This window comes from Thunnus maccoyii, chromosome 23 (genome assembly GCF_910596095.1).
Source record: "Thunnus maccoyii chromosome 23, fThuMac1.1, whole genome shotgun sequence".
NCBI lineage: Eukaryota > Metazoa > Chordata > Actinopteri > Scombriformes > Scombridae > Thunnus > Thunnus maccoyii.
This window is the reverse complement of record NC_056555.1, coordinates 10,633,368-10,921,725: the sequence shown is the minus strand read 5'-3', so window position 1 is coordinate 10,921,725 and position 288,358 is coordinate 10,633,368. Positions and strand designations below refer to the sequence as shown.

General features: G+C 40.5%; 3 protein-coding genes and 1 long non-coding RNA gene across 15 annotated transcripts; 3 read left to right on the top strand and 1 right to left on the bottom strand.

Moving 5' to 3' along the window:
• Positions 1-37,621: 37,621 nt before the first annotated feature.
• tmem168a (transmembrane protein 168a) lies at positions 37,622-48,918 on the top strand. Of its 3 annotated transcripts, none has more exons than XM_042403883.1 (6): positions 37,622-37,644; positions 38,065-39,041; positions 39,247-39,522; positions 41,251-41,393; positions 44,994-45,271; positions 47,087-48,918. In XM_042403883.1, exons 2-6 carry the CDS (start codon positions 38,208-38,210, stop codon positions 47,635-47,637), a joined length of 2,082 nt encoding a protein of 693 aa, XP_042259817.1. In that variant the 5' UTR covers positions 37,622-37,644; positions 38,065-38,207; the 3' UTR covers positions 47,638-48,918. The 3 variants fall into 3 exon arrangements, with proteins under 3 accessions (XP_042259817.1, XP_042259818.1, XP_042259819.1); XM_042403884.1 differs by lacking the exon at positions 37,622-37,644 and adding an exon at positions 37,725-37,747; XM_042403885.1 differs by lacking the exon at positions 37,622-37,644 and adding an exon at positions 37,928-37,949.
• Positions 48,919-84,876: 35,958 nt separating this feature from the next.
• On the bottom strand, positions 84,877-92,254 carry ifrd1 (interferon-related developmental regulator 1). The gene is made up of 12 exons (XM_042403902.1): positions 92,026-92,254; positions 90,355-90,459; positions 89,958-90,039; positions 89,004-89,128; positions 88,728-88,885; positions 88,562-88,612; positions 88,072-88,250; positions 87,769-87,877; positions 87,390-87,524; positions 86,380-86,508; positions 85,719-85,814; positions 84,877-85,618 (listed from the first exon to the last, which is right to left on the bottom strand). The coding sequence occupies exons 1-12, from the start codon at positions 92,054-92,056 to the stop codon at positions 85,532-85,534; spliced, it is 1,287 nt and encodes a 428-aa protein (XP_042259836.1). The 5' UTR covers positions 92,057-92,254; the 3' UTR covers positions 84,877-85,531.
• Positions 92,255-121,558: 29,304 nt separating this feature from the next.
• Positions 121,559-242,064, top strand: dock4b (dedicator of cytokinesis 4b). Of its 4 annotated transcripts, XM_042403105.1 has the most exons (53): positions 121,559-121,683; positions 122,561-122,809; positions 154,106-154,189; positions 159,236-159,276; positions 161,164-161,219; positions 161,336-161,432; positions 162,046-162,194; positions 164,457-164,541; positions 170,561-170,712; positions 176,608-176,689; positions 176,864-176,924; positions 177,045-177,177; positions 178,252-178,340; positions 183,614-183,739; positions 187,075-187,199; positions 187,835-187,997; positions 190,955-191,061; positions 192,850-193,003; positions 194,180-194,277; positions 194,492-194,575; positions 195,259-195,359; positions 196,285-196,366; positions 198,117-198,287; positions 200,325-200,517; positions 201,114-201,250; positions 202,964-203,098; positions 203,868-203,966; positions 205,526-205,620; positions 206,285-206,360; positions 207,032-207,132; positions 207,444-207,502; positions 208,362-208,510; positions 208,824-208,909; positions 210,779-210,874; positions 211,010-211,070; positions 212,337-212,430; positions 212,800-212,948; positions 214,416-214,502; positions 214,682-214,786; positions 215,066-215,207; positions 217,091-217,257; positions 221,157-221,243; positions 222,757-222,933; positions 225,742-225,825; positions 226,096-226,215; positions 226,646-226,767; positions 227,794-227,914; positions 229,404-229,485; positions 230,748-230,857; positions 233,030-233,102; positions 235,992-236,108; positions 236,842-236,903; positions 239,632-242,064. In XM_042403105.1, exons 2-53 carry the CDS (start codon positions 122,773-122,775, stop codon positions 240,085-240,087), a joined length of 5,919 nt encoding a protein of 1,972 aa, XP_042259039.1. In that variant the 5' UTR covers positions 121,559-121,683; positions 122,561-122,772; the 3' UTR covers positions 240,088-242,064. The 4 variants fall into 4 exon arrangements, with proteins under 4 accessions (XP_042259039.1, XP_042259038.1, XP_042259037.1 ...); XM_042403104.1 differs by lacking the exons at positions 121,559-121,683; positions 122,561-122,809 and adding an exon at positions 121,715-121,804 and having other exon boundaries at positions 227,803-227,914; XM_042403103.1 differs by lacking the exons at positions 121,559-121,683; positions 122,561-122,809 and adding an exon at positions 121,715-121,804.
• Positions 242,065-243,013: 949 nt separating this feature from the next.
• Positions 243,014-282,036, top strand: LOC121890649. 7 transcript variants are annotated; one of them, XR_006093862.1, is made up of 4 exons: positions 243,014-243,120; positions 244,091-244,155; positions 247,240-247,408; positions 281,049-282,036. It is a non-coding gene; the product is annotated as an uncharacterized LOC121890649 (long non-coding RNA). The 7 variants fall into 7 exon arrangements; XR_006093864.1 differs by lacking the exon at positions 281,049-282,036 and adding an exon at positions 267,764-267,787; XR_006093865.1 differs by lacking the exon at positions 281,049-282,036 and adding an exon at positions 266,921-267,612.
• The last annotated feature ends 6,322 nt before the right edge of the window (positions 282,037-288,358 follow it).

The following is a 288,358-nucleotide window of genomic DNA, read 5'->3' as shown; positions in this document are numbered from 1 at the left end:
CCTGCCAGATGGCAAACTGCAAAAGTGCATCTAAAAAGGTTTTCCTCCATTGGCATGCAGAAGCCAATCAATAGCTGTGTGTCTTAGTAAATTAGATCATGTAGACAAGAGGCAGTAGTCAGCAGAGCCAACCCAAAGTAACCCCTTGCCTGGTTAGTTCATTCTCCATTAGACAACGGCCTGGAGTAATTGAATTGGCCTGTACAAGCTCAGGGTTTCTCCTTTTCGCCTTTGACAGCATATATTCAGGTCTGATAAGTTTATATCCCAGCCAAGAGTCACTGTATAAGTATATTTTTATGTGTCCAGAGATAGTGTAGTGGTTAAAAGACTTACATCTGGACCCACATCTTATCTGAAGCTTCTCTCCTGCACACTATCTCTACTGTGTCAACTCTATGAGGAGGGGCCTGAACACTATGTATGTAGTATGTAGTGTATATCTGAATACAACCGTATATTGCAAGAAAAATAATAACCATAAACTCCCATCCCTAAAACCCTTTATTCATATTTGAAATGACAGACCTCTAGCTCTCTGGGCTGCCAGATTTAATAAGACGTGTCTGTCTTGTCTTGTTATTTGGGGGTAAATAAGTCGTAGTGGCAATGATGAGATGCAAGCTAATTATCCGCTCCGAGCCAGTCAATGACAAAGCCAAACTTCAATATAGAGAGAGCTTGGGAGACACAGAGAGAAAGCGGGGGAAGAGAGAGAGAAAAGGAAACACTTCCTCGTATAGAAAATTAGCATATCAAGGATTTTTTTTTAAGGGGATTGCTGATGAAGAGTTTGGGGGCTTCTCCGTTCACATAGTTATACACTAATATTAAGCATTCAAAGCATAGAGGCTAATTAGGACACCATTAATATCCCCCTGTCTGCCACCCCCCCTCCCCCCACCTCCAGCCTCATTATTCCATAACTTCTGTATCTGTTTCTGGCAAAAATACCATTTATCACTTTTTGTATCTATTACTGCAGTTACTCTATATTGGAATACTCACATTTACATAATTGCAGACATACAGGACCAGCACAGGCTTGATACCACCAGCTGTATTCCACAACCTGTATCGCTGCATTATGGTATGTCTGCTTCTCATGGTTTTATTTCTCTTTTTATTTATTTATCTTTGTTTGTTTATCTGTTTATAGATGCTTGTTTCTTTTTTTTACACAGTTAAGCAGATTTACACCTCTTAGTAGGACAGTATAAATATAGTCCATGCTGAGCAACTCGATTAGAACGGTGGTGAGCTCTTTTCTCATCTTCTTTCCTCAGCTCAGATTTTTTTCAAAGTTGCTATGAGATTCAAACGGCCAACTTTTCAGTCATGACCGCATGCAATGTTTATTTTTTCCACTCGTACACGAGGCCTCTGTGCTTGTAGTTGCACTGAGGTAGGGTCGATGCTTGCTCGGATGGAAAACAAGTGAATGTTTCATTAGGAGAGAGCATGATGAAGTATTCAGACTTTTTTTTTTGTGGGCAGCAGCTGTTAGAGAACCACTGTAAGTATGCTTTTCATAGTCTGGCACGGAAGCTGCATTACAGCTTTATATTTCAATCTTTAGTTTGACTCCTCAGAGCCTCGGTCTTTGTAATATGGAGAGTCGCTCCATATTATTTCTGAATATTAAAGTTACCTGCTATCGTTAGAGTTTGAAAGTGGCTTTAATTACTAAAAAAGAATCCATCCATCCATCCAAGAATCACTGCATTTTTAATAGCAATCGTAGAGTCGTTTTAACCCAAGACACATGAATCAGGTGGCTTATTTCTAACTGTTATCGTCACACAGTGGAAATGTCCATCATGCAGGAAACAACAAACAATTGGAACAACAAAAACTGCTGTCTCAGCAGGCAAACCAGGGAAAGTATAAGCTGAGTACTTTCCTTCAGCGACTGCGAGTGTCGTTCTGCGACAAAAACATCCAGTGGTGTATGTGGCCATAATCCCATGTGACATGGGCAGTCAAGGAGAAGGGATTGGAGGACTTGGAGGAAAAGACAGAGGATGGCAACCCTGAGAGAGAGAGGGAGAGAGAGAAAGACAGAAAAAGAAAGAGAGACTTCCCCTGTCTGTGCCTTGCAGAAAGTCACTTGTGTCGGATTCACTAATGTTCCCATTTATATCTCCTTTTAAAAAGCCTCTGAAAAGATGTTGGGGGGACCCCATGCGCCTGAGTCAAGGTGAGCTGCGACTCCCCTCTTTGTTTTAGTACTTCTCAAAATTCATTGAATTGATTCTCTTTATGTTATCCACTTTGTTCAGTGGCAAGCTACTACCTGAACTTGTAGAGCAAGTTGGCCAAACACATATTAAAGCTGAGCACCGCAAGGGAACACAGCTAATACTGGAGAATCTCTCTGTCAGAGAGGGGCTGCGTGGGAGTTTGGTTTATCACGTCTGGGAAAGTGGTTCAGTGTGTTCAGACGGCAAAGTGTGATGATGAAGCTGTGGTAGCTTGAGGTCAGAATATGCACGTACAGTATCGTTTGTAATCCTTTCCCACATTTCCCTGAAGCCCAGCTGTCATACTGTGCATGACATCAAGTAACTGTGGTATGTCAGAGGTGAATTTGTTACCAAAAACATAGCTTTTCAAGGAAACAATTACCTTACTATGTATTGTAGATCAAAGTCAATGAAAAACAATTATCTTATTATTGATAAAAAAAATAGTGATGGTATCTTAAACGACAGAATGACAAAAACTGATGTTTGTATACTGCTTTACTTCTGCTGCATTGCAGTATCTACTTATCCATCTTTCTCTCCTTCTCACCTCCCATCTTTCTGCCCTCTATCCTTTGGAATCTCTCGCTGTCATCCTTTATACCCAAGCCGCTCCTTTGTTTATCCCTCCATCTCTCCCTGTCCCTCTCTCCCTCCATTTCTCTTTGATAATGGTGGCCTCAGCGCGGGAATCTGCCGCCATCCATTCCAAGCAGCAGATAATGGATTGAGTGCTGGACCTGATCTGGCTATGGATGAGCCAGCCTGTAGGTGTCTGAGTGGGCGTTCAAATGGATTCTGAGAAGCTTGCCTAGAATAACACACTTTGTCACCACGAGCTTTGTCTTCACAGATCTTCCGTGTTCGCTGTCAGCGCCGTCACACCACCCCGCCCTATCCCTTCCTTCAAAGACAAAAAAACTCTTTAAAAGAAGACAGTGGCGTGCCGGAATTTTGGTGTCTGGCTGGTTAAGGGACATTTTGATATTGTCAGGATGCTTCTCCTTAGCACTCCATAATCCCAGCAATGTTGTAAATTGCTTTACTTCTACAAAGTAGAACAAAACAAAAGGACAAAAGAAGAGGATCAAGAGGATTGTAGAACTGTTGCTACTAATACTAAAAATCATAAATTGTCCAAACAAGTATGTTCTCAGTGGTGATTTTGGCACGTTGTGCTCCAAGCGGTTGTGTGCCGTCACTGAGGAGCAGAGTAAATGACTCTAAAAACCACAGGGATGTTGCAATCTCCACAGAGTCCTTGCAAATACCTGGAATCCAATACAAACCAACATCTGGTAATGAATTATGGATGGAGATGAAATGCATGTACTCGGCCTGTCTCTCTACAGGGGATGTTATTTACAGTCTCATACAAATATGCTTCCTATCATGGCTAGTGAAATGTGTTGCATGACATGTGTGGCATTGTATGCTTTGATATACGGTAATGAATTATTCTGAAGGCATAAAATACACAAAGTGAGATGATACGTTCTGGAGGAATATTTTTCATCACATCTTAACATTTATGAAACTTTTAATGCATCTCTTTCTTTGAATATAATTCCATACGTTTATTTCCTATGAAATTTATTTATTTTTATGCCACAGGAGACCAAGTAATTAAAATGAGTTTATCTGTTGGAATAACCTTTATTGCCAGCAAAATATGGCCTAACGCCAGATGGAGAAATCTGTTTGTGAATACTTGTGTAGATATGTGTGCACGCATGCATGCCCGCATGTTTACGTATTTGCATATGAGTGTAAAAGCTGGCGGTGATTCCGATCTGTGTGAGTGTGCACATGCATGTGCCAACGTATGTGTGTGTGAGAGATGATGGAAGCACGGTGATTGTGCCTGGAGGCAGCAGCAACCCCATTGTGGGGGGTGAACACAAGGCCAGACACCTGTTTTTCCCAAAATGAATTATGAAACGAAGCCAAGCGCGTGTTATTCTCCACACAACTGACAACAGAGGCTGAGGCCAAAGACCTGAGGAGAGACAGAATGAGGCTGGCATTACAGAAAGTGCTAAACAATAAGATATCCAGCATTAAGAAAGCATGAAGGTTATGAGTCCTTGTTAACTTTAATAGGCTCTCTTATAATGGAGAATGGAATTCTAATAGACTTTTGTATCGTCTGCTTTGTTTTGTGGCTGATGCAAGTCAATTAAAATTGCTGGAGAGAGCCATTTATATTGTAACATGCCGTAAGGCCACAAAGACTCACATAGCTTGTAGACTTAACACAAGCAGTCTTCAGGCAACTGGTACATTTCAGTCTCAAGAAATGGCCACAAGAGCCAGCCAGGTGCTTCACCATACCCCTGATCAACTCAACAATAAAGCAATGTTGTTTAAGACCACCTCTTAGCGTATTCTGTCATAGTGATGTGATTGGCTGAACAGCTCACAGTACACTACCCCCTTCTAAGACTGAACATCCAATAAAACACTTCATAAAAAAACACTTTGTACAACATGTACTAAAGTAAAACACTTCATAAAAAAACCCTTGGTATGACATTTTTGTAGTAAAAATAAAAGGCAAAGTAACATCACTTTATCTCCCCTAACTGTACAGTACATACGGAGAAAAGACCCATGCCGTTTACGGTACATATCACATCCTAAAATCTTCTTGCCAAATTGGTCTTCTGACAGTTCTCTGTGGCCTAGCCACTTGGCTCCTGGTAGAGTCATCAATGTCTGCACTTACAGGTAAGATGGGAGACTCATCAGAAGTCTCTGCTCCCATTGTCTCTTTTTCTGCACCCTGTTGGTCTATGTGTCCAGTTCCCAGCTCCCCAGGGTACACATGTTCATCTCCTGTTGGTAACTCTCTCTCATTTACCACAGGCTTTCCCCAAAGTGGCAACCTGGTGTGCTTCCCTTGAGCGCCTTGTCTCCTGTTATTGTCATTGTGTACAACAGCTTTATGAGGGCAATCACATTGTTCTACTTCATATACTACATCTGACAGTTTTCTCACTATCCTGAAAGGACCTTTTAACTTCTTCCTTAGACCTGACAATTTCTGATAATTACAAAGCCATACATACTTATTTTCCTCATATATTTGAGGGGTTATCTTCAGATCAAAATACTCTTTCTGTTTACCCGTGGCCCTTTTGTGATTTTTCTTTACAGCCTTCCTCACCATGCTTAAATAGCCCTGTATATTGTGTACATATTCAATCACATATTGCGTTTTGTGTTCCCATGACTACATCCACAGGTAAGGTAATTTCAGTACCAAACAGCACCTTGTGAGGTGTAAACCCCCTGGAGGACTGGACGCCGCTTCTGTATGCCATCACTACATATGAGCATTTCATCCCAGTTGCTTTGATTATCTTACACAAAAACTGATAGTATGCTGATTAAGGTTTTATCCATCCTCTCCACTAAACCCTCCAGTTGAGGATTATAGGGAGTGTTTTTTGTATTATTCATTTGTAACAAATTGCACATTTCCTTAAAGAGATTTGATTTAAATGTTTTTCCCTGATCACTATGAACTGTGCAAGGAACCTCCAACCTCAACACAAATTCCTCCACCACTTTTTTTGCTACTGTCCCAGCCTCTTGGTTAGGTATGGCATAAGATTCTGACCATCTAGAGAAATAGTCTGCTACGACCATTATTTACTTATTACCTCACACAGTAGTGGGGAAGGGGCACATTAAATCTACAGCAATCCTTTCAAATGGGCAGCCTGTGACAGAACTTGTTATAGGTGCTCTATGGGAGGGTCCTTTCACTTTGTAAGCAGCGCATGCCACACATGTCTTACACCACTGTTTAATGGATCTCTGCCAGCCCAGCCAGTAAAATCCTTTGTCTGTGAGTTTTTCTATTCCTAAATGGCCAGCCATTTTGTCATTGTGCATAAAGGTTAGTATCTCATTTACCAGTTCATCAGGGACCACCCCCCTCCACATAGTTTCACCTGTCTCATAGTTTTGACTCTCTAGGCATAGTAATCCATTAGTTACTTTTAATGCACCCCATACCTGCCTGGAATGCCTGAAATTTGACTCTGAAAGTAAAATTTCATCCCTAACAGATAGTGTCTGAAATATTTAAGAAATACAATCACTGCCAGCAGTTCTTTCTTAGTCGTTGAGTATGTCTTTTCTTGTTTTGACAGGGCACGACTAGCATACACTACTACTCTCTCGCCACTGTCATGTTTTTGTGATAGGACAGCCCCAATACCGGTGTCACAAACGTTAGTAGTTCAGTTCATTGAAAGCCACCTCACATGATGCAGTTGAATGAAATGTTTTCCCGTTGTCTGTCAACCCATACAGTGGCTCAGCTGTCTGTACAAAGTTGGGTATAAATCTTTTGTAGTACAATGCGAGTCCATAAAAAACTCATAGCCTCTGTCACTGAATTAAGAGTAAGCCATGATCTAATACTCTCTGTCTTGGGGGGGTCAGTAGAGATTCCCTCTGCTGAAATGATATGTCCTAGTTAGCTCACCTGTGACCTGAACAGGTGGTATTTAGCTGGCTTCACTTTAAGGCCTGTCTGTTGCAAACTGCTAAGGAACCGTTCCAACTGTGTCACCTGGTCCTGAAAAGAGCGGCCTACCACTATTATATCATCAAGGTACACCAAGTATGTTGTCCATTGCATGTCAGCCAACACCAATTGCATGAGGCATTGAAAAGTACTCGGTGCATTTCACAATCCAAAACCCATGACATTGAACTCAAAAAGCCCCCTTTTGGTCAGAAATGCTGTCTTGTCATGGTCATCAGGATGCATATCCACTTGCCAGTACCCACTGGCCAGGTCCAAAGTGGAAAATCATTTGGCCCCAGCCAGTGAGTCTAGTATCTCATCTGTCCTGGGAAGTGAGTATGTATCCTTCACAGTGTTTTCATTTGGCTGTAATCCACACAGAATCTCACTATATTATCTTTCTTTCTCACTAGCACCACAGGTGCCATCCATGAAATGGTAGACGGCTGAATGATGTTCCTATCTAGCATGCTCTGCAAATGGCTGTCAAACTCTTGCAGATGGACAGGGATCAGTCTCAGTGCTTGTTTGATTGGGCGTTTTGATTGCGTTTCCTGTATCTATCCTGTGCTGGACTAGCTTTGTACAGCCCAAATCAAAGTCCACAGTGCTAAACACACCAGCATATTTGGTTAACATTTCTCTCACAGCTCTGAGCTGAGTACTGTCCAACTGCTCTGCATCAAGGTTGAGGGCTTGTATTAACTGCTCCATCTCCCACTTTGGCTGGTGAGCAGATGGCTGGGGGTGCTTATTATCATTTAAACAAGTGACTGCTGTGCCCTCCCACATGGAGAACCCACCCAGTTGTGTACCCTCTCTGAGGCACTGAGGTTCAGGTGATACATTCATCACACGCACAAGTAGTTTCCCACTGATAGACCTGCACAAGCTACATGCTATCAGTACATTGTTTTTCTCTGGGACCTCAGTACATGGTTCCAGGAGATCCTCGGTTCTTTCATTATTTATAGTGCCCTCCACTTTACCCGGTATGAACATTTCAGATCTGGGGGGGATCACAGTATCATTCATAACAACCACCTTGCATTAACCTCCTGTTCTAGCGTGTGACATGAAAGGTACCTGTTTACCCAGGATGGTGCATATGTGTTTCTGCATGTCAATCACTGCTCCATATTTGACTAGGAAATCAGTTCCTACCACTGCACATTGGTCATACTGTAGCCTTAGAGACATGTGTCATCCAGGTTGTCCTTGGGCCCATACAGGCAATCTCTTTTGAAATGCATCGTGCATCCACAGTACCAGCAAGCCCTGCTGGGCACTGATAAAGACCATGTTCAGTCATTCTTAGGGACACTAACTCTCCCTCTCACTGCCAGTTCAACATTTGCCTCCTCCCGTGGGTCCTGCTGTTCTTCCTGTGGTTCGTTGTCCATCCCTGTCGGTCAGGTGTCTCACCTCAGTCCATAGCTGTGCGACACTCGGGCACAACGACTCCAACAGTTCTTCAGGAACACTAATTTTGTCTTTGGTATTCTCCACAGAGCTGCATATATCTTGTGGTGGGAGACATCCTGGCCCTCAAGCTGTTTTATCTGCTCCAGTTCTGTAACCATGTGCATAGCTTCTTCTAGTGATGTGGGTTTACTGCTGCGCAGGTGTACATGAATATCTCCATTCCCAATATTGGCAATAAAATGATGGCGTGCAAGGGAATCATATGTGTCAGTCCCCACAGCAAAAGGATAAGATAGTTCAAACCATCAGATGTGCTCCAGCCATTAATTTTAGCAGCTAGCTCAAACTGCTTGATCCATGCAGTCCACTCACCCACCTTCCCTAGCATAAAAGCTGGGAGCCAATCCGGTGCATGTGTCGGAGCTGATGAGGAGGCCCAGACCTGCCGACTTCCACTCCCGTCCTGTGTCTCATCCAGAGACATAGTTATGTCGTTAGTTAACTTCCCTGAAGACACAGGTGGCCAGCTAGTTAGCCTCTCTGCTTGCACCAGCTAGCGCCTGTGGTAATCTATATGAAGATCCCACAGCTGCCATCTCAAAAGAGATGGCTACAAGTGTCAACTGGGTGCTTCACCACACCCCTGAACAACTTAACTACACAATGTTTTTTAAGAATGCCTCTTAGCGTATTCTGTCATAGTGATGTGATTGGCTGAACAGCTCACATTACAATGTGTTATAAAATATTTATTGTTTATAGGAATTTTACTGTATGTTTAGCCAATCATGAAGTAAACTTTATATTTCAGATGGAGCTGTCATTTTAGTATATCATGAGTCATACATGCTTTGTTCCATTTGAGCTGTTTTAACCTTCCCATCCCACCTTTTACCAACCACCATCCACCACCGCCAACATGAACATAAATACACACTTACAAACAGCACAATACAATGAATGAATCAACATCATTAGATACATAAATTAGCTGCCAGTTGGAAAAACAACATCACAGCAACTGCAAATTGGCTCTAACAGACTGACTACTTGTCTTCCCTTGTTTCATGCAAGAAGCAAATTCATATTAGTTGACATTATCTATTCATACCTGTACCCTTCTATTTATGTTCAGATCTGATTAACTCCTACCTCACTAATGCGTACAGATGCCTCACCTCATTGCAAGGAACTCCTTATGTAAAATTGAACCACAGCTCCTGAAATACACAGGAGAAAGAAAGAGAGAGAGAGAGAGAGAGAGAGAGAGAGAGAGAGAGAGAGAGAGAGAGAGAGAGAGAGAGAGAGAGAGAGAGAGAGAGAGAGAGAGAAGAGCATTTGGCTTTTTACTGCAGTGTGTGGGCAGCTGTCGAATGCACCCGTGCACTAACCTGCGTCCATCTATGTCACACACGCCACCCAGCCATTGCCACTTTCATAAGCTACCAGCTTGCAAGCCTTCTGTGCTGCAGAAAGCATTTAGCGTTATATTAAGCATTCAAATGTTTCTTAAGATCTGTGAAATGATCTGCCAATTTGATAATTCACTTCACACTTTTTTCAAGAAAACTGGACATGATACAGTAGTGATACAATAGACACATCTTTGCTTTGGCTGACCTTCACCCATGGACATAATAAAAATAAACAATTTACTTCAAGCCTTTTCTTTAACCCTCAGTGACATGCAGTACATGGTCAATGAACACACATATGCTTGTATACAAAGCTAACACAAATACACATGGACAGGGAGAAACCTGTAGGCATATAGAATATGTACACACACACACAAGCCCACACATAAATATGCACACTTATATTCTCATATAAACGCCCCTTAGACACAGAAAAACATACCACCACGACACATCTCCCAGAAACCAACATGTGCACGCTGCAAAAAATGTCAATCTGAAAAGCAATTTTGTCTCACATGGAAACTTAAAATCGTTTAAATAATAAAATTAGTAATGGCTAAATTCCATTTAGCTGCTTCAGTTTCAGGGTCCTGGTATTGTGCATGCTGGCTCACACTTCTATGGCTTAATGGGGCACTTGAAGCTAACTTATCTTGCAGCAACAAGGAAGCACACTGCTGTGATATTTTGTTTTTTAACTTCCTGTTCAGACCGCAGAATGGAATGTATCTCGTAGTGTGCAGGTTGGCCTACGCTATGCTTATCACCATCTTGCAGCTGTGTTTTAGAAAATATTTGACCAATTTTACAATATATGGTACAGCCTTTAGTACTGCCATTGTTGAAAGAAAATGAGAGACAACATTTCAAGGCAGTCTTACATACAACAACTGCTATAGGTGGTCTAGTGAATCTAATTAGATCAGCTTTTGCGAACACTGCAAAATCATCATGTTATTAATGGTATTATAATGGTATTATTATAATGGTGACTGGTCAGAATGCGTTGCTATTTTCTAATGTCTATACTGTATATAACAATATGATATCATAACAGAAGCTACCTGAGGGTGGCCATCCAAAGCTTGTTCTACTACAATATTTCTTCATCAAAAACACAGAGTGCACACTGGAGATTCATTTGATCTTTAATGTAGCAAGAATATTACTCTATCCAGGATTTTTCACATGGGCTTCTTTGGAGACTCATTTGAGGGAATGCTTACACTATTTTCATTGCATTAAATGTCTACATGAGGTTCAATAAATCAGATATGAACAAGGTCAGTGTAGTGATATGGAATGACATGGAATTATTATTGTGTAACTATCTTATTCCAAATTATATTATTAAAAAATATACATTACATAGTTAGCTGAAAAGTTATGTTTATAAAAGGATTCCAGACCATCATAGCAAAAACAAGTTAATTTAGTTATTGTTTGTGAAAAATGAATAATCTTAATAATACAATAACATCATTGTAGAGATAAGCACCAGTGCTCTTTAGTTACTGCCTCAGCAGTAACTAAGTCTAGTTGAACTAAACTAGTTGAAGGTAATGCCATATCGTCTTTTTAATATGTGCGGTGGTGGTGACAGGCCATACAATCTCCTAATAACTGTTTCCAACTTTGATAAATTTATACTAGGGTATGTGAATTGACCAGGACCAGGACCAAGACTTTTGACTTGTGTTTCCTACAACAGCAACAGGAAGTTAGCAACAAAATCGGAAATACAACAAGCAACAAAATGGGCGGGCCACATAAGGTCAATTTAACAGTGCCATCATTAATGTTACTAGCAACACTTATGCCTGTCCAGCGATGACAAAATGAAAAAAGAAATGATGAGACGCCGCTGTCTGAAATGTTTAGCTATTTTCAGCTTTAAAAAATATTGTGAAATTAAGAGGAATGAGAAACTTGAGACAGATTTTTTTTTTTTTTTGCACCATGTGCTTGTCACAGAAAAGCTTTCCAAGCAGACAGTGCATCACATCATAAATGGATCCCTGAGGATGAGAGCATGAAGTAATTTCCCTTAGCAGTCCTCTTGACTGCTGTATAAAAAGGGTTAGATGGCGAGGATTTTAAGCTGCATCATCAGAGGAATGTCTGTTGTTATGCATGTGTATATGAAGTGTGTAGTGAACAGTGTGATGCTGAATAACCTTGGGGTCGATTCAGTGCAATAACTTGAGTTCAGTGTTTGAAGAATGATGATACAGTGGGTGTATGTCAGGACTTGTGAACTATCACTTCGTGACAGCAGCTTTAGTGAAGTTTAAGTGTCTCAAGTGTCTCAGTAAGGTGTTGGGCAACCATGTGCCGCCAGAACAGCTTCAAAGCTCCTTGGCATTGATTCTACAAGTCTCTGAACTCTACTGGAGGGATGAACACCATTCTTCAAAAAGATATTCCCTCATTTGGTGTTTTGATGATGGTTGTGGAGAGCGCTGTCTAACACGTCAGTCCAAAATCTCTCATAGGTGTTTAATTGGTTTGAGATCTGGTAACTGCAAAGGCCGTAGCATATGATTCACATCATTTTCATACTCCTCAAACCATTCAGTGACCCCTCGTGCCCTGTGAATTGGGGCATTGTCATCCTGGAAGAGACCACTCCCATCAGGATAGAAATGTTTCATCATAGTATAAAGGTGATGACTCAGAACAACTTTGTATTGATTTGCAGTGACTCTTCCATCTAAGGGGACAAGTGGACCCAAATCATGACAGCAAAATGCCCCCTACATTATAACAGAGCCACTAGATCCTGTCACTGTAGGCATCAAGGGCCTGTACTGTTCTCTTGGTGAATGTCACACATGCACTCACCCACTTGTCAAGAATATGGTGAAGGATGACTCGTCTGACTGTATCATTGTTCCACATCTCTGTAGACCAGTACCTGTGGTTTTTGCACCACTGAACTCTTAAATGTGCAATAATCTTTGTAATGAGAGGTTTATGCTCTGCAACCCTACTATAATATCCCTCTCTGTGTAATTGACGACAGACTGTTCTTGCTGACACAGTCTGATCACGTCCTGCATTGACATTCTCAGTCACCTGAGGAAGAGTTACTCTTCTGTTTTTTCTTACATATTGCACTAATGCACGAGCATCATGGTCATGAAATGTGCGCCATCAACCACAATTTCCTACCCTATTTACTGATGTCTTTCCCATAGATCTAAATGCAGATGTCGCTGTTCCTATAGAAACACTAGCCAGTTGAGCAGTCTTTATGACTGAAGCTCCTGCCATCCGTGCTCCAACAATGAGCCCTCTTTCAAAGTCACTTTGATGTTTTCCTCTTGCCATCTTGATACAAAACCAGAATCAACTGGTCCTGCTCAGCATTTTTATACATGCCACAGAGCATGACTGGATGTTAATTGCTTAACTGTGCCATGCGGTGCACCTGTGTGGAAGCATCTGCCTTCGTTACGTTTCTCCACTCATTTATTCATGTTTTTCCTTTAATTTTTCATCCATCTATATATGTCCTAAGTATCTGGGAGAATTTTGTCTTCAAGAGAAAATTGTTCCATCAAGGGTACAAGTGTGTCATGCTCTAAGGGAGGTGAGCGTTGTTCCTCTAAATATCATTGTTCACACCTGGGGGTCACAGGTTCTGCACTGTCTACTCAGAGCACATCAAAAGGAGAGACAGAAGCTCAAAATACCATTAGTATTTCATCATTAAGTCTATTATACACGCAGAAATGTCAATTTGCATAGCGTGTCATGCCCAGCCGGAGGGTGGCGGAGCGTCTGTCTGTCTCCCTGCGTATTTGTCTAAAGACAGGAAGTGGTTGACATACTCAGGAGGTGTGAATTTCCTACCCGTGATTAATTTAGCCCTTCCTGTGGCGGCAGCCTGCCATGAACGTTTCCTGGGCTCAATTTAACTCTGATCAACACGTTTACAGTGACTGCCATCTGGTGATTGGATTCTGATGAACTACCCCCGTGTTGTGCTTGATTAGCACCTTGAAACCGGTTTGTTTGTTTGTTTTCCTTTGCTGGTTTTTCATTGTGTAAGTGAGGGAAAATATTGACTTCACTCGCTGCTTAGCTGATGGTAAAGTGAAACCGGACAGGCAGAAATGCTAAGTAAGTTTGTCATCTCTAGTTCTCTTCTCCTTGAGGGATTTGTATTTGATTTGTGTTGCTGATAGTACTGAAACTTCATGGTTTTATATGTCCTCACCTGAAGGTTTCTCTTGTATACAAGTCAGGCTGGATTGGAGTTGTGCGATGAGAAGTGGTGCTGGGTTTTAGCCAGGGGAAGCCCCCAGTATACTGTTCTGTATGCCTCTGCCCGTGTCAAGCAACACCCAGCCTCCAAGCCTTCTAGCCACCAGCTTCAGGCTTCTTTCCTTCTCATGTTGTTGCACTCTTTGAAGAACTTAGAAGTCTTTGCTTCTCAGAAAAAAACAGCTCAGAGGAAACATACAAACATGCGTGGGCAAGAGCTTACAGATGCGCTCATATAGTATGCCAAATGTCCATACGCACATACACAGATGCACACGGGCTGAGTAAATTAGCGATGGGTTTGTTTTCCAGGCGAAGTTGAAATGAAAATATTCAGTGTGCATTTGTCTACAGACCACAGAAACCTCATTGAAGATAATCACCAATTCAGAAAGCAGCCACTGCGAGCGTTCCTCCTGGTCTCTAACAAATACCTGTGGGGAGTTAGATTGCAATATCTTTTGCTGTAATGATAAAACATTATAGACTGTGTGTGTGTGTGTGTGTGTGTACAGCTGCTGTGTTCATTTTCCCACAATCCCTCACTGCACACACACACACACACACACACACACACATATACACACACTACTCAGGCCATGCATGGCTGGTTTCCTGCCTCTCATGCACGGGCTAAAACCTATGTTTAATTTCCATTCTCCTGCCACATTGGCTGCCCTGTAAATTATTAATGTCCATCGGCGGCAGCGGCAGTTCATTTTCCGAAGCTCTGTATTTGTGTCGGATGAAAAAAAAAAAAAAAAAGAAACACACCGAGATAAGAAAGTATAAAAGCAGAGAGAGCGGGGAGAGGAAGAGAATGTATAGGGAGTGTTAGGGAGGAGGAAGAGGGGTGTCATCTGTGCTGTTTGTCATGCATGATAAACTAACACAGGGGACAGGAGAGGGGGAACTGCTCATTTCAGCATAATACAGATAGTCCCGGAAGCGGGGAATGAGTGACAGAGGAAGGAAGAGGGGAAACGAGACGAGGAAGGTACGATGCTGGAAGAAAACCCAAGAGGTAATCATACAGGGGAACAGATCCTGACCTCCGTGTTATTAACGCCACACTCTGCTTCAGGTGGCCTCTCGTGTCCAGCTGGAGGTCAGGGGGCACAGCAGAGCGACAGAACATCCCCCACACACTCCTCTCCTCAGTCCTTTGCCTCCATCACCTCTCTCAGGGCTTGCGCACGAAAGGGAAATGTTATATTTAGCTGAGACCAGTATTTTGTTTGTTCACTGGAAGCAACACTGCCCTTGGACAGCAGCCAGAACACTGCAGCATGGCCCCCTCTCTCTCTACCCTTTTCTCCATCTCTCTTTCACTTCCCTCCACGCCTCTCTTCTCCTTCTCCACTTTGCTCTTTCTGTCACTCCCCCCCCCACCCCCCACCCTCCTTATCCCTGTGTCCTTCTCTCCATCCCTTTTCTTCTCATCCTCGCTTTTCTGTTGTGAGCACAGCACACAGCGCAGCATAAACAAGTCCAGCGCCACAGCGAGTAGCCGGCAAAACAACCTCCTCCTGCAGCACACGAGAGGAGGGGGGTGAGATTTATTGTAACAGTTTGGAAATGTTGACAAAAAAGAAAAGAGAAAAAAAAAAAATCAAAAATTGTCATTTCTCCTTTCCTGAAGCACTTAAGAGAGGAGGGAGAGGCAGAAACGAAACAAGGTTGTTTTGGTTTTATGATCAATATGCTATATGATGCCAGCGTCTTGAAAAACTTCAATACAAAAGGTAATCAAAACTCGCTTTTTTTTTCTGCTGAGCTGAAAATGTTTTGCTCTTCTTGTTTCCCCTCCTTTTTTTTTTTTTTTTTTTTAATCGTTCTCTGATTCATCACCTTGGCAACAAAGTGATCATGATGGGAGAGTGGGAGTCGTAATTTGGAGCGCTTGGTGTAAAAGCTCGACATTATAAAAGAGTGTAAATGTGTTACTGACCTATATTTTCAGCCTGCATATAGAAACCAGTTCTATGAACCAGATCCCTCCTGTATCAGCCCATCCATCTGCTGTAAGTCTCTCTCCCCAAAGCCCGGTGGGAGGTACTGTAATGCTGCGCTGTTTCTATGCTGTGACAGGTGGAGCCAGACTGTAACGTGATTCATGGATAAATTGTCACAAAGTGATTCTCTGTGCCTACCCACATCTCCCTCGGGTATTGTATCATGTGTATGTATATGTGTTTGCGGTCTGTGTGCGAGTGTGTGAGCGCGCCTATGGGTTTTTATATGTGTGTGTGGGTTTGTCTGACATATAAATCATCAACATAATTATATTCAGAACAATGGTTTTCAACGATGCCAGTTCCAATTACTGTAAAAACTGTGATTCACTGTGAGATCTGGGTAAAAATCTGCAGCTATACCAACAGCCAGGTAAAGAAATTTCAAAGTAGGTCAGAAGTACTTCAAATGTTGAACTTCATAACCTCAAAGACTCCTTATAATACCTCAAGGCAATGGGTTTTTTTTTCTTTTTTCAAAAAATATTGTTCTTTTCAGAATTCTACAAACTAGGAGAGGTAAACACGGGCAACTCTGAACTCCTGAAATGTTTCAACATGGGATTTTATGAGCTATTCGATTTTAAATGTTCTTTTTAACACAGAAATGTAACCTACTTTTGCTTTTTTGGAACACTGACTGCTTGATTGTCTTCCACATTACTCGTGTAAACAAATCTTGCAGCTTTAAAATATGTCAAGTGACCATAAGAATCATCATATTCTGACACATCCATGAACAGTTTCTCCACAGCAGCCATTTTAAAATGATGTCACACCTGGTATGAGAGATTACCCTGATAATCAGACTGAGTTGCAATTTAATTCCACTTCATTCAGTGAGCCTGACATCATGTTCATGTTAGTAGACTTCTTGTTGCAGGGAGTTTGTCTGGTCTTTTTTTACCCCAACCAGTCAGTAGCCAGTGACATATCTGTCACTTTCAGTGGAAGCTGCAGGGACTATTGCTCTGAGCAGTTAACTTTCTTTCTTTTTTTTGCATTAATCAAACAATTTTCTGACAAGAGACTTTTTTGTTTGTGTATAGCAATATCAATACATAAATAATCCCGAAAACAGAGATTCATTATTTTTGTAAGCCGCTACGCTTCATGTCACCATGTTTCTGTTGCTTTTTTCATGAATGTAGTAGCTAGCTATGTAAAATGAAGAATGGTAAAATGGCATCTGCAGTCAGATAGAATTCTCTATGGATAATCTAAGCTTATCCTTTCCATGGTACCTTAGAAAGGCACACTACCACTACAAGACAAATCCATCACTTTCCCTCCCTATAGTGATTCAAGTATATTACACGAAAATATCAACTCATACATCTCCAGTTTCTTGAGATTAATTATTTTAATTTTTCCTCCTTTTTTGTGGGGGATGTGAGATATTGTAAATATTTCTGTGCCAGACTTATACTTGACAAACAGGGCACAAATGTGTCATAGCTGAAGTGTGACATGCTTTCAAGATTATGACAATGGGGGAAAAATATGCATCATGGTTCATATTTTCATCCTGAACCCACAATAGACTCAATGTTAAAACCCTGACAAACAAGATCCTTCACTTTCCAGAAGCGTCAGATGTTGAGCCTTCATAAATTATTTCCCAAAATGAACATATACTGTAGCTTCTTGCAGCGGAACTTCATTTGCATTCAAGGCTGCACATCAGCAGACAACACAGTATCCTCGGGCACACTAGAACAATCTGCCACTGCTGTTCCCTAATGACATCGAAAAGCACAATGGGGAATAAATGTTCACAACAGCAAGACTGACTGCTTGCACACACAATGTGCATAACACACAAATCACATGGACATAAAGGCATCCACCCATGCACAAACAAACATACAAACACACACCCATTTGCAAGATATGTTACTGGTCTGAATTCAAAGATGCAATACAAATTCTCCCCTCAGTGGTTGAGTCAGTTCTGGAGTGATTGCAATGAAGCAGAAGCAATGATTGATTGCTTCTGGAAAACAAATCAAACAGGTGGCAGGAGAAAGGTAGGAATACACTTCTCTACAGCCAGCACATTAAAACCATTTGCTTTTCCGCGTGCAAATTGAATATTCTTTTTTCTTAGAATGAGTGATGAGAATTTGATTTCACTTCCAATCCCAGGCAAGATCTGCGCACATGAGCACAATACCAGTCCAACTTAATACTTAGAGAAAATTATTGGAAAGAAAGCCAGCAGAAAAAATTAACCACCATTTCCACCCTGTTCCCTATCACTATTACTGATACAGAACATTTTCTCAACAGTTGGTAATTGAGTTTGGTGGACTCATGGCCTCCAGTGTGCACTCAATAGATGCTGTCCAGAACCATTATTCAGATTTTCTGGAAATGAACCATCTATGAACTCCATTGCCGAGGGATAAAAAATAAAAAAAAAATTAAAAAAAAAGAAAGAAAGAAATGGATTCAGAGCTTTTAAGGAAATTCCTCCCTCCCTACCTCCCTCCCTCTCTTTATTCTCTCCCTCTTTTGGTTTCTTTTCATTAAAAAAAAAAAGGGCTGGCCTCGACCTACGAGCCGTAAGCTTTGTAGTTTTGGTGGTGGTATAATGCTGCAGAGGCAACAGAATTTCACTGTGTCACTTTAACCCAAATGTTTTTTGTTCTGCCGAACTCTGCCTCAGCATGCTGAGTTATTTCCTCTCCCTCAACCCCGGGGCACTGGCCAGCACTAAAGCAAATAGAAAGTCTAAAACTAGATGCGACTGAGATGGCATTCCACTGCAGGCACTGACAGAGACGGATACACGCACACACAGGTTAAAGAAGGGTGTTTTTTTGTCTTGAGAAATTGAGGATTCTATGTAAATATAGGTGAATCACTTTACTGATAGCTTTTATTGAATATAATACAACAAAGGCAAGATCTTAGCTTTCACGTTTGCACCCCGGTGTGTGGATTTTGTTGTGACTGATTTAGCACTCAGTGAAGGAAAACATAGAAAAACACATATTTTCAAAAGGGATACACACACATCTAATCGCTTTTGGTATCTTTACTTTGTCATTACAAATATGAGAAACCAGACTTGACATTAACAATATTATGGCAGCGAAGAAAACACAGGGAGCAGAATTGCTGTATCCTTTATGTTTCAGGCTCTGTTCAGCTGGCTCTGAGGTCTTCCACCTAAACATGCTTATCGCAGTCAACAGACAGAAAAGACGGTGACACTTGCTTTTGTTTCAACCCACGTCCACCACTCCTACCACTCTCTCTCTCTCTCTCCCCACCCCACCTCCTCCTTTTGAATTCACTTCTATTATCACGGACGCTTCCAGAACAAACAAACGGGTATCCACCAATTAGCGCTGTCAGGCTGTGCCCTCTGTGAACTTCTTCTGTTTTGCTAGAAAATACTGTATATCAGCTTTAACCATGTGACAAGAAAGGGTTGCTACGCTGGAGCCATGCTCGCTGTGAATGCCGCAGCTCACCGCGATAGCTTATATAGCCTGGGAAAGCTTCCAGTGATACGACTCACGTTGCTCCTGAAGCTAAATGAGAGCTTCGCAGCCATGATGGGAGGATTTCAGGCTGTCAGAGCTAAGAGGTCTGGCTTGCACATTCAGGGAGTTGTTTGCTACAGTCTGGTCCATCTACAACACTGCAGAGTCTTTGCCCTGAGCCTAACTTAATGCAGCCTTCTGCTGTCTGAGGGGTGCAGCAGATCCTCTCTAGTATTATCGTTTCCTCTCTCAATCCTTGCACAGCTTTTTAGAGTAATATACTCAGTGTAAATCATCTACAATTTGAGTTGTGTAAATCCAAGAAGCTGAGAATGCACAGCTGAGAAAGGGATTTAGCCAACTTTTCCTGCATGTAGGGAAGCAAGCTGTAATACTGAGTGTCATGTAAGACTTGCATATTTCCCTGCAAATCTGATTAATGAGCTTGACGTGGCATGCTAATGCTGATTTCCATACATGTGTTTAATGTATGGCTCACTGTGCAGTGTCATCATTAACCAAGTCTAGGCGTGTCACTTAATGAACAAGTCAAGACTCCCTGTCCTCCCCCCAAATGAAGATGTATCATTACTTATGGAAATGAAACAGGTTCAAACCCCTATCTGGCTGCTTCCCTCTAACACACTTATCAAAATGCCACAAAGCCGCCTTCCCACAATCTAGCGAGGGAAGCAATGAGCTGCTTTTATAACAGCTAATTTTCAAAACGTTATATATCTATTTAAAAAAAATATCTTTACCTGAAGCTAATATTTCATTAAGTCTTAGATTCAGCATTCAGTCAATCCACTCTGTTATTATACTTCGAAAAGTGCCTCTGTGTTGTCAATTTATTTTTTCAGATTTTCTCATTTTGGAATGAAATTTTTGTGTCCACAGCTAACATGCTGGGGATTTTATAATAGCCTCCACTCTACCTTGTTGATTGATGACTCCTTAGCCTGAACCTGCATTGTAGCTGACTTGCAGCATTGCCGTACATACTGTAGTAGTTTGAGTTGTTTATGAGTACCAGCTGGTATACCTGCTTTGGGACAGTAGTAGTATATTTATGACAGTTTTCATGCACAGAACCGAACGGGTGTGGTTAATCATGATAAATGTGTAGACTTGAAGTAAAAGGTTGCATATTTATTGCAGAAAATCATGCAAGAACTACATAAAAATCTTGAAGGTGGTGGCAGCAGCAGCAGCAGGGTAGTGGTAGTGATGGCTGCTGAGTGGTTTTGGGGAGTTGGGGGGGGGGGGGGGGATCCGGGGGGATGGCATACATTTTTTACTGTATTTGGTTAAACTCCTACAGCGTGAGCCCACCCACAGGCAAGTAAACAATCTTCAGTCATTTTGAGGTAATTATAATACTATTAGAAGCATAACAATCTGGTGTGAATCGGTGCAGCAGCTTCATCAGAAGTGACAGAGAGCAGATGACCATTAGCGGTTGTCAGTTCTAATGCAGAGGAGATCACAAGCAATGTCTCAACAGTGCCATGTGGCATCCTGTCCTCTTCTTCTTTCTGCTCTAGCACCTCAAAAATGTAAAAGGGAATGTCAGCTTTGAAATTGTTCACTAAAAAAAGAAAAATATGTCTTAATCTTTAAATAAAACAGCAATACCAGTAGTGGAATGTGCTAAACTTGCTATACTCCCTGTCTTTTCCTCTCAGCTCTCTCTTCTTTTTCGCCTGTGTCTTCTTTATTGCTGTCAGATCTGGGATTAACAGTCCTGTTATCACTATATCTTCTCCTCAGCCCTTCGTCACTTCCTATCATGCTTCATTTCCCTCTTGATAGCCCCGACACACACACACACACATTCCTCTGCATCATAGTTATCCTCTTTTGTATAATTGTCATTGCTAATGCTTGGCTTGTTTCCTATTTTATCCTCTATTTTATTATTATTTCCCCAGATATTCCCAGACATACAGTACCAGTCAAATGTTTGGACACACTTTCTCATTTGGAAAAGGTGTGACCGAACTTTTCACTGGTACTGTATATGTATCTGTATGCCAGTTTTAATGAACACCTGCAGGAAATCCAGCTCCCTTCATGTCTCTGTGTGTTTTTCCTGGGCACCACATTTAATCATGACTTATCAGAAGGTCCAAATTCCAAATTATGAGTGAGAGTTGCCAGCACCCTGCTTCACAGCATCTAAATCACCTAATTTCAATATCACACGACAAGAAAGAGCACAGTTTGACAGCCTCGGACAGTTCTTTACTGGTAACTGGGGCACTGCGGGGGGAGAAAAAGTGTATTTCTCCAAGCCATCTGCGGTTGAGTCATGACCAGAGTACATTACAGATTGATATGTCATTATCAAACACTGGCCTTCTTCTTCAAAGAAGAGGAGAGGGAAGGACGGATGGGTGCCAGAGAGGGAGAGTTGAAAACTAGGATGAAGGATGATAGAGGGGTTGAGGGCAGAGGGAAAGATGAAATAGCACATAGGGGGAACAGGAAAAAATGGGGCTCAGTAGAACATTTTGTAGCAGGACCAAATGCAGACAGCTGGGGCTGGGTATCCTTCGAAATTTCTTATATTAGTGCCAATATAATAAATCAGTTTTGCTACTGATACCAAAATGATACATCTTACATGGAAAGTTAATTGAAAAATGCATCCAATTACTCATTAGATATTATTAATTGAAAAAGCAAAACATCACTTTACTAATTACTGAAAATTTAGTAATTAATGTTACATTACTTGTTACTTTCATTACTCAGCGCAGAACAATTACATTAATAGACTAATCTGCAAAAGCAAACACGTTTTGGAGGAAACCTAAATGTCAACCAGATTATGTTTTTTTTGTCAACATAATGAGTTAACATTGTTAAATAATGTATCAGGCAAGTTGCAAGATGCTGATACTGAACACATCAGTTAAATGTTCACTGACAATGTATTTTATGTCATTTCTTACAGTATGCCCTCAGAGAAACTAACTCTGTATGCCCACCATCCACCCTGACCACTGCAGTACAAAACTGTAGCACTTCCTTCAAAGACTGCCCATTGGTCTGAAGCCCATTATTTCAAAATCCCAATAGTTTGAAAAATGTACCATTGGACTGAAAGCCCATTAGTCTGATGGCCCGTTATCCTGAAATCAAACGGCCATTACACTACAACACACACTCTGGAGTTGTTAAGAGTTCAGTGACTGCCAGCTCTGTCCATGGTGCTGAATTGGGTGGGGCAGCCTACAGTTTAGAAGTACTGTATTCAAGTATTTACTGACCTCCAACACCTTGCGTTAGCTTACCTCCCATTAGCTCCAAAAGTCCCATCTTCACAATTAAGCTGCAGGATTGATGCACCCTTCAAACACCTCAGTTGATTATTATTAGCTAGCTAGCTAATAGGACAGAATAAATAAAACAAGTTTGAAGAGGCATTTCTTCTCTTTTGGTAGATGTAAGCCATCTCCCCACACCTGCAGGTCCAACACCAAACTAACATCTACCAGACAAGTTTGTCCACTGAACACAAGACCAATAGATATTCCTCCATCAAACTGCAGGTAAGATAATAGTATTCAAGCTGACTTGCAAAATGTCTAAATGACATAACATTACTGGGATTAGTAACTGTAATTAAATGATTTCAAATTGTAATCCTTTACATTCATGATTACTGAAAAAAATCACTGCTAAAAATTGAAAAAGACCAACACCGAAAATAATCCAGAGCGTAGTTTTCTCATAACACAGAGCAGCCGTACAAAAACATTGCCAAAATTTATAATTTAAATCAGGAAATGTATCATCAGAGAAATAAACCAAGAATCTGAGCAAGCATTCAATGCCAACTTTCGGTACTTTTACAATTTTTTACAGTCTGTGCTGAGACCCATTTTGGTTGGTATCCAAAAAATATTTTGAAGCCATGCCGAGAGCTGGAGATGAGGCAGTCACGGTAATATTGGTTATCTGTGTCCAAATGAAAAAAAAATCATCAATAAAGTCAAAATGAAACTATCCTCGTTCATGCCATTGCTGGTATGTTCTGGTATGTTCCTGTTTTCAAGCAGGGGGTGCAAACTTGTGTATCTTGCTGTTGCTGGTTCATTATACAGACTCACTTCTCCACATAAAACGTGAGAAGGCTGGGCCTGAATACATTTTATGACCAAAAAACTCAGCGGCAGATGAACCACGCCAGTGATAGCTCTGCTGGGAAATGCAGAGGAAGAGAAAAAGAGGGAAGCAAGGGAGATATGGTGCTGAATATTAGCAAAGCTTGATTCTACTGTGTTTCACCCTCTAACCCTTCCACAAAGGACTTTTCACAATGGGCTGTTAATGCCACCTCTCTTTCTCAAAGACCCCCCCCCTCCCTCTGCAATTTTATGCAGACACATATTTGCCTTGTGCCTTTTTCTGAATGCTCAGACTCAGCAATACAGTAGAATGTAATATTCAAAGCAGTATATGAGGTAATACACCAAGCATTCTATTTTAACTGCAGTTTCTTATTTGCTCACTGGGGTTAGACTTTGTAATAAATCCCCATTTAGCTTTGGGGCTTGTCATATATTTTTCTTTCATTTCTTTGCTTTTCATTTCTCCTTGACGCCCCCGCCCCTCTCTTTCTCTCACACATTGGCAAAATCCCTGTTCTCTTTCAAGTGTTCTCCCAATTTAGTCTAAAAGTAGTGATCTCTCAGTTCAGCAAGAAAAAAAGAAAAATGTTTCTTCTTTTCTCTTTTTCCACTCTCCATCCTCCTCCTTGCCCCTCTCTCCTCCTCCTCCTCCTCCTCCTCCTCTTCTTGCTTTTTTTATTCCTTCCACCTCTTGTTATTAGGCAGAGAGCTCACGATGACTAAAACACATGCTTAATCACAGAAGATCACAACAGCTGTTCCAGGAAGGTTTTCGTAATAGAAGGTTGCCGTGGCGACAGCTAGATATGTTGGACTCTCTCTCTCTCTCTCTCTCTCTCTCTCTCTCTCTCTGTGGTGATTGGCGTCTGTTTTCTAATGCCACTCCAAGCTTGGAGAAGAGAATGACTCAGGACAATTTCGTGTGTCAGTGCAAATGGTTCTGACAGCTCATCTGAGCATTTTATGATGTGCTTGTGACTCGGGGAAGTTAGGTGAAAAGGAGGTTGCACAAGGTTCCTATGTAGGTATAGTACCTGCATGAATACATGCAACTGAGAAAATCACCATTGACGGGGCATTTAAAGTCAACGTCAACTTTTTTTCATGTATAGAGCGATCCTAGGAAGAAGGGTGAGGGAAGGGTGAGGGCATAAAAATGTACCCTGCTTGTTTACAACTCAGTGAAGCCTGTCTGCAGATGATAGCTACGTACTGTATCAGACTGCACGCATCAAGTAATTTGCCTACTTTATAAATGTGAGCCCTCTTATGAAATAATTACACTCAGTAGCCCGATGCCAAGCCTAATTACCTTATTTAGCATTCTCTCTGAATCTTCATGATGTAAGGGCAGCCTACGTAGAGCAGTAAGCATTTTGCTTTTGCTCTTGATGTCTCTAATGAGTTTCAACAAAAAATGGAAAATTATGCACTGTACGCATGTGTTGGAATATTTACACTCAGCAAAAGGGACTGAGCTCCCTTGATATGAGTCAACTAACATTAATCTTGTTTTTAAAAGTAACTGCTCGCTGGCACGTCAGCTGCAAGGTTCAAGCAAAGCACATATCTGGAATTCAGAGCACTTTAATTTTCTGTAACACTTTAAGATCAGAGAAATGCTGATGGAAACACTGTATTAATCCAACATAGCTGTTAAGTGAATAGCTATTATTTGCTGTGTTTTTCAAATGCTAGCTTGATATTTCTACATATTACATTTCTTACAGTGTGTTATACCCGGTTTTCAGTAGAGGCTGAAATTAAATACTGCCAATGTGCTTCAAATCAGTCAAGTAGATGAAAACTATCACTGCCGCATCAGCCACTTCTACTCTGACTGTATAAACTGTGCATATAATAGTTCAGTAACATTTTGGTACCATAAAGTAGAAGGAATCCTTACAATACTAAAGCACATTAATTACTCTGTCCTGCGGATGTAGAGTTCACCCACACAGGTGTTTTCACTTCGCTTAATTAGACCTCATCTCAGGACTGTGTGGGTGTGTATAGATTGGGCTTGTTTGACATTTCCATGACTATGCTAGTCTCACCTTTTGTTTCTTTTAACTGTAATGTGTTTGATGATCCTTGCAAACCCCAACCCTTGCCTGACTTCAACCTCAATAAAAGGCTGATCTGCCAGAATAATTCAAAACACCTGTGTGGGTGTGCATGGTTTTTATTATCACAATCCTTAAATAAAATCCTATAAAAAGAGTGGATGATATCAAAAAAAAGGAATATTTTCTTGTCAGAAAATAAACACATTAATGCATTGTTTACAGGAAACAGAATTAGGTAATTAAATGATGTGGCTGTAAATCAGTGGGAGTGTGTCACACTGTATGACTGTATGACTGGGCTCATCACTGATTTGATGGAACTTGATGTTCCATGGCTACAGCACAGACAGCTATTTCTGTACCACAGCAGATTACACAGGTGCTGTTGATGAAGTGTGTGCGTGTACTGAACTGTGACGAGTACAGTATTAAATGTAGTCACTATGGAGTAATGTGGTTAACATCAATTTCAATAAAAAAGACTTTTTTAAAAATGCACAATGTAACAATCAGCTTATCTAACTTCTAAGTTGCCAAATGGATCTGACAACACATTGGCACAGTGGTTTAACCTAAAAACGTATGAATGTTGATAGGTAAACATCATGTGACAGCATGACAGTTGATTAAATGAACAGACTGCAGAAGAAATGAATGGAAATGACTGGCCGGTTAGCTATGAGTTACGTGAGATGTACATAATTATCTCAAATCTGGACTTCAAGTGATCAAGTGCTTGATTCACTGTTATCAGCTTGACGAGGGTGTCTGCATTGTGGTGACATCAATCAGGTTTCGTTTTGTGCTAAAATATTTGTGTTTTTGCCAACTCCGACACGTCAGTCACTCAAAGGCTAGAGATAGGTTGGTGAAGTGGTAATGGATGCATCACCGTTATTCATGCCAGTGAGACACATGAAGCCATTATCAACTTTTATTAGTTGCACCTCTGTCTGGCGGGTCAAACACATTAACTTTGACAAAGCCAGCCATGTGGCAGCTTGTTCTTTGTCTTCAACTGTGATGCAATTAAGCTTTAAAATTGTGATTTCAGTGATTTGATTATTTCAAGAATAATTGTCTGAAAAAAATAATCTAAAGTCATAAAGACTCTTGTACTTAACAGAGCCCTGCTTCTCATATCTCATACAGACTTATAATGTACCAACACATACACATCTATATGACATTTACCCAATAATAATCTATTTAGGGTAAATGCATTTCAGAAGTCATTTTCAGGCCAATCAGGCATCTCTCTCTTTATGTCTGTGCTGTTATCACTGCTCTAATGGTGCATGAAAGTGCTTAACTCACTCACCTTAACATTGTGTAAGCGTATCTGTGTGCAGTATTAAAGATGGAGAGAGAGAGAGAGGAGAGAGGAGTGAGAGCGAGCAAGTGATTTTGAAGAGCGGGATGCAAGTGAGAGGAGGAGTGACACAGAAATGGCATGAGTGACACAATGTAAGAGAGAGAGATTGTGACGGAGAGAGAGACAGAGAGATAATGATGTGTACGCTGAGTATCCTCTGTGAAGCTGCGCTCTGAGAATGAGCATGCTCTCAGTGGTGCGAGTGAGTCATCAGCTAGTACACAGAAGGTGTCCTAACCCTAATGTTACCACTAGTTGTGGAACGCACATTTACAGCAACGTTTTCATAACGTTTCATAATATATACGTGTACCCGTGTTTCTAGCATTTATATCATTGTTCTTTAATCATTTGTTTCCAGTGGTTTAGTTTCTGCCAGATGCATACAGTAGCCTAATCACGCTCACCAACAGTCGTGAAAAAGACACCACCCTCTTCACACCAAGACAAATCCTGCCTGTGTGCTGACACTTAGTCAGCTCCCTGTCTCTGAGCATGAGTCACTCACTGCTCAGTTATCACACTTCAGATTATCAGACAAACAGCATTTCCTGTGAAGGTTTGCGTAATATTAGTGTTGATAACCAAGAGGGCTCATGGGTGTTAAACTACTGTCACTGCTGTTGACCTTATGTGACTATGTTTTCTTTTAATGGCTATTTTAGCTGCTGAATTCAAATCCTTTCACATCCTGGACAGCAACAAGTTTCCTCTGTGGAAAACTCTCTGCAGGATTCCCAAACTGTCAATGCGTCATGACAGGAACAGCTCTGTGTTTAAAGAGAATGAAAGTAGTGAATGTGATTATTGTCACAGCCTCTAAGACGCACACCTATAATGTATGATAATGAATTCTTTCTGATCCCACCTCGTATGTGCCAGTGGGTGCGCCCGGTGTGCCTGGCCTAGAAAATACCAAAAGTGCGCTGGGCACGCCTCCGGTAGAGTGCACTTGACTGCAGTGTGCACAGAAAATGAAAATAGAGCCCTGTATTCCAACAAGACTAAGAGTAATTGTAGGTAGGTGAGCAGGTACAGGCCTCCTGCTATTCATCTCCTGCTGCCAGAGTCACACAAATATAACATTTTCTCATAAATTAGGCTACTCAGTCTTGTGGGGATTTATTCCATTACCAAAAAAATACTGTCTGGAAAGCATAAAGATGAGCAAAATATGAAAAAGGTGGTTTGTGTGATTCAAGAGAGGTTTATATGGCTGTGCTTTCACCAAATAAAGTGATAATATAGGCTATGGAAGTGCTCTGAGCAGGAGAGTGGCGGATGGCACGAGATGCACTCATTCTTGGCACCAACATTGCAGTGTGCTGTTGGACTGCACCCTCTACTCTACCTCTCCTCCCACTGTGGCGCATGGGCGAGTCACCAAGACACCAAGATACTAGATGAAAAGTCAAATCCTGTAGGGACCTCCAATATCAGTACACATAACTTCAGTTGTCCAAAACCTTCATTGGCTACTTGCTGTTTTCAGAATACAGTTTAAAATTCCTCTCTTGGTTTACAGAGCACTTAATGGTCTGGCTCCACAGTACATATCAGACATACTATCAGTATACAATGCAAGCCGATCTCTCAGGTCACAAGGTGGAAGTCTCCTCCATGTGCCTAGAGCATTTTCAAAGTCTGGTGAGATAGCATTTATGTACCTAAAGGATGGAACAGTTTGTCTGCAGATCTTAGACTTGTTCCAACACTGTGTTTTTTTAAAAGAAAACTAAAGACCCTCCTATTCAGTCAAGCATTTCCTTAAATGAACTTACTGTATATTTACAGTTTGTATGTTTATGTGTGTGCCAGTGGCGGCTGGTGACTCAAAGAATTGGGGAGGACAGGAGGAAAACCAACATGGAATCTTACAACAAACCGTATCAAACTATATAATTGTCCCCCATCTGATGAAATCGGGTGGGTGGGGGGCAATTTCATATGCCAATAAAACAATTTCCTTTCAAAAACAAAAATCCTTGAGTGGTGAAAAGGCTGCTTCTTTAAATACATTTAGCATATACATATTGTTTCTAAACAAAGTGCTCATTTTAGCCGTGGAGTGGTTCAGGATGTGTCATTTTACCAACAAAGTGAAATTCAAATTTATAGTATTGTTCTATTGTGACAACAGATTTATGTTTTCATCAAAAACAGACAACATATCACATGATTTACACATGTTTCCAGTGTATTTTCTTAGTGTACAGAAATATACAAAGCTTATATAAAGCTTATAATCTGGTACAGGTACAGATCAGTGCTGAATACAAGAAAGATTCAACACTAAAAACATTCACAGATCCAAAAGTGTAGGTTCACAAAAAGTATTAATGCATGTATCAAATACATGACTTACACACTCTTATCTATATGCATGACATACAAAATTTAGTCTACAAAGCTGACATGTTAACATTTGTTAAAGAATAAATTAGATTAAATTAGAAGAATAAATTGTCACAACAAGCAGCCAAACCTCCTGCACACTCATTCACTAATCACACAACATCAACAGGTGACTCAACAACCACTCAATTAAAAACTGGATCAATTCCAAATGAATGAGTGAGTCCAGACAGCTCACTGTAACTTCAACAAGCAAACTACCTACAGCACATTATATGATCTCTGCTGCATTCTTGCTAAGGAGATAAATTCACACAACGGCCACACACAGAGACATTTAACCATCAGAGATGAAATTAGCGACCAAAGAGACAGAGAGAGAGAGAAGCTGTATCTGACTCACGTTATCTGATGTCTTCTTCTTTCATGGAGATGAAGTATTCATGTCATAACGTCCATTTGTGGCTGTTGGTCATCTTGTTTGTTAGTTAACAGAACTTTGTGGCTGTTGGTTAACCAGTCTGCTATCATTAGCAACAATGACAAACAAGCTAACTCTCCTGGTTGTTTCTCGGTTGCTTCTCTCTCCAGCCTCCCCAGCAGCGTCCTGCCGCTGCTGCACAGTCAAGATCCATCCTCCGGTTAGCTTAACAACAGTCCTTAACAGTCCTTCCATGGATGTATTAAGAGTCCTTCAGGCTGCTACAACAAGCTAACTGTTGCATTGGCTAACAGAAGCAGCTATCTACCGTTCGTTATCTACTGCCGCTACTCTGCCTTACAGTGGAGAGAATTGAAGATGAAATCTGGAAACTATCATTGGACCAACACGATGTCAATATTGTATTCTGGTTGTTGATTGGTTAGGGAGGACGTCCTCCCTTGGAGCATCATTTTACATGTCTTGGCCAATCATAGATTAGCATGAAAAAAGTACATTAAATTGATGTAAGAGATCCCGCCCTGAGGAAGACAGCAGGCACCCCACCTGCTCCCCACCACCACTTCACACACGCTGCTCTTTCTCCTCCTGCCCTGCAGGTGTCGCTGTTGAAGCATTTTAACAAGAATTTCAATAATGGATTTTTTCCAAAGAAGAGAGAAAAAAATATTTTATAAATAATACTGAGATTTGGTAATGGTCTATTTCAACCAAATATTCTTTTTTTATATTTTGATCTCCCTCTTGCCTTCTCTGCCTCTATGGACCAGCCTCCACTGGTGTGTACAGGTTATATGTGTATGCATGCATGGATGTTTCTATGTAAAGTTTATGTAAGCTTTGAACTGATTTTGTATGAAATGATGCTATACAAATAAAATTTGAATTAAATTTAATTCGACCAGTAGAAATTTTCAATTTAATATTCCCAATAGTTGTCACTCAGAACCAAAAATGGCAACCTTATGGTGGCGCTAGAGAAAAGTCAGGGGATCACCAAAGTTAGTAGGATTCATCCTCTGGGAAATTTCAGTTCAGACCAAAGTGGTGGACTGACAGATATTGCCATGCTAACGTGGCTAAAAGTAAAAAGAAATTAAGACAAGCCAAAGGTATAGTGCTTCTTTTGGACAAAATATAGAGTTATAATAGTTGCACAAACAGCACTTAAACCAGTTTTAATGCTGTACCTTACGTTTCAGCAAATAGCACTTCAGCACTATGATGACTCCTCTCTATCTCCAGGCTCTCAGCCCCCTCTCTTCCTCTCTCTCTCTCTGTTATCTAGGTTGGAGTCAGTGGGTTTTTGGCTGGCAGACTGACCAACAGATGCTGATTTGTTAAACCTGAGAAAGCACAGCGAGACTCCTGAGCGCTGCCCCATTCTCTGGCATATATTTCACTCTACAAGCCCATTTTGAGCTGGTGTAGGTGTACTGCAGAACAGAGTGGAGGGAAATCAAGTGACCAAATCTTTGTGTCAGATCCATCTACCAGGGGGAGGCGAGTGCAACTGGACTGTGTTCACTCTTGACAAACCGCTGACTAATCCAGGCCAATTACAAGACAAGCACATTAAAGCTCTGCAATAGAGATAGAAGTCAAATCCCTCATTTGTGAAACTGCGTGTGTTTAATGAACAATTCCATTATCATCAGCACCGTTGATCACAGAATGAAAATCCATTTGGTTGAAGGTGCACAGTCGACTTTAAGGGAGTGTACAGCATTTCTCACAATGGCACAAACAGATTAATTATTTGAATTGTAATTTTCCCCCCGTCGGCACAATTAATGAATCAGACTTTTCATCGTCACAGCTCAGTGGGACTGAACAGGTCGGGTTATTAAAAAGTCATTGCTGCTTCACTCGGTGATCTCAGGCAAAGGACTAAATCAGATTGGTAATGTATGATTGCCCTCAACTGGTAGTTATATTCAAAGTTCCTGTTCATGTTGAAGCAGAATGTCTCTGTACGTTCAGGTGAAAGCTAATATCGAGCTGAGAAATGTCAACAGAGAGCGACTTCTGTTGGTTTTTTTAATGACAAACATTCCCTCTCTTATGAAACCTCTTATTAAACAAACTGTTTTCCATTTGAAACCTTGTTTTATCCAAACAATTTCTTCATCTAATGTTACTGTGACATGAAGGACGCCTTCTATGTGTGTCTCATCGTCAGTGCTGGCATCATGTCTGTGATGTTGACAGGGGATTAAGCAGCATATTACCTGTTCAAACTGATCCCTGCGAAATGACAAGTCTTGGCAGATGTCCTTGTCCCTGAAAGATGGTTTACTTTTTGAGCAGGAAGTGACTGTGAGTAGTGGATTTCACTTCCTTCCAGCATTCATCAGCAGAGAGGGATGATTTGTACGTCCTCGCTATGCAATACTGAGTCCACCTCCTGTACAAAAAAAACAGTCAGAGGCTCTTATGAATATTACTGTTGGGGAGGAAGGACGGAAAGGAGGGAAATGACTATTGTCTTGTTCTCCTTGTTCTTATTCTCTCCTCGTCTCCCTCATTATATGTCTTTGAAATCACATTCCAATGAGACCATGAGTCTGTTAAAGCTTGTAAGGAAAGGACATTTTCTTTTCTGAGAGGAGAAACAAAAGTCAACAAGTCTTGTGGCCCTATCTGCTATTCCTCTATTCTTTCCGCCACTCTGTTGTCAACCCCTCTACCCATTTCTTTCTCCCTAACTCAAATCACAAGCTTTTTTTCCCCCCAAAATTCATTTCAGCCTTGATGGATATACTAAGCACCAATGGCTTTTGATTTAGGCTTCTGATGCCGTCTGCCTCTCCTAACATCCACTTTAGGTGCACCGCTCCATCACATTGATTTCTCTGAAGATGAAACTCTGATTGAACAGACCTCTCCTGGCGGATGAGGGCCCCCCACGTGTGTCTTGCACTGTTGCAGCATATGAAGAAGTATGCTGATACGCCTATCACCTGGCTGGCAGACGGCGGGAGCTGTTCTTTTACAGTTTGTCAAGCAGTGCACTTTATATGACCTATTTAAAGATTTTATGTAAAATTAATTCTATTTCAATCCCTCTGAACCAAACTCTGCATTGTTAAGATGACATATACAAAGACATAGTCTGTAATTAAATGGCTACATCTCAGACATTTGTACACACAGAGTCTGATAGATAAAATCCCAAAAATAGACTGTATTTTGTCAACCAGTCTTTCATGATTCCTGTTTTCATACACTCTTTGAACTTGCATTTGTCCCCTCCTCCTCGGGGGCCTGATGTTCATATTGAACGATGACGATTCTGCAGCACACAATTTACCTCCAATGCCAACATTCAGTGCCAATGCAGGAAGCAGTGTGCCCTTTATGTAATGATGTGAAAGCTAAAGGTGCAGGTCGAGCTGGTGGATACAGTATGTGTTGCGTGTCCAACCTTCATGCCAGAGCCCAGAATTCATTTCTCACTTAAAGACCAACAATGTTTTTTAAAATCATGACCACAATCATAACCGTGCTGTAGTTGCAAACAGCTTCTGAAAATGTAAATGGATATTCAAATAGTTCATGCCAGTCTTAGTGTGTGTGTATGTGTGTGTGTGTGTGCCCGTTGCTTTTGCAGTCAGGCACATGCAGGTGGTGTGGAGCTGTGTCTGACATTAGAATGAAGGTACCCTTTGCATAATTCAGATGAACCTGTCTCCTTTAGTCTCCTATACCCCTCTCTTCTCGTCTCTCTCTAACTCCTATCCTCACGTAACCCTCCCTTTTTAATATGTAAGTCTCTGTCTCCCTATCTTTATGTGTATCTGTTTTTTTGAAGATCTTTCAGCGCTTTAACCTTCAAGAGATTAGAAGATATCTGCACCATTCATGAGCTCTGATCAGGCTGTGTGCTGTGGTTTTGCCTTCCCTCTTAGAGATGACTCAACAAGTCCTCCAGACCATGCACTCCAGAACGACCTATAAGAGCATTTTCAGAACAACCCATAGGAGGCGCCTAATCAAGCACCTCTATCAGCGTAACTATATGTCATTTTTGGCGACTGACATTACGACCTATTGTGTCGTTTTTCTTGGGAGGACAGACTCAGATGGCTCATTATACCCAGCCCACACACACACTACAGTTCTGCAAAATTAGTTGATCACCGGCTTCTTTAATTATGCATGAATGCAACGTTAAGGCTCTAATTAAATAAATGTGGTTCCTCCTTCATTGTGTTACTTATCTTGTTCTTTATCCAGAAATAAATGGATGTTGTAATGAATTAAAGAATAGATTAACAGGAACTCTAATAGCCTTTTGTCATCAACTGAAACCTTCTCATAAAGAAGCTGCCTTATCTGCGTGATGACAGTCTCCCATTGCATCTGGTCAGAGTGCGATATTATCCACAACATGACAAGCTCTATAGCTCAATGTACACATAGACGTTAGAGCTTTACTTTTGTGAATAAAGATGCAGATGCTGGTATATATTCAAGGCACTAGTACTTTTATATAACCAATAGATTTGTTTTGTGGGACCAAAGGGACTACATTTCCAAGTTACCAAAGCCCACAATGCTTTACTGCACCTACTGCATAGTTGTAAAATGATTAGGTTCAATCAATCAGCTACTCTTATACTCTCTAAAAGAATTACAGACATACAGACTTCTGTAGCTGCACCAGAAAAGTCTTTCCCAAGAGGAAACAGATGTTGTTGTCCGGGAGATGCAAAAGTGAAAAGCATAGCTATGATGATATAGTCAATGCTACTATATAGCATTGTTAGCATTTTTCAGTAAGGATCCTCAATTCAAAAGAGGTTTCAGTTCATTTTTTAGGTCAATTTTAAAAATTCTTGCTCAAGGCAAATATATCATAGTACATTTCAATGTTTACGTCTCACTGGCAGCCATAAACATTGTATGAAAAGAGGACTGTGTGCGTAAGATGTCGAGGGGGCTAAAGCACTGTGTGTTCCCAGTTGTGCCTTATGTCATCATCTGATCAAAGCAGCACGTTCAGAGACACATACACACACAGAAAAACAGAGGCATAAAAAATGCACACACATGCATGCATTGGGTTGCTTTCGTATACCCTTAGGGTCTTGAGTAAGCCTGCTTCTTGATGTTCCCCTGATTGTTACATTTATCACATTGCATCAGTAGAAAATCCTAAATAAACCCCTTAACAGGCTTCTCCTCAGTAATGCAGTAAATAGGCTTCTTATCCTAGAGGCCAATGGGTTTATCTTGGTCTATAAAGCCCATGATACAGAGACTTTTCTGGCACGAGTTGCAGGATTGAAGCAAGTAAAAGGCTTTTCATTGGTATGAATAGTCAGAAATATACTACAGCCACAAACAGGAATTTTACTATTGAGGACATGAGTTTATTTCACAGATTATTTTAGAGCCAATTTGATACATCCAGAAAGTTACTCATGATATAGTGATTTTTTTCATAATAATAATGTGTTTCATCCAACAACAGCAGCACTACATTTCAGACAATACAATTTTAACAGGAAGTGTTGTGTAGTAGTGGAGACCTTCTTCACGTAACCCACTCTACACATGCATGACTTATTTTTGTACAATTTTGAATCTTTCATGCATGTTAATAGTATTTCCACAGTAAAATTGTGAGGTCTCTTTTGTACAAAGTTATCATAATGAAAGCCTGTAGTAATGCTTCCACAAAAATCATTTCAATTTAATGCTGAGTTGTTGTTGTTTTTTCCTTCTTATTCTTATTCTTTTCCTTTGTGAAAATACACAGGTGTAATTAATAACATCTATAATTGTTGCATTTATATTGGGTAGGGTGGCTCAGGCTCAATTCAGTAGAGCAGAGCTCTGTTATTAATTCCAGCTGTGTTTCTCCTGCTTTGACAAGTCAAACTGTCTGGAGACAGGGCTATAAAACTTGTAGGTGGAGGATGGGAAATCTTGGGTTTGGGTTTCTTTTACTTTTTTAGGACACAATAGTCAAGTCAAGTCCATTTTATTTTCTGTAATGCCAAATCACAACAAAAGTTATCTCATGACACTTTTCATATAGAGCAGAGGTCTGTACTATGAAGCAAGTTCACCATACCTGGGATATCTTTTCATTATCTGGCTTCACTGAGCCTAACATCGGCCATCCAGATAACCAGTACTACGAAGCTGGTTATCAACCATCTCAGTCAACCCGGGGTTTTCCTATCCAGCTACGAGCATGTTCGTGTGAAAGAGGTGAGGTTGTTAATTACGAGTGACATCATCAGAACCATGAATGAAGTACTTCATGATATGAGATGAAACGGTGATACCAAGTACCTGCGGAAAACTTCTGTTTAAGAGACAGCAAAATGTAAATGTCATGTAAATGACAGCCTGTAATCATACAACAGAATAAGAGGATATAGAAACACTAGAAATAATTTCCACATATTAATTAATTAATTAATTAATTAATATTAAAATATTTCTACTGACCTGTAAAAATATATATCGCTCTTTTTTACTTGTCACTTTAATGTAAACTCAGGACTTTTGAGAGAGAGAGAGAGAGAGAGAGAGAGAGAGAGAGAGAGAGAGAGAGAGAGATGTTCAGTAAAAACAATAATAATAATACCAACTATAATAATAATAATAATAATAATAATAGAAATATGACTAATAATAATAATAATAGTAGGCATGGGCATCAAGCAGGACCATGGCAGCAGGTGGTCTGCAACCACAATCCATAGAAGCCTGTGATCCAAAACCAGGCGGTCTGTGACCATGATCCATAAAAACCTGCAAGACAAGAAATAGCAACTATGTCAGATGCCTGTTGTTATAGGCTTATTGTATAAAGTAAAGAATTAGAATTAAAATTTGCATGAAGTGACTGTACCTTTCTTTGATTACATTTAAATACATTTTCTCTCATGTTTTTTTTTATGCATTTAAAGCATTCATAATCTGGTGAACTGTAAATATCAAGGTCTACTTAAATTTTCACCCTGTTGTTAATATCAATTTGATTTTTCATCTGCAGATGAACTATCCCTTGTAAGCAAATACACAAAGGAATAAAAGGTGCAACTCATCAGTGTCCAGTGAACATTTTTAAAGAATACCCTTGTGCTGGAAAATTTAAATGAAATAAATTTGTACATCCTCTTGTTTTATTTAAAAACATAATGATGCTAGAGCTGGCCAATAGGCTAAAATATCAATATCTTTCTGTTTCATGCAAATGCAATGCATTGCAAATACAATGCAAATAATTTAAGCATGATTGTAACGGACCACATGCAATGCTTGAGTCCATGTTTTCGATGAACATAAAGACAACTTCTCATTTGACTACAAAACATTTTCCAAGCAAGTATTGCGAATTATTTTTATGATGTTATTTTTATTTCATTATTATATGTATGTATTTCTCATTCCCATATTCTCCTTGATTTATACATTCTGTGGATTCACAATTTTAGGCCCATACTTCCTGCACAGTGGCCTATGTGAAGCTGAATGTTACTGGACTGGACTCCCACGTTTCTGTGGGGCCGATTGTTGGACTTGTGTAATATTTAAAGTTTAATGTTTTACCTGATCTTCCATGAAAAGCGAAGGCTTGTGTGTTTTGACCTTTGCGAGTTGCCGTAGTTCGAAATCCGGAAGCATAGATGCTGTCATCTAAACAAACATGTAAGCTACATTTTTTTGACGATAAACATGTTTGCTACGTTTCTTGTTCAGTGTGCTCACTGAGGCATATGTGCAAAGGCTGCTACTTGTTCTCTTCACAGTTGAAGAGACGACATTAAAAGGCGAGTTAGCCGACCGTGAACGATAAGTCAGCTGGGTGGCTATGTGAGTTAGCAAACTTCCCGGCTGAAGCGCCACATCGTCAGAAACTGACAGCGGGGCCGCAGTCACTGCTTTATTTTACTCAAATGTTGCCAGGATATGGCCAGTAAATACATTTGTCTCGACTGTTTTGCGATTTAACATTGTGCGTTAACTGTATGGTTATTACCAAGTGTAGCAAGCCATATCATAGCACTTTCTTAGCTATTTATTAGATGTTTTTTTAAATAACTAAAGTTAAAAAAGTTGTTTTAGAATGACGTTAACACGAACTAATGTGTTATATTAGTTGTCTGGACGTGAAGTAGGTAAATAATAAGTGTAATTTAGCGTGTATAAGTTTGGATTGCCAGACAAATTTATATATTTTGCATGATTGACTACTTGTTAACTTGAGTAACATGGCTTTTTGAATGTTCACAGGGGTTGATTTTACACAATGCCATCAAGATGTGAAGACCTCTGCTCGCAGATCCACTGTGCACGTCAAGAGAGGGTGACTGGAGCAAACTGACACCCAGAAGCCTCAGCTGCATTTGGATTAGTCACTTTTGAAGTCAGCCATCATGGCTCAGGAGGAGGAAGAAGAGCAGCTGACGGTCGACGGACCCAAGGAGGTGGACATGTTTACATCAGTCCGTTGCCTAGGCTACCTGTCCAGCATCAACCTCCTTGTGGCGGTATGCGTCGGCATGTACGTACGCTGGGAGGTGACAAATGAACCAATGATTCTGGTCATCTTCATCTTGGGTCTTTTTGTCCTAGGAATAGCCAGCATCCTCCATTACTACTTTGCTATGGAGAAAGCCAGCCTCAGCTTGTTCCATTTGTGGTTTGGCTTTCTGCTTGGTCTCCTGTGCTTCCTCAACAGCCCCACATTGGATTCAAATGTCAAGGAACTGGTCACCAACTATCTCCTCCTAGCCAGTGTAGTCATGAAAACAGTATGGGCTGTAACAGAGCGAGTATGCAGCTCCGTCCGTTACAAACCCATCTTGCTAACGTCAGCTGAGCTACTGGAGCTCCTGGGATTCGGCATTGCCAGCACTACCATGCTGCTTCACAAGTCAATCGCCATAATAGGCTTGGTAGTGGCCTTGGGTGCTCTCATTGTAGACCTGAGGATGAAATCCCTGCTGGCTTTGCCCAACCTGGTCAATTTTGCCTTAGTTACCTCCCTTGTGTTTTTCCAAGCCTTAGGCATCACAGCCAACCCTTATGCCTTAGGCTGCTACCTGGGCAGGCTGCTGTGTGAGCCTGTGTTGGATGTGTACTTCAGTGGGCTGGGACCCAGCGAGCGCTGGATGCCAGTGCTCTCTCTGGGGAAGGTGTGGAGGAGGCTGTCTCTGCTGCCTCTGAGTCTGGTTGAGCTGGCCTTCTTTGTCCTGGCAGCCTTAAAGGTACACTCAGCAGTATTTTGCAAAAATTGTCATGTGAGTTGTTGACATTTCAATTATGTGAGTCATTATACTCCTGTGTGATTTTCAAACTCTGTCTGTAAGATCTTACAAAAAGGTGTTTTTTTATGACAATGCAGGGTTTTGTATGGCTTGCTTACACATTTTAAGGTTGTTTTTAATGAGACTTTTCTCTTGTCTTACATAGCTGGGCCACTTGGAGCTGTGGTATCTGGTGATCCCAGGCTTCTGTCTGTTTGGCCTTTTCTGGTCCATCTGCCACATAATTCTACTGATCACAATATGGGGCTTCCACACCAAGCTGAGCGACTGTCAGAAGGCCTGGCGGGCCCAGCGATCCAGTAGCCGGAGTCTGGACCAAGTAATGGCCTCTAGGGGCATTCGACACTTCTGCCTCATTTCAGAGCGCTTGGTGTTCTTTAGTCTGCTATCAACGGTCATACTGGGGGCTGTGTCTTGGCAGGTAGGCATGTTTTCTAAAGATACAAACTGTTTCATTCATTGTCATTATAGTCACTATAATATAGTCATATTGGCCTTTTGCTGAGAAACCTTGTGGATGCATTCAGCAGCTCAGACTCTTCTAGATCATGGTGATGGTCCTGCTCAAATTCTTCCTCCTACTGTCACTTTGAGCTTCATGTCAAGGCCTACATAAACATATCATACACCCATGTCATAAATTCTTGAGAGAGATGCTAGTGGCAGTGTGTATTTAGTAGTTGCTCCCCAAGCTGAGGCACTTCTGCTCTCATGCGGAACCAATTTAATTAGCACTTTAATATCCCTATCTACTTGCATAAAGAGCAGCAATAACTTATTTAGCCTTATTAGACGTTTACCTTGTAAGAGTCTCATGGGCCTGAGTCCTAATTTGAGATCTGCACATTGTTGATGTCAGTTGCAAATTTGCTTGAGAAAGTGTGAGTCGTCAGTGCTCCAGAATAAGAAAGTTACTGTGTGTGGTTCTTGATGTTTTACAGCTATTTATATGCTTATGCTATTTAATTACAATAATGTATCATCAACCACCAAATCTGCGTAACTCTCATGCCCACACACACACATACACACACACTCTAAAATCAGTGTAGTGTTAATGCAGTCTCAGCAATAAGCACTGCCTTTGTGGAACTTAAATATTCAATATTTGTTGAGTCAAAAAGGTGTTGATTCAACTCTATGCAAATGTTTAAGGCCATAGTTTGTGGTGCTATATTGGATTCAGCGTTTCCCATAGAATGTATATGACATTATGTATTATACCCTCCTTTCAAAAGTCTACATGGAAATGCATTTTAAAGTGTAGATTGACTGAAAAGCTGAGTAGCGTTTTCATGTGCAGTTGTATAGAAATTGCTTTTCTAATAGGAAGTCAGCCGCTGAATGCAACGCTGTTAAGTGCAGCGATGCTCATGAGCAAACCCCCTACCCCCCAGTTCTTTGGGGTTGACTACAATGAATCAATTCTCAACCTGTGAGAAATACTTTTAGATTGTATTACTGTATTGTGCTTTGACTGCTTATTATACTACATTCAGGCAGCAGAGGATATATGGAGTTTATGTATTTAAGGGGTATGCAACTTCATAAAAAGTCAATGAACGAGTGGAATGCTTTTTTTCGGGCATACACTGGGCAGTTCAATATTTTCTGAAAATTCAAGCATGGTTCCACTTAACCGATTTGCATTCTCAGATACAGCGCCATGCTATGAAATCAAAGTGGCTTTTTGAGGATGCTAAATTGCACTGCCTGACAGTGATTCAGATTGTATTATGTGTTTGTGTGTGTATATTAAGGCATGTGCAAGCATGCAATTTTGTGTTTGGATTATTGATATTTGAGTGTGAGTGTAAGAAAAGTATAAAAAATTATGCAAATGCATGAAAAAAGATTACAGTTTTATTCTACAAACTCATGGCTTTAAAGAAAGTACAGCCTCATTCACACTGGAATAATTATTTTGCTTTGAATGGATACTTTTGATGTATGCTTAGTCTGCTGTCTTACAGTGCAGTTTGTCTCCATTTAGCAAGGTCCTGTCATGTTTTGTCCTGCGATAATAACACAGTGTCAGTCCTTTATTGTATAACTGTCTTGCAAAGTGTCACCACCAATTAACTGCATCTGATTGCTTTGTGCTGTAAGTGGCGAATGAAAGTGACTCTGATTCTTTCACTTTTTTCAGCCATCCAACGGTCTCTTTCTCAGCGCTCTGCTGGTGGTGCTGCCTTTGGAGTCTCTGGCTCATGGTCTGTTCCACGAGCTGGGCAGCTGCCTGGGGGGAACCTGTGTTGGCTACGCTCTGGTCATACCTACAGCATACTGCAGGTACTGGAGAAAGATGAAACATATAAAATCACCCCGATTTCTCATAGCCCGGGGTAACATCTTTAAATTGCTTGTTTTGTTTGACAGTCCAGAACCAAAAGATTTTTTTATGAAAATTTAACGTGGTGATGTTGTGGTGGACATCGGTGATTCAAGTCTGGCCGGGGAACGTAGTTATATGTTATCACCCATTTCTCTCCCCTCGTTTCCTGTCAGCTCTCTACTGTCTAATAAAGGGAAAGTGCACCAAATAAAGATGAAAACAACACATTTGAGAAGCTGAATCCAGTAAAAGGTTTGGCATTTTTGCTTGATAAATTACTTTAACAAGCAATTGTTAAAATGAATTTCCTTAATATGTCTAATCAGTTAATTAACTAATATTTCAGTAGTACTCTTGAATGTTTCATTTTTTTTCGATTGCTATCTCAAGCACATAGACTCAAACTGTAGTTGCAGCTAAACTATCCTGTGGGGTTTTTGGCCACTTGGAGCGCTATGGAGCAATGTTTTTTTACGAATAGGTCCCCGTTTCAGATCCAAACACGCGAGCAAACAGACTGCAAGATTCACATCCTGCAGTCAGCTTCACACTGTTCCACTGATTAACAGTTGGTGACGATAATGTGCCAACAAACATAGCTATGGGCGAGATGAGGCAGGGAAGAAGATCGCTAGCAAGAAAACGTGGATGTAAACAAGACACAGTTTTTAATATTGAAAATATTATTGAATGTAAACTTTCATTTGTTTACAGGAAATCTCCACAGGGTACCTTTTTCAGTTTTTTTCAATAGTCTACAGACACAGATAATCAAAACACACAAACATACGACGACTCCATATTTACACGCATAAACATGCACAGGACTGGCTTTGCCAAACGTTCTAGCCTTCTTTTGCATCACAGGCGCTGGTAAATATGATCACATTCCAACTCCCTCCACAGTTAACACAAAACCAACTGGATAAATAGGCCAATAACTATGCATAAACACTAATGTTTTGGCCCGTAAGGGATCATTCCAGCACTCCCTCCGCAGCATACTAAGTTGTTCAGCCGCAGCAGTTAGCCATTAGCTGCTGCTGATGCCTCTCCTAGTGCCCTCTCAGTTGGCTGAGCTTTTTTTTTCTTTTTTTTTTAAATAGCCTGGTGCGTTTTGATGATGCAGACACGTCTCCTCCTCCTAAGCAGCAGCAGCAGCTTACCCACCGTCAGTCATAAAGCAGTGTTTCCATCTTTGAGAGCCCCTCCACAGGTCTGAAATCCAGCCTCTAGAGATGTTTGGCCAGTAAACATATGCCAGCTTTACTAGTGTTTAACTCTCCAGGTGATTTTGGATGCAGGCCCATGTGCTATTGGAGCTGTGGATGCTCTGTATGCAAGGCCATATATGCAAGGTCCATAGGGATGACAGAGAGCATGATGAGAATGCAGCAGTGTATAATCGGCTGTTTGATGGCCGCAGATCATGTTTTCACAATGACAAGAGCCCCACAGGGAGATTAGAGAGATAGGGGTGAGAGGCGGGGGGGTGGGTGAGAATGGGAGGCGTGCAGGGTGAAAGAGGGAGGAAAAACACAAAGAGAGGACTTGTGGTTGTAAACAGCAAGGGGGGGTGGTCAATGAAAAAAGGGACAGACACAGCAAAAGGAAGGGGAGGAATTTTCGAAAGATGGGAGGGAGAGATTGAGTTCTGAGTAGAGCTATGGAGAAAAGGACAGGATTTTTTTTTTTTTTAAGGATGAAAGAGAGAGTGTAACAGGGAAAGATGTGGTCTGAATCTCAAACCACAAGTCTTGACTCCCCTGGGCGCCATGAGATCTGAAAAGATTAGATGGGTTTAGATGAACAGTGAGCTTGCCAAGCCATGCAGAGGTTGCAGCATGTCATTTTCAGACCAAGTGCAGTATATCTTTCTTTACTTAGAAATATGAAGAAAATTGTTCATCTCCAAAGAGGACAGAAAAGAGAGAGTGTCAACATCAGTAACAGTGATCACCTCACACACCTGATGAATACATCCGCTCTGGCTGTCAAGGAATAACGACCACTTATCTGTGCGCCGGCCGAAAAAATCAATCCTATCTCGTCCACATTAGATAAACTTTCACTTGTCCTTGTCAAGGTGAGGTTGAAGGTGATTGAATGGGGGCATAGGGTATAAGATGATGGCACATTCATGCAGATGTCCATAGGGGTGAAGTATGACATGGCCATGAATAACATCAAGCCCCAGAGATTGAAAGAAAATGTATGGCTGCATGAATAACCACCAGCCTTGACTTTGTGTGTACGTGTCATCATCATCATCATCGCCTACGTATGTGCTTTGCCTGCATCCACACACACTTTTTATAAAATCACTTTGCCCTCAACTTTTTCCTCAGTTTCCTGTCTCAGTTCTTGTCACTTCTCCCTCTTTCTTTTCTTACTTTCCTTTCATTCTCCACTCCCTTTACATCCCTGAGGCTAATGTCATTTCCTGCAGCAGTGATCCACCACTCCTACTCCTTCCATCTCCTTTTTCCTACATCTCCTCTCATCCTCTCCTCTCTGCTGCCTCTCTCCCTGGCGATGCAGACAGCTACTCCACCCAGCATGTCAAACTATCAACTTACAATATACATTATTGTCCTGATAGGGAAATTTTTCTTGGGTTCAGTGACGCTGCATTTAACAAACGTCTTTCTTCATTTTGCATACAGAGTACGTAGACATATCACACAGTCAACCACATACTAGTATTCATATGTACATACATTCAAGTGCCGTAAGTAAAAAATTGAAAACAACCCATCAATCCAAACAAAGTCCTTTTGGGGATTATGGCCTCTATGGCTCAAACTATGTCCTTACTGTTTAAGATGTTAATAGAAGACCTCACAAATGAGCTTTTAAAAAGATTGAGTCACCACTTGGGTACTCTATATCGTCTGCCAGAGGGTAAAAGCTCGTACTCAGAGTGGAGGACTTGGGATGGATCAGCCAGTATTCTCTGTGCTCTTCCGAGCACAGACTGCTCGTATTTGGATTGAAGGGACTGGTGTTCTTCTATGACCTTTACAGCGATCTGAACAAGACAGGCAAGCCTAGATTTTAACTGTACTGAGAGGTTACCATACCATGCCTGTATCCCATACCTGATTAGGCTTCCCAAGACTGCCTGGTAGAACAGATAAGTTTCTGGTCAACCTCATACACTCTGAGCCTTCTCAAAATGAACAACCTCTGCTGTAGCCTGGAGCATAGGCTGTCAACATGGGCTTATCAGGTAAGCATGTTATCAGTATGGACACAGAGACTACCTGATTAATGGGAGTGTTGTGGATAATCGCAGGGCTGTGGTACTACACCAGGGTCATACACCATCTCTTCAGTTTTCTTCACATTCAAAATGAGGTGGTTAGCATCAGACCAATGTACAAAATTCTCTATACTTCTCACTCATTTATCTCTCTTTTGCTTCCTCCCCGTCTCTCTCTTCCACCCCTTTTTCGGACAAGCCACCTCACTTGAGTCTCCCTCGGAATAGATTAAAAAAAAAAAAAGATGACTAAAGACCTCTTCACATCCTCTCATCTCTCTTTTCTGTCCAGCGCTGATGGCCAGCCCACTCTCCTACCACCTGAGCACGTACAACAGTTAAACCTGCGCTCCACGGGTATGCTGAACAACGTGCAGCGTCTCTTCTCCCACCACATGATCCAGACATTCGGCTGCGACTACTCCACCAGCGGTGTCACACTGGAAGCCGTGCAGACCAAGCTGCGCAACTTTCTGGAGCTTCGTACTGTAGACGGGCCACGCCATGACACCTATCTGATTTTCTACAGCGGGCACACACACAAAGGCACTGGGGCATGGGCTCTAGCTGGTGAGGGTCACACATCCAAATTTGTTTTTTTTTTGTTTGCTTCTTCTTTAGCTTCTTCGAAAATGATCAGTCCTGGCAGCTAAACTGGATTCTTAAACATTACATGTCTTAAGTATCTTAATTCACTAAAGAAATTGAGGACAATGACCTCAGCTTTCTTGTAGAGTAAGAAAGGCATTTTCAGATATTCTGTTGCATTTTTTCACAGCAGGTTTATCTATAAAGGTTTTCAATTAGGATGCTGGCAGTCACACTCCTACCTCAGGTAAAAATAGTTTTTATAAACAACAAAAGGATGTAATTTTCCACCTTGAATCATCACAAAAAGTTTTAGACATGCGCTGTAAGTTGAATATCTCTTCAAAGTTTACTCAAAATTATCACATTTGAACTACCAGTAATTACCTAAGAGTTGAATCAGAGTTGAATCGGCACCTCTCAAGCAGTTATAACAAAAATTGAACAGAAAATGAGTGTTTACTGCAGAGCCATTGTGTAGGACAGCATTAAGTAGATATTTTATTCTTCCGGCAAACTTCATTTGCATTACAGTCTGATTTGCATTCTTTTCATTCCCCCCCCTCCTCTCAGTCAGTCAGAGGCTGATTTGCACAGATCGGACAAGTAAGCCAAAAGAGTTGAAATAGCTGTGAAGGACAGGACACAGAAGTTAAGTTCCAGCAGAGAAGATTCTGTCGGTCTGCTGTGTCACAAGCGTTCCCTCAACAGAAATGAGAATCACAGCAGGCTAACACCGTGTCAGCCACTGTTCTCCTGTTAAGAGATCACTTGACACATTATCTCTGTGCGTCGACGCAAACAAGAAAAAAATATCCCCATAGAAAAGATAATCACTTCCCTGTGTCACCATCCTGAAGGCGACACGAGTATGTTTTCAGTCTGTGTTCGGTGGATAATTTTTCACATTCTTAAAAAGTGGGGTTGTTTTTGCCAAAATCCAAATTGGGAACTGTTTTCAAGTTATATTTCAAGTCATAAAGACATTGTGTAGCAGTTTTGTCCAGTCCTAAATTACACACTGATCCATGGAAGAAGTAGTTTGTCTATACTCTGTTGTAACAGTGATAACAGTGGCCAGGAAATTACTTTAGTAATGCAACTACAGTGTCTCTAGATAGGCTTGTTTTAGATTTTTAGGCATGTGGATGGACCCCAATTTTCTATCCAAAATTAAAATCAGCCCTAGATGAAGCTGTTTTGTGGCCAAAAGCAAAAAGCCTTTCTCTCCTCAGCTCTTGATTCACTTACTTAGCACTTTCCAACAATTAATAATGATTTTAAGGCAACAGCAGTAATTTGGTACATCTGCTGGCGAGGCACTGCAGCTCTGATCTTTGTACTTTTTAATGTGCCTTTCGGATGGTAGCTTCTGTCGAAGTTTGCATGGTTGTGTGTGTGTTTGTGTTGTTGGGATGACAGCAGTCAGACAGACAGTCCCTCCCGCCAATCAAAGTTGACAGGTTTGATCCCTGCAAAGCCACTGTGTCCATCAACAGCCATGTGTCCTTTTGAAATGTCCTTGAACAGGACATTGAACCAATGGTGGCTTAATAACCACCGCTGTGTATCCATATATGTTTGGGAAACAGTATAAGCTATGTAAATACTTATAATACCAAACTTTTGACTGGCACTGTATATAAACATGGAAACATGGGGATATGTATGTACAGTATGAGTTTCCTTTGACATTCCTTCCTGTTCAATATATTTTTCTCTTTCCCTCCTTTCACTTTCTTCCCAACCCTTCCTCTTCCTATTTTCTATTTCACCATCTAACCTCCTCTGCTGCAGGAGGTGAGAGTCTTCATCTGGCCCAGTTGCTGGAGTTATGGAAGGAGAAGAACACTGGCCACTGCTCCCGTCTCATCCTGGTCCTGGACACTGAGAACTCCCTCCCCTGGGTCAAGGAGGTGCGTAGAGTGGAGGGTATCCACATAGCCGTGCAGGGGGCCGAGCTGTCCGTCACCAGGGTGGACCCGGAGGCCGGAGACATCCCCTATCTCGGAGACTTCACTTCCGAATGGGTGGAATTCAACTGCAACCCAGACAGCGACACCCAATGGTCAGAAAAGGGAAGGACAGTGACAGCCGTCTACGGCGTGTCCAAGCGCTGGAGCGACTACACGCTTCACCTGCCTACAGGAAGTGACGTGGCCAAGCATTGGAAGACCCACTTTCCCAAGGCTACCTATCCCATGGTGCACCTCTCCAACTGGTGCTGCGGCCTCAACTTGTTCTGGTTATGCAGCGTGTGTCTGCGCTGCTTCAGGAGGTGTAAACTAGCTTGGTTCCCACCAGCTGTACTGGACACTGGGCAGGGTATTAAACTGGTGCACTCATAAATGTGGTGGGAAGTTATCTTGCACATCTTGACTCAGGCAGTTTGCGCTTTAACAGCTGGGGTACGAGGTATTTATATAAAGGCAAAAGAATAGTACATGCACACAAATTTTGGCCTTCGGACAGTCCTTAAAAATGTTTTTATACATCATTTTTATTTGATGTGATACAGAGACATTGTGCTGAGAATTTGATAGCAAAACATGGACTAAATATAATTTAAAAAGTAAAAAAAAGAGTGGAAATCCAAATAAAATCACCTCTTTCTAATTCAGAAGAGTGGATAAAACCATATTGGGAGCATTAACCTTGTTTCTTTATATAGGATGAGTTAAAATGACCAAATTGTGTCTTTTTGAATAAGTTTATCATACTTCAGGACAGTGTGTTATATATTGTTGAAAACTATTTTGCCAGTAAGGCATCATTATTTCTTTGAAAGGGTTTTCTGATTATCTGTTTTGTTACAGCATGATATATTTTTTTCAATGACATATTGCCTTTATAAGTGCCTTTAACATGGATTTGGGATCATCTTTTGTATTTGTATATACAAAATATATATATATATCCTTGTCTAGCATCATATTTATATTTAGATGATTTCACTGACAGTCTTAACTTACAACATGTCAGCTGGGTGGGGCTCTGTCTTCCTAAAGCCTTTCAACAAGATGGACAAAATGACTGTTGCAGGGGTGAAATCTGTGACCCTCTGGTTCCGGGACAACCTAACCACAAGGCCAACATGCCGTTCTTGATGTACGATCTTCCCCTCATCACTTTCAAACTCTTTAAATATGCATTTATTCCCGCATTGAACAAAGAAAGATGCACTGGCTGCGAGACAGTATATCATCACCAGACACTGTCCCCGTCTTGTGCCTCATCCTGTTTATTTTCATGAATTAATTCATCTCGAAGAAGTCATTTGCTCTGTACAAACACACATCGCATTCACGTTTTCTCGCTGTTGTCCTTGCCATGCGGTGAAACAGTGACTTGTCATGTAAAGCAACAAATCATCAAGAAGCTCCCGATGCTTTTTTTTTTTTTTTTTTTATCGGTGCACTGACCTTAAGAACTGAAATCAACCATCTTTTCTACTTTATTCTGCTGTGTTGCATCTTTCTCTCGCAACACATCCCTAAGCTATGTAGTGGATTGCTGCCTTAAAGGGTGAGATGTTTCCAAAGAGGTCAAATGCTATTTTCCATATGCAATTTTCCATGTGCCTCAGAAAATGTCAGACATAAACTTGGATAATAAACTTATAAAACATTGCTGTCTGATGTGATTGTGTGCAAAATGTAGGGAGGGAATAGAAATACACACGAGTTTGATTGAATGAAAACAATAGAAGAGAGAAGGTAAGACACCAGGCTCATTTAACATGGCCGGCTTTACAGACACTGAGTAAATACAGACTCTGCTCTGTGGAAATGCTAGCATTCCCTGACAAATATTAGGACTGCAAACTGGAGAAAAATGAGACGGAGTGTAAAGGGAAAATGAAACAACACAACACACTATCTCTGAGGGATTCAGTCAGAGCTTTTCACCTCAGTTAGTCCCAGTGTCTGCTTGCACATGTGCGAGGCACTGCTAGATATATTTTACTGGTCTCACATGCCTGAAGGGTGCTATCAGGCATAGAGGAAGGTTTGGAGAGAGCTTGGAAAGATGAAAGCTGACATTAGAAGCAACGTTTCATATCGGCTTCCATCCATCCGCACACGACCAGAAGAGAGAGGAGGAGGAAAGCATGCAGCATGAACCGGGGTGACCCTTCACCACTCTTAATTTACTGCGCTTAGATACTGTAAATATCAAACCATCAGGCATGTATGAGCGATATGTTGAGCAATTTGCTGTGGCAATTAGCGAAAAGGAGACAGACATAAATGCTGTCTTGTGTGGGCGTTCTTTTCATCGCTGTAGCCTGCAAGCTGTGGTTATAGCTAAGGTCAGGGATTCATGTATATGGCGGGAATCATTTAAGAGAATATTAGATTACAGGCCGGATTCATCTCCTAAACTGGATTAGGTAATAAAAGAGCCAGCCGCCTCTGAGGCCCGTGCGGATGTGCTGAGTCAGAGCCGGCCGCACACACTCTTAAACACACACATAAACACAGATACGTGCATAGATACAGTACAACCGCACACACACTTGTCTCTCTGCCTTTCTCTATCCCCCTTTTTCTACAGCTGAGTCTCTCATCTGTGGGTAATTACAGCCTGTCATGGGGCGTTACCTTCTAATACAAACCAAAGTGATTGCCTGAAATTTATTTGAGGATATAAATGTGCTTTTATAGCCTAAGTTAGCATAGGGACTCTCAGTTGTTATTGTTTATTCACATCCCTCTGAAGGCACAGCAGGGGTTGGCAATTTTACACCATTTTCTTTAATACAATTTTAACTTCTCTAAACCATGTTTTGTGCCGATTGATTGGTGTATCACCATTGGTCTATTCATTAAAATATTATTAAAGGGTGTCTGAACTCTGCAGGGAAGACTTTTTGATTATAAAATCTGGCTTTTAATGCCCATACTAATGATTTGAAAGCTCAAGTGAGCATAGTGTGCTGCCATTCTTCCGACCTACCCATTTTTCCATCACTTATACACCTCAGTGGCATCCAGCAGGCATCCATTTTAAGTGTAATGTACTAGAACCAGATATATACATAAATGCTGAATGTCCCCTTTTTTTCTTGCTCCCTTGGAACAGAAGGGAGTAATGGGATGAGAGATTACAGATTCAGCAGCATCACTGTTCCAACTTTTCGCCCTGCTTTTCAAGATACCTGCTTGCTGTGGCTCGCAGTGGGTCTGACATTGAAATGTCAAAGCCATTATCTCAAATTACAAGGGCTGAGGATGCGTTTAGTGGCCGTTTAACCATGCAATGCTCCCCACTATGCAGACAATCATTTGGAAGTGGCTGCCAAAATCTCCCTGCTCTCAGGGCTGCTCTTTCAACATTGCACTTTCTCTGAAAACCATATGGTCATTTCGTATCAGGTGCTTTGCATCAGATACTACGTTATCTGTGCGGTAACTTGAATGGGAAGCAGGATCCTGGACATGATTCATTTTCTGCCATGATGTTGCAAAGGAAAAATGTGAGCATGTTGGATCTACGGTTCTCAGAAGAACAATATTTGTAGATTGTTTCTGATGGTGTTTTTTAATGTTCAGTGTGCATATAAATATGATTAAAACTCTTATTCACCCTGCTGACTCTCATGTCAGTATGATAAATTAGAAGCAGGGGGAAACAGCTAGCCTGGCTTTGTCCAAAGCTAACAAAATCTGCACCTTTAAAGCTCACTAATTAACACATGTAATCAGTACAAAAACAGTAGTGTAAAAACAAGTTGTGGTTATGTGCTAGACTTGTTCTTGGCCAGGAGCAGTGACTTTCTGGAGTTTCTGCTGGTTGCTTTAACTCATGTTTTTCCAGCTGGAGCCAAGAACTTCTTTAACTGCAAGGCAAAAGTTTTGATCCCCTCAATATTCACTGTCAAGATAAGCAAAATGTATAGATTTTCAAATTCAAGCCAGCGATGTGAAGAGATTATTCACGGTACAGGGATTGGAGTAACTCTGGGCAAGGATTTATGAGCTGATGCAGAGGGGGGTGAGGGTGAAGCAGACCTTGTAGCCTCAGTTATTACACATATGCCTTTCTTGTAAAGTGAAGGTCAAGATTATGGCAGGATAAAGGAATTAAGTGTGTTTTGTGGAGTATTGCGTGGGCGGGCGTCTGGTCTGCCTTGTCCCGTTGTCATCTTGGCTCCATTTAAACATTAATTCCCCCTCACTGTCTTATCTGGATAAAGAAAAAAAAACAGGTTAATGCAGGTATCAGAATGTGATAAGATTTAATGATTTGGAGGAAATGGACAGAACATACAGATACAGATTACCTTTTTAACACTGGATGTACAGTAAATGGGGCCTTTTACAGGTGTGTGAGTATGAATTGAACTCATCCTTTATCAAACTGAACTGCACTGGATATTGGCTCCTCTACGCAGCCAATATACTCAGTCTGAGCCAGATGATGCTGATACGCTTGATTCAATTAAAAGTGTAAATCGGAGGCTAACAAGACAGTCAGCGCTGCAGGATCAGAGGTTGAGTAAATAGCTTTGTTGTCACAGTTGGGTTGAGATGGGACAGGGCTAGGCTGAGCTGGGCTAGTGAAACAGATGAGTTTCCTGTTCTGATATTACATCTGGGAGCCTGCAAATCTTCTAAGTCAATCAAAGCAGGCTTCCCCTTCTCTATTGAAACTTTGCATCACTGAGAACAGTTTAAATACTTTGGATTTGATTTCAAGAATATGTCTGAACACAGACCTTTTCAGCGTTGTTGTTCAGCAACATTCATGTTCACTGTGCAATCAAGTCATTTAGTATCATTTATGCTATTTTGAAGATGACACTCTTTTTAGAGGATTTCTTCAGAGAAACATATCAAAAAGTTGGAAACAACAAACCTCTTCACATTCTTTTACGGAAATATTGTGAAACTTTGGGAAATAGTGTGCACTTATTCATTTTCATGCTGAGAATTAGACAGGAAGATCGATACCACTCCAATTCAGTAACTCGAGCCTGCAGCTGGTTAGCTTAGCTTAGCATAATGATGTCATGAGAAGGGGAAATGGCTTGCCTGGCTCTGTCCACCTACCAGCACATCTAAAGCCCACTAATTAACACATTGTTTGTCATATTTTTAATCTGTACAAAATCCTAAGGGTAAAAGCAACAATTTGCCAGAAACTCCAGGAAGAAACAGTTCAGCAAATAATCCCCATTCAATGCTTTTTTTTTGCTACAGATTAAACAAACAAGATACAGCCTAACCTGTTAATTAGAAGCTTTAAAAGTGCTGGTAGGTGGAATTTGTTACCTTTGGACAGAGCTGACAAGCCTTTTCTCCCCGTTTCTAATCTTTATGCGAAGCTACACTAACCGGCCATAGGCCCCAGCTACATTTACTGTAAGAAATGCTATTGATCTCCCAGCGAGAAAACAAAATTCCAAACTTTTCTTTTAATCCTGTAAAATTAATGATGGAAGAAAAAGGTTTTTAAGGTATTTATAAGTTTATGTTAGCCCTGACCTAGGAGGGGTCATCTCTGCTATTCGACGAATAGAGTCGGATTGTGATGGAGTGGAGTCGACAGCACTGCTCTGTGCTTATGATAAGCAACGTTTGAACGTCCTTATAAAACCCTTCATTAAACAGAATTTAAAGTCAGACAGAAAGCTAGCCCAGCTCTCAGTGCAGTCTCTCTATAGACTCCCATCCTGCTTTGAAATTATCTCTCCAAATGCAGTGCTGATGCATGACTCACCTAAGCCTGCTCCTCCGATCTTCAGTCTGTCTGACTGCTGGTAAGTGGGTTATGGAGCTGCACTGGGTGTCTCTTCTCAACCATGACATAACAACGCACTCAGGCACTGACTGGAAACATACCTGTTTACTGCCTGTAACAAGCAGTCAGCTGGCTTTAAGTGTAGCTCAGGCATTGAGGAAGGTCGGGTTGACGGGGAATTAAGGGATGGCTGCTTCACAAGATGATAGATTTACAAGAGGTCTTTTGCCCTCCTGCATGTTTATCGGGGGCTTGTGTTTACTTCTGCGCTTGCATGTCTTGTACAGGTGTACCCTTGTGTGTGTGTGTCTGTGTGTGTGTGTGTGCCGCTTTTTGCACTTCATATTCATTTTAGTCCAAGAGACATTCAGAATTTTCCCCAGAGGTAGAAAACATCCTACAAAAAAAAAAGAGAGATCTGAGTGTAATTTCTACTTTGAATAAAAAGGGAATCCAAAGCCAAATCAGAACCAAAATTATGCAGAAATCTGATTTACTCCACACAATTTTGGCCAAGGCTTCATTACTGCTGCACATATGCTTGTCCCTGACCTGCTGCTTTTGTGATTTTGTGTGTGTGCATGTAAGTGCGTGTGAGAACACGCAAGGAGGTGCGCACATTCCTCTCTCTTTCTCTCTTTGTGGTATGTGTGTGTGTGTGTGTGTGTGTGTGTGTGTGTGTGTGTGTGTGTGTGTGTGTATGTATGTGTGTGCGCGCGCATGTAATGTCAGCAGAACCCCAGGGGGTCTAGCAGGAGCTCGTTTGATTGCAGCCTCACAGCTGGCTCACGATGTTACCCAGCCAGGCTCCTAGTGAAGTGAAGAGAGAGAGAGAGAGAGAGAGAGAGAGAGAGAGAGAGAGCCACAAGGAATGGAAAGGAACGATGGCCTGATAAATAGTGGCAAAAAATGAAGACAGTTTGTATGAATTTAGCTTTTACGTAGGCCTCCTGTACAGCAGGAAAAAAATTGAGAGCAATGTGACAAAATCAAAGGGAGTAGCAGAAAGACAGAAAGAAAGAAGAGGGAGGAGGTGGAAACAGAGAGGAAGAATGATGGATAAAGATAGATGGGGGTGGGGGGGTGGAGGCAGGGAGGCAGGCAGGTGTGCCCATGGCTGTGTATCAGAGTGAAACATGGGGGAGGAAAGAGTACACCTGTCCTTCAGTGATCAAACAAACACTCACTCACATACATTCCTTCACGCAGGGACTCTCCTCAGATGTATACTGTATCCCTGTATGCGCTTCACACACCTTTTTGCATAAAGACACATACTGTACATGAGGCAAGAAAAATATCTTAATGTTTGCTCACACAGATGGTATCGCCGGGGTTTATTGTGGGATTTAAAGGCAAGCTGAAGCCCTCGCTCAGTTTAACCGCTGCGGTCAGAGCCTCATGCTGTTGGGCAATTGGGCAACGGCATGGAATAGCCTAATTTAGAGGCAGATGACTGGATGTCCCTGAACAGAGGAAAAATGTAGACAGAGAGACAGGGATACACTGCGGAGACCATGAGATTTTGTGCGCATATCGTGAGAAGGGGGAAATAAATTGCTGATGAAAGACAAGAAAAAGATGAGAAAACACTGTGATATATAGGAGAGAGAAAAAACAAACACACAATCCCATCGAGGACAGCTGTCATCCATTGCTGTGTGCAGTGTGGGAACATTCCAGACTCATCTGTTTTGGCTGGAGTGCGACTGCTTAGAGAGAGAAATTCAGTGAGAAAGAAAAGGAGACTGAGAGAGAAGGGGGGGAGAGGCGGAGCGGCAAGAGAGACGAGCAGACAGTGAGGAAGAGAGGAAGCAAGGCAAACAGACAGATGAGAGAGGAAACAAAGAGAGAGAAGAGTAGACTGTGTGTTTTTCGGTTGTCAGGTGATGTGTTAGATGGGAATGAAGAAGAACCTGTTGCTGCGTTTCTAGTCCTGCTGCTCCATTAGGATGAAAAAAGCTTTTGTCAGTCACTCATTTGCATGTGCAATAGTAATATCTAAATTTGCATGCCACACAATATGAAATCAGAGAAGCAATTTTTTTCTCTTGAGTGGCAGGGTGTTAGTCAGATGATGATGATCTGTTGTGTAAATGTCAATGTGACATTTATGTCAAGCGGAAACACACCGAACCCCCTCCTGTATGTTTGTAAAAGGGTTTCAAAGCGATAAAGGAAAGATACACAGTCTGATATGCAAATACACTGAAAATAATATAGGAACTGTTTGACATTTTAGGAAATCATCTTTTGCTGTGTTGGATCAGAGGATTGATACCATTCTTTCTTGTCTGTAAAGAAAATGTGAAATAGGAGATGGTTAGTTTAGCTTAGCATAAAGACTGGAACAGGGGGAAATAGCTAGCCTGGCACTGTGAGGGTTGGTTTATATGTTGTATTGTCCAACCACGTTGGAAATCAAAAGTGTTTATGGTTGTTCCACTATACTCAAGGGCGAAGAAGTGACATTGTTTAAATACGGAGATTGTGGCACACATTTTCAGTCAGTCTCTCCTGCAAGGCATTCATAGTATTGCACTCATTTGTTCTCATGGAAAGTGACAGAAATAGTTGTGTCGAGAATGAAAAAGAGAGCTAGAGCGAGAACTTAAAACTCTGGCGCCTTTCTCACCTCCGCACAGTTGGCAAATCACTGCGTGAAGTTGGTGTGAATGTCAGATCATTGGTTTCGTAAAGTTACAGAAATGGTCATCATGGATTTAACAAATGAGATGTAACATATTATTTAGTGAGCTTTAGAGGTGCTGGTAGGCAGATTTTTTTTACTTTTGCACAGAGCCAGGCTTGCTGTTTCCCCCTGCCTCCAGTCTTTATGCTAAACTATGTTAACTGTCTCTGGGCTCTAGCTTCATATTTAACACACACGATGTGTGGAACCAACTTTCTCATCTAAAGCAAATAAACAGTATTTCCCAATTTCCCAACTATTCCTTGAATCCTCCAACTGTAATGTGAAAATTAAACTCAGCCTAGATAAACCTAAATAGTAAAATAACCTGTATCCTTAAATAACACCCTGCTGTGAATTAAAATAATATGGTGTTGTGATGTCACATTCAGAAAAAGGAAATCAACAATATTAGTTTGTGCATTAACTGTGCCTCTGATCATCATGAATGAAGCAGGAGACCAGACAACCTGTCTCATCAGATGAAGGGTTTGTTGTATTTTAATGTATGAAATGTGCTACACAAATTAAGTTAGTCTGAATAATTGAATCATCTCTTATTCAAAACACCGATCAAGATTAAAACCTTTCTGAAGCAGCAGCAGTGTTGTCAGCGCTTTAATGATGCCCTCAAGGACACCATCAGGTCCAAGCTGCTGTGTGAACAGCTTATTTTTTTTATTATTTTCTTGATAGGCCTCTTTGATGACCTTCTTCCTTGACCGTTAATCTGCACCTCTCCTTTTTTCCCATAACTGCCGCACCTCCAGTTGCTAAGCTGTTGTTTCAGGTTGAGCTGCTTTAACACCCGGCTGTTGATCATATTCGGTTTAATTACTTCTGCGTGTACCGGAGGAGCATTAGAAATCATGACCTGATGCATATTCAATAAATTGACTGAAACAGCAAATGGAACGGCTACCCTATGATGTGTATTCATCTGTACACTGAGGATTTATGCAAGAATGACCTTCAGATGTCATCTTTCCCACTTGCATCCAAAATAAAATAGAAATCCTTTTGATATTGGGAAGGCTTATGCATGCTGAAGACTGGTTCATATCTTCATATATGTTTTCTTGTAACTGCATGATATTAGAGATGAATAAAAAATCATCGATGAATAATTCAAGCTGGAGCTATATAGCTCTACTATGTGTAATACTGTGTATAACCCCAGTGGAGTCATGGAGAGTCTTTTTCATGCATCTTTCTGCTTTTAAGCAGCACTGAAATGTCATATATCCTACAGTAATGCAAAGCAGGAAGCAAAGTCTGAAATTAAACATGACATAATATATAGACCACCAGCTGAGATGATGAGATATGTCTTCCACCATCTGCACCAGTGGACGGAAATAGTTACGGATCATGAGGGAAATAAATGTCTCTGAGCTGTTGTTTTCTGAATGTACAGTAGTCTGTATTTCTTTTTAATGTGAAATGCAGGAAGCCTGCCTGAAAGAAAAATGACAATATAGTCTACCTCACATGACACAAATCCAGAGTTTATGTTTCTAATATTGTTGCAATTTTTCCATGGTCCTCTCAGCTTGTCATGATAAGGTGCACATTTGTTACCTATGGCAAGTAGACGTGTTTTTATTGTTTGTTTGTTTTTTTTTTTTATTATCAAGAGAAGATAAATGAAAGTTGTGTCCTGACCTGCAAAGAGAAGTAGCTGCTGGGGCCCCTGCATGTTTTCTTTATTTACTCATCAATGATGTTTACCAGCGGCTAAGAGATTGAAGTTGCAACATCAGGGACTGGCTTTTATTACCCGGGGGTCCTTTGTATTCCTGGCTGTCCACTGTGAAAAGGCTTTCTATTGATTGTCTCAGACCTGGGAAGGGGATTTGGAAACATGCACAGGCACTGAAAAGCCACGGCTGTGTTGGCAATCTCTGCGGAGTGCATCAACCTCTTTCAGCTGGGTGTTAACAATGGAGTAAATGACTTAAATGATCTTTCGGTTTGTTCCTCCTTTATTCTTGTTTTGTCATTGCTCTTCTTTGTGTACCTGGCTTTGTCCCCTGCAGCTGTGCGTGCTGTGTGTGTATACCATACACTGTAAGTACATGCATGTATATGTGCATACGGCGATGTGTATTTGCACACATGCACAAGTACTCCTGCGTGCTTATACACTTCACTCGGGTGAACTGTGCGTGCATTTATTGGCTTGTGCTGCATTACGGAGAATTAACTGACTGAATAACTTAAGCTCTCGCTGTGCTAATTAACAGCTTGCACTCACAGTGATGGCGCTGCCATGGCAAGAGTAATTAATTTTTGAATGGACGCTTTTTGGACACAAGGATGTTCTGAGGACTACCAATGTCAAAACATCCTGTGTAGTTTGTGTAAGGTATCATTCTTAAAAGGTGATTAATTAATGTTGAGCAGAACACAAATTTATTTCCAGCTCAGTCAATACCACTGCAGGCTGAGTGTTTACTGTCCTTTTCTCAGTGAGAGACTGTATTTGCTAATGACTGATAAACAGATTCCCCTGTTTCAAAGGCTGAAAATCTAAAGGCCTGTAAAAGATATTCCCCCTAGTCCCATAGGGTAGTTAATTAATTCAGAGGCCATATCATATTCCTGTGTAATATGGTGAGCAGGCAAGACGTTGCCAACAAGTCATCCTTGTCAGCAGCCCTATTATCACTCAATAATGAAGTTAGACGACCCGTGTGATGCCGACCGAATGGCCTCTCTCTCTCGCAGAATACAAACTCAAAAAATCTGTATGCTACTGAGCATTACATGTGTATGTGCTTGTGATGAGGTCTGTGCGTCTTTTCTGTGTTTTTGTGTGCATGCGGGGGAATCTCATGAAACGCCTGACCCAGAAAGCAGTACAAGGAATGTGAGGCATTACCCTGTCGAGCTCTCCACCCCACCATTCATTTCCATCAAGAGCTATAATAATGCTTGTACTCGGGGCTGAAATTGCTTTCTGCCTTTCAGGTCAGTACAACCGGACTGCAGGATGGGGAAGGGTGTTGTTTCTGTGTAAGTGTTTTCTGTTTCTTTTTTCTTTTTTTGGTCTGTAAAAAGGTGGTAGTTAGTAGCTGGGGATTGTGGTCAGCCACCATGCTATGGTCATATTAGTGAAGTGATTTATATGTGCAGAAATCCTGGGCAGTCCTCGTAATAGAGGTTTACGACAGCATGATAGAGTGGCCTCCTGGTGGACTGCATTTCCACATTTCTCCTCTTTCGCATTTCTCCCTCTTTTTCTCTGATGCTCTCCTGTTGCCACGCACAAAGCATTGAATTTATTAGCGCTGTGATGTGATGAATAATGCACTCTGTCATATTTTTTCACGGGGTGCTTTTCACTCTGAGCAATAGCATGACATAGCCAAATATTTATCTCTCTTTCTGTCTGAGTAGCCAAACAGTTGTGTTTAGATATGGGAGTGAGACAAATGAAGCCTTTGCTCCCATCAATGACAGCAGGGTTACAGTGAATAACAAGAACCCATACAGTTTATATGACAGCACATTAATTTTAAAAATACCAAATGTTTGGTGTTTTTAAAAAGAAAAGACATTCACCCTGGCTAATCTGCATGCAAATCTGCACGTGATTGGTTCCGAGGTAATTGGTAGCTTTCATTTGACAGCGCGCTGATTGACCCGCCTTGACATTTTCAACGATGTCTCACTGGCTTGTCAGCCGCTCAGGGTTCTGCTTGAGAAATCACAACCAATCATGCCAAATTATGCAAAGGGCTCTTAGAAATGTGAAGAGCTGAAACTGTAAGGGAGGCAGCTCGGGATCAGTTGAGTCCCAATTATTGAAACTTTGAAATATTCCTCCTCTGAGTCTACATTTGAGGCATGACTACATTGATTTTCCAAAAGAGCTCAGTGATGGAAGCAGTACACTTGCAGTGCGCGCTCACACCCTTAGCGCTTTTTGATCACAGCTAAGGGGGCGAGTGTTAAAACGGGTGATTAAGCAGAAGCTGATTGTCCTCTCGTTTTTGAAATATGTACAGAGGGGCTATGCTGTATCAGCTCCTATAACAGCGTTGTCATCAACATCTATTTTATCATTAGGGCAAAACTGCCCTTACTCTGCACTTTACTCGTCATCTTCAAACCCGCAGATATGAGCACAGGCCAGATCTCACAGACCAAATGGTTCTGATTAAAAAGAATAGTTTGACATTTCAGGAAATATGCCTGTTCACTTTCTTGCTGAGAATTAGATGAGAAAATCGACGCGTCATATCTGGTTTGTTAGATTAAATAGTGTGACACATAGCCACCATCTCACTTTTTGGACAAATGTGACATTAATAAAATAGGAGGTGAATGGATAATTGGAGGTTGGGTAGCCGGCAGGTGGGCTGTGGATGAACAGGGATAAACGTCAATTCCTCAAAGCACACCTGCCCAGATGTTTTGAGTTGGCTGATTAGACCTCCACTCAGGTTGAGATTTAGTGCTGCTATGAAGGAAATTATATGACATCACCACACTATATGTACCAATTAAAATGTCATGGGTCTGACTTATAAGTCATAAAGAAATATGAGGAGGATTGATCATAGCCTGTAAAGTGTTTATGAGAATAATGCTGCAATTCATAGTCTGTTAGTGTAATATTGTTCAAATAGGGTGACATTTTCACACACAAGATGCATCAAGATAATATTGTTTCTATTGGCTGAGCTCACACTTAAACAGGAGTCATTCTCGAATACGTCAGTCACACGGACTTGAATTCAGGCGAATGAAAGATGAGAAATCCACAGATAATTGTGTGACTTCACCTTGACACCTTGAAACTAACAGCAGAGTGAGGTAGTCTGTACTGTACGTGCCCACACAGTCTTTAGAAGAGGTCTAATCAGGCAAGATAAAACACCTGTTTGGATGGACCGTGACTGTATAGAGCTTTGAAAAGAAAAATCCACGTAAAAGCTTGGTCATGGTTTCCTCTGTTTCATTGTCATCTAACGCTACGTTTCTCTTTTTTTCTGCACATTACTGGCATTTCCTGTTGTTCCAGACTCCGTCATTCCTCACCTGCCTACCAACTGCTCTCAGTGTGTTTCCGGCCCATACTCATCTCCTGATCTGTCACCTACCCGCACACCTGCTCCCCATTAGTCATCAGCAGCCCCAGAACATATACTCCCCAAGCCATGGCTTGCTTGCTCAGAACACGTGTCTTGTTTCTGTTTTAAATCATGGTCAATTGAGGCTTCTGTCAAATGAGAAATTTGTATTTCTTCCTTTTTAACAATGAGTTTTTCACCCACTGTGATTGTTGAGGAGTCAGAGAAAGTAGATTGTCTACAAAACTGTGATTAAATTGTTTGGCACCAAGGCTAAAACCTAATGTTTACCACTGACATTTTAGATGTTTGAAAAAATTTCCACTGTTAAACCTTTGTTGTGGCTGCTCTGTAATTACTTTCACTTGAGGTTGTGTTGTCTACATTCGGCCAGTCAATGAGAAACTTACCCAGCAACAAATCAGGCTCATGAATCCAATAGAGTACATTGCCAATAGTTGTTTTCTCAGTGTTAAAATACTTTAGGATGGATTTTTTTCCCCCCTTAACTTAATTCTTAACTGCAGAGAGTGGAGTTGCTTGGTGACCAATGTGTTTCACTCATATCTATCTGCAAAAAAAAAAGAATAGACACATCTTATTTATTATAAGATCCTAATAAATGTTGACTCCTGACTCCTAACTCTCTTTTTATGACAGTGGAAGTTTCCGTGAGCAGTGCAAAGCCCTCCGCTGCAGAGGCACCAGAGTTAGAGCTGTCCTGGGCCACAGGGAGCGGATTGCCTATTTGTTGCATCAGTGGTTTAGCCGTCGCAGAGGCGAGTAGGGGGAGCGGATGTGGGGCCCTCGAGGAAGCCACAGTCTCCAAACTTTTTGGCAACAATTATTGGATTTTTTACAAAGTGGCTGTGTGGACATGAGACATGTAGATAAACAGACAGCATGACAACAATCATGTGCATTTATGGGGGGAAAAAAACAATCACAAATTCAAGTGGATCGTTTAGCGGTTTGTAATTCTATTTTCTTTTTATCTCTGCAAGTAGCTGCAGAAAGAGCTTTTTTTGGAAGCAGTATAAATCCAACGGACCCAAGATATTGATTAAAATTCTATGTGAATCCAGAAAACTGATGAGCTGCTAATGCCTGATGAGCTCTGGCCGCAGGTACAGGCAACTCACCTCTCTGGATAGCAGCCAGCTTTCACCCAGGCTGCAACCACAGAAAATCTAATACAGATGACTTCATCATTTTTGCCTAGTGACCTTTCTGGCATCCTTTCCTATTCCACTCCTCCCTCTCCCTCCTCTTCCACACAAACACACACACACACACTCCTCCTATACAACCTTCCCACACTCTGCTGTAGCTCTTTAAATGCTGCCAGTGTCTCGCTTGTTGTATTTCTCTCCTTGCCTCCCCTTCCACCACACCTCCTCTTGTCCTGCCTGCCTCGCCCCCTCCCCATCATCCCCTCCCAAGGGCATTATTCATAGAGAGGTTGAACACAGCTTCAAGGTTAAGTTGACAGTGCGTGTGCTCCGAAAACTCTGCTGAGTTGCGCCCGGTGTCGCCTCTGTCGCTGCACTCGTTTGGCAGCTGCACTGATCACATCTCATCCCAAAACCAATGGGTCCTTGGCCGCCGCTGCCACCGTCGCTGCAGGCGAGCGTGAGCACAGGCAATCAATAGGTTTCAATATGGCTCTGCTGGCGACTGTGAATGAAACTCAATTTTATTTTGCAAGATTGTGCATTTATTAGATGAACAGATATTGATGGCAGTATTGGCAGGCTGCTCGTCTCCACTACACGCACACGCAGAGGCCAGATTTCGTTTAACAGCAAAGGCTGTAATTCAACTGCAGAGGGATCAGTGTTTTTATAAGGACATTACCACCATCCTGTATCCAGCCAGGTAAAGAGAAGGCTGTTTCCTCTTAGTTTGATTATTGCTGGCTCGCACACGCTCCGTCTGACATCTTGCCCCTTTCCATCAGTCATGCATTATCTTGATCTATGTGGCCCTCATCTCCATTTTTTTTTACCTTTTTAACCTTTATTAAATTACCCTGTGGTCATGGAAGTTGTCTGAGGCCACGCTGTCCATTGCTATGATCAATCAAGAGTCACGCAATAAATGTCAGGGTCTGGGATTTTTTGGGGAGGGGGGGAGTCAGACCCTTATAAGTGTGTGTGTGTGTGTGTGTGTGTACTGCACAGCCAGGAGTTAATGCAATTACGGAGGATCAGGTGTTTTTTCACTCTCCACTATTTGATTAGGACCGTTTGGCGGGCTGAGTAATCAAACCACACACACACACACACACACACACACACACACACACACTCACACATACTAAACATAGATATACACCAGGTGAGTAATCAGTACTAGTTTAGTAGAAGCCTCTTTATATCCACTCTATCCCTCTTGCCCTTTTCCTACAAACACACACAAACACACACGTAGATGAATACATAACTCGTCTTCTCTTCTTGCCTTCCCCAGAAACACACTCATGCACAATAGTTTACATTTTCCCAGTGCAGTTTCTCCTTGTCCTCCTTTGCTCACCTCTTCTTCTCCCCTCAATTTGTACACACACACATACACACACACACACACACACACACACACTCACTCTCTCCTCTGCAGCCCCGGGGATGAGGTCGGGTGGTTTCAAGGTGTTTGGGAGAAAATCATTCATGTTTACTGGCCCCACTGCACCGGGTCTAAGGCTTTACTTACAGGTCCTGAGGCTGATGTCCACTTCAGGGAGGTGGATGTGGAGAGATTTAGTGGGATCATTAGAACTAGAGGAAAAGCCTCTGACAAGAGGGGGACATGAATTACTAAAGAAACAGGTTACTTATGGAGCAAAACATGCGCACAAAGACAAACACAGCTCCTTCTGCACCTGGCTAAATCATAGTGATTGTTAAATTAGACACACTATGCTTTGCTTCTGCACAACAGGATGCTGGGAAGTGAACACATTACCTGCTCCAGTTATATTTGATCTTCACTGCAGGTTACTTTTTAATATCGCATTTTCAAAGCAGAATTGCATCTGAGAGGTATACCTACAGCATGAGGATGGACTGAAATGTAATGAAAATGCACTGCTGTGCAATTCTACCTGAGCAGAAATGTTGCCAACTCGTTTTTTTTTTGATGTGTAAATTTCTCCTCGAGAGCTCAACTGTTATCCAACAGCCATCTGTCTTCGGCTGAGATATGCGCGGATCAATTTTACCGAGGCTCACATTCGGTGCTGAGGACAACCTTGAGACCAACACGCCTGGCGATGGGATGCTCTAAGGAAGGCTATGTAGTCAGCTGAGGACACAAAGACTGAGTTATTGCTTTCATATGTAGGAGGAGGAAGAGGAGGAGGAGGAGGAGGAAGTGAAGGTAGAAATGAGTTACAGACTGGAACTCTCCTCCTGTCCCTGCTCATTTTCATCTCCAAATTACCCAGCCTGGCCTCGGCATGCAATAACTGTAAATCACAGCATGAGGAGAAATGATTTTGCTATTTCCAAAGGGCAAGGAAGCCATGGTGGTGAATAACAAGATATGGGATCAAAGTGAACCAAAAGACTAATTAGAAAGCATCAATAATGAGTTGTGGGGATCTCAGGTTCACGGCCACCCATCCAGAGGTTAATAGATGAAGGGGAAACTCGTCCCACTGACATCACATCCCATTGACACTAACGCTCATCGCCTCTGAATATGCAATGAGACCTCTTATTCATAAGCTCTCTTTGACAAAATGGAAACAGATGATACATTTACAAGCTCCATCATGCTGCGGAGTGGACAGGCTTCTTTACAGCTGTCTCGAGGAGGGGCTTTTGATGCCGGGAGTTGTTTTCTTAAGACATCAAACCCGATTTCCCTTGTCAAGAGCTGTTGTCATAGCGACTCATTGACTGGAGAGAGAGGAGCGCTCGCTCTCATTGGATGTGGTTAACATCTCATGACTGAGTGAATGAGGCACTGTGACAGTGGAGACTTATGATTCGGTTCATTATACTCCATGACCGACATTTCCTGGCACCTGGAAATAGCACATCAGCTGAGTTTTCTGACTGAAGCACCTTCTCCTGAGTTCTTGAGGGAAAAAACGCCTCATCAAACCGATTTTCATAATGTGATTATCCTTGTTGTTTTATGCATTAGACACCAGATATGCTCCTCGGTTTGTGTATTAGTCTGGGAAATGCAAATCAATTGGATGAGCAATTGAGTAAACTTTGTTTCAACCCTTTTTTTCTCTCTGTATACGATACATACAAAGTCCTAGACTATGGATTAGAATAGTTTAGAAGTCATTTCTGACTTAAGGAGGGATAAAGATAGATCAATGTGCTCCAGTATCATACCCAGTTTAACATCATCTCTAGTCAATTACATCAATACAACATCTTAAAGATTCTGTGGACTTCCAACACACCAAATTTCTCTTATTTACCAATCACACAGCCCCTTACTTACCTCTGTGACTGGTGTTCTATAAAGTTGACCCATATCTGTAAAAGGAAACACTGAAGTCGTCCAAAATACTATTCACATTCTACAAAAGTGTTTAAAGTGAGACTGTAAGTTCTTTGCTGAGCAGCTTTAGAAAAATTAGGCCTTAGTGGCCAAAACTAAAGTATGGGTCAGTTTGGTGTATTATTGTCATTGCTTAGAAATCTAACTTTATGTGAAAGGAAAGTACTTTTTGTACATATTAAAGTTGCATACAGTAGTTTCGCTTTAAAGAAAACAAACTTCCTCATTTTAGCAGCATGTCTTGTGCATTTACTGCCAAATTATTAATTAAATAACTCTTCATATTTCCTGTTATAACAATCAGTAAACAAATCAGTTCTGAAAGCTGGCTCAGGAAGTTGAGTGACAGGGTTGGAGTAAAAGCAATTTTTACATGGACAGAAGGTTGAATGAGGTCATACAGGGCTTACTAAATGCTCCTCTATGTAGTTCATAAATATTGCAGGTATAAAAAGCAGCACGCAGAAACTTAGAGTCACTTACAATGATGCTATGGGGATGTTACTGTGTACCAAGATGTTATAAAGGAAGCATGTACCTGCATATCTAATAAGGAATCTTATGTATACTGCACATGTGTGATATGTGCAGATAAGATATTTGAAACGGTACAGTATGTGTCACTGCAAATTGTACTATGTTCTATATGCATTATATTATATATATCATGATAATTATATGTGATACTTACTGTATGTGTATGCATGCATGTATTTGTGTCTTTGTAATTTGTTATGAGGGCTGTTTTTTATATCTTAATTCTATCTTTTAAAACCATGAACCCTAGTTTCCAATAATAAAAAAATAAGTTAAAAGATAATTATACAATAAGTGGTATTTGAGTTCCACTGTAATATACTGGATGTATTTGTGCAAAGTCACTGCTTTTCTGATGCCTACATAACATGAAACTGTATGTATGATAGGAAAAAAGGGACTTGACCTGACTTAAAACTCATCTCATTCCAAGCATTCTTCATACAGTAGCTCATTCAGAGCTTTAGCATCAACCAAGTTACCGCTGCACAGTTACCATGGTAACTCAGCACAGAGGGGTGAACAAAGGTTTGTATTTTTGCATAACTTCTCAGAGGATCTCATTTCAAATTGTTCAGCACAATATTTATGTTAGCCTCGGTGTGAGACTAACGAAGGTAAGAAACACAACACCGAACAACATTTCCAGACAGAATAAACATTCTAAAATTCTTAATGTTATGTTTCCAGCCTGTTTATATAAAGTCCCCTGTAATGCACTTATATGTTGTAATGCAATTAGTATTACAAAATCTGTTTTTTGTTTGATTAGCACAGTCATTAGACATCATCATATGAGTTATAGATGTAGTTAGTGTTTAAAAGACTGATGTTCAACTTGTTTAAGTGACATTGATACCACTGCTTATTAGTGTAATACATCTGGTTTAAAGTGTCCCATGAATTTCCTCTGTATCATTGTCTAATGACTTGTGATAATGACTCTTGGCCCTGTTTTCTACAGCAGATGTGAGCTGCTGTCTATTAGCATAGTTTATTTCCCTTTCCGGCTGCTTTTGAAGCTCAAGGTATTGTCAACCATAAAGTATTTGTCACTGGAAATTAAGTCTGTGAACAAACTGTTCTAAATTAAAGCAGAAAGCAGATCACTGAGGTTATTATTTCTGTCTCTGTATGTATATTTTTAATTTGTTGCTGGGCTTGTTTAGGTTTGTTTGCGCAAGCAACTGATTCAGCTATTTCCCCAGCAGCAAATTGTATTCTTGGAAAAAAAAAATCTTTTACTTTGCATCTTTAAGACTGACACAGTGCTGAGCCTGGTACATATTATTTGCTGAGTGTCATATCATGAAAACATTAGATCTGTCCTCCCTATTTCTACAAGCAAGTGGTGAAACTAATGCATAATATTGCATTATGTCAAATTGTATGTCTTTTCTGTATTTTTCTTATTAACAACAAATTTCATGGGCAGAGCCAAACCAACGATGAACTCATCCTACTTACTAATATTGTGTGTGTATCCAAAGCCTGATATAATGTATCTTATTCCTCTGTGCCACAGACCTCTGTTGTTGTCCAAAAACTATTTAAAACACATCAGTAAGCCATACCGCTGCAATGGGTGACATGTTCCTTCACCATGAAAATTACAGTAATGTTAGTTTTCTTTAGAAACTGCTCCAAAGCGTCCACATGTACAGTCTCCGGAGAGTAGTTCTGTGTAAGGAATAAGCAGGAACACAGTTTCGTGTACAGTGCTTTGCTAGCTTGTTGTGCTATCACAACCTCTTGACTTTGAGGTACTTTCAATGTAGTACAAAGAACTTCAGTACAGAGTCAAGAGGTTGTGATATGTAGCACAACAAGCTAGCTACTCTAAACGTGAGTGATGTTATTAGACTTTGGAGCTGTTTCTAAAATAATTAGCATAACCGTAATCTTTGTGGTGAAAGAACATGTCACCTAGTGTAACAGTGTGGCTCATTAATGTGTTTTTAATAGATTTTGGACCACAACAGACGTCTAAGGCATAAAGGAAGAGGATCAGGTCTTTGATACACACACAACACTTATAAGTAGGATCAGTTTGTTGTTGGTTTGGCTCCGCATGTGAGATTTGACAAAGAAAAAGAAAGAAAATATTGATTTATAGGAGCTTTAACATTACTGAACCATTTTACCTTCTGTGTCTCATTTTTCAGCAGTAGACTTTTGGACAAATCTTTTTCCCTCTCATGAATTTATGTATAATAATTTCCTCACCATACCCTGATTTAATTTCTATCAGCATGTATTTCTTCAACCGTGGTTTGGTTTTGTGATGATCCCCACTTCCCTCCACCTCTCCTCCCACCTCCATATCTGTTATTGTGTGTACTGGAGAGTTTCATTTGTTGTATTTTCGCTGTCCTAAAGTTGATTGAGTGTGCCTTGTGTTGTCTGCCGCATTCACTGTATTACCGTTCATACCTTTTCTCTCCCTCTCTTTCTAGAAGTAAACAGCACTGATCTGATTATTTTCTCTTTCTGAGTTGATTCTTTTTCTTAGTGTGAATGACAACAAACTTTTTAATTCTATGCTCTGCTTCAGACACTAATTCATCTTGTGCTTCCTGGATTCTCTTCAGCACTATTCCAGAGTTCAATTTCATTTTTCTTACAACACTGCCTGAAAAATTGGCACTGACTTTTTAAATTTACTCTTTGGGTTTTTTTTAACAGAGATTCCCTATCCCCTTCCCTATTCTGCCTCCTCATCATTTTCTACTCAAGTAACTCATGGTGAAAAATACTACATAACCGTACCTTTTGACATGGTCTCATCTCTTGTCCTGATGAATCAATACAGTGACATTGTGGGTAGGCTGCCTCAATGCACAACTGCAACTTATCCAGTAAAATAAATCTGAAATCAATCTGGCAGTTTCAAGCCTTCTTCAAGCTTTTGTGTCTTGCCATCTTTTTTCTTTTTTCTTTTTTTTCTTTTTGCTGCTGTTCTCTACATCTCAGTGTCTGCGGAAGAACAGCAGAGTAATGAGGAGGAATTCGACCGTGAAATAAATAAGTGGACTCCATCATCCTCTTTGATGTATTGCATGAGGATAACAAAACCCAGCGAGCGAGATGACATCATTGACATCAAGCTGGGCAAAGAGCGATACCAAAGATATCTATCCAGGAAGTTACTAAACCAATGTAGATTGTATTAATGATGAGTCTGTGAGGCAGGACAAAGAAAGCTAAAATAGAAAACCCATCAGGAATAAATTGGAAAATTGGCTCAGATAAAGCTGTGTTCATGTCGTGCTGGAAAAACAGAGTAATCTCATCACAGTTGTGGATTATTGCTTTAGCAGAGCTGTTGTGTTTTTACCACTTTAACTACACAATGACAACGTCAGTTGTCCAAATCTTGAAAAGACTGATTCCTTGTTTGCAAAGAAAATGCCATGTCCCTGCTTCTGCTATGAAGTGGAGCCTTACCACAGAGACTAGCTGAAAGTATTTGAACAAAAAAAACACTTTTCAAATAATTGAGATAGGAAATGTACAAAAAGTCAAAGTCAAAAAGTCAAAAATAGATGGAATGATGGCTAAGTGAAGAAGACCAAGCAGCCATTGCTCTCTGAAGAGATCTCCAGCAGTTCTCTGACTAAAAACGACAAAGCAGTGCTCAGAAGGCCAGGAACACTTACACACATCTTCATGACAACTCTTGTCCGGACATCCTTCCATCATTTCAAAAGCCTGCTACTAATAGTCCTACAGAGAATTTTCACAGAAAAACACGAGTGAGACAAGTGGCAAAGAAAGCAAACCAAGGACATATGTCTGTAGCTTGTAGCAAGTTCTCTTAACACTTATCTTTTAAATGAGGAATAGCAAACAGACTTGAGTTAATAGAAACGTTTTAGGCCACTGAATATCATAAACAGAGGAATATGCACAGAACTGAAGACTACACACTAATGCCTGCTGCTCATTTTAGTCCATCATTCAGCTGCTCAGGGAGCAAATGCCCAAAAACAATATGTTTATGTTCCAGAGACAAAGCTGTCTAGGGGACTGGAATGAATTAGTAGTGACTTGCCATACAAGATGAGTAGCACCTAGTTACGTTAAAGACACTGCTGCAATGACAGGACATTACTCACCTGTTTGTTGGTTTCCCAGGAGCGTTGGCATTGTGATAAATAGTCAGAGAGATGCTAGACACAGTGTTAAAAAATACCTTTATTATGTATTTGGAGGAGAAACAGTGGAATGATGCTTGTAAGTAAATTGTCATCATAACAGAATAACTGATAGGAATAATATCCTTTTCGTTTCTTGAATCACATTTCTTATGGGGCATGTTTTCACAGTGCACAAGCAAAGGGTTGTGTTTCCACAGAGTGTGAACTGATGACTGTGGAGCTGGAAAGTCTGATATGAGGTTATCTGGTCCATCTGCCGGCAGAGCGTTGTGCCTCATCTACATGCACGTGAAAAGCAAGACAACAAGGATACTAAAGAGAGAAAAAAACCTCTAACATGGTGAATGTAGGTTTTCAGATTGTTTTTGTTTAGGGAACAGGGAAAAATTCCACATGTATACAATACCATGTATAAACATTATGATGGTTTGATATCACTGAAAAAGACCACATATGACAAAATTGTTCACATAGTACACATTATAAGGGAGTCTTTAAAATTGCACTGCAAGTCTATCATGTTCTGTATTTCCTAATGTAATGAGAAATATAATGAGAAACTAGATTGAACATATGATTGGTGGTGTTCAAAGTAGCTCATATAAGGTTATCCCCATTTATGTTGTTTCTGTCAAATCCACTCGACTGTCATATATGAGGTGCAGCAATGTTTTGTTGGATCATAGTTCATATTGATTGTTGCTGATGCCGGAATTGCCTTCTAATCAGATGTGTGCTGTGCCTGCGTGACTGTGAGAGACACGAACAGAGAGGGAGAGAGAGAGATGTGTGTTTGTGTATTGACTCAGCTTATGAGGGCATATGATGACAACAATGATATTCAGTAGGTGTAAATATGCAGAATAATACAAGGCCTGTTTGGCTCACGAGTTTGCAGTGTCTAATCTAATTTGCAATGTTTTACTCTCCGCATGTAAACATCCTTCACTTGTCCTCACTGTGTCCTTGTCCTCAGAAGAAAGTCAGTTTCCTCTAATAGAGCATCTTTTATAAAACTGTGGATAACATTTGGATTCACCGTTCTCTCTGGAAATGAATGTATATGATGATAGTAAAATTTATGGATGGAATTCTACAGGATCACAAAGCAGTGTAGAAATAGGTGTTAAAAGTCAGACATAGTTAGACTTTAATGCATTTTTACTTTTGTATAACAAAGGAGATCGTGAATGTTATGCACCATGGATGCCAATTACGAGCATTGGCTGTTGGAGCTTGTTCTCATGAAATTGTTGTATGTTTCAAAGTTTAAAGGAATACTTTAACATTTTGGGATATATACCTATTCACTGTCTTGCCGAGAGTTAAATGACAAGATTGACAGCACTCTCAGTAGTATCAATCTTCTCATCTAACTCTCAGGCAGGGAAGCGAATACACGTATTTCCCAAAATGTCAAACTGTTCCTTCGGGTGGAATAATATAATCTTAACCAAAAACAAACTCGCTAAAAGTTATCCTTGAGCTAACTTTCTCAAGAAATGAAAAAATGAAAATGGAGGATGGAGTTTGTGTCATTTTCTCATTTAAGCCTTGGGTGGTTGATCTTAATGGTCACATAATTTCTGTCCACAGCATCAGTCTTGTTTGACCTTCACTTTGAGACTGTGTCGAGTTGTCGGCTTTCAGGCTTTCACACAGATGCTGGAGGAGCAGCTCTGGTCTTGGAATGAACCCCTTTAGGAACATCTTACCACAGGACTTGCTGTTCATCCAGGACCAAATTTTGTGTTTTGGACAGTTTCTGCTTTTGGCAATAAGCAAGACTTTCAGAAAAACAACCAGATTAGTTTTATTTTTTGGCTTTTGGGACTGCAAGTTAAAAAGAATGACAATTTAAGAGAACAAAAATACTGGATAATTCATTTTCAATCACTTGTTAATCACTTTTATCAGCCAGTGACTTGATCAGGGAGAAAGTGTCTGGGGATTTTAAGTGCCTCTGTGGTTCTAATGAGGAAATTACTTTGTGAATGGGGACAGTGACCTCCTGCACACAACAACACTGTGAGACAGCCAAGAGACATGTTGCTTGGGACTGCCGAAAATGGAAGGTGACAGACAGAGAAACTACGTTTACCCAGAATAGGCGCTGTCATTGACCTCTCTGCCTCTGTGAAACCCCTTTAACTATATCACATAGCAAGAGTCAACAGTTGTGTTTGGTCTTGCAACACAGAGCTGAATAACACCAGTGTCATGAGCTGTGATCGAGCGTCCAAATCATTCTTTCTTAGGCACAAAATGTTCTCTTAGCTTATGAAACAGCAGCCCATATTTTGACTGCATCACCACTAAGATAACTAAGATCACTAAGATAACTTACATTTGATCCTGCTGAAGACATAAATCTATTAAACTGGTCAGGAATATATACATTAATTTAAAAAGAAGGTTAAATATTTTTCTAAAACAGCCTGGTAGTTTATTAAACTACTGTTACTATTAATGTTACTTAAAGGGGACGTAACGCTCAGTTCAGCCTCTGTCTGAAACAGGCCGTTTTAGCGCCTGTCTCTTTAGCCGCCCTCCCAATTAACCCTCTCTGTTCTGATGGGCCAGCTTGGGAGGCTACTTAAACAAACAGTAGTTCAGTCAGTCAGCTCACGTGGAGTAGATTATTATTTAAATGTAGAATATGTACAGCATTAGTGTTTGGCTCTGACCTAGGGGAAGATGGACTCAGAGCCTACAGGTGGATGCTGGGGTGGAGGTGGTGCTTTTGAAACGCTATATGAACAGCAGCAGCAACAAATGGCAGCAAGTAAGCATATGAGCAATGTGGCAGCAGGTATGCAACAAAGTGTGAGCAGAGCACTGACAGCTTAAATACACCACCATGATTATAAGGGTGCGTTGGATATATGTTACAGTGAGGGGAGTATGGCATGTGAGTACCAGGCATCGCTAGCAGCCATCGCTTCATTAGTTGGCTTTCGCTTTTTTCTCGTTCTTATGTACTCAAAATGTCAACTTCTCAGATACAACCATACATGTTCCACCCCGAATCCTATCCGACATATGCAGGTGGACAACATAAACAGCCCATGGAACAACCTTAACCAATCTGATGTCATCAGAAAGAAGAAGTAGAGGTAACATTGCAAGCGAAGCTTTCAGAGCAGGCAGAAGCCCGACTTTTGACTTGCAGGGGAGCATTTTTATATACATTCACCTCAAGTTTTATAACTTTGACCATGTTTAACACAAAAATCCGACATCATAACAGTATAAAAACAACAGAATAACAAAAAGCATGATATGTCACCTTTAATAACGCATTTTTGGAGGACTATTTTAAGCTGAAGATAAATACACATTTGGTGCTCTAGTGAGTGTTTACAGCAGCATGTGGGATTGACTCAAATAAACTAGAGTGCCCATGTGTCCATGATCGTTGTACCCAGTGCAACAGGGTGACTCACTCATTTGAACTTTATTTGAACCATTGTTTTTTGAACAACAATGGAGCTCTATGGCACAGAGAAATAAGCTGTATCAGGACACAGCACTTGATTATAGGATTAACTCGCTGGTTCTGGATTTGTTGACAGTAAGGAAATTATAGAATATCATCAGACTTATCTGTTTAATATTCATGCATACTGAAAAAAAACTAATTGTTCCATGGGTTTAGCTGTAGTACATTCAAAATATCCATGCTCCCTGTCGTGTCTTGATGTGTCCCTGCAAGCCAAATTTGCACTTGAAGTGTCTTTTCGCAATGCAATCAACGCAATCAATTCAGGTCACACATGCTGGCAAACATTCATGCACACACACTTACACACTTCTAAAAGCTGAGGAAAGGATGTATTATAAATCAGGTACAAAACACACTCAGGTGATTAACATGTTTGTCTGGTGTTTCATTTCTTACCTCTCATTCTGACAGGTGTCCTGGATGACAGGTCTATTTTTGTTTCATTTTCTAAACATATGTGTAGGATTTGTGGGGGCATTGCATTTGTAAAACGTTACTCATACAACATAAGAGTGAATAGCTTTTTCATGAAAGAGCTTCATTGAGACTTCTCAGAAAAGTAGATCTACAGACACTGGCAATACTTACAGTGAAAAGTGAAATGTTTCCTATTATTAAACCCCAGCTTCCTGTCACCGGAGGAGTGAACAAGGAGGTGCAATAAACACGCGAGGGGTGACAGCACTGATGGAAAGGAAAACAGCTGCCTATAAATAACATCTACGCATTCGCCGGCCCCTGTAAAAAATGATGATGGAATACATTTGAACCCTGAATGCCTAGTAAAATGAGTGACAGATATATGATGTACAGCTAACTGACAATAATTGGCCTCTTCTTAGCTTGTGCTCCCCCTAGTTCGTGTTTTACTGGAGAAAGTGATAAAGATAAGGTTGCCTGTTGGAGAGGGAGAGAATAATGGTCAATTGGCTGGTGCGAACATCACACAGCTGCACTCGCTTAGTGTTTTGTATTGGCATAGTAGGCAGTTAACCTGTAAGCATGGTTTTGATGGCTTGCAGGTGAAAAGACATCTCGTCATCCAGGTTTAAACTGAAGTATTTCTTGAATTGAACCTGCTGTATGTTCATAGTTAGGAAATGTTGCTAACAGTTAAATGTAGTCTAGCCTGTATTTTATTTTCACCTACAAATGAAAGCAAAACTGTATTTACAGGCAACACCTCAAAATTGTTAGTTTTGCTCTTGGGGGAGGTCACAAAATAAATCTTGGAGCATAATGTTAAAGACAAAGAGAACAGGAATAAAAAGCGCATTTCTGCTACACACATTTTAATTTTTTTTTCTTGACCTTTCCCTTTTTTTTCTTTATGCTATATGGTTTTAAATAGCCTAGCCATCTCTCCCTGTTTCCAGTCTTTATGCTAAGCTTCTAGCTTTATATTTAACTTACATACATTACAATGGTATTGTTCTTCTCATCTAACTCCAGGCAAGAAAACAAGTAAATGTATTACTCAAAAATGTCTTAACTATTCCTTTAATTAGTGACAGCAAACAACCAAAAAGGTTGGGAATCACGGCTAAAGATCATCTATATACAATTACCTTCCAGTAATCCTTTTTAAGGATGTCACCTGTCATTTTTCACAATATGTACTCTTATCTCTTGATGTTTTTCCAGAGGCAGGACATGCAAACCACTATAGAATCTCTGTCACTGGGTAAGTGACTGTGTGTGTGTGTGTGGCTGCAGGGGAGTAGTCAGCCTTGCACTGAGTGACCTTGTTTAATTCAGCACATACATTGCAGGGCTCTCACACACACATGCACAGCCGCACACGGCCAGAGGCGTGAGGCACGCAAAAAACACACGGTCATGCACACACATGCTCACGGTCATGCACGCATTTCGCACACGCGTGGACGTGCAAACTCGCTCACCCTGAGGCCGAGGACATATTTTGTCATTGGTGTGCTTTATCAACGAATATCAACCACAGACAAGGAAAGTGTGTGTGTGTGTGTGTGTGTGTGTGTATGTGTGTGTGTTGCTTATGCTGACATGTCTGCAGAGGATTTTTATTCTGTTCCATGATTACGTCCTTGTGCTGCATATATATTACCACCACATACAGCATATATCACTCCTCATGCATGTGCTCTTCACCTCATCCAGGCAAGGACTAGAGGGGATTGATATATCGCTCTGATCATTTCTTACTGGAATCATCATTCATATGATAATGTGGATAGATCTGCACTAGGAAAACTGTTTCTCTTTTTTTTTTAACCTTACACTACCTTTCCTGCTTCCATAAAAGCAATAAAAGGGGGGAAAAAACAGTAGTGTGAAGCTGAGCTAATTAAATTGGATGAGCAGTGTGTGGCGATAATGGGAGTAATGAGAGATCCAGCGGTTGGTACAGGAGGAGATGGGAAAAACATCTTGAAAAGCTGCCTTTATGGAACCAGCCAATCCAACTGGAGAGTTCCTACGGTGATGAGCAGAGGCGACCAATCAACTCGCTCATTCTGAGCCTTGGCAACAACCTCCCCGGCAAAGCGAAACAGTAGTGTGATGTGTGAGTGTGTGTGTGTGTGTGTGTGGATGTGGGGTGGGGGGGTTGTCTTTGCATCTGTGTGTGTGTGTGTATGTGTGTGTGTGTGTGAAGTGTGTATTTGTGCAATCCTTGCTCCAGAGTGAGCGTGCGGCTCATAACGTCTCCTGTAAAATCCGTCTGGCTCCTCTGTATTCAGGTCTCGTGTGAGAGCTGGCGTGTCACACAGACTGCCATGTCTGTTCTGATCTACTGTGTACATTGAACACTCAGGCTGAGCTGCTTCCATCCCATGACTGACAGATTAATTGATGACCTCATGAATTCATTATTACGATCTCCTATAAACACACGAGGCACATGCGGACCTAATACACGCACAGGTGTGTGCCTGCATAAATAGCATAGAGCGGAAAATTCGCCCAAGTTGGGTCAGGCAGAAATTGATTGTAGAACAGCTGATGTTCAGATAGAGATCCCCTCTGGCAAAAGTGAAACCAATATAAATCCAGCATATGCCTGATGGGAACTTTTGGTTTTCTGAGTAGACCAAGATCAGTGTCAGACAGATTATCGGATCCAGGCGGCACAGACATTCGTCTGTCTCTTGGATCATTTAACTCCAGTCTTGGCTTGTCCCAAAAAAACAGCGAAAAACGTACTTTGTTGACTCAATACATTGAAGGATACAGCATAAGCACTGATGAGCATGTTCAAAGTACATAGATAAGCTGTGAGATGAGTACTGCGGGCCACAACACAGTGCTCCTAGAAAAATCAGCATAGATACCCCAATCCATTTCAAACCTGAGTGAGCAGCTGTTGAGGGATCAAACAAACAGCTCCTGTTGCAGCTGAGTTAGCATTCACAGTTCATATCATCTCCACCACTTCACAAGTCATGTGTTTGACCCCTAACTTACCTGACATTAACCTGCACTCTAAGTTTCAGATCATATTTAAAGTACACAGAGCAAAGCACATAAAAATGCCCCTTAAATAATCCAAACTAAAATCTAATAAGTATTCCTTTGGCCATTTTCGCTCTAATTTGACAATGGACAGTAGATAGCTGACTTGTCTGGACATTGCAACATTGCACATACACAATTGAAATACATGTAAATTCATCTATGACATAAAGACACCATATGGACCTTCTGTCACCCCCTTCTCTCTTCTTCTTCTTCTTCTACTACTACTTCTTCTTCTTAAAGGAATGGTCCAACATTTTTAGGAAATACACTCAATCACTTTCTTGCCTTGAATGAGATGAGAAGATTGATACCACTCTCAGACAGAAGAGTGGTATCGATCTTCTCATCAAACTCTCAGCAAGAAAACAAATAAGCATATTCCCTGAGAGTATTCTTTTACAGTAATTCTCTAATGTGCGGTATTATCCACCAATGCAAAGGCCAATCAGGGTTAAAATTACAGAAATGTACTCCAGGTTTTACTCATTTTAAAGCTGTATAGGCCTATAGAACATAGTTTGGTTATAAGCAGCTGATAGTGGGAGCTGACAGGGATGGGGAACCCTGCTATCGCTTCCCTCCTGTCAATGAAGTGCTGCCTGCGATTCAGGCTGTGAGTCAGTGCTTTAAAAGAGGAGATAAAGCCTCGGCCTCCCACATGTGTAGACTTAGCTTGAGTTGCCAAGCTTTACAAATTGTGTTACAAATTTGGGGGAATAATCAAATGATTAGAGAAAAAGGTCACTGGTTGGATTTCTAAGGGCTAGAAATGTATGCTGTCGAAAAGTCCTTTTTGTATGCATGTGCTGCATTTATGTGTGTGTGTGTGTGTGTTTGTGTGTGTGTGCGACTGATGCTGCTGCACACCGAGACAGGTGTCGTCCCCTTAACTATGGCCTCTTGCCTCCTCTCTGTGGCATCATCCGGCGAACAGTTGTCAGCCCTGACGGGGGTCTACGCTTGTCGCTGGCCCACATCACAGAGAGAGGGAGAGGAGAGAGAGACACAGAGAGAGAGAGGAGGGGTGGGGGGTGGGGGGGGGGGGGGGGGGGGGGGGTTGTGGAGAGGGAGGAGTGGGAGGAAAGTGAGACAGTGTTTGTCTGCGCACGTGCACTTGTTCATACGTGTGTTTTTTTGTGTGAGTGTGTTTGAGCGTACAGTAGCTATGAGTCACACAGTGTGGGGGCTACAATGCATCTGCGCCCAGCACGACAAACGTGTACCGCTTGACTCTATTTCAAGTCTACAACCACATTCCATATGGTGTCAGATTAGCACACTATGATTAACTGTAGGGCCTGCTCTATTTTGCTGAGAGATGAATGAGATGTGTGGAATTCAGTGAGCGGATGTTTTATTGTCACTGTTTTGAGACCTGTGCTTCAGGGTCAGGGTTGTCCATTCAAACCAGTACAGAGTATAAACAGAGCTGTTTCTTTTTTATAGGAAATGAGCAAGAATCCTCCATTATGATCAAGTGGGAGTGACTGGAAAATGAACCTTTGTTGGAGGCTTTCTTTTTCTGTACGATTCAATGAAACCCTCCCTGTTTTAACCTCCGAATTCATTCCATATATCCTCTGTTATGCTCTGTTGCAAGTGCAGAGGTGATCACTGTCAATTCAAAGTGTTGCTATAGTAGACAGCTTAATGGTGAACAGCTGCCACCACCTGGTGAAGTTTAAAATTACACTCGCCTTGACATCATCATTACTCTGACAGCGTGTGCGTTTCAATGATGTCAGAAGCAATGTAAGCAAAATGAACACAGAGCATAATTGCATTAGATGATTCGTAGCTTGTTTTCACTGCTCTCCTCTCTAGAAAGCTGCAATATGAATAAACTTAACTTCCTTCAGCTAAAACCAGTTTTTCTGCAGGAGCAGTAAAAGAATATCATTAAGCTCTTTTTAACAGTAAAAAGGAAAAACTCTCTGCAACAATTGGCCAATATTTCATGCTATTAAACAACTGATATTACTAAATATATACACATAAACAAATGATGGTGCATAATTTAAGTTTTGTCTGGCAAAATTATGCTTTTATGTAGACCAGGTACTCTATGAGTTTCCATTTATTTATTTACTGTATTTCTAATCTATAAAACCAGGAACGCACTGTTTATTTCCCCAACTTATGCTGAGTGTGCATTCCGCTTTCAAGGAGATTGTAAATTACACATGAGAGAGACCCAGAAGAGGTTGAGTAATCACTCTATCAAATAGTCATTATATCTATTTTGTATGCAGCCAATCACTCACAACAGAGTAAACACAATTTGTAATCCTCCGCGAAACATTTCATCTTGTTAACACTGAAGCTCTGGTGTGCTCTGAAATATCCTCGTGCCACAATGTTAACCTTTTAAGAAAAAGTGGTAAACACAGATTAACACAGTGCAAGTACATAGTTTGCTTACATAAGCAACTTTGCAGTTGGTTGATACACCAAATAAAGTATAAAAGATCCTCTTCAAGAGCTATTGTATATTTTTTGTAGGGTATTACAAATGTTAAAACAAAGACATTCTGTCAAATTCATTCATTTGTGTGCACTTTTTGGACCCAATAACAGCATTTTTAATCAATTTTCTTTATATTTATAGCAAACAAATATATAACTACCTGTTTTTTTTGTATTTACATGTTCTGCAACATAGATAACATGTTACATGTTGTTTGCTTTTTGTCAAGGTACATGTTGCACCTCTGTATTCATTTACTTCGAGTCAAGACCTTTGACCCAGACTGCAGCACTGTCTGATCTTCTTTCTGCATCACAACACACACTTCCATCTTTAATGTATTTTAAGCTTAAATGACTGCTATTAATACCTCTAACCATGACTGGAAACATTTGGTCTCCCTAAAATTAGACTTATGGTCACCAGAAGTACAGACACCAGGCAAAGCAACACCGATACACTTGTAGAACAAAACAAAAGTGAGGCTTCAGGCCATGAATGTGAGTCTATAGAACCTGAATCATAATGCATTAAACATGGATTGCAGTATGTGCATTGGTTGTAAGAAACAGGCCCAATATAAACTCACTATATGACCAATGATTTATGGCTCAATATGCTGCACTTGGGAAAAACAGCTAATATCTCTCTCCTGGGAGTCTGCCAATTTTCTCTATGTCTCACTTCATAAGTTGACACATCAACATTTCTCACTTTCTATTTACATTCCTCTCACTTAACTTTTGTGCAGACGTGTACGTTCCTACTGAACATACAAGTGATTTATTCTCACAGTGCTTTTGTGATGGGTGCGCAATATCTTAAATAATGGAAAACCATCCATCCTCTGTCTCTATGGTGATGTTGCAGCTCAATATGCCTCATCAACACAAAGGCTGAGTTAAATAAAACACATCTAGGTAGTCAATACAAGCACATACACTGAGTTGTCTCCAGGGTCGTCATGTTCCTGTTGTTGCAATGATCTCCCTCAGAATGTGTATATGTGTGTGTATGTTTCTCTCCAGAGACCAACCAGACAAGCGGGTGAGCGAGAGATGCTGATTTATTTTTCTTCAGGAGTTAAAGTCATGTCAGCGCTTCATAACCCTAATCCGAACCACAAGTATTGACTGAAAACAACAAAAGAAGAAAGCAAGTTTCGACAATCTATATTTAAAGCACAAATCGTTCTGAGAAATTTTCTGCTCTCAGTTTGTGGCACATCAATGCCCCAGAAGGTGACAGCGAATGAGATAAATCATCCTCTTGATATATGTATGCAGCATAATTGCAGTCATCAGAGGCAACAGTCATTTTATCCGTCACAACAACAAGCCCCATGGCATCTCGGGATGGAGAACATACAGCACTCATTCGGTGACAAAGTGCCGCTAATCTCTCCATCCATTTTTCATTGTGATAGCTACTGTACACGCCTTGCTCCAGGGTGCGACTGAGGCCAGGAAAAGGAGATGTTGGAGGGAAGAGGAGGAGGAAGGGAAGAGAGAGAGAGAGAGAAGTATATGTGGGTGGCACACCAGTGTCAACATCAGACATTTACAAAGAATTAGGCTGATCTATAATGTGTGCCACAGTAACAGCTGCTGAGATGCCAGAAGCACACAAGTGGAATAAATACATTAAACTGGTTAGCTATTGAAAAGCATCCATCTGGAGTGTGTGTGTTTGTGTAGACTGACTTGATCTGTGAGTGTGTGTGTGTGTGTGTGTGTGTGTGTGTGTGTGTGTGTGTGTGTGTGTGCGCACGTGACTGCCACACATGCTCAATGCTTTGGCTTCAGGCCCTTTTTGCCGCCAATGTGTGGTACGATGAATGGAAAACTACACTCAACAAGGGATGCCTAACCAGCCATGGCAACGACTGGCTCACAGTGTCTACGTATGGCAGCTAATCACAGACGATCATCAATCGCCTTGAAAAGATCAATTGGCTGAAACAGAATACTCGTTTCCATAAGTATCATATCAAACAGTCAATTGCAACAATCGGTTGAGATGCGCAACAGCAGAGTCTGCATTTTCTTTCCCTTTAAAGCTGCCTTTGAGTTCATTGTTTTTGCTCATACACCCACCAGTCAAATCCCACCCACGACTGACATATTCTGTTCTGTTTTGCTCCACGTCTCGTCTTTTCAAGCACCACGGCGCTTTCCACAGCTTATTCTCAACTTGCACAACAGAGAAGGAATCGCTTAACCAGAAAGTCAATGGAACAGTGAGAGCGTTCAGTCTTGTACATCGTGCTGAGGGCATAACGACACACAAATGAAACTAATTATTGATTAAATTCGAGATACCTTATCACATCTCTTATTCATTTGAACCTCATTTATTCCTTCTTAATTGCGTTGTGATGATTTTTCTTTTTTGCATACAACAGGCTGGGATGAAATGTGAATAATAACAATGGTCCATTAGCATTCTCAGCATTCTTTTTCTACCTTGCTGACTGTAGCGAGATAAAGAGGATCTAATCAAATGATAATGTTTATTTACAGAAAAACCCTATATACTGGGAGTTATTTGTTTTCAATCTGGAAAATCTACACTGAAACTAATACGATTTTTGATTAGAAGTGTTAAACTCTTAAGTAAACACTGAAGAATTGAAAGGAGTTACTGATAGTGGCGAACCCACAGAGAATTATCACCTAACTCTACCATTACCATCAGTTGAGCTTTTTTTTTTTTTAAGGTCTTTCAGCTCATTGTTGTGGCTTCAAGGCCCACAAACTACTGTTTTGGTTCACTCTCACGACTCTCATCAGCAAAGGAAGGAATGAAATAAAAGGTGTTAAGTGTATTTTGCTTGTATGTATTCACATTCTTGGCCAATAAAACTGATTCTGATAGAACACAAAGTTGTAGCCATGACAGTAGACAAAGCTTCAGATATGGATGTTGCTGCAAAGTAGCTACAAATTCTAAAATGTGGATGCTTCACACACATCTTCAATCCAGCAGCACAGAAGATCTATACAATCACCACAGTTTCAAGGTGGAGACCCAAGATTAGTGTCACCAATACAGTATCCAAATGTGAAATATGGTCACAGTTCACTTCTGTCCCTGAGTTACAGTGTTGAATAATGGCCAGAAAAGTGTTTTTGCAGAACGTTATGATATCACAGGGAAGTTGACCTTTGACTTTTTTGATATAAAATGTCATCATTTTACCATATTAGACATATGTGTGAAACTTTGTCATAATTAGCGTATGAATTCTTGAGTTATGGCCAAAAACGTGTTTTGTGAGGTCACAGTGACCTTGACCTTTGGCCATCATATTGGACTGGCATTCACCACGTGACCAGAAACGCATCTGCAAGTGAACGCCATTGTTACTCTGTGTCTGCTGGATGTATAAATAAGCAACTATTTACTAACATGTTCACCATATCAACCTAAAAGATGGTAACATGTCATCAGATTGTTGTTTCTGCTTCCCCCATGTGGCCAAAACAATCAGTTACTTTTTTAGTTGTTTTTTGGGGTTTGTTTTTTTTAGCACTTTATGATCATAATTCACCATAAAGTAGGTTCTGGGTCAATGTCTAGCACTTCAAATTCAACTAAAATGTTGTTAAAATGTTCATTTTAAAAAAGGCCTTTCTTATAGTCCAAATTCCCCCAAAAAAAATGGAGTTCTGTCACGCTTTAAATATGCCCTCCCAAAGCATTTAACTAATACATATTCAAGGGATGAAGGAACTATTATGTAATTGGTAACTGTCAATGCAGTTTAAGTTTAAATAATCTCCCCCCTTAACAGAAAGATGGACATCCTCACAGCCCACAAGTGTGAAGCAAACCAGTGTCAGGAAGTTGCAGACATGTCACAAGCAACTTCCTGTTTTATCATAAAGGGCATTGGCCTCCTCTGACTAAGAGAAAGAAATGGGAAATGACACTGAAACAGAGTCTCTGTATCTCTTTCAGATTTGTTGAGGTTTGATGAGGAGGGAGGGCTGGGAGGTGATGCAGATTACCCTGTGTCAGAATGTGTGTCAACACAGTTAAAAGGTTTAACAGGAAATTAAACACACAGTGAAGAGGAAAGTAGAATAACAAGTAGGGTGGATGAGTTTAAAGAGGGTAATTAAATGGAGATTTTGATTTGCAAGCTTAAGATGCTCAGGCAAAATTCCAATTCACCAAATCTGGAAATAAGTGCTTTTTTTGACAACATGTACAAATTTGGATATGTTCATACAGGACAGATGCTGGGGGAAAAAAAGACTTGCACCTAAATTGTGGGCATCAGACTAAACATTACAAAATAGACGCCATATAGGCCAGAATTTATTTACAGTGCTAGAAAAGGCATTTAGAAGAGTATCATTTATGTAGAGGAAACATTTAATTGTCTTTCTCACAAGGTTTTAGCGAGACATTAGCAGACATATTTCGTTTCTGGATAATATGCCCCAAAGGAAACTTATTAAGAACAATAAGACACTCAGATTGCCCCTATGGGAACTCCTGTAGTTGAGGAGCCTGCAAGAAAGAGGCTCATCCTCCCAAAACTCTTAACATATGTTCATTTCTGTTTGCTGTACAGATGCTTCATCAGATCTATTTATTTTAAGTACTTGGGTAAAAAGGACAAAGCAAAAGGCTTATGGACACAAGAATCTCTTCAGTACATTAACAGGACCATCCTGTGGTGGAAAGCAATCAGACAGGCCATGAAAGATGTTTCAGCTCGATGTTGCTGCTTTCCCCTGAAGGTAATATTATTGCACCAGAGGTATGAGGCTGCTGAATGTGTGAATCGATTGCAGGCTGCTTGTGTGTACTCCAAACTCCAGGCCAACATTATTGATGGGACTATTTGTAGCTTTGCGACGTTTACCTTTATCATGTGACACTCATCGCTGTTATGGACTATTTTTATTGCTCTATAACAGAACCCCTTCAAGCGGGGCCTGGGGGAGTAAATATGTTGTGTACGATGTATGTTAGGCCTCCATTATTTCCTCTGCCACCTGAATCGTTCCACTACTTGTATCAATAAACCAAGAGGTTCCATCACAGAGCCTCAGATCTATGAAGGAAGGTAGCAGGCAGTGTACTGCTCACTCACCCTCACCATAATAGCACTTTCACCTTGGCTGCAAGATCCTTCACTTTGATATGTTGAAGTAGCAATGAATACTATTTGTACTGCCCCCTCTGCTCAAAACGACCTTCATATATATCTACCAGGAGTTTAAAGAGGGACTGAGATTTCTGGTTTTTAAAACTCACTTGCTAACCCAAACAAAAACTCCTCTTCCAGTGAAATTTCTGTGTGAACTCTATTTCTTGTCTAATAAAATATGAGCAAAAAAAATGACAGCTCCATTTGTTACAGCTTTTCAGTGTTTATTTCACCATCCTCACCCTTAAGATTATATACCAGATACTAAAATAAAACACAATATTCAACAAGGTTGTACAGAAATAACCTGCTTGGGGTTAACTAGGTAGTGCAACTTAATACATATCCATGGAAGGGTTAGGTCAATAACATATGTCTTTGACGTCACTATGAACTAAAGAGAAATACATGGTGCAAGACAAATGCTGGAAAGGAATTATATAACTTAGTACAAAGATCCCAAAGAAAAAAGAAAAAAAAAAGGCCACATACTGAATATTAACAGGAAGACAAAACAAATATACACTCTACAGTATATACAACACCACTGTTTGTGTGGATACATTAAAGTTACCCAAAACCTATTGTTTGATATCAAAACACTCATCTCCTGTAGATTTGACCAGAAGCTATAAAAAAATATTGTGTAATAAATGTTCTGTCTTTTTCAAAGCACAACATCTATGATACAGCCACATTTAAAGTCTACAGGGGCTGACTGTTTGATACTCAAAAGATAGATGTTTGGAGAGGATCACGTGAACACACATTGTGACAATTCATTTAAAAAGCAGGGGAGCCTTATAAATAACTTATTAGAGTCCAAAAATGAAAAAAAAAAGAAAAAAAAAAAAAGACAAAATTAGAATTCACCAACATCCACCCTCTTGTCCCTGAACTTGCTTCTGGCCTTGGTCCGAGCCTTGAACGCGGCAGAGTTGTGGAGATGCTGGAAAAGAGAGGGCAGGGGTGTTAATACAAAGTGGAGAAAAAAAAAAAGCTACAAGGATTTGTGTTTAAAATGGGGAACAAAACAAAACAAAACATACCCTTTCAAAGCGAGAGATTTTCATGGCCTTCATTGTGGCTGAATCAACCAACATAGGTGGTCCCAGTTCAAACACATCTCTGATGAATTCATTTGCCTGGTTGGAGAAAAGTTGAAAAACAAAAATAATTAAAAACAGTTCTACTAATCATTAGCATAATATAAATGTCAGCATAGGACAAATCTGAACAGAAACTAGTTTATTTAGGATTCTGTTTGCAGTGTTGTGTGGTCTGAAATATGTTCCATTGTCTCATCTTCACTTGTGAAATTGTTGCATGTTTTCCACAAGCGTGGGCTGTCGGCCAGATTGCAGACTAACTGTCCAACCAGCTGCCTTTAAATGGGTTTCTTTCTCCCCCCTCAAATGTGCAACATTATCCTAAATCAAGTTAATTAGCCTCATCTTCCTGCATCAGGCAGACAGTTACTATATTTTGTATCAGTGCTGTGTCAGTGCAGGAAAAATGACCTCTTGTTATTTATCATCCCGTCAAACAGAGCCTCATGAGAACAAAAACTGTAGTGCAATTAAATTAAAATGTCACTATCAGGTATTAGTTTCTGTTATAGGCGATGTCAACTCACATTATGCATTTAAATTTTGTATTTACATTTATGACAACATTCCACAGATACTTTACATCTCATTAAAAAGATACCTGTAGGTGGTAGTTCATCCCAGAGCCCACAAACTCTCTGAAAGCATCGTATGTCCTCTTTCTAACCCAGCTGTCAATGGTCATGCGCTCCGTCCCAAAGCGAATGGTCTCGGACTGGAAGTCGCCCTCCTGGAAGAATATATAGAGGGTGGTGAGAAAGATAACCATGGACACAGACAGATTCTTACACTGATGTGAAACACCAAGGTGGCGCTGCCCTGCTGGTGCCATGGAGGAGGGCTCTTGCTGCACATTGTTTGTTTGTGGCATCTCTGTTTGTCATCGGTTGGCGCACTGAGCACTACATTTACTGAGTGTGGGTGTTAGTCTGGACTGTAAGTAAACAGCAGGGAAGATTATGGGAACGCCCACACCCCTCACTCCAACACATTTTTGAGCAGTCCACTATTCGGCAGGCTATCAGGATTTTGTCCAACTTTTTCCAACTCTGATTGTGTGCTGCTGAACTCTGGAAGGAGCTACAGGGTCCCTTTGTTTAAGAACTGTTATAAACGTTCATCAGGACAGACAATAGCAGGGGCAGAGGCAGGCTCCATCAATCGCTTGTGTGCTTGTAAACATGTAAAGTAAGATGTGTTGTTGCTTGTAATTTATGTAATAAGATTTGTATGTTCTAAGAAGTATGCCTTCAAATCGTTAACTTTTAACAGTGTGAATGGTTTTGTGACTAATTTGCTCAGCTGTTTTATCCCAGGCTAATGTCTGCACATTAAATAGGGACTATTTAATGTGTTTTATTGTAATGTCTGGTTTGATGCAGCAGTTTCCTTTATCCAAGACCATTTTTCCTATGGGAGATAATAAAGTAACCTTGACCTTATTCACAGCCTTAATCCTCCTCAAAAAAAGCAAAGTGTGCCCTCTCAAAGTTGTCCTCCGCTAAAAACGCTGCATCTCTAGTCTGTCACTCCAATCCACTCTATATAATAAGCAGGAAGTTAAAAGCCCGAATTGCAAATTATAAAACTGTCAAAACACAGAATACCCACCTCGACAGCCTTGAGCACGTCCCTGAATACCGACCGCTGCTTCTTCTTGTCCATTTTGGCTCTGTGCTTGTTGCAGTCTGTGGCCAATGCATTCAATTTATCGCACAGTTCATCCCAGTCATCAAACTCAAAGTCCTGAAGGGACACAAGGTAAAGAAATGCTGCACTCATGACCAATGAAAACAATTCAGCCAGACATGCATTTAATTTAACACAATTTAAAGACAAAATTTAAAAAAAAAAAAAAGACTAAAATTACAGTCCGTTTGTATCCAGCAGTAATGTCTTCCATTTTCAGTCCCAACAGTTGATAGTACAGGAATGACAAGTGATGGGACATTAAACATGTGAAAATTGAACAGCATGGATGTGAACTTACAGAGTCCATGTCTCTGGCCAGCTCAAAGAGCAGGGCGATGGTCTCCCCTGCAGCGATTCTCATATTGACATCCTCACTTTCCAACAACCTTGGCAGTTTGGGCAGGTGTCTGAATAACAAAACAAATGCATCTAAATTTTTTAAAAATATGTTCTTCTATTTTCTAATGCTTACTAGATCTGAAGAGCAGTAAAATGACATGACTACAAAAAAAATTTAATAAATCATGTTCAGCTCTCTCTACGGTATGTAGTTGAGGTGAACTTGACTTTATGTTTTATCATTTGTGACAGTTGGTCTCACTTGCGCAGGATGTCTTTGAGTTGGCTGGCAGTGCAGATGGTGAGCAGCAATGCCCAGGACAGCAGAGCGTTGGTGTGGAGCTGGCTTGTCTGGAGACTGATCGAAGGACAGGTACCATCTACCCTCGCGTAGGACCTGGTGAACAGGTTCTCAAAGCACTCCATGGTGGAATGCACGTCCTACAGCAGGAAGCAGCAGAGGATCTTATCAGGAATGGAGTTTGTCATGCAAAAATCAAAAACTACTAGGAATGTTTTTTAAAAAACAACAACAACAACAACAACAACAACAACAACCTCATCACAATTAACATGTTTCTGCCTTCATGATTAACTCCAGGGGGGATGACCGGATTAGGCACAATGTCACAACCAATAATTACTACAAATATACAACTGAAACAGGTTGTAAAGGAGACGTCACTGCAGTTTGCCCTCAATCCCAGAAGTGTCAAACCACAGAAAAGACAATGAAAATGATCAAAACTTACCAAAATGTCATCTTCTGCAACCAAAGTACAAAGGCCCAGACTTGTTGCCACCTATTACAAGAACAAAGAGACTCCTTTCAGCTGGCTTTTCACAGCATAGAGGTTTCAGAAAAATCAACCGCATTCTTCCATGGTAATAGAGAGAGTAATAAAATCAGGTACTCACAGCCTGTCTGGCCTGAATGTTGGCTGATCCATCTGCCAGGATGTTTTTGAAGATGGGTTTAAGGGTCTTAAACACCTCCTCGCTCTCGATGCCCGAGCCCAGCTGGATACACAGCAGGCAGGCTAAAGACGCCGCTGCTCGCTGCTCCTCGCCTTTGCCTGACAGTTACAAAAAGCTGATGTTAAGAACTAGACCTATCATTCAGAAAATACCTTTAAAATAATAAATAAATAAATAACAAGACAGTTGAAATAACTGCAATAATGTTTTAGGTACCTTTCTTGAGACAGCGTTCGATGCTGTCTGTGATGGTCATCCTTCTCTCTGAGATGAACTCGTACAGGATCCGTGTGGCCATTGCCGTTTTAAGCCCGTCCAGTGCCCCCTGTCTGGTCTTAGCACTGTGGAAACAAACGTTCATTATTGCTATTGCACAAATGATTAAATCTGAAGAATGCATGACAGTGAAATGTCAGAATATATTATTTCCACCTCACATTTAAAAATTTCATGTTAAGTTTCAATAAATATAATTCAGTGAGTTTATATTTTATTGGTAATACATTTTCACTCACAAAATCAAAACTAAGTGATGATGATTAACACCATTCTATTTTACATACATGAATTGATGTGTGACTGCCTTCTGAAAGATGAACTGCTACATCCATTTTCACCAAATGGTCAAAAATCTAACAGTTTATAATGTTCACTATTATGTTGAGGAGATGTGTTGCAGCTATAAGCTTGAGTTTAACTTTAAAAAAAACAACACCCAAATGGTGCTGGCAGTGAGGTGGTGCTACTGGTGCATCCTTACTTTAACATCACATTCAACACTCACCAATGGTGACTGGCCTTTTTGGGGATGAAGTCTATTTTTAACTTGACTGGGCTGCAAACCCCAGTGATACCTTTCTCCTGTGACTGACAGCAGCACTCTAAACTCCAGCTACCCATCCCAGAAATAAGCCCTTCAAACTATATTAGTCACACCTACTTTGAAACATCTGCTGCTGGAGGCTCTGAGTCAATATTTCAAGTGTATTATTCTACACTGTGCATGTATTTCTGTTAAATTATTTTGACTGTTTAACAATAGTGAAAAACAGACCGTTTCATCCTTGGCAGTCAAACGATTTCTGAATAGTTCTGCATGCACTCTGCATGCCAAGATCAGATAACATGTGTATGTAGACTGTTTTGAATTTATCAAGCAAGACTTTATACCTCTTATCCACCGTGCTGTCTATGAACCCCTTCAGCTTATACTGGAAATCCTCCTGGGCTGTGTCCTCACTGGCTTCTCCACCTGGCAACACCACAACATGTGTTAAGTGGACAATAAAATTTTCAGAGGATTTGATTCAAATAATGATAGAAACACTTATTTTATTTTAGTAGTTTTACTCAATTGTTTGCCCAGTGAGAAGCTTCACTGCAGAATTTAAACCATCTTGTGCATTCCCCATTTGATGAAAAGTGAATACAAATTGCAAACACTGGCCCATGCAGACACACCCCATGACAGCATAGCCAAACATGTGTATTCACAAGTTCAAAGGCTGAAGCATACACATAACAAAGTGTACAAAACACAGACACACACACACACACACACACGTACCATCATCTGCTACACTGGTGGCGTCACTGAAGCTGCTGCAATGGCTGAGGGTCTCAACGGAGGCGTCCTCATCACTGAAAGGCTGCACATTTCCATGCTGCCCCCCTGGAAAAAACAAAAAAAAAGACAGATTAACATAAGCAGAAAAAATATAATCCAGCCTAATCAAATCAAAATGCATTAGTACAGTGCAGCAGGTCTGCCTATTATGTAATCCCGGCGCCACACAGGTACTGTAGCAAATACTGCAGTTATCTAATCTGCCCCATGTCCTTTGCACGCCTTATCCTGCTGGTGCTTTCATTATCTCATGAGAAAATGCACCATGTTGTCAGGGTCAAGGGCAACCCACGCTTCTGTCGGCTGTGTAAACACAACATGATGTTCAGGTTGGGGAGACATGGGTCAACAAATGCAAACTTCTATAACATGACGGACAATCTGCCACAGCAATTACTGCCTTAGCTGCAAAACTAGATTTCAGAAAAAGAGGAGTGCAGTTTTGGTACATAGTACAGAATGAGTCTCAGCATAATATCTTAAAATGTTTTCATGATAACAAGGAAGATTGTGGGGGTGTTGTAAAAATTCATGGCTAAATTAGTGTGAAAATCTAGGCTGTGCTCATTTTCCAATACTAAAAAGCTCCTATTTTGTTAGTTATAAGAAACTTTTCAATGAAAAACACATAATCTGCAGCCAGATTCCCAACCACAGTCTCTGCCCTGGCCTGAATTCACCTCTGGAGGATGTGATGTTGGTAAACATGTCACTGTACAATCACGTTTTATTGTGGTTACAGTCAAGAATTATTGTACCTACGTGTGTAAAGCCACCATAAAAACTACAAGAAGTACTATCAGCTGATTGTAAAGGCCGTTTTAACCACCTATTACAGTCTATTATGTGTGCGTGTGTGTGTGTGTGCGTGTGATGTTGACGTGGACTCGACAGCTGATTTCGGAGAACTGGGCTCCGCCTCCTCTTTTACACCCCGCTCTGTGGAGTCCAAAATGTCCGGCTTCTGTCGTTCAAAAATAACAACCAATATAATAAGCATGTCTTATGTGCTAGTTCCACGTCAGCCAACGTTAGTCAAAATTAATACTTTGGCCGCAAAGTCGGCTAAACACCTTCTGAGGCCAAACAACAAACCGACGTTCTGTAGAACGTGAAACCCCAAATAATTATTACTTTCGTAAAGCAGTTATCATGGTAAAAGCCGTCAAATTATCAAATAAGTAACGTTATGTTTATTTAGATAAGCTTTTGTCTACCTAGCAACCAAAGCCGTGTCTTACTAGTAGAGAAATGACATTAGCTTACGTTAGCTTGGAAAGTAACGTACCATGCTTCGACCATATAGCTAATAATTCGTGTGAAAATATTAATTTAACAGCATTAAACAGGTTTTTAATAAATATAAAGCAAAAACATATTGTTGTATGGTGGTATATTTGATGAGCAGCAGCGATGCTTTGTGTTTTTACGGGTAGTTAGCTTTGTGTTTTGACGCAGGCCAGCCTCTTAACGTTTGTAGTCCTGACTGTAAACACGTTCAACTCCACTCAATGGACTCACAACACGAAAAGAACTACAACTACCGTCAGCTACGAGGAAGTCGAGTAAAGCAAGGCCCAAGCATCGCGGCCGCTAGCTCACTTAACTTACCTCTGCTGTTCTTCTTCTTGGCCCTTGGCATTTTCGTGCAGTTAAAAGTCAAATTTGATCAAAAATCAGCCAATACACGACCAGCTTTTATTGTATTGTCTCGTAAAATGAAAATATTCCCGTGGCACAGTGGATAAAAAGGAATTGAAAGCGATCTTGGAGATAGACTGTCGGCCGAGACGATACATTTTCCCTCTTAAACCAGGGCTGCGTAGACAAGTGTGGCACCGCAGTATTTATACCGGCAGACATGTCACGAGGAATTTTCCCGGCATCGCTGGCCAATCCGGGAAAAAGAACAAGCGTCGCGTGTGTTCGCGCGTGACGCAGTGAGGAGAAACGTGGGAACTGTATAACATGAGTCTTTGGGTATTTTGGTCAAATGCGTATCTCTCAGTGGTCATCTTAAGTTTATTTTTTATTGATATGCTATAACCTTCATATCTCTGAGGACAAAGACACAATTGATATTTACCATATTATCTTAATAAGCAACGATATTTCAAAAAGTGTATCAAACAGGTGTTTTTACAAAAACTTGAAAAAGGCTTAAATACACTTATACAACATAATTTAACTTTTAAATTCATAGTTTAGGGAGTATTAGGGAACGGATGCTATTGACCTGGTTGGAGGTATCATGCCATGGAAACAGTATATATGCCTCTGTGACGCCTTAAGATGGAGCATCTATTATGTAGAGAGGATGCAATTATAGGGCTCTTTGCTGCAATGGATAGCCGACTGTGATAGTTTCTATGATGCTATTGTAATTATTGACTTAAATGATGCCATTAACATTGTATTTATATCTTTGATGTAATACTTTGATTATATGCATCTGCATACAATCAGTTATATGTCTTGATAGGTAGTGTGATCTTTGGGCTCTTATAATCATTTTATCATCTGTGATGCAATAGATACTGTGGATACTAAAATTGATTGGTATCTGTGATGCAGTTATATACTGTATATAATGCATCAGAAATTATAAGCCTTTGTATTGCAAAAATACATTTTATAGTCTCTCTCAGATAAAATCCATAATGTGGGTTTATTTACCATGTAGAACATTTGCACTTTTCTTTCACATTAATTCAGTCATGTAAGTTGTAACCATACTAGGGTAGTCAAAATAACAGAATCACCTCACAAAACAACAGATACACACAGTAAACATTAATTTGGTGTATGTTTTAGACTGTCATAGGTGCTCTTAAAGTGCATTTAAAGCCTATTTCTTTCCATGTCTTTCAGTTTTTGTTCATTATTTTTGAGACTTAACCCCACAACTGAATCTCAATCACGAGTTGCACAAATGTAGCACATTAAGATGAACAGCTGTTAGCAATATACAGGGGATGAACACAGTGTAGTTCAATGTACAAACACCTCAGTACTCATGCTCTGTGATCCTTGTGCTAATAACAATGTGTTTTGGCTCAGTCTGTTCCTCCTAGAGGAGAGTAATCAATAGGAATTGCCCATAAACAATACAAGGTGAAAGTCATCCGTTTACAGTTATTTCTTCATGTTGAATGCAACCTGTAACATTTGTTCATCAATGCAAGAGTGTGACTGAGTAATTGAGTCATTCAAATATCTTTCTTTCAGAAGTGTAAAGAGATGTTTTTACAAACAGAGCACTGCTTTACTATTTTAGCTTCCTTTTCAGTGGTTAAGTAGTATAGATTTTCCTCAGATTAACATTGTGAGAGAGAGAATCAATACCAGCAAGTAGACTGCACTTTCACACACCTACCAGTTGCAATAAACAGCAGATCTCAGGATAATGCATAGTATCAACTGTCTGCACTCTACAAAGGTACAAATTTTTGATCAATTGGATTCCCATAGTCTAAAATTAAAATGATAATTAGGCAAGATTAGAATTACCTGAATGATTCAATTTACTGTAAGGTGTTACTATTCTGTCCATTCAGCCAATCAAATCTTGTTTTCTTGTTTTCGCCCTCTACAGGAGTCAAATACAGGACAGATAGATGTCTTGGTGAACAACAATTCAGTTTGTCAGTATGTGGGTCTTGTCTCAACCCAAATCCTGAGGTCAGTGACCACTGTCTCCACTAGATTGCCCTTCTGCCCAAGATCTGAATGAACATTTATAAGTTCTTGGCCTTAGCCAGACCTGAGATTGAATCCTTCAAGTTAATTATCTATTCTGGCTTCTATTATTTCAGTCACTCCGGTTTTTTCTTGACAGGACAGAAATAGTATTCTCTCTTACACAAGTGGAAAATAGCACAGATGCAGTCTCCTTGCTGCCATTCCCACGGCCCAACTGTCAACAGGGGCATAGTGCATTCAAGAAGCTTGCAGAATTCAAAGCTTTCATTTTTCATGCACCTCGTGTTCGACTGTTGGGAGGCTTCCAGAGCTGCTTCCCAAACACATACACACACCTACACACTGATCATTATCTTCAGTTTTTGCCTTTTTAAATCTATTTAATTACTGAAGCTGCTTTCTATCATGTAGTTGTCAGTTTAAATTGCATTTTCTTTGATCCACAGGCACTATCAAGACGTGGGTGGACTCACAAACATATTTAGCACTTTTTAATACAGATCATCACAATTAACCGTTATTCAGTAGCTAGTAACATCAGATGTAAACATAAAAGTTCTAGACCAACAACAAAATACCACGCACAAAAATAGAATTAAACCAAACTCAAATAAAAAATGTAAGTAGTTTCTGTTTAATCACTTCACCAGGCAGTGGCCAATAGCAGCAGGATTAAAGCAGCAGACACATGGACCAGAGCAGTTTACATTTTACTAAACAAAGCACAGACAGTGCTTTACTTAGCCTGCCACAAGATCCTTCATTATGGGTTCAGTTTTAGATATGTGTGTTTCAAGAAATGCCAGAAGTTTCAAAAAGCTGAGGACTACAGAGTTCAGTTATTGCAGAGGTCAGAGTGTTTGCACAAAAATGCATGCACAGTAATTTTTTTAAATCAGAGCACTGTTGAGTATCATCCTCCTTTGCAGACTAACCAACTCTAAAATTGAATACACAAGCAATAGGGTTTGTGTAATGACATGTGGTCTTACTTTCCGTTTATTGAGTGATGTGCAGCCTTAAATATTTAAGGTGACAAACACTTTTTACCCTCAAGACGGCCCAACAGATGACAGCACTCATTGCCAGGAGAGGCTGTATGTAGCCCATTCTGTTTGCAGCATCAAGCTGAGATCAAGATGGTGGATTTTTGTTTTGCCTCTGTGTGTAAAGATATGCTCCCTGATTTGCTTCCTGCTTTCTTACACTGAGAACACTTTGCTGCTTGCTCTCACGTCTGCTTGCATTCTTCTGCTGATATTTTGGGGGGTTTTTTCTGCAAGAAATTACGAGCAGCAGCTCCTTGATACTTATAAATCACTGGGACTGTAATTTTTTGTAGATATAGTGGGCTATTGCCACATTTCAACATTTTTATGACCTCCTCAGTACTACATGAGTGAGACCTACCAACAGCATAAGTCTGTACTGCAGTGACTGGAAACAGGAGGGCTGTGTACCAGGTAATAAATCTACAAGTGGTAGTCCTCCCTGGAACTCTCTTGGTGCAAAACCTAAGAGTAAATCATTTCCCTGGGAAATGGGAGGGCGAGTAACAGACAGAGCCCAGCACCCTGAGATTTGTGATGTGACTGGCTGGCCTGCATTATCATCCATTCCAGGCAGAGCGCCTCTTCAACCCCTGTTCTTAGTAGGACACAGCTGTGGACAGCTGCGAAAGGGAGAACTAGCAACAAACCTTCCAAACAACCACATGTGCAATTGGGGAACAGATTTGATCCACTGTTGCTGGACCCTGGATCTCTATCTGATGACCTGGATAACCTCTCGTCTTCACACAGCAGGGTAAAGACTGAGAGTAAATCAGAAAGTAAAAGGCTACAGGGAAAGCTAATGCCTGGGCCTCAAACTCTGATTGTGGGTGACTTTGTTGTAAAAGATGTAAGAGGCATGAGCAGGAAGAACACCGAAATACCCTGTTTCCCCAGGGATATGGTCTCTAACATGACAGAAAGGATCCTGTATATCGTGGCTGCACATCTAACTGTGAAAACCATCATTGTGCACATAGGAACCAATAATGTTGTCAAACAACAATCTGAAGTACTGAATCAAGACTTTATTGATCTGCTCACCTCAGCTCCTTGAATGCTGAGGTGCTCATCAGTGGCCCTCTACCAGAGGAGGAGTTGAGAGATTCAGCAGATTGTTGGTACTGAACACATGGCTTTCAACTCCATGTACCATCCATTCATTGCACTTAATTGGCAATTTCAACTTTTTCTGAGACTGCACACATCTTTTTAAGGCAGATAGACTTTGCCTTAACAAGTCAGGAGTAAAATTTTTTAATCTCTAATCTACTTTACATCCTGCGTCACCAATCTGCTCCCTCTGCTAAGGACAAGAGATAAGAAGAATCAAAACAAGAAGACATAACACAACACAGCAGAAACCTTGAAAGAGAGCCACCTCAGCCCCTGCCTAAAGAGCTTCAAACATGAGCGTTATCAGAGCCAAGAGGAAGAATCTCCACCCTCCTCACCAAAAACCACCTGTGAGGATTCACCTTCTTCACCCCCCTCCCCTCAAACCCCATCCAGGTCACCCTACTCTCCAGCCACCTTCCTCCACCCTGTTGGAGTTCATTGACCAGATGAAAGAGCTGGTCACTGCTTGGACCAAACTTACCCCCCATCCTACTCCCATTTTCTCTCCCCTAAATCTCCCTCAGCGTCCACCTCCACCATTGGCTTTGTCCTCAGCCAGTTTTGACACAGTCGTCACAGTTATGACATAGCCATTTTGTTTAATGCTTTCCTCCAATTCAAGCAGATATCTTATAGAAAATATGTTTCTTTTGAATATTTGGCTCTTAAGTTGATTTCCTCTTCTCATGCTATATTCCTAAATATCTACAGGCCACCTAAATACTGTGCAACCTTCTTTGATGACTTTTCCGAACTGCTGTCTATAATCTATATTGACTTTGACTGTGTAGTTATTGTTGGTGATTTTAACATCCATGTTGACAACCCCCAGGACAGAGTGACTGAAGAACTGTGTTGAGTTCTTGATAACTATGGACTGACTCAGCATGTGGTGGAGCCCACACACAACAACAGGCACACTCTGGACTTAATCATCTCCAAGGGTCTGAACATTTCCAAGGTTGTGGTGCCTGATGTTTCTCTCTCTGACCATTCCTGTGTTTTCTTTGAGAGTACTATCTCAGTGCACACAAGTGTTCAAATAGAGGTAATCACAAAACAGTATATCACTGAAAACACCAGTGAAATATTTATTTAGGCTTTCTCTTCCACACCTGCCTTCTCTTAGGTCTCAGTCAATGAGCTTGTAGATAATTTAATTATTATTGAATATTAATCATTATTATTGATGCTATTGCACCCACTAAGGTGAAGGTGGTCTCTGGTAAGAAAAGATCTCCATGGAGAAATGCCACGCTGGTCAGAATAGAAAAAAGAGAGTGCCAAAAAGCTGAACGCAGGTGGCAAAAAATAAATCTCCACATTCATTATGACATCTATAAAGAGAGACTTCACATTTATAATTTGGAACTGAGAAATGCAAGGCGGTCCTTCCTCTCTGACATCATCGCCAAAAACAATAATAATGCACATGCCTTGTTTTCTGCTGTCGACAGGCTAACAAACCCTCCTGTAGTTTCTGAACTTCTATCCACCAAGGTGTGCAATGAATTTGCCTCCTTCTTCACTGAAAAAATTCAGAAAATTAGATAAGCAGTCAGTGCCTCCATGTCAGTTACAGGATCTGTGTTGTCGCTGTATCCACTTAAAATCAATTCAAATACCCATCACACAATTTTATTCGATCAACCATAAAAACTCAGAGGACATTATACAAATCTGAAATCCTCCTCCTGCTACCTCAATATTCTGCCAACAGGTTTTTTCAAAAATGTTTCAGATTGCATGGTCTCAGATCTCAACACGTCTCTTCTCTCAGATGTCTTCCCACAGGCCCTGTAAACTGAAATCAAGCCACATTTAAGGAACAATTATAGGCCCATATCAAACCTCCCATTTTAAGTAAAATAATTGAGAAAGCTGTTTTCAACAGCTGAACAACTTCTTGGCAGTAAACAACTGTTTTGATGTGCACCGAGACTGATCTTGTTAAGGTCTTCATAGACATCCACTTAAACACAAACAGTGGCAGAATTTCAGTCTTGGTATTTTTGGATCTGCTGCATTCAACACGATCAATCACAACATATTACTAGACCGACTGGAAAACTGGGTGGGACTTTCTGGCACAGTACTAAACTGGTATGAATCCTACTTAAAGAACAGGGACTACTTTGTGTCTATAAGTAATTACACATCTGAATGGACAAAAATGACATGTGGAGTTCCCCAAGGCTCCATTCTTGGGCCTCTTCTGTTCAACATCTACATGCTTCCACTGGCTCAGATTATGGAAAACAACAAAGTATGTTACCATAATTATGCAGGTGACACACAAATTTACATAACCATATCACCAGGGGATTATGGTCCAATACGAGTGCTGAGTAAGTGCATGGAACAAATCACTGATTGGATGTGCCAGAATTTTCTTCAGTTAAATAAAGACAAAACTGAAGTAATTGTTTTTGGAGGCAAGGAAGAACGATAAAAAGTCAGCGCTCAGCTTCAATCAGTAATGTTAAAAACCACAAACCAAGCCAGAAATTTTGGTGTAGTCATGGTCTCAGACCTGAATTTCAACAGCCACATTAAGACAATTACAAAGTCAGCCTGCTGTCACCTGAAGAATATATCAAGGATTAAAGGACTTATGTCTCAGCAAGATTTGTAAAAACTTGTCCATGCATTTATCTTCAGTAGACTACTCAACTATTCAAATACTGTAGCAGTGTCTTTACAGGTCTGCCTAAAAAATCAATCAGACAGCTGCAGCTGATTCAGAACACTGCTCAAATCCTCACTAAGACCAAGAAAGTGGATCATATTACTCCAGTTCTCAGATCTTTACACCAGTTGGCCAGTTGGCCCTAAACCATTCAGTGTTTTATAAACTGTTGGTTTATAAAGCACTGAATGGTTTAGGGCCAAATACATTTCTGATCTGCTGCAACATTATGAAACATCCAGACCTTTCAGGATGTCTGAGACAGCTCTGCTTTCTGTCCCCGGAGTCTAAACTAAACATGGAGAAGCAGCGTTCAGTTTTTATGCTTCACATATCTGGAACAAACTCCCAGAAAACTGCAGGTCTGCTGCAAGTCTCAGTTCTTTTAATAAGGCTGAAGACTTTTCTGTTTGCCACTGCCTTTTATTAAATCAAATTTGAGGCTTTTGATTAATTTAATTTATATTTTCTATTCCTTTAGCTCTTTAATCGCTATTTTTTAATTGTATTTAAATGTCCTTTTATAATATGTTTCTTTTGCACTTTGTCTTAATTCCTTTAATATTTTATGTAAAGCATTTTGAATTGCCTTGTTGTTGAAATGTGTTATACAAATAAACTTTGCTTGCCTTGCCTTGATGATTATTTTTTTTAGGCTCAATAGGGCCCCCAAATCCCCAATCTTCCTCACAACTAACTGTTGATGTTTTGAGGCTCAGCTGTGATCTGTTTTAATGTAAACTAATTTAATGATTAAAATTAAACAGTTATCCAGCTTGCTTGACCTTGCTCGAATAAAACAGACCGTAACATCAAACCTATTTGCCTGATGAGGATTCAGCTTCCAGACTTTGCAACTGTCTTTGGCACTAGGGGGAGCCATTCTGTTTGAAATTCAAAGGACACACTGCTCTCACTGCAATATAGCAAGTGAAATTCCCAGAGATGTTTTTTTGATGCATAATTTATTGAGTCAGTGAACTGTGCTCACTGCTGAGCTGTGTCTTGCTTTAAACGTTTAATGGACTGGAGCGTGCGATGCAAATATCAACTAACCAGAGCAGTTAGATGGCTGTAAAAGCAGCATTTCAAAATGTATTCTGTTGAGATACTGAAGTAATGAAAAAAACAGATGTTATTTTTTCTTATGTAGTGGGAGCTGGTTTAGGCAAGCCTCAGCAGAGTATAGAGGGAGAGAGAGAGAGCTAGAAATCACCTGCCAGTAAACCAGTGTAAGAATAAGGAAAAACAGAGCAGCCCAGTCTAACCTCACTCAGCATGCCTGGCACGTTGCATCAAATGGGCACAAGCCCTGACCAACCTAATGCCACAGGAATACAGATCATTACCAAAATAACAGATAGTGGGGGGGGGGGGGGGGGGGGGGGGGGGGGGCGAGAGAGAGCTGACAGCAGATAATAGAAAATGTCTGAATATTAATTTCATGTGCAATGCTACTGTTTCTAAATAATTCATAAATGACATGGCCTGGAGCAATGTGGTGAGGCTGCATGGGTTAAGGCTGTTAGGGAGTGAGCGGGGGTTAGGAAATGATCTGTGGTCTGTAGGTGGAACATCAAAAACACTGCAAAGGTGATCTTTTAAAACTTTGAAATTTAGCAGTGTGCATTCTCTTCCTTTACTTGTCATTTCTGGTAGACAAGACCCCAGATACCTCAAAGTGAAGAGGCTCTTACTTGTTCTATTTCCTGACATCTAACTGTAAGCATTTCACCCGAGCCAGGTATCAACCAAGCATCTGTTTTTAAGTCATTTGTAGTTTGGGCTTAGGTGTGTGCAGCTGTTTGACACTTACTCACTCTCTTGCCAGGAGTTAGATAAGAAGATTGATACCACTCTCAAACCTGTACCCTAAATATGAAGCTACAGCCAGGACACCGTTAGCATAGCTTAGCAGAAAGACTGGGAACAAGGGGAAGCAGCTGGCCTAGCTGAGCTAAGATAATGCCTCTCTCACAGTACATTTCCCAAAATGTCAAAGCTATTCCTTTAATTTGGATATAATGTCTAAATTCCCATATCATGCATCATATTCTTTCATTTTTTCTTTGATTCAGTTGCCTCTACTCAGGGCTATATTTGGCTATCATGAAAAAGTTAAAATTTAAAAACATATTTTTTGCATCCTTCCCATTCCATTTCCAGTTATGTTTCCCTACAGGGATCATTGCATATATAACTTACCATTGCTGTCTCACTGTATCCATGTATGAATACCACTCTAAATAAACTTGACTTAATGTGACCAATTTAATAAAAAATCAAACTGTATCATTTGGCATGCGCTCCACTTGCCTTGGATGCCAACTGCCATAATTTGAATTATCATTATTTATCAAATATCCAGCCCTGTTCAGCAATAAAAACAACTGCTGGCTGATGGAGGCAGGGTGCTCAAATTAGAGCATCCAGCTCCTAATTACAGACTGTTAGTCATTGGCTGAATCCCATATTCTTTCCCCTCATTTTCTTGTTTTGAGAGGGGTTTAGCATTCTATCAGTCACATTACTATGACAGCAAGGCTACGCTTTTGTCATTGTAATTACCTCTCCATCCGCGTACACATTTGTCTTACTGGCTTACATTTTACAACTTCAATCTCAATCCATTAACCTTTTTAAGATGGCTCCAGAGAGAGAGAGAGAGGGAGGGAGGCAGAGAGAGGCCTTTGTTCTGAAGCTGTAGTGTGCCGCGCCCTTACCAAGAACCCTAACATAGATTTTAATTGATCAAAGACAGTAAAAAAAAAAAAAGAGTAGAGAGAGAGTTGGGGGAAGGTCGGTCAAAAAGACCTGTATGCTCCAACTCTGCTCTGCCTTTTCATCTCAACTTCAAACCTAATCACACTCACAGAGCAGAAAGTCACTGTGTCACAACTTCTCTTTGAATAGCTATTTGCAAATTAGTTTGCTAGTCACTCATCCAATGAAACATTGAGGATATGTATCAATTTTTAAAAGCTAGCCACCTTTCAGTGGCTTGTGCTGGGTGTACTGCAATAATAAGTTGCTCCTGTTTACTCTGGTAAATGTTATTTTAAGGTTACCTTGTTTCTCGCTCAAAAGGTGTGATCATCAATTTACTACAGAATCTGAAGAATAATCTGCAATGAAAGCATTTTGCACTCCAGGTATAGACTTATCGGAGTCCTGGGGAAAATCCATTAAAGCCCCACAAGTGCACATACACACACACACGCACACACACACACACACACACACACACACACACACACACACACACACACACACACACACACATACAAAGCTGATAAGGTAATGTCATCGTCATCTGGCCATCTGATTAAGTAGATTAAAAACACATTTAGTGACTGGTTGTGGCTCTGATGGCTTTGCGTAGGGGTTAAACGACACCCTTACACACTCTGTTCTGCTATGCTCATTACCTGCTGCCTTCTCTGGAGATTGCCACCATTTTCCACCTGCAGCTGTGGTACAATATACTGTATTGTACCCATGAGATTAAACCAGCAAGCATTTTGGTCTAAAGCCTGATTTACCAGCAAAGGTATGAAAATGCACATGCATGCTCTACAAATAGATTTTTTAATTGTTGCTTTTGCTTATTTAGCCTAGTCGAAGAAAACAAACAGCCCATTGGATGTGATTCCCATTTTGCAGGTTTTCACAGACAGATAGACCAAGAGCCTTGGGCTTTGAATCAATGGAGGGCTGAGCTGTACCAGACAGCTTGCTCAATTCCATTTCCTCAGAAAAGCCCCTTTCCTATTATGGGAATTTCCTCTATTTTCTCCCTTCCTCCACAGTGGGAGAGATTGTGGAAAGGGTTGGCAGGAAAGTACTTGAATGTAAGTGCAGACATCCTATCAAAAGGTTCATGCAGGAGGCAGCCAGTCAGCACAGCCACCCCGAGAAGCTAACCAACTGAGCCGTTTGAAGTCCCAGGACTGCTCTGTGGTGAGATTTTCAATATTAGACTAATTTTAAATAAAAGCCCTCTTCCCCAGTCACCTTAAGGTTCAAATCTGACAGAGTCAGATTCAAATCTGAGTTATTATTATTGTGCATATTATGTCTTACATCAGTTTTCACTTCAGTTTTCAGCCTCACAGTTCAGTGCGAAGAGATATGAATAAAAATCAAATAACATACAATGGCATTAACAAAATAAGACATCCTCTTTAAGAAAATGCTGTTGGTAATCATGGATACTTCTGGAGTCTGTGTGTGTGTCTGGGAAGGCAGAAGACAATGGAATCCTATTTAAAAGAGGACATTATGCCTAAAGGCTATTAAAAACAGGCAGACAATCTGTTGGGGAATCTCTAGTGGTTTGCATTACACCTCAGAGTTGTAGCCTTCTTTTTCCCCTTATATACACATCTGCCCCATCCATCACTCTCCTCAAACTCCCCCTCTGAATCCTCTCTATTTTAACCCATTTGCAAGCAAAATTAAAATCAATATGCAGACGTCAGATGTATGAGAAGTTTGATCCTTGCAACAAGTTTCTCCATGTGTCACAGAAATGCAAAAATTCTACTTTTAAGCCTTACTCAGTGCTTCAATGAGGTAAAATGATGTTTCTTAAAAGGTGGCCTGTACATAACGTATTAATATGTTATGTAATATGTATAGGTTGCTTCAAGTTGCTATAAAACGCAACATAACACAAGCTTAGCCTGTACGAATCTCTCTGGAGACAGGGGTTGTTGAGTGAATTCATGTCCGTTCAGGGCTATGAGGGCTGCCTCTGTCTTCTACACCACGCAGTGTCTATGCACCTGCATTCAACATACAGAGGATGACTAGTGTGAATTCATTTTCAAGCCTATAATTACTCATTCTAAAGGAGGGACAGTGAATGGATTGTTCAATCACGGAGCCCTTACAACCCAGTCTCAGAGTAAAGCACAGTCATCAGGCTGTAATCACAGCATACTATAGCAACTCTGAGATATATGAATCAAATCACAGACGTGGCAGTTCCGTTGGAGATGGGCAAGTATGTATGATATAAAGCTAAGCTGACATGAGCTAAAAAGAAATTGTATGTTTTGTACCCTTTAGGACACTACATTTCTCTAAAAATATGTGCATATATGTGTGCTTGCAGTGTTGAGGTATATCAGCATGATCCCATTTAAATATACTTGTGTTGTCTAGAGTATCTAGAGTAAGTCTAACTTTAACTGTCAGTGTAACTCAGTAAGCTCAGTCTGAATGCCACTTCACCTCTGATGATTCAATTGTTCTACATTCATCAGGAAAGAAAATCTATATTTGTTGAAGTCATGTCTGTCTGACTAAAAGTGACCAGACGTTGGATGGGGACTCAGTGCTTCCAGCAAATTCTGCACATTCCACAGACGATATAGTGCATCTGATTTGCTCAGTCTATTTAGTGTTTTTCCTGTTCAGCATCACCAATCTACTTGTCGCAAATCATCCAGCTTCACTGCACCTGAATCAGTCACAAGGGAGAGCAGACAGTGTCAACAAAAAGTTTGGCAGAGACAATAAAATATGGCTCGAAAGAGACGAGACTTCAAAGAGGACACAAACTCAGACGAAGCCTCAATATGAGTCCAAGTTCCTTTGGCCGTCTGTCCAGGAAGTTAGTTTGGAAAGTCCACACAAAGTCATCTGGTTTCCAGTGAAGTTTCTGTTCTCTTTTCATGCTTCTCCTTTTGGCAGCGTCATTAGCTTAGGTAAACACAGATAACAGAACCGAGCAACCTCATCTACGTCTGTGGCAAGACACTTGCAGGAGAGAACGGGTGATTAAAAGGACTGGGATGTGTGCGTTTGTGTATGGGTGCATTTGTGTGCCACAAAAGGTTGCAGGGACACAGGCAGGAAGACGTTCTTGGAGTTGCCTGGCAACCCTCTAGCCGTGAAGAGGGGGAAATTTGGTTCTGGTTATGATGCCTTATATAACTGCAGGAATCAGTTTGAGGAGAGAGAATGAACAAATCCATTCCCACAACTTCTCTTTATAGTTCATAGGAAATAAAATTGAAAGAAAGAAAGAAATTGAAAGAAAGAAATGTATTTAAGAGGCATTAAGACAAACTCACCACTCTCTTGAGTTAACAACACAGTCTCAAACTGTAACATATTCACTCAATAGACACATAGATTTAGCTTTATACTGCATCTTTCCACAGTTGGTTGTATAGATTCACACTCCTATATAATCAACCTATCTGTCATCCATGGTGTTTTTTTCTTTTCTGTAGGTCAGCACCGACTGTGCGCTCCAGGGTGGCATGCAGTGAAGCCATGAGTACCTCCGGTGAACCTGCGGTGAGGCTCGATGGGGGGATTCTTCTCTCCTCCGCCCGCCTGCCTGCAGAGCCCGGAGCCCGGGATAAACACAGCCCATGGGTACCATGAGCTGGATTTGCCTGCAGCTGTGTGGAAGATTACATCACTGGGGTAGAACGGCAAGAAAAGAAGGGTGGAAATGAGGATAAAGAGCAGCGAATCAGGAGAGAAAAGGAAATAGCAGAGTAGAAATGGGGAGAGATGGTGGGCAGCAACTGGGAGACGATTATGATTCCCAGGTTGCATCTCTCACTGTGCTTGCTCGCAATTCACTCACTCACTCACTCACTCACACCTTAACCACAGCAGATGGATTTGTGGTGCACAATCCACGTGGCTTTTTCCATTAAACCAAATAACATATTTATGAAGCAAGGGGTGAGTGAATAATACAAACAGCTATTGATAATGTATGTTGCACTATGTGTCTGTTCTCCCTGCAAGATCAGAAAATGAAAACTGAGCTCGCCAGGGTTGTGTGGACATTCATCATTCAGAAATCCAGCATAAAGAAGAGATAGATGTCAATTTCTCCTTTGAGTATAGCCTCAATGTAACAAGGAAATATAGCCACAAGTTCAGGCGCATTCTCTCATGTGACGTCATTCTTAAAGCCACACTTATCACTGTTTATATGAGCAATGGATCAAGTGACTATGCGTAATGTAAAAATGGGAAGTGGTCGCTCATAATGACAAATTCACAAAGAGCTGCAACGCAACTCTGCAATTCCCCTTTATTGCTGTTTTCATCAATAAAGCTCAGATAAACTCAACCTGATCAGGACCAGCAGCAGACAGAAAGAGTTAGCAACTAGCTGGTGAACTTAGAGGAGCATTAAGCAGATAAAGAGCCAGGAGTTGGTGAGACCTAAACAGAGCCACTGTAAAAGAAGAGAGAGAAGAGTGAATTAAGGACTTAGTCATCAAGTGGAAACAAACCAACTCCAAATGAATGTTAATGTCGCTCTAAGTCTGCACATTCCACCTTTTATTATCATATTAGGTAGGTTACAATATGTGTTTACAGCTTCTTCTGCTTCCCCCAAAGAAAACAGGTAATACTGCTTAAGTTAGTAGGTGAGGCAGGTTGGAGGTGAGTTGGTATTTTTTTTAAAGTAAATTACAAAACATCCTCACAAAATAATTCCAGTAATGCACTGATATAGCCAAAATGAAAAAGGGTCAGTTTATGGTTGATTGGAAAAGGTTCGTATGACGTGTTGTCAGACCACGTTGGAAGTCAAAAGTGTGTATAGTTGTTTTGAACAGCTACACTCGAAGGAGAGCTAGAGAGACAAGTTTCTCACCTCCGCACAGCTGTCCAATCTCTGCATGAAGTGGGTGGGGATGTCGGATTGTCATTTGTGATAGTTACAGCAATGGCCCTACACAACGTTCCCAAATCTGACTTCAGAAAGGTGCGGGAGGGGAGGGAGGGAGGGGGTTTCAAAAGCTTTTCAACCAAACAACATGCACTCCTGACAGAGTACCAGTAAGTGGAAATTTCCTTTAACACTTCTACAGCTACAATGTGTGGAAGAAGCATCATGAAATTTAGATTTGCCTCATTCAGCCAGTGCAATATATACATACAAACTGATGGATTGAATCTGAGCAGAACATCTCAATATTACCATTGTGCTGATGGATGACATGAAAACAGCAGGACCCCGTGCAGTGCAGAGGTAGAAGTGCAAACACACAAAAGATACTAGACTGTGCATGTATTATACATGTCACTCTGCACATGTTCATTCAGTATTCAGTCAGTATGTGCATCCAGGCATCTTGATGGCATACTAATTTCCTACATTGACACAGCCCTTGCTGTGCACTCTGTCTGAGCTCCAACATTATTGCCAGGGGCCACAAACAAAGATAAGTAAATCTGTGCTTCCTGGCATCCTGGCAACCCACCCCTGAGCTCTCTATGGATTGGGTGAACAGATAAATAGCAACAGTATGAGGGGAGGGTAGGAGAAATGAAAGGCGGTAGGGTCGGGTAATTATTTGAAGGTGAAGGAGTGATGCGGTGAATACACAAATAAGTGATAGCGCAAAAAAAAGTAGAAATAGTCATAGCAGGAAGCATTCGGAGGTCAAGTGAGCAAAGAAACGGAGAGATACAGATAATGATACAGACAGAGAAATATAGTAATGGCTGTGGGCAGTATTTAAATGAGTCTGCGCGGCGGTCCAGTGCACAGATTGACTGTGAATTATTACCACTGTGTGCTCACTGGAGCTGCTTGCCTGCTAGGCCAGTGGGCACTCGGTAATTTAGAGAGACAGAAACAAAGGAAGGAGGGCAAAGAATAAGACAACCCTGGAAGACAGGCGTATACCATGTTCAATTACATTTTAACTGTTTTCTTAAAGGTAATGAATTATTATATCTATATCTGGTTACTCTGTTCACCAGTGTGGACAGTCTCTAGTCAGTTTAAGTTAAGTTTATGTAATAATTCAGCCCAATATCACTCAGTGTCTCAATCGGTTTTACAGGCTCACTAGCAGTTTCCTGAAGCAGTCAAAATTTTTGAAGTTGACAATAAAAAAAACTCCCCCAAAAACTTATACATAAGGAAAAAAGTGTCCTTGAGAGAGGATATTAATGAAATTTTGAAACAACATTTTATATCTAAACATATGATTATCCTGCATACTTTTTTCTTTTTTTGCAGTGTTGCTTTCTACCTCTCCTTGCCTCAATATTTTCCTCCTCTCTCTTCTCTCTGTTTGGTTTCCTAACCCAGAGAAAGAGAGAGTGAGATAGTCTTGAGTGTGTGTGTGTGTGTGTTGTTGTGAGTGAGTGTGTGTGTGTGTGGGAAAAAAGCTTAGATCTCTAGCAGAGCAGATCAGTAAGGCCGTGGGCAGATGCAGGGACCGGGCCCTTGAGTCCCAAAATCATCGCCAATACTGCTGCCCTCAGCTACACTCTCACACACATATAAATATGCACCTTGGAGAAACAGCACAAATATTTCTTTGGTGTGTGTGTGTGTCTGTTTTTATATCTGCAAAGTGTGACTTTCTAGATTATGTCAATATACATGCGCATTTATTTTATATTCAACCACATTCACAAGCTATACTACTGTATGAACAACTGGTGACTGTTGCTGGTGCTGACTGGCAGAAACCTTGTGACTCCTGCTGAAAAAATAGTAGTGTTGCCTGTGCTGTTTGTTTGTATTGGTGGGGACAATCAAAATGTTAATCCCATATCTATATTGATAGATTGAAATGACTCTCCACATGCAGATAAATGATATGTGAGGGATTCAGTTCAGTTGTTTAGTGTATTCTTTTTGCAAAGGGTGCATTTTACATCTAATATCTTAAAGTACCAGATTGGTCATTTGCTCATCATCTTCTGCATTTTGAGTTTTTCTTTCTGTTCATTTGAGTTATTTTTAAATGCATTCTGTTCCTCTAATTACATTTTCTCACCATTAATCCTATTATCTTAGATTAAAACTTCTCTTTTCTTTCACCACGTGCTAAAACTGCACTTCTGCATTTTATCACTGTGCAAATAAAAGCACTGCAGATAGAGTTAGTTAAATCATTTATGATGTAAGTATTTGTTTGTTAGTTGTAATGCTTCTCAATTTCAAGTCAGTATCAGGTCAGACAGTAAAAATCCTCCAAGGAGCACACAGCTCATGTTCCTGTTTTGTTTGGTCTGCAGGCTCCTGCTCATAGTGTGTTTGGGCTGAATAATAGGAGCTTTTATTTTTGGTGGGGAGTAAACAGCTGGCTGAGGAAGCTTTGTCTTTTCCCACCTGGATACTTTGTTGGCTGTCTGGCTGATATCAGCTAAAGGAAACTCCATAAAACAGTCCTGGCACTGAATCAGCATGGCTTCTCCGCTTAGTTACTGCATGTGTGCATCTGATTTTTTTTTTTTCTTGTCTGTGTCTGGGTGTGCAATCTGTTTCTGCCTTATCTACAGTATGTTTAAATCTGTACTGTTGCCTCTGTGTCTCGCTCTCACACTATCTGTCTCTACCCATGAGTGTGTTTTCCTTCCTCCACTTATTGATGACTGATTTCTGCACTAACACAATGTTCAGGAGAGTGTTACTTCCTGCTGAGGCAGCTGGGTGTTTGTTTGCACGTGTGTGTTTTACCCTATATGCACACTCATATGTGTTTGCCTGTGTGTGGACATCACTGCTTGTAGCTTGTTGACCCTATTCTGTACCAATCTTTCTAATGAGCTGTCTTCTTGCACTAAAATGGTGCAAGTGGTTTACAATAATGGCTGGAAATTAGGATTTTATTCTTTTCTGCCCTAAAAGATGGTTTAAACTTTGAGCTGTAGCTATCATTTAATATTTACTGTCCACACTCTGTATATGTGTAAACCTACATTTAATGATGTGTTTTGGTATTTGACACTGGGATTTGACTAGGATTACTGATATCTAACTGTTAGCATTTTGTTTTCACTGTTAAAATACATCATTTGCAGAAAAATGACAACCATGAATCCAGTCCATCCCCCAATCTGCCTCATGTATAATAAAGCTCTAACTCTCTCTGGAGAATTGCCAGAGAATTCATAATTTTCCAGCTTTCTCCTCCTCCAAGGTGCTTTTACCACAAATCCACCCTGGTAATGTATGCAGCCACAGCTAAGATCAAAGATACATAGATGATATTTTGGTGTGTGCATTCGTACATGTATGTGAGCTGCTAACAGGCATGTATCTTCAAAAAGCACCATGACTAGGCCCGAGGCAAGAGGGCAAGGAATACGGGTCTTGATGTCAGATGCCTCCGTGCGCCGCCTTTCATATGCGGTCGCATTATACGGCTACAGCATGAAGGTGAATCACCAAATGTGATGCCTCAAAGCCTTGCCAGTTTGTGACCACTGACCTTAAGTAAATACAACTCTGCAGAGCATGTTGCAAGTCCTGCTAACATACAGTAACAGAGCCTCAGGGCTAAAAATAGGTAGAATGCATTGCTTCATCACGTAGTGCAAATGTGAGAAATACGCTTATTAACTTTCTTGCTGAGAGTTAGCTGACAAGATCGATCCTGTTATGTCTGTAGGATAATTATAGCCAGCAGCCGGTTAGCTTATCTTAGCGTAAACTGGAAACAGGGAAACAGCTAGATTGACCATGTTTCATACAAATATAGTGGTATCAATCTTCTCATCTAATTCTTGGCAAGAAAAGCTAATAAGTGTATTTCCCAAAACGTCAACTGTTCCTTAACACATTGTATTTATTTATTTGTAATGGACCATGTACAATATTAAACATGAATGTTTCCATTTGATGCACCAGCTAGCTTAAATTTTCATCTGCAGTCCCTTGGCGGGTCACAATTAAAACACATGCACACTAAACAAAATACCTTTCAAACAGGACACATAATAGAAAGTTACACAAAGTAGTATATCACACACACACACCCACAATGTCGGCTACTAGTGTATGCTTGACGAATTAAAAGCAAAAGTGCAGTGTATGCAATATATCACCCACTGACTATGTAGAGGTGTAAATGTATTTATAGAAAGGCAAAAAAAAAAACTTGTGTGTACACCAAACTGTTGCACTATCTTCTTCCTCACTGTATTATCACAGCTGATAGTTTAATAACAGAGTCATATTACGGTGCATTGTACCATTCCCTGGCACTGCACTCATTTTATTGATTTGGTCTTCATTTTAGAGTGCTACATGTCATGTATTGTTAATAATAAAGCGGGCTGAGCATTCGGTGAAAAATTGCAGCAATCATGGCGGGGTGCTGTTCAGAAATAGAACAGACTGATGTAAGAAACCAAGCCAAAGGGCTTTTTAAAGGTTATGTCATTGTTTGTGTCAGCTGGAGGAGAAAAGAATATCTGCTGGGACTCAGCTCTGTCTGTCAGGGTGGAGATGAAGGAGGGAGATAGAGAGACATAAAGAAAGGGAGGCAAATGTGTTTGAGTGAAATAAGAACATTTAATAAAGGCAATGATAGCAAGAATAAAGACCTTTGACTGATGCTTTTTTATCTCCTGGACTGTCATCCACAGTCAATTTGCCCAGGTGAAGTTGTGTCATTTTTATTTAAGTGTATAAAGGGCTTCAATTTCAATCCAGGGTGCCAAAAAATAAGTGTTTTTTATTAAACACCTAAGCACAGAAATAAATTGAAGCCCTGCTCACTCAACAACACTGTGGTCAGGTATGTTGGACGGAATACTTTCACTTTCCCCTCCGAGGGATGTGCGATGGTGAGAGCAGAGGGATGATTGGCCCGTCTGTATTAAACATACACTACCTGCGGTGATAAATCCTGATCATGGGAACATAGCCGCTGTTTCTTTCCCACTGTATATTTCTCCCGTCTGTCACTCACTCAACCTCTCATACATCCATTCATTCATCCAGCCAGAAATGGTCAATACAGTATACGCTTGCCTTGTAGCTGCAGCTGCATCTAAAATATGAACTGTAAAAGGCCACAGTACATTCTCCGGTTGCAGAAAACACACCTGACAGTTGAGGTTTAAGGACAGCAAATCAAACCATGAGGGCAGACGAGCCGGACACAGAAACACAGGCAGGCCTGATATCCAGCTGCCCTGACATTTGGAAGAGAAGGCTTTTTGATGTGGGAAGCAGAATGGATCTGTGTTTGTTTTCCTGTCTCTCTGTAGCTGCAAATCTGCCCATAGCTTTTTTCTTTCTTTCTCTTTTTCTTTCTCTCTCCGCCTCTCACTGCATGTCTGTCTTTATTTCTGTCAGTTTCATTATTTCACTCCTTCCTCTCTTGTGCCTTCTCTTTGTTTCATCTTACATTTTTTATGTTTCAGCATGCTTGAAATGAAAGTGTGTGTGTATATGTGTGAATGCCAGCTGCTTCTACACCGATATCTCTGCATTGCACTGCTGTCTGGGGTGCGTGGAGCAGCAATTCACAGACTCCCCCCCCCCTCACCTCACTGTCAGAAGGTTATCGGAGTAAAGCCTGGTGTGTCTCCCACTGAGCCAGGAGACACAGACCTTTTCTCCACCAGCTTTCATCTTTGCCTTAATGTAACTCCGGTGAAAGCACATACACACACAGAAACACGCACATTATTTATTCGCCAAGGTTTTCCACCATGTCACATAAATTTTCTATCCCATGACTTGTAAACCGATTTCCTTACCCATCAAATTGAATCATTTTTGTGTTCTCTCAAGAACATCTGATGCACAAGGACACACACGTGTAGCAAATTTTCCACCATTAATGAATGTTGATTATTCAGTGACAATTATAAAGTTTCTTTTGGTAGGCTGGTGGAATTAATCTCAGTACAGATGGAACAGCTGCAACAATACATCACATACGACACCAGTGCAAACATAAAGGACATAAATGCAACTTGTGCAAATGCACAAATGCAACTTTTCTGTATTCATAATCTGCACAGTTTTGGGGAAGAAGCTCCGGCGTCTGTCCTGCCTCCTAGTGACCTGTACCTTCTGCCAGAGAGGAGATGTTGAAAAAGATGGTGAGCTGGGTGGAGAGGCTCATCTGTGATCTTGACTGCTCATGAGATGGTACATTGTCTATATATGGAGTCCAATGTCTATCCATTTTCTTTATTGTGTGCTTAGATGTGTTTCCGTACTGCACAGTAATCGATAGTGACAGGATATCTGTGTAAAATTGGACCAGTGGACATTTCCTGACTCTATGTTTTTTGAGTTGTCTCAGTCATTTGGTATTGACTGTTGATTGGAGTGTCGTTTGCTCACTGATAGAGCTGATACAGCTCTGCATTGAGTGCTCGACAACCATCAAAAAGTGTTCACTCGACTCCGATGGTGCGGACTTTAACAGGCACTGACATACAGTACTGTAGTGCTGAATTTACACTCTTGGTTAAATTAGCATTGATTATTTCACCCTGTTAAGATGTACTATATTCAGGGCATTAAAAAGACACTGAAACATGTGTTTAATGCTGTGTAAAATATATGAATGCATGATTTCTATTCTCATGTTGTCCCATATTTTATGCAGCACAAAGATAATGTGAATTTAAATGATATACAATATGTGAGACAGTGTGCCTGATAGTGCTACCAAAGGCTGTAAATCTCAGCTGTTTCATATCCTGCTGTGATTTGTAATTTTGTGGACTTATCTGTCCAGATCAGTCTTTCCTGCTTCTGGTTTTGCTGACATGCTGACAAAGCCAGACTATGCTCAGCCGCACTCACACACACACATACACGCACACCCTCACATATACATAATAATGGTTGTTAGAATAATATGTATTTGTATAGGGTCTTTCAAACCCGTTTGAAGCACGCCTGTTAGTAAAAACAAAACTGATTCTACTTGCTGTAGAAGACTGTCAGACCTTCCCACTAACATAATGAGCTCACCATAATAATGACTTAAGATAATCATATAACGTCGGAAATCCCAGATCCTGATCATCACCAAAATTGAATTAACTAATCCGCTGACCTTGGGTTATCTGTCTGCCAAATTTCAGCTATAGGAAATTAAGAATATACATGAAAGGTTAGTAAGATTGTTTACTTAAAAAGTAATTGTAAAATTTTGAAAAAGGATTTAGCTGATGGATTTATCCAAAAAACAACCAAAGGTACAAATCACACATACATAAGCACATGCACACACGAACATGTACTCACATATCTTCTCATACACCACATGCTGTACATATTCACTGTGATCACATGGCTTAATCATGTCTATAATGTATAATGTAAAGTGATATGGAAATTCATATTGGCCTAATATGTCTCTCACTATCCTTACAGCCATGTTTTTTTCCAGAGATAGCCTAACTGCTGACTTTCAACTATATCTAAGCATTAGCAATTACAGTATGTTATCCCGGTGCATCAGGATGATAGCGCTGCATATCGTCACAGGTGTCACAGGCTGCAGTTAAATGTGTCAGCATGTTTTTATGTCATTAGTCCATGTAAACATACAGCCATGATAATCACACCCCTCGTGACATTTTTATGCATCGAGGGCCTAATGTATCAGAAAAGCAGAAATTATCAGCTCACCCGCTAGTGAATCTTACACACCACCTCTTTATGTGGATTAGAAGATGTAGGCGGGGCGGTTACAGCACAGACTGCTCCTCACACCAACACCCACAGACCAACAGGCGGATGGAACAGCTAAACACCAACCAGAAAAGAGCAAACGGCACATAGAGCTGGTCCGGTTCTTGTCAGTCTGTGGTCGTGCAGATATGAGTAAGAAAGATGACTAAGCATAGAAACAAAAGACTGCATGTTTGTGCACTACTAAACATGGAATTCAACAAGTACATCAAAAAAGCAAAGCTGTATATTTTTGGTGTTCACTCTACTTTTAGCTGGGACATTTCTCTTTTATTTATTTTTTATTCGCCCTTCATCTAATTTTATGTTGGAATTTCTTTCATTTTAGGTTACATACTTGGACAATCAAGACAGAGATTCAATTGATGCTTTATTGTTAAAATATGTCTCACAATGTTACATGAGTGTATTTGGCGAACTTAACACTGTCACAGATAATGAGTTAGAGTAGGGTTTCTAGAGTGTAAACTTCCCTGAATGTAATAAAAGAACAGGACATACGTTTGCAGCTTGCAAATACACAGTTAAAACCATTCCTTACACTTTTTACCATGTGTTTTTGGTTTTGGAAAGGCTAACTACAAATGACATGACCTTCGAAACTCTTAAGATACCAGTAAACGTAGAGAAAACCAAAACTTGACAAGCTGCTGTTACAGTAGCTAAGCTATGAATAAACATTCACTGTTCACGAGTTTAGCTAACAGGCAGTTGGTGATATTGCATCCATAAATACATTTATACTTATTTTATTTAAAACAGAATATATGACTCGTTAAGACAGATTTGTGTGTGTGTGTGTGTGTGTGTGTGTGTGTGTGTGTGTGTGTGTGTGTGTGTGTGTGTGTGAATGTGCAGTCGGTTGATGAGATGAAACATGTATGTGGGTCGGTGGGTAGGTGCGGGGAGGGGACACATTGCCAAGGATTGCTTTCAACTTGCTAACACATACAGCCATTTATGACAGCCATCTGTCCAGCATGTATGTGTGTGTGTGTGTGTGTGTACATACACTCGCAGGCACAATTATGTTTTCGCTGGTGGGTGTTGGGGTCCAGGTGGCTGTATACTGTAATATTGCGCCCACAGTGTGCAACAGCACGAGGGAAGTGGGAGCCCAGAAGAGCATGTTAGTCATAAAGACACAGTCATAGAATCAATCTGGGGCATGTTAGCATGAACCAAAACTGTAACCTGAGAAAATTGTAGAAGTCTGGTTCTTCAGGTTCCACCTCATCTTAGTAATATGTTTACCTTACCATGTCCAATACAGTCCCACAGTATCACAGTATAGGCACTCTAAAATCATATTAACAGGCTTTAAATGACTATTCTAACTTTGTTATATATGTGATATTGTTAATGATAAATACAAGCTTTAACCACAAATTTCCTCTTCTGCTCATTTGTTCCTGTTCACTATAAACATCATAAAAAGAACAATACCAGTGTTTTTTTTATGTTACATGTTCCCAAAGCACACCATGTGTATTTCAAATTTATAAATGCCCTTATCCCACCTTCCAAGAATCTAATAGTTTCCATTAAAGGGCATGAAAATGAAGCCCTGCAACTGAACTGATTTTAAAAAATGAATGACAACTGGGTAAACTCTATCTGCTGATGAAGATCATGTGATATGAGTGAAAGTTCCAGAAAAGCTACTGAATGGACCTTACGGTGAGATTGCTTTCTCCGCTGATGTTTTCAAGATAAATAATCTCTGAAGCTGAACTTTTAAGCCAACATGGAAGAGAAGTCCTTAAAGTGCTTAGAAAAAAATAACTTTGAACCTACAATTGCATGACAACTGGGTAAACTCCATCTGCTGACAAAGATCATGTTATATGATCAAAAGTTCCATAACAGCTACTTAATGGACTTTGTGGTGACATACATTTCTCAACAAAATAGATTGTCATTGCCATGCAAAATGGACCATGTTTTTGCAACCTCTATTGTTAAGGTTTAGGTAACTAAAACTACCTTAAGGTTAGGGAAAGCAGTAGTCTTGGTTAAAAGAACCCAGTGTTGACTATACTGGCTGGAGATGCATTACGAACAGTGGTCTCAACTGTCAAAGTTAGGGTTAGGGTTAGGGTTAGGGTTAGGATTAGGGTTAGGGTTAGGGTTGTTTATTGTCAACCCTCAGTCCAGTTGATGGAAAGGAATGAAGGAAGGTTGGGAAAACATCCAAGAATCTCAGTGTCAGTATGTTTCCAAAAGTAATGAGCAGTATTTTATAGCAAGGCTTAACATGAAAAAAACACTTGGAAAGCATTTGGAAAGATAATCTTACATGAGCTCCTCTGCTCTTATTCACAGGAGCCATACACAGTGGGACTGTGTGGGATCTGTGCTTGTTAGTGTTTACCACAGAGCCCAAGATCATCATGGACAAGAAGACCACTCACAAGCACACAGTGGAACTGTCTGGATTCTTACCAGGGTGGCAAATGACCACATGATAATCCTTGAGGCAAAACAGATGAAAAAGGTGACTTCAGAGAGTAGAGTAGATAACAGATGAGGTTTGGTAAAGAAGACTGAGAAGCTTCTTTCAACTCCACTTGTTGATATCTTGAAACAAGATCATGGTTCAGATCCCAAGGTAATCTTTCTGCTTTGGGAATTCGTAGAGAACCAAAACACTCTGTCACCAAAGAAGCAAAAAAAAAATTTCATAGGCAAAAAGCAGCAGGAAACAAGCATTACCAGAATATAAAAAATAATTGGATCTTGCTCGTCTGCAGTGACTCATGAGCTTTTTGATAGTAAACGTTTTGAGTGTATCAGAGAAGCGGTTAAACTAGATAAGAGAGAACAGGGGATGGTGGGGGGTTGGGTTGGGGGGGGGGTTGACGCTGTACTTTTCAGTCTTTTGATTCTCATGGTGAACACTCGCAGGTGACAGGATTCATTCCCGTGCATCAAATCATATTTCATCCCCTGTAAGTGCAGTTTTGCATATCAAACCTTATGAAACATCATCCGCGGTGCATGTCGTGTTGATGCGAAGGAGGGAGATGGAGAAGGTCTATTTTTACATCTAGCCAAAACAAGTTTTGAAGTGAAGGCCCAGCGGAGAGGAGGAAGAGAAGTCGAGCTGATTCGCTGATCTGCAGATGCTGCTTTATCATTCATGTTCAGATGGAGATTATCATAAAAAAGTGTTCAGAAATAGAGAGATACATAACTTTTTATTGGTTTATTGATCAGTTGAAGGTCTATTGTTGGGGGGGGTTGTAATGTAATGTATGTAAATGATACAGTATGTACCTCTTTTCATATCTGTGTGTGTCTGTTTTAAAACTTTTACCATTTTTTACTAATGTATCTCACTGTTCCACTTTATTTATAGTGCTTATTCTCATTTGTAGACTCTTATGGTTCCACAAATGCCACAGGAGGAAATAGGTTTTACATAGGTATGAACATCCAATAATGTGGGTGCACGTGTGTAGAGATTCACATGTTTGTGTGAATATGAATGACCTTTTATGGGCAGATTATATCCTAAGAGGGCATTACACATAATATATGGAAAGAGCAAATGGCTAATCCTTTTCTAAGCTATAGTAAATGTGCCAATACTGTAAATGTAATGTTCAGGAAAAGCTAAGTAATTAAGGCCCCCATTTCTACATGAAAATCCCTCATCAGAGGTATTGGGTTCAGAGATTCAGTTTTCATATGGTACAATGTACAGAGAGGGGTGTTTTTCTTGTAAGGCACAGCCTATTTTCATGGCTATATTTAGAGGCCTGTTCAGACTGGAGGTGAGGATATTGCCTGCTGTGTGTGAGCTGAGGGAGGCATATGTTTTTTCCCCCATCTGACCTACACTTCCTGGTGTGAATTAAATCAAAGCTGAGAAGTGCTGAGAAGAGCCGATGGGCAGTGGTCTCTTGAGATAATCCGGTGTCATTTTTGCTCCAAATGGCCAGCAGAGTAAATCAGCCTTGAATAGTCTCACTTTCTGACAAATAAACTGGTTCAACTTATGGAGTGGTTTGAAGGGGGTGGATGAGGTTGTCCCCATATTAAATTTGAAAGCTCTACTATGGCTTTAAAGCACATCATTGACAATGTCATCTCTTATCTCCTTTGTTAGATACAACTTGTTTATGTTCAAAAAGCAAAGAAATGGCTGATGCTAAAACAAAAGTACAAGATATTACAATTCTCCTCTCTTCTCTTCTCTTCTCTTCATCCAAGCCATTTTGATTTATGCCTCACAGATGTTCCATTTATTTGTGGCCATGAGCCAGAGATAAAAAGAGACTGGTGGTTGAGCGGCGGAAATGCTGAGCAATCTTTAGAGCCCATCTGGACAAGTGGCAATGGCCGATTCCATCTTCCCGCCATCATCTTCAGTTCCAACTATGAATATTCCCTGCAGGGAACATATGGGTCCCCCCTGATGAAACTTGGAGCAAACATGAAGAAATGCACTGGGAATGGATACGGGGGGAAATGGGAGCGTGAGATGAGGAGATGAAGGGAAGGAGAAAATAATTTGAGCACCTGAGCAGAATGCCGGGTGACTCGACCTGCCCTCTGTCTACCATGATAATCCTTCCACAGTGTGGTCAGTGAACAGATATGCCACCTCTGATCCCTCTCCCCCCCCTGTTTTTCCATCTACAGCCCCCCAGCTGCCACTGCATCATTCTCTGTCAGCCTGTGGGCTTTCTGTGTCACATGGCTTCATGAGAGTACATTTGTCCTTATATTTTGTCCTTACAATATGAACACAGTTTTAGTATATTTTAGATGCAGACAACCAAGAGTCTACAACCATATAGCGGCTCCAATATGACAAACGTGAACCTACTGGTGGCGCTACAGGAAAGATCAGGGGATCATCAAAGTCATAAAGAGATCTGGTAACCATGGATATTTGTACCAAATTTCATAGCAACACATCCTGTAGTTATTGTAGTTATATTATTACTTCAGTCTGTACCAAACCAACATCACTATCCTGAGAGCCATGCCACTAGTATGGCTAGAAAGCAGGCAATTATCCATCTTTTCAAAATATTACATTCAGCAAATGAACTCTTTCATTGTAAACTGAACTGAAAGAGCACAATGACAAAATTTTGGTAATTATGTTCCATGGACATTTAAAGCAAAGCAAGTTTATTTGTACAGCATAATGGAACAATAAAGCAATTTAAAGGGCTCTGGATCAGACATAAAAAAAGACATAAGACAAGATATAAATAAATATAACTAAATAGAAGATTAAGATGAGCTAAAATTTAACAAAACAAATGAAACAGGAGCGTAAAAACAGTTGCAGTTCAAGATATGAATGAATAATTCCAGTTTTAACTTAATATAAGCCTTTGCAGTGCGAAAAGTTTTAAATCTTGATTTTTTTCCCCAGATATATGGGGCATAGACATGGAATGCTGCTTCTCCATGTTTAGTTTTGTGAGAAGACCTGTCCTAAACCATTCAGTGCTTTAACAAACCAACTGTTGTATTTTAAAAGCAATTCTTTGACAAACTGGTGCAAAGATCTGAGAATATTGTATTCAATTTTTATGGACTGCGGCACTCTTATCGACTTTGGCTGATTTTGTAATTGTCTTTGTGGAGGTTAAAATTTAGACCAGAGTCCATGATTATACCAAGATTTCTGGCTCGACTTGTTGTCTTTAATATGATCATGATTGAAGGTTCGGCTCCAAAAACACAGTGAAACAAAGGCTTGACAGTAAAACACAATGCCCTAGCAGTCCTGTCACATTTAGCTGTAAGCACTTGACAGCACTGTCTATCTCATCTGCCCTATTTCTGTTTTCTTGTTTACCTTCCCAAAACCCCCCGTATCACAACCAAAACGTGACAGCAGCCGAAGTTCCTGCATTGATTCACTGATGTAGAACACAGTCTAGTTTCCACTTTCTAAAAGAGCTCACTGGCTCCAATCTCGTGTCCTCTCAGGGATGAATCCATGGGGTTTCTGTCTTACTTTGCTCCCCGGCTTATGATTTATTCATATGTAGAGTAGAACATTCCGACAATCCCCCACACCCCAGCCTATACCCACAACCCCCCACCTCTCCAATCAGAAATATCGAAGGAGGCCAAATGGGGATGAAGCAGAGCAACATGGAAATGCACTGTAAAATTAATCCAGCTCTATCTGCTAGTCCGCTTTTTAATTAGAAGTTTTATTCTGTTGCATTTTCTGCACATACAATGTGTTTGTGTACAGTTCAGAGGAACAGGGCAGATAAGAAAATGGCACATAGGTACTTTAACCTACAAAGCCTCAGGTTGCTTGCTTTTTCATGGCACCTCCATTCATAATTCACCATATAAACTACAAAGGTGGATGGGTAAGTGGACATGCGAACTGGTGATGAGACAGAGGGGCACATTTGACACTTCAAAGCATTTTAATGCACCATTTGCAGCATGGGAAATGAACATGCATTAGAATGGAGTGCATGAGTGCAATTTATGTATTAGAGGGTGAAGACAGCCTGCTCATAAAAAATGTGTGACACATGCACACATACAGATGCAGACATGTATAAACTCACTCTCTCATGCGCGCACACACACACACACACACACACACACACACACACACACACACCAGAGAGCTGTGTGTTGAACTCTTTCATTTTGGCTGTGGAACTCCCTCCAGTTTTCTGCTACCTCCACACAGAGTCTCATGTATTTTTCATGGACTAGTTGTCCCAGTAGAAGGCCTGTGCGTCCACAAAGGGACATACACACTCTCCACTGTTACAAGGTCATGTTTACCCTGAAATTAGGGGTCTACACTACACCTCCTATGTAATTTAAATCTGTCTTTACATGCCTTTCTTTCTTTCTTATTGAAAAATATCATTCCTGACCACTACCAAGGTCAAAAACAAAAGAATACACTAAGGTGTCTTCAACAGTAAACATGTTATGGATAACGGGACCTTCACATCCACATTGACGTCACTACTAGTGCTACTACAAGCCCCAGAATGCGTTGCTCTCGTTTCTCGCTGCGCTGGCGATGCGCTGCATTCAAGTGTTCCTCGGGAATTCCTACATCCAACTTTGTGAATCTCAGTTCTAACTTTCACATTCAATTAGTCTATAGCTGTGATGATAGGGAATTAAAAACGTAGGCTGGAGGCTTTGGTTGATGCCCTGTATTAGGAGTAATGAAACAATTCGTAACTTTGCAGTGGCGTGAAAGACAGAAGAGGCCTAATGTAGGTTTTTGTCACATTATAACAGTAACTTGTGTTGTTTTACAACGAATTGTTGACCCTGGCCTGAAGACTTGTATGTTTGGTGGATTTAGCAACATGGTCCGATTTCCTCATAGGCAAGGTTAGACAATGTCAGCTAAAGTCAGTACATTCATAATGAAACACTGCAGTTATGTGTTACACTTTTTCCCGGAAATTTACTATTAGAAGAAGACGGGAATTCATTTTGTAAAAATGCTAGACAAGCTACCAAACTGGAGGCACTGACATTTTAAATATGCTAAAAGCCCTGATGTAGCATATTTTTTAAAGAAAGAATGTTAGCTAGTGGTGTTTTTTTTCTTAAACTTAGCCTGTAGGTTACTACCTTATCTTTTTTATCTTTATCTTTTTTAGCTTTAGCTAGTGAAGAATTCATTATGTTCTATGAATTTGGTGTGTGATAGCGTCTATTTCTCTTGACCTAATGAAACATTTGGCTAGCTTAATGTGTGTTTTAATGGTAATGGGCACCCACTAGCACCAATAGAAACAGCAATGACGGGCACGTTCAGCAAGCAAATATATGAACAGCTAACGTTACTGCTACAAAAATGTCAACAAGGAAAAACATTTGACTGAGCCTATGAACGCAGTAGGCTATTTTTGGTTGCTTAACACATTCACAAGACTTATTAGTATGCGTTTGTGCTAACATAACTGAGAACTAGATGTTAAATGAATAGCAAAAATAGTAAAAATGTATTTAAATACATCAATTTTAATATAACATGCTAGCACAGCTTTCATACTCTTTGCCCTTTTACGTCACGCAACTCAGAAATCATGGAAAATCCAATTTTAGTGGGCCATTTTCAGTGCGCTGACTTCCTAATAGTTTTATTTCCGACAGCACCAGAAAGCGTCACGTCTACACTACGAGCAGCAGTAGCAGCGGCGGCAGCAGCAGCGCTTTCTCTCTCTGAAACCTAAACAATGACTCCTGCTACAGACTGGAGGAAAGCACACCAATAGAATGCGTTACACAGAACCAAAAACCTGCATTTCGCTGCTATTCCGACCGCTCACTTAAATGTGCCGACCGTAAACATGTGGATACCTACAGAGCATGAAAAATACGGCGTCGGTAAGTTTATTGCCTTTATGTTTTTAAACTGCTGTCCTCTGCGTTCACTCGCATTCAGTTGTAGGGCATGTTGTGTGTAGAGAGGTGAACTGATTTTCACCAGTGCGAATGGTCAGCCTATAGTGAGTGAGTGATTTTTTTTTTTAATTTAAATAAAAGGCAGCATCAGCTGTCTTTCAAACAGCCCATGATGAGAGCTTGGATTTCATCTGACTGCCACATTGCAAAGCATAGGGTTGTCGCTCTGACCCCCCATGGTTTGCCAAATGAAGAGCCACATTTTGATTTTTTCCCCCTCCACTCATGCTTTGCCCTATTTACCCCTTGCATTGCCAGGGAATAAACTAGTTTGCTATGTTAACTCCGAAGCGCTTTGTATTTGCTTTTGCTATATTGTGTCTGTTTGAATGAGGGGAGGGGGGGGTGAAACAGCTGCTTTACCACAGTCAGTTGCTTCTTCAATTTTGCTCAACCTGTGTCGTTTCCTCGAAAGAAAGACAAATCTGAGCAAAAGCAAAAGAATAAATCTTCTTTTAATCCTAGTGTATTTAGGTTTGAGATTACTGAGGACCTTGAGAGGTCCTGGAAATAAATGTGTGTATCCTACAGTGCATTGTTCCAGGCTGTGGGAGGCTGTGAATCAAACACTGAAGTGAGACAAACAAGGGACAACAACACAGCCAAATGTGGGGGGGGGGAAAACCTCCACACAGACTGTGTTCTGTTGGTGTGGTAGGAATTTCTTCTTTGCCTGTCTTTTACCCGAAAAAAAAAAAAAGGGGGGTCTCATTGAGATGCGACTGCTGAGAGGCGGCTTAAATGTCTCATAATAATATTCCCTAGAGATACTGGTCTGCTCTGTGTGTGATGCTCTAGTCCCTACATGATCCCACAGCCTCAGTGGAAACGTGCCAGTAATCATTTTGTAATTTGTGCAAGGATGCCAGGAAAAAAAGTGGCCTGTTAAAAAATAAATAAATAAAAGATATTAAGCTGTGGATTAACAAACAAACCACTGTGCTGTTTCATATTTGCTGTAAATCCAATATCTTGTATGTAGCCTATCTGGTTGCATAATAATACTCCCAGGCTACCGCATGTAAATGTTGCTTACTGTCCAAAAAAAAAAATGCACTAGGGGCCACCTTGCCACCTTGACCTGAAATCATTGAAGCACAGTGAACAAGGAACTAGCCTTTGGCCTCTCCATATCACGCTCTGCGGTCTGGTCACTTGACTGCCCTGCTAAATTTTTCCCCTGATATAGACTTGTTTCCCTTCTCTCTGCCCACAGTGCTAAAGATCTGACCTGAGTCACCATGCAATTACATTATATCATACTTAATCCTGCGCAGGACAGGTCTCTGGAGACCATAGCCTCCGTATTTTGATATGGCAGAATAGATTTATTCCATTTAGCTTCTTAAACCTGCTGCCAAAGTTCACTTGGCTGGATAAAAGGAGGACATTTATTTCCAACACTAAATACTTGCCATTGTCCTCAAACTAGAGGGGGGCCCTGTTAATTGGATTAAGGCTTTTATCCCTTTTTTTCTCCTCCTCAATAACAGCAATAAGACTGCTTTAATTGGCTGTGATTTATTTTTTAAGACATGTTTTGGCAGTGGTGTTTTTCTTTTGTGGTTCTTGATTCTTTTGAGGAAGGAACTAGGTTGCTTTCCTGTTGTGAAATTCGGGTTACGTGATACACATACGCACACACAAAGACATGACGAGAAGCTTATGGGTTGGCACAGGTCGGTTTTTTGTTATGATAACAACAACTTTAGCTTCAGCATGTTAAGTGGTTGGAGTTCAGTCAGGTTGATGTGCTTTCGGTCTCTTGTTTTGTTTGTGCTGTTCATTTTCTATCAGTGTCTGGAGAGGCTGTCATTCATTTAGGTGGATCATTGTAGACTTCAGATAGACTATGTGCTTTAAAGGGTGTCCTTAAAAAATTTCATTCAACATATAATCCAGTTAAATCAAAGACATTTTCATATTGCCTAGACGTTTAGCAAGGTTATTGCAGTGTTATTACACAAGACAAGGCAGCTGTACTCCCAAGTTGTTGACTTATTTTGGAAGGGAAAGGGTAACCACATGTTTATCCTACTGACAAAATAACCTCACACCAGTAATGATCCTGAAATGACCATTGATCCCCGTCTGGACACAGAAAATAACATGGAATCTCATCCTAAATTATTCATGCCAGCAGGAGCAGCTGTTGCCTTTTCACAAATATCCACAACTTCTACAGCAAAACAATACCTGAAATGCTATCGAGCTGAATAGCACCTCAGTAGAATTATCATAATTGATCCACATCTGTTTTTACTTCAATGTGCAGTCTCGGTTTGTCTTTGAAGAATATCCAGGCTGCGGTATTGCTGTGATATCTAAATATTGGTACAAGTAAGTCCCTACGTTAGCCATTTTAAATGTGATCTCCTCCAGGTGCTTTCAGCGAACATTTTATCCCCTTTTGACAGAGAGGGCTTGGAATTCCCTGGATCCACGCAGGAACATTTGATCTCCAACCAGTTCGAGATGAGATCAGAACGTCTCGCTGTCTAATTGGAAGGTTGCACCGTTTGATGTCGATCTGTCTTACTAGCGAAGCGGGGCCCAGGATGAAGCCACTGCCATTGATGAAATATGAATGGACCCTCGGCGAGTTGATATTAAGGCGCCCATTAGCCCACCAGTGGAGTGATTGCTAGTTTTTAACCCGAAGCAAGGCCGTTGGAAGATTGATGAGATGATGTTAATATCTGATTCCTAAATGGACTGGCTGGGTTTGGGATATGGAAACATTACATATACAGATGTTGGTCCCTAGAGTTGGAACAGAATTTGGCAAAAAATCTTTTAAATATGCTGCCTCTTCTGCCTGGAATAATGTACAGAAGAGCTGATTGCTATGGAGGAATTTAAGTAAATTTTAAAGGACCAAGAAAATAGTACTCTTGATCAATGGGATTGCATCATAACTGGATTTTTTTGACCTTGTAATACATAGTAACTGGATAATGTGTTCACTGGTTTGTAGTATGACAGTTGTATTTGTCTGTTTTTGTTTATTGTTGTAACAATGTTCATGCTGCTGTCTTTTTTATAAATATATATATATATATATTAGATTCAATCAAGAGGGAAGATCTTTCATATTCAAGTCATGTTTCTGGACTCAAAGATGATGAGATTAGGTAAAAGAAGATACAAGGAGGCATGAAGTTAGTTGAGATAACTGAGTCTGGGATGTAAGGCGTACTTGAGGAAGTAGATAATGGATAATCTGTCGCAAATGTCACAGAAGACAAACACACTTTGACTCAGTCACATTGTGTCATATTTAGACTAGACGTAGCGTTAGTGCTGTAGACAGACAGTGAGTGAGGCCTTTCTCCTCATTAAGGCCCTTTGATACAACCAATCAAGCATGTCATTGCTCATCATAATTTAGACACATAATTAAACCATTTTAACGAGCCGGTTTACATCCGGGTTGAATTCTGCACCGGTGGTTGATTGGAGGAGCTTGATTTAGTATTCAACCACGTTCCATTCACCAAGCGCTACGGAAAAGGAAACTAGCTGCATGAGATAAAGACAGAATGGCACGGTGGCCTGATTGAATGTTCCTGCCGGAGGAGTGGCTGCGACGGAGGGCCGATGTCGGGCCTGGGGCTTTCTTGCTCTCCATCGGATGACATAGCCGGTTCCTCCCTGTGGGGATGTCGCTGTGTTTGATGGGGGGTGAAGGAGGGAGGTAGGGGGTGATGGGTTGTTGAGGGTGCTGGCGCGTGTCAGGGGATGGACTCATTGTCGGGGCAGCCGCCCTGCCCTGTTACCCCCAAACTCCCCCTCTACCCCCCACTCCACAGGGGATTAGCAGGTTGTTTTGGAGGGGGCCCTGAGGCCCATTCCACCATTATACCCATGATTCCCTAATGCAGCAAGCCCCAGGGCGATGTATGGGAAAAGGTGGGGGGAGGGGGGCGTGGTGAGGTGAAGCCTACCAGCTTGTAATTGCTTCCTCGCCCGCTGCCTCGTCTCCATCTGCAGAGATAGCACCCCTTCTCCTCTGTGTGTGCACACATAACTAGTCCAATGCAATCATTCAACATGGCAAGGCACTGTAGGAGGCTCCCCAGAGAACTGAACAGATGCAGAAAATAGAGAAAAAAATAGCACAAGAGAGCGTTAACTACCTAGCCCACTATACACAGGCTGTTCCCCGGTGTGTGGTAGGGTTAAATAAATCTACATGGACATGTGACATACTATATGTCACATGTCCAGGCTCAGCAAGCGTTTTATTCATCGCTGATTCACTCTTGACAATAATAGGCACTGTAGCACAAATTCGGCCCGAGACGTGAGGACAGAGTTGGAAAAATGCCACCGCTGGTTTGTTTGTGTTATTCAATTAAATCATGCTCTATTTATTACGGAGCCTTCAATTATAAAAGAAAACACCCGAACCACACAAACAGCCTGTTTGTTTCGATCCGACAATACAAGGTACAGGAAAAGGAGACAACTGTGTGAGCTTGGTTGTGTTTTGTGGAAATTAAACTCTTTTCTTTTCACCTTCACACTGGGTGAATCCCATCGGAGTTGGTGACACATAGGAACCAATATGCGGCAATAGTCCACAACCATGTATAATGTTGAGACAGGCAGCTGGGGGTAGCTTTCCTGCATTTCCACTCCAGTGGTGTCCCAGTGTGCTTGCTGTAGAGAGATGATGTTTCTGCACGGAGATGGCTGAGTGATTTCCAGTTTACCAGAATGCATTTGGCTGTTATAATGGCCATTATTTCACATTTGCTTCACATGAATTACTGGTTTCATCTGCTTGTCCGTCTGTTAATTCCTCATACTGCTAATAGGCGTTCTTTTGCATATTAGTTTTAAAGTAAGAGGGCTAGTTTCCAGTGATTTAGTTTTTCTTTCTTTTTTAAATACTGAATGGACTTGGTGGCTAGCTTCCCCTGTTATGAAACAGCCTCTGCCTTTTTTTAGCAGGCCTGGTGTGGCGCAGTATGTTTATGGTCTCCCTGCCTCGATATCAATCTGTGATCCCTGCTCGAGAGAGGTTAATGGGATATGTCCTATTAGGAATTCAGCAGCTTAACTGATCAGTAGCGCCCCTGTAGTGGAGCCAACAGAAGTGTGTGTACGTACGTGTGTGTGTGTGTGTGTGTGTATGTGTGTGTTTTTGTCATCTGTGTGGGCCCAGGGAAAAAAAAATGACTGACATGCTATTTTCATAAACGAAGGGCGTCTGCCTCTGACAATCACTGTGATTGGCGGGCGAGAAGAGCTGTTTATGCGCCAAGAGACACTTGTTTTTTGTGCTCATTTACGCTAGAAAAATGATCGCCTGCACTGGTCCAGTGTCAGTTATCTGTGTCCCGTGGCTGTAATCCAGGCTCACATGTATTGACCATAAAGGAAGTGTACATTGATTTGTGGGAGCGGTTGTGTGGATGACCCAGTGCATCGTAATGACCTCAAGGCTTCCATTTTCCTATTAAGCTCACTTTAATAGTAGCTACCTCCCCTCAACCTCGAGTTACTAAAACCAATGTGCTTAATTCATTATTAACACGCTAATAAAAAGGAATAGTAATATTCTGTTCAGGTTAAATCTTATATCATTAATCTATTATTGATGGCTAATAAATTGTCACGGAAGGCTGTGAGGACATATGCATTATTTAAGAATGTGGAGAGCTAATGGTTGTGGTTGTCTCTGTCTTAAATGACCCTGTTAATTCTTGAATATAGAAGTGGCTTCTAACACTCTCTCATGCAGTCACAGTGGGGGATGTGTAACCAGAGGAGACTCGTACAGATCGCTTCGGTCCAGTTCTTTGTTTTAGCTCTGCAGTGTAATCTATTTCTCTGTGGGATGATTGACCCTCAGTTCAAATCTGCACTGGGGCAGTTTTTCCTCAGAGCATCGCTTCTCTTCCTCCTTCCATTATGGTCTTATGAAGGACATGTCCACAATAACGCGGGTAACTTTGGAAAATGTGTTTGTTCACACTGAAATGCCAAAACAACAGAAAACGATCACATCTCTTCTTTTCTCTTGGCTTCTAGTTTTCTGATAATGGCTTACGTCATGGTTTGACCCTTTTGACATGGCCAGTGACGTACTTAGCTGTACTTGGCTCAGTCTTATGCTAATTGTGTGTATCAGCATACAGTAGCTGATCACATTACATGGATTAAATATATGTACATGTTTCCATGTGTCATCAAACCTCAGTAGTTTTTGGGTGTAGCCTGGCCAATAATGGATTTTTGAGGCAGATTGCGATATCAATATTTGAAAGTTTGAAAAACATATATATTCTCTTTTCTTTTTTTTGTAGATAAACACATAACATAAACAAACATTTTAAGGATTGCTTAAATCTGTTTCGAAAAAATTGTGACCAACACATATGTGCTTAGCAGGACATTCTACAGTTGAAACTAAACTTGTCAGTGCCCTCTGATTGTTAAACGTATGCAATTTTGTTACATCACTTCAGTATTTCTGTTCTGCATTTTTTAAAACTTATCAGCTTATATACACTGATTTATCTGTGATAAGCTAATATCAGCCAATATATCAGCCTGGCCAATTTCAGTTGGCCTCTGTTTTTGTGTTCCAAAAATAAAAAGTACCAAAAGTTTGCATGGAATGTCTCATCAGGTCTCGTTTACATATTCTTTGATCAGATATTTCCTCATTTAAGTCGTAAGTAGTTGCTTGTTCTAAGATGACTTATCGCTGCTATGTTTGAGAAGTTAGAAACATGTTTTGGTATAGTCACCAAAGCCATCATCAAAACGTATTATTTACAAAATGTATTATATTGACACCAGTATTTAAAATTTACAAAACATACCCAGCCCTATATGTGTAGATTTATCCCATGACCATTATTGATGAGCATTTTCTAAAAGCGCTGATGCACCGTCCACACTTCAAAGAAGAAAACTGTATATATATACGCTTATCCACTTTTATATCCATTGCAGAGCATTTTCTAAAAGATTAGATTTTAGTAGTATAAATCACCAGCTTAGTGCGGATGGAAGGCGACAGCGGAGGACTAAAGATGCATTTGTGGACATGGCCTAAATGTATCTAAAGTGCCAAGATACTTTAAACAAAATAATACCTCGGAAAGTGCAGCTCAACTCTCTTCAGTTGAGGAGAGAAGCATCACAGTCCGGCTCGGGTCACTGAGTACACTGTCAGGAGTTAATCAGCGGGACGACGGTCAGGATTAATGTCAGCGAGAGAGACGGAGACAAGAGGAAGAGGTTGAAAGGTCTTCAGACAGAAAGCTTGTGGACGCCATTGCCCGACCTTGACTGGGCGTTCACTCGTAGCACCTTCAACACCTCTCTTGCATCAGCTGTACCCTCTTTCCTCTGCTTTTGTCTTAATTGGATAGAAACGCTTTTGTATTACCGTTGTATCGAATTGGTTTCCTTTTGCTTCCTGTTTCCTCTCTTTGTATCCTCTTCTCTCTCTCTCCCCCTGCACTCTCCCGCTCATCCCCACAGAGTGAACTGTTTCCAGTGACAGCAGGTCACACCACGCCTTGACCCTTATCTCACTTTCTGCTTCTTTTTTCTCATCTATTGCTCATTCATCCCTTTTCTGTCTGGCTTTTTTTCCCCCCTATTCCTTTATTTCTGCAGCCCACTTCCCTCTATCTGTGCCTCAGTCTATTTCACCTTTATTTTTTTCCACATGTGTCTCTTTCTCTTTTACCCCCCCCCCTCCCCTCCCGTCTCTGGATCCATACTTACCTGTCCCAGATATCCCCATATACTGTGTGTGTTTGCCTCTCGCGTGCGTGTATTTAAGCACACATGCATATTTGTGGCTTTGCTTTGTATTTAATAGTGCATATGTGCATTGGTATGCTTGTGTGTTTGTGTGCCTGGATGTGTGTCTGCAGCTGCCTCAGTGGACTGGAAGTCTGAAGATGATAAAGCACTACAGATGCCCCATAGGCTTTAGAGTGGGGCTATAACCACAAAAGATGCAATCTTTTGGCTGTACAACTATCTCCGCTTCCCATTGAGTTTTATTGAACACATTTCCTTTTCAGCAGAAGCATATCATTCCAAAATGAGATTTGAAAACACTGAAAACTGCAGTTTTGGAATTATTGCCAGTGTGCAATCACAAAGTTGTTGCTCTTTGATAGTAAGCAGATGTAGTCACCGGGTGCAAAATACAAGCATTTTAGAGTCTGGATTCTTGCAATTTTAAAGATATCAAGTAGATTTGACCCTATATTTGAAATGATACTACAACTCTATACACACAGCAGCAGCTATCAGAACCAATTGATACCTAGATGCAGAGAAATCATTTTATTTTATGTTTGTTCACATTCAGGAACAGTGTCATATGTCTATTGCGTAAAGGTGTACAGTATGTAGCAGGCAGACAGATGGTATGTTCACACTGTCCTGGGTTTGGTTTTTGTGCCATTAAGCCTGTTTGCTTTATGTCCTTGGTACCAGTTTTATCAGTGTTTTCTTTCTCTTGTCTCTATTCATTTGTCTCCCTTTTTTTTTTTTACCCCTACTTATGTGCTGTGTACACATATTGGAATCACAGCAGGTTTTAGTGATGATCACTTCAGAAATGACCGTGAATATCTCCGTGGCAAATAGAGATGCTTGCACACATTCAGCACAGGTATGCCATATTAGTAGTGTATATTGACTGTGCGCTCAAGAGCTGTGGCAGTGACATTGATCGGTTTAGTTCCCTCTCTGCCCTCTCTGAGATTGAACTGTTTTCCTGTCTCTATCACTCTCTCCGTCTCTGTAAAGATCACACTGGGAGGATCAGCTGCTGCCTGGCTGATTTCTGGGCAGCAGCCTCTCCGACCTTGGCTGCTGTTTGCTGTCTTATTACCTGCTCACTGTGTGTGTGTGTGTATGTGTGCACTGCGGCTGCAGTGTATATAAGGACTCCACATTTGCTCTTTGTCCTCTTTGAGGTGTGTGCATGTGTGCGGGAGCGATCAGTTTCCTGCTCTCGCTGTGCTGTCAAGTCGATGGCCTGGCTCTCCTCTGCATGTCAACCTGCTGCATGCGTGGTGGCTGGCTCACAGCCCGTCCTCTCCTCACCTCTCCTCTGTCAGCTCCCCTCACTTCCTCTCTACCCGCGTGCAGAAAAGCCAGTTTAATGTCAGATTGACTTTCAAAAGGGCTTTTCATTGCAGCCCACCGCCGCTCGCTTGCTCGCTTTCGTCACGGCTCCCTTTTTTTTTTTTCAGTCAATTTGAAGAGACTGAAGTGTTCAGGCCGATTGCAATTGATTTTTGGCAAGCAAGACTGCTCAGTTGATTGAAATAGCTTTCCTCTACTGAAGAAGGCGGTAAAGGATGTATAGTTTTCGGCATGTGATCGCATGCATGTGATTTTTCTTCATTTAGATTTATGGGGCAAAAGCAGTTACAACTTTGCAATGAGATTAACTCCAATCTCAGTGACAAAGCCCCAAAATATGATTACTTCGAAAATGAATGGTTCTCCCCAGCTGAACGATTCTTCTGAATTCCTAAATTAATTGTGTGAGTGTTGTAGAGTGTTATTGCCTCAGAGAGTCTGTTTAATTCATCAGGTTGACTAAACTTCCAACTGCGACCCAGTTCACTTCTTACGTCTCCTCTTTTCAACCCAGCCTCTCTTGGGGGACTGCTCCTATTTGGAATGTTTATCCAGTTAAGAGGAAAGCCTTCAAACCACGCAGACAGAGAAACAGATTTCTTAGTTAAATACTTGCCTTGAATTAATAAGCCCCCAAACATCTGAGCCGCCAGAACATTTGACGTTTTGTTTGTCTGAGGGGAGAAGACCGAGTGTCTTCCCGCTTCCTGCCTCTCATAGATGATTGAATGAGGCCTTTTCAGCATTCCTCCAGCAACACCAAAGGTTGGCATCGCAGTGCATTGTGGGGTTGATTTGCTTTGTTTGTTCCTTTTTTTGAGGTTGCACAGAAGTCTCCTTCTGTTGATTGAGTCGGCTAGGTTTTTCTTGTCTTGTCATTTAAGGGCAAAGAGATGGAGTCGACATAAGTCTTCATATTTATAATGTCTGTATGTGTTCATGAGTGTATTTTTTTCTATAATTTACATGTAGTTACCCAGTGTGACAAGTAAACATTATCAAGTTTGACATTTTGGGAAATACTAGTATTCACATTCTTGCTGAGAGTTATACAAGAAGATTGATACCACTTTTATTTCTGTATATTAAAAGATGAAGCTACAGCCAGCAGCTGACTAGCTTAGCTTAGCATAAAGATCAGAAGTAGGGGAAAACAGCTCGCTTGGCTCTGTCCAAAGGTAAAAATATCAACCCACCACCACCTAAACATAGGTATTAACACATTATCTTGTTTGTTTAATCTGTATAAAAAGACAAAATGAGCCAGGCTATGTGTTTCCCCCTACTTCCAGTCTTCATGCTAAGCTAAGCTAATCTGCTGCTGGCTGTAGCCAGACTTTAGTGTAATGACATGAGAGTGGTCTCAATCTCCTTATCTAACTCTCAGCAGGAGAGAGAATGATTATATTTCCCAAAATATTGCACTATTCCTTTATGAGAACCTCAATCATATGTTATTCAAAGAGATGTTTTGACCAGCTCTCAGATAGCAACAAAGCCAGGCATCAGAGTCGCTTCAGACACTGGTATCAGTTTCTTTTCCTCCAGCCAGGCATTACCAAAAAAGACAACAACCAACCACTGCGGGATTGGCTTTAAGTGCCTGTTTTCCACAAACCTAACCTCTCTAAGCATCCACCTGGTGTATTTTTTATTTTCCTCCCTCAACCAGTCTCACCCTCAGGGGAGGAGTGAAGACCTAAAAGCGGAAAGTGGCGCCGTTAAAAGCGGTTGTAATGGATCCCCTTTGTGTGGGCGAGAGGGGAAATGCGAAGGAAAAACCCCCCACTGTGGGAGCCTTTGTGCGGGGAGTAAAAGCACTCGGCCTGGGTGAGGATGGCGGATGGACACCTCGGGCAGTCGGTTCAGTGCAGCAGAAGAGATGACAGGAAACAAAATGTATTGTTTGTATGTATGTTGGCTATGTACACAACATGAGCACAAACCATGATCCCATAGCAGCTTTCCTCTCACTGGATGGCTCTCATACCTTGTGAGGCCCCTGGCTATTCTTGCTAACAAGCAATTTGTGTTGAGAGCTGGCCTCAGATAATGTATACAGACGCTGGCATGGAAATAGTACAGGAGCTTGGGTGCCAGTTAGCATGTGTCCACGTTTCACTGGTATTTATTGCAAAAGATCCTTTTTGACTACAGATGGTTTTGTTGGTTAAGTGACAGAATGCGGTGAGATTGTGGTGGTTTCTGTTTCATTCCCAAGGGCATCTGAATTTAAAAATAGCTTTCAACTCAACAAGAAGTATTTTCCCTTAGAGTAATCTTTGTTGTTAATGGATCAATAATGGAAATCTCTTTTTGGATCACGTATCTCCCTACCTATTTATCTACTGCCTAATGACCTGTCACTGCTTCCATTTTGACCTTGAAGGTCATCACAAAGCCCAGTATCATCTTTCAGTCTTTGAGCACTTTGGGCTTTTTGAAGGAAGATGCTTTCATGTTGTTCCATTAGTTTAACTTGAAAGAGGAGCGAGAGAGATATCTTAACATCAGTGATTTATGTCTCACGTCTTTGAAACATGAATCCTATCCTCTCGTCGTTGTTCACGCGGCACCTTGAGAGCTCGCTGGTACGCGGCTACAGCAGTGAAACGAGGCGTATTTGTTTTCCATCACCCTCAAAAATAAATTTAATTGGAGTAGCGGAATAGCAAAACACATTCTTCACAGCCAGGATACATGCGAGTGGCTTGCATGCCTGAGCAGATGCCCGAGTTGAGGCAGAACCATGCGTTGTCTTCCTCTCTGTCCTTCTCTTTAGACCAGCCTGGGCCTTTTGCTCTGCGCCGTGCTGACATAATGACTATGGGGATGCTAAAAATACTGATGCACAAATGGAGCATGCTGCACTACACACGCTTCTGACATATGTTTTAGCATGGCTGCTGATGTCTTCGTTTGTGATAACCATCAAATGTGCAGCAGTTTCTTTTGAGCAGGCTAATGGTCAGTGGACAGTTACTTGGACTACACATATTAATGATTCCTAATTCATTCAAAGTTCACTTCTGAAGCAGCACTTACTACATTATTATATCTACAGGTGCAGTGATGCAGTCAGTTGGACATAGCTTAACATTCTGCGACTGCATCCCCTCCAGCTTGTGTTGAGTTCAAAGGTTAGTGCGGTAATGGCAGCGATTGAACGGGCTTGGAACCAGGCCATTGATTTGTAGGGGAATGTTTCCAGGCATCATCAGTGGTGATGCGTCACCCGTAAGCTCCCCCCGGACCCTCATCTGGACTGCAGCCTTAATCCTCTTTACACAGGCTGTCCTAATGCACCAGTAACTTTACCACCACCACCCAGGAATACAGACAGCGTGACAGTGGCTGGCTGTGACTGGGCATGTTTGGCTTACAGCTGTGATACACAAACATGCAGGAATACAAATTTGTTGACTTTTAGGACAAATAACTTTGTGAAACTCTTCAAAGTGTCATTTTAAATAAAAGACCATGCTACAGTAGTTTTATTTTCTTGATAATTTGACAGTTGTATTAAAAGTCATAACATTAACACATTGCCAATTACACATTGGTCCATTCAATCAATTTGTGATGTCACCCAGGTGTTACTGTCAGATGTTGTAGGTCATTGTGTGTTGGGTTTGGAGCGAGGGCTTTGTGATAATTCAGTATTACCATATATCAATTTTATTGACTTTTCATCATATCATATATTATTCTTTTGCAATATTCTTAAAACTTAAACACATGTATGTAGACTTTTGTCTGATGTAATACATAACATTGTAATGCAGTTCATTGCATCAATTTAACTGCTGACATTTAGCATAATATGATATATTTGTATGCAAATAATCACATTAATATTGTGATATTGAGTCATATTTAGTGCATCATAGGGTTGCAACTAGCAGTTATTAAAGTTTTTGATTTATCTGCTGTTCATTTTCTATGTGAATTGTTTTATCTATAAGATGTCACAGTGAAAAATGCCCATGACAGTTTCCTAGAGTCCAAGGTGATGTATTCATATTGCTTTTTTTATCCAACCATAGATGCAAAACCCGAAGACAGTCAGATTACAGCAGAGAATGTTTGTCATTTTTGCTTGAGAAATGAAATGAGTAATTGTTTCAAAACAGTTCCTAATTAATTTTCTGTTGATACCGACTAATCGTTTCAGCTCTAGAAGCACAACATATTGAAATGTTGTCAGATTGTCAGACAATTTATGTTATACTGTAGGTTTATCTAAGAAATTACTTGTAGTACAGAGAGAGCACGCTTTCTACTAACTCCCTGATAGTGTTGCTGATGTACTGGTGCATCCTTAACATATGTGCTGACTGACCCAAACATTGTCTGCCAGGCATTTTTTGCTGGACCGCAGGGACCAGCCCCATAAACACGAATGTCCCTGAGTCACCGAGTCATTCACTGACTCACTGACTGAGTAATGAAGTTACATCATTGGTCGGCTAAAGCTTGGGACAGTCAAGTATCCCAGAATGCATTTTGCACCAACCGGCAGTAATGGCGGAGATTTAGAGCCAGGCTAAAAGCTGTTGTAATTTAATTTTCGCTGGAGGACATAGCAAGTGTAAACAAGTATGCAAGTCCAAACTTGGTGTATTTGGAATTGGTACAAGGTACTAGGCCCTTTGTCAAACTGGCTTCAGTCAAATCGCCCAGCGCACTTTCTGGGGGCTTGGTCGCCACTTGTCACCACATCCTGTATCCATTGTTTCAAATTAAATGCCCTGTAGCATTTCATAGTCCAGCCATATACTAGGTTTAGACCTAGTCTTGTTACAGAGTACCATGCAAAAGGAAAAGCGGACAACAGAATATGAATCAAGAGAGGAATGAAAAGGAAAAGAGAGGAGGAGATAGGTGAGAGAGAATCAGACAGTCACAGAAAATGCGATGGTTGATGGGCTGTCCATTGATGGTCCACATGGAGTTCCTCCTCAGAGCTGAGCTGCCAAGGCTGGCAGAGCACCGTCCCAGCGTGTCTCTATCTGCCCGTTTGTGTTTCAGGAACTCTTTCTGTAGCTCATTAGAATCTTTATGCTTTCTTTCCCCCCCTGAGGGAGCGCCAGGCGTTGAACGGGCACACAAATGAGGCTACCTTTCTACTTTGTATAACGGTGTTCACTCGCAACTGTGGGAGGAGAAAAACAAAGATGAAATTAATCACTCTAGCCTCGTCCCTCCCCCTTCCTCTCATCTACTCCCTCTCCTTTTCCCCCCTTCAAGTTCAGAGCTCCTGCAGACTTTTTTAACTAGTTTTATTTAATTACAGACAGCTTTAGAGGGTGCACACAACTGCCGTTGACCTAAATCAGGAAACTGGGGCGTTTTGTTTTTTTTTTTTCCTTGCCCCCTCCAACTTTCTTACTCTACTATATTGATTTTGTCTGTGTGGACCTGAGCACAAGCAAATTAGCTGAGCGCAGCCATCAGTTTGACACTGTGGCTCTCTGAGTCTGTCTCTCTGCCTGCCGCTCTGTCTTTCCCGCTGCATCTGAATAAGCCTAGTTTAGCCGGCGTGTAGTTGCCCACAGCTCCTTCTCCTTCCAATTTAATCTGGAGGATGTGTAGGGGACTTGGGAATCTCATCCATTTGGGGTCCCTGACAGGACGAGAGCCATTATAAAACAAATTGGAGAGCAGCCTCTTTGTTCACACTGATGTAGTCTCAGTAATGGACAAGATTAAGGCAAAGTGTGAAGCAGCTCCTCGAGCTAAGGCAAAATTCAAAGCAGGCACCGGGGATTTTCTTGTGTGACAGTCAAGTATCGGTTAATTATTTTTATGGCGTGAGATGGCTTGAGTGGCTGCTCTCTCTCCGTCTCTCTCTCCCTCTGTGTATCTCTCTCAGTGTGGCTCTTGGCTGTGTGATTTCCTACGTGGTTTGCTTTGACAAACAGAGCTCCGGGTTTGATTCCTGGAAGAAGCCGTTCCAAACCACGGTGGTTCTCTTTCTTTTTCTCTCCCTACTGTATGCCCAAAGTTCTCCCGATCCCAGGAATAATCCTCCTTGATCCACCAATGGCATGCAGCGCACAGGAAAATAGCCCCCGACGACAGCTGAACCCCTTAGCCCTGCAGGAATGTCCGACCACGTGCACACACACACAGGCAATACATTTGGCAGTGTACCGCCGAACAGAGAGGTTCATTCTAGAGGTTGTTCTTCAGGAATCAGTTGCAACCAGCCACCCGCCCTTGTTTACATTTGCGATCTCGCTCTCGTATGTCGACTGCGGATGAACATGAAAGCAAATCTGGGTAACAAGTCACCGCCTTTTTTTTTTTTTTTTTGTACTTGTGAGGCCCACATTTCCTGACATGCAAATGACTGAAGCACTTAGAAGGAAGGAAACCAATTTCCTAAAGAAACCCATTAGACATGATAACAACTGATTGCTGTGATATAATTTTTATACAACCTGTTTGTACGTGGGAAGAACACGTCTAGTTGTTTGAAAGTTGTCACTGTAGGTTCCTGTAAATCAGCATTTCATGTATGTATGCACACTTATGTCAAAACTTTCTTTCTGAATCTGACTTGCATATTTCTGTGTGTGTGTGTGTGTGTGTGTGTGTATGTGTGTATTGATGTCAAGTTATAGCAGATGTTTGTAGGACTGGCAGCCTAGTAAGCCACAGAATCCAGCCCTCATTTTTCAGTTTTTAGTGTGTGAAGCTGTTTTTATAGGAAAGAATGAGAATCAGTGCCAATATAGACACACACACACACTCATTCATTCTCCATATCTTGTGGCTCATGGAAAGCGGAATGCATATCACATGAAAACATTTTATTTTTAATCTGAGGTCCCGGGCTCGATGACAGATTCCGTACTTGTCATATATCTTGGTTCAGTCACCCATCACCGCTGTCGCTGTCTCGTCATTGTTAGCTCAGCTCTATTGTAGTCTCTGCTCTTTCTTCTGTAGCGGTGGAAGGATTTGCGGCAGAACTTTTGCTATTGCTCAGAATTTCCTGATACCCAGTGGTACACTTTGGACTTGTAAATACCACTGTTGAATGCCTCTTTTGTTTTAAGATGCTCAGGAAAAGAAACTCTATTGTTGTATAAGAGTGTTGCAGATTGCAATAGAAATCAAATTGGAAGCTATGGACTTGAAAAGCAATACTCTTTATCTTTTAGTAGTAAAAATACTTCATTCAAAGCCAGAAATAGACGAGTAAGTATTACTGATGTTCATGAGTGCTGATTTTTCTGTTCGAGACAATCATGGCTTCTCTGAACACATGACAATGTCTCTAATATATATGAGTATACAATACATAAAACATTAGAGCTGCAATGGTTAATTGATTAGTTGATTGACAGAAAATGAATCAGCATCTTCACATTCAAGCATCTTCTCAAATGTGGTGATGTTATGCTTTTCTTTGTCATACATGATAGTAAACTGAATATCTTTGGACTGTTGTTCAGGCAAAGTAAGACATTTAAAGATTTAACCTTGGACTCTGGGAATTTATATCAGATATTTTCACTATTTTCAGACAGAAAATGACAAAAAATAATCAGCAGATGAATTGAGAATGAAAATAATTGCTAGTTGCAACCGTGTAAAAGAGAAAAGCGGCAGATCCTGGCACGGGAGAAGGTGGAGCTAGTGAATGTTTGGCATATTAGGTTTACTGTCTATTGTAAAATAAATGGACTTTTGCAGATAATTTCTATTGTGACATGGTATATTTTCAAAGCTGGTCTTAGTAAATAAATGGCCACAAGCACACACTGTTGAGTGTCCGATCTGTCTCTTTATCATTAAGCAATCCATCCATCAGGTATCTGTCCGGTCTAGTGGCCTGCATTTCCTTCATTTCACTCTAGACTCCATGTGATTTGCTGAACTTAACGCTTCACAGGGTTGCCTTTAAGTTGTTAGCTTAGCTCTTCTTTTGCCCATGTTAAGGGAAGCTGCCATATTCAAAGCTGCAGATTGGTTCCCTTTGTGAAGCAGTGACCGGCTAGCTGGCTGGCTGGCTTAGCTGATAATAAGGTATGCTTCAGTGGCTTGTATTTGTGTAGCACCTGCCATCTGTGTGTCCTTGAGTGGAACCTCTGTGTGTATGTGTGTGTGTGTGTGTCTGAGTTACTGCACGCTGCCACTTCCTGTGAAGTCAAGTGTCTTCGATTGCCCTGGCTGTGCTCGGAGGCTATAGCCGTCTGTCAACGCGTGTGCGCACTTATTAACTCGGAACACTGTATTCAGGCGTGTCATGTTCGCGTGACCATGCATGTTTTGGTCCTTCCTGTGTCTCGACTTCACGCGGTGAATCCGAGTACACATCTAACACCCGAACCTGCGCCCGGCGGACCTCCAGCTCAGCGCAGACCACCGACACTGTGGTCTTTTCATTCCCTCTCTCGCTCTTCATACACTCCTCCGCTGACTCGAATCACTCACTGATACTTGTCACTGCGCTCTTTGTTTTATCTCAGCTACCAGGCCAGGATGTGAAGAGAACGTATAGAATTCTTTTTACTCTCCCTGTTTTGTGTTTCATCTCGTTTGCAACAAACTAGGCTAAATAAGACTTTTGGTGGTTGGCGGTAGAATTGCCAACTATGAGCAGACGTGGAAACAAGTAATATAAACTGTCTTCATCACCAGCTTCTACCCTATCATCAACATTGTCATCAACTTCTCTCCCTCCTCCCCACTTTCTTTGCACTCCAGTTACTGCGTCTCCTGGGAGGCTTAGCATTTAGCGGTAGCAGCACGGGGTCATTTTCTCCTTGACTCACTCATATTGTGCTTCAAAGGGACACGTACGGTCAGGCTCATCACTAATGGAAGACTTATGATCGGAGCGGTAATGAGATGAAAATGGCTGCTGAGGTTGAGGCCAGTATTAACCCCGTGGTCCACTGCTGACATTTATCTTGAGGGTCTCTCTTCTTTCTCTGGTCATCCTCTTTTTTTTAAACTTTACTCAAATTACAGCATATTATTTGCTGTTTTTTTTAAATGCTGCTGTCCTCATCAGTCTCCCAAAGTTACATTTTCACCTCCTTCCCTTGTTCTCTACCATGTCACCCCTTCATCTCTTCACCCTCACCCTGTCTATCGACCCCTGTTGATCGACCCAACTCTTAGTCTAACCCTTCTCGCTATCTTTGCCTTTGCCTTCTGTGTGTGCGTGTGTGTGTGTGTGTGTAGCCCTTGGGCTCAGTGTTGCTAATCAGATGAGGCAGAAGCCTGCCTGCCCATAGGGATGATGTTAACACAGCCTGTTGTTTAGGCTTGTTTAGACACTGCTGACATAAGTGCACTTAAACGCACACATTTGAAAACATATAGACGCATTAAGATGCCACACAGACACCAAGGTATGTGTGTGTTTACAGGAAGAGGCCAGGCTGTGGTTTTTCACAGAAAATAAAGTCATAAAATCTCACTTCTCATTTCCTCGCTGCCCTCCACACCATAGCCCCAAACCCTGGAGAGCTACAGAGCATCACTGCCCTTTTATTATCGTGCAATCATGCATGCATGATAGAATTTACCCTTTAAGAGCATCTATATGTTTATTTGTGCCTGGATACATGGATAGATCTCATTCTGCAGTGAGGAATGCTGAACAATACTTTTAATTTTAGCTCGGAGGAGGTATTTGTGTGCGCTGTCGAGTTGCTGGAAGTTCACTCGTCGTCTGTGGGCTTTTGTGTAACTGCTCATACCCTACAATTGAGAGCGCGGCAGTGATGATGCAGTTGCATGTTGCCTTAACAACAAATCAGTGTCCAAAACAGCCTCGCATCTGTGCATAATAAAATGTGTAACTCCTTCCCAGGCTACTGTCGTGCAGCAATCCAGCGGGTTTTACTAAGAAGAAAGCCTCCATATGGCTGTTCACGGCTCGGTGCAGATTCAGAGACGCTGGGCTATACCCCCCAGCTCGCCACGCTAACACGCATGCGGGTGTGTTTGTGTGCGTATCATGTGCCCTCCCGCAGCCCTATCTGCGCAATCCCATGCATGTGTGCCTGCTGAGATACTGTATGCGCGCGGGACAAGATGCTTTTCATCAGAGTGGAGTGAGGAAACATTTTTTAATGAGGTGATAAGCACCAGCTGTCCAGTATGATATGACAAAATCAAATGGTATGATACCAGCACATTAACACGGTAACACATGCTGAGTGTACAAATGAGAGGCATCACTCAAACGCGGAGATGCAAAGACCATGTACTGTATCATCCTCAGGCTTAAAAACCCTCTTCAATGTTCAAGGTCCACTTTATTTATTCATAAAAGCATAAAAATTACACTTCGCCTGCTCTTATTAAATAACGCAGATTAAAGATCAGTACAAAAACATTAAATAAAATAAAAGATGCTCTTTGAATGAACCTTAAAATGTAAATACACACAAGATTAAAAAAATACATTATATAGATTATAGAGGAGCAGAAATTGCATTGTATAGTAAATTGTACTTTATAAGTGAACATTTCTGCAAAAAGTGCCTTCCTCTGAGCGTAGAAAAGTAAAATAGCAGCATCTTATTTACTACTTTTGCAGCATCCAGATGTTCGAATTATGCAAAGGTGCATCGGTCCATAATTCCCAGATGCAAAGGATGATGTCTTTCGTAACGCCATACAACATTTTCTCCCCTTCCTTCACCATCGTCCTTTACAGTGGATTTTACATGAACTCTAAAGGAACTTTAGCCTTAAAATTGGTTTGCTTGATCAGTTTGTTTTAAAGAGCAGGCGGTCTTAATCTTTGGTGAACTCTGAGTGAACGTGCAGATTGGTGAAAGCACAGCTGCCTAAGCCTTGGCATAGAAACTCTGAAACTCTACCGGAGGGGTCAACATCATTCTTTAAAAAGATATCGATCTTTTAATTCCTTTTGATTTGTCACCTATATGTGTTGACAGTTACACAATTCCTTTTGCAATATTTGGATTAAATGCTTGTCTGGCTTTGTGGGTAGGTGTTGACTCTAGTGTTGACTCTGGTTGCCCTGTCAATGTCTCTGTTTTTCTCTCATATACATAACCACTCTTTAGTGTTACCTAACAGCTGTACTGAAGTCTGTGCTTTTTTTATTGAGCAACAAGTGACTAAGTTTCAACAGTCTTGTGTCCGTTCTGTACTTGAAGCTGTCATCACAGTAAAAAGCCCAAAGGCTGATAAAAGCATATGTTCTTTTAAAAAGATGAAAATTTAGATTTCATTGTATACCTGCAGCAAGTTGAGGCACTAAGGATTTATTAATTGCAGATCTGTTGTGAATCTTTTTTTTATTTCTACCACTAAATCCCCAAATTTCATTCTTTCATACGCAGTCATCATCGCCTCTCTACTTCCTCTCAATTCACGTGACTCTCGTGCGCTTAGCTCCCCGCTCTCGTCCACACCTCCCTCCACTGGCCCCTCCGCCGGTCGTCGAGTGCATGTTTAAGGGCCGACAGGGAGCGTCTCTCTCCCCCTCGAGCTGACATACAACAGGGGGCAAAGAAAGTGAAGTGAGATGCACGAGAGCTGACAGCTACTTATCTCTTCTGCCTCTCTCCTTTGATTCTTTCTTTCTCTCTCTCTCTCTCTCTCTCTCTCTGTCATCTCGTCTCTCTTCTTTTCTATTGTCTCTCGCTGCCGCTATTGTTTGTCAGTCTCACTGTTCTGCTGTCTTCATCTGTCCTTCACCTTCTCTCTACCCAGTCTTCTCTCTGCTTGCTCCCCAGTCAGCACAAATCCCACTTGTGTCTGTGCATCTACAGGCTTGAGGCTGTGGCTCTAGGCTACACCGCGCTCGCCCGTTTTCAGTCTCTTGACAGCCGCATAACACAAATAAAAATCTGAACTAAGCCGTTGCAGCAGTTTTACCTGCTCTGCTAATACAATCCGATTGATTTAACTTCACCTTTGGGCAGCATTCTCCCTCCCTTTTTCTTTTTTTTCTAAATGCTAAACCTTCAGTGTTTGATATTTAGCCAGCCGGACCTGCAAGATAAAACCACAGATGCTGTTTTTTGGTGGATTTTGTTTCATCACTTTTTCATCATAGTTTCATCATCCTCAATGTGGACCTGACTGCTATATGGCCTGGAGCAATGAAAACGAGTGTATGTGCATTTCATTTTATTTTTTTTTTACTAGTGTTGGGTAAGTGTTGCTGATGTCATGTCAAAGAGATATGATGTCACACTATAAAATGCACCACAAACCTCAGTGGATTGAGAACCAGTGTGTTTGTGCATTCTCACAGGTACGCATGTGCTCTGTACGAACCGCAAACTCGCGTGTCACCATGTTGATTTCCTGTCAACTTTGCGTGCACGCGCGCGTGTGTTTACGCCTTCATGCACCACTGCAGCACAAGTGCATAATTTGTTGTAATTTGATTCAAAAGAGCCCGAGGTGCAGATAGAGGTCAGTCACACCTCCTCTTTCCTGAAAGAGAGAGCAGTTGAGGGATGGTAGAATGGAAAGGAAGTGGAGAGGCTGCAGTGAGTCAGAATGAGGGAGACAGATTGATGCAGTAGGTTTCATTTGACACTCCCACTAACCGTTATACCTGGAGGAAGAAAAGCAGATGTTTTTCTGCTCATCTTTTTCTTCCATACTATCCATCTGTCAGTGGGAGCCGCGGTCTCCTCTCTACTATTCTACTCTGCCAATCTAGATCTCTCTACAGTATCTCTTTGTCTCCCCAACTCTTTTTCTTCTATTGCTCTCTCATCAGCCACACCCACACCCTTCTCCTGCTGTATATTTTAGCCTTTCTTTCTTCCTCCACTCTCTCCATCTTTCTCTCTGCAGGGTGGGAGGATGTGTAGGCACCGGTGTCAGCGTGACTTCAGCTGCTATTGAAAATCAAAACTCTCTAAAGCCGCAGCTCCCAGAATTTGCATCTGAAGTGTTATGAGTGTGAGAGGTGTCGTGTGAATTGCCAGAAATCTCGACTAACCCCAAAATCATTTAAGGGATGACTCTGATTTTTATTTTCATAGCTTCGGTCATCATTCCTGTGATTGAACATGGCAACATTGCTAAAAAGAATGAGTGTGCAAGAGACACAAGCAGTCAGATAATGAGGAAAGCAAACTTCAGGTTGTCCAAACTGAAAAAGATATGGTTCATGGTTTACAGACCAACTTCCTGCCTCACCTTTGAACACACATTAATAGTGCATGCACCCAGTATTCCTGTGCAGTGAGGGCGTTTTTACTGACGTTTGTTGCGGTCACATTTGGTTTTAACTTCAAGTAAAGTGCTTTAGGGTGATTTCACACTCAACCTGTTTGGTTCACACCAGCTTGAAAATGTCGATCTTAGTCTACTTTTTAAGGGACTTGTTTGGTGAGGACCAACCACAAGATTTTATGACAATAGATATGTGATATTATCACAAATTCAAAATCTAAACTAGTATTAAATCCATTTTCTCTGGCTGTGAACTGTCAGTAAATGATGTAAACATTTATGTAAATCATGGTAACACTTATAAATGTCAGCTTGTGAGTGCAGAGATTTTTCCTGATCAAAGACAGTAAAAAGGAGTTTAAACAGAGGTGTGTTGTGTTTGTGTCTCACGCCATGGATTTTGGCAGTTCTTCATTAAAAACCACACTGTATACCTCCCCCCTGTAATTGCTAAAAGAAATGGAGTGTCAGTCTCCACAAATAGGGCAATCAGTTATTTCTTTGTGAGCTCTTTTGTCACACCGGAGAACATTTAAGTGCAGCGTGGCTCAATGTCAGTCACTGGAATTTGATTTCCCCTCATGTGGGCCCATGTAGTGCTGATAATGCAGGATGACAGTCCAATCAATGAGTCAGTCCAAATGCATTCATCTTTACAGCTCTTGGTTCATTAGTAATAAGTCAGTGTTTCTGGCCCTGTTGGTCAGCAGTTATTTGGCTGAGGATCATAACTGATAGAAATGGTGGCCAAAACTACCAAAATAGGACCAAAGTCGTTACAAAATGGAACTATTCTTTAGAAAAGCAACATACCTGATGAGGATAATGAATTTGCTTTCACACTTGACATGTTTGGTGCTCTGTATTTACAGAGATTAAAAACACTGAAGTTGAATTGTGGCGGCAGCTCTACAGGCGTCCTCTTGTCTTCCAGGGAAAGCTGGCGCCTGATCACTTCCTAGTGAAATCCGGGCTGGCAGGAATGCCATTCAAGCCAGTCACAGGAAGTGTCCCTTATGTTATCATTCACCTCACTGGCTGTAACTAACTATTCCAAGAAGATGAACCACAAAGAAGCGAGAACTCTGAGCCGTGTTGAAGAGGAGTTTGTGTACAAACCCCTTCAGAACAATCATTGATCTGTGACCATTCAGACATCACGGTGAGATAATGAACAGAAATAATAATGAGTCATAATGTAATAATCCAACAATAAATAGTCCAGAAGAGGGAGGAAAATGGCACATTTATTCAGGTGAGATAAAGCCTCTCAAGAGGATTATTATAATCATCTCATCTCAACTTTGGCATCAGTGGGCTATCTAATGCATGCACTTAGCTAGCTTTAAAACCAAACACACACCACACACAGTCAGTTTAATGCCTGTGAATGATGAGAGGCTTTAGCGCACTGACCTATATTTCTATTTAATCTGAGTCATTTATGATTTCTCCCTTCTGCTCCAGCCAGTCGCACAGATTGATCGTTGCTTTTGTTGCTCTCTGTTTTGCACTTTGTGACTGGGGCAGAATCTAATGTTATTGTCAGCCATTGATCATGCTAATGAAAAAATATATTGTTTTTTTGGGTTTTTTTTTTGCTTTTTTACTTTTTCCCGTTTGAAACACCGTCAGCTCTTCATTTAGAAAGAGTGTAAAATGACAAACTAAGTGTGTGAATGTGTTTTCAACAGGTGCCTCAGTGCTCATCATGTTAGCTGAGATATGGAGGGGAAAGTAGTCGTAGTAGTAGTAGGAGTGTATACAAGTTTACTGACACCCCATCTTTTTAACAAGTGGCTGTGTGTCTCACCTGCACAGCCTGTGTTTATTTTTGACCTTTTTTATGCATCAGATATGATTTCACATTCGTTTTCCAACACTAAGGCAATCCTGAGATGATACTGACCCCTGAGCTCCACTTTTTGTCATGCAGCCATTTAAAAAAAAAAAAAAGTAATAAAATTCCTCACACAACTCTGCTGTGAAAGCCACTGCTCCTGCAATGTGATTTGAGCGAAGGGTTATTGTGGCTAGTGAGCGCTTTTGTGCTGGTGGTTAGGTTGCTATCTCCACACACACAAAGGAGGCGAAAAGAACCTGGCGGCCGGCAATGGAGAAAGCGAAATGAAAGCCGTTCCTCCTGGGTGATTCTGCTGGCCTGGCTTTTGTCTGTGCTGCCTATCAGACCTGTGTGTGTGTGTGTGTGTGTGTGTGTTTGTTTCCGTGTGCACAACTGCCAAGTTGAGCCCTGTTCAAGGCCTTCTCAGCGCAGCTACTTTCAGACATCTGCCTCCTCTCCCCTCACGCTGCCTGACCCCTGTTGATTTCCCCCCGCTTTAAAATGCATGATGCTACTTCCCAGCATTCCAAGCTCAACCAGTGTGAGATATACACGAGCACACGCGGACCGCCTTAATCTGTCTCCAGCTCACACTCAGGCTGTCAGACACCTCTGCTGTCACACCGGTGAGCTTGTGTGTATTTGTGCCTGCAAGTGCGTTTCATATATGCATAAACACATCTTTGTGGTTTGGATTTTCTTAGAGCACAAGATCCCTGAGTAAGTCCTCGTGTGTTGGTAACCACATTCAACGACTCACTGCCTCCAATCTATGAGGCGGTGGGAGAAGTATGCTTGTTTGGCATGACGTGGATGGATTTTAGCCCCTTTTACTTCGCCACATGGAGAGATAAATGCCTGAAGCCTTTGGTTAGGAACACAGTGTGTGCGGAGCTGGCTAAGACAAAACATAACTCAGCTAGTTTTGGTCTGAGAAGGAATGTTTTAGTCACACTACTGAAATAAAGGTCACTTTGTACAGTTTTGACAGTGTTATGGTTTTATGGACAGTGAATGTACAGCATGAGGAAGTGAAGCGGTTTTATATTAGTGAAGTTAACTCTCAGTTCCGTGCATTAGGTGCTTATGAAACTATTCACCTTGTAAACAGGTAAAAAATAAACAAATGCTGCTTCCCCATTTTTAATATCACTCTTTTTTCTCTCTTCAAAATCAACCCCGCTCGTGATTTTAATCAGTTCACCTAAGTACATCCTTATAAATACAGTACGTGTTTGCATGTTAGTGTTTCATAATGTTCACATGTATGTTCCCACACAGAAATGAAATATTCATGATCCTTACATTTGGCAGCAATGGAGGCCAATGGAGCGCCACCAGTTGCTGTGCTGTCAAATTAGCATATTAATGATATAAATGCGGTATAATTAACATGTGGGAGTGGATTATGTGTGTGAATCATCGTGAGATCAGTTGGAGAGAAGAAAGGGTCAGGCTAATGAGGTTAAAAAGAACATTAATGAGCACTTTCAGTGAAATTTGCTGTGTTACTTAGTGCAAAAAGCTGCGGGCGCTGAGACAGATCAGTTGCATCTTCATGCTTTCTTTCATGTTTTTTTTTACTTTAATGGTGAAATCTCTGTAAAATTGAGTCTAGCAGCAACATAATATCAAGCCTTTATCATCGACGTTACACCTTCTTCGTTCAGTCGTTGCCTTTTGAAGGAGCTCGGGCTGTTTCTGAAGGAACGAGCGAACGCTGATGTTCTCCTTACTCAAGGCCCGTGGCAGTGTTTGTTCTTCTAAGGAGCTTAGAAGCAGCGACGAGCAAACCAAATGTAACATGGTTTGACAAGCCTCGACACCAAGTAGCTGCCTAAAACACATGTAAGCCTAATCCGAACCAGTAGGCCTTCTAGGGGTCTTGAGTCCCTCAGCAGAATGAACTCACAAACTAGCAAACACACACTAAGTACTAATGAATTAAGGCGAGGAGAAAGCACGTTAAAGAGATCAAAATGCAACCTCTGACTTCAAGATCCCATCAATTAATCATGTAGTCTATGAGATATCAAAAAATGAGAGCACCCTATCCAAAATGCCCTGGTAACATCTTCAGTTAGCTTGTTTTTGGCCAAGAGACCAGTAGGTCTCCAAGTTGGAACCAGAAAATGGTTTACATCTTTGCTTCAAAAATGAACAATTCATCTTCAGACTTATTATTGATTAATTTTATGTTGGATAATCCGTTAACTGGCTAATCGTCACTAATTTAGGTAGAAATACACTGTAATACTGAGCAAGACTATGAGCCTACAGCCATGCTAGTGAGTGAGGCACAGTGCTGCTTTAAGCTAAATGCTAAGGTCAGCATGCTAACATACACTCACAATGACAACGATAACATGCTGATTTTACCAGTCTACCATGTTCACCATTTAGCGTGTTAGCATGCAAGTATTGGACCTGATTATGGTGCTAAATCAAACTTACCGCTAACCTTTTCCTCTGCCCCGCTCGCATCCACCGTCTCTTCTCTGCCACTCGCTCTTTCCTCACTTGCTACGCAAATATACTCCTTAACGGAGCCACACTACCAGTAGTTTCCCAGGCAACAACAGAGGTTGACTCACGTACTGGAACAGCGCTGCTCAGAGACTCCCAAACGTTATCGATTTCAAATATTAAAAAATATTTTTTTTTTGGCCTGGTGGGGGTTCTTGTTGTGTCATTATGGAGAAACACAAATTCAGTAAACGTTCAGTACGTTCAGTAAACATTGAGTACAGTTAGACCCAGCAGTCTCCATTAGGTTGGGCGAGTTCAAAGTTGTGCAAACAACATGGGTGTTTTGAATGCACCCCCGTTTTCACAGGTAATTTGTTAGTCTGTCCCTCGCACCGCAGGAAATAATGGATTACTCCTGGAAAGCTGTTGATGTAGCACTTTTCTCCTTATGAGAATAACACGGAGATTATTCGACCAATGACAATTTAGTCGGACAAGAGCATATCGACCAACTAATCGACCAGTCGACCAGCAGACTACAGCCCTAATTGGATCCACTTGTGTCTCAGACGTACAGGCGCACAGACCCACAGCCCGCCACAATAAAACCGGACCAGACCCAGTCCTGAATGTACTCTAGTCAGTGAATGGATTTTGCCTTTTTTCTTTCACATAAGCTGAGAATGCCAAAATGATATTCTTAAGTGTTGTGATGGAGATTAGTGCTACCATGTTAGCCCCGTGAAGACCCAGTGACACACTGCATCTGTGTCCAACCATCAGCTCTCCACCAGTGACCCAATGAATTTTATTATAGCTTCCAAGTCTGATCTCTTGTTGTCTCTCGACAAAATTGACAATATACATAGTTTCCCACTTCCTGTCTCTTTGTCATTGTGTTTTTCTTTGTTTATCTGTGTGTACATGACTCTCCCAGCCTGCCATCCTTGTGTAATGTCTAGTTTCAGGGGATGATAGTCTGGTCTAGAATAGCATTGTCCTCGCAATGAACCAGGAGACGATGTCACACAGAGTCAGAGAGTGTGTGTTTGTGCCAGTCTGGTTCAGAGTCTGCCTTTTGGTGGCTGAAGTGCTGGTCAGTGCAGGCCATCTGGAAACTGGCTGTAACAGGTTCAATAGAGAGGCAGTGTGTGTGTGTTAGTGAGTTTGTGTGTGTGTGTGTGTGTGTGTGCTCATGTCATATCTGAGCATCAGCAGGTCTGCTTTTGTTCAGTTTATGCAATAGGATATTCACGCACCAGTGGCATCCACTTAGACGTGCCATGTTATGTGGCGCGTGTGCCATCCGTCCTTTTATAGGATTTTCCTCCTGCTATGCCTGTTTTTGCACTCTGTGGCAGCTGTGTGGTTGAGCAGCCATGAATGGCATCTTTTTCCCCCATTTGTACTCGCTGTTCTCTTTTTTTTTTTTTTTTTTTTTTTTTGAGAGTAATAGGACACATCCCAGCAAATAGGACAAAAACAACAACAGAACGATTCCCTAAAGAGTGAACACCTTTTCCTGTGTCCTCAGTGCATCATGTGGCGGTTGGCCAGCCCACATAGTTGACAGACAGATATTCAGAGCTAGACGGATGACAGGCAGTTACAGACAGACAGACAGCAGCTGGCTTGTGGATCGACGGGCGGGAAGCTTTCATTTCACAGCAGAAAAAAAAAAGACTTGAAACTGAATAATTTAACTCACTGCAGCTGGGGAAGTCACTTGGTTAATTCATGCATTGGTCGCGAGTGTGTTTGCTGTGATTGCCTCTGCACGTGCATGCGTGTGTGTGAGCGATAGGGCTTTGAATGAATTACAGAAAAGTAGGCAAGTTTCGGGTTTGCCAGCGCGTGTGTGTTTGTGCGAGCGGTTGGTCTTTGAATGTATTACAAAGTCAGATGTGCACTTGTGACAAATCCCTTGTAAAGATAGTGTTTTTGCCGCTCGAGGGATAACAAGGACTTGGCGAAGCTTCAACATAAAATGCAGAAGGGCACAGAATTAATGCACACACACACACACACACACATACACAGTTACAGACAGCACAGTGTGTCTTGCTGCTATTTGATTTTTATCAGCAGACTTGTACTCAGTGTCAACATGAGACAGGGGGTGGATGGGTAATTCAACTGGATCTTCTCTTGGGTATTGGGCTACTCTGCCAGGAAAAAAAAGTCAAAATACAAACTGAACACATCTGGCAGTCAGCCTCTGATTCGCAGCTGATATTTCTCTTTGAGTGCAGCTTAGTGTATTATAAAGGTAATTTTTTTTAGTTTTTGACAATTTTCAACAAATAAATACCTAGATTTTTAGAAAAGGAACAGCTGTTTAAAACAAATTTAATTCCTGATGCATCCAAAACGGGTCGCATTCAGAAAACGCATCGGCTAAAGGAAGTGATGGAAAAATGGCGTGAAAATGTAAATTTTCTGGCGATTGTGCACCTAAGTCCCTTTAAGAAAGTAACAGAATAATAGAAATGGTCAAACAAAATCTGATTATCACCCAGATTTTGTTACTACTCATGTTTTTTGATTTTAAGACATTTTTGACATATAGTATTGAATGGTAATTGTCCTGTGTTTTCACCATGACAGCGTTTGTACTCTGGGTCTGGTCTCTTGGGGCAGCTTCACTTAGTGAGTCTTTACATTGGGCTGGATTAAATATAATCCCTCTCCAGCGTGAGGAAATACTCTCAGTGCTGTTTGAACAGTGTGTTCAGGTACACTGGACTAGCCCGGTTGGCAGGAGAAATGAAATTCTCTCTAAATACTTTAGCTGTGGCGGGAACCCTCTCAGTTCTGCATGGCAGGGACTCTTGTTATACGTTTCCTCTCCAAATCCCAGTGAAGCTGTCTTTTTCTTTTTTTTTTTTTTCCCCCTCTGCGTGTGTGAATGCATATCTCTGTGTGTGCTTGTTGCTGTTTGAATAGGCTACTTGTGTGAATTTGTAAGCTGCAGCAAGAACATGTGTGAATGTTTTAACAGTGGGTGCTTGTGTTTGCGATGGGAACATCAGGCCGCAGTGGTTGACATATCCGTGTGTACATGCAGGTTTAAGTGTGTGGGTTAATTTTTCGTGTGTGTGTGTGTATGTCAGCGGGACACAGCTCTGTTTTTAAAGAGCAGCTTGAAGAGCCGTCAACTGACTCTCCTGTTGGCTATTATACTCTCACAGTGCAAAGTACCATTCACCACTAATGGACCATCAGCATCACTCTGTCCCTACGTCCTCACTTCATCTCCTTTCTCTTTCAGTTTTTGTTTTAATATTGTTTCAAAATTTCAAACTTTCTGTGCTTGTTGTTATGTTAAACCTGGCCTCTTTCTACACACCTCCATCTGTTAATGCATGATTTCTCTCTCTCTGCCTCTTGACTTCTCCCTGAAGGGACATTCAGCGATTTACGACTGCAGTTCTTTAAGGTTGGGGGACTCACAGGGGGCAGATTACAAAAAGTATGGTGTTGCAGAGGCTGAGGGACTGTCTTTTTTAGTCCATTTAGTTTTAAAAACACTGGATACTTTCCATATTTCAACTTGATAGACACTCAGTTCATGTCTTTCAAACTTCACGCCCCCGCAGTTTGTGACACATTCTTAAAGATGTGCAGCATGAGGAAAATACGTGTCATTTTCAGGCCCAAATCAAAATAAACCCAATGACATCACCGGGGGTTATTTTTTTTAGACTTGAGAAAGCTGCTCTCCCACTGTTTTCACAGGCGGAGTTTACAAGTAAGCTGACCTTCATGTGTAAAATTGATTCAACGTCCCTTTAAATCCATCCCTACCTCTGCTGTCCATCTATTTTGCTTTGATTTGAGACATAGAAAACATATAAAAAACTTGACATTTCTGTATATTTGTTATATATAGCAGCATTCCTTTAGTCCTCTGTGTCCACTCTCTTAAGTTTTCATCAAATAAACCATAAAACGGTTTCAGTGTGGGGGTTGTTAAAGGCGTAGAGAAGGCGGTAAAGATGTTATTTTACCACATGTACGTGTCTCTGAGGTCGTCTGCTGGCTTGCCTCTCAGTAGGAAAAGAACCGCTATAGTAAACAGCTCATGGTGAATCAAATACAGTCTGCTGCTTCTATCGTTGCATCGTACAAAATGATTTATGACCCCTGTGTGTTGAGGATGGAATGGGTGGCTGCATTTGCTGTAACTGTCCTCACTAACCTCACAAAAGTGAATGTTTACTAGATATTTTCTGTTTATGCTGACAGTGTTTGATCTCTAAGATTCTTCCTTAAAGTAAAAAAAAACAATCATATAATGTGTATAGAAAGCGATTGTATTTATGTAAGGCTGTGTATTTTACTATTTTGAGTATGTGGAGAAATATAGAGATTTTATAAGCTTTTGATTTTAGTTCACCTACACAGATTATTGATTGCGCCTCCTCTTTCTGGTTACATTTTTAAGCTGATATTCCAGCAGCATCATTTTTTATTATTCTTTTATTACTCAGCTCATGTCTTAGGACCTTTTTCCAACTCTGCATAAACATCAAAAACTCATGTGGGTGTGTTTTTTGTTTCAGTGCTGGCCAGTTTCCGAGGGACTGTCCAGCATGGCCTCCCGCTGGAAATCGGAGACACAGTGCAGATCCTGGAGAAATGTGAAGGTACTATATAGTTATTCACATAGTTTGTCTACATTACCTTACAATTAACTGCTTTCTGTGGTGGAAAAAAAACAACATAGAAACAAAACAGAATCAGGAAGGAAAGCATGCTTTCGCTTGAGTAGTGAAGCGAGCGCATGCAACCTTACGAAATTACAGGGACACATCCCCTTTTCATTAAGTATAGAGATGATGTGAGCCTCACATGAACACACATGACCCACAGATCCATGCTTGCAACCACACACGGGCTCAGAAATAGACACATTACTTGCGCAAACAAACACATGCAAGGATGCTCAGATGTGTGTTTTGTTGTCTGTTGTACTTAAATTCCACTGGGCACCGGAGGTAACATCACACCTCTCGCTCATCATCACGCATGAAATGAGCAGCATCGTCTCAGTGATGAACGCTCGTGGAAATTCATGTTTTCTACTGTTTCCTGCACCACAAGTTGGCTGCTTTTCCCGCCTTCCTGCCCACGCTGAGTCTGTTTTTCTCCTCTACTTGCGTTCTCTTACGCTCTCTCTCTCTCTTTCACTGTCTCTCTTTCCCTATGTATGTTAATATGTTTTTTTTGCTTCCGTCTTTCTCTCTCTACCCCCTTATCTGTCCTTCTGCATCCAATCTGCAATCCAAAAGTTAGGAAAAAACTGGAACATATAGATAATAAAGTAGACGATACAATCACCATGACCATCACGCATTGAAGAGACCTCATTGGATTTAATTTATTATAAGTGGAGGAATGTACTTGTTCAGCAGTTTGTTTCTTTACCTTTTTTTAATCTCCATAATAATGTGAACAACCACAGCAAAGCCACAGTATTACGCACACCTTAACATAAATAAGCAGCCATGCACAAACACACACACACACACACACACACACCCCTCTTCCGGAGCTCTTGACACACTCTGTCTCACTTCCTGTTGGGAGACAAAACCGCACACACACACACACACACACACACACACACACATACACATACACACCGAGAGAGACAACCAGTCGAGCAGCCAGTCGTGCAGCCAGTCAGGCAGAGGGATGTGATATTGCGGTAAAAAAAAAGGGCCCAGAGGAAGCAGACAATAGCACAGCCAGCGGAATGCTTGGCCCTGAAGGGAGGAACAAAATCAAAATCCTGCCAGCAGCGTGGACTCAGAGAGACGGGCTGATGACAGCAGAGGAGACAGACTAATGGCTCTGCTTCATGTTGATACTGTTGACACTTCACACTGGAGCTTACAAATTAAAGTGTTTCCTACTGACATGCGGCTCTCGCCTGTAAACGCACCTCCTCATGTTACCGCCTCTTTCTTTAACTTTTTTTTAAAGTTCCTGACAGAAGTGCATACATAATGCTGAGTGTACAGTATATAAACACTGATCCATTATCACATCCTGCTGATCCATTACACATGTTACCTCTTTCACCGACATAAAACAAAAAGCAAAGAGCTGTCACAGTATTTGACATCTGCTTCTGAAAAAATGACTCATCTAGGAAACAATGAGTGTTCCACAATCCAGACCCAGACAAGTTACTCAACGCTATCCTGACCATCCACGTCTGAAACAAATCACAGAGACTACCTCAGTCGCAGATGCTCAGGCGAAACCCAGCAGTGATTAGAATAATCGAACACATTTACATTTGAGCTATTTAGCTAATGCTCTTATCTGGAGGGACTTACAATGGCTGCAACAGTGGAATGAGCTTAAACCGCCAGTTTGGAAAACAGCATCAGCTCAAAGCCTCCGATGTAAATGCATTAGATTGCTTCTATCAGTATTGGGATTTGCAAAAGCATCAATTTGGCTTGAGTGCAGATTGGAGTGTGTAATGGTGTGAAAAGCATGCAAACTGCAGCCTTTTCACCATTTTCTGTTTTAGGGATGCACCCACCCTTGGTATCCGATGATATTCGCCTTGTTGACTGCCATCGGCCTATCGGCAAATAAGATGACATTCAACAGTGGCAGTGGCCGATTTTTTTTTTCTTTTTTTCTGTTGTGTCACATCAATTTTGCACTGGCTAAATGTTGCGTTGGTTATTTGCAGTCTGACTTAGACAACAGTAGCCTACCCAGCTGCAGATTCTGAGGAGAAGCCACCGGCTGGGCACGACTCTGGCATGGGATGCTATGCTGCGTGTGCTTTGTTTTCAAAAGACTTCTTGATAACCACAGCATTTGAGAAAGGGGAAAACATTCCCTATGGACAGTGTCAAAGCTGAAGGGATCACTTACAACATTGTGGTCACACACATTCATGAACTACTGGCTCATGACATCCCTGCCATAAGTTTTACAGCTGATATATGGCGTTGCTAGCCCTGTGAGCGTGCTTAGCCTCATGGCACAGTGGATTCACAAAGATTTTAACTTGATAAAATCAGTGTTACACTCCCAGGAGTTCACGGGTTCCCAACTCTGCATCTGCTATCTCAGAGGCATTTGAGAAAATGTTTGAAACATGGAAAATAGTCGAATCCAAAGTGCATGCTGTCATGGAAGATAATGCCAGAAATATGGCAAAAGCTATGACGGATAGTGGTCTGGCTAGTTTCACCGGCACGGCGTACAACCTGCAGCTGGCTGTTCATAATGGTGTTGTGAGCCAGCGCAGCATCTCGGATGTGGTGGCAATAGGCCGAAAAATAGTCAGACACTTTAAACACTCACCCCTTGCCTTCTGACGCCTGCAGACTGTGCAGATCCAGTTGGGAATGAAACCAAAAAGGCTACAGAAAGATGTTGCCACTTGGTAGAATAGTACATTCTGTGTAGCATTTGCTACATTTGCTGCAGACTATGACCTCCCCACAACCCTCATTGTGCACCAGTGGGGATTAGTTGAAAACTTTATCACACTTCTCTCCCTGTTTGAACAGCTGACAAGAGAAGTCAGCTCATCAGAGGCATCGGCTGCTGACGTGTTCCCCTCGGTGAGAGCCCTGAGACTTCTTTTAAGCGAGGAGGCTGACATAGATCATGCTGTTAAAACAATCAAGACCACATTATTAGAGGCAATAGACAAAAGCTTTGTCAAATCATCTCTGATTCCATTTTCTGCATCGCAACCTCACTGGATCCTGAATATAAAGACTGCTACTTTGATGAGGATGTTAAACAACGCGCACAAGCAGTACTGCTGGATAGGCCTGCTGCCGGTGCTGGAGATGAGACGCACGGTAGAGAGAGAGAGAGCTCATCATCTACGGAGCAAGAGGGCACAAACGGACGGGGCACAGCCCACTCTGGATGACATGTTTTAGGAGATTCTGGAGGAAAACGGTCCAGAAAGGACGAAGCCAAGGATGAGGGCGTCACAGCAACTGGATGGTTTCTTTGCAGAGGCCCCCATTACCAGAAGTGAGATGATATGGAGAAATAATCACCTCAGTTTTCCAGCAATGGCACACAAATACCTATGTGCTCCATGCACCAGCACGGACAGTGAGCAGCCGTTCAACCCTGTGTCTCACATCTTGGATGAGAAGAGAAGTTCAAGTTCAAGTTCATCTTTATTGTCATGTGTATTAAAAATACAGTGAAATACTTGTGCTCTTGCTCTGTCTACCTTAACACAAAGGACACACCATCCCAAAACTGCAAAAAATAACCCACTACAGACCTGCATAGACTACGTGCACAGCGCATTCATATGTATACATTATAAACACAATATACAGTACACAATAAGAACAAAGTGCATATGGGTGCGTCAGCTGTTCAGCAACCTGACTGCCTGTGGAAAGACGCTGTTACTCAGACGGGTGGAAGGAGCAGGAGCAGAACATGAGCGGGGTGGCTGGTGTCCTTAATGATATTTCGGGCTTTCCTTTTGCAGCAAGTGGTGTAAATGTTATGAAATTTGTGGTAGTTCTGTGCCAATGATCCTTGCAGCAGCCTTTATAGTCCTTGGTAGCAGTCTGCAGTCTTGAGCAGTCAGGTTGCCAAACCACACTGTGATACTCTGGTACAACGGTACAGCAATAAAAGTTCAAAAGACAAACCTCTTAAGACGCCTCAGAGAGTACAGTCTCTGCTTTCTTGAGGATGCAAGTAGTGTTGAGAAACCATGTGAGGGTGTTTGAGATGCGTATGCCAACAGTTTCAACAGATGACCCATTGATGGAAATAGGAATGTGATTGTGAAAGACTGAAAAATAGTGTGATAAAGGGCTGAAAGACTTTAAAACACTGAAGTTATTTTTTATTTTTTTACTCCCTCTTTTGTGCCAGGGAAACATGCTTGTCTCCCTGGCACAAAATAGGGAATAAATAACAACAAACATCAGTACCAGCGTCAGCTATCAGCCACATTGTTGTTTTAAACTTTGGTATCAGCCGAAAATTTCACCACCATTGCGTCTCTATTCTGTTTAGTCTAATTTTATTTTTCACACCTGCTTTGTGGCTGTATGTGTCACAGGGTTTCTCCCCCCTCTCGCTCTACTGTGCATAAGCCTGTGGTCACTGCCAAACAGCTTATAAAAAAAACAAGTTGCTTTGTACCGCAAAGCTCTTGAGTGCTTTTCACAGCACAGCTCTCTCAGGGAAAGAGCAAGCAATCAGCAATTAAATTAAAACTGCAAACTTAAATTGTTTGTTTGTAAGTTTCCAAATTGTTTCGAAAAAATGTGACATGAGTACAAATAATATTAAAGAATGTAAACTTTTAGCTAACTGAACTACTTTACACTTAATTAAAAGCAATCACATTCAAAGCACGCTCCTCTCAGCTTTTCACATGACACTGAATTAGAATAAAAATAAATGTGTGGTAGGCATGTCATGGAATTCTTAGTACACGCAGCTGTGAGAAGGATTGGATCATTTTCATTAAATCACTGTCACCTCACACGCTCACATTCATCTTCTTTTCTATCCTTCTCTTATTAAATGCACAGTATCTCATATTTCTCCACCTCCTCCCCTTGTATGCTCTGCAGTCTAAGCTAGATAGAAAGATTATAAAAGAGCAATATTCACAGTGACGCACTGAAAATTAAAACACTGCTTTGTCTCTGCAGGTTGGTACCGAGGATTCATCTTGAAGAATCCAAATGTCAAGGTGAGTGTGTGTGTGTGTGTGTGTGTTTCTCTCATCTTTGTCTGGTTATGTTCTAAAGGGCGTCTAACTAATTTGTAGACTCAATCAATACCCTCATGAAGTTTTTTTTAATTAAATGGCGTGTAACCTGACAGAGCAGGAATGTCACATTTAAAAGTCTCCCCCAGGCTTGTAATTGTTGGCCGCTGACTTCAACTCCACATGCTGAGGCGACAATTGTCAGTGACGGATTTCATCAGCTTTACTTTTATTGTTATCAAAAAAAAATGTCATTCTGTCAGTTGCTCAACTTTGAGCACTTTGGTAAACGTGTCCAGCACGTCAGTAACATAAGCTGCATGTGGTTACCCACTTTCACTTCATCTGCTAATAGTGCTAAAAATCCCCAGACCACTACGGTCAGTTCACACAGGTGTTTAGTATCATTTTTACTTTTTCTCAGAACTGTGTGGGAGTGTAGATTTTTTTGACATGTCATAGCAAGAAAACCAGAGATGTCTTTAACAGCATCAATAATGGCTGCATTCCATTTAGGTTCACTAGTTCCAGCACCCTGCTAGTGTGCATGAAGGCACACTGGCCTGACTTACTGGTTCATTTAAATAGAATGGAACCATTAGTGTTATATTACACCTGTGCTTTACAGTCTAAAGGTTTGCTGTGAAAAAGGCCAAATGAACTAAAGTTACATCTAATGCATTGCACATGATTATTCAGTGTGGTAAAAGATTATATATATATTACGTGACATGAATGTAATTAGAAATAGTGTTTTTTTTTAGTTTTTGCTGTCTTTGATTACCAATGTTGTGAGGCAAATCAAGCTTAATGATCGGACAGCCAAACATTCATATGCATGTATGTGGCTGCATGATGAACATCAATGAAAAGTCAATATGTAGTCCAAACAAAACTCACAATTTTATCTATATAGCCAAAAATCATATATCACAAACTGGTCTCGGAGGGCTTGACAGCATAGGACACCCTCTATTCTCAATTCTAAGGAGAAAAAATCCCCCTTACAAACATTACAAATGGGAAAAAAGGTACAACAGAGGATGGGAACAGTACCTCTTCACTACAATAACAACAACTACAATATGAAGAAACAATATCAGGTAAATCAGGATCAGAGAAGACCTCTAACAATGTTCAGATGGACCACAAAACCACTCATACACTTAATATTCTGTCACATAAATGATGTACACAGTTTTTTAATAACTGTTTTTTGATGGTCTGGTCATGTATGATTCTATGGATGCTGTATACACCCAAGGTCCTACAATAGGATAGCTAAAATATATGCTCACATTCTGACTGTTGACAATTTTAAAGTGTAGCAGTCCAACTATTTTTATTACAAATGGTTGCAGAAAGAAAATGCAAAAAGTTGATGACAGCTCTTTCAATTCAAATCCAACACCATTTGGCACCAGTATGTCTTGGGCTGATTATAGTTCGAAAATTGAAAACCCTGTCCTTGCTCAAAACCAGCCAATTAAACCAAAGTGAGTCACTAATTAAGCAGAAAAATATGTGATAATATAAAACCCACAGTAGTTGCGAGTAAAGTGTTAGGTGCGTGTTCAGAGTCTAAGTGTGTGAGTGCGCTACATTTATCCTCAAATACTTAAAACATAAGTTCTGCTTTGATCTCCCCGAGTCAATAGGGAGCAACTTACAGTTTATTAGCGTCAAACACACACAAACACACTTTTCATCTTTTTTGTCTCCTAAATCCCATTACTCCTTTATCTGCTCCTTCTTTTAATCTACAAACACACTTAGCCCTGCATTGATTATGTGCATCTTTACCAAATACTAACAGTTAAATGGCACTTAAAACAGATACTCATTAACCTGTTTATCTTCTGTCCAAAGGGGATCTTCCCATGCAGCTACATCCACTTGAAGAATGCCCACGTCAAGAATAAAGGGTGAGTAATGTTGTTTTCTTTCTATACTTGCATTCCTGTGTGTGTACAGTTCATAGTAGAGGTTTGTACTCATTATTTGTTTGTCTTCTGCATGTGTGTGTGTTTGTGTAACCTAGGCAATTTGAGACAGTCATCCCTGTTGAAGACTCTGTCATCACAGAGATGACGTCGACGTTGCGAGACTGGGGTGCCATGTGGAAACAACTCTATGTGGTAAGAGTCCTTGCACACACACACACACGCACACACGTAAACACACAAACAAAGAGTTTGCATTGATTTGAATATCTACTGCATAAACGAAGCCGCCTCTTTAGGTTTGTCGTGAATTTATTTGGCCCTGGGTAATTCAAAAGTCACAAACACCCAAAGCTCTTTCATACACATTCATTAGTTGGATTGATTGTGTTTGTGGCCTATTAAGCTATCTGGGATGCTGATTAAATTGAGCTGATGAATACTTGCAGATCAAAGTGCATAAATTTGTGGCAAAAAGCAGCAGGACACTGAAGCTAATTTGCACAAATCCATTTTAAGTCCCTCTGTCGGCTTCTCTCTCGCTGGGTCGTCCTCTTCCTCTGTGTCGATTTGGCTCTAATGCTCATTCTGTCACTTTTTTTTCACTTATGTTTTGGGAGGCTCGACGCAACTGTAATTTCATCTCCTTATCTGTGTCTTCCTCTCTATCTGTCACCCTCATTCTGTCCTAATTCTAACCCTTCTTGTCCATTTCCCTTTCATTCATCGCCTTTTACTGACTCTGTTCATTTTTGTCTCCCCTCCATCCCCTCTCTGTTCCTCCTCTACCGTTTTCCTCCTTCTACAGAAAAATGAGGGGGATTTGTTCCACCGGCTTTGGCATGTGATGAATGAAATCCTGGACCTGAGGAGGCAGGTGCTGGTGGGCCACCTCACTCATGACCGCATGAGGGACGTTAAACAGCACATCACGGCGAGATTGGACTGGGGCAACGAGTAAGTAGAGGAATCCAAAAATGGCTTTGGGGCAGTTACTTTTCAACACACACACACATATACAGACACCATGTTTTATCATTCCATCTCAAAGGACCATATTCATGTTTTTATGTTTGTTTTTTTCCCATGTCTTAGCTCATTAATAAGTCATCACTTGAAGTTAACGTTACTGCCAACCACTAGTGTACTTAAAGTTCTGAGATTGATTTTCTGCCCTGTGCTCAGCTATTGGAATCCACTCTTTTTCCAGAACTGTATGAAAATCAAATTGAGAGAGCAGCAATCCATCACAGGGAACATTGAGTCAGACTGATTTCTTTGAAAAGGTTATGGCATCAGGGATTTGAAAATTGGTCACTGAACCGCAGTGTTTTTAAATACAAGACATTACCAAATTTATGCTTCCATATTTGCTTATTGTTGTCTTCCATTAGCCAGTTTCTACTGCAGGAACCTTTCCAGTAACCGAGGAACACTTTTAACTGTTTTTTTTACCTATTTTTGGAGCAAGGGGCTAATGATTTATTTCCCTGTGTCATAACTCCTGACAGTAGAACTTTCCAATGGCATGAGAACCATTAAGGCAGAGTTTGTATTGCTGAATGTTGCTAACTGGTCAAACATAACTCAGCAGCTTCACTCACACGCATAATGTTTATTGATGTTAAGAACAAAATTATATTGTTGGCTTCCCAACTCATCAAAGCAGCATTGCTACTTTGGAGAAAGGCGTTCTGAGGTTTTCAACCTCCCTCTCCAACTCTGTGTGCAATCTTTGCATCTATTCATCACAGCATGACTCCTCAAAAATTACAAACAATAACCCAACTCTGTGTTTTTTGAATTATATGTCTAATTTGCCTGATATTCAGGGTTCTTTAGATGCAGTAAAACTAATTGAAAAGTAAGAAAAGAGTACTTTTATTAGTTCCTGGTTCTCCATAGTACTTTTGCTTGAAAATACCACCAAGAAATCATCCACAGTCCCTATTCTCAGCTGCATAACCACATTTGGACAATTTATATTTGACAAAGTAGTAGTAGGACTTTAAGTCTCATATACTGTATACAAGTATATATGATTTATTGTTAATGAGCAATAGAAAAACCTCTAAAACCACCATTATGGTCTAATAACAAGCTGCTTCATTTAACATTAGTGTTTTAGCTTAACTAACACTTAAAGTAAACAAAACTAGATTGGAAAATGAACTTATCTTATCTCACATTTCTTCACATATTCAAGGAAAAATAGGAAATTGTAATAATACTGAATATGTGATTCGGTTACTTGTATATTCTGTCTTCCTAGCTTCCTTCCTAGAGCTTATTTCAGCTCTTTAACTCATCTTTTCGTTCTTTCTCAGACTTTCTCTCTCCTACTCTTTCTTCTCTCTGTGCTACTCTTTCTTTTGTTGTCACCTACCTCCCCTGTAGGCACACTCCTCACTCAATCAAGTCTCTTTTCCTCTCACACAGACAGCACTCTCTCCATCCTTCCTCTCTCTTTCTTCTCTCTCTCCTCTCCATGCCATGGGGGTGAAATAAAAAAAAACAAAAAACAAAACTCACAGCTTCTGTCATTCTCTCTCTGTCTATCTGTACCCTTCACTCTCCTTCATTTCCCTGCTGCCTGCTGTCCTCAAATGTTCTATGCACACACACACACACACACACACACACACACACATCCCTCTTTCGTGAGAAGCTGGGTGGACAGTCCCTTGCTGTGGGCTGTTGTATGGTTGACCAGGCCTGTCTCTTTTATTGCTGACAAGGACACACACTCTAGCGTGCCGATTTGGTCCATCGAGAGCCTAGAGGAGAGGAAAAGGAGGAAGAAGAAAAGTGAGAGGTAGAGGATGAAGGGAAGGAGTGTGGGCAGCAGTGAGAAACTATTGGAGGAAAGAGACAGAAAAAGATGGAGGGAAGCAGTTGAATGAAGGACGATAAAGACGACAGCAGGCATAGCAGGGGGCTAAAGGGAGAGGATTTTTTTTCTTTCATCTCTTCCTCAGAGAAGAGGACGATCTGTCAAGTTTTATTTAGATGACTGACACTTGTTTGTGTGTGAATCAAACTGTGTGTGCATATGTGCGCCTGTATGGTGTTTGTTCATTTTGTTGTTGATGCTCAATTTAGTCAACCTTGTCTGTTTTGCCTACTGCAGAGCAGGAACCTGTGAATCGTAGAAATATGTAGTCTGATCTGTTTGGAATTCATCATCTCACTGTGTGTGTGTGTGTCTTTGTATTTCAGACAACTCGGCTTGGACCTGGTCCCGAGACAAGAGTTCAGCATGGTGGACCCAGATGAAATCAGTGTCACAGAGCTTTACAGACTGGTGAGTGGCCTCACAACTCTCCACGCAGTAATCATCCGCTCTATTCTCAAACACCTCATTTAGAAGGCAGCGTGGTGAAGGAGAGGTGATTATAGTACCTGGTTTCAACCCCTGATTTGTGCAAGTATCTGTCTTGCTCAAGTGTCCTTTTATAAAGCGCCATACCCAGTATAGTTCATCTCAGCATTGTAGTGACGATCCATTTCTAAACTGGTAAAAGTAAATGTTTGTCACTGTAGAGTGAGTGACTGAAGGTCTATGACATCAGATTTCAACAGTGCTATTGACATATCTGTGTATGCCTGATTTGCCTCCTTCTTCTTATTATTTATTCATAATGCAATATCAGTCTGGCAAACACAGGCACTACTGCAGTGCTTCTGCCATTTATACATAGATTTGGTCAAGCTGGTTACCATTCATCTCAAAATCTCTCATCTCAAACGACCTTTATACAACATCAGACAGCTGAAGGATGTTTTACCAGTTTCCCAGTTCATTGAGATTCTTTTCTGACCAAGCTGACCTTTAAGGTGATGTGAAAAGCTGTCCTTCATAAACAGTCTTAGAAAAGTGGCGTTGTCTGGTTATCGTGAAGTATCTTTCTGATGGCAAAACGATGAAAAATTTCACATCAAGGCCCATTTCTGTTAGTAGCTGTTCCAGAGCTTTTGATTGTATCACAGGATCTTCCTTCAGCAGTTGTATATGTACGAATTTCCGATTCGTCTTAGCGCTTGAATATCTTCTCATGCTTGTTTGATTTAGAGTTGACATTCAAAGTTCATTCTTGACCTTGAGAAACACCAGTTAGCAAAAAGATGTCACCATGACGTCCATTCAGTACCTGTGATACAAGTTTATCACATGAGCTTCCTCTATTTTTAGGAGCACTTTAATTTTAGGGAATTCTCTTCCAAGTTGGCTTAAACTCTCCAATGGCACTTAAAAGATGTTTGGTGATTTTGAGCATTTTACCCACCTTTCGCCATATTAACAAACAACAAACTCATTCTTTAGGTACTCAATGAGCTACTAGCATCAGTGAGTTTTGTCACATGTAGAAAGTATTGTATTTAAAGGACTGAATTTTTGCCCTCTTCCATCCATCTCCATACCTCTCTTGCTCATTCTCTCTTTCCTTTCCCAACTGTTTGCTCCCTGCTTCTCCTCCCCGTTTCCTCCAAGCCCCAACTGCTGTTACCATGGCAACCACTTCTCTGCCCTGATACAGTACGGGGGACAATTGTATCATCCACACTCACACACACACACACACACATATACACACACACACACACTGTGACGGCTTTCCCTTCGCAGGGGTAATTGAAGCTCTTAATCCATCTGTGTCTTTTTTTGTTAGCCAAAACAAAAGGCGGCATAGCAGGATGAAAGCTTAATGCACCTCTATTAAATGGCGTACAAAATGAGCAAATTCCCCTATACTGGGACAAGATAAAGAGACAGACATTCACCACTGCCATCCACATACAAAAACACACATACACTAGATCACACCCAGGAACAACACACCGCCACATCAAGCCCAAACGACATCAATATTTCTCAGTGAGATCTTTGTTTATGAGGACAGCGTCTTTGTTTCTATCATGCACTGTGCCGCTGTAGAGTAGATTAATTAAATTGAGATGGGGATCACGTGGTGTGTGTGTGTGTCCCTGTGTGTGTGCGCTGAAAGGGCAGAGCGATGTTACTGTGGGAAAATGAAGCCTGACTGCACCATTCTGTCAAGGATTTATGTGATATCTGCCCATGTGAAAAATAAAGAGGATACTGAGAAGGATAAAGGAAGGACATTCAGTGAACTGAAGGAGTGAGATTTCATACAGACATGTCATAATTTTGAAAAGAAATATATACTATTTGTTTTTAAATAAATTCCTACATTCTTATGACGTTTTTCTGTGGTTGTGCAGTCAAAATACCATAATGCCAAGATTAGCCACTATTTGAACATAATTTGTGATTAAAAAGTGATCATGTTTAAAGCTGCTCCATATTTTTGTATTAACGTGTAATGTGAATAGTGTTGCTCATTCACACGGCTCTGCAGATCCACTCAGCTCTATTGGTGGTTTGGCATCTTTCAGCTCTATGTTTTGGCTTCATGACAACATTACTGTTTTGGTTCATTCTCACTTCTCTCATTAACCTTGTTTCCAACCTCAGTAGACAGCTGTTTCTCAGCAAAAAAGCTTGAATAAACACCCTGTAGGCAGACAAAGTTAGCGGCTAACTAGTGAACATAGTGGAGCATTAAGCAGCTAAAGAGCCACACATTTCCCTCAGGAGTTGCTGGAGACTAAACCAGAGCTAAAAGGAGGGTTAATATTGGACTTAAATTTATTAGGTGGCCCAAGACAACAACTCCAAATGAATGCTAATGTTGCTCCAAGTTTAACATGTTAGCCATACAACTTTAAGGTGATATTGTGCTGTTGCAAGGTACCTATAAAATGATCGTTTAAATTGCTTACTTATAATTATAATATATTTATAATAAGTTCCAGTGAGAGAAAAACTACATTTTAGGATCTGAGGAATGTCTCAATGGACATTTCTCTCAGTAGCAGCTAGCCTGCACAGTTAGCTAGCTAGTACGTCACTTTTTTTCCCTCGGCACTGAGTCTAAAAGGTAACTGCAGTGCTTTCTACTGTACTGTGTAACATGGCCAACAGTCTCCATAAACAAATGATTACCATTACGTATTCGGTTAGAATTTGCTCAGTTTTGGTAACTTTAAAAACAGTTGCAAGCCTTGGTCAGATCAATACGTAGCCTTGGGGCAATGCTCTGAGACACTACACCCTTTCTACAAGGAAGTTTGCCTGTAGAGATAAAGGCCTAATTTTTATTTGACTTGACCCCCGAAGACAGTCTTTAAAGCATTTTATTGTTAGTAGCTTTACAGTCAGTAAAAAAACCTTTGTCAAATCCCTAATTGGCTCCCCAATCTCATGCTAAGTGTGCTCAGTTACTAAAGCTGTCTGTAGTGCAAAGACAAGTCAGCTTTACACCTCCCATCTTTTCCTCGGAGAGTGAGTTCAGTACAGAGCGTATGTAGAGCCGACCAGAGTTTAGACCGCAGAATGATGAATTCATTAACAGTGGCAGATCAGACAGAGGTGATAGATGACTCAAGTCTGGCCCTGGACAAGCCGTGGCAAAATTTCCTCTGTGACTTCAGGCATCGCTAAAGAGATACACCCACACTTAAAAGCCTGCATACACATCTCTTGCTTCCTGGTTGTGTCGCACAGGTCTCCCTCCATAAGCTTAAAAGGAGGATAAAAAAGATGCTTAAATAGTGATGTAGAAGTGAGTGTTGAAAGGAAGCTGTGATGGAAGGATGAAGAAGGACTGGAAGTTTCTCTGTGGCCTCAGTTTGACCCCTGTCTCCTTTTTAGAAGCTCCTTGTAGTTCGACAGTCGCTCCACTTGGTGCTGCTTCATGCTGTTTAGGAAAAGATTACTAAGTGAACAATAATAAAACGGCTGGGCGAGCACACATGGTCATGCTCTCTCTGCTCTTCTATCTCTCTCTGGCCCTCTCCTTGTAGCCCACAGCATTATGTGTTACCAGCAGGGCTGCTAGCCTTATTCCAAGGCTGTCATGTCTATCCTTTGTGTCTAGTCATGCTGAAGTTGTCATATAACCACACACTGCTCCCACCGGGCAGCTTAAATGACACACTGAAAATAACCTTGCAATAAAATCCAACAGCATAAATTAGGCCTTTCCCAGACCTAGTCATTCTGCGCCAAAGTAGGAGCTCAGCCCTGTTGCGTAGAGGAAAACTGATCCGGGTAAAAAATAAAAACAGTGCCTTGTTGTTAGATCCCTTTCCAATGTGTTTTCTTCTGGGATCTCAGATAGGGCAGATCAAGTCAGGACAAAACAAAACATATTCATCATTCTGGCAGATACTGCAATTGTAAAATGATTTGTGGTGTAATTTTCTAGCATGTTTAAGTCTTTGAGGACCATGTTAGTGTTTTTTTATAGGTTTGTATTTATATCACTGACAGCGACTTCCAAAGATTTAAGATGGATTTAAGTCTCTGTTGGCATCCATTGTTTTCCTCGCATTTCACTATGGCAAGAAAATCAACTTTCAGATGCTTAAATCTTCTTTGAGAGACTTCAGGTAAACATTGTATTGCCTTTATCAAAGCAACATTGTCATCACTTGCTTAATATACTTGGGATTCGCCATTATTCTGATAAAACTCTTGGTTGTGTTCAAGAACATTACAACATCAGTGCCTGGACAGTCAGCTGTCGAAGAGTTTATTAGTAATGCAAGAAACAACCAGGTTCAAACCGTGTTTTTACATTATGATACTCATTGCTTGTCTTTTGAGTTCGACTTTCCAACATTATAGTCCCAACAGGAATTAGTGATCTTGTGACTGCAGTAATTGATTTCATTATCTCTGCAGAAAATGGTCAAATTGGAAAAATCTTCGCCCATCTGTTTCCATCACTGTCACTTTCTACATTAAATAATCCAATTCAGAGCCGCTGATATGAGCCTGAGTCAAAATCAATCCTCAGCCTCAACAATCCAACTTCCTTGCAGATAGATTATTACATCTGAGAGTTTATTCCCAATCGCAGTGTCATCTCATAGCTTTGCAATTTTTAAAACATCCCGTTTTTCTGCAAATTGCATCATTTCAGACCACAATAATCACAAAAACAGTACAGTTTTACAGTCATTTCTGCAGCATGACCCAACAATATATAATTTTGACAACAAAAAAACATGCACCAGAAAGAAGAATCCTGCTTTTTACAGCACCTTTCATCTATTAATATGCTGCAGAAGGTGATAGGTAGCAACTTCACCTTTGTATGTTTGACTTGATACTTTTTCTCTTTATCGTGGTGGTGCTTTACTGTACTTAGTCCTTGCATTTTCTTTATTCTTTTCCTCTCTGCTCATCCTCCACTTGTCCCCCTCCCAATCTCTTTACATCCTACTACACAAGTGAATGTGGAGCACAGTTTGGCAGTGGCTCTACTGGCCATCTGGTGCTCTGTGTGTGTATGCGTATGTGTGTGTCCTTGTATTTTTGGATGTTGACAGCAGATTAGGGTGAACCTCTCATAAACAGAATGTAATGTGCATGTTGACCTGTATGGTATTTACAATGCCCCACACCATAGTGTGAAGAATATTGATCCTTTATATACCGTAGATTGATTTATGTACTATCAGAGATTGCCATTGCAATAGCAGACACTGACTCTGTGTTTTATTGTTTGTCTGTTATTTATATTCAGTGTGAATTTCAGCACTTGAGTTGTTATTTCTCCAAGATCGAGCAACCAGTTGAAAGGGATGCAAATCATAACACCATTATTTCTTTGTGTCAAGAAAATAATTAGCCTGCTTAAGGATAAATGCTTGAGGTAAATAAATAAGGTAGAGTTCAAGACTCAAACAAAGAAACAGTCAAACAATGCAGCTAGATCTCTCACATCTTAGCCTCTGGTGCTGCTGACGGTCTTCGATATTACACGCTATATTAACTTGATATTTCAACCAAATCGATATCTTAGCCTTTTTTTTTTTTTTTACTGTGAGACACTTCAAATATATATGCAAATCTGCAGCAAGACTCCTCCCAACTGTGAGATGTCTCAGAGGGATATTATTTATCTTTGACTGGGAAACTCCACACTTAATACAGCAACTCTTAAATGTGATTGGCCAGTATTAAAAGAAATGTAACCACATGTTTTCCCCCTAGCATTAACTGTATTTGATGAGCTTTGATCATGCATTGCAGGATCTTTATTTAGAGTTTTATTTAGCTTATGGATTTTCCTCTTTTTTTAACCTTTACAAATCCACCCGTTCAAACTTGTATTAGAACAGAACAGTATGTTTTTGCACTTTTTTTTATGAAATATAAAGATTTCCTTGCTCAAAAATAGTAATTTGTGCTAATATTCCTCTCCTCCGTCCTCCTCCCTCCTCTGCAGATGGAACATCGGCATCGCAAGAAGGAGACCCCCGCGCCTGCAAGCACCCATCACTTGTTCGTCCACGTGAAGAGTCTAATGAGCGCCAATCTAGGGGAGGAGCTAGAAGTCTTCTTTCACATTTATGATGGACGGGAGAACCGGCCGCTCAGGTAGAGACTTAAGAAGAATGAATTCCCCCATGATTTAAAGGGGACATATTATACCCCTTTTCCACAAGTTAACACAGTTCCCTGGGGTCTTAATAAAATGTATCTGACATGCTTTGGTCAAAATACCGCAAGGATCAAGCACCACAGCAGCCAGTTCTGTGTTCAGAACACACAGTTTGAGTGTAAATAAACTTAGGTTTTGCTGTGATTTAATCGCAATAAATGGATCAAAAGGATGCTGAAATAACAACATCCTGATGTCGATTTGTAAAAAGCCTTAATTCATGCCACAAGACGACAAGCAAACAAACTTTAAAATGCTTGTTTTTTGAATGTTCAGATCGATCAGAGCTATGCTAACATTGTAGCTGCTCCATCCACACTCAAAATAATGTCATCTAAAGGCATAACTACAGCAGTGACGTTATTGTTTATACATATAACTTTAGTCACATGAGTACAGAGCAAGCCAGCCCACATCTGACAGTTTGTGTGTTAGTAGGCACATCAGAGACCCAAATACATACACACAAGCACTGAAAAAGTGAGTTTTTCATTATATGGCTCCTTTAAGAAGTAATAATGAAAAATGCATGGCTTTTGTATGACTGATACATGTGTCATGCGGTGAGTTTTTTGGGGGATTTTTTTTTTGTGTGTCTTTATTGGCTCCCCCTCTGATGTCAAGAAGACTGCTCTAATTATATTCATGAAGATTTATTAAATGAAGTAGGTTGTTAAAGTACACTTACGCACCAATAAAAGTGGGCGAGGCCGTGCTATTTTCTCATAATAAAAAAGTGTCAGCGCCGTCCACATAAAAGAGCTCGGATCACCCTGGGAGCCTGCAGACGTCACTCGCATGCATGCTCGCACACCAACATACCCCAGTATAAATCCCCTGGTTTCATAGTTCAAAGCAAAGAAATTCCATTTCATGTCACAAACAAGTGGATTCGTCAGGCAAAGAAAATGAGTGGGTTGAAAAATGAGAACACTGAAACTTCTTTTGAAAAGTCATGCTTGTGTTTGACGTTACTTTCCGCCCCGCAGGGTCACATCAGAGAAACAAGGGTGACATTGATTGGATTCATTGTTTTATTATTTTGTGCTTTTGTACAGTAACTCTGCGTCCATGTCTGTTAGAATCCAAATCATTACTCAGCACATTACTGGCAGAAAACATAACTATATTTTCAACTTGGTCAACCAAAGTTACTTCAAACTGCTGTGTGGGAACAAAAAAAAATTCTATTTTTACTGTTTGGTTTTCATGAAGTGGTTTATCTGAGAGAAAGACACAGAATCTGTCAGTGGATCAAAGCACTTTTAATTACAAGGTTTATTAAATATGCTCTCTTGTCTTATTTAACTCACACATGCAAATTCTTTTTTTAAGGTAAAAGATTCCACAATATGAAGTTTTTGTTTTTTTAACATCCGCTCCCACCCTGCACTTTTTCTTGAAGTGGGTAATTAGCGTCCAGTGGTATCATATTAAGTTTCACTTGAAGCACCTTCTCCTCCTCTCCCTCTCTGTCATTATCTTTCTCTCGTTTTCTCTCTTCCTGTCTTCTTACTACTTTGAAAGATTGAGTACCTTAGCCAGTTAAGAGTAATTAGACTCCTTGAAATCTGTCATGCATTTGAATGCGATTTACAGCACTTTTCTCTGAAATAGAATGAAGTCGGCTTCAGTTAAGCTGAAAGATGTCATTTGTTGTATGCTATGAAAAGTCAAAATACCTCAGTCACAATGCTTATTTATCCAAAATGAAAATGGCAGATAATATAATAATAAACACACACAAAACTCTATTTTTCTGATAACAGTTTATCTTGTTCCCTAAATCAGCTAATTATATTTTTCTATTTTACAATTACAACAATTGGTTTTCAAGGATAAAAGCAGTCAGCGGCCTCAACGATTGTGCCTTTTTGGTTCCAGTTTTTTGTGTGTGTGTATGTATGTGTGTGTGTATGTGTGTGTGCGTGCATGCGTGTGTGTTTTGCGATCGCATCAGTTGTCTTCAAGGAAAATCTTGCAGTGGCAGCTTGCCAACGTTGTCTCTCACTGTCTGGTCACACACATAAACAGAGACACACACACACATTTACGCAAGCTGCCTGGCAGGGAGCCATTTCGATGCTTCCCCTCTGTGCTGGTGGTTTGTGTGTGTGTGTGTGTCTGTGAGTGTCAGACCAGATGGGGGTCCGACCCGTTGTCTCAGTACCATGCCAACACCACCAGCCCCTGTGCACCATGGCAGCTTCTTTGTGTTCAATACAGACTCCTTGTCTGGCTCTTCAGCAGGACACACAAACGGACACAGTGGTGTACTGTACCGTGCTCGCGCGCACACTCGCTGCGTTGTGGGTTTTGAAGCTCGTTGAGAATAAACACACACATTTATGTCAACTTTCTACGCACTCACACTTCCCTCTTCCAAACTTGATCTCTACTTACCTCTTACAAGGTCACCAATGGATGTCTGGATATGTCTTTTCCTGTGTGCAGCTGTTCATTGTGTACCCAGTGCGTATTTTTGACAGAGGGATGGATTTAGTTGGTAGGTCTGCTCTTGTCTGGCTTGTCAATTATTTGTGTATTTGTATTTAATAAGTTTTTCCTCTGCTGCTCCATCTTGAAGACATTTTCTTGTCTTTCCATGCAGCCTCCAGGTATAGATTTAGCTTTTTAGGGTGGGGAACAGAGCAGTCTGTCAGCAGTGGCAGTTCATTTATCCAGTATTTTACAAACCAGTCACTCACTATCCCATCCCCCCCGCCGCCCCCTTGTCGGGTGAGCATGCGGCTTCTAATGCAGTCATCGATATCAGGAGAGGGAATAGCGAACGCCATGAGGGCCCAGAGGGGAGGGAAATCGGCCATTCATGTTATGTTAATGCGAGTGGTGATAGAGTGAGATAAGGTCCCACTGGGGGACACTGGTCCTCTTAGCTCGGGTGATCAACACGCTGCAGCTGTGACAGAGAAGAGTTGGTGGCAAGAGAAGGAGAGACACTTGTGTGTGTGTGTGTGTGTGTGTGTGTGTGTGCGTGTGTGTGTGTCTGTGTTTGCAAGGAGTGGCTGTTAATTGGCAGTTGGGGTTTCAACAATAGAGCACTAATTAGGGTTGAGGAAAGCGTGCGCAAAGTCTCATGCCTGATGCATAGGAATCCGTCTCCTTATGGCTGGATAAATGGCCCGGAAAGTTACAGAGAGCAGTTAATGAGGAACGACCGCATCTAAATCAAATTGGCTCTCAACTGGTTCATTCCAATATGGACGATTAAAGGAAAACTTAACTGAAGGAATACATGTATGAAAAATCATAAGCATTTGTATAATTAATAATGAGGAGCTTAATTAATTCAAACATGGGCGCCAACTGCCCTACATACACAAAACACTGAATTACAGAGCAAGAAGCAACCTTTTATTTACATCTTGTAAGAGACTTGAAAACTTTTAAGCTTGTGATAAGAGCTTTTAATAGCTGACAGGCTATTATAAGACATCCTAATCCATTGTCGCTGTATTCAGCACAAAGTCAAGTTATACAGGATCTGTTGGGTTATAGTCTGCTCTTGTGTGAGTAGCCTGGGCTGCTAGCCGTGCCAGTGACTTGGCTCATTGTCAGGCACTGGTGCATTACAAGGTTTTCTCTCTGCTTATCGGTGGACTGTGAAAGTCACCTAACTGGATTATCCCTCAGCTCGCCAACCAGGATGAGACGGGCCCAGCAGGATGCCTCCGCTGCCTCTCTTTGAGCGAGCGAGGGTGCGAGATAGAGAGAGAGAGAGAGAACGGAATACAAAGAGAATGAAAAGGCGATCTGTGTCTGTCCTTTCTGTTTTTGCCTGACATGCACTTCATTTCCCGCCTGCACAAAGGGGGGAGTGCAGGGCATTTTGAGGCCAGAGTTGTTATTTCCAGACTTCTCATTTTGCTCTGGGAAGTTCATCATATATTAAAGTTGAACTGTAGAGTATGCAAAAACTATCCAAAGTATGATTCATTGTTGTTTAGACTGGAAGCCAGACCATTTTCTTCTCCAATTGTCTCAGTGAAGCTGCTTACAGCTTTATTTCTAGCCATGTGGCAATGGATTGGCAGTGTCGGTCAGCCAGTCCACCACCTTTTGTCCAGACTAGACTAGAAATAAATCCACAGTGTAGGATGGATCGTTTTGAAATGTGGGACAGATATCCATGGTTCCCAGAGGATGAATCGTACTGTCTTAAGTTATTCCCTGACTTTTCATCTAGCTCCAACAACAAGTCAAACATCCACTTTTCACTTATCCAGTGAAATATCTCAATCTGCTCAATGCATTGGTACAGCATTTTGTACAGACTTTCATGGTTCCTAGATTATGAATCCTAATGACTTTGGTCATGTCTAGTGCCACCAGAAGATTGACTTTTGTGGTTTTTAAGTTTAATATCTCAACAACTATTGGACGGATGCCCATGAAATTTGATATTTATGTTTCCCTCAGGATGACTTACAAAAACGTTTAGTGATCACCTAAATTTCAATTTTCAAGCCTCAGTACTTTGTGTTTAGTGCTAATTAGCGTTACAGTACGGTAGTATGCCAACATGCTACGCTAAACATCAGCCTGTTAGCAATGTCAAAACGAGCATATGTTATCGTGCTGACATTAGACATTTGTGACTTATACAATAGCTGTCCATATGTTTGTATTTGAATTACACATACAGTGGTGAAGGCTGCTTTCCCTTGAACAAAGATAACACTTATGCCAGTAAAAGACAGTAGCCAGGGGGATTAATTAGAGGGTCATTCAGTAATATAATAGTTTGGTTGTCTGTGTGAGGTGCGATTGAAGGTCATTTGGCCCAGTTATATCTCCATGCCAGGTGCAACTGATAAATTTTAGGGAAGTCTGAAACACCATTGTGTTGAGATGATGAATCATACTTGGATCATTACCAAAGCGTCAAGGTCACTAATGAACTTAGCATCAATGGTAGAATAGTTCTGAGTATGGTTAAAAGCAAGGTGGAGCATGGAAATAGGCTTCACATTAGGAGAGGTTATGAAAGGTATATAATATGATGTTTTATGATATTGCATCAGGTTCTTTGTCCCGGGATCAAGGCCTTGGTTTGCTTTGTATTGCTCTTGATGCACAGTAAATCTATAATTGCATTGAACTCTGCCTTTTAACTATTTTTGAATAATTATGTGTTGTGGAGGATTTGAAGATGCAATGGCCTATCTGAAAGATTTTTCCACCACAATACATCTGCCAGCACTGAGCAGAATCATTTCCTCACTGTCTCTATGTATTCACCTTGCTCTTAATTGTCTCTGTCTAGCATGGTCACAGTCAGAAGATTTATGACAACCAGCTTGGCAGCTATAACACTGAGTTTGCACATTTTTTTGTTGTAACGCACGACTATTTTTGCTGACAGTCCAGTATCTGGGCTTAAACATGTCAGAAGGAATCCACAATATGCAACAACACAATGAATATTTTAGTCAGCTGTGGAGGAGCCACGTGTGGATGCACTTGTTGTCGGATATGTTACAGACATTCTTTGTTGGGGATTCGGTTCAGTAATTCAAGCTCTGTGTATATTTCTCTCTCCCTCTATCCCTCTGTCTCTGCCCCTGTCTCTCCTGCCTCATATTCTATTTCAAGGTTTCAGACGGTTTTAGTTTGAAGTTTGAACTTTTGAAGCGATTTCTCCAGTGCCCACCGTTCAGCGCTTGACATTTTTGACATTGTTTCTAATCTTTATTCTGTTCCTGTTAGCAGTGGCTTGGATGTAGTTGTTTACAGTGAAACCCAGCCATCACTGCTGACCCCATTCATCTTCATGTGTGTTCCTTCCCTCTGTCTCCTCACTTGTACAGTGAAAGGTTCTTTGTCAGGCTGAATAAGAGCGGGTTGCCCAAGTCGCCAGAGAAGACAGAAAGACAATGCACACTGTTTGTGGTGAGTAGTGAACATGAGTTAGTGTTTGTAAAGATTTATTGGGAACAATTTAAAGCTCTTGAAAGTTATGTTCCATTAGCCTGAAAACTAAAAGCGAAGCCATTGCTCTGTTGCTTGTTTACATGTATCAAGTGTGAAGCTAAAGTATGTTTTCCTGTCTTGTTTTCCTGTCAGGATTTGGGAAGCAGTGATCTACGAAAGGATGTCTACATTGTTGTACACATCATAAGAATAGGTGGGAGTCAGGATGCTGCTTCTTTATTCTGCTCAGCACTACATGTTTTTTTAAAATCTCTTGGGCTTTCATAACAGCACTGCTATGTCTTTGGATTTGTCTTTGTGTGTGCGTATGCAGGGAGAATGGGTGCCGGGGAGAAGAAGAACCTGTGTAGTGTACAGTACAGGCGGCCGTTTGGCTGCGCTGTCGTCAGCATCGCTGATCTCCTCACTGCTGACTCCAAGGATGACCACCTGCTCAAGGTTTATGCGTAAGTCACTGTACACAGCCAACATTTCACTAATGACTCTTTTCTTCCAAACATGGAACCATGCTATACTTTAAGAGTTCCTTGCAGGTTGCTAAAATTAGCTACTTTTCCTTTTTTTTTTTCAAAATACAGATACCAGTCCTCAAAATCTCAATTTTGACTCAGCATTTCACAAATAAATGATGGGTATTACAATATGAGAACTTTTTTCTATGCCCCTTTACAGTTGTATGTTAGAGGCTTGGTGCTTTTTTTCACTACCAGTGGCAGTTGTGTGGTCCAACACAGTCTACACAATGCCTTGAGGGACAGAAAAGGCTACCATTGACATAGTAGTTTGACCTAAATTATTGCTGGATCAGGCTGACTGGCCAAATACACTTTGCTGAGAAGAAAATACAACACCTACTCTGTAACTGCAGGAATACCGGGAATGTATTAGGTGGATTAGCATTAAAGTTCTGAGCTGAATGTTTTCAGAATTAGACAAGACGTCACAGTAATTGATTTGTCCTACTTAAGGCACGGTAGTCACAGTCAACCCCAAAAGTTTTTTTTCTTGCACTTGTGATTCACGTTACATTGAATCATACATTACATCCAACAATTGCTTGGAGTGCAAGGCGCAGTGCAACAGAATAGGAACTAGTGCCATTCTCTAAAGTGATAACATATTATAAGAAAGTCTTACTTAAAGCATTGAGACTTGCACAGCAATTCAGTTCACTTTTTCAGCCTGTAAAAACTGTTTTATAATGTCTTCTTTAGCTTTGTCCAGTCTGAGAAAATAAGCCTTATGATGTCATCCGGGTGATTTCAGCTCAGGGTTTGGAGACGACAAACTTAAAATCTGAACCTGTGTTGCAAACTGGGAACATGCATTACAGGAAATGTAGGATCTAGCGTTTTCAGCGTTTTATGAAGCCTGAACTTCAAAGCATCACGGCCTCTCTTTTAGTAGTCTGTCCTTATGAAACCCCTGACTTTATTCAAGTGCGATACCAAATCGCTTAAAGTTGAAAATCTATAAAGCTGATTTATTTTCTGTTACTCTCTCTCACCCCTCCGTCTCAGGTGTAACACTGAGAGTGAATGGTACCAAATCCATGAGAACATCATCAAAAAGGCCAATTCCAGGTACAACCTGTCTGGCTCCAACACTGGTAAGAATGACATTCACCTTGCCTCTACACTTCTACACTTCTTTGATTAAACAACAAAGAGATTAACTAATGCTACTAGTTGGTCTCCGTAGTGGAGTGTGATTCAGTTTTTAGTGGATATTATGGTTCATTTTTGCGATTGCTCCATGTTTTTTAAAATCAGGGAACTTTTGAAATCAATTTTTTTCAATAGTTTCATTATTATCTGTGTTGTTTCTTTCACAAAACACATTATGCTGGGATGGCAAATTTAGCAGCTGAGTTGCATCATCAGATAGTCAGTGTCCGGTCAGTCTGCAACGCAGTTATGTAGGAGCAAAGTTCCTCTTTAGGGGAGCTGGCATGTCCTCATATGCTTGTGTCTACAGGAAGCCTGTAGCTGTTGCGAATGCATTCAGACAAATTTTATAAATAGCTGCATTCGCACCATACTGAACAACAGCATCAGCAGTTTCCCATAGCAACAGGTTGGTGGAGAATCAGAACACTCAGTTCTTCAAACGTCAAAGAAATACCATGTGAAAGATGAAGAGCTTTGAGATCCATACTTTATTTCTGTGGATTATACAATGATTATAGAAAAAAACATGTAGATATAGCTGCAGTTGAATCATACTTCCAATGTTCCTGTGCACATAAAATGATGACATAAGACATGACTTTAAAGTATGACTTCAAAATATAACCTAAAGTGAAAGTGGCTTGAAGGGGAACAAAGGTGTAAAGCAAGAGGACATAATATGTCACTTGTTTCCAGCTGTTTGAATCAAGGAGCAATCATGCAACCAACTGTAAGCAATCAGCAATGGTTCATCAGAAGTTTATCTTAATGCTGATTTACATAAATGTGTTCGCAAAAATTGCTCCAACAAACTTGCTGCAGGCTGGTATTTACATAATGAAAATACTCATTTTCAGTGTTCACTGAGTTCATTGTCGTCTTCTTACATCTCCCTCATGTATTCTTAGAGGAACACCATAGCTTGTTCCATAGAAAATTCTGATAATTGTTTAAGCGCTATCAGCAACTGGAGAAATGGGAGGGGGGTAGGGAGGATTACAGGAATATCAAGAATCTGTGAGACTGATCTACTGAGTCAGCTACTCTTTCCACCTTCTCTCAGAAGGCCAATAATTACTTAAGGAGAAGTCATACAACTCCAGGATGGTGAAATTATCATGAATAATCTTGCACAAGCGTGAAGGGATGCGGTAATTACGCTCAATGACACAGTCCTTTAGCACAGTCGTTGTTATCTGAGCGGCGTTGGTTCATAACAAAACTGCAGCATCCAGTCAAAATCCTATATGATGGAGCTGCCATTGAACAGATGGAGATATGGAGTGTTTTGTTAAGCGCTACAAAAAATCTAAATGACGCTAACACAGGAGTATTAAGCAACCATTTACTTCACTATTTCCTTATCTCACATTGAACTCCAACTAATTCTTAATCAAGCTCCTATATCAGCTTTATTTGCTACTCAAACTGTTGACTGGCTGTATTACCATAGATAACACACAGCTGTGCACATATTATCAGATTTAATACCAGATAAGGCAGGCAGATAAGGTAGCACATTGTTGCTGTTGACGTTGGTGTTTGACTCTGCAGACATTCGTTCCCCCAGTAAAAGCTGCACCATGGTTCACTGTATGGATGACACTGACATTTTCAAACTTATGTAATCATAAACAATTAATCACACCAGTTGGTAAAAACAACATCAATGGTAGAACATGTTTGCCTTTTCTCAAAATGGATCCAACATGTTAAGTGGTTTCTTTCATTTGACAGCGTTATGCGCAATTTTTTAGAGTTACTCCAGTCATTGGCTGCAGAGTCGAGTTTATCACAAACACTTGGATGTTAGCTATTGAGTTGCTGTCAGCTAAAGACATTGATCCAGCTGAATGCCTGATTTGCCTCAGCACTTTCTCTTTCAAAGTGCATTAGTGGAGAGCCGCGGGTCTTTTGTCACCATACTCTGGCATGCATAATTCAAGTATGTTCGTTCCAAAATTACATTCCCACCCCTTAACTGAATTTGACATTGATCTTACAAAATTAACTGCTTTAATCACAGAGTAGAAATGTATTAGAGTTAATAATTTCCATTTTTTAGATAATGAACTCTGAATATTGAGTATTATTTGTGCAATATACTGAGTGGATCAAATGTATTAATTATAATGTTATGAGCTTTGACGGCGGGATTGCTCTCTTATTGACTCATTGTTCACTTTTCTGTCTCATTAATTCCATCACTCTCTCACACACGCACACACTAATACACCTGCTCTTACTCAGATACCTTACAGGAGAGCCACAAGTGGTGAAAGTAAAGTAAATATTCTGTCCACATTTTTTTAAATTACATGTACAGCAGCAATTTTGAATTCAGCCAAAACACTCCGGGAATGGTCGTCAATGCAAACTCTCAGATTGCCTCTAATTTATCATCTTAAATCCATAAACATAAACTGTTTTCTGCTCATTCTACATTCAAAACTGCTGTGCATAAAAGCACATTTTTAACTGGCTACATCTTCATCTGAAAAGTCAATTCCTCCCGAAGGCAAATTATTCCGCAACACTAAAGGGTAGATAATACATGTGTCGCTTGTCAAGCTTTCGACACCGAAATGTGCAAACTGGAGAAAATATTTCACGTCCATGCAGGAGTTATGGAACACCATGCATAATTTAAGGCCCTCAATTTATTACACTTAGTGTCAGGAGGGCAATTAAAACCAAGTATCAGTGTGCAGTGGAGTGAGATAACATTATGTGTGTTTGTATATGTGCACCCTCCGCTGTGTGTGTGCGCTTCGTCTTTTTACGAGTGTTTGTGTATCCTTGTGTCTTGCTGTGTGGTTCTCCTTTTAAACAGACCTGGCAGTGTGCCAGAAGTCTCTTATTAGCAGCCAATTAGCTTGGGAGAGATGAATGCACTGCCCTTAAAATATAAAGAACTAAAATATAAAGAACGCCAGGCTGTTAGGATAATAAAGAGGCAGAGAGACAGCAATTTTGTTCCCATGTAGCCTAATGGCTACCTCAGTCTTCTTTACCTGTGTTTGAGGATAATGGGGGCTTCTTCTGTAATCAAATTTGAAATAACAGTTGCAGAGATAATTTTGTTTACATGTTAGCCCAGTAATCAGTAAAAGGGATTTCATAAGTATCTGGCTCTGTATGAGTCAGGTCAGGTAGATAATTCAGCTCCCACCTCCATGCGAGCGTAGGCAGTGACAGAAGAGGCTGCGACAACTCAACTGTTTTGTTTTTGAGTTTTTTATTTTCCTCTTTTTTTGAGTTAGTGAAGAGGCAGGCCGGGTGGGCTGAGGGCAGCAAAGGTTGAGGGTGTTGTTTTTGTCAGCGTCAGCTACATCTATCGGCTAGAATAGTAATGAAGCCTGTTTGCCTAATTGTTGCCCTGCAGTAGCTTTTAGAGCCCGACTGTGTGTGTGTGTTCGTTTATGTGTGTATAAATGCCAAAGGCTCGATCCACATTAAGGGGAAGGCAGATTAGGCTTGGGTAGGAAGAAAAAAAAAAAATCTCCCCCTGAACCTAATGGGACTCTTCTTTCAATTCCCAGCAGGCCTTTGTGCCACAGCGAACACATTGTTGATGGGCTGTGTGTGTTACTTTTGAATTATTCAAATCAGAGGACTGTTCCGTGGTGTCTCAGTCACCTCTCATGCCCTCTCTGTGTGTATGGTTTTTTGAGTTTGTCCCGGAGATTTCATCCTTGTAACATAGAGGAGAAGGCAGTAATTACAAATTTGGTCAAAATCTAACTTTCTAATGCCTGTTTTATGAAAGAAACATATAAAGTGTCCAATAACTACAAAACCTGAAACCCTACAAAATGATGTTTACAGCTACAGCCAAAGCCAAAACTGCAGTAGATACATTCTGGCTGTGTAGTTACTGCATTCTTGTTTTGTGTTTCTGCTCAGGCTACAGTAACTGAATTTGGTTAGGTAATCTGTAGACTCTAAAACATGCCATCGCACTTACTGTACACTCTCTGCCACAGAGAAACAGCCAACTAGATAGCGAAAGCAGCTAACTTATATTCAGTGAAATTCCTTTTTCCATTTATCCAGAGCTGTTATCTATAATTGAATATCCATTTTGATGCAGCAGCTAAATATAACCATGATGAAGAACAAAAGCCCAGCTAAGCCAAAGTAGCAGTAAGCACAGTCTAACCTTTTAACCCCAGTTTGGAGTCACGTTTTGGTGAGGTTAAGCTACTTTGTAATGTAATTTATTCAACTGATATTATACATAAATATAGATAGTTGATGGACAGACACCTAGCAAAACAGAGACGTATTTACTCCCTGTGAACTATGGACTGTAAATAATCAAAATTAGGTTTATTTTTTTAAGCAAAGTCGTTAAAGTAGACATGGAAGCTAAAAGAAAGCGTTTTGTTTGTAGATACTGCATTTTCCTCACGCTCTGTGAAAATTACCCAAAGTCTGAGTGCATCAGCTGTTCAAAGGTACAAAATGAAGGCATAACAGGCTTTCTATCTGATGCATAGTTTGCCAGAGGGCCTGAAAACTTTAAACCCATTTTTCTCAGCTTCACTGCTTCTTACAGCTCTCTGTCATTTTAGGGCAGTGCAGTTTGGTATATTGCTACCAGGTTTGCAAACAAGTCACGTCGCGTTGTCGGCTCTCTGTGACGGAAACCCCTTGCAGCTAATGAACCATTTCGCCACTGCCTCTCAAATTTCCTAAAAACATCCACAACAGTAATAATAAACATCATCTCGTGTCTCATACACTCTCTTACTGTTTAGCAGTTCTGCTTCTCCTCGTCATGAGCGCGATCAGACGCACACGCACGCGCGCATCAAGGAGATGCATTTTGAGCTCTGAATACAAGCCGGTCTTTTAATTTAACTGACATTTGGAGTTATTGCATAAGGATATTAATTTTATATGACAGCCTTCATGTAGGATTTCCTCTCAATAAAGAAGAGCTGGGGATGACTCACAGGCTGTGTGCATTTTTTCGTTCTTGTGTGTGGGGGTGTGTGTTTGCTTTCCATACACAGAAGTGCTGCTGTGAATACTTTCTTTTCTGAGCTCACCAATACACGATTGTTTATAGTGTTGGGAATAAGGTTATGATATGTTTGGTTTTATTGAGTAAGGGAAAAGGGAGGGAAAATCTGAGCCATGTCGTGGCTATATAAAAGAATATGTTACTTTACATTTTGATTTATGTTATTTATTTCATTTTTAGGTCTGGCTGTGGCTCTCCAGCTCCTCCATGGGGACATTGAGCAGCTGAGACGGGAATACATGGTTCTCTTCACTCGCGGTGTGTCTATAACCAGGAAACTGGGCTTCTCTGATGTCATCATGCCAGGTAGGACACCACAAACAAGCTCACATGAATAAATAATATAGTGCCAATCGCATTTTCAGCTATTACTGTACGTTCCCTCAGTGTGTTTAAGAGCACAGTCTTGTGGGTTTACTCTACTGGATGTCAGCTGTTTTCCTTTCCCATACTGTGGACTGTGTTTCTTCAGGGCTACTGGTGAATGAGCATGTTATTCCCGCTCACTGCTGCTCCTCATATAAGGGCTTAATTTAAGAAGCTAGCTTCTGCGGGCATAAAAAATTAATGGAAGACTGCAGTCAAATAGGGACTTGAACTTCCTCAACTACTCCCTGCAAAACAGTACAAAAAAATATCAAAATTCCACCTTTCTGTCCACTTCATAAAATCAAACTGCTATTGTCTCCATTACTGATTATTCCATTTGTTCACAATTAAGTTTTGTTGTTCACTGTGTTATGCCCCAGGACCCTGTTTCACCAGAAAGTACATCACATTAAGGAAGATAACATTATGTAACATAACACTGTAAACAAGGCCCCAGCTGGCCAATTTTGAGCAAGGACTCTCTGTGTTTATTCCCTATAAACTGCTTGTACTGCTGAAGGAGACATGACATATTCTCGCACATGATATATAATTTCCTATGAATCAGATGGGTTCTTGTAGGAAAAGCTTGCCTGGTAGCAGGTGTGAAGACACGTTTGTAAAGTGGGTATTCCGACTATTGTGTGTCCAATAAGTAACAGTAACAAAACACATATGATTTCCAAGTAAATCAGTGTTTTGAAATAATATTTTTAGTATGAAATCATATTTTAGATGACACCTTTGAGGCTTTAAAGTTTATAATGTATTCTCTAGTTTTTATTTTGTATATGTTGACCTGCCTTATAATACCTAGTTTAGTTGCCTTGGTAACGCTTGACATCCCTACCTACAAAGTCATTTTTGAATTACACACCTAAGGGTGCCTTTAGAATGATGAAATATGCAGGTTGTTTCAGGTAGACAGGCATTACTTAGGTAGCTGCTTCTCTAAATGACGCAGACTCCTGCAGAGACCCTTAGGCTTAGCAGGATGGGGCCCTGTTGCCATGGTAACAAATGTATAACCACTCGAATGTAAGACGAAACAAGGGACCACAATTGTAGATGTTTATATTTACATGTGGCGAAGTAATTACAGAAAGGAAACAATGTCTGAACTAGCCTTCTCTTTGTCTGTACATTGATTCATGAGGGCTGACACAGGGGACAGATTTTTTTTTCTGGTAAATCCATAGAAAAGCTTTTCTTTTGTATAAGTGAGGTGCGCTGACTGGTCACACAGATAAAGAGGAACCACAGACTGTGGGTCCCCCAGCGCCTCACTAACACAGATTTATGTTCCCTTTCTTTGTCTTCGTCTGACTACAAACCCTTAACGCTGAGTGCTCTCACCCTTTCTGCCTGTGTAAGTCTGCCCTTGGGCTAAGGAAACCGTCTATGCCTCTTTCTCTCTCTCTCTCTCTCTCTCTCCTCTGGATTTGTATCTGACTATATCTTTTCTCCTCTTTTTCCCGCTCACACACAAACACACTCTCCTCTGCACCTGGCTGCTTCACCCCCGCTCTTTCCACTTCCCTTTTTCCCATTGTACATTAGGAAACTGCCCCCATGTGTTTCTACCTTCTTGCAGTCTTTGTGTGTGTATCTGTATGAAGCATGCGTACAGTATGGGTGTATATAGAATGCCTCGTGTTGCCATGGTTACAGTTGTCAGGAGCAGAAAATCAATGTTGACCCTAGAGATAGAGATATGATGAGTGCACACACACACATACACACACACACTCGTATATTCACACAGAGGTTATATAGGAAACCTGTTTTACAATGTGTCAGCTTGGCTGCAGAGGAAACAGACCCATTCTCTCTCTCATTGTGAACGCTTTGCACCATTTTCACTTCCCCTACAGAAGGAAATAAATGTGTGCTTGGCCCAGACATGCAGCTGCTATCGTAACAAAGCAAAAAAGATGTAGAATATTGCTTCCTGGGATTATTTTCCTTTGGTGTTTTGACAGATTGCAGCACCAGCCTCGGGAAAAAGGCTGAGTTACTGAAGCGGTTATAGGTCATGCTTTGTTTTTATGGATCCCAGATACTGACTTCAGTGTTGACTTCACTGAAGTTGAGATTCGAACAAGAAACCTTTTGGCTACAGGGTGAACTCTGACGCCTTGCTTTCTTTGGTCTGATCGACAGTCCATAATCTAAAGAAATTCAGTTTACCATCATGTATGACACAGAAAAGCTTCAAATCCTTACATTTGAGAAGCTGCAACCAGCAAATATTTGATGTTTTTTCCTTAAAAAAAATAACAATTATCCAAATAGTTCCCGGTTTAATTTTCTGTTGATCGATTGATTGACTAATTGTTGCAGCTCTACATGTTTTTCTTCACTGTGTACATTATGTATCCTTTTATACATACTGTACAGAATATAGTATGTGGGGCAGATGTCTACTTATATCTGCTAAAACAGCACTACATGCAGTAATTGGTATTAAACATAAGGGTGCCATTGTGTGTGTTAATGCTTGTCACTGTATATGGACTTTTGTTATTGTTGTAAATCAGTATCGGCAGGCAGGAAGCACCTGCCCGTCTTTATGTGATCTTTGCTGCACTGAAAGTCTCATAAACGTCTCTGGATGGAAGTGGGAATCAAATTTCATACAAATAACAGGCACAATACAATTTATTGCGCCCGTAATAGTTTTATGTTTACTTTCTGTATTTGTTGTGAATCATCCCTTGTGTAACTTTGAGTAATGTGGGCGTACTGGTGGCATTATGATGACTCTGGGCTCTTAGTGTTTTGTTTTGCTGCTTTTTAATTTGTACATTCGTTGTCTTCTTCCCTCTGCGCCCTGTTTTGACCTCATCACCCTTAATCAGTGTCACTTCGCTGACAGGATGAGGCCAACCTTACTGACAGTTCGAGATGACATATCTGATGATTTTTTTGGAAGACAATAGCATGCAAATGTTTTTTCCTCATTTAATAAAATTACACTTTTGTCTTTAAGCAAACAAATGAATATTGAAAAGAATATGTATTCAAGTCTACTTGCAGCAGACTTTAAATTGTGTACACTCTAATGTTTAAATGTCATATTGTAGCATTAGCCTGGATTTCATGTCAGCAGAAAATACATCATTAAATGCTACTAATGTAAATGCTGTCCACCCCTGTCATGAAGCGTTGCAATAAAAAATTGTCATCAAGCTGCTGGGAGGTCATTAATAATGCTCGCTTGTATGCATAATCAATGCCTTGTTGCCTCTTTTACTTTCCTGTTCCTGCAGGGGAAATGAGGAATGACCTTTATGTCACACTGGAGAAGGGAGAATTTGAAAAGGGTGGAAAGAGCGTTGCCAGGAATGTAGAGATCACCATCTATGTGCTGGATATTGATGGACAGATCCTCAAGGTAAAAACATGTATTTTTTGTCTTATTCAGCAACTGTTTGTCATTGTTGTTTTGTCTCCATTTTTCAAGAAACATAACTGATTGTCTTTGGGAAAATAAACCGTTAACCGACTAAATGTTTAAGGACAGTAAATACCTCATTTAAGTCCTTAGTTTACTCTATTTTTTCTTAATAGTGGGTGTCTATTTTGGAAAGAAACTCTTTATTTAAGTATTGCTGACCTAGATAAGAGCTAAGTGTCTCTCCAGTGTGTTGCCTACTTCTGTCAGCACTGTGACAGTCTGCTTCTGTGGTTTCCTACGCTGCCTCGGCCTTGGACAGAAAATAGACTCAAATATAACCGCCGCTGCCACTGCATGGCACGCAACCCTTGAACACACACAAACACACACATGTAAACCATGTCATTCTCACTTTCTTTCATTTGTGGTGTCCGCACATGGAGGCACAGCTAGTATATTCATGTCTTTTCATGTCTGTGACACATTAATTCATTTCGTCTGCCCTGTTATCTAACCCTTGAGCCTGGCCTCTCATTTCCTCTTTTCACTTCCTGTTCTTTCTCCGCATCATTCTTTCCTCTCCATCTCTGTCTCTATTCACTCTCCTCTTTCTGTCCTCCTTCCTCACTCAGAGTCACGTGGCTGCTGGCTCTGGTGAACCAGGTGGAGACGAGTACCACTCCTTGGTGCTGTACCACAACAACAGCCCCCGCTGGGCGGAGCAGATCAAGCTGCCAATCCCTGTCGACATGTTTCGGGGATCGCACGTCCGGTTTGAGTTCCGACACTGTTCTAGTAAGTAGGAATGAGGATGTGCGTAACTTATCCGCCAAAGGTTTAGTGAACACTTTTTCCCCAGGATATGAATGTGTCACCCAATGAAACAGTCTGTGTTTTCAGTAGTTCTCCAGGGGAGTTGAAGGTAAAGAGGTGCTGTTGTTACAGGAGAAGAGCATTCACCTCCCCACTTGAGACTGGCAACCCTCCAGCCTCAAGCCCTGAGGCTCCTGCCACCTCTAAACAGGCGTTGTACAAGCGTATAAATGTGCGCTTGTTTTAGCATTTTCATAATGAGGCTAGTTTGTCCAACTTCTCACCTCCTAATGAGACAAAACTTTAATTACAACCAAAATATTGCTCTCGCTCTCTCACATCCTTTTTCTGGGCTATGGTAAGAAGGCCGAGTGTCTTATCTCATAACAAGCTGATATTATTATGTCGTTTGCAGCCAAGCTGGGAGGCTGCGTGGCTGTGTGCAGTAGATATAATAGCCTTATTACTTCTGGCAGTGCTAGCATTGCTACCCAAGGGCTTTCTACTAAGAGCCCAATTTAGGCCTGTGGTGACACCAAACTGAGGACATGATATTACATATACTATTAGGGCTCCCAAACTTAGGGACTACCTGCCTTTAGAAATATGATTAGCCCTATGATTTTGCCCTCATCATGCAGCCACGATAATTGTTAATTTGTTTGTTGGGAGTCCAGTGTGTCTAAATGGTGCTAAGTGGGGCGGTAGGGACTTGTCAGTGTCAGCAGTGCAATTATTTGTTTTACTACAGCTGATTGTTTATTGATGTGTTCTGCAATGAACATGTAAGAGTCTGTCCATTCTTGATTAAAAGCTCTGTTTTTGCTGTCCGCTTTTCTCTTTTAAGAACACACCATGTGAAATTACTTTTCTGTGACTCGCTTATTTCTCCGACTGACAGTCTCTCGTCTCGTCTCTCCCCTGTGTGCTTATTGGAATGCACAGATTTGATTGGCTGAGTAACATCATGTGAGATGACTTACAACACATGCAATTGGTCTGTGAGTTTCCTTGGCAGCTGAACCAGCAGCATAAAGGCTAGAAAAGCTGTGCCGATTAAAATAGAAACGCTCTGTCAAAATTGAACAATTCTCAATAATTTATTGGTTATGATGAGTATAATGAGCTTGCACTTGAGGCTGCACTTCCTTGGGTCCTTAGCCATACACCCGCCAAGTGTGAAGTAGATCAGATGATCGGTTCTCGAGATATGTGAAGGACAAACATACATACATACATGTATTCATACATGTATACAGACAGACAGAGTCCTTGCTTTATAGTTACACTTGTGCAGTGCACGTTCAAAACGTGCCTGTTCAGAACAGGGCGATTACTTATTATTTCTTGCGAACCACATATATATGTATCAATTGACAAATGTATCAATTAAAGTGATAATGAATTAATAAATTAGCCTAAATGGTTTAAATCCAGACAGAATCTTCACCAGTGAGACTAAACTGAGGTTGAACTGTAGAATCTGTTTATGGCCTTCTTTTGGTTCATCCTGCTGCCCATTAAACGTCTCTGCACTCCTATTGGCTAGTTTTACTGCCTCCGTCTCTGTTTTTTCTCCAGTGTATACTCGTTCTTCTCTCTCGGGCAGTTTAACTGAGCAGGGCGCGTGTTTTTGTCCTGCTCAGCAAGTCAGAGCCCAGAAGCCCCGTCCTGCTGTGATATGACTGTGTTTATATCAAACAGCCCCCGTTGCACTCAGACACAGAGCTGAGCCGCTTGCTGTTCGCTTGTTTATTAAACGTGACGCGTGTCCAAAATGCACCAAATTTTGACAATGCACTCTCCTGTATGCCCAGCAATACACCTGCCAAGTGTGAAGTAGATCGGATGAACAGTTCTTGAGATATGCGAGGGACAAACATACATACACACATACATACATACGGACAGACAGAGATGCTATAGTTGCTGTTGGATGAGCAAGCCCTGAATACATTGTTGTATATACTGGTAATAGCATTTTGTATTTGGTAGAGCAGATTTGAAATATAACATACATCAATCTCCACCTGATCTGCCAAGCTCAGCTAAGCTGGCGTTTCACACAGTACCCCTAATCTTTACTAATCTTCAGTGCCCCAGGGCTATGAGGGTTTATAGATAAGGAAAACCTGTCTGAAGAGAACCACACAACAAAAAGTAAAAGTGCACAATCTTCAGAGTCTTGTAAGCAACTTTCCTGGTATAAAAACCTAATCACAATAAAGCGAGGCAGAAATAAAATAGCCGTTGTGCAGCACCAATTTCTAAGTTTAATACAGTACAACTTGTGCTTCTCCTGAGAGAGCAAACACACACACAAACAGACACACACACACACACGTACAGAGCAGACTGGAAGAATGAATCACTGCTGTTGGAATGAGAGGAAATAGGAACCTTTCTAGCACTACTCTCCTCACTTCCTGCTAAGCGAACATTAGTACTTTATTGCTAAAGCAGCAGATAAATCAGATTACATGTGTTCATAATGCAAATTATGCCCAGAGCTTTCAGAAAGCTTCTTCAAAACACAGCAGTTAATCACTTCCTCGAAGAGTATCTTAACAGCATCTAAAAATCTTTTTTTGCTGGGTTTTGCTCTTTGCCAGTGGTTGATTTTAGATGTGTACTTGTTCAGTGCTCGGTACACCCTTGTGTACACACAGTTGTGTGTGGTAACAGGTGCCATTGGTTTCTAATCACACCCAACACTGATGGTACATAATGATGTTAATAGTACACTAGTTGGCACAGCACAAAATGTAAACAAAAAGGGGACCCACTGGTCAAACATTTCACAGGCTACCTATCAATCCAGCTTGGTGTTAAGTTGCACCTTAGAGGAGGACCATAGATGTTACTTTTGTTTGTTTTCATGGAGCCTGTTTTTGTGTATTTTGGATTCAATGTCGTGTCCATGTGTTTTTGTTTGACAGCTAAAGACAAAGGAGAGAAGAAACTGTTTGGCTACTCCTTTGTTCCTCTGATGCAGGAGGATGGCAGGACTCTGCCTGATGGCAATCATGAGCTCATTATCCATAAGGTAAGGCCTGCATACCCTCTTCAAAAAAAAAAGATTTGGACTGAGTGACATGTGGCCTTTGCAGGATACATATTTTGTGCTGTTTCTGTCTTGATTTTTAATCATATCAAGGATTAAGTCTTATTTTGTATCCATAGGATTAGATCATTTCACTGTTTCCAATGCATTGTCATTTATTTCAAGACATTCCTTAGTTTTTACTCAGAGAAAAGGAAGAGCCTGTATTCATGCACATATTGAGCACATTAAATGATCTCACTTTTTTACATGTCACAGCTCCCTTCCTTTTTTCTGAGTCAAACTGACCCATTTGGAAAGCCTTTTTCCACAATTTCCCGTGCATTCCTTAGTTTTTATTAGTGTGCTTTCCTGTCCAGCCTTATGTCCTCGAATGACACATTTGAAATTATATCTACCAGCTAAGGTGCAATTCTAAAACCACATATTTCCATTGTGAAAAAAATAACTAAGTTCCATTTTTATCCTCTGGATTGGTAAATTGCAGCTTGTAGATTCTCTTACACAAACACACTCACTGACTTGCGTCACAAAGGTGTCACAAAGGCTACTTTGGACTGGATTACACACTGTCTATGATTATGTGAATCAGTTGTTCTAAATAACAAAATGTGATCATTCTATCCCTGTTTTGCACCACAAGATGACAAACAGCTCTCATCACTCTGCCACAAACTGACAGGCCAATGAGCAATGTCCACTTATGTAACATTGTCAAGCTGTGAGATTGAATTCAGCCATGAGTGAATGTAATTTTAAAAGTGTGAATGTTCGTGGATGTGTGTCTGTTTGTATTAGAAACATTTGCATCCACATTTCCCCTGAGGCAAAGTTGACAGATATTGTAACACAGACCTACTGTGTTAGACTCTGTCTCTGTGTTCAGCATGACCTTTATGTCCATTTTCTGAATTTAAGAGACTAACACTCATCTTTTCACACATTTTGGTTTTGACACATCAAAAGACTACAGTAAATAAAATGGCCAACATCCCCAGTTAAAAGCTACTGCTTGGGTGTAATTCGGAATAATTGCAGACTACATGCTTTTCCTCAGCTGCAGGCAAAGGGTGTGTACATGAACTCGGGCTTTGTGGAGTGAAAAGCATGGAGTGCTTTCATACATATTATTGGCGGTGAGGCAGAAAAGTAACCAAAAAGTCTGATCATTTATGTTGCTGTTGGCTGTAGTTTATTTCAGTTGTCTATAAAAAAAAAACAAACCTCTTTTCATTGTCCTCTTTTCCGATCAGGCTGCCAGCTTTAGTCCTACCAAACTCTGGACAACTCTGGTAGGCTTGTGTGTTCCCACTGTTGTGGGGGGAAAAGGCCCGTTCTAGTGCCAGATGGAAGTTGCTGAAAAGCTCAAGGAAACTGGCATGGCCTAGTTTCTCCTCAGACCCAAAATAGACATGGAAGAATCAGTCCAAACTGTGTGGTAGCTTTGAGGCTCAAACAGCCTCAGCTGTGCATTAAAGCTGCACAATACATCATCAAAATAACAAAATCTCATTAAGGAATTATGCAATTTTATCATCCCAGCAGGCTGCATTTCTGTCAAAGAAACGAAGAAGGTTTAATACTGGTGTCAGTGTTCTGTGATGAACCTGCCTGTGACATTTTTGTGATCACCCACATATGATTTAGTTAAATGTTTTGATAAATTGGCAGCAGAAAATGCAGAATTACTGTAGAAATTTGATCATATCACATTCTTCTTCTGTGCCAATTCATAAAATGTGTCCTTATCTTTTCAAATGTCTTTCCAAGTGCGAGGAGAACACTAACCTGGCAGACTGTTCGCGCTACCTGAAGCTGCCATTCTCCAAGGCCAACCTACCGTCCAACAACCAGACGCTGAAAGGCACCAAAGAGTCTTTCTGGATCACCAGCTTCCTGTGCTCCACCAAGCTCACACAAAACGGTAAAATAGACTCGAGGATTGACATTTTGGCCGCTTTACTTGATGAGGTGTGTTTGGCTGCGATGTTCACGGTTTGAATTGGAGTTGGTACAGCACAGCGCTATCTCTTCCTGTCCTCTTGTGTTGAGGATAGAAGTAGTGCTGCCAGCCAAAGATAGTGATCAACACTTCACAAAAGGCTAACAGAATGTTCAAATGCCATATGTTTAAAAGAAGAAAAAAACAACAACATTTTCACACTAAGTGAGAAAGTGATGATGAAGTCATCCAAGTGTGTGAATAAATCTGTGCACATGCAGGGGGGCAGGAACAGCTTCCAGTTTTCAGAGCTTTACTAATACTGTAAATCCCCCTGTTCTCAGAACTATGCTTGCAGAGTGGGATTTGTAGTTTTATTTTTGCAGAACTAGCTGGCCACTGATACGTTTGCCCTCATTCATTATGTAGTGAGAATACAGTCGTGATCAGTTTTATCGGTTCATTCCAAACTTCAATAAACACTGTTACTATTTTACCAGACAGCAGTATTTTCAGAATGCATAAAAGCTGTGAATGATTAATTATTTTTTACCCCATTAAGTAGAATGTAGAATATCTTAACATAAAAAAAGCTACAGGCACAATTTACTTGCAACAGGCTGTTAATTTCCTGAATAGAGGAGATGTTATTGGTGAATTCATTTATAGAAACATTGTAGAGTTCTGATGAAAAAAACATATTTTACAGATTGGTACAAATAAATCCAATCATGCACACAAACAAACACTCACCTCACACATGACACAAATTCACACATAAAGTTGCAGAAAGACACGCTTCAGGTTGAACAGAATCCGAAGAGACAGCTAAAAGACTTTCTTCTTCGGGGTTATGTTTTATTCATGGGTATGTCTGGGGACTCTGGCTCAGAAAAATGACTTTTTATCTCCTTTATCCCACTCCACTTGAAAATATCATACTTTGTTTGGATTCGGTGGAGTTTTTGGGGCAATAATTGAAGGGTGTGGTGATGCTTTGTGATCAGAGGGGCACATCGCTCTCATCATCCTGCTTTTCTTTCTAAACAAACGCGAGATGTCTCCTTATCTCTTACGCTTGTCACTTCTATTTATTGTATCTCCCTCTTTTTATAATACCGTCTCTCTACATATCTCCCTCTTTTTGTCTTTCCTCAGGTGATATGCTGGACCTGCTGAAGTGGCGAGCCCACCCCGAAAGGATCAACGACAGCCTTTCTAAGCTGAAGGAGATCGATGGCTCGGAGATTGTCAAAGTACGCCCACAATCAGATTCTCAGCCCTGAATTGCTCCCGCTATACTGGCATTCTGAGTATTGATTGTTCCTGATTTGATTCAATCCACGTGTTTTTTAAGTTGAGGTTGCGAGGATGAGGATGTGCAAAAAATGAAAAGTCAAGTTAGTTTCATGCTGCAACTCCGTGCCAGATTGCACAGACATATACTCTTTTTTTCTGTTGCCTGTCCAGTTTCTACAGGACACCCTGGACACTCTTTTTGGTATTCTGGATGAAAGCTCACAGAGATATGGCCTTAAGGTGTTTGATTCGCTGGTAAGTAATTAGTCATAATTTCAGTGGATCTTTTTTGTATTTTCTGTTTCCTGTTTTCCTTCTCATAGCACTTGAGTCAACCACAGAAAACAGAAACACAAAACCAACTGGTGGAGAAAGATCTAGTGATGTAACGCTTCAGAGCTCAGTGAACCAATCTCACCCTGGTCATGCTGCACTGCGCTGATAGAGCGAGGCCATTGATCGATCTCTCTCTCTCTCTTTTCTCTCTGTCTCTACATCTGTCTCATGCCGACACATGAACACATTTTCTACTCTCAGTGTGGCGTTATCAAGTGATGAAAAGGTCTAGTGAGCCGGTGCAGTCATCAAGTTTCCTTTTTGTGATTTTGAGATCAATCCAACAAGTCTGACAAGTGGACTTATCTTCTGTGGTCAGACAAATTCAGTGCATTCCACAACAGCCTGTACACACAGGATATATGGAGTAATACGTGCAACCACTGTTGTAACATTAGCTTTCTTCTTTTTTCTCTGTTTTTAAAAATCTGTACATGTAAATATGTATTCTGATACTCTTTCTTCTTATTTCTTATACAGCATTTGATGTATTTTTTTCTATGGACGACATGAAATGAAGTGAACCAATGATTCACAATATTGTGTATCTGTGGAGTGCCATTCAAAACACCATAAAGCTACAGTAATATGTTTATTTTCAGGTCCACATCATCAACCTTCTCCAGGACAGCAAATTCCAGCACTTCAAACCAGTTATGGACACCTACATTGAGAGCCACTTTGCTGGAGCTTTGTCGTACAGGTATATGATGTTTCAGCCTTCACTACTGCAGATGTGTGAAGGCTATAAAGCAGCACCTTGAGTGCACAATATCTCAGCCTTACCCACATATTGTATTCTAATCACATATCACATGGCCAGACAGTATGAGAGGCATTGCTTCTCTGTGCTTTGATTTAGCCAACAGAGGTGTGAATAAAATGCTTATGGTGCCCCCTGGCTGATGAAAAGTGGAATATGAAATTGTTTCTCCTCGCCCGCCTCTCCTCTTACCCATCACACGCATACACACATATTCGCAACCTGCTGTTCTCTCTGGCTGTCTTCTTCACACTCTCTGTACCTGCTAAGATAGCGTGCTGATGCTGTTCACTCTTTTTTTCAGGCTTTCAGGTACACACAGACGCGCAAAAAGCTGTTGCCACATCCATCTACTTTGAACTCTTTTAACTGTGATATTATTGTGCTGTTTAAAAGTAAAAGTGTCACACTTTTATTAACAAACAAACAGTGCACACAAGATTTCTTCTTTTGTTATTATAGCTGTCTTAAGTTATTAGTGTGGAACCAATATGTCATCCAGTTCTGAGGAAAATGAGAAGATCCTCTCATTCAGTTTTATTACAGTCTTCACTGTCACCAGCTTACTAGTGCACAAAGAGGATGCCTGTCTTGAAATATTTGTTGCCTAGATTTAAGCAGTTTCATTCTAAACTATTTTAAAAACACAGGAAAAACGTCTTTAAGATCATTACTTCCAGCTGTAACACTGAGATCAGCTGTATTAGTGAAATAAAATGAGTGGCAAAGGACTTTCTCTGCAACTGATTTGTGTGATGAAGTGTTTCATTTTAAAACGCTGCATTGCCTCATCCATATTTGCTGAATCCAGTGAGAGAAGTTATTAGAGGTGAATGGTGATACTAAGTGTGTGTGTCTTCCCTAGGGACCTGATCAAAGTGCTGAAGTGGTATGTGGACCGCATCGTTGATGCAGAGCATCAGGATCACATACAGCAGGTGCTCAAGGTGAGGCATTCGCTCTAAGGCTAAATTCAGTGAAAACACCAGTCCTCCAGTTAATTTGAATGAGGGTAGTGTGTTTAAGCTGTGGGGATGGGGGCCAAAGGGGCCGCAGAGGCTGTAGCGGCCTGTGGTGAGAAAGTTGAACCGGAATCAACTTTTGGAGAAACGCAACCCGACGTCACGCTGCAGTGGCCAATCACAGCCGGAGATCAGACTGATTACAGCTGTACAACCCTGCCATGACGGAGGACAAAGACGTTACTAGGAAGAGGGGAGTTTTTGTTTGACAACGTTGAAAGTAAAATTAAGCTTTGCTGACGGCTCCCTGACTCATTTTAAAAAAGACAGAAAAAAAGAGAGAGGGAGCTCAAGCGTGCTGAGACCACCAGCACGAGAGAGAGAGAGCAGCGGTGGTCGAGTGAGCTAGAGAGTGAATGAACAGAGTGAGCAGTGTTAGTGAGAAAGCTAGTGAATGAAAGGAATAAAACATTATTTTCTGATTGTTTCATGGCAATTACAAATAAACACACCTGCACCCCCACCCTGCAACTCCGCACAACCCTGCAGAAGTGTACTGCAGCGCCTGATTTGGTCTGAATACGGCCTAACACACATACAAACACTGAGGCTTCCAGAGTGTTATTTTCAGATTGCACAACTCAACATGCAGCAGCCCTTATAGACACACAAACACCGTTTCACCATCCACACAGATGCACCCAGAAATACAAACAAACAAACTTGCTTCCTCTCGCTGCCACTCCTGCTAATTTATCTCCCCATCAGCAGTGAATACATCTTGCTGTCATTCATTATCCCCCTCCTCTGTCTATTACACTGCATGCAATTTTAATCAGCAGAAATGCCTCCGGTGTTGGGAATCCACATCACATTATTCTAATGAGTCATGCAGAAGCACGTCAGAGAAGCACATTATGGCTTCGGTAGTGCAGTTTCCCACTTGCCATTCACGGAATACATTCTGCAGAAGCAAATATTACACTGTCACTCAGTAAATAATATATTAGTGATACACTGCAGATGTATTTGCAAGGTTTTGTTTGTGTGATCTATAGAATGTCTTTCATTAGGATTTTATTGCACTTCCTTTTCACAGATTTAATTTTGTTTTAAGAATGTGAATTGTGTTATCTGTAAACAACTTTGTCATACCTTTCTAATAAAAACAGGGCGCTTTGAAAGTAGTATAGCAGACAAACTTTTGAACAGTCTTTCGTCAAGAGCTTGACGGTTGATTGTAGCCAGTACCATTCTATTTAATTAGTAAAGTCTGTACACTTAAGGTGCAGCTAATACATATTTTCATTATAGGTTAAAATGATAATTGTTTTTTCAGTTATCTAGTTAAACATGCAGTCTATAAAATTAAAGAAAATCATGAAAATTGTCCATCACAAGTTCCCAGAGCCCAAGGTAAGATTTGTCTGACCTCTAGTACGAAACCCAAAGATCTGCTATTTACAAAGATATGAAAGAGAAAAACAGCAAATTATCACATTTGAGAATCTGGAATCAGCAAATGTTCAATTAATTGAATATCAAAACCGTCATTACAGCACCAGTGTACATCTTGTTTTGCCACCAGATAAATGGAGTCATAAAACTTTGGATTAAGTTCATCAGGGGCAAAATTAAAATATCACATTTTTCTTTGACCACTTTCACTGGAAGTAAAGTGCGACTTGTTCCCATTTTCACCACCTGACAAATTATTGTTCTTTCTGTCTTCCAGGCCAGCGAGTACATCTTCAAGTACATTATCCAATCTCGCCGACTCTTCTCGTTGGCCACAGGAAGCCAGAATGAGGAGGAGTTCCGAGTTTGCATCCATGAACTCTTCATGTCCATCCGCTTCTTCCTCTCGCAGGAAAACAAAGCCACTAGTCCCGTCGCACAAACACAGGTATGTGTGTCTATGTGTATGTCTGTGCTTGTGTGAGTATGCAGGAGTCTTTCAAGAATTCGCCTGCGCCCATATCTGCATCTCTGTCTGTCTCTTTGTGCATATATGCGGATGTGTGAATGTGTGTACTTTTCTGTGCCTGTTGGAGCATGTGCACCACATTATGTTTTCTTTCTCGAGGACTCCTGTTAACGCAGTTGTGATAGGTGAGAAATTGGCTGTAATTGAATTTTATGCTGCCAGAGGGTCTGGAGTCGGAATAGGAAATTTCGTGGCAGCTTTTCCTTTTTCCGGTGGGAGGTCTTGCACAGTAGGGCAGCCGTCTTCACTGATTCAGAATAAGACCAAACAAACAAGCTAAAGATGCAAATTATAATCCTAATTACACACCAGAAACAGCTGTGTGTGGGGAGGAAATACCTGTGATTTTGCCTCCACCTGTGTGTGCATCTGTGTTGTGCTGTCTCTTCTTCCTCTTTTCTTCCTCTTTCTTCTGCCTTCTCCATGTCCTCTTTCTTGTTTAGCTGTCACGTCACTTGTGTGTGTGCTTATCCCTCTAAGTGTTTGAATAATGTCCTTTTCATGGCAGACATTTTGACTCGTCAAAGCAGGAAAAGCACAGATGTAAATAATAACATTAACAATGACTCCATTCCATTAATTATCCCAGTAAGCCATGTCAGTGAGGATTCACAACAACAGAGCGCTGGAGCTGGCTCACCTAAATTGAATGCAGCCAATTGTAATAATATCTCTGCACCTTGAGGCCATAAGAGTGAGATTATTAGTGTCACATAGCTGTTTCAATCATGGCCTCTCCAAGCCTGTCTGAAAAGCTCCATTTCATCCCTCCACTGACTTCTGATCTAGACTAATCTTTATTCTCAACACAACAACAGCAGTGGGAGGATGCAGGTCAGGCAATTGCTAAACCCAGTTAATCTGTGACATGTGGCACAAATACTGGTCAATAGGCACAAATGTATGCACACATAAACAGCAAAATCATATGTGCTGTATGACAGTTTGAATCACAGGATGACACACACAATTATATTGTTCCACCAATACTAGAGACCGTATCTCGCCAGAACAGGTTAGATTCTCTGATTGGTGTTGCGTTTGTGAAGTGAATGTCAAGTTGAAATCCCTGCACAGCTGGAAACATTTGGCTCGGGGAGCACTTATATCCTCTGAGCAATTAAAACAGGATTTCTCACAACATTTTGGGTGTGTGACCCTGTGTCTATGTGTGAATTGAGTACCCCATTTTATTATCAAGCAGTTACCACCAAGGAGCCTTTAATAAGTAGCAGTACTGTAAAACTTCTTATTGCTTCATCTGAATTTCTTTTCTGTCAAAAGCTAACATCTGTGACAGTGAAACAAGGTGTTGCTGAAAAACAGCTTCAATCCTCTGACAGGCTTTCCTGGATAAATAATGTTAAAAGACAGCAAATGAGACAATGAGATGCTTTGCTTGATTTTAGTCATCTTCATTTTTCAAATAGTGCAGCGAGAATCTGACAGAACATGACAGCAATAAAGAGCATCGGACGGAGAGCTACAACGCCATCGGACAGCAGTCCCACTGGAGCAGTCCTTCAGTTTAATCCACATAATCCCTGACCGCCGGGGTTTCCAACCAAATCCAATCCTGGCCAGTGATTCATGGCACAAAAATAAATATTTACTTTTGTTTTCCCAACAAAACAACTCTCCATAAACACTGAAGCACTTTATATGAACATTGAGCAACACAGGACCTCCACACCAGGCCCTTGATAAGATTAAATATACAGTATGTAATGCTGATATAGTGGAACATATATAAAATTACTGTACAAACACTACTAAACCTTGCATATGTATTCATTTCCTAAAATACTGAACAACTGAAGAAGTCTAATTTGCAGCTTGCGTGCTGTTGGCTATTAAGTATGAAGAAAGGGATTCCTGTCTTTGAGGAGAATTTATTTTGAAGATGATGGATTTATTAGGCGTCCATGTGATTGAACATTGCCCCATTCTGCCTAGGCGGTTTTCCTGCGGACATTTCCGGCAGTCTATGGTGAGCTGTTGAAGATCTTTACAGTGCGAGAGGTCGCCGGCTTCGTCAGGGAGACTCTGGGCAGCTTGCCGACCACCGTTCACGCCGACTGCCCCCTGGAGGCTGTCAAACTGCAGTGCATTGCCAAGACTGTGGAGAGCCAGCTTTACATCAACCCAGGTATACACACAAACAGATGCACAGTTTTAGTACACTTTGATGTGAATACATAATTAAAGCTTGTTAACATGCTGGAAACCCGATGCAGGAAAAAAACGTGAGCAAATAACATAAATCCATGCATACAAATTATGAACAACCAGAATAAACAGTACAGAGGGAAACAAACAGATTTCAACAACTAGATTCATCCATACAATTTAGACAATGATCAGCAATACTTTGTATGTTTGTCTTTTCCTGCAGCTTGTACACAGAGGCTATTAGTCCATATCACACTCTTCAGATTTGCACTCCTGCTGTGCAGTCATTTGAGAACACAACTCAGCTAATTGTCACCCTGCAGTGCATCTAACACTGTGTCATTAAATTGTTCTTAATAAAGGCATACACTGAAGCATATTAAAGTCAGTGTTTTATTTCAAGCATGCTTCCGAAAGCTACACATAGCAAGAAGAACATCCCTCATGCAAATTACATTAATGTTACACAAACATTATGCAAAGAAGAGCTTTTACATCCACAGAAAATTAATGTGTTTTCCCTTTTTTTTTCTTATGCATCATTATAATCTTTGATGTTTGTGAATGTTGCAGAGTCGCGGTGCATCCTGTTGCCAGTGGTTCTCCGAGTCCTCCAGGCCCACATGCAGGAGCAGAGAGACCTGGTCATGTGTGCCCGCATCCTCACCAGCATGCTTTCCCTCATCAAGAAGGAGGAAAATGGCACCGCGGTGAGTACTGAAGGGATAAACAGTTGCCATTATAAATTTGCCCCTTATCCTAGTTTGACATTTTTGAGAAATAAACATATGAAGCTCCAGCCAGGAGACAGTTAGCTTAGCTTAGCACAAAGACTGGAAACAGGGAGAAACAGCTAGCCTGGCTCTGTCTACCCACCGACACTTTAAAACTCACTAATTAACACATTAGATCTCATTTGTACAAATCATCTGTACAAAAACCAAAATGTAAAAATGACTTGCTAAACTATTTCTTGGCCGGTTTAATCACCTCTTAGAGTACTGTCATCACCGTGAGGTTGCCAGGCAACCAGCAGAGAAGCAATTAATTAGTGATCTTGCTAGGTGCTTGTAGGCTGATTTTGTTACTCTTATCCTTTATTTAATCAGGTAAAAGTCCCAGTTTCCCCCCCGTGTCCAGTCATTGGGCTAGGCTAAGCTAATCAGCTGTTGGCGTTAGCCTCATATTCAGCATACAGACACAAGAGTGGTATAAAAAAAAGATTCAAACCCTTGCCAAGAAAGCAAAGAAGCATGCAGTATTTCCCCAAATGTCAAACCATTCCTTTAGACTATCCTGCATCATCATTGCAGTGGCAGCAGTAGAGATTCAACTTCAACAAAGTATATTGTTGCACAAAATTAAAATAAGATTTGTATAAGATCTTCAACTTATAGATGAGAGACTTTTACATAAATCTAAATGAAGTGACTTTACATCCTGTGCAGTTGCAATGAATTCCCTCTGCTATTCTACAGTACAATTCTACAGTATGAATGTACAATTGAATTACCACCATAATAACTGGAAAATAACTTTAAAGGAAGTCAAAGTTAGAGGAATTAATCTTACAGCAATTTCCTAGCCAATACATTGCAATAGCAGATTGCTTTGTTGTGTGTGTATATATAGTCAATTAGTCTTGGTAACAGGGACATTTGCAGCAGTGCAGTCCAGTAATGAGACCCATCAATTTAGCAATGGGCATTGTTGAAGTGACAGTCACTTCGAGCTGCTTGTGTGTGTGTGTGTGTGTTGGTGCAGCAGCTTGGGTTGCCTAGCTTGTGCTGATCGCTGCCAGAGGGGCAGCTAGTGGTAAAGGCGCCCAGTAGGACACACACACACACACACACACACACAGACAAGCACCACATCTAAAGGGAAGTGACAGCAGTGGCAGCCAATGTGCCAGTCTGAACCTCCTTCTCATTATCACTCTGTCCAAGACCTGTCTGTCTTGTCAGGGGTAGAGACTAGAGGGAGATGCACACAGGCACACACGCACACACACACACACACACACACACACACACACACACACACACACACACACACACACACACACACACACACACACATAAAACTAAACACAAACCAGTCTATTCTCCACTCTCTTTGAATTGTTTTTTTATTTTTGTCTCTTTTTCTTTGATTTCTACCTTATTTCATTCCTTTCCATTCTCTTCTTTCTCTGTAAGTTTCTAAATGTTTCTCATGGCCTTGAAACTTTTTATTAATCTCTGCACTCACTAGTTCAAGACTCATTAAAACTGTGATGAAAGTGAGTGAGTAACGTCCCTTGTCAATCATGGTTCAAGGTTGCACTGGCAGAAAAAACACACAAGGGGAATACAAATTACTTAAGGTAACTATGGGGGAACATTCATGTAACTTTATGAGTGTGTGTTTTCTCCATTACATAGGAGCCAGTGGTCTCCGAAGAGGTGGAGCTGATTGTGGAGAGCCTGCTTGGAGTTTTACTGAGGACCATCCTGGAAATTAGCAACCGCCCCCAGCCTGCTGGTCCTGCCATGAGACTACAGTTTCAGGATTGCACTGTATGTGTGTTTTTCCTATGTATAATACATTGTGTGTGTGTGTGTGTGTGTGCACGCGCTCACCAAATTGTTTTGGGACTAAGCAAAATATACAAGAGTAATTACAGATTTTAAATTGAGTTGCTGCTGTGGCGGCTATAATTCCACCAACATTATTAACATTAATGGCAATAATTAAGATTTTTAATACAACACAGCACAAAAGGGGGAATGGTGAAGTGGGTAATAATGAGATCATCATCATCATTGTGTGCTGATGGAAACTTAAGGAGGGGTGGGAGTGCTTCCACTTGTAATAGAGTTCTACTAATGTTGCTACAATTCCTTCTGGTTGCTAAGAGAGGTTAATAAAGGGCACAGATCTGATAAGTCAAAGAGCTTTTTCCTTTTTTGTTTCCACAACAAATAATACACAGGACTATTCCACTACACTATAGTGTCTTTTCTTAACTTTTTTTTTTAGCATTTGGATCCCCTTGGAGTGGATACCATGACTTCATATCATAACTTACTTACATTTTATTACTATATAACAACTTTCTTCACAAATGTTTTAAACTGCTCGAGTATGCGAATCCATATATGCATTCAAACACATTACAAGTTCAGTCCATGTCAGTAGTTAGCTGTGTTTCTGTTTCAGAATGGCTCTTTTTCACAGTGTAGGCAAGGGCACCCCTGAAGATAAAGATGAATATAGCATACCACAGTGTTAATACTGATGAACACGCCATCTTTCCTTTCTCTTCTGTGTGTGCTGTCCTGCCAGGGAGAGTTTGTGGCGTGTCTGTTGGCCCTCTTGCGACAGATGAGTGACAGACACTACCAGCAGCTACTGCAAGCATTCAGCAGCAAAGACGACCTGAGGGTAAGGCCGCCGCATCCATCTTTCTCCCACTCTGTACTACTGAATGTGTCTCTGTGTGATTCTGAAAGTGAATAAATGATGAAATGAATGACACTGGATTGGATGTTTGACTCCCACTTGTAGTTTAGCTGGTTGTTGCTGCCAGGTATCAGGCTTCCATGTAGAAAAAGGGAAATAAGGCTGAGTGGTACTTACAGAGATGGGGAAGGAGTGATATAACTGGATTTATTTGGTGTTAATTAAAATGCCTGCCAGCCAATGCCAATGTCAGATCAGAGGTATCAGACACCATTTCAATCTTTTTCAGATATTTATCCTTTTCTAGACACATAACTATACATTTTGTCATTACTTTTCCTGAGCCAGTCCTGCAATATTTACAGTTGTGCTAGTGCATAGATAAATATATGTATTGGCATATAAATACTGGCTAAAGAGTGCAATAAGAATTGCCATATATATGTTGTTTTCTCTACTTCTTGTCTGCCTTTTTGTCTCTTTCAGTCTGTCTCAGAAAAACATTTTAAAGAGACTCGTTCAGTGCGCTTGCAGACATTTCTACATAGACATGTACACATACATATATGATTATGTACAGTTACTGTGCATGTAGACACACATATCTGTGTGTCTTAATGCTGACCTGTGCACAAATATGGACTGGACAGTAAGGGAGCTGTACTGCAGGGTCAGCAGTGGCAAGATAGATGAAGAAGAGCAGAGAGACAGGAACACAGAAGAGAGAGAGAGAGAGAGCAGCAAAGTTCACTCCAGTGAGAATTACGATCAATTCACTGAATGTCAGACACAGTAGAGAGGTTATATGCTCTTGTTAGCTTGAAAGCACTTACTGGAGAAAGACATTTTTCCTATAATTTTATCACACTGATACAAAGTAAGTGTCTGGAACATTTGAAACTATTGTTCAGCATAGCTCTTTGGGGCCTTAGTCTGCATAAAATGATGTGAATATGATAGCATTGCTGTTCAGTCATATGACACAATGTAGTTATCATAAACAGGCAAGTTGGCTCCAACACATTATTTTTGACAAAGAACTGAGTACTTATATATTCAGAATTCAGATTGTCTGAATAATAAATGTAAAATGTATATAATGTATTCTATCCTGTTTATAGTTCACAGAAACAGTTTCACCTGTATATAGTCATTCCTTATGTATGTTTCTGAAGATTGTTGTGTTGTTTTTCTGTGCAAGTACACTGAGAGCCACTAAACTGGAGTCAAATTCATTGTATGTGTACTTGCTTACTAACATAGGTGCCCAATGAAGATCATTCTGATGTATGTAGCTTGACTTTGAATGTTTCAGAACCATGGACAGAGGCCATGTTTAAAGGTTTCAGCACCATGGAGAGAGACACAGAGAAAGACTTTAATTTAGAGAACTGAGCAAACACAGCCTGATTCCTTTAGGCCTTGAGCTTGTTTTGGGCCTGTCAGATAGCAAACTGTTTAAGCCAGAATTCATCCTGAAGCCTTAAGCCAGTATTTTACCCAATGATAACATGCCTGTGCTATCTGTGTGTGTGTTCCAGGATTTCCTTCTTCAGATCTTTACAGTCTTCAGGATCCTAATCCGACCAGAGATGTTCCCCAAAGACTGGACTGTCATGCGGTTGGTCACCAACAAGTAAGATCATGCACACTCACGCACAGACACACAGACTGTTTGTTCAATCAGAGAGCTTTCATCTGCTGATAGTGTCTTTCTTCAGCCAATGTGTGTCCCACCTCTCTACATTCTCTTTTAAAAGCACAACTAGATATTAGCAGTAACTTCCTCTCACAGTGGAGATACAAAGACAAGTAAAATATTTTTACCAAATTGTTAACATCCCATAACAACATTATTGTCAGGGAATTTTGATGTAGTGCTCTTTGTTCAAATGAGAGTGAATCCAAGGCTACTGCACTCTGTCACTCTGGAGGACACTTTCAAATGCAGTGGATGCAGGATCTGATCCATAAAGGTTACTGAAATGCTTGTATCTACTCACTAATGAAGGCATGTATCTCCAGTAGCAAAAGCACCAAAGTCTGTGGATCATATCACAGACTTTTTAGCCTTAAAAGAATTAAAATTCAGAAAACTGGAACATAACAAAGTTTTGTGGTTTGAAAGGTAATTCCAAATGTTTCTTTCTGTATTTTGTCATTGTGTCCTATTACTTCATCCCTGCATGATTACTTCACAAAAGGCGCCATCTGAATAATGTGAATCATTCATGGTGCATTTTCCTCCAAGGTGACACAATAACCCCCCCCCCCTCTCTCTCTCTCTCCTTTCCTCTCAGTGTCATCATCACAACTGTCCTCTACCTTTCTGACGCTCTGAGGAAAAACTTTCTCAGTGACAAGTTTGACTACAAGGTACGGGGAAATGTGCCGGTGTGTGTGTGTGTGTGTGGGTGTGTGTGTAGATCATGTAGTGCTACAGTGCTTCAAAGCTGTTTGAGTATCAAACAGCCTTACATCTAAAAGGCTGCAGCAACATTTTACCTCCCACTCACACACACCCTGACACACAGGCAGATATTCAATTATGATAAAAATTAAAGGATTCTTTTTTTGTTTGTCAGACTTCTTAAAACAAAAGCTTTCATAGAGACAAAGATATAAAATGGAGCTGACATTAATCAAAAGCTTAGGTCAGACAATAAAATTAGCTAAAAGCCAACAAACATAGAATGAACAGCGATTTAAAGATTAGTTACTTAAATTATAGTGAGACCTTTCTTCTTCCTCAAATACTATAAATCTACATTTCCTATTCTAAGTTTGAATATTTAGTGTATTCAGATATTATTGTATGTTTAAAGGATGCACAAGCATTTTTTGTGACTTTAATTGACAGCTTATGTTCAGCATGTACCACAATATACATCTGAAAACTCAAATGTCAAGAATCCATGGATACCAGTGGAAAATTGTGAAGATTGTTTGTTTTTTTAACCTGAATTCATGAAAACGTAAGTAGGAGGACGTTTTGGAACACATTTGACAAGATGACAAGATGTTTTGGTTTTTTTTCCTGTTTTCAGGTGTGGGACTCGTATTTCTATCTGTCTGTAATATTTATCAACCAGCCCTGTCTTCAACTGGAGTCCTTCTCACCCTCCAAGAGGAAGAAGATACTTGAAAAGTAAGTGCTGTTTGTTTTGGGGGGGGGGGGGGTTTGCACGCACAGACACTTTCTCTCACTCTTTGCCGCATGTGTTAAGTGGGCCTGTAACGAGCGGTGCACTGATGCTCAAAGATCTTATCTTGCTCAAGCTGTCTGTCACTCACACACACACACACACATACACACACACACACACACACACACACACACAAGCTGTACTGTATGCCACATACTGTATAATGACTACTTAACATGCTGTTCTGTCTAGCCTTTCTCAGTATTTGCCTGCAGCAAGCACACATTTCTAACCGTGTTATTGTATCGTGCAGGTACGGAGACATGAGGGTGATGATGGGCTGTGAGATCTTCAGCATGTGGCAGAATTTGGGTAAGATGATAAAACACATTTGTCATCTCAACACATGACATTTACTTTGATATGGCTCACATGAATATTTAATATGGACTGTTTTACGAATTATCAGATGATATATTCTTTAGAAAAAGACTCACTTATACTCATCTAATACATTCAATTTAAAAAATAACTTATGATTCTTCTCACAATAAAGTGTTATAAAGACAGCCTGTCTTCCATTCAACCAATTAGCATCTAATGATCTTTAATAACATGCCACAAAAGTCAACATTTATTCCTTTCTGATTAGTCTGTATGACATACAGCACTAACATCAGAGATAGTAAAAGCAAAGCATTTCTCTGTTTCTTTGTACTTGAGCTGATGGGAATTAAAAACTGCCTTTTTTTTAATGCCAAAAAAAAAACACACACACATCACCATGGCAACCAGCTGGATGCTTCGATCTGCTTTGTGTGGATCCTTTTGTTCTGCTCTGAGCCTGTGATGGATCTCTACAATTTTCTGTTTTAATCATAATTTTCAGTGTTTTATGTTGTATTCAAGTGTGTTTTATCACAATTTGAAACGCATTTTGAAGTCATTTTTGTTTTATTTGACGTCAGTGTGAATGGTAACGTCCCTACATCAACGATAAAAACACAGGCACTGTCATTATTTAGTTTATGAACATACTGCTTCACTTAATTTGGTTAAAGTGCAGTGCACTTAAATCAAAATTACCAGAGCAGCCTTTATTGTGGTTGAAATCGCTGAAGAAAGGAATCTATCCAGAGTTGGCTGAGTTGCCGCTGACATAAACAATACGCTGTGTTCAGGGATAAAGTGAGAGCCTAACCTCTGTGTTGACCTCTATCTTTTTCCGCAGGGGAGCACAAGTTGAACTTTATCCCAGCGATGATTGGTCCGTTCTTGGAGGTGACGCTGGTACCGCAGCCTGATCTCAGGAATGTCATGATCCCCATCTTCCATGACATGATGGACTGGGAGCAGAGACGCAGCGGCAATTTCAAACAGGTACACAGCTGTTGAGACCACCTCCGCTCACTGAAACTGATATTTAATCACAGGATTAGATCGGCTTTCAGTAGTGAGCCACAAGAAACAAACATCATGACCTTTTTCATCAGTGCAGGATTAAACTCTAAAACTGGACTTGTGTCTGAGACTGTTCTTATTCTAGCAAAGTCTTGTAACAAATGACCGACTTTGACATGACACGAAGTGATTTGATTTAACACACTGTTTAGTTTTAAGCTCTGACCCATCCATGTATCGGTATTGTTTGAACTGGCAGCTCTTTAGAGTTTTAAATGCTTTTTCCTTTCAGGTGGAGGCCAAGCTGATCGACAAGCTGGACAGCCTGATGTCTGAGGGCAAAGGAGACGAGACGTACAGGGAGCTCTTCAACAGCATGTGAGTTAGAAGGAAAACAACAGCGATAGGGACAGAAACCATGAGGATTATGGGCGTATGGGTGATGTATTTTGAGCAAAAGGTGAATTCATACTTGAAGATGCAGCTACCAGGATCTAATATGAATACACCTTTTGCTAATTACCGTTCATTTTAGAAGAAAGGAATGGCCCCTTAGAGCCACTCAAGAGCTCAACTAGCTTAACAGTAAAATCACAACAGAGGCTGAAATACATTTGCTTGGACAGAGGCCATTTCAGGACACTGGTGGCATCTGCACCGACAGAGAGAATAGCCGTTTATGGCTTCTAATCACCTGAATGGCGCGACCCACACAAGGCTTCATCAGGTAAATGCCTGCGTGGGCTGAAACTCTCGGCTCGTTTACCTCGGTAAATGGCTGCTTTATCTGCTGTGTCTAAGTATGCTGCTGACGAAAATTAGCTTTTAACTCTGAAACCCAAAGAGCACAGATAACAACATTACAGCACAGAGAGGCTCTTCCTTGATGTTTTACTTGAGTTATAAAAAAAACTATTAAATGTGTTGAGTTTTTAGATTGATTACAGAACATGCTGCAAAACAAAAAAATAGTTTTAAGCCTTAGTTAGCTTTTTTATATTAAAGTGTTGATATGAAATAGATTGATGAAATAATAATCAAAGGTAAGTGATCAGCTCCGGTCACCTTCATCTTCATAAACACGTCTGTGGCCACTCTGTTGTCCACTCCGTCCTTGTGTTTCCAGGTTTGTGCTCCTGCATGCGTAGTGTTTATGTTCACGCTATCGTGTGTGTGTGCGTGTGTGTGTGTACCCCTGCTTCTTTCGTGGTTCTGTGCCTGTTCATATTTTTATGTCGCCCTCCACGACGGACGACCGTATTCAGACTCTCAGTCTTACATTTCAGCTTAGCCTCTCAAACATGACTGCATCAAAGGAAGTCTGAATCATGAACATACTGTCCATCTCCTCTAGTGTCACATCTGTGAATCAAAGTGTGATCTCAATGAAGATTTGATCAGTATTTGTGTACTGTAATCGATCCTTTGTCTTTCATAGTCAATCACTCTTTTTACCATCATTATAACATGTGAAACATTATTGAAAATAGTGTAATATCACTGCATATTATTAAAGTCTGTATATCTAATCTACATAGTGTAATCATGCATTAAGAATCTCTGAATGCAGTTAATAAGTTTACATTTAAACTGCATTTTATGATTTTAGCCCACCATGCTTAATTAATATATTGCTTTTCATTTAATTTATTTCCCTCCTACTAACTCCACTAACCCCTAAGCTAACCTGTGTGAGTGTGCGCTGATATTAATCGTATTAATATAAATTTATTCCGCCTATGCTTCCCGCCTGGAGTAGAATTCCTCTGTTTGGTCCATACCCTAGGTAAGACGCTCTCCTCTTTGTTCTCTCAGTGTCGTCTGTGTGAGGGGTAACAGGGTGGAAGGGTTTGACGTTGGGGAAAATTTGTCTTCTTTGCTGGCCAGTTGAGATAACCAACCAACATTTGGAGATGCAATTCTAAGATCTATTTTGGCGGCAAAATACTGTAGTGAATCAGCTACTGTACATTTTTTTAGCCGCCTTGTTTTTTTTAATATAAATATAGCCTTCTTTTCTCCATGGTATTGTATCTTTTTAACTCCTACAGGCAGGGCACCAAGCATAGGTGACACTGGTGTGACTGGGATTGATTTCCTCTTTTGCTTCGCCACCTTTTCTTTCTTTCTTCTTTCTTTCTCCCCTCCCACATCACCTTTCCTTTCCCATTTGCTCTCTTTTACCTCTGTCTCTTTTGGTCTTGACATCTCTCTATCTTGTACTGTTTCTCTCCGTTTGTCCACCAGCCTGCTGAAGAAGATTGAGAGAGAGACCTGGAGGGAGAGTGGAATCTCCCTTATCGCTACTGTCACTCGCTTAATGGAGAGGTTGCTAGACTATAGGTGAGAGTGCAAACATACGCTCCCACGAACACTTATTAATCTTGTCTTTAAATGTAAGCGTTATGACATCTTTTTTTTTTCCTTCTCTACTGTATTCATAACTCATATCTTATATACCTTATATTTCTATCATAGGGACTGTATGAAGCTGGGAGAAGTGGATGGCAAAAAGATTGGATGCACTGTCAGTTTACTGGTGAGTAGCAGTTATTCATGTTTCTTGGTTTTGGGTTTCTTAAAACTGCCTAAGCTTTTTATTATCACTAGAGAATTTCAGACGGGTTTTGTTTAAAAACATTTTTTAAAAAAAGATTTAAAAAAAAACAGAATTACTGACCAAATGTATGACCTCATGACCAGTCAAGAGTGCTCTCAACTTATGAATGCATACTTAGAGTTTTCAAGTCAATTGAATTGTAGAAATGTTTGTTAATGCATTTTGTCAACATTTTGGGAAACACACTTATTGGCTTTCTTGCCAAGAGTTTGATGAGAAGATTGTTACCACTTTTATATCTTTCTGCTAGATATAAAGCTGCAGCCAGCAGCGAATCAGCTAGAATAGAAACGGGGAAGCTCACTAATGAACTTCTTTTTTGTACGGTTTAAACAAAGTATATATAAAATGTTAATTAGTGAGCTCTAGAGACTTTGATAGTTGGATTTTTTTTTAACCTTTGAACAGAGCCAGGCTTGCCATTTCCCTCTGTTTCCAGTCTTTATGCTAAGCTAACCGCCTCCTGCTTGTGAACCCGTTTCTCAATATTTGCATTGAGCCAAAGGCTTTTTAAAATCTCTTCTGTAGGTCTTACCTTCTTAACATATTTGAGCAATCTTCATTTGTTCTAAAGAGAAGAGAATTTAATGTATGAGTGTTAAAATCATAATTAATAGGTTAATTTTTAATCTTCTGGTGCTATTATAAATCTTGTGAAGTTTTAATCCTTTTGTTGATATAGCAGTATGAAAAAATTTACATGAACTTGTTAATTTATTTAGTTAAGCCCATTTAACATAATTTTAATGTTTTTTTTTTTTTTTGTCGTATATCTTGTAGGATACATTTTTCTCTCTGGTTAAGGAGATGAAATTATATAAATGAATGCATTTAAATCCTTCCTTTACTGACATGACAAAAGACAAGTTTGTTTTTTGTTATTTGTTTCCCTGCTGTCACTTTAGTGAGTCCTGCTGCCTGTCGGGTTATCCTTATGTAACTGCAGCCATCTGCAAAAGCACCTGCGTGTGTAGGCAGATGGATCAGAAGTCACTAACCAGCAGCTGAAATATACTGTTACACTACTGCTGCCATAGAACAATCTGTCACTTTTAAATTGTGTCCTCATTTGCATCTCCCACTCTCTCTACAATTTTCATAATCTCCCTATCCTGTTTCTCTCCTCTCTCTTTGCGTGATTGTTTTTGTCCTCAATCATCACCGAACCATCCCCTGCTCCTGTAGAACTTCTACAAAACGGAGTTGAACAAAGAGGAGATGTACATCCGCTACATTCACAAACTGTACGACCTTCATCTGAAAGCACAAAACTACACAGGTATGCCTCAAGCTATGACCCGAACATACAGTATATATTTATGTGGGTGATACATTATCAATTGATCTAATGTGTGTACAAGTGTGTGTTCACCCTGCTGCCGTATGAAAAGTTACTGGACTCACCAGTCATCCTTACTGTCTTTTCATATTTTCATATTTTTATTCTTAGGGCGCTGCACGTCTGCATGTGTTGCTCTGAACCGCTACCATGACTCATATAGAGAAAGACGAGACACTGAATCTGTCATGTTTCACTAAAAATGCCTACTGCTGCTTTGAGATGAATATTTTTGACAGTATGTGTTGCAGAGGTTGAATATGATGATGACTGTCAGTCTATATGTGTGTGTGTGTTTGTGTGTCACAGAGGCGTCGTACACACTGCTGCTGTATGATGAGTTACTGGAGTGGTCAGACAGGCCGCTACGAGAGTTTCTCAACTACCCCATGCAGAGCGAGTGGCAAAGAAAAGAGTATCTGCATCTCACTATTGTCCAGAACTTTGACAGGGGGAAGGTGAGCTGAAACACACATACAGTACCATACCATTCATTGAAATGAGTGTGTGTGTGTATCCAAACTTTTGACTGGTAGTGTATATATATCTTTACTATTAAACCTAAACAAGAATATTCCTGTCTTCAGCACTTTGGTAGCACATTGCTTTTTTACTTTTTAGGCAGGCTGTTAAATGCAGCTTTAAGACATGTTTGTATCAACACGCTAATACATGCTAAGCCGCTGTGAAGCAAGAGCATGCTTCAAGCTCAGTGCATGTATGTTTTCCTAAGCTGACAACCAGCAGCATGTCAGCTTCTCATACATATTCTAACATGCAAAAATATAAATGCACATCAGATTCATACCTGGCATTGAAAAAGAAGCACAGCCATGCTACTAATGGTTCACTTAGAATAAATCCATGTTAGCTATCAATACCCTGATTTTTAACACAACAGCCATGAATAAATTCATTAAACATTAATACTGAAATGCAGCAGCCGCAGCAGGGAAGTTCCTCGCTTGTTTAGTGGCGACGTGACATCATTCACAGGAAATGAAATCCCCACTTAAGAGGAAAGTAGTGCATGGCTGTGAGCTGCACAGAGCTACAAAAATGCATGTCACTGCTGGTCAGACATTCAATTTCTCCCTGTCATGAGCCGTGACAGCGGCTCGAGGCATCAACAGCTCCTCGGTTTAATCAGATGAATAGCGGGCGGATGTAATTAAAGAAGGATCTATAGCGTCCCACGGTATCCTACACCTTTCCTTTTTAGAAGCGTTGTGGGAGATGATGACAGCAAGACTGACAGATGAAGCGTGATGTGCATAGGCGGTTTGAGGCAATAGCAAAGAATGAATAGTGAGATTGGCAGCTTAAACACAGCTCAGCTGATTCAGGATGCTGCAGCATTTCACTTTGTTACTTAACAGCTTCTTCTTCAGGAAGCACATATTTTCTTTCTGTCTTCTTCCTTCTCACTCCCCTCCTCTAATTTTATCTCTTTATCCTAACTACCCTTCTCATTGTTCTGTACTCAGGGAAAAGTGTCATTATTGAAACCCTCCAAAATTACACACAAAAAAAAAAAAAACCTTCAGCTTCCCTGATGAAATAACATAGCTCTGCGGAATCATTAAAACTGCTCTCCTCGTTAGTCATAGTCCAATTTTCTTTCACATTCACAAGCTATGCCATCTGCGGTGCTGCTGCACAGGGATTAGAAGGCGGCAGGAAAGGAAAGCTTTTCATTTAATTAGCAAGATGGCTGGGTGCTGCGTGTACCTGCATGAAGAGGTTATATTTGACTCACCATGATATTGTTGACTCACCAGTGCCATCCAGTGGAGGTAATGCAGTTTAGCAGCACCACTGCAGAGCACACGCAGGGTTGAAGTTTCATAGAACAAAACGTTTATTCAGTTGCTTTCACTGTGTTTTAAATGTATGTGCATGTGTGTTTGTGTCTCTATCCTCAGTGTTGGGAGAATGGCATCATCCTGTGCAGAGAGCTTGCTGACCAGTATGAGTCTTATTATGACTACAGGAACTTAAGCAAGATGAGGGTGAGTTAAAGTTAAAGACACATTTCATGAAGAAAGACTGTTTTAAGTGACTCATTTGATTCAGAAAAGCTACCAAGTAAACAAAGTAATTTTACTCATTTAATGCACCTACATGCAAATCCGCTTGGTAATTGTTGTTGTTGTTTATATATAATGTTGTCATTGATTTCCATTGCTAGATGATGGAAGCATCTCTCTATGACAAGATCATGGACCAGCAAAGACTTGAACCTGAATTCTTCAGAGTGGGTTTCTATGGAAAGAAGTTTCCCTTCTTCTTGCGGGTAAAGAAATCTCCATTTTCCCACTGTGTCATGAATAGCAAGTTGAATACAGTATTAATTTTACTCTCTCCAAAGAAGAAACATGCCTGCAGGAAGAATTAATTTCTCTTATGTAAGACTCTTTCAGTGTGAGGTGACATTCAGCAACTCTTATTCAATGCCATTTAATGATGTAACAGAGTCTGTCCTTGGTAGAGTCTGTAGCCAAGGCTTCAGTTGCAGTACGCGACCACTAGATGTCAAGCTAACCCCACGCTGCCTTTTCCTCTCCCTCTGCAGAATAAGGAGTTTGTGTGCCGCGGCCATGACTACGAGAGGCTGGAGGCTTTCCAGCAGCGGATGCTCAACGAGTTCCCCCACGCCATCGCCATGCAGCACGTCAACCAGCCGGACCAGACCATATACCAGGCAGACGCGCAGTGTATCCTTGGATATAGAGAATGGCACATACAAATTCATTCACTTAGCGTGGAGCCATGCATCCGTGCTGAGCAGGCACAGTCAGGCATGTGGAAATGCATACAGATCGACTACAGCTCAGTACACACGCATATGTACACATATACGCACACAGCACGCCTTGTGTTTACATGCACACAATTGCCTGTAAGGAGACGCACGCTACCAGAGATCATGCCTCGCTCTTTCTCCGGCAATCTCTTTGTTGTCATTATCAAAGGCCCATTCACAGGAATGCTCTCACTGTACTGCATATTACGTGCAGTATTCAGAATCAGATACTACAACATACTATGAAACACATATGCATGAACACAAAAACGAGAGACAAATTTCCACTGGAGAGAGATTTCAAAACCCCTTTTTTTGTTCTCCTGCACTTTAACGGTTTTAATGGATTTACTCACTAAAATCTTCCTAAACAGCATCTTCTCGCTATCCAGCAGCCATAATTCAGTTGAGAGAAACTCTGAGTCGATAAAGATGTTGCATTCATTTGGGTCACATCAATTATTATCTCTCGCAATAAGCTTCACGAGCAGCAGGGAGGGCTATTATCCTGGACTCTGTCTCTCAGGCTACATACTGACAATCATATCCCTCTGATTGGTAGAGGTTAACTGTGGGCTTTGTGTAGCCTGACAGGAACCTCTCACAACCTCTCCATGACAGGAACACTACTCATGACTGAAAACTGTTTTTTTTGGAGGGTGGACCATATATTGATATACTGTTAATATTAACAATAGGTTTACTCACTATTACAGTGGTTTAAATAACCTTTCTAATCTCTTAACCCATTATTAGGGAAAGAATCATCACACCTTGAGCTATACTGTTCATTTCCATGCACTGTGTTCAAATTCAGCTGCACTATAGGGGAGGCATTTTAATTATTCACACGAGTGTATGGGACAAATGTTGGCCTATATAGAGGGAGAGGGAGGGGAAAAAGGCAGACTCCTTGACATAATGACACTAAGATTGAAGAGAGCAGCACTAAAACATAACAACCAGATAGAGGAGAGACATGTCTTAAGTTTTTCTGTATGTCCCTTTTTGTCCTTTTCATAGTGTTTTTGTATGTAATGCACTTTCCATACTAGAAAAGACAGCTAACATCTGAATAAATTAGCACACTGCTGTATAATTCTCACATAACTCTAATCAATAGAGTCACTCTTGCTCACCCATCTGTATATCCTTGTCGCAAACACTCATGTGTATGAATGTTTGTATGTTAGCTGTCTCAAGTCATATTTCTCTGGTGACGCTGCTCATTGTGGTGCAGGGGTTTCTCATTGAATCACTAATGACTCTTTCCCCCTCCACTCTCCACTGCTCAAAGTGACAAATCTTTGTGTGCTGTCTGGTTTTTTTTGTTTTTTTCTTTTGTATATGACAAAAAGCTTTCCAACTTTTTTTCCCCTTTGCTTTTTATTTCTCTATTTAGTACCTTTGTTCTCTCTTTGTGGTTGGACTACAAAGTAGCAATCAAAGTAGCTTTAGAAACAGAGAAATTGCAGCTTTTTGCACCATTTGTTGTCTTGGTGTGTAGTATTCTGGTTTGGATCCAGGTATTGTTCTGGTGCCTATTAGTATATCCTTAGCAAGGTATTGTTTCCGCATGAAAAAATAAAATATTTTATGTAGTGTTTGTGTATGTGTGTGGTTGTCAAAGTGCACACACAGCCACACACCTCACCATCCTGTGTGTATCCTCGTCCCCCGTGTGTGAATGCCCATGTTCTTTCGGGTCACTGAAGAATTCTTCTCCATTTTAGTGCTGCAGCGCTTTCCCTCTGTCGCTCTCTTGCTCTTTCCCTTAACTTCCGGTGCCTCCAGACCTGCAGATCTACGCTGTAACCCCCATCCCAGAGAGTCAGGATGTGCTACAGAGAGACGGAGTGCCTGACAACATCAAAAGCTTCTACAAGTTCAATCACATCTGGAAGTTCAGATATGACCGGCCCTTCCACAAGGGCACCAAAGACAAAGAGAATGAGTTCAAGGTATTGGAAAAAAAAGAGAAATTTACGAGTAGCAGAAAAAGAGATGATGATGAATATACATGCAGCACAGTGTGTAGATGCATACATACATGCATACAGTGTGCACTACATAGACACACATGCACAGAAAGATGTGTGTTGCTGCAAAATGCCATTTGCTATGAAATAAACAGGCAGGAAGATCAAGTTCTCTAGAATATCGCAGAAGCTGGAATTACACATTTATGATCATTAGCATTTCAGCGCCGCAGACTGATGTGAAATAGCTTCATTTTCTTCCCTCTCTACCTTTTTTCATCAATTGTGAGCTTGTGTAGTAGTGATGGTTTGAACCTGCGCTCAGGTGTTAGTGTGTGTGTAGTACATGTATTATTCATTGTGACACCCGTATCACTAATTATACTCAGAAACTTGGAGTCAGAGCTGTGTACAGCTTAGCAAAAATGAACTCTTTACTGTCAATTCAGTCGCACAAATGCAGCTGAACGCAATCTAAACACGTACACACAGACACACACCACACACACCCTGATATTAGGCTCATAAATATTCAGCACTAACACACACACTCTACGCAGTCATTTCATCTCGGTTCCATTAAGGCTATTTGGCCAAATTTAATCATGATATCACATTTCCATCAGGCTAGATATCTCTGCCCCTCGGGTGGGAATAATATGTATGATAAATGTTTGCATAGTGACAAAAGTGTGAAGCAACCAGGATATGGTGCAATCACTCACAATAAAAAAAAAAGGTGAAAAGGCTGCACAAGCTTCTAAAATTCAACAAAGAATTTCTATCTGCAAAAAAAAAACAATTTGTAGAAAGGTCAAGGCTTTTATTTTTGTCAGGTTTTCCTTTCAACTTCCTGCTCTTAAACTGTTTTTTTTTTTGTTTTTTTCAAGTGGTGTTCAGGTGGGTTTCTTGGCCTTAAAAAGCATAAAATCAATAAAAGGCAGCTGGGTTGTGTAGTGAGTCGGAAGACCCTTTTTCAACCTGAGGACACTGGATCAATAGGCTGTGTCAGCACTCATCAGCTCTGCTGGAGGGTCCTTGAGCAAAATGCTGGACTCTAAACTAAGCTTACAATAAATTAAGCTCTACTGTGTCTACTGCCTGTGGAGTGGGTCTAGCAGAAGACAGAGGTCCTTCTGGTGTTAAGAAAAATAATTATTAGGGGTGCACGATTCAAGAAATCTCACGATTCGATTCTGATTCTTGGGGTCACGATTTGATTCACAATCAATATGCGATTCAAAACAATTAGTGATTCAAAATCAGTTCACAATTCAATACATTCATAGATTTGATTCTAGATTGATGTTTTGAGTTACTCTTTCCATTTGACTGCAGTAGACACTTTTATAGGTCTCAAATAAAAAAGATCACACTGAATCAAATGTCAAACATTTGCTACTCAATGTCAACCTGAGTAAGATTTATGTTCCTTTAGTCCACTTAGTCAACAGGAAACCAAAGCAGCCCTGAGACAAAGGGTCAAATGAATACGTTATACAAAGATAAAAATGATTGCAAAGATAAACTGCTAAGTGCAAAACTTCAAATAATAACTTAAATTCATACTTCAAATAACTAAATCAAATAAACAACAGCTGCCTGCTACATTTAGTTGTAAAGTGCAAACGAGAAAATTGATCACTATAAGCGGGTGATAATTATAACCAATTTTGTTTATTTTTCTTAATTTCTCATGCAGATTACCATCTAATTGATATTTGTAAATTTACTACATGAATATAAAGTCATGAAACAGGCAGCTTCGCTATTTACTGAATTTTATTGACTGTTTCAAAATACAGAACAGCTGTTTAAACGCTTGTTTCGCTGCTGCATCTCGTTGGCTCGCTTTTGGCAGTTTGTCATAAGCTTCAAGGAGACTACGTTTTTCATTGAGAGAAAATTAATTTCTCATTCCCGTCCTCAGATAACCAGCTGGCAGCAGACCTGATGTGCGTTGTGCGTTCAGGCTGTGGGGGAGGAGGGCTGCAGGGGCCACAGCGAGAAAGTTGAACCAGAATCAACTTTTGGAGAAAGGCAACCTGTAACGCTGTACAACCCTGCCATATGACAAAAACATTACTAGGAAGAGAGGAAGACATTTCTCTTCGTTTGATAACGTTAAAAGTAAAATTAGGCTTTGCTGACGGCTTCCCGACTCATTTTAAAAAAGACGAGAGAGAGAAGCAGTGGTCGAGCGAGCTAGAGAGTGAATGAAGAGAGGGGGCGCCGGTAACGTTAGTGAGGAAGCTGGTGAATCAGATCAATAAAACTAAACATTTTCTGACTGTTTCACAGCGGTTACAAATGAATAAGCCCACAATGGCACAAATCTGCGGAGTTGCGTTGCAGCACCTGATAATGGAATTAGTCTTTTCAAGCTCCTTCTTCCCTTCGAGATAAGAAAATCTAAAATATGTCCAAATGATCGCCTTCATAGCCAATGGACCAGGTTGTATTTGTTTTTCTGTGAGCTACATCCATGGCTACATTGTTCGCAGTCCCTGTCTCCATGACACACACTTCACTTCCCTCTTGTCCCCGGAGTTGGGTCCGGGCGAAAACCAGCGCGGCGTCATTGCGCCATCTATGGGATTTAGCGAGCTAACTCATGTCAGGGAAAAACGGAAAACAGCGTCGTGGCAAGACTGAAACATGTGAATCGATTCTGAATCGGCAGAGATAGAATCGCAATTCTTATGTGAATCGATTTTTTGCGCACCCCTAATAGTAATAATACAATGATGTTTAACATTTTGGACAAAGTTAATGTCCTTTAAAATAAAACTAAACTATGTGTACTCAATTTTGAATGAGATCCAGAAGTCAAGCTGCAACTAATTAATATGTTTTATTTTTTTATATTGAGAGTGACTGTTATTTCTGGATCCTAGAGGCTTTGGAAAAAGCTAGTAACTGGACCAAAACATAACATATTTTAGATGAATTGATGGATTAATTAATGTTTAAAATGTCAGAAAATAGAGAAAAATGACCATCATGTTATCAATTATTTTGATGTATTTCTGTATACTAAGCATGACAGTTATTTCTGGATCTTGGAAACAGTAATTTGACCAAAGCAAGCTCTGGAGAAAACTAGTAACTGGACCTTACCTGAACTATTTTTCAGATGAATTGATGGATCTATTAATGTATAAAAAATGCCAGAAAATACAAAATAATGACCATCACAATTTCCCAGAGCTCAAGGTAACATCTTAAAATTGCTTCCTTTGTCCATACAACAGTCTAAATCCCCCAGATATTCAATTTACAGTGATATAAAACAGAGAAAGCAGCAAATCCTCAAATTTAAGGAAGCTGGAACCATTGAATGCTTTACATTTTACTTGATAAATGACTGTTGATAATAGTTTCTGCACTATCAAGAAGTCAACATTATAAGTTGGCATTAGAAATCTCATACACAGAAAATACAATATTGCTCTTTTTTATCGACGTGTTTACAACAAATATACTGTAGTGGAAGTGTTTCCTTAGGTGCTCAAGTCTCGTGTGAATATATTATGTTAATAGCCTGCAGTGAATGCTAGAGTTTCCATAGTTTACGTGCTGTCAGAATGACCTTGTGGGATGTTGGCATATTGACAAGCGTGCTGGCTGACAGGATAAGTGGTGCAACATGAATGATGATATTAGATATAAGACATGACATCTGACCTACACCTAAAAGTGGGTGTTTGGCAGTAGGTGTGCTCAACATGTTTTTCTCAAACTATATGTCGGTAATTAAATTGTGTAGTGTCGGCCAGAGATAGAGTACATGTGGGCATCAGGCATATGGAGCTATGGATTTTTTTTAACCATGTTTAGCGATCAGCTAATACTCAGGTGTATATTATGTGTTAATGCAGAGCCTGTGGGTGGAGAGGACAACTCTGACTCTGGTCCAGAGTCTTCCAGGCATCTCACGCTGGTTTGAAGTGGAGAAGAGAGAACTGGTGAGTGTGACCACCTCTGATGAAATAACCATGAAGACATAACTACAAAACAAAGTCATTTCACACAGGGGACACTGTAATGCACTTTTATTTTTCAGGTTGCAATTTAGAGCACTGCCAGCCAATATCCAAGTATTGATCCAAGTCATTGCATTGACCATCAATAATGACCTAGGTCGTGAGTTTGGGGCTATTGGATACATTTCATTCCCTCCATTGGATAGATTGGATGTCCCTAACCCTAAAAATCAAATTGCTTAGCTTTGATTACAAAAATGTCAATCTTGTTGGAATTGATTTTTATATTGGGAATTTTTTCCAATACTTCTTCTCATGTTTTAGCCTGGACTCATTATCACATTCGAATCGAGTCCATTCCCGCACTGTGTTGCACATAAATCCCCTCAAAAGCTTTCCGTCTTGGATCTTCTCTTTCAGATCTCTAAGGAGTGGAAGGATTTTAAATACTTTGATTTTGAATGTTTTGTCCAGCGTATGCAAAACATAAGACAGTGTCTGTCTCAGTGGGACTCAGCACATATTCTTTAGTGCATAGCTGCTGAGCGCGGTGTGAAATTGTGGATTGTGAATCCAGTGTTATTCTATGATGGTTATGCAGTGCAATAGCATATGAAATATGGAACTGGCAAAAGCTCTTATTAGCAAGCGGATTAAGCTTTGTGTGAGACAGAGGAAGAAAAAGAGAGAAAAGAACTGCAGGATGAAGGAAAGAACATTTTTAATGCTTCCATTTCCAAAAGTGACCGTATATACTATGGTATACTTAAAGCTGCTATAGTTTATTTTTTCATATTATCAATTAATCAAATGACCATATGTATGTGAAAAGTGTTGCTCATACTGATAAAGCCAGAGAATTAAAACCCAACTCTCAGCTCTACAGACTGTTTTAGCGTTGGTTTTATGCCCCCTGAAACATTACTATTTTGATTCAATCTTACCTCTCTTGTTTCCAGATGCAGCATGCAGCTGTTTTCTTTGAAAATAAATCAACTGTACACTACCTGCCTAGCATCAAACTTAAGACAGTCAAAGTTAACGTATTTGGCAGCTAAAGAGCCTGATGCTTCCCTTAGCAATTGGTGGAGACCAAAATTGAGCTAAAAGGGGAGTTAATATTGGACTGACATTCATCAAACAAATGCTAATGTTGCTCTGCATCTGCTGGATGTGTAAATAAGCCGTTTTTTGCCAGCAAGTTTGCCTTATTAACTGAAAAAGTGATAATATGTCACTACTGTGTTTACAGCTTGTTTCCGCTCCCCCGGAGTGGCTAAAAAAATGTGTTAATACAGGTTTAAAGAATTGTCCTCTATCGTAAAAGCTGTGCCATTTGGGGAAAAAATGGTGATTTATGTCAAGTTTTGTGTACAAATTTATTGAGAACGTAGTTTTTTTAAAAGGTGAATTCACACATCTTCAGAAAGGGTTAAGTAAAAGTCTTTCACAGTCGATAACCTAACACTGGTTAATACAACCTCTCCCTTCGCAGGTGGAAGTTAGCCCGCTGGAGAATGCCATCGAGGTGATCGAGAACAAGAACTTGCAATTACGGACATTGATCACCCAGTGTCAAAACCGGCAGATGCAGAACATCAACCCCCTCACCATGTGCCTCAACGGGGTCATCGACGCCGCTGTCAATGGGGGGCTGGCCCGCTACCAAGAGGTATGGACGAATATATGAAAGATAAGGTTGGAGGATTTTAGAGAGCGAGCAAGAAGAAGGCAATGACATATGGATTGCATAATGATGCATGAAGGTGGATGTAAGCGGAGAGATGTATGGACAGAGAGACCATTTTGTGGAGGGAGGAGCGGATGACCAGATGGATGGAGAGATGGATGGATGCATGAATGGCTGGGTGAAGGTTTGGTCGAACGGATAGATGACTGGAGAGCAGGAGAAGGTGGAAGCGGGAAAAATTAGATGGATGGGTGACACACGAATGGGTGGATGGATGGGGGAGCTGAGTTGATGGATGGATGGTTTGAAGGATAGATGTGGGGAGAGAGAGGGGTCAGGTCAAAAAATGGCAGATAGAGGAGTGGGAGGAAGGAGGAGAGAGAGATGGATGGCTAATAATGGCTGGATGAGTGAGATGGGCGTGTTTATGCAGCTGTTAAAGACAGACACACATGTTGATAGAGAAAAACTGAAATACTCCGACAAGCTTTTCAATCTACTTCATCTCCTAAAGCTCCAGTTGCAGGAGAGCATCATTTTCTTGCGCTACAGTACAATTTCCTAAGCAGGAAGAGCACAATTGCGGAAAAGGACTAAAAATCTACTCAAGAAAACGGTTTTTACCCTCACCAAACTGAGTGGACTAAGCGACTTGCTCTGTGTCGCATAGCAACCACCCTTTTCCACTGAGAGCGTGTATGTGGGGGTGCATGTTTGTGCATGCATGCCTGTGTGTGTGTGTGTGTGTGTGTGTGGGTGTGGGCATATACTGTATGTGAGTGAGCGTATATTGGTTTTGTGCAGAAGAGCATGCCTCTGTGTAGAAGTAGCCTATTAAGGTTTGTAGGATACTTGATAGAGCCGCAAAGGCAAGGGTCGCTGAAGTGCTTTCCTCCCTTTCTGCCATTATTTTGTTAGAAAAATGATAGCATATGGTATGACTTTCAGCTTCTAATGTACTTATAGAGCAGCCCTTTTGCTTTTATCCACTGTTGGTAGGTTCATGCCATTTTTTTAAATGTATATTTGAATGTGTAAATGGGATTCTTCTGGGTAAAAAATGACTTCTTTCAACCGTTTGTAATTTGTATTTTCATATCATACACAATAGAAACGGAAACATATTTCAATGACTTCGCATGAGACGGACACAGCAAACACTCAAAAGCTCATTTTTCTGTCCTGAATATCACATGCAGGACCCCATGGAGTGCGACGCAAACCTATTAATTTCCCCGCTTAATGCCGATTGACAGCTGCTGAGGTTTGCTCGGCTACAAATGAAGGGGAAATTGTCATTATTAATATTCAGATTTATTGCTTTAGTTTGAGTTGGAACCCTTTAGGGGGAATGTTGTCTGATTTATTTCCTCTCCCCTCAGCGTTTCCATCTCTAATTGGACTTTTCTAATGATTAACTGAGCCACTCCATGGCGGGGTCTCACTCCCTGCTGCCCGACGAGAGATTTCCATCATTTGTAGAAGTTTATTGATTATTTTCGCTGCCGTTTCTGGAGGTCCTCGGACAGGATTTCCTGCCGAAACGCAGCACTTCTCTCTTTAGAATTACTACCTTGGCACTGTTGCATATGTACTTTATAGTACATCAACTATATAGAGTGTAATAACGTTTATGTGATGAGATATCTTGGATTTCGTGTCCATCTGTGCTGCATGGCATTGCTATAGGAGAGGAGCATGACATCATGTTCAATGCATACTAATATATTCGATCTTGATAAGGATTGTCATCTGAGGATGTTTGTCTGGAATAATAATATTACTTTTTTTATTGAGGATTCACAGTCTGCAAGCCATAGTCTCATGCATTCATTGATGGGGGATCTACGTGTGTGAAGCGACAGTGAGCATCTTTTCCCGTCTTTTAACTGTCGTCTGGCTCTGTCTCTTTGGAGATAGACAGCTGTGTCCTTGATAGAAGAGCCCTGCTGATCTTTTTGTGAACTCCCCCTTTACCTTTCAGTCCATTTTTTTTGTGTGTGTGTGTTTTTCCCTCTGTGGCAGATTTCAAAACAGATTTTTTGCCAGGTCTTTCATCGGTTTGTCATCTCCTCTTTGTGTACTCCGATGCAGATTGAAAAGGATTTACCATAATCTGTAGACACATCACAAGTGTTGATGGCATTGTAAACAGCAAGGACCTGGCGTTAAATGTGTGGATGCGGGAAAAAAAAAAAGTTATTATCATTCAAAGCGGACCAGGAAATTTTTCATCTTATCTGCTTCTCCTTTGAGTCGCCTTTTTGAAGGAAATGTCTGAGAAGAGAATAGAAAGCAAAGGCTGTAAGCCATAATCAAGAAGCATGACGTTTCTGAAGAGACATGATCTTTAACAGGAAGCAGTGACATGAATAAAAGTGACATAAAAAGGCTTACAAAGTCCAACCAAATTGGCTCCTAAATCAAAGTAAAATCAGTCCTGTGAGATTACTAATATCCATTTGGCACCGTTTTTTTCTTTCTCTATTTTTAGCCGTTTTATTCTGGTCCCTGAACTTGATATTAATATCACAACACAGGAACGCAGTAAGGAGTATTACTCCCCATTTGAGTCAGATGTTAGTTTACTCTGTTTGCCTTTTTTTTTTTTGTCAGTTTGTTCGTGAATGTTTTTTTAAGGATTCAAAAAGAAAAAAGAAAAAAAAAGTGTGGACACTAATTCACTGTGTCAGCCCAGCGGGGATTCAGGTAACACTGCAGTGCAGAAAGCCTACTGCTTCAGCTCCTGGTGTGTGCATAACAGATGTTGTGCATTTTGTCTCCGCACAGGCCTTTTTTGTGAAGGACTACATTATGAATCATCCCGAGGATGGGGAGAAGATCGGGCGACTGAGAGAGCTCATGTTTGAACAGGTTTGTAATAGGAGTTAAAAACAAAATGTACACATTTACGATGAATCTGAAATACTGTAAAACGATTTGTTTTCACAAATTGTTCTTGTTAAAAAGTCATTTAATAATGTGAAAAAGCAAAACCATTAACTTTAAGATTTATTCCAACTGTGCAACTTCGCAACAAATCAGCAAATATTTAGCGTTTAACAGAGGTGAAAGAGTTGTTTCATTTGGAATTAATTTACCTTCAGATGTTGTCCAAGACATAAACCAGCTTTCGTCTTGCAGGCACATATTCTGGAGTATGGCCTCGCTGTGCACGAGAAATTTGTTCCTCAGGATATGAGACCTCTCCACAAGAAGTTAGTGGACCAGTTTCATTTGATGAAATCCAGTCTCGGCATACAGGTAGGCAAGAGGCCATGTTTGTGATCGTTGACATCTCATGATGCTGCATTTTAAAGGGTGCGTTTCAAAATTTGCACATTTCAGATTTAATGAGGGATTGAAAATTCAAGTTAAACAGAAGTTATTTCAGTTAATGACCATAAATCACGTATTAGGAAGATTAAAACAATCCCACTTGCGTAACATCATTCTCCTCAAATCATTAACTGAAGTCTTAAAGAGAAACACACGCTGTATGTGCCGACTGAAACCGACCGCTGTGTTCAGACTTCCGAGTGAATGACCCCTTCAGTCCTCCGAGGAGAAAGCTTCAGCTCATTAAACACACTTCCTTCATCTGTATTTGTGTGTATTTTATTTACAGACCTCATGCTGGCATGAAGAAGCATTTAATTATGTGCACTTCTTCTTCTTCAATTTGAAACTGCAGGAGTTTCCGGCTTATGTGCGCGCAAGCCCAGTGCACTTCACCAACGGGAGCCCACGTACGTGCAGAAACTCTGTGCCCAACATCATTAGCCCAGACGGTGGCAGAGGGGTTGCCAGGCGAAGGTGACAACCTTTTTTTTGTCGTGTTTTGTTTTTCTGTTTAGTTAAGAAAAGATCTGTCTTTTGTCTGATTCAATTGTGTCTCTCTTTAGTTTATTTTTTTTATTGAAAGAACACAATGTCACTTACTATTTCTTTATATTATAGTAGGGATCAAAAACATCAAAAAAAGGAATTTTCACTTCAGTCACAGGATATTTTTTTTAAATTCCTTCATATTGTCTAACCTTCCTGTGCTGCCCTTCACTGCAGACCTCAGTCTTGATCTTACTTCCTTTTATTATTTTACTTTCTTGAGTCCGCACCTCACCTCAAACACCAGACTCTGTTCCTTTGCTCTCTTCTTTTCTTCTTCTGTTCTTTACCGGTGTGGCTCCATCTGGGCATACAATAGGTGGGGGTGGCTTGGCTGGCACCCACAGGGATATGTCTGCGTGGCTGCTGCTAGGCCAGCAGGCAGACTGTGCGCATATGTGTGTTCCTGTGTGTGCGTGTCTTTTTTGATGTGTTCAGTGACCCTGCCACTCTGTCTACCTGCGACATTCCGCCTCCACAGTCTGATCCCAGAGGGGCACAGCCACACAGAAAAATTCAGACGCACACATCGCGGCAATCTCCCAGTGACATTTCACATTTTGCTTATTGAGTCTTGATTTCTTTTTTTTGTGCTCTGTTTGACAACACAAAACCAGGTTACATCTTCTTGGTAAAGATTTCTGTTTTAACCTTCCTTTTGTGTTTGTTCTCTAACCTTTCTTTTACCCTTTTGCCTTTTGGCAGAAATATGCTTGATGAAATGCTGTGATTCCTGCATCGATTATCATCTTCTAATCTGACATTTTCTGCCCATTTGTCTCTCTGTTTGTCTTTCTCCCCTCCCTGCCTCCCTTTTCGTCTGTCTTTGTGCGGCTCTCACTGAATTTTCGGTGAGTCGAACCTCTTGAGAATGATGAAACATAATACCATAACCTCTCTCCCTTTCCTGAAAGAGATCATAACCGTCTCTTTATGTCTTGCTCTCACCCTCAGTCTCCTCAGCTACCCTGCGGTGAACCGCTACTCCTCGTCCTCTCTGTCATCTCAGGCCTCCAATGAAGTCAGCAACATCACAGGGCAATCGGAGAGCTCAGATGAAGTCTTCAACATGCAGGTAGTCTCTCCCCCCCCCTCTCTCTCTCTCTCTCTGTTATTCACAAACACATGCAAACACTTGCCAATCAACACACTCGCACCACACAAAGGCTGTTAAAGTCGTAGATTGAGTCCATATCCCAACATTTGCCCTCCTGCTCCCTACAGAATACCTTTTTAATGCCTCTCACTCTCATTTCTCTCTCCTTTCCGCCCTTTCTCTTTGTATCTTCCTCCCTGCTTGTTCAGGGCTTTGTCCGGCCAAGCAAATTGTCATGATTATATCAAATAAGGACACACTGCTTTGTGTGGTCTGTCCAGGGAGCTCGCTGGAGTTGGGCAGTAATCTAAACTAGATTTGGCCAATTCAGCTGCCGACAACTCCTGGCAAGCTGTCTGCTGCACCTGGCAGGCCTGGAAATAACAGGCAGCAGAGAAAATCATGAGAGAAAAAAAAAGCTGTTGTCAGGGATGTGACTGAACCTGTTATGATATTATTTTTGAACATCATAGCTTTTATTCCATAGATCAAGCACAATTCACTGCAAGGTGATCCTAAAGATGAGTATTATTATGGTACATTTCAATTTACAAAGTGCACTTTAACCCCCATCTTCCTGGAGACACCTTATTTTTAATTTAGCTTAGTAAACTAGTGCACTACCTTAATAAACTAATGGCAAAGCTAATATCAGCATAAACAGAGCTTTAAGATTAATTTAAGAGCTATTAGCAGAATTATACAGTAATTTACAATAATAATAATTGTAATGTTATAATAATAATAATTACAGATAATTTTCGGAAATATGCTTATTCCAAGGATAAAATGAGAAGATGGATACCACTGTCATATCTGTATTATAGATATGAAGCTCCAGCCATCAGCTAGTTAGCTTAGCCTTGTCATCATTGCAAGGTTGCCAGGCAACAGGTGATGATTCCAGGAAGTCATGGCACCTGGCCAAGAAATAGTCCAGCTCAGGACCCCCGTAAAACCACAGCGTGTGGATTATACACTTGATGATGATCTTGATGAACAAACAAGACATAACATGTTAGTTAGTTAGTTAATAAGTGAACTTTAGTAGACAGATTTTGTTACCTTTTGACAGAGCCAGGCTAGCCATTTCCCCCTGTTTAAAGTCTTTATGCTAAGCTAAGCTAACTTAATTGGCTGCTGGCATCAGATTTACTGTACAGACATGAGAGTGGTATCGATCTCCTCATCTGACTCTTGGAATGAAAGCAAACAAGTGAATTTTGCAAAATGTCTAACTATTCCTTTAATAGGTAACTTGTATTTTGCTATTTTTTCTTCAGTTATCTTTAACTGTCATTAACTTGTTGAGTCCTTTTTTTAAGCAACGTTCTGCTTTACAGTTGCTCTGTTTCATATAAGATTACAGTCATTTTTCTAGTTTTGGATGAATATGAATATATAAAATAAGCTCATAAGCTTCATAATAATGATGTAATTATTGTTATCATTGTCATCCCACCTATAGCCCAGTCCGTCTACCTCGAGCCTCAGCTCCAACCATTCTGCCTCCCCCAACGTCACCAGCTCAGCCCCTTCCAGTGCCAGAGGTGAGACTGCAGGATTTTAGAATTCAATATACTGTTGTTGGCTTTTAGCTGATATTTCAATCCAGAGGGACTCACACGTAGGAAGCAGACAGGGGTTCAGCAAGACACACTGAACATGGGGACTAAACCTTTGACCTTTCAGTGACACGATGTTCTTTCAAGACAGCGCAGCGTCCTGTTCGCTGAGGTGAGCGAGGTTAGACTAGACAGCTAGGGATACATGAAGGAGAGGGAGCAAAAAAAATAAAAAAAATAAAGTAAGAACAATGAGGAGGGAGGGTTGAAAGGAAAGTCAGAGACTGAATAGAGAATTGAAAATAGAGAGAATACACAATTAGCTGAGATGAAAAATGAAATGGGCCAAGACGTGGAGACAAATGCTGCTAAAAGAAACATGGAGCCGGTGAAAATGCAAGACGGAGCAAGAACAAGTAAGAAATGATTACAGCTCTGTGGAGTATCCCTCTTGGACTTCAATACAATCTCCAAGTCCAGCCCTGGCCTCTGCTATCCAAGCCTCCACTACAGTGAAGTGTGAATATCTAATGCTTTTCTCTCACTGCCCTCTTATCTCACTTTGCTGAAATGTACAAACGCCTTTCTGCCTGACCCACATCATAAAAAGTAAGAATATATGAAGACGTTTATGGAAGCGTATACACTCCCCTTTGGCAAGCTGCTGGCAGCGGGCGGTGCCCTTATAAAAGTGGCCTCTGTCTACCCATAAAGCCTGCAGAGAATTATTGCTCGTGTGGTCTTATCTGAATGAGAGCCAGCGATGGGTATCTCATCCTCATATGATAGCCTTCCAAGTGCTATCACATTCGCTAATGGATCGAGATCCATATAGTAAGCTAATGTCACATATGGGGTGTGAGGGTTTCAGTATTTGCATACGTGTGTTACATATGTTTCTGTGTCGAGGTTCAGCACGTGTCGCTCTCGTGATTGTCCAGTCTTAACAGAGAGAGGGGAGGGAGGGAGTGGGGTTGAAGGAGGTAGAGGTGTATGAGTGTGTGTGGGGGGGTGGGGGGTGGGGGGGGGGGAGGTTGGGGCAGGCCATTTATCATGTTGTGGAGGTAGTGAGGCTGAAAAAATGGTAGAGGCTTGGAAGGAGAGAGAGAGAAAGAGAGATCGGCCTTTCCTGATCGCCAGTATTTGTGGGTAATACTCTAACACCTTGCTGCTGCTTGGTCCCTCGTGTCGGCACGTGCACAGTCTGTGTGTGTTACTGCTCTAACATCTCATACCATCCATTCCAGGTTCACCCCAGATGGCAGAGAAACACAAGCATTCCAGAGAAAACGCCTGCCTGTCTCCACGAGAGAGACCGGTCAGCGCCATCTTCCCCAACCCCCTGGACCCTGCACAGGTTAACACACACACACACACACACACACACACACACATACCATCTATGCACACACTTAAGGGTGGGCGGTATAACCTGTACAAATTCATTCACTGAACCAATAATGAAGATAATTGATGCCTCTATTAAAAAAGGGAAGTTTCCCAAGGACTGGAAGTCAGCCATCGTTGTGCCAGTTCATAAATCAGGAGACCCGACTGATGTGAGCAATTACAGACCTATTAGCATTTTACCCGTCATTTACAAAATCGCAGGGAAATGTGTTGCTGAACAGCTGACCACTCATCTCAACAGTAGCCCTTACACATTGCAATTTGGTTTTTGAGTCAGCCATTCCACTGAGACAGCAAATTGCCTCTCCTTGGAGAATGTCAAACTAAAAATGCACAAAGGAGGTGTTGTTGGGGCCGTATTTTTAGACTTAAAGGAGGCATTTGATACTGTCAACAACCAAATACTCATCTGTAAACGAGCAAATTTGAATTCCTCCTAACATCCGTCCTGTCTTGGAGGCAAAGTTCAGTAGGTAATGTGGCACGCAGACTGTCTGTGGAAGTCGAAGGATTCTATTAATTATAATAAAAACTGCGTGGTGCATGATGGATATGGCATAGTGAGTTGAAGGATCCTCTACTGTATCTGTATTTGCATAAAAATGATTCAACCTCAACCTTATGCAAATTAGTCTGTCCAGCGCAGCGCACCTGGCTCACGAAACTCAGATCAAACTATCAAACTAGGCAGTTCTGATCAAATATGAATCAAGATTCTGTTACTGCCCAAACCAGGCACCACCCAGCTTGCAGTACGTCTATCCAGTCAACTGCAGTGTTTCTGTGGTAAGCTATGTCATTTCTTTAAAACGTCATTTCTTTCGTTTAAAACTGCAAACAGCAGGTAAAAGCCAAAGATGCCGAAACTGAAGTTTAAAACAATTAACTTTTGGATTCTGGGTCAATTTTGGATGAATTCAGCAACTATAGTACTATAGTACTAATTTGTTATAGCTCCTCTTCTCCATAACAAAGGCAGCTGAGACTCATTGATATTGTAGTATTGAAAGCCAACCATAATGCTAAACTGACAGACAAAACTCAAAAACCTTCTCAGTTAAAATAGGTTTAAACTGCGGCCACAAAAGAAATCTATAGGATCATAATAAACGGGAAAGTTCTGTGTTTCCATGTTAAATAGCATTGAGGATATCATTAAAAGAAAAAAATAAAAGGTGGCTGTGATGTAAAGACAAATTGAAAAGTGGGTCTATATTTTTGAAACGCTGCTCTTTGCAGGCATATTTGTCCAACAGTGCAGCCGCTCATAAGGTGCGTACTGGGGCAGAAAACAAGGTCACCTTTGTATTGTGCAATATATCTCAATGGAAGACTTTTGACTTAGACGGGGAAAAATTTGCCTCCAGGACGAGGTCACATGCCACAAGGCATTTTTTCCTGTAGTTTAGAATAGCAGTTTTTCAAGAATGGTAGATGTTTTATTAAAGTTGGCCTTCAGACAGACAGTCTAGCATTGCCTCATTTTCACAATGAAAAAAACATTCCAGTACAACAAGCTAACTGTAATGTTGCCAGAATAACAAGAGCCACCAAGAACAACATAGTTCCTGCTCCAGCTGAAGGGCAGCACATAATGCAATCACACACTCCATCCTTGGTGACAAAGCCACTGTAACAGAAAAGTGTTGGCTTCTCATGGCCATTCATCTCTTAACGGCCGGTGCTGATGCTGCTGCTGGCACCGCTCACCTGTTTTTCTTTACCCTGTTTGTGCTGTGATGTTGTGTTTGAATCAAAAGAGTCGTTTTAAGTCTGCAGGTGAACAGATGTTGGGAGGCCACACATTTTTTTTCCCAACCTGACAGCAGCGGCTATTAGGTATTAGCTGGTAATGGAATATTGATTATCAGAAGCATCGATCACTTTACTGTAATTAGAGCAAAAGGGTACGATGTCCTCCACTTCTACAAACACGGAGACATAAAAGCTTTTACACAGTAAACACTCTTTCTGTTTGGCTCTGCCTGTCTGCTGTTCCTTGTTATATACCGCTCAACCCCACACACACTCCCGCACGTGACACATATTGTTATCTCAGATACACTGTGCCATGCTGTAGGTTTTGACAGTAAACTTGAACTATTTGTTCCTTGTCCAGAGAGCTCCTCCTCATCAGATAGGCGATACCACTTTACCACGGAGTGACCCCAACCTCTCAGCACCAGACAAAGGTAAAATACTGTGTTAAGCATATTCTTTCACATACACTCTCATACACTCACTAAAAAAAGCCTTGAAATAAACACTCACCTTTCAGGGAATCCCCTCCAGTAGAATAATAATGCCAACATGGGAAGGCACACTTTATTAAACCTTCTCTAAAGTGTAAAATTTAAAATATTTTTATTGTTTCATGTGTCTGTTATTGTTGCTTAAAAGGGCATTCCTCTCCCATTATTCAAGAGTTCTCTCTGGAGCAGTAACAGGCAGCTTCTCTATTACTCATTGATGCTTACACAAGCATCCAGGGTGGCAGTCATCTGTCCAGACATGCAGTGTGTGTGACAGTTTGACCACAGCGTGAATGGAGGCATCTGTCTTCACGCAGCTGCTTCAGGGAGCATTACCTCCTCAGAATGCGCGCACACACATAAATGCCTTCACACACACACACATGCTGGGCTCCCATTTTCCTCCGACTCCTAACCAGCCACACCGCCTAGTTCACAGTTTTTCATCATCCCAGAAGAGTAATAAAACGACAGGTACAGCTCCTGCATCACTGATGGACGTGTGTGACATTCATATGTATGAATGCATCTCTTAGTGAAGCCCCCATGTTGTCATTTTGCTCAGCATAATCAAGGGAAGATGCATATTTCTTGCGTTTTCTCACAAAAATATGCCTGTGAATTGTGACTGAAAGTTGACCCCCCTCATGTGTAATTTAAAAGAAAACCTGAACATTTGATTGCTTTTCTCTGAACTGTAACAAAACTCTGAGTATACAGTGAACATGTGAAATGTATTTCCTTTCATCTGTGCTGCTCATTGCTACAAAAAAAAAAAAATAGAGCAGCGTTCAGAACAGTTTGTGAAATAATTAGAGGAGTGTGGATGTGATAACTTCCTTGTGACTCACAAATAAGCACACCTTTCCATGTGTGATCTGTAAATAATGCAGTGAGAGATAGATGAACTGCAACAGTATGGTAACTTGTCGCTTTTATGCATATGACGAAAGGTGCAAGAATTTACACGAAACCTGTGATTGTATGGAAGTGTAGTTTGTCACATCTTCTGTCTTGAACTGTTAATAAGGACTCCAGATACCAAATATAGAGTGTTGTTAAGAAATGATGCTCACTAGACTCTAGTTTGCCACATAAGAAAGAAAAACAGCCTTTTGTCCCCATTTGTGTATCAGGCTGCCACAATGTTCTGTGACATGAACGTGATTACATTTCTTTTTTTAGTGAAATATCAGCACATGAAGTAGCTCCTTGACTTGAAGTAGCCACTTAACAGCAAAGTTTTGATTGAATGTGACCTAAAAACAACACAAGGACAATCAGAGATTACTAACAAAAGTCAGTAAGTCAGTGAAAATGTAGAAGTTTATTTATATTTTAAAGTTTAATCCTTTATTTATTTATAAATATATCCTTATATTTATTCCGATTAAGTTATTACCCTACTCTCACACCAAATGTGGCATTGCACAGAGGAAGACCTTTGTTATTCTATTTTCTCTCTCTAGTCACGGCTTTTTCCCCCACAGCAACTACAAGACTAAGACTAAAAAAAAGTAATCGTTGAAAACAAATCTCTGATAAAAAAGAATTAAAATTTTTATCATCGAATAAAAACTAAATGATAATGTGAAAGACGACTTAATGGAAATATGAACTAATTGATGCGAAAAATGACCTGACAGACCTGTTGTACTAACATCTTGCATATCAATGTTGTGTCTCTGCTGGAAATGTTCACTGATGTCAATGTTTCGTGGAAGGAAAAGATTAACAGATTTATTAACTAAATTTACAATCCCTCTGAAAACAAAGACAACAAAACAGCTGGGACATATCACACATGAAAGACTGAGACAAACCCCAACATGCTGACCTGACGCGCCAGATGGTTTATTACACAGAACCATCTGAGATAACGTCCTTAGAAACTGATTGGAAAAGGGCAGGCACTTTCAAAAAATACTTGGCAGATGATTGGATGAACCATCTGTCTATCACCGTCTATCACAGACTATCACTACTCACTGTCATCACACCTAAACCATGCCCGTAGCTGCCAGTAGTTCTATTGCTGATTGGTCCAAACCACTGTAACCAACATGCTTAGAAGACATAAAAATATAACATACACATATAACATAAAAATAAATGAAACTAGACTAAAAATAACAATTATGAAATAACTAAGACGTGGCTAAAACTAGAGCTGCAATGGTTAGTCGATTAATCAATTAGTTAATTGACAGAAAATTAATCTGCAACTATTTTGATAATTGATTAATCATTTTGAGTCATTTTTTAATTTTATTTAGCCTTCTATGATAATAAACTAAATATCTTTAGGTTTAACTGTTGGTCGGGACAAAAAGAAGACATTTGAGGACTTTGCGTTGGGCTTTGGTAAACGGTGGTCAATGTTTTTGGACATTGCATAGAGTAAATGAGTAATCTATTAATTGAGAAAATAAACATATGACTAATCAAAAATGACAAAAATCAAAAGAGTGACAGAAAATAGCAGAACGGGGGATACCAGGTTGAAAAAATATTTTTGTGATTCTTGGCATTTACTGGAGGGTAATGCTTTACACACAGTAAGGCACTTCACTCTACATTGCACAAACTAGGTGCACTTGCACATTTGGTGTGAAACAGGCTTTACTGCAGTTTGACTCTGAAATCCAGAATGTGATCTTAATAAATGACTATGAACTGATCATTCTCACTATGTTATGTATACTGTATGTTACACCATTCATCTAAAACATGCATAATTCCACATCGTGTTTTCACTGTGTTCTCCATGTTGTCTTGTGTTATCCCATAACCTGTTGAGTGACTTGAGATGTTTCTGTGTACTGTAAGTGAGACCCACACCCAGTAGCTGGAGCCTAGACAGTGTCAAAGAGGGCGCGCCATCCTTCTCTGACTCTGTTGGCAAATTGCTATGCCCTCCTGTACCTCCTAGGCCACCATACTCAGGTAAACTGGCCAATCACAGTGAATCCTCTTAATGAAGAATGGTACTAATCTTCCACTCCAACTTTTGACACCTTCTTCTTCTTCTTACTGCGGCGTTTTCCATCTGAGGCTCTCAGCTACTGATTCTCTGCTCTTTATATCATCCACATACATACTGATGCCAGTATCTTCTTTACTAACCGGCTTGAAATGCTGATATTTTCTGGTATGAGATGTGATAGCTCCAATTGAAATTCTAGTCAATTCCCAGATTTGTATTTTTTCCTTCAGTCCCGTAGAGAAATGCTTGCCATTACATTTCAACAACAGTTTTTTCCACCAACAAACTCAAACTCTGTTTTAGTTATTTACTTATTTACAGATGCAACAGACTTGACTTATTCCCCAGTGCTGTCTGATGTATTGCACTGCCCAGCAGCGTAATAAGCAGATGGAGTGTTTTTTTGTTTTTTTTCCCCCTTCTTTTTCTGCCCTGGTTGCATAGGACAGTAACAGCTGTTGGATGTAGAAACAGCTTAAGGCAGCCTAAAGAACCTGCAGAACATCAGCGCTTATTTGATTCATTGATGCTTAAAGCCACTGGCCCCCTCAGCTCCACGTGTGTATGTTTGCGTGACTCATGCTGTGTCATCCTGGTGAATGGAAGAAAACGAATCCACTAATTTGAATTTGCCCTCTTTTCTTCTCCCTCTCTCTCTCTCTCTCTCACTTTCTTTCATCTGGCTGTCAGCAGGCTCCTCAGCTAAAAACATGAGGTCGCAGTCCCCTGCCCCCATGTCCAGATCGCCGCAAAAGGTTAGTTCCATCTGTGTTATTCACTCCCTCTGTCTGTTTGTGCACCGGTTAGAGTTTGGGCTTTTTTTAGTTTCTCTTTCTTTGCCTGAGACAGCCTGACCTTGCTCAGTGACAGCCTCAGGCTTTCATCCTGCACCGCTAACGTCTTACCGGCCAGCTCCAGGGTCTTTATCCTACTCTGTGTCAACTCAAGACTGGGGAGCTTTGCATTACTGCTCAGTGAAGCTGCTAACTGCTCCAGAGCTGCAGATTTTGTAGTTTTACGACTTAGCTGTCCCAAAGAAGACTCAAAACAGGACTGGCTGGAGGGCATTTATCGTGTTAGTTAAATACACACCTGGTAGACGCCAACTGTTGTCCACTGTGAGAGGATATCACCTGGCCTGCTTTCCAAAAACATTCAAAACAAGATGGATTTATTCAACTTCACTACATGTACTTGACAGTGAATTTGAATTTCAAAGTGAATGTTCCTTTCAGCAGCTCTCAACTGAGATGTTGAAACAACTTTTTAATATCTGACCTCGAGTGTTTTTCTGTTTGTCTACAGATAAACTGATTATTCTCACTTTGTCTCCAAGCACTGATTTATTGCTAACGAGCCTCTTTAGTAGTTAATAACAGTCTGCATAAGCAAAAGAGGTCCAGCAAAGGTTAACTAAGCGTCAAGTAAGCTCTTAATGAGGGTAAAAAGTTTGAAACTGTTGTGAACCAAGGCTTGTCTCATGCTGACTGTTTTCTTCTTTGTGGGCTTGTCACAAGCAACAGTGCTAAGCTTCCAGCTTTGTTGCGGGTGTGATGTCTTCTTACATGTGACAACTACCAAGGATGTTTGTGTGTGGTCTGTGTTTGTATGTGTGTATGTGTGTGTGTGTGTGTGTGTGTGTGTGTGGCAAAGAGAGAGAACAAGTCTGGAGACCAAAGTGTGAGTGACAGCTTGGCACTCAGCATGCTCTGTCAATCAGATTTGTGTGCGTGTTTGTGTGTGTGCACGTTCCTTGTCAGTGCTATGGCAATAGAAGAGGCCCGGAGCGAGGTACCAAGCTGCCCATCACAGCACAGCCAGCGACTGGTCCTCAGTGGACCTCCAGAAGGTCCCATCGTCTGGCACATGATTGCACACGCGCCAAGCACACACATTACTCAAAGCAACCAGGGGCCCATTACCAGACCACAAACCCCAGCACAGTAGTGAACCTGCAGAAAACACATGGTGCCAGTCTGACAGGGCGGCAGTTACTCATCTCCAGAGGTAGAAATGATATTTAGTAGTAGCCTCTGTGTGGAAAACTGGGTCAGGAGTTAAAGCTGCTTGGCACCATTTGATTAAATCTACCAATTTTCATCATGCTGGCACCAAATGTGAAAAGGTTTATCTAGTCGTGCATGTCAAATGGATACCTTTTTGTGCATGCCCCTTGTAGCATGAACAGTACAACCTTACAGATCAATTGTATACTCCACTAGATCCAATTAAGTTTTAGTAGATATAATAACACAATGGTGTAATTGCTTAGAAAAACATTTTGATGAGTGATCGGATTTTTGAAGGGGGAAGTGCAGCATATTGTGTTTTTTCATCTCGGTGCACAATAACAGTTGATGGAGTGGAAAAACCTGCCCTCTCAATCTGTTCACTGACTGTTTTTAGTATTTATTGTTGCTGTATGGCTTTGTCAGCACACGTGTCGGAGATAACAGAACAAGGGATTCATACAGTATGGTAGTAGCATAAGCATAGTACCATTTTATTGTGATTCTTTAAAAAATGTCAAAATACAATCTTAAGTAATGGTACCCAAACAACATGTTTTGTTCATTCTTTATACTAGTGGTTCCTAACTTGTGAGTCGTGACCCCCCCAAAGGGTCCAAATATTAATCACAGAAAAAAAGATTCTTTTACATAAAGTTGTTGTTTTTTTCCTGACTTCACTGAAATTTTTGGCTTTTTTCTTGTGAAATACTTTCTACATTCACCACTTCAATCCTTCATATAAAACAACTTAAATAGCAAAATCCCTCTTTTGTTGAACTAATTGGTAGAAACTGCTTCAGGGCTGTTAAAAACAATTATTTTAATTATCACTTAATCTACCAATCATTTTCTTACTTAATTGATTAATTGTATGGTCTAAGAAAAGAAAAACAAAAGAAAAGAAAAAAGGCCCATCAGATTTTCCTAGAGCCTTCAAATTGCTTGCTTTGTCTGACCAACATCCAAAACAAACATAAAATATAATCGGCTTATTGCACAAAAGACTATGAAAAGCAGAAAATTGTTGCAACAGGTATTGTTTGGCATTTATGCTAGAAAATGACTTAAATAATAACATCAGGCTGAAAATCAGTTCTACTCCACTCTCTAGTTGAACATTTCAAGTCCATCTTACCTCTGACCACACCAAGCAGTGATGTCATAGTGTACTGACACACCCTGTAGTACACCTCTGCATCATTGCAGCACGGTAAAGCACTGGAGGTCAGCAAAAACAGATTTTCAGAGAATTTTAAGATGGTCTATACTTTGATTGATGATCATCGAAATAGTTGCTGATTAATTTTCTGTCAATTAAATTATCAATTAATTGTTTCAGCTCTAAGCTGCTTCTTTTCAAGGGGTCATTAGCCAAAAAGATGGTGAATCACTGGTCTATGCAATGAAAATTTAAACAAGACATGAGAAAAGGAAAGTTTATGATTTCCTGTCATTCTTTCTCTCCCTTTAGACCACAGTGCCACCTTTCACCCCTTCGCCCACCGAGTGCCAGTCTACTAGCCTGGTCTCCAACTCCCCCGTCCTGTCCGGCAGCTACAGTAGTGGCATCTCCTCCCTCAGTCGCTGCAGTGTGTCGGAGGCGTCGGGCACTGAATTACCTACAGGTGACCACCCGACCCACCCGCTGCCTCCACCCACAACCTTGCCAAACTCTGTCTCCAGCAGCTCGGACGAGCCGATCCGCAGAGAGAACAAGACACCGCCCCCTTATAGCGTGTACGAGAGGAACAACCCTCGCAGGCCTGTGCCGCTGCCCCACAGTCTCTCCATCCCCCCACAGACGGACCCCCCAGCCCTGCCACCTAAACCTCACCAGCTCCGCACAGGCAGCATGAAGCTGGACGGAACCTCCGACCCCCGAGTCCCCAGACCAAGGCCTCTGCCCAGGAAGGTGTCCCAGCTATAGGTGCTGGTTTGGGTGGAGGGCTGAGGCTCGTGGCAGGAGGTGGAAGAAACACACTGGCGTATTTTGCACTTTTCTACTGGGCACTCACTTGTTTTTTTTGTGATCTTCAGCTTGGCATTCCTGACCTACACTCCAATAAAAGACGCAGGCCTATAGATTGACAGGCAGTCACAAAACTGAAGACACTGTCAAATAATGAAAGTCTCTTTTTGTATTTACTAGAGGGCATTGCATTGACTTTGACTCAGTCATTCCGCACTTTTAGCTCTAGTACATACAACAGGTCACCACAGTCAGTCGCAACATATGTTTACCAGAACACTCTAGAAAAACACAGTTTTGATAGATGTAATAATCTCAAATATATGTATATTGGTATATATGAGAATTGTTTTTGCCTTAAGTATTGGAAACAGAGTCTTTTATCCGTGAGTCTTGCACGTTTTTTTTTTTTTTTTTTTAACCACTCTGTACATTTGTACACTGTATGGCTAAAAAAGGTGCTAGAGGCCTCGAGTATGCATTTCAGTAAAGTGTAGTAGACAAGGGTGTGTTCCCATAGTCATATCCACACACGCAATGGTACAACAAAGTCACTTAGAATTTGTACTCTAAATTTATTACCATTAAATACTCTCTACACTCATAAGCTGCTGTTATACCTACATTTTAAGCCTGACTGTACCATGACATTTTCACTCAAAATAAAATATTTGGTAAACTTCGGCACAGTAATGACAGCAATTTTGAGTTATTGCCACCTTAACAAACCACTCTACTGCCATGCCTTCTCTAGGATATTTAAATCAGCCTCTTACCTATCAAACAAGTGAAGATTGACCCCATCAGCAATAAAACCATGAACCGTGGACCAAACACAAAGGCATATGTAGGTACAATGCATGCTTTGCTCAGAACTCGGAGTTTGCCATTGACCATTGCCATTTATGTGAACACACCCTATTCCTCCTGCATGATGTACAAGACAACAGATCTTTAGGTGGGGGGGGGGGGGGGGGGTTACCAAGTATTGTGCCAAAGGAAAATGTACAATGTGCTGTAAAGAAACTTTTTTTGGGACCTGGAATCAAGAAGCTTCGGAACTGCTCACCTGAAAAGACATTTTTAAGAGATTTGAAGAAAGAATTTTTAAAGTGATTTTAAGTTGACACCCAAAAATCCTAATTAAACTATAATCTACTGATCAGATGTAACTCTAGACAAGCACAAACAAGGTTTTATCATCTGTAATATGACCAGTACTGTTATTATGAATTCTCTATTTGACAAAGCAGTAATTGGAACAAGAGTTTCACTGTCAGCAGTGACCTTAAAACGCGTGAGGACTGACACTCTATTGGAAAAATATTTACAAACTAATCATTGTCAAATATTTGTACAGCTGAGATTTGCTTTCTGTTTGAATAGAAAGATAGATATGAGTTGACAGCACTATAAAAAGTTGCCCAGTTCAACCGCATTGCTGCTGTGAAGTAAGCATTCTATGGCAGACAGATTTCACACTGTTTTGTAAAATAGAGGACATTTTGGCATAAAATAATCATCAATCTTAAATTCAGTGAAACATTTTTTGAGATGGGGTGGTGGTGGGGGGGGGTTAGCTTTAGTATTGTTTGTATGTTTCATTTTTGTATGGTTAATTTACTCTTTGATTTGTTGTGAATTTTGAGATTAAATATTCACATTAATCAGTACTTGAGAACCTGTAAATTATACAATGAGATTAATGTAAGTATGCCAAATATTAAATTTGTGTATTACAATTAATGTAAATATGGTGTTTTTAACAAAAATGTAGCTATAACAATTTACAGCTTTGAATGTATTGTTGAAGCAGCAAATTATTATTATAAATGTTCAAACTTTTATGGTTTTGTGAGTGTAGAAAAACAAAGGTCATGCATTATGACACCTAACACATTTACAAGTTCAATAAACTACCCTATGTAATACAAATGGATTGAACAACAGATTTCTGTTTATTAGATTTACTGTGAGCTTGTCTTCTTTTATGGCGTGTTGAGGTTTCACTGAGGAAAAACACTCACCCACAACCCACATCCAGCAATGTCTCTGCCTTGGCCAAGTGCTCCAAAAAACCACATTGGGTTTGTATTGTTTGTGGGTGGGATGCCAGTTAGGGATCATGTGGTTGTCAGTGTGTTATTAAACTCTACTAGTTGGACACATCTCTTTTTTGGTTTGCGATCTGAAGCAGATCATGTAAAGTTCAGTACACGTTGCACTGTTCAAGTGAAACCACTCACTTTAGGAGAAAATAAATAGAGGGTGACTTCATGAGCCACAAAGTAGTCTACATCTTCACCACGCTAACAGGATTTACAGGCACTAATAGGATTGGCGAACACAAAGTGAACTGATAACAATTTAAGGAAATTGCTGGTGAGTTTGTGTATTTGAGGAAGCGCATGGTGGTAAATGCGTTCAGTACCATGAAAATGTTTGCTTACAGGTGTAGTTAGGTAGCACAAGGATGAAAGATGGCTATCAAAAAAGGTGAAAGTTGGTTGCAGTTTAGGTAACACTACATATAATAGTCCTTTCCTTGTGTATCATACTAGCAAACGATGGTACAATGGTGGCAATTTAGCATAATATGTTGGGGATACTAAAAAACAAGAACAAAGAAATAGAGCACTAAATTGTATCTGTTGAAAAGTAAACTAATGTAAAGATTTTATTGGACACATTCACAAAAAGTAGAGCAGTATGTTAAACTGTGATTTATTAATTTGACTAAAACCAAAAAAAAAAACAAAACGGTTATTGAACTAAAAATGAGGAGTCCTTAACATAATCTGTGAAACCAAAAATCATGCCAGAAATGTCCCTTTAAATGGCCACACCTTTTGGCTCACTTCCTGGTCTGGTGATGGAAGCAGGAAGTGATTTAAGGAAGAGGAATGATTAGCAATTCTTGGCGGGAAACCTGGATTATAAATCCATCACTACTTGACAGCACAGCAAGGCACTGTATTCAAACTTGTCAAGGTAAAGTACTGTTTTCTTGGGACTAACTAAAGAGATTGACCCATTGATCAGGCAAGATCAATTATTTTTGTCTGGGATCATTAATAAGTGATTAAAACACTTTTGAGGAAACTGGTTAGCTGTTTGGAACTGGAAAACGGAAACAATACTAGTATCAAATCACACACCAAAGTAAATTTCACTCACCAATTTGCACTGTTTTGGTTTTAATATTTAGAAAGTGAAGGTTATCATACCCAGTGTTTCCCCTGTATTCATTCAGCAGCGGTGCACCGGCCGCTGCTAAAGTTTCAGATGATCATTAATATCAACGGGCTACTAATGATTTTCACTCGTACACTGTACGAGCACAATAACACCCTTCGTTATTGTGGATTTTTTAGTCATCCTCCCTCTACGTGAAAGGTACAAGAGAAGCGTAGCTCCGTTAAGGCATAAGGCAGTGCGTGTGTGTGTGTAGTTGCGCGAGCGGCAGAAACGTGACGTGAAAGGAGCGGAGCAGAGGAAAAGTGTAGCAGTAAGTTGTCAATCTGGCAGTAAATGTACAGTACAGGCTGCGTGTCAGTTGATAAATGCTGCAGCTCCTCAAGGCAGAGAACATGCTCATCTATCGAAGGGGGTTAGCCCCGAAGTTAGCAACAACGCTTTAGCTTAACTTGACCAGGCTAACTTAAGGTGGACTGACTTTTAAGGTGGACCAGCAATTCTCAATGTGTCAATCTCAGCCGCTCTTTAACAGAGAACGGAGAAATGTCTGGCTGGCTGATGAGTGTCTTGAGTTTTTCAGATGCTGCCATTGTGCTTGTCATTGTGAGCATGTTAGCAAGCTAACGTTAGCATGTAGCTCAAAGCTAAATGCTGTGCAGCTCCACAGAGTTGCTTACCATGGTTGTAGACATGTTAGTCTTGTTAAGGCAAAGTGAAAGTACAAAAAAGTTAACTTGAATTTTATGTTGGCCTTCATATACAGGAAGTTGGTGACCATTTTCCCTCCAAAAACCATCATCGGCAATGCTACAGAGAATCTACTTTCAGGTAAAAACTCTTGGTTGGTGAACAAGGCACATGGTCATTTCTCCAAAGTAAATTGGAGACTTATTTTTAGGACTCTTGCAATGTTTGAAGAACTGTCTTGTATAATTTATACCTATGTATTATGTAAAACTCCTACATTTGCGTAGTTGTTGCACTGAAGACAGGACCACCAATAAATGAAATGACCAAATCATGATTTATGTCTTTGTAGAAACAATCATGACCAGGTAAGCTGGAGAAGTTATTCTTAAAAGTTTAAATTAATGTCCAATTTCAGTTTGTGCCAGCCAGATTGACACTAAATTTTATTCTACATAAAGATGTAATTAGCTCGCTCTCTAATCTGCTCCTCTCCATAAATTATATATGATTGGACAGCCGAGCAAAGTGGCAAAGCCTGGAGAAATCTCCCTCTGGTACATGCGGTTCAGAGGCAGTGGATGAGTAACTGTTGTGTAGTAACAGAAGACACATTCACACAGGGAAGCAAGTTCCCTGTTCATCACAAAGCATCTAATTACCCCACCGCCACAGTTGAACTGAAGACTGCTCTGGCTGTATAATCAGCACAACGGTTGTGTGTTGATGGAACTGCACTGCTTGACCATGGGACCTTGAACAATTGCGAATTGTGTGTGCAAATTGTGTGTATTCCCTAACTACATATTATATTCCCTATAAACATACTGTGTGTGCGGGGCGGTGATCGGGGGACGAGCACACTTCACCTGTCAGCTCTCATCATAATTGTTGGTGGTTGGCTGTAATTTGACAGCAATTATCATGTCAGGAATGAATTCCCCGCTAATCGCAGAGTCTCCTTGCAACAGAGGGCACATATTGCAGCAACAGGAGAGACATGCCACCGCCATTCAGCATGCCTGGGAGAATTGTTGTCAGTTACAAACCTCCACGGGCTTGTCAATCTGCCCATTATTGAGAGAAGAGCCGCATTCTGCTTGTAGTAGCGGGGAACAAAGCCCGGTTAAAGGACAGGAGAGAGCTAAGCAGGCAACAAATTTCTGCTGATCCCAGACGTTGACATTTTGCATTTGTGGGCACAGATAGCTTCCTTACAACAAAAGGAAGCATAGCTGGCAGGCACGCAGCTGTAACAGCATGTAAATATTATGAACCTGCAGAGCTGCCTGTAATTGTAAAGATGTTCAGCACATTTCTAAAAGATGCAGCATTCATTACATCCAGCACAAGGTTTTCTCAGAGCAGTTTAGCCCTATTATACAAGCACTAAACATCCTCCGTTTATAGCATTCATGGGTGATGATATATAATTATCAGGGGACGGGCAGTGCTAGGTATTAATTTAAAGTTGCCTGAGGCGAATTTTGGAGAACACACAGCCGCAGAGAAACCCAAGGTGTTTGTCTCGCTCTGCACATCTCTCCAGGGAGAGGAGAAGCTGGAGCAGCACTGCAGGGAGCAAAGAACCTCCATCTCAGAGGCACACTGAAGAGAAGTTTCAAAGGGAAACTCACAAGAATAGATGGCGTGTTTTATCTTTCTGCTCCACTCCTATATCTGCTCTGTTGTGTTCAGCAGCTTATGGGGGATTTTCACCTGACAGCTTCAAATACTGCAGGTTGTTTTTAATGGTACGATGAGTGAAGTTTAATTTTTTGACTTGTGCTGTCCTCAGAGGAGGACTATTGCCTCAGCTGAATGGGGAGTTGTCTGCTAGTTTCAGATTTCCAAATGCTTTGAATGCTGAAGAGGAGTACAAGATAAAAAGAGATCAGGGAAATGCAGGTGTGTATGTATGTGTGTGTGTGTGTGTGCGCGCGCATGCGTTCTTGGAAGAGATATGTGCAGATTTGTGCAGTATTTTTCTAAAACCACTGCAGGAAGGTGTAGGGCAGGGTTCAACCTTTGAGCTAACTAGATGTAGGAAAATGACTTGAATGTTAAACATTCAATCTGTTATCACACTTTGTGGCAAAGTAAATATCTTCCATAAAAAAGTACTTTATACTGGTAAATAAACAATTTAATTCTTTGTTTAGACAATAAGTGATGCACCTTAAAACAAGACCAATATAACAGACAAAATACATGAAATGAAACCTTAAAATTATTAATAATTGTAGGAACAATGCATTTAATGCATAATCTCAAAATTACTGTATGTTAAAAAATACAGACCATACTGTTTGTCAGAAAACAAGCAAGAAAACACCTTCTGTGGGTATCATATAACTGTAGCATTACTAGTACTAATTATATAACTTGTTAATCATGTTCCTACCATTGGCAGTAATACCGTCACCCCAACATTTATCAGCATAAAACAAAATACTGCGCATAAAACTGATTGAAAACATTAACGTTTTCATGTTTTAGATTTACTGATGTCACCAGATTCTTGTTATCTGCATGTACATTAAACAATTTTTAACACAACAAAAAGGTGCTTTTTAATATTTTTTGTCTGCCTCTATGTTGGATTAAAGCTTTTAAAATAGTAGAATCTTAAGTATGCTTTAAACAAAGTAGAAACCCTGAAGAACAGTACAAGCTCAAGTCTCTGTAAGCTTAGAGGCTAGAAGTTGCTTGAAAATTGCGATTTTGAAAAAAACCTTTGCACATCACAGTGTAGCTGTTCCACTGTACATTCATCTTAGATTCTAGGTTAAAGACGGTTTTGTTTTTTATAAAAGGAATCAGTAGAACACAGTCTGCACTTGAACTTTAGACTTAAATATCACACCAGACTATATTCATTACACCTTGTATATCAGGGTACATACTGTTTTGATTCCAATCTTATAAACCAAACCACAGAACTCTGAATTTAGTGATTTGTGTGTTTTAACCTAAATCAAGAGCTTTCAATGCATTTACACTCATGGAAAAACACAATAATACCTGACAATTTTGAAGATATGTTTTCACCAAACAGTGATTAATTAAATGAATTTATATCAACTTTGGTAAATGACATAAATACTACTGGAGGCATTTTATTTAAAATAAAAAAAAGGTATGCAATCCCTTTTGCACCTGAGACCAACACTTGAACCACACTGCTGCAGTTCTCTCATTTTCATACACCCCTATCCTTCCCAGTGACTCATCCTCCGAAGGTCAGAAAAAATGGTGACCCTGTTTACTGAGCTCTCGTGCCTGCTGAGCGTCGATCCTGGCTTCCACTCCAGCCCTCGTGCTTCAGTAGTCCGTGTAGCCGGACCAGAGGGCAGCTACATCGAGACTCGCATCAGGCCAGCCATGTTAAAAGGTACTCTTTTGCCCTTATCTAACCTTGCTGTCACCCAGCCTCATTCTCTGTGGGGTGGATATTTAATTAAATGTTAGGCCTTCTCCGTCTCTGCTCTCTTGGGTGATCGCCTTAGTTCTGCCTGGCTAGTTTGGCTGTGAAGAGGCCTTTCTTGTTTCTCCTACACACATGAATAAACATAAGGTCAGGTAAGATTTTTAAGCATTATCCCCCATAAGGGTTTGCTGTTGAGTTAAAAAACCAGCTCAGGGGGCAGTAGGAAAGTAAACCTCTGCCAGTGTAAAGTGGAGTACTTCGGGCTAGAGTAGCTTGAGAGAGAGTATAATTTAATATGCTTAAAGGGATAACCGCCATGAATGGAGAGTGACATAATCGGGACAATCACACATGATACTGTTTGTGTTCAACTGCTTGCTTCCAATGTTTCCCTCAGCTAAAATCATACAAATTGGAGAAACAGTTTGCAGGGAAAAAAAAAAAAAGAAAGCCTGCTGTACAGGAAAATATAAGGCTGTCAACTCAGTTAGTTATTAAGTGTAGAAAGCTTACATTCTAATATGTACATAGCTACCTACAGTTCTTGCATGCTGTGTACAGTCTTTTAGAGAAAAAGCTCCTTATGTCCACTGTCTTCTTTTTTAGGAGGCATTTCATTGCTGTAATATTGTGGGTTGATACAAAAAACAGTAAAGGACAACAAGTTTTACAGTAATTAAGTAGATGTGGATTATAACTAGTTCAAAATCACTGGTGCTAAAGTCACTTACAGTGATGCTAATGTTACTTACTATAGTGTAAGCTATTTCTGAAGCTCTAAAGAACTGCTCAGTCTGATGAAGTTATACTGTTTTCATGATGCTCCACATTGTAGACTGGTGGAAGACTGTATTCAAGTGCATTAGCAGTGTTGGCAGATAGGACTGGCAAAAAGTAGCTCAATCAAAGCCTAGAACCAACCCAATTGTCATAAAGCTAGTGTATTGATCCTATTGCCTCCAGTCTTCTTTTTTATCTGTATAATTAGGCTAGAGTCAATACCAGAGTAACAATAACAGATATTTATAATAGAAATCATAACTTTTTCAGATTTTAGATAATGTTACATTTAATGTAATTTTCCCTCATATGAGCAGCTGCTGCAGGTGTTTTACCACAGAACTCTGACAGAATTATAACTGGGATAGGCAATAAGTTTCAATTTAGTTGTAACAACCTGAAAGGACGTTTGGTTTAGACTGTCATTGAACTGATGCCATGTTCATGTCATTTATGGTATGGAAAGATTGTTAACTTACAAGTGTTCATGTCATCAGGACTGTTAGCATATGATTATAGAGTCGGTTGTGTAAAGATTAATTGACAATATAACACCACACAATTAAATGTGAGTTTATTACAGTGAACATCTGTCTTTGACTGATGTGACGCTTCTATGTTTGTTTGGTCTTCAGGTACTTCCATAATATGAAGTTAGACATGTTGGAGCTTTCAGAAAAAAATTCCAATCATAATTGGGACCTGGATGTTGACGTGAGCGCAATTTACAAATCGGAAATTCATAATTATGATAATTCTGATATGACATGAATGCTGCATTAGCCTTCTGGACTCTGTTGACTGGGAAAGACACCCTTGCTTGCTAAACCATTTCATATTTGGAAATTTTAGGCCCCAGAGATGAACAAACCATAGTGTACAGTATAGTGAGTAGTGAAATCCATCCATATTTGAGCCAGAGAACAGTAAAGAAGCTGTGAGAGAAAGAACCACAGGGGAATACAGAATAATTTTAGAAGTTGGAAGAAGAGGTTTTCGGTAGCAGCGCAGTCGAGAGGGGTCAGATTTCAGAACACAGACTTTGCAGCGTACACTTTGTAGAAACCGTCGCTGTACATGGAAAAAGTAAGAGCACTAACAGTAGTGGGTGTTTTTTAAAATATGTTGGTTCTGTGAATACATGTAACATTCAAGACTTATATACACTAGTATCCAACAATGCTTTGTGTAGCATACAGACTCTCAAATCAGAGCTTGGCAGCAGAGCTAACGGCAGCTGCGCGAATCTCCTTTGAATTTACAAAGTGGTTATGCCTTCTCTGCAGAGTTCAACAAAAGCAGCTAACTGGCTGCCAAAAGAACAGCAGAAAGACTTTTGTTTCTATGGCATTCTGCATACTTTTCATTGTGCAGCTTGTTTTTGACTGCTCTCAAATTATAAATGGTGTTTCAAAAGAAAACACTGTCAGAAGCCCAAGTATGTGATGAAGGTGGGTGGGGGGGGGGCTTGCGGCGGGGGGTAAGCCACAGGAAGGATAATGCACTGCTTGAGCACGCATGGTTTGATTCCTGCAGGAGAATGAGTTTACTGGGCTATTGCCGCTTCAGTTAGACAGCACAGAATTGTTCTTTTGTTCTGGCAGTGAAGCTCTGGGGGGGTTTCTCACAATGAATTCCTATTGATTTTTCTGGTCATGTCATCAAATTGTATGTGGCTTGAATTGTGACTACTGTTTTCTCATCTGCTCCCTGAGGTTCCTCTCCTCTATAAAGTTTTTATCCTATTTGGATGAGGCAGAACTAAACAAAAGGCAAGAAGAATGAAAGCTTGAATAAACCTGGAAAACAGAAGTAAACACAATGATTAGACCTGCCATTTAAGTCATCTTGTTCAATAAAGTTCCAGGAAAGTTGATGGATTTTCATCTTGCGCCATTTTTTTGTTGTTGTAAAGTTTAGGCTACAAAACAGACACATGATGTTTTGATGTTACCTATGAGGACATGCAATGTTTGATACAGTCTCACTTGTTAGCAAACTTCTAATTTAATATTAGCAAACTTAAATTACTATGAAATTGCTGAATTTATGACTCTTCTCTTCTACCTATCTATTGTACCTTTTTAATAGGCAAGATGAGATCTAAAAGATGCACAAAGTTAAAGACATATAAATATGATTTGAAAAAGAATACAATTAATGTAGGCTAATTGCCTTTTGTGACCACAGTAGCTGCTGTTCAGCAAAAGACATAGTCTTGTTAAAAACCAAACAGCAACTACCATGACTTAAGAAGCAAATGTGGAAGTACCTTGAAGTGCAATGCCACCGACATACGCTATTTGCTGGCTCCAAAAAATCCCTGGCTCCAATTGACTCCCACTGAAAAAGCGTAAACATGTCTAAAGAATGTTTTTTTTTTTTTCAAGAGGTCATTATGGTCTCAATCACTAAATTCAGGCACTCTAATAAGTGTGTGAAAATGATTGCTCTCTTAATAAGATTTAAAGTTATAATCTCGAAGATTTTCACTTAAATAAATGTCTGTTAATATGCTGCCCTCAGTATATGTGCTGTGATACACCTTGGCAGTTAGACAAACTCCGTCCTGACATCACGACTGTGGAGACAGTTGTCCATTGTCCACAGGTTTAATGACATAAGAAAGAGTAAAACTAAAACACACAAAAGGCATAATGAATACAAAATGCTAATTTAACAATTGTAACAAAATTTCCATCACTCAGTGGTTGATCCGCCAGAAAGGGTAGGCAGACCTAACGCAACAGATCGCTCTTCAATTCACTTGTGCTAGCATGACGTCACACATCGACGCTGTTTGGATCTCTGGGAGTGAGGTCCAAAGACAAACCTGCAATTACCACTTAATGCCATATGGTGCCGCCAAAGAGAATGAAATGATTATCTTCGAGATTACCAATTATAGTAGGCTTTTATGTCTGCTGTGTGGGCATGATTGACAGCTGTGATTGACAATTCACTTACCTGCTCTATTTCTTTCTGTTAGTAAAATACCATAAATAGTATTTTGTAAATACAAGTACTTTGTGACTAACTTTAAAAAGACACCACAGCACACATACACTGAGTCGGAGAACTTCTGTTAGCATCTACACTGTACTGCACACACTCTGGTATGCTATAATTTTCACACCAGGCATCTTCTCTCTCATTCGCTCTCAGTGTGATACTGCAGCCATCTGTTAATGTGCTGCAGTCTTAATTATGCTCACATCACACTAAGTCAATCAGAGGTGCGCCTGAGCCAACTGTAACACACCTAGCAGGGGCTTTACGGATCGATAAACTATCCTCCCAGGACTACTGAAGCTATACCAGCTTAGCCCTTTGCAGTCACTTAGTCTCGGCACAAGGGTTTTTTTTTTGTAGAGGTGCTTTAAAAGACATGTTTGTACACACTGTATCTGAAGCTGAATATGCAGATATTGTGTCTGTGGTCATTTAGTGGTAATACCTTTTTGCATGCATTTCATCCCAAACAGTATAGATTTCTCATGGTTCACTGGTCTCATGATCAGTGATCCAGCACTGACAGCCATGTTGCTTCAGTGCACATGGAATGGTGGATGTAAAATTAGAAAAATGATGTGTGTGTTGTGCTTTCACAAACCTATTTTACTCAAGTGTTGTGATATGAGTTTAATTTTGTGAAGAGCTTGGTAAAGTGGTGTACTATATTGGCTGGTCCGCCTTGTATGATTTTTGCATAGCTGTATGTGACATTTTCAAGGCGTCCGGCTTGACATCAGTTGCATTAAACATTAGCAGCAGGCTGAGCAAACTGTTGTTGACACAAAGCAGTGGTAGCAGTGAAGCCAGCAACGAACAAAAAAAGTGTATTTAAAAATAATGAGCTGCGTGGGTTCTCAGAGTGCCAGCAATATAAGCTACTTATATCATGAACCTTAACACAGATTAACATAAGGCTATCTCAGAGAGGTGGTATTTTAGTTAAATATTAGGATCCTACAGAAAAAAACAAATTGGATTTTCCTGAGCATACAACTCCTTGACAGTAATCCAAGGGGAAACATAGAGTCCTATACCATCTTATAAATAAGAAAACTTCCCACTTATACTTTCTAATTGGCTCATTTATTGTTTAGTGGGTGGCTTATTTAATGATTTCCATTTGTTTACTGCAAAATAAATAATACATGCAATGTGTTAAATAGAGTATGACTTTTCTGTGTTAAGCAGCAGAAGAGGCCTTCTCTAACACAGCAAGACTGCATGAAAGGGACATTTCTCTCACCATTAGTAACTTGTAGCGTTCATAGCTAACTTTCCATCGTTTGGATTTCATCCATCCATGATGTAAAGAAAGGGGTTTTTAGAGAAAGGAAAAATAAAAAGGCTTATAAATGAACCTAACAGTCTGCTGGTTTAGTTTGTGAGTTATGAGGAACAACACACCCAACATGACCTTTATGCACAGTGTTACCTGGAAGTTCTGTGTAAACATAGCGCCAGGGTGTTATTGGTCTACAGCGTCAGTTTACTGGAGCGTGTAATGCGTTCTTGAAAGTAACCTTGGCATTAAATATCATTCATTCAAGCACTAATGATCAGTCTCCACCTAAAATGAGTTGGATACATGGGACACTGTTTATTTACCTGCTGATAACTTTTCACACTTCCTAAAATTTCTGCCGTTTGCTTGTGCATGTTTCACTTAACCATTGACATTCAGCCAACCTCATTCCAAATCATCTCTTGGTTCAAAAGTTCATGTGAAGAGGCGCCGTTGTACAGAGTGTTAGTTCTCTGCCCAGTCTGCTCTCTCTCCCTCAGCGGGTTATCGGGCTCCATCGGAAGCTTGGCTCTAATCTGCCGGCTTGGGGGGGTGTTTCCTGCGTCGGGGCTGTGGCCCAATCCATCTGTCTTCATCAGTGAGCCGGGGCGGCTGTGGGCTTGGGCCAGCAGGACCCCGCTAAGCACCAGCTGCTAGCTGCCTTTTACACTGATTCCCACCAAGTGGGACATATTTACAGTACAGCAAGCTGCCCGGTAAGATTGGAGGACCTTTCAGCTCTTAGCACCTCGATTTTTCTTTTTTCTCTTGTGGTTTCGCTCTGTCTGTTTACCCCCTCAGACTGTGAATACCCTCCACAGCCTTTGCTTTATATGCCTATTTATCAGTTTCTGTATCAATGTGTCTGCCTGTCTCTCATATTTCAGGGTATAGAGGTTGACATGAGTGCAAAAAGGGTGTGCACGTCAGTTTGTTGTTGGTCCTTTGCACCAGAAAAGGCTTTTGACAGTTTACGATGGATGGGCGATATAGTTGTTGGTTTAATGATGCCATTTATTTACTTAGACTGCCAAAGATATCTCTCACAGGCACTCAGCTTGCCTCCACTAACACATGAAGCCAAACAGAAAGTTCAATCTATAGATATAAGATAATTGTTTTTTCAGATGTCATTCCCACCATGATCACTGTTGCCATGGCTTCAGTGTATGATAGAGGCTCAAACTGTTATTTTCAACCTTTTTTTCCCTCCTGAGGCTTTGTTCAAAATCACACCATCATTCACTCATTCATTACTCCCTATACAAAAGACACTCAATAGTTTATTCAGTCGTAGTTGAGCAATAAATTGAAAATTTGGACATTTATCAATCATCATTTTGTCATCACTTTCACCTTCAAGGTCACACAACAGTTATTTCTGATGGTTAGCAGAAAGTGTACATGCCATGGATACTACTTTTTTTGTTCCATTGTGGACTTTTTGAGGGTAGTATGGTGGACAGTAAATATTTCAACTGCCTGTTGCTGTGTTCTTTGCTTTGTTCCTCAACTCCTCCATCCGTTTGCCCATGTCCATCTATAACACTTTCACGATAATGATGAACTCAGCTCCTGCGTACCCCTCTCTAGCTTAAAGAAATGGTTTTGGTCACAGCTCTTAATAATTAAAAAGACAAGTTCAAGAAATATGCTGCTGAAGTGCAACGATTTGTTAATAGATAGGATGCAAAAGTGCACTACTACTACTACTACTTCCTCTGCTCAGTCAGTAATAGAGGCAGGTGACCCTGTAGAGTGGGTCACAGTGACTGGATTGATTTGGAGGGGCTGCTACTTAGCATGGCGAGACACTAAGATAATTACCTCCCTCATAAACACCAGGCTGGCCTTTAGCTCCTATTGAATAAGGCCACAGGCTCTGAACGATGAGACTGAGGAGACCCAGAGGCCAGGGTTCCTTCCTATGGAAATCAATTTTGGTCTAAATGGCAATGAGATTAGCACAGTACTGATCTGATCCTTTGATTTTTTTTTTTCTCTCTTCTTTCCAACTCCCCACAAGCTCCCCTTTCTATTTCAGCTGCCCTGGAGTATTGTCATGTGAGCAAATGTAGATTAAGTAGTGTGTCTTCATCAGACGGGAGAAGTAGTGGAAATGTCACTTGAAAGCGTACTAGCAAATCACATGATTTATTTTAAGCCATACTAGCGGCTTGACTAAAGGTGTGGCAATGTCGGTTTGTCAGTCCACCACTTTGGTTCAGACTGAAATACTGTATCTCAAACTTTACTGGATGGATTTCCATGACATTCAGTGAAAAAATTCATGATCCCAACAGAAACCTGCTGACCTGGGTGATCCATGACTAGCATTTAAACCCCACTATGTGGTTGTTATTTTTGTTTTTTAGTGACAGTCCTGTCAGCCTCAGCTCTACTAGAACTGTGCTAAATAGAAAATGTTACCATGCTAGCACGCTAATATAGGGAGCATTGAAAACATTATAAATGCTAAACAACAGCATTGTGAGTATGTTAGCATTTAGCTCAAGGCACTGCTAGTACAGCCTTACAGAGCCAATAGCATGGCTATAGATTCTTTGTGTTGCACAAATTCTGTAACACTTATTTAACAAGAAAGTGTCACGTGATCTGTTTTACTAAAACAAAAACCTTGTCAAAGTGGCTTAAAATTGTTAGCATGTGAAGCACGTGCATGTGAACATGCAGCACAATAAAATTGTTTAAAAAAAAACAGATATCCAATATCAATACAATATCCTCGTCTACTAAAAACAATCCCATTCCTTGTGAAGCATTGTTTGAATGATACAATGGCAAATGAAGTTTGTCTTGTAAATTATTCCAATATGAAAAGGCAGTTTTGCTAAAGTCTAGAGAAGCCATTTAAGATTGTTCATAGCATGTGTACCTCAATACAATCCATAGACAAATGTTGATGACAGCAACAGAATTCATCTTGTAAAATAAAATAAGCTTTAGCGTGACATACCACAGCATGTTACCGCACATGTGATATTTTGCTCTACACACTTACCTGACAAAGATGGAGATTGTATGTCCTCTGTGATTGCAGCAAGAGCCATCAACTGCATGCTCTCCTACAGCGTATGCAGTTGATGCTCCGGGAAATAATGAAATATACCTGCTGGCGTTCTTTCATGTGCCGGTCTCGTCTTGATGTTTTCAACAGCGAGGGATGAGGGTAATACACTCTAGCGTTGGCAGTCACGCTACAATAAAGCACGATGTGTGACAACAGCATCGCTCCGATTGATACTGATAGTACAATGACATTTCTTGGCAGGCCAATAAAAGAAAATGTCTGCCCACCATCTCCAGCGCTGCTCATCCTATAGTGAGTCAACATGATCCCATGGGCAGGGTTGAATGGGAGCCTAGGCATGCATGTACTGTACATATGTGTTTGGTACAGTATGATGTGATTGCATTCTCATAATGGTTTGTGTGTGTGTGTGTGTGCTGGGGTTCCTCTGACAAATGGAAAGGTGAGTGTACACCCGTGCCCGTTGAGCACTTGAGGTATTTCGTAGCTAATTCTCTATTTATATGTTTCAGTCACACCAACCAAACTCTACTACAAGTGACATGTCCTGTAAATAAATGTGTGGCTTAGTGAAGTGCCTATTTAACTATGGTTTATTTTGACTGCTGTGAGCATACAGTATTTAATAATCTTTTTTCTATGCGTGCGTGTTGATACAGACTTTGGTGTGAATCAGAGGAATCGCAGCCTCTGCAACCATCTGAGCAGGTTCTGCAATATGTACAGCAAGGGGAGAGGTGGCGTCGAGTGGGAATAGGCCGCTCTGTCTGGAAGAGAACAAAAGACAGATCCTACCTCAGGTTTCATTCTCACACATGATATATTAGACGGCACATCAGCTTCTCTTCTGCCCACCTTCATTTCTCTGGGGTTGTGGTACTGCGACAGTGAGCATCAGAGGCTAATTGTGTTGGATCTAGACACAGTGAATCTGCATGGGCCTCCAATTCTCTTTCTTTTTGGCATATCTGTCTTATTTTTTAGTTTGTCCAAGGGCGACTGCATGCAATTGTCATTGGATTAGGCAATGCAGAGCCTTTTTTTATTATCAGTATTGGACCCACTCTAGCCATCACTTGATTGATGTCTGCCTTTTTTTGCCTTTCACCTATGTTGAAACATAGCCAAAACACTGCTTTCCTGCAGAATGTTACTCGGTTTTTCGTCATTTTCTCATAATCTTACTCTTTTTTTCCTCTCTCTCTCTCTCTCTGAGGGATTATCCCTGAACCTTAAGCTCGTGTTCCATCCTAACTGTGTCAAACTCTTAAGATATGCAGTAAACAACGCTGGCATCGGAAAGCAGAGTAGAACAGAGACTGTGCCATATGTGCTGTGCTAGGGACAACATGCATGTTTCTCTATGAAGATGCTTTAAAATGTTAATTGTTGTGCTCTGTGTTTAATCATGGGAGAGAACCTGCCTCCTAAATATAGCAGTGCTTCCTGTCCGTGCTCACTCAAACGAACAGGGCTGATTTATATTGCATAGGGATGACATTAAAGACAGCTTCCCTACAGGATTCTAACACCAATATTCTATGCACATTTTCAAAGCAGTGTTGAGCTAAAAGCTGTCCAGGAAGCTCTGTGTTGAAAGCAAACACAGAAGAAAATCAAGCAAAATTTGAAATGGAACATAAAAGGCCTTTTGTTTCTCATGTTTTCCTCCTTTCTCTTCTGGCTCCAAGCACACCTCCATCTCCCAATCCCACCTCCATCTTGCTCAAAAAGCTGCATCTCCCATCAATGCCCCCCCCTCCAAACCCCCCCCCTCTCTCCATCTCTCCTCCAGCAGTTGATTTATTATGCCTGTTACTCAGTGAGGGCATCATAGCGCCGCTGAAAGCAGCATGCCGTTTGCAGGGCACCAGCGGCGCCTTTGTCTGCGAGGCACGCAGCTACCAGCAGGCCTTTGGATGCTTGTTGCCATTTCCACTCTCAAATTTGATTGCTGCAGAGAAATGAAAGCCATATCATACCACACCTCACGTGGGGTGCAGAAATGAATATTTCCTCTCTTTTACTCACAGCTTGGTTCATCTCCTTTCTTTAAAGACCGGTGAACTCCAATCTGAAGGTAGTATCAGATGGAATTTGTCTTTGTGTCTGCTGTGAACGGTTATAGTCAATGACGTTGATTTCACAGTGTGCCAGATTTCACTAGGCTCTGAGTAATTTCTTAAAACTGCACAGTTACCAGTGTCTGCCACTTAAACACCACTGATGTGTGATAAATTATGATACTTTTCTGTTCTGTTTGATCCGAATGAATATAAAAAATGTGAAAGAAATTGGAAATAAATTACTGTGCTGGTTTTGCAGTTCTTGATGTTTAGGCAGATTTTACAGTGCACTGCCCCAGACTCGTTATCAGTGCAGAGGAGCAGAAACCTTTAAAGAATGAAACTTAATCATTTAGCATAGTGTTTCTGTCTGATTGCTTTGAATGTAGCTATAGATATGATGCGCCCAATTCATACGCCTCTTTTTGTTGGCAATGGGACAGATAAACAATATTCTTTGCAATAAATTCCAAGTATATGAGAATAACTATTCTATTTTTTTCTATTTACTGCACAATATCCTCATCTTATCAAATAGGTTTAGTCTATAATTGAGTTCTCAATGCACTATTACACGCTTCCAGTGCACTAAGAATATTTCAGTCTGTTGCTGAAATATTATTGTAATGTTGCTCCATGTATGCTGGATGTGTAAATATGCAACCATTTGGATTATTTTATAGTATTATACTCTTTAAACTGGCCTTCATGTTTTTCTTGGTGAAGAAAATCCTTTTCGTCATGTGACAATGTTTAAAATGAACAGTCACTAATGACTGATGGACTGATGGTTGACTCTTGAACCTTAAGAAATGAACTATTCTTCCATGTTCAGATGGAGAACACTGTGGTGTCAGAGAACTTTCACAATTAGTCATCTTCAAAGTGATTTGACACCCAGAGGAGCAACCTAATGGTACAGGTTCTTATTCATTATAGAGATCTGCGGACTTGTTGTTTTCGTGGCTCAGATGTCAGGATAGAGGGGAGCCACAACACACTGACCCCATCTGAAAAACAGCTTGTTTGTTCTAATTAGAGACACCGATGACATAGAGTCAGCCACAGAAATGAAAGTGGAAATTTTCACCTATGTTTATCACTGCGTCTCAGGTTTGAAGATATACTAATTCTTAATTCATGAGGGCAAACAAACATGCCAAATGTAAGCCTGGGTTTTATTTGTGCGAGGGAGCAAATCCTCAGGGACTTTCAAGTGATGGGAGACCAATTAATGTAGTCTGTGGCTGTGCGCAAATATGCTGTCAAGGCAGCTGTTTGTTGTGGAGCATTTTACCCTACTGTAATAAGTTAAACCTGCAAGAATTGGTTGACCTCTAGAAAATTAATTAATTAGTGTCAACAACCAAATTCATAGAGTGAAACACTGAAACTGTTGCAGCAAAAATCGATGACACATACATCAGAATCAACTTTAAAAAGTGCAAAGGGCTTTATAAATCATTTGGCTCTGTAATTTACTTTGAACATAAAGAGGGAAGCAATACATGCAGGGAATTGGTTGACTCAAACAGCACTCACACTTGCAATTATTTGGACTGTGTGGTGCTTGGATGCGAATTCATTATCGGTGAGATTTTGTATGCGTTAGGTAGGATTCACACAGTCCCTCTTCCCCCAACAGGTGTTATTTCCCTTTGGGAGGCTGAAAATGGGGCTGTTAATGAACTCACTGCCAATCCCACACATGTAGCTCTCTGTCAACACTTCCTTTACAGGAATAATCTAAGTGGTCTGGGAAGTCGCAAGTTCTCACTTTGCATGCATGTGTGAGCAGTGGTATACTTGTTTGTGTGAAACTTAACAGCAGCTCCTCACACTCGACACATTCACACTGCCACATGAGAGGGAACCGAGGATTGGTTATATGAGTATATGAGACCAAGTGCAGGATCATTTGCACTTTCCATCACCAGTGCCAATAAATGATGTCCACAACTAGTGTTCAAAATAGTTTGACAAAAATTCAAAATCGAATGTACATACAGAGATTTATTTACAACAGAAGTAAAAGTTGTAGACTTGACGGGTTGCTTCAATCAATATGCTTGTAGGTCAGTCAAAACTGTTACTAAAACTCCTCTCTTTTCATAATTTAATGTGGTTTGATTTCTATAATTTAGTACATTGTAGAGATGGTGACGTCACTGCTACATGTTTCAGCGACATCTAGCTGCTCTCTCCATGACTTGTATAAATATCAGCCTGCTGTTGTTTATTTATCGTTCCGACGTCTGTTATACCTCCTGCAGATGCCAGTACAACCTTTATCCTCTGTCCTATAAAACTCTGCTTTGTTGCATGGGCACCTTCAAAATGTAGGACAGAGGATAAGGCAATCTGTTTATAAGCACATGAAATTACTTGAAATAACTTTACATAATAATTACTTAAAATGCTTAGATAATAAGATAGTCGTCATTACATAATTACTTATCTAAGTAGATCGCATATAATTAATTACTTAGATAATTAGCCTACTGTGGTACAACTCAATACTATACTATAAACTATATACAACTTTGTTTCAACGTCTTACTTTTCAACATTGAATAAACTGTAGATTGCATTCAATTCAATTATAATCTGTTTTGCAATTGGATCAACATACAGTATAGCAATACTGACTGAGTCAGTGATTTATATATTCAGTGTTTTCAATGCATTGTTCAAGTTTTGATTATATGTATGCTGTGCATAACTTGCAATACTACTATCCCTATACCATATACACAACAATAAACACCTCTAAATAACTCAGTGGTAAAGCCTGAATGTGATCAAATGAGACTTTCTGGAGAGAGATTATGGCACCTTCCTGAATAAATATGAGGGAAAGCAGCTGTTACAATTTGTCTTTCATAGATGGAAAGACGTTCTTTCACAGACATAGTCAGACATCCAAACTGTTCTATCTGTAGTGTAGGAGTGTGAGCCACATTGTATGGGAACCAATACACAAACCACTGTTTTAGAGAGGGAGGAACTGCTCAGGCGACAACAGTAAAACACAAAACAAACAAAATGAAGTTCTACTCCAGGCAATTATTAAAGGCCCCATTTAATGAAAAAATGGGGTGTGGGAAAACATACTACAACAGCTAAATCCCGACTTTTTTCCCCTGTTAATTCCTGAATGTTGTTAAAACAAAATTTTAAACTGTTTAACACCAACAATAAAAAGAGACAAATACACCCTTAAAAAAGTGTCATGGGTCTTTAAAGTCTTCATTTCTTATGGCCACCACCACCCATCCTCTCCGGTGCATACTTCAGGTATTTTGTCATGGTCTCCATTACTCTCTGGGCCTCCTCAGCTGTGACAAGTGCTGGATCTCCTGCATCAGTTTCTAGTACTCCAGGTATGATTGTTCCTGCAGAGAGGGAGGAAGATTTTGGGGGAAAACAAACAATTAACAGTCATAGAATTGAATACAGGAATATGTATTTTGTAGTCATATTTCAGACCTTTAAATGAAATGTGTGAGTGAATTTTATAGTCAACCTACCTCTTGCAGTTTCTGCATGGTTGACTGTCTTCTTTGGTCCAGCAGACTCTCCTCCTTCCCATCTGCATACACACAAACACCCACACCCAAACAGAAATGCAAAATGTATGATATAAGGAATGGCAGCTCGCATGAGTACAAATGAGTCTTTTTGCTTGCACTAACTGGTCTCACAAATAACACACATGGTACCTTGATAACCAGGTTTGGCTAGCTCAGCCTGTAGTTTCTCCTTGTTGCTTTTAACAGCCTGCCGGGAGTCCTGATCCTTCTTGTAGCCACTGTCCATCTTTTTCACCTCTGCCTGCTCGGTCTTCAGCTCAGCCTGGGGATGCTACAGGGTCATTTTGGGCCTGGACAGAAAGGAGGAGGACAGAGACAAGATATATTAACTCTGTTAGAAATCTATGATAAGACTATTACAAGACCATTATAACGTCAGAGATCAAGTCTGTTAAAGGGAAACTCTTGTATTTTTCAACCTGGACCCTATTTTCCCATCATCTTTGGTCTAAGTGACTAATGGGGACAAAAATTTTTGAAACTGGTCCAGTATTGAATGAGAGCGCTTCAGCTGGCAGCTGCAAAATGGACTGTAGTGTAATCCTTGGGGGCAATTGCACCCATCAATGTACGTCCACTATAAGTGCCTGTTTTTGCTACTGACAGGCTCAGATTGTTATTATAAGTGTCTGACAATGAAAATAACCACAGGAACTAGCCACTTACCTTGTACTGACTCATTTCAGGAGTCAGTACCTATACTACAGTTGTATTTTGAGTCTCCCATGTTGTGGCTGTGGCCAAATAGGTTATGTTCCTCACCACTGACTTCACTTGAGCTGTCTGCGTGACTGTCTTCATGACTCAAACGGTCAGTGTTAGTGACTGATGACCCACCCATTGATCCAGCTAAGGACCGAAAGAAAGAACTACAGTGAGTGAGAAACAAGGAGGGGTGTGACGGTCCATGACCCAAACAATTACTGTCAAAATAGTTCAAAATAGTTGAAATAATCCACTCACTATTATTAAAATATGCACCGTTATTACTGTAGTGAAATGATACCGCATCTCCCCATCCCCCTCCCCTCTCTGTGATGGTCGGCTATTCACTCCACCTTTGAGTGAAGCCGTTCAGAACAACAATAAAAACATTTGGTTTCTGAAGTGGTCAGACAGCATGTCGTAAGAACCAGTTCTGAGAAAAAAATATAGTTAAAGTATTGCAATAAAAGTACTGGTTTGGTCCCTCTGACTGATAAATTATTATATATGACATCATTAGATTATTAATACTGAAGCATCAGTGTGTAAGCAGCATGTTACTGTTGTAGCTGCTGGAGGTGGAGCTACTTTGAACTACTTTATATATAGTTAGACCATAAATCAGCATGCCAACAGCTGCCAGCAGGTGTCCTGACTCCTTGCAAGAAAAATAAAGGTTGTTTTTCTTTTTCCACTGCAGCACAACTAAACTGTTTCAGTAAGAGTTTTGGCCAGTGAGCCATTGTTGGATGTTTACATTTTTCAAAATAAAGGACCAAAATATTATTTTCTACCTTTGTTTTTTTTGTACTGAAATCATACTGAACTGTGACCTCAAAACCGAGGTACACACCGAACTGTGAATTTTGTGTACCTTTTTTTGTACCCCTAGAAACAAGGGAACAGAATGATAGCACATGATAGCATGTGATAACACACATCTGTACTTAATTTTCTGCTATCATTCCCACCTATGATTGAAACTGCAGGTTCCTTCTTGCAAGATGTACGGTCTAGAGCATTCTTGAACTGGGCCACTCCCTTCAGCACATTACAAAGCTTGGTTCACATAAAGGGGCTGCTGCAGTTTTGGCTCGGCCACAGGCTCTCTAAGACTGCCTGCAGAGCAAACAAATTGAACCGTGTCATCCTTCAAATTGTTATTGTGGTTTAAAATTTTATACTTACAGTGAAATGTTTAAGAAAATGCTAGTGCAAGTGGTCTTGAGCTTTAGGTATCTCATTACAAGCAAGTGTTAGGTGGCATATGGCCTTGTTGTAGTATCCATATGTGATGGCATTGGGACGAGCTCCAGCTTTCTTCATTTCAACCAGGACTTGCACCACAGAGCTGCATCAGCATTCTATAACACACCTGAAAGCCAGAGAGAAGACAAAACATTGAACATTAATTAGACTTGGATTTGAACATTAACAGTTCATAAAAAGTAACATAAAATCTGTACATGAAAATGATGATAAACCTTATATCTATTAGTGATAAATAATGTGCCCATGCCTCATCCAGCACCTCCACCTCAGTGGTCCTCATCTTTAAGAGGATGTTGTACACCTGTTGCATGGCTCAGCTTTTAGACTTGGCCAGTCATACAGCTGCTGGCAGGCAGATGAACGACGGCTGTAGCAGTGACTGAACAGGCAACGGGCCCACAGCGGAGGGTTGGAATAGAAACACTTAGCCAACTTGTATGCTAGCTTGATTTCCTGTCAGATAAAGCAGACATTTAAATCAGTTTTACAGAAGATGAAGAGAGTTCATTTTTGACACAGGTTTGGGTTAGTGCAACACCCAGTCCTTACAGGCAGTAAAAGATGTGTGTATCTGGGAGAGGGTTCAGATCCGTTTTCAGCTGGTGGTTTAGGGGGCATGACGAAGACGGTGTGCTCACTCCTCTGGGACTCGTCAAGCTCCAGCAATCTCATGTCCTCAGACAACTCTCTGTCAACCTCAAGTGAGGATCACATCCAGAAAATGAAAACTATGCCTTGAGTTTTACAAAGAGCACACTCCTGCATGCATGTACTGTGTAGGCAATTTCCTGTCTGATGGCAGAAAGTAAACAAGTTCAGTGATTTTAAGATAAAAACAAAAATGAGACGAAATGAGGTTACACATTGATACGTCACTAATCTGTTTCGAGCTATCATATTTGACACAAAATTGTAAATGCATTCTAGATTTTTTTAAGAAAACCTAAATTCTACAAGTACATAGTCCATTAAAATCTTGACTGCAACTAATCACATCAAACACTTATTTGTTTTAAAACAGCCATCGTTATCTTAAAAGAAGAAAATGTGCAACATATCTATATTTGAAGCTAAAAAGAGACTAGGCAGATATATAGAAGTAGTACAGAAACATTTTTTGGCCTGGGACTGAAAGTAGGTGGGAGAACAGGTGGTGCTGGAGCTGAGCAGAAGTAAGTCAACAATACTGAACATATTCATGTTGATGGGTTGATACTTTCATAACCAGATGTTTGCAGAATGATACTACAACAGTACAGGGATATACCAGTGAAATAAAGAGATTCAGTGTGCCGTGGGTCTGTCAGAGGTCTGGTAAAGGTCTGGCAACTTTCATTCAATGGTATGTTAGGGCTAGGTGGAGGTATAGCTGGAGTCGGGGAGAGATTGGTGCTTCTCCTCTGGCTCCCTTCCTCTGGCTCACTGCCAGAGTCTGTATCACCAAAGATGTGTCTAACAAACAAAGCAAAACACCTCAAGGCCTAGTTAATAATGTGGCATGTGCAACACAAAAACTAGTTGAGACAATAGAAAATTGCACCTGCAAGCAGCTTTAAAATTTTGAAAATGGTAAAAGTCAACCAGACACGCCAAATATTCAATTAGTTGACACTATGAGTCTGCACTACGAATCCCTATGTGACTTCTAAAGTACTGCAGTCCAAAATATTTTTAATGCTTAATGCAAGACCATTGCTTACTTTACCATTTGATATTTGGTGCATATTGCTGCAACAGCAAAAGACAAAATGATTAGTCTTTCAATACCTGCTATGTGAGACCTCTGATTAAGTATCTGCCTACAGTAAATGGTCTTGTATTTTCAAATATTGTATATGTTTTACATGTCTGCAAATACCAAAATTTGGCTTAATTTTTCTTTTCCTAATTACTTCTGTTATCTGTTTGTAACTCTGAGGTATTATGGGTCAGTATGGCCCTCAGCTTTTCTCTTGCCTTTAGGTAATCACTAGAATTGAGAAAAGATAAATTATTAGTCTACCTCTCCAAACTGTGTCCAAAATCATTTACTGTTAACTATAAAGTACACTAGTGGGTCCATTTTGGTGGCAGTGGTGTTGTTTGACTATTCTAGTAAGTTATTACTAGGGCTGTCCTGATCAGGTTGGCCTTGATAGGGATTGAGTCCTTTGATAATGGGTAAATGGTAATGTTAAATTAATGTTAATTAATGTTAATTGACCTAGAAACAGACATTTATACATACTCAGTAAGCAAATCATTAATCATTTAATACTGGATAGTTCCATTAGTTATGGAATCAGTAAATTTCCGTGCATAATTTAGTTAAATTAGGTCTCTAAATTGATCCTTACCAGATCTTGAGAGGACTTGAACATTGTACTGTTTCCAGTCTGGTCCTGGCTACTCCCCTTTTTGGACAGCTCTGTTGATGCAATCGTCACTGCAGTTTGGCCACCAAGTCACACCATATTCAAACCACAAGTCTGATATAATAATTGTCAGTCTTGGCCTCAGTAAATTTCACAACTATATATAACTGGAAAGGAAAAAAATAGAAATTAAAATTATCATTATTTCAAACCCTTGTTTTAGTGGCTATTGGCTATTATCTCCAATGGCCATTTATCTGCAATAGCCAGTGAATGTATTTACATTGAGTAATTATCTATCTTTATAGTAGTTTTTATTGTCACTGTCAGAGTCTGCCTTTCATGCTCAAATTCTGCACACACTGAGATTCACAGGAAATGATGCATTCATCTACTCCAGAAATACTGTTTGTATCTCATTGATAGAAGCCTCCCTGTTTACTGATAGCTAGCTCTCAGAGTAGTGTTACTTTATTGCTAACGCAAACGAGGGCTGTCAGCGAATATTCTAAATTCAATTACGTAATCAAAGACAACTGACATTCGATTGTGAAAATTGATTCTTTTGTGACTTGATTGTGAAAAATTGCAGCACTAGTGCGGCTGTCTGCCTCATGAGTTCTTGTGTGGGCCTGGGTCACTGCACTGAATGCACTGCATGACGGACAGGAGTCACACAACGTCACTTTGATTGATTGAAAATGAAATGTAGGTCGAGCTGAAACAAGCGAATAGTTTAACACATCCATTTGGTAATGATGGTAGAGAGTTCACAACCCAACTCAGCCGCAGATAGAGTGATTTGCAGTCCGAGCAATCTGAGGGCGTTTTCACACCAGTTTGCTTTGGTCTGTATCAGTGGATGAGTTGCTACTTTGTAGCATTTTCCCTTTGGTTCAGTTTGGTTTCACACAGCAATATTTCAAGGAAACCATGTATCAACATAGCCATGTGGAAATTGTCACTCTGTTCATTGGTCAGAAATCTCATGGAGTTGGCGGATGGAGAAAGAAGAGTTTGTTTTTCAGAAATGGCAGATGGGCTACTACAACATTCATAAAGGACTTGATTTTCCTTCTCGTCTTTGTAAAACAGAAAAAAAAACAAAATATATGAACAGTAGCACTAAGGAATACAAAGTTGTACTTATTCCACACAAGAGTCTGGATTAAGCAAGTAAAATGGTCTTTGAACATATTTTCTATCAGCAATAAGGTGGACTACTGTTATTATTGAAATAAACAGCGTCTCTCTCTCTCCTCACTGCTTTCCACACCTCCGTAGTGCTGAAAAATGCACAGCAGCGGCTTCTTTCAACTGTTTTTTATTATTAGTAATCATATTCTTATCTATCTAGGTTGGATCGTGATCATACCACAAACTAACTGTACAAGAGTTCGTTTGTAACCAGACCAAGACCACCTCTTCAACAAGGTCTCTGTCCAGTTGTTACAAAGTACTTTGCAATTATCAAGATCATCAAGATAATCAAGATAAACAACTGTTGTGTGGAAAACTGCCCCGTGTGTGCAGCGTGAGATCACTCTGTCTTACCAACCATTCATATCTCTGGCTTGTTGGTTTAGTAACCTATGTTTGATCAATCAAGTTGTCTGAAGTGTGACTATTAGTTTGCTCTAAGCCATAGTCAAAGTCTATCTTTGTGAAACCAACCCCAAATGGCTAGCAGCAACAAGACAAAAGGTGGGGCAAATGAAAAAGAATGAGCTATGTGGGTTGTACCTCTACCAGCCATCTCAGTGTACTGATATCATGAACCTCATCCTAGTTTTACATAACTTAATCTGTAAAATTTCAGTTCATTACTGAGAACCATCAACCTCCAGACAAACAAATGTTTCCCTTCAGCTCCTGACAAACATTTGAGGGAAAGCACTTGATTATAAAAAGCTTAAACATGAAATTTGTTATAACAACATTGAAATTTCAAAATACTCACAATTGTACACTGATCAACTCTACTTAAGCTCATTAAGATGACATGTATAGTTTATGAATTATGTAATACAATGTTCACGGAGGTGCATTCAGTCCTATTGTATTTATATCTCAGCACCTGAACACAGTACAAACTGTGTTGAAAATGCTCAGTATTGCACACTGATCAACTGTACTTAAGCTTAAGATGTCATGTACATTAAGTTTATGAGTTACATAATGCATGAATCACCACACTCAGGTTACCGCTGTGAAATTAGTGGCCATGAAGTTGCCAGAATGTAGCAGACCAATTCAACACAACACCAGAAACAAACCAACTACAAGTATAGTGGTGAGTAAACCTCTCTCTTAGCTAGCCACTAATAATATATTGTGTGAGTATCCGTAGCATCAGAGTGCATATGACATCTTAACGTAGAGATGGTACATGGAAAACTGTTAAAAATATGGTTGTTCAGACTACAGCGTGTCTAAGTCACATCAGTATAACATAGTGTCAGAATAAATCACGGAGAAAAAGAGAAGACAAGCCACCGTCAAATTTAAGCCTACAAGGTAATCTTGCTGAAAACTGGGAATTATGGATCCAGAAGTTTGAGCTGTTTTGCACCACTAGCGGTATAGCTGAAAAGTCAGAGAGAGTGCGGTGTGCTACGGGAGAAGGCAATCAAGGTTTGCAACACATTTGTCTTCCAAGATAAAGATAAAGATAAAATTGAAGTGTTAAAGAAAAAGTTTCAGGACTACCGCAAACCTAGGAAAAACCTACAGTACATCTGATACATGTTTTTTTTTACAAAGGCTCAAGGACCAGCAGAGACCATAAATATAGATTTGAAAAACAAGGCTAAAGACTGTGAGTTTGGACAACTGCATGACTCTTTGATACATGACAGGATTGTATATGGCATGAGAGATGATCAAGTGAGAGGCAGGCTATGGAGAGAGGCAGATCTTACCTTTGAAAAGGCAATTGATGTCTGCCATGCCAGTGAGATCATGTCAAGTCAGGTAAAGTGCTCAATGAAGAATGAAGTGCACAAAATAAAAACTGAAAACTGCCAAGACACAGAGACGAAAAGAGTAGGACAAAGCCAGTACCACAGGATGATCATATGGAAACTAACTGCAACATATGTGGTTATAAACATGGATACAGAAAAAGTCCACCATTTGATCAGACATGTCAGTTATGCCAGAAAATAAATTTTGCAAAGATGTGTAAATCACAGGGCCATGCGAGGAAAATGTATGCTTTGGAACAGAGTGAGTACAACAGTGATATGTTCATTGGCAGTTGGAGTGGAACAGGTATGCATCAAAACTATTGCAATGCAGAGACGGAGGATGAAGATGAAAGATCTGATAATAAACAGGAGGAATGTGACATTTAAGCTTCACACTGGTGCAGCTTGTAATGTGATATCAGCAGAAACATTCAACTCACTGGACATCAGAGGAAAACTGCGAAAATCCACCTTCAAGCTTGTTGCATATTTCGGTCATATGTCACTGGGCAAAAGAGCACTCAGCTGTGTACAAAGGACAAAAACACAAGGTTAATTGTTCCAGCAATACTGGGCAAAACAGCATGCACAAAGCTAGGCCTGGTGAAGCGAACATATGGTGTTGAAAAAGACAATGACATTCTTAAAGATTTTGATGACTTTTTCTCTGGATTAGGATGCTTAGCAAGGAAGCACCATATCCAGACTGATCCAACTACTGCTCCAAGAAAGATTCCAGTAGCTCTCAGGGACCAAGTAGTGGAGGAGCTACGCCAAATGGAACAGATGGGAGTGATGACAAGGCAAACAGAACCGACTGAATAATATGGTGACGGTGGTCACACCAAAAAAGACTAGGATATGCATGGATCCACTCGATCTCAACCAAGCAATTAAACAGGAGCACTACCCATTGCTCAGTGTTGAAAAGGTTATTTCCCGCATACCTAATGCAAAGTACTTTTCAGTACTAGATGCCAGTCAAGGGTTCTGGCAAATCAAACCAGATGAGGAAAGTTCCAAACTATGCACTTTCAGCACACCTGTTGGGAGATATTGATTCCTGCTTTTACCCTTTGGGATTTCTTCTGCATCCGAGGTATTCCAGAGATCCGTAGCAATGATTGAAGGCCTGGGCAGGGTAGTCAACATCATTGACGATTTGCTGGTATGGGGTGACACCATTGAGGAACATGATCAATGACTGAGTAAGCCCCTGGAGAGAGCCAGAGAGTACAACTTAAAACTGAATAAAAGCAAATGCAAGGTTAGAACTACAGATAACATAGGTCATGTAGTCAGTGCTGATGGGCTAAACCCAGATTATGAAAAGGTGAGAGCCATGGTATACCTACCACCACCACAAGACAAACAGGAACTATTGAGGTTCATGAGCATGATACAGTATCTTGCCAAAATTATTCCCATCTTCAGCGCTCCAAAGCTATTAGAGAGCAACACAGCATAGCATTGGGAAGATGAGCAAAAGAAAAGTTATGACAAAATGAAGCAGTTGGTTACCAACACACAAACACTCAAGTTTAACAATGTCATAAACCTGTGACATTGTCTGTGGATGCCAGTTAGGAAGGCAAAGGAGCTGTCATACTGCAGGATGGAAGGCCTTTGGCTTATGGATCACAAGCAGTTACTGACTGTCAACGCAAATATGCTGAAATTGAAAAGGAATTACTTGGTTTACGGGTGTGAGAAGTTCCACCATTACACTGGTGGAGCATCTTCAAAAAGCCACTCCACCAAGCTCCCATGAGGCTGCCAAGGATGCTTCTCAGACTACAGAAGTACATTGCTGATGCTTTGAGCTGTGCTCACCTCAATGAACGAAAAGAAGATTTGCCAGGAGAAGAGCTGGAAGTCAACTGGGTTACACCTCAGCTACCAATCTCTGAGGAGAAGTTGAACATGTTCAGGAAAGCAACAGCAGATGATCCTGAAATGCAAATGCTAAGAGACATTACAATGAATGGATGGCCAACAGAAAGGAAAGATGTTCCAAACGAAATGCAGAAATATTGGACATTTAAAGAGGAAATCAGCTACGCATCAGGACTAATGTTCAAAACAGCGCAACTCATTGTACCAAAGTAAATGAGACAGGAATCACACCTGAGAATAGTGAAATGTAAAGAAAGAGCAAGGGACATTCTCTATTGGCTAGGCATGTCAACTCAGATAGATTGTGTCTCAGTGGGCTGTCTGTATTGAAAACAGCCTCTACATCCCCACACACTACCAAGAAGACCATGGGAGAAGATTGGTACAGATCTCTTTCACTACAATGGTGCAGAATATCTGCTGTGTGCGGACTGCTATTCAAAATATCCAGAGATCAGACGACCAGTCGAGTGTCATCACTGTAATGAAGTTGACATTCGTAAGACATGGCATTCCAGATATTGTCATTAGTGACAATGGTCCACAATATGCCAGTGGTGAGTTTAGAGTTTTTTTCAGAAAACTGGGAATTTCAACATGTTACTTCCAGCCCAGGGCATGCTCAGTCTAATGAACATGCAGAAAGAACTGTACAAACTGTCAAGAACATGCTCAAAAAGGCACAAAGCAGCAACGGTGACCTTTACATTGCTCTGCTTGAATACCACAACACACCAATTGAGGGTGTAGGGTTCTGTCCTGTGCAGCTGTTAACGGGACGTCGTCTGAAGTCCAAACTGTCAACATCCATAACACTACTGACTCCTGAGGGCAAAGAACAAGTACATGACAAGCAAAAGTACAGGCAAAAGAGCTACTATGATACACAAACGAGACAGTTGCCAGCTGACTGGCTGTGGTAGTGAAACAAGTCAACATCAGCAACCAAGATCCTTCATAGTTCACTCACTGGATGGAGGAGTTCACAGGAGGAACAGAAAGCATCTACTGAAGCCAAGCAAGAGGGAATTTCCACCTACTGATGCACAGGACATTTCCACATATACAGACATTTATACAAAAGACACTAATAGTGACACAGAATGCAAGGACACAGAGGTCACTCAAGCCACTGATACTTATGAAGGACAAGCACAGTCACAATTGTGTCACACACGGTCTGGGAGACAAGTCAAGCTTCCAGCTAGATACAAAGACTAGACATATGTACAAACTCACACAGTTTGAGGCAATGTCACACGTTAAATGTTCCAAAGTGTGAAAACTGTTTATTAGTCAATGTTTGCAAGAGAAAATACACTGCTGTTAGTATTGTAAGATACAATGTAGAGTACATTACAAGGAGGTAGGTAAGGATGTTTTTTTTTAGTTTATTTCATTGCTTTTTAACTGTGAGAGAGGCAAATGACAAGGTCTTATGACAAGGCATTATTTCAGTAATTTACAGTGTTGTAAAATCTTAAAAAGGGGGATATAATATATTGTGTTAGTATCCGTGGTGTCAGAGTGCATATGACATTGTGACGTAGAGATTGTAAAGGGAAAACTGTTGCTCAGTCTGCAGCCGTGTCCAAGCCACATTAATATAACAGCAACAATAACTAAATGAATAACCAAACAAAATATGCTCTTCAATGTTAACACTTACTGCAGTGCATTACACCGTGCAGGAGGTTGCAGTATTTGTCACCCAGGACACTGAATTTTAGTCACAATTACACATATTTCTAACTTATTACACAGTGATCAGACAATGAATTACAATTAACTTAAGATAAAAATTTAACTTCTTTAGAAGGCTTTGATTAACTTATAAGACTTATAAGACCAATAAGACTCAAATGTTAACTTAACTATAGCCTGTCATGCCTAATGTAATGTATGTACTGTAATGATGAAAAAAAACTTAACCTACTAATCCATGGCACTCTGGGGGAGAGATTTTCCTGTTGTGCGGTAAAAACAAGGCTGACTGAACTTGAAATAAAGACAGGTTGTCCTGTCAAATGGCACTATTTCACACTAATGTTAGCAGTTAACAGTTTTACAGCTTTAACATTACCTTCTACATTCTTGTGAGCAGCTAACATAATGTTAACAGATAGTAAGATGCGGATAAAAATGGAATTGTGGATAACATTTGTTGTAAGATCTCTAATATCAAACACGGAGTTGGTTATTAATTATTAATGCTAGCTAATGTAAACTTAGCAGATGCCTATTTGATGGTGTTAGCAAGCTTAAATTAGCCTGTTTTTTAAAAAGTGCTTACATGACGTACAACAAGGCAAAAAATGCTAACAATAAATGCTTTGAGCCACTTGGCATTTTCAAATGCATTTTCTCCATATCAATATACCTACCCTTGCTGGATTCTTCTATATATTACAGTATGATGGAACATTGAATAAAACCTTAGAAAAGCCAACAAACTTTTTAAAAGATCCTTAATAGACTCTGTATATTACCACCGTGAAGTCCTCTTGCCCTCTCGCCTTTTCTGCCACAAGAGCACTATGCAGATACAATGCAGATGGTCATGCAAAACGACACAAGAAGACCAACTACTAAGGTCACATGATTTCCTGTCAACTGCGGAGGCGGAGATCCAAGATGTCTGCCTCCGTGTCCGCCATTTTGTCTGCTTCCAGGTCCCAAATTAATTAAAATGAGGTAACCAAGACTGATAAAAACTACTAAGTGTCTCAAAATGATCAAATTATTGTACATTATGAGGCTTTTGTCATTATTGATTGTAAATCATACAGAGGGCAAAATTATTGTACAAATACGATAATTATCATACATCTGGTAACCCTGCCCCTACACTTTATGTTGTTGCAATGTATAGGTGTTAATCACACAATAATATGTTCAGATGCTCAATAGACAATGCTTCAAAATGGAGCACGATCAACTGTAGATGTCGTGATCTTGTGCAGATGTTGTGGCGACGTATACATATATAAGTATGTGCTAGAAACATATTGCTGGCTGAATTATGTATTATTATGATAATCTTTGACCAACCTTAACCAAAGTGCTTTTGTTGCCTAAACCTAACCACACACAGGACTCAGGATGCAAATTGCTGGTGGTGTCAGAGTCCTGCTTCTTGTTCATCCACCCTGACCTCCTCCCTCCAACTTCAGAGCAATATATTAATGTAGTGCTTCATTCATTTGAAACAACAAACATAACCCAGGCAGCGATTAATGTTTCCTACCACAACGTAATTGGGAAAACAATTTAGTTGTATCTATGACGTAATTTCTAGGAGACAGGGTTTTAGATGGCTTTTTCTACGTGAATCAATTCCAGTTGAGTGTATTTGTGCTATATACTTGCGTTTCCTTTTTATGTCTTTTTGTTGTGATTGGTATGTATAGGCAGGGGTGTTTGTTGCTTTGTTGAATGGATGAATGTGGTTAATAATGGGTATAGAGGGTTTTTTTTTCTTCTTTTGTGTGGGAGCTGTGCTGTATGTTGAAAGTGTGTAAATAAAATATAAGTGTATCTGCTGTATGTCCCTTTTGAGGATGTAGTGCTTCAGATAACATCAATGACCACTTCTGGTGAGGCGAAAGGATACAAAAGCTGTAAGTTATAGTATATATTCAATTGCACAAATGTGGACGGACAATTGACCTTGCCTTTATTATAAGAGTAAAGCAATAGCAGAGAAGTCAGAATGTCGTCTGTTAGAATGAACTGGAGGCTTTTTCCTTTCTACATCAGAGAAGTGGCACTCACTTGATCCATCTCAAAGAAACTGGCTGTCCATCCAGTGCTGCTCGGTTTCAAATAAGATAGTTTCCTCCCCTGGTTGCTCTGCACACACTGATGTGCAAGTTCCACTTTTCATTGCGTGATTTGGCTACAGTCCCAAGAAGCATTGTTTGAAATGTGTGTCTGTTTGGGTGGAGCCCTAAAGGTAGCAGCTCAGAGAGAGAGATTCACTGTGAAGTTCAGTCATCAGAGAATGGATGGATGTGAGGAGACAGCTGGAGTGATGCAAGCACACACACACATTTCCACACACAGAAGGGTCCTTAGGGGTTGTATGCACTGTGCCAGGTAGGACAGACACACACATGCGCACTCTATACACACACACACACACACACACACATCCACAAACAAGGCCCCTCAGGCTGACATATAGAGCCAGGGCTAGTTCAGCTGGGGATGAGGTGGACTGAGCTGAGCCAAGGAATACAAGGGCAGACAGACAGTCCATTATAGTTTGTAGCAAAACATAGAACCAATTATGCTAATCAGCCAAGGTATGGTGATATTCATCTACATTTAGTGGATATAAGACCCACATGCATGGATGCATACATAGATTAGAATCATACACTTTTCACTCATCCATTAATTCAATTAATTTTCTACATCAGGTTATTGCTGTTCAGGCTCACAGGGGCATTGGGCGTAAGCATCACACAGTTTTGCAAATCAAAAAATTGTCTTGCAAGAATTTATCTATTAACTTATTTAAATTGAGATTTACATTTGCATTGCAGCTGAAAATACCATTGCATTACACATAAAATAAAATTAAAACTCTTCTACTAGTTTCTCACAACACATGGTGTGTTAGGCAGAAATGGATTTAAATATTGGAGCAAAGCTGTTGATATTTGGTCTGCTCAGGTATCCACCTCTGTCATGACTATCCAAACAAGATAGAGCCAGTGGTTTCCCTTTCTTCCTAGTTCAAATGAATGATATCCAATAAGCTTGATCTATTCCAGGGAGCATTTAACCAATGGACCCCTTTCTTCCTTTTCCAAACAAAATATCCACATAGCCCTTTGCTCTCAGAATTCACATATTTGTAGATTAGGTTAAAGGACCACTGTGTAAGATTTAGGGGGATTCATGTTGCACCACCATTTGTCTACAGTAGCCCAGTACAGACAAACCAAACACTGGCTCTAGAGAGGGCCTTTTGTGTTTTTCACAAGTTTCGCAGCCACCGTAGTTTCTCCTACATGCTTGAAAGGGGAGGGGGAGGGGTATTCAGTTGGTTTCAATTTGCAACCTCACTGCTAGATGCCACTAAATCCTACACACTGGTCCTTGAACCCAGGACATGCTGATGTAGGACACATCTCTTAACACCCATACCATACCTGACATACCATGATGCCAGTAATTATAGCAAGTTTATTTTTTATTGTTTATTTGGATACCCTTTAGTTGTAACTAAGGTAACAGCTACTCTTCCTGGGATCCATGTTAAGAACATAAATGTATACACATGCTTTCACATACATGCATACATAAAAACAATTACATCACTAACCCCGCCTCCCCACCCCACCCCAATTAAAACAGTATAAACATTACAAAACCAAATACAATTTCAACAAAACCATGTGAAACTTTATACATCATCTAGACTTTATACATCTCTCTATACTCTTATACACTCTCTATATGTTTACATATATATGCATACACACACGCACACACACACACTTATTTACACAAGCATAAATACATACACACATATGCATACATACTAACATTAGTGTATATGACCACGCTTATCAAATGCTTTGAGCGACATATCTGACGAAATCAAAGAGAGAGAAATTTACTGATTAGACAGTCCTATGGGTCGTTCTGGAGTGCATTACTGCAGCCGCTAGATGGTGTAAACGCAACTATCGGTTGTTTTTTGCTGGCTGAATTTCAGACGTATACTGTGAATTAATTATGAGGATGTGTTGCTTCCTCTCATTGAACAGCTGAGTGCAAGACATGCTACTCTATTCTGCACTAACTGAAGCTTGTACAGCTCTTTATTTGCTATGCTTGACCAGATTGCTGGGCAGTAGTCAAGATGAGACAATACCAAGGCTTGTATAACCTGCAAGGTGGTACTTGTCAGGAAAAAGGAGAATCTTCTTAAAATAGATATTCGTCTACCCATTTTTCCAATTATTTTGTCTGTGTGATTCTGCCAAGATAGTTGCCCATCAAGGGTGACCCCTAGAAGTTTAGCCTCAGTGACCTGCTCTATACAGCTGGCCTTGATGGAGATGCACAATTGATTCTCTCGCCTTAGTGCATGGTTTGAGCCAAAAACAATACCTTTAGCCTCTAACACATTCAGAACTAGATTGTTTTTGGTTGCTCAGTCCAAAATCAATTTCATTTCATTTTCAAAGAGAGCATTAACTCATCCACACTGTTTGATGATATATACACTTTGGAATCATCAGCAAACATAGCTAAACTAGCTTTAGTCAAAACAAGTGGCATATCGTTGGTAAAAACAGAGAATCAAACCTCCCTAACCATCTCTGTGCATTAGTGGACATGGCAAATGATGTTTTGCTTGCTTGATTTTTTTTTTTCAACATCTCACAGAATTGCTTCGCTTCCAAACTTGCCAAAACCAACAACCCACAGTCAGCTCAGCCATACCCGCCACAGCATTTTCAGACCCTGACTACTGCACATGTGGACATTATGAGGCTAGAAAACACTTTTCTTCAAAGGGAGAATGAGAAAGTAGGATACAGCAGAAAACACTTATTTATGTATGGAAAAACACTAGAAACCCTTCCTCCTCACCATAAGCAAAAGACACTAGAGGCTACAAAACACACCTCTGGATATTGTGACCTAAAGATTTTTATAACATCATTTGACAATCTAGCAGCAAAAATAAATAACATTTTAACATATATATTTGAATAGGTTATGTTTAAAAGTACTGACTTCTCTTTTCTGCATGAACAACGGAGGAAACACACACAAACAATTCACAAGTCTCTCCTCACCATGACATCCGACTCAAAAACTAGGGCAGTGTGTGTGTTGACAAAAACATCTCATGTCAAGGTCCATTTAGCAGCTGTTCTGGAGCTTTAGGCCCTATTACAGTACACAATCCTCATCAGCAGATAGAGTTTTCCTATTTCTCACTGAATTGAAAAGTTCAAATTTCCATTTTTGTCTTAGAAGTGGAGATTGAGAGTTAATTTTTAACCTTGGAAAAAATATCACCTTAAGGTCCATTTAGTCATGTTCTTGAGATTTGGATTCTGTATATCACATGATGTTAATCAGTAGATGGGACCTGTCCACGTGTTACAGAATTGCAGATGTTCAAATTTCTTATAATTTCCCTCTTAATAATTAACTATATATAATAATATAATTTCAAGCACTTTTAGGATGTCTCATCAGTGTTAATTGAAAAGTTATTAGTTTGTGTATTCTTATCTCAATTTTGCTTGCTCGCTCTATGTTAATATATATACACAAATTCGATGCTACTGCTGTTTAAGTTTGGCCCTATTTGTTCATTTATGTAATTATTTTGCAATTATGCCTTTATTTACAGCAGTATATTGCTTCCACCATCACAAAAAAAATATTGCTCAGTTTCTTAATGTAACAAGAAAATGTTTCTCATTTCAATCAGAAAATGTTTCTCCTTTATTACATTTGTGATTATGTTTGTTAGTTTTCTTATAATAGTAGGTGCCTTTTACTCTTCATAACTTCAATAATATAACGAATTGTTTTTCTCATTATTAGAAAAGGAATACCGAGAACACTTTCTTGTTATGTCAAGAAAATGTGCAAATATTGTTTTTGTCATGGTGGCAGCAATATGTTGCTGTATTTATTAGATAGTTGAGATACAGACAGAAAACGTGGGAGAGAGAAAGGGGTTTGTAAAAATAAACTTGACTAATAAAATTGTGAGACCAGAAATTCTGATTTTTGAGTAGCTTCTTAGGCTTCAAACTTCCAAGGAAAATACTCACTCTTTTTGTATGACATCAGAGTAGCCACAATTAGGGCTGGGCAGTTAATTGAGAAGTAAACAAAACTGACATTAAGTAAATGACCTAATTTCAGTCTTACTGCTTCTGAAGGAGAATAATTTTTCCACTCTATACACTGAATCATTTCTCACCTGCATGTCCCTCAGAGTTCAGTCCGGGGATAAGTTATATTGTCAGTTTTTAAGGCTTTATACACATTTCCTTACAAATGTTGTATTATTTGGCTATAAAACTATCTAAAACTGTTGTAAATAGCTTAATGCATGTTCAATCTCATTCAAGCACTTAGTTAAAGATCCTGGCATGACTTTGACCCTGAATTCTCCTTTATAGAAATCACATTTACAATATAAGTTTCCAGGGCATCGTTCTTCCATCTCTGTAATAAGCTGCCAAGTTAAGAAACATATTAACATTAGGCTATACTAAAAACTGGAGCAACACACACTGGTACACACAAGCTTTCGCTCATATCACAACATTTGTGAACTACTCTTCTTTCGTGTTTTCAGCTCGCTTTTCATCTTTATTCATGACCTCTGTTCTTTGTGAAGCACTTAGTGAAAAACCTGTGTGTTAAGAGCACTTTATGAATAAATTTCACTCTAGTTAACAAGCACATATGCTCTTTCAAACAGCACTAACCTTTTTGTCTTTCTGTTCTCCCTCCATATATACCTTGTTAGAAAGGCTGTGGCAAGGGACCAGAACTAATACAATGAAGACATCACCCCGGTTACCCTCATTGCCATTACTCCTTTCTGCAGGAATTTCTCTTTATTCTCTTGAGAAATTAATCAATAACCTTGTGAGATTCAGCTGTAGCTGGAAGATAACATTTTGATCTTTTGTAGTTTTGTTAAAATGCACACAAACATGGAGCATTAGGTTTTGTATGATGCCAGATAAATCACTTAATCACGGGTCGGAGGTATCATTAAATTGCTAAACAGCTGAAATTCTCCTGATGCACAGCAACGTTTTTGTCAAACGGTCAAAGAGGTGATGTGATATCAGGGAAATTAATCCCTCGCTAGAGTTAAAAATTAGAAAATGGAATTCTAAATGCTAATGAAAACTGCAACTGGGTTAGTGCTTTCTTACATTAATGACCTTTCTTATCATTAGATAATCATCCATTTTTCACAGTATTCAAATCAAGATTAAACTCATGTATGCAGATTATATTGTAATTTGGTTGATATGTGATAGGTGAGGCCTAAAGTTCCTCTTACATCAGCACCCAATTTGCTATAAAGACACTCATCGTGTTTTGTTCATATGGGAGTTGGGGTGCCTTAATGCTCCCACATCACTTTAAAAACACTTTAAGTTGTGAAAAAGTGTAGTGTATATTCTCCATTTCCAGCCCAGAGGGGGCAGTGTGTCGCTGTGTGGGGGATGTTGGGGCCCCAGGTCAGGGGGAAACTGCAACATTTATCCCCCCTTACATCACCTCTCCTCCTGACAAAGTGCACCGAGCGCTTCAGGGGCATACTAATTCGCCTGATGTGTATTAGCTCCCCATATCTGCCATTCAACTTAATGACAGTAATTTGGCAGAAAGGTGAAAACAATCTAGACTCAATCGCAGACATCCAGTCAGCACAGGGGTTGATTTTTAGCTCAAGATCCCTGCTTGCAAAGACAATGGGTGATGCCCGAATACTATGCTCACAGATGACATATACTGTACACGTAGAGGCTGAAACACATTATATATTTATATATATGACAGAAATATTTGAATTGGCCTCAGGTCTTGCTTATTATATAAATTTAAAAAAAAAAATCTCACATATGCATACTTGTATGAGCACCAATTCAGGCTGTTAGATATTTATATATCTGTTGGCGTGCTATTTAATTCGAGGCTAAACGTATTCTATAATTCATACACAACACAATTTGCAATGAGTGTTGTCAGTCATAGCTCCAGGGGGTTTGATCTCTCTGTCACAAAAGCAGATGCACAATTTTTGAGACAAGAGAAACTTCTCCCCCCCCCCCCCCCCCACAGTCTCTATGTGAACCAGTGTCTTATCCGGCATTTCAATTTCAAACATGTTTGTTTCTAGTGCAGATTCTAATTCCCACACATCATTGATATTCACTCTTGAAAGCAAATAGTTCAAGGAAGCATTTGGGGTCCACAGAGAAATGCCTTACTTACTGAATACCCTTCATTTTCAAGAGGTGGCATCTGACTCACAAAAATGCCCTGTCACCAGTCGCTCCATGAGCCCATATGCCTCTCTTAGACTTTTTGTCATGCTTGCAGTAGGGGCTATTACAAACCTGATTTATTCGGCATGCTGCTGTGAGCACACCCATCTGTGAGCTGCCAGTAAAACTAATTCGTGCAAAGGATCAATTTCCATCTGATGTTTCTATTTGTCTGTATTCCTGCACGAGAATAAGTGTTGCAAGAAATGTGAAATGAGATCTCATTTTCCGCATGGATCCATCATATGCTACATGCATTGGCATGATATAATATCATTATTGTACATCAGCCACCCAAGTTTAGCTATGTCTCTCTACAGAAATACAAATTCCATCTTCTGCTTCACTGCATAGTGACATCTTTTCAGGATTTTTCTAAATGAAATATTCATTGTGTTGTATAAGCAGATATTTATGCATGTGCAACAGAGAAACAGACACTTAACTGTATATGACAAGTTCCATTTGCTACTATCTTAGTGTATTAGCATTCTTCAAATGCGGGCTATATTTTTGCTTTTGTCTTTTTGTCTCTCTCCTCTCTCTTCTCCAGTGCCAACTTGAAACTCTGAGCCCACATGCAATACTGCGAAAAACTAAAACCAAGTTGTCTGTTTTATTTTCACTCTTGAAAACATGACAGATGAAAAATAGAGAGAGAGAGAAAACATTCTAGGCAGCGGTGACAGCTTTGAAACTTTGGAGAGCCCATTGCAACCAATCTTGGCTTCACAGGCAGTGGTGCACTGTGGGAAGTCTGGGTGGCACACTGTTGTGTTTCAGGAGGAAAGAGGGAGAATGAAGGAAAATGGCAGCAAATGAAGTTGGCGGGCCGTGGAGTATTGTTCCCTCCTGCTTGCAGTAATGAACAGGCCTTTGGAACAGACTGGGAAAATTGGTCCCTGGTGAGCCCTGAGCCTTCTCTTTCTCATCAGGTGTGTTCCCCACACGTGGAAAGACACACATACCTGTGGACACACATACATGAAGATTGCTTGCATGCACAGTAGACAGCTGTATTGACACACTGTACTCAGTAGAGGTGGTCCCCTTTCATCCCCTTTTGTGTGTGGATTGGGAATGTCCAGCGCATCTTCACATTCAATTACAATGCCCTAATACTAGTCTTGTCATTGCAGCAGATGGAGATGAATGATGGTACACAAGATCAGCTATTAGGTCCAAGGCTTAAATCTAACCTCCCATAATATGCCTGGCTCTTACCTCCTTCATTTGTGCACAACACATATAAACATCTGTGTTTATTGACCAGAACTACTTGCTGTGTCTGAAGCTTTCTTTTTAATGCTTATTCATGAATAATAATAATAGGAAAATCTTAAGTTCAAGACCTGCTGTTCAAGGTTTGAGCCCTACATTCCAAACAGGTCATTAGAGACCATTGAAGAAATGATACAGACTTAGGACTCCCATGGTGTGCTAGCTCAATAAAAGGATAAATGGATGCTTTGGAGGGGATGTCAATAGTTAATGTTTGTTTTGTTAACCACTTTTAATAAAATGTTACCTAATCTAGGAAATTCTGTCTTTTTTAGCCTTTACAAAACCTAAAACACAAGAGCACACATGTGAGGAATTAAAAAGTGTGTATATCTGCTCTTCTCTAAGTGGCAAACATTGCCCCTGCACTGGCTTCCTACCTAAAGTAGAAAACAAGAGTTATTTCCAAAGGGGCATGTCATTGGCTAATTTTATTATTTTGTAGGGTTACATGCTACTTTAGAAAAAATACCTGTTCAGGACTGAAATGTCCATGACAAGTCCTGCTCTGGTTTGGGTAAGTTTACTCTTAAGCAGCTGCAGACAAACTTGTGTTAGCTAAACTCATTAGTTATTCCTCATCCTCAAATCAAGGGTTAAGTTAGTAGAATAATATTTATATTACATTTTTATGTGTAATACAGTACTATTGTACTAGGGCTAACTAGCTTTACCCTGCAATACACAAACAATGCTGACTTTTTGCCTTGGACATGTAGCTTTAGCCAAAGTCTTTTAGCATTTCATTATGTATGTAGCTATCAAGACTAGCTTCTTGTTTTAAAAATAAAACCGCTGAAAACACTAAAGTGTCAGCTTCAACCAACTCATGGAGTTTTAGGTTAGACTAGCTCGCTAAAATCTGCTAGCAACAGTCATCAACTCGGCTAGCAAAATTCATGGTCGTCTGCTAGAAATTAGAGGCCTGCGTTTGTTGACTTCCGTGTGGAATCTAAGAACCATTGTTTAAAAAATTACCATGTATTTTTAGTGCTAAATGCCACTGTTCAATCATTGTAAACTGCATAAAAGGTCAATTGCACACACCCAGAACAATCTCTTTCTCTCACCAGTCAGGTTGGTCCCCTCTGACATACGATTAATATTAATCCCTCATGCTAGGTGTTTCCACCACTTTTTGTTTCTTCACCAGACTGTTATAAAAGTGCTTATTCCTCAATGAATTCATTTAAACTTTAATTGTGTCCAGTCTTAAGAGGATGACTCGGAGTCACAGATGAATGCAAAAGCTCTATTAATACACTGTGGGTCCTGTGTTATTATTCCTGTTCATCCCTATATTTTATTCACAAGTCTTACTGTACTGTTGAGCGAAAGGGGATTTCAACCTTGGTTTTAAAATGACCATGACGACAGGAGAGGGATAAAGCCCAGATCTCTGAGCCTTTTTGTCTCAGAGGAGCTGCCATCTCTTGGCCCGTTTATGGCAAGAGAGCGGGGGAAAAGTGCTTTAATAAGATAGTCATTGAGGAAGGGGGCCCTTCAGAGCTTTGTAAAATATTGTTTCATAATATATGGAGAGGGATTGTGGAGTAACTTAAGTCATTTCCGGTGATTCTTGATCTTCTGATTGCAGTAATTAAATTGCCCAATGGAGGAGTGAGAGCTTGGCCTTCACTTCCAGCACCTTAATGTCCGCCCCCTCTTTAACGTGGCAAGCGGTATGAGTCATAGGGCCTCATTACAAACAAGGTCTAGTCCTGATGTGTAAAATTAAAGAAGAGTTCTTGCTTCAAGCATGCATTGACCTCTAAACCTGAATAATGGTAGCAACAAGATGAGCAGAATCCAGATGTGTACTAGTATGCGTCTCTCTTTTTCTATTCCTTAACCTTTCTCCTTCCTTTTTTATCTCCTTCCCTCTCTTTTTTCTCTTCCGCCCTCCCTCTCTTTGACTGTCTCAGCTTCACATCAATCACAGCTATGTTTATTGTCAATGAAATATTTAGTACGAGAGGGCCTGTGTGCACAGATTGCAGATTTCATCTTACCCTGGAACAATAGATGATATGTGTGCCCCTGTGGTGTGTGTGTGTGTGCGTTTGTGTGTGTGTGTCTTGACTGATTTAGATGCAGGACCTTGATGCTGAGAATCTTGATCTGTTTGTATGCTATTTCTGTGATTGGGATAGGATATTATGGGTTCACATCTCAAGGTTCATCTGAGATTTGGCAAGGCTGTCAACATGTAAAATAACATGCCTGGAGGTGTTACTGTGTGGCTTATGGATATTGAAGAGGTAGGCCTGTGCACCGCAGGAAGTGTAGCAAGTGCGGGAATAAAAACAAAAACAAAGCAAAGCATGGAGGAAACATGAAAGAGCCATTTTGCAAAACTGTCATAATAAACACAGTGAAATATAAATAAATATAATGCAAGCTATCTGCTTCTCCCTCCCTTAGTATTATTCAATTCCATAAGCCATGATTTTATCTTTTCAGATACACTTAAATACATCCCATTTTAATGTATTTGTAGTGCATAAATACTTACTGTAACTGGTTTATAATATACTCTAATGTAGTTGTAAGCTTAGATAATTTTGTTACGCACATTGCTAAGTGTTTGTTAATGCATTTCTCAACAACTTTCTCAACTGAAAGAAAAGCTGATAAAGCTGTATGATTAAGCACATGAACAAATGTATTATTAACAGTTTATACATGTCTTCAAAACTCAGGAGGCCCTGTGATTACTTTTAATAACATCTGTTATATTATGTTGTTATCAAGCATTTAAGTTATGAATGTTCCATAAGAAATTATAGTTTTTGACAAAAACATCAATAAGCACTCAGATATGTATAGTGTGTTATAAAACATTTATGAATGGTTTATATACTGCTTATGATTGTTAAGTGTTACATTTTTTAAGCTGGAGTGTGGGACTTTTGTCTCCCCCTTCTGGCAGTGAGTGTAAATATAAAAAACACTGTTGACACATGCTTACGTCACAGGCCGTAGCCTACTCTGTCTCTTCTGTTGCAGCTGTAAAACAGTAGATAAATTGTTTTGAGCATCACACAACCCCTGCAAAATGACTCGTTTTATTATCAGAATGTGATCCATTCAATCTGATAACATTCTGAAAGTCTAGAAGAGCCACACGATTAAATTATTTTATCCCAATTCAAGTTAGCAGAGAGTTAACCAGAAGTTAACCAGCTCAGCCGGGGGAAGTCTGCCTTCATGCATTCATCCAGCCAATGCGGGGATGTCGAACCCGACACAGAGATATTTATCTGGCAGTGATAGGCTTAATCAGCATTGTGTGAACTGGTTTGGCAAGGGCTTGAATGGACATTCATTTATATGTAAAAGTTATGCACTGCAGGTTTAAAGTTAATTTGTCTTCTGTATAGACTCATAAAACAGTTATATCTCACCAGCTCATTTTGTGGCGTGCAGATAGTGTATTTAGTACTTGAACATATGACCTGCACAGAACATACAAAAAACTGTTCATTCATTTAAACAGTTTGATAATTTGAGAGAAACCAAGGTCTCGTATTAAAAATTGGAGAGTATTCAAGTGGTAACGAGAACACATGGCTTGGGAGACTGTAAGCAATTTAGTAGCCAAGTTTAATTAAAGTGCTGCTGTGGATGCGGTGCAGTGCAGTCTGAATGGTTAAAAAGCACTGAGTTATCAAGTAAAAAAAGCTAACCACTGTAAAGCTGTTGCAGAGAGAGAATACTAGGGAATCAAATGTGGCTGTGTACAAGGCAAGGCAATTTTATTTGTATAGCACCATTCAGACACGAGGCAATTCAAAATGCTTTACAAGGGCATAGAAATACATTGAAAATAAGACATTAAGAGGGCATTAAGATTGCATTTAAAAGGCATTAAAAGCATGAAGACAAAAATACATTAAAATTTGCATTTAAAAGACAATAAAAACAAAAACAAGTAAATAAATAGTTAAAGATGAAAAAGAAATTATGTATTTAATTTATTGGAAAGCTGCAGTAAACAATCATGTTTGAAGCCCTGATTTAAATGAGCTGACAGTTTTAGCAGACCTCAGGTATTCAGGAAGCTTGTTCCATAGGTGGGGATTGTAGAAACTAGAAGCTGCTTCGCCTTTCTTGGTTTTGATCCTTGGAACACTGAGTAAACCTGTCCTGGATGACCCGAGGGGTCTGGGTGCTTTATAACGTACAAGCAAATCAGAAATGTATTGGGGCCCAAGATCATTTAGTGGCTTATAGACTAGTAATACAATTTTAAAATCTATCCTTTGACACAGGAAGCCAGTGCAGTGATTTAAGGACTGGTGTAATGTACTCCATTTTCTTGGTGTCAGTGAGCAGCATTCTGGATTAGCTGCAGCTGTCTGATTTATTTTTTGACCTGTGAAGAAACTGTTATAATAGTATAGCCTGCTGAAAATAAACACATAAACTAGTTTTCTGTATCTTGTTTAGATAAAAATCCTTTAATTCTTGCTATGTTTTTAGTAGGCTAATTTGGAATTGTCCCTGTGTGGCTGTTGAAATTGAGGTCCAAGTCAAACTACACCAAGATTTCTGGCTTGATTTGTAGGTTTTAGTGTCATGGAGTCAAGGTAATCACTGACGTTTAATCTTTCTTCTTTGGGGCCAAAAACAATTATTTCATTTTTTTCTGAGTTCAGTGATAGAAGATTCTGGCACATCTACTCATTGATTTGTTCAATGCACTTATTCCGCAATGACTGTAGTCATGTGGTGACACTGTTATGTAGAGTTGTGTGTCATCTGCATAAATATGGTAGGAGATGATATAATGTTCCATAATTTGAACAAGGTGGATCATGAAGATATTGATTATTATGATGGTTATTTCTCTCATTTGTCCTCATTTGCTGGCTGAAATGCAGACAGCAAATTATTGACTGTACAGAATTATGACTGAATAGAGTTGATGAACGATATAATAGACTGAAAAACCAGATGATAAAGTTTAAGATGAAGTTCTTCTGAATAGCCCAGAAAATGAACCAGAAACACTCGAGCCAGCTGATATTATTATAGTATATTATTCCTTTTATTTATTAATGCATATGAATCCTTATCTTTCAGAATTATAGTTGATTCGGCTTGTATTTATTTTGTAAGACCTGCTAAGTGCTTACCTGGTTTATTTGTTATTAAATAAAAAGTTTTATTTGAATTAGATCTAAATTTATCAGCCTTCTTTTAAAAGTAACAATTCATAATCTTGTTTAAGTTCAGACAATTTACTGTCCAACTCTTGTAAAGATTTTCTATGCAACATTTCTAAAGCTGTAATATATCTTTCTTCTTCTTTGACTTGTGAATCTAATTATTTGTCTTTGCTGAGAAGGAAATTATCATTCCTCTAATGTATGCCTTAAAAGCATCCCAAATTATTTTGGGAGTTGGTTTATCCTTTTGTTCCTCCTCCAGATTTGTAGAAATAAAGTTATTTATTTTGTTATTAACGTATCTTATAAACTGCATCTTGTAAATGTGCTCTATTGATTCTCCATATTTGATCACTGTTTATTTTCTGTTGGCACAATATAACAAGATACTGGAGAATGATCTGATATCACAGTTTCATAAATTTCTGAGACCAACACATTTTTGAGTGCAGATTTTGAAATAAAAGCATAATCAATTCTTGCTTAGCTCTTCTTGCTCTATGAATAATGAGTATATTCTTTTGATGTTGGAAATAATAATGCATGCTCCATGCATTGTCTAAATAATTTGTTGAAATAAAATATTTCAGCCTTTCTGGAGAGTCTTTAAACCTTTTTTAAAACTACGCTGATCGAGTTTATCAAAAGTATGATTAAAGTCACCTCCTATAATTATAATTCCTGTCTGATTATTATCTAGTATATTCTCAATTTTATCTTAAAATGCTAAATTTGCTCCTGGAGGTATATACAAAGATATGTAGCCTATACCTTTCGCTGAGTAAAGTACAAGTTAAAATAAGGAAAAACGGCCATCTTGATCTTTGCGTAGTGCTGTCAGCGAAAAGGGTATATTTTTATTGATCAAATTGCTACTCCCCTACTATTGCTGCAGGTGGTAGCGGCATAAGCCTCTCTCACCCAAATATCCCCCTCCCTTTTCAAATACTCAGTTTTCCCTTTTTTAAATGAAGTTGTAGGAAAACAACATTGGAAGAAATATTTTTTAAGTGTGCCATAGCCTTATGTTTTATTGTATCATTACGTAAACCATGGACATTCCCTGTGATACACTGGATTTATTAGTTAACACAGATGAAGAATCCAATATATCTCATATATACCAGTGTAAATACAATTACATTGGTGTTTCAATAAAGTTCATACAGACTGAATGATTTTTTTGCAACTAGAAGATAAAAAGATGTTGAGCAGACCTTTAACAATAGACATACATACAACATAACAGAAAGTAGAGAAGTAAGTAACAGAAAGACGCACTGCCTTTGTAGGGTCTTTGAACTCCACTTTTTCACCCGCAGTGCCTAATCTTGTGGATCTTAATATTGCTATTTTTAGGGAGATATCCATGTACAGTTCCTACCATCCCCCAGAAAATAAATAAATA

Excerpts from the sequence above, each read along its gene's own strand:
- tmem168a (XM_042403883.1), top strand. The coding sequence starts at position 38,208 with ATGGCTCAGGAGGAGGAAGAAGAGCAGCTGACGGTCGACGGACCCAAG. Across the intron at positions 39,042-39,246 it reads TTGTCCTGGCAGCCTTAAAG|CTGGGCCACTTGGAGCTGTG; the intron begins GTACACTCAGCA and ends TGTCTTACATAG. Across the intron at positions 41,394-44,993 it reads ATACCTACAGCATACTGCAG|CGCTGATGGCCAGCCCACTC; the intron begins GTACTGGAGAAA and ends TTTTCTGTCCAG.
- ifrd1 (XM_042403902.1), bottom strand. The coding sequence starts at position 92,056 with ATGCCAAGGGCCAAGAAGAAGAACAGCAGAG. Across the intron at positions 88,886-89,003 it reads CGAACGCTGTCTCAAGAAAG|GCAAAGGCGAGGAGCAGCGA; the intron begins GTACCTAAAACA and ends TGTAACTGTCAG. Across the intron at positions 88,251-88,561 it reads TTGCAGAAGATGACATTTTG|GACGTGCATTCCACCATGGA; the intron begins GTAAGTTTTGAT and ends TTCCTGCTGTAG.
- dock4b (XM_042403103.1), top strand. The coding sequence starts at position 121,759 with ATGTTTGGTGGATTTAGCAACATGGTCCGATTTCCTCATAGGCAAG. Across the intron at positions 195,360-196,284 it reads GCTGGAGCTTTGTCGTACAG|GGACCTGATCAAAGTGCTGA; the intron begins GTATATGATGTT and ends TGTCTTCCCTAG. Across the intron at positions 200,518-201,113 it reads CCAGCTTTACATCAACCCAG|AGTCGCGGTGCATCCTGTTG; the intron begins GTATACACACAA and ends TGAATGTTGCAG.